We start from the raw sequence: 288,358 nt of genomic DNA, 5'->3' as shown, positions 1-288,358 counted from the left end.
TGTGGAAACGTGTTTGACAAATTTGATTGAATTTTTTGAGGAGATAACCAGGAGTGTTGATGAGGGTAATGCATTTGATGTGGTCTACATAGACTTTAGCGAGGCTCTTGATAAGGTGCCTCATGGCAGACTGGTCAAGAAAGTAAGAGCCCATGGGATCCAAGGCAAAATGGCACATTGAATCTAAAATTGGCTCAGAGGCAGGAAGTAGAGGGTGATGGTAAAGGGATGTTTCTGTGATTGGAAGTCTGCATCCAGTGGGGTTCCACAGAGCTTGGTGCTGGAGACCTTGCTGTTTGTAGTGTACATTAATGGTTTGGATTTAAATGTAAGGGGTATGATCAAGAAGTTCATGGATAACATGAAAATTTGTAGGGTGGTAAATAGTGATGAGGAAAGCAGTAAACTGCAGGGGGATATCATTGGACTGCTCAGGTGGACAGGGCAGTGGCAATGGAATTCAACCCGTGAAAGTGTGAGGTAATGCACTTGGGGAGGGCTAACAAGGCAAGAGTTACACTATGAATGGTAGGATCCTGGAAAGTACTGAAGATCAGAGGGACCTTTGTGTGCATATCCACAGAGCCCTGAAGGTAGAATGGCAGGGAGATAAGGTGGTTAAGAAGGCATATGGGAAACTTGCCTTTATTAGCCGAGGCATAGAATACATGAACAGGGAGGTTATGCTGCAATTGTATAAAATGCTGGTTAGGCCATAAATTGAGCACTGCGTTTTGTTTTGGTCACCACATAATAGGAAGGATGTGATTGGACTGGAGAGGGTGCAGAGGAGATTTACCAGGATGTTGCCAGGGCTGGAGAGTCTGATCTATGAGGAAAGATTGGATAGGCTGGAGTTGTTTTCCTTGGAGCAGCGAAGGTTGAGAGGGGGCCTGGTAGAGGTGTATGAGGGGCATAGATAGGGTGGGCAGGAAGGTAATTTTTCTGTTAGTAGAGGGTTCAATAACCAGGGGGCATGGATTTAAGGTAAGAGGGAGAAGGCTAAGAGGGGAGTTGAGGGGAATTTTTTTCACCCAGAGGGCGGGTGGGAGTCTAGAACTCACTGCCTGAAATGGTGGTTCAGTAAGAAACTTTCGCAACACATAAGTATTTAGATATTCACTTGCATTGCCATAGCCTCCAGGGCTATGGGCCAAGCACTGGAAAATGGGATTAGTGTAGTCAGGTCTTTGACTGGCATGGACACAATGGGGTGAATGGCCTCCTCCTGTGCTGTAAACATCTATCAGTCTATGGAAATTCAGGGTGGTTTTATGCTGCTATGCGCTGGGGAGCAGACTAGCTCCGAGAAGCAGAGGAGCTGATATTCCTTGTGAGGAAGACAGCTTGAAGGACTTTGTGACTCACTCTGATCACTAAGATCTGAGTGGATTGCAGAGCCAATTCGCGAGGTCTGTCTTACTTGTAACTGCTATTTAGTGTGCCATTTATGGTTTATTTCAACCACCATTTGCCTGTTATTTGTGTTTAACTCATTAATTCTGGACTGTGAAGTATAGGATAGATGATATTTAGTGTTTGCTTTGTTGACTCTTAAATAGCAAAAATTCTTCTGGTTTAAACTATAGAATCTTGTGGCTTCATGCCTTTAGTAAATAACTGAGATTTTATATTTCTTCTATATATAAAAAAAAAGTTAGTGGTCTCTACCAAGATCATAACACAATTGAGCAGGCTGTTTTAACCTTGATGATATCGAGCTTTGAGTGCTGTTGGAGCTGCACTCATCCAGGCAAATGGAGAGTATTCCATCACACTCCTGGCTTTTTTTATTCATTCATGGGATGTGGGCACCCCCTAATTGCCCTTGAAAGTGGTAGTGAACTGTCTTCTTGAGCCGCTGTAGTCTATGTGGTGTAGGTATACCCACAATGCTGTTAGGGAGGGAGTTCCAGGATTTTGACCCAGTGACAGTAAAGGAATAGAAATATAGTTCCAAGTAAGAATGGTGCGCGGCTTGGAGGGTATCTTCCAGGTTGTGGTGTTCCCATGGCCAGGATTTTGCCCTCGTTGGGCGGGCTCGGTGGGGGCAGATGGAGCGGTTGGGGCAGGATCGCGATTTCACACTGGCCGGCCAATTAAGGCCCACCCAGCATGAAAGGCATGTTGCAGTGCTCAGCGCTGCCTGTGTGGGGCGGGAAGGAAGGCGAGCGGGGAACTTCGTGCATGCATGCAAGTGCGCAAAGGAAAAGCTCCCTGATGCACAGGCACATTTTAAATGTTACAAAACATGTCCCCTCATGTGACAGTCACATGAGCAGGGACACGGTATTAATGAAAAGCAAAAATTTTTATTTTATTTTTAATTGCTGTTGGAAATCTCATCCCGCCTGTAAGGGTGGACAGGCAGCAAAAAATTACATTTATTTGTTTCTTTAATGGCCTAAATAGGCCTTTAAATTGTCAGCAGGCGCACTGCCGACTCCTGCACATGCCCACCGACCAAAATATCACACGAGTGCACGATGACATCAGGATGCTTGCCTGACATCATTGCACGTCATTTTATGTTTATTAGGTGCGCACCCACCTAACGAGCTAAAGGTTCTGGCCCATGTCTCTGCTGGCTTTATCCTTGTAGATGGTAGCGGTCATGGGTTTGGAAGGTGCTGTCTAAGGAGGCTTGATGTGTTCCTGTAGTGCAAATTATAGATGATACACACTGTTGCTACTGTGCATTGATGGTGGAAGGAGTGAATGTTTGTGGATGAGGGTGCCAATCAAGTGGGTATTGTGCCTTGGAGATGGCGGACAGGCTTTCAGGAGTCAGGAGATGAGTTATTCATCGCACAATCCAAGCCTTTGACCTGCTCTTGTAGCCACAGTATTTACATGGCTGGTCCAGTTCAGTTTTTAATCAATGATAACCACTGGATTGATAGTGGGGGATTCAGGAATGGTAATGCCATTGAAAATCTAGAGGAGATGTTTCGATTCTCTCTTGTTGCAGTTTTAGAGTGCAAAAATCAGATTCTAACTGCTAATCTAAATTACAACTTGAGAAATACTGACTAGATTGAGATTCCACTTGCACAAGATTCATGACTCGGTTCCCAGACCACCCTATGTGTTCGCAAACACTGCCTGCTCAAATAGAGTTTATGACTCTCACCCAAGTTACAACTGCCAGCTAATTAACACTTATTCAGGCAACCACTTCAGTTGATTTTGTCAGTATCCTCTTCCTTAGTGAATATCAAAGCAAAATGTTCATCAATTATTCTAGCCTTGCCCTGCGCCTCTAAGCTTATATCACCCTTTTTGTTCCTTATAGGCTTCACCCCACCTCTTACTACCTGAATATTATTTACCTGCCTGTAAATGATTTTTGGGTTCCCTTTTATGGGAACTGCCTTTCTATTGTCATTGTCTATTTCTATTGTCTATTTCCTTGCTAGTCTTGTTTTCCTCTTCACACCCTTCTCAACTTGAATTTGGCCCAGGTCTCGCTTGAAGAATGCACCTGACATTCATCATGCACCCTCTTATTTCATCATATTCCCTTCCTTTCTTATCATCCAAGGAGGCCTCACTTTGTTTCCCTTACTTTTTCCTCTTGTTGCAGTGTACCTGGCCTGTATCCGAAACATCTCCTCCTTCAAGATTACCCATTAGTCTTTGGTTTCATTTTATTCTGGCTAGATCCCCTCTCATCCCATTGCAGTTAATCCTCTTCCAATTTAGAAGTTCTACTTTAAATTGTTCCTTGTTCTTCTCCATTACTAATCTAAACCTTATGATACGAAGATCATTTTTATCCAAGTGTTCCCCCACAGACGCTTGATCCAACTCATTCCCCAGCATCAGATCCAGCAATGCTTCCTTTCTAGCTGGACCGAGAACATACTGGTCAGAAATTCTTTCCCCTACTTAACTTTTACTCTAATGTGATCCCAATCGATATTTGGGTAATTAAAGTCCCCCAATATCACCACTCTACAGTTCTTGCAGATCTCTGATTTCCCTGCAGATTTGTTCCACCATTCCTTTCACTCATTACTTGGAGGCCCAAAGATTGCCCCCAGTAGAGTGATCATGTCCTGTTCGATTCTCAACTCTAACCAAATGGATTCTGTCCTTGTCTGCTCAAGAAAAAAAGTCTTCTATGACCAGCAGTGCCACCTCACCTCCCTTTCTTTCCTTCTCTATCATTTCTGGACACCTTGTATCTGTGAATATTATGTGCCGAATCCTCATCATTTTGAAGCCACATTTCCATTATTGTCATTACGTCATATTCCTACATGATTATTTGTGCTTGATAGTATGACTTCCTATGTACCACCCAATACTTTCATTGCTTTATGCACCTTATTCCTCTTTCCTATTTATATATGTTGGTGCCCAACCCCTGCCAATTTAGTTTAAACCCTCCCAACAAAGGAAGTGACCCTTCCCATGAAGACATTGGTCCCAATCCTAATGTGATGCAACTCTTCCTTTGATCTTCCTGCCTCAGAACCGGTCCCAATTCCCCATGAATCTGAAGCTCTCCCTCCTGCACCAAGCCGCATGCCACACTTTGATCCTTCCTATCTTCACTCTCATTATGGCTACTGTCATCCTTTCAAGTACCATTCCCTAAGACAGAACTGGTGACCATGGTCTTCCATTGGATTGGTCCATAATTATACTTGACAAAGTATTGTAGTGGTTTGCCCTTGCCTTCTGCAATATAGCTGACCAGGAAACTCTTCCACTCTTACCACCTGCCATCAGGTGTATTGGAGGGATTTACAGACTAATAATCTGTTTGGCCCCGTTACGAACACACATTCCATGGCCATCAAGTTTTGAAGTGGAACTTAAACCGCAGGTTCTGGCCTAGAGGTAGGGATACCATCACTCTGCCACAAAACCGCCTACAATTGTCATCCCAGGAGCATATTATATAATCATCAGCCTGGAGAAACAACTCATCAGTGACCCACCTGTTCCAGCAACGAAGAAAGAAAACAAAAACTGGGAAATAAAAGTACTTGTCGGAACTGGCATTCCATTTTAAAGTGTGTAACACCAGTTCAGATCAGTACTTTTATTTCTTGCTGAAGGGGAATGAAAGACTCACAAGAAGTCTGATTGTTTTTTAAAGGGCTGGCAAAAGGGGTTATTTTTGCTCCAATAGAAACAGGAAGCGTTGGAAGTGCTCAGCACATCTGGCAACATCTGTACAGAGAGAAACAGATGTCAGTGACCCTTCATCAGAACCAGTGCATATCACAGACCTAAAACATTAACTCTGTTTCTCTCTCCACAGATGCTGCCTGGCTTGCTGAGTATTTCTAGCATTTTCTGTAAGTATTTCAGATTTCCAGCATCTGCAGTACTTTGCTCTGCTATTATATGTTCCATGCTGGGCATTTAGAAGTGTGGTTAATTTCAATTTTAAATGAGAAAATACTTATCACTTAGTGCAAAATATAATTTTTCTGTTAACATTATTTGGTGCTAATTTACTGGAAGGTTTTAACATTTTTAAACTTGCAAGCGAAACCAGGAGTTATGCACCAATAGAATATACCATTGTTAGTTCACGATATTCTTCATTTGTACATAGGATTTTTGTTTACGGTGCTTCTGAGTTTCAAGTCCTTTGGATGCTGCTGTCTGGATATTACATAGGGCCTGGTTCAAAGTGGAGCTGTTTGTATAATATGAACAAGTTGTGCTTAATTGTCTGACAAAGCTGTGGTCGTAAAGTGTATCAAACTGAAACCTGAGCTTACAATGGTTTTTCTAAATGGTACAAAAGCTAAGAAGTTTTGCTAAGCCTATATAAAACAGTTTGACCCCACTCTGACAATGATTCCCAATTCTAAGTACCTAAAGGATGTGAGGGGAGGGTTTAAGGTGGGCAGTGGGGAGGTGGGGTGGATGCGGAATTAGGAGCCTGGAGACAGAAGCACCAGGGCCCATGATTTGTCTCCCTGGCTTTGCCTGCAGGATGTTGGTCCTGGGGGCATGGGTTGGGGGGGGTGAGGGGTGGCAGGAGATTCAGAAATGGTAATGCCATTGAATGTCAAGTTGTGCAACATGAATGTTACTTGCCACTTACCAGCTCAGGCCTGAATGTTGTCTAGGTCTTGCTGCATATGGACACAGACTGCTTCTGTATCTGAGGAGTTGTGAATGCCACTGGACATTGCAATCATCAGCTAACACCCCTACATCTAACCTTTTAATGGAGCAAAAGTGATTTGAAGAAGCAGGTGAAGATGGCTGAGCCATCCTGAGGAACTTCTGCAATGTTGGCCTAGTCTTGAGATGATTGGCCTCCAACAACCACAGCCACCTTTTTCTTTTGCTACGTATGACTCCAACCAGTGGAGAACTTTCCCCTTGATTCCTATTGACTTCAATTTTTTGCTAGGGCTCCTTGATGTCACACTCAGTCAAATGCTGCTTTGATGTCAAGAGCAGCCACTCTCACCTCACCTTTTGAATTCAGCTTTTAATCCATGTTTGAACCAATGCTGGAATGAGATCAGGAGCCCAGTGGCCCTGGCAGAATCCAAACTGAACATCACTGAGTAGGTTATTGCTGCATAAGTGACACTTGATAGCACTGTCGACGACATCTTCTATCACTTTGCTGATCATTGACATTAGACTGATGGGGCATTAATTGGTCGGATCAGACTTTGTCCTTTTTGTGGACAGGACATACCTGGACAATTTTCTGCAATGTTGGGTAGATGCCAGTGTTGTAGCTGTACTGGAACAGCTTGGTTAGCAGGCACGGCTAGTTTTGTAGAATGAATATTTAGTACTACTACCGGATGCTGTCAGGGCCCATTGCCTTTACTGTATTCAGTGCCTTCAGCTGTTTTTTGATCTCACGTGGAATGAATCGAATTGGCTTGTTTGGCATCTATGATACTGGGGGCCCCAGGAAAAGGTCAAGATGTATCATCCACTCGGCAGTTCTGACAAAGATGGTTGCAAATGCTTCAACCTTGTCTTTTGCACCGATGTGTTGGGCTCTCCCAATCACTGAGGATGGGTATTTGTGGAGCCTGTTGTTCTGGTTAGTTCCAAACATTGACAAATAAAATCGTTTAAATGATTAATCTATCAAATCATTATCCCTGGTTCAAATCCAGAAAAGAAAGTCATAAACATGTCTTAACCCCTTAAATTTCTGTGGGTCCCTTTGTTAAAATGACAGCTGTAGGGTAAGGAGAGTGGGTGGAGATATTTCTAAAAATGAAGACAACCTGTCTGTAAATCTATATTTCTTATGGCTTATACACACGATTGACAGAAAAAATATACGATCTATGTTGACACATGGATTGCTGAGAAGCAGAACCTTACTTCATCTTTGGTAGAAGTAGCAGTCTCCTGTGTTCATAGATTGTTATCTCTTCTATTCTTCTGCATGCATTTTTATTTATCTGGTGTAGGAGGGATCATTACTGTTATAGTCCAGAAAGCCAACTAGTGAAATGTGATACTGAAGCCAATCTTTAGTCAGTCTTACAATTATTTAGAGTGAAAAATTACAAGCATATGCGTCTTAGTTCAACCGCCCAGTTTCAGTAAGTATCTCTTTTTTAGATATTCCCTGGAGAGGGCTTTTAATTTAGTGACATTGATATTCACAAAAACATTCAAGAGCTATCTCTTTGTAACTCTTTCGAGTACAAACACGTTTCCATCTGTTCCTATTCAGATGAAGTTACATTGTTTCATAGTTTGCCATTGTGAGATTTGAACTCTTGATCTTGGGGGTTACAAACCCAGTACCATAACCACTTGGCTATTTAGGCCAAGCTAAAGCCTACTGCACCTGGTATTCCCAGGCGGTCTCCCATCCAAATACTAACCAGGCCTGAGTCTGCTTAGCTTCCAAGATCAGGCATTTTCAGACTAGTATGGCCATAGGCAGCTATCTCTTTGTAACTCTTTCGAGTAAACACGTTTCCATCTGTTCCTATTCAGATGAAGTTACATTGTTTCATAGTTTGCCATTGTGAGATTTGAACTCTTGAGCTATCTCTTTGTATGTGCTCAAGTAAAAGCCCAATTAATGCCCTCCACCTGCATATAATTAAACACAACTGATATGCAATTATACTTACCAGTATAAGGCACTTTAAAGCTCAGAGGATAGCAACTAAATTTTAGCTACACAAGTCCATCACAGGTAGAGCTAAGAATCGTTTAATTGTGTTAAGTTTGAGCTTGAGAAAGCTGACAGGGAAGCCAGCTCAGACATCCACACTTGTGTGTAAAATGGTGAGATGTTGGGATTGAAGATCCAAGTGAAATGGATAAGCAAAGGAATTAATCGACTCAACAACAACTTGTATTTATATATTGGCTTTAACATAATAGAATGTCTCAAAGTGCTTCATAGGAAGGCTATAAAGCAAAATTTGACACCAGGCCATATCAGGAGACACTAAGACATACAAGCAAAGGCCTTGGTTAAAGAGGTAGGTTTAAAGGAGGATTTGAGAGGAAGCAACAGAGGTAGATAAATAAGGAGGCCAGAAATTGGAACATGGATACCTGAGGGTTGTGGGGCTGGTGGAGATTGCATAGGTAGGGAGGGACACAACCATAGACGAATTTGAAAACGAGGCTGAGAATTTTAAAATCTCGCTGTTGTTTAACTGGGAGTCAGTGTAGCTCAAATGGTACAGGGGCCATGGTTGAAGGGGATTTGAGACAAGTTAGGACATGAGCAGAAGAGTTTTGGATTACCTCAAATTTACAAAGCCTCGAATGTGGGAGGCCAGCCAGAAGCGTATTGGAATAAGTAAGTCTAGAGCTAACAAAGACATAAATGAAGGTTTTAGCAGCAGTTGAGCTGAGGCCTGGGGTGATGCTATGGAAGGGGGGAGGGAGGGGGAAGTCAGCAGTTTTAGTGATGGCATGGATATGTGGTCAGAAGCTCATGTCAGGGTCAAATATGACTCCAAGGTTGCGAACTGTTTGGTTCAGCCTCAGACAGTTGTCAGTTAGAGGGATGGAGTTGAGGGCTAGGGAACACAGGAAATTTTTGGTCATCCTAGTACTAGATGTCAGAAAAGCAAGTATGACAATTTAGAGACAGTGGAAGGGTCGAAATAGGTTGTGATGAGGTGGTAAAATCTGCCAAGGAGGTAAAATCTCAGACGATTCCTTAGTAAGAAGTTAGAAGAGGAAATTAAGGCATCATCCAGTTCTTGGCATATGCTGGGATACCAAAGTCCAGTTTTCTTACAGTCTCTTTAGCTCTGAAGAACCATATGGATGCAAAATGTTAACTCTGTTTTTCTCTCCACAGATGCTGCCAGACCAGAGTTTTACCAGCATTTTCTGTTTTTATTTTAATTTCCAGCATCCACAGTATTTTGCTTTTATCTTGGTGATGAGGTGGAACTGGTTGTCATCTGCCTACATGTAGAAACGGATGCTGTGTTTTAGATGATGTTGTCGAGGTTCAGCATGTAGATAAGAAAAAGGAGGAGGCCAAGGATCTTGGCCTTGGGAATCTATCTAGAAACATTCCAGAAACTTACTTCTGCAAATTAGAGAAATAAATAAGTCGATCCAACCATGCCGCTTATGAGGATAAGATCATTTAAACTCTGAACCTTAATCTCACATGAGCTGGCTATTCCAAACAGTTAACAGTAATTGCATTAATTTACAAGCTCTGACTCTGGTCACAGCTATTGTTAATACTCAGTACCCATTAATGGTAACTCATCTGCACTGAAGAGTCCATGTAAATTTTGCTACTTGTTTTCTTCACCATTAATGGTTTGCACTCAACTGCTTTGTTTGGTAATTGATTAGGCTAGTAAGAGCTAAATAACCCTAAGCTTTTGCTAGAACTGCTGTTCTTCAAAATACACCGTTTTTGAACTCTTGTCTTTTTGCAGGTACAGGATGATATCAAAAGCTAATTATTATTGCTAGAAGGGAGGGAACAATAGTTTGAGATTTGAATTTGTCTACGACATTATTTGTTATCTCTCTTAATTGTTAGCCTGAATACTAAGAGCTTTTATTATTTATTGAAATATAATCAATAATCCCTTTTTTATACTGTTCTTCAATGTTACTTTTTTACTAGATTTCAGATTAATATCAAGCTCATTAATCTATGGTTTTAGTATTTGTTTTATTTTCCTTCTGTTGGAATTTGGGAAAACAAATAGTGAACCCAGGTTTTATTCACAATTTGAACTCTTGTTATCATCAAGGTCCAGATGTTGTCATCAAGGAACAGAAAACAGATAAAAGCTTGTAATAAGGCTAAGAAAAGGATAAGGGAGACCCAAGCAAGCCCAGTGCCTGGACATGGGCATCCCTTTGGTGACATTTTTTTTTGAGTTCCAGTTTTTGGGGTATATACCATAAGGTTTGGATCTCTGTGCAGAATGGTCATGGAGGACATCTGGCAGGTAACAATGTGAATAGCAGCTTGGGGGATGGACCATGCCTTTGAACCAGACAACATCAAAGGTAATATAATTGTCAATATGTATTTTGTAAATTACTGCTTAAATACAATAATATATTTGATCCTTGCTGATGTCAAATGAAGCTATACAACTCCAACAAATATGGTATCAGCCATAAACAATTCAATAGACAGTCCCAAAAGAGAACATTACAAAATGTTAACTCATTTATATATGGCTATTAAGTGTTCATCCAACTTTAACTGTCAGTTGTGATTTGTAACCAATAAATAGTGTTTATTGGTTGGCTTGTGGTCTATTTTTTCCTTGATAATTTGGCAAGAGTTAAATGAACCACTCAGCAGCTTGAGGATAAGCCAGTCAAAGGTTGGTAAATTAAAGTCATTTTGATCTGAGCTGATTAGTGCAAGATGATTCAGGAAGATGAGTTGAGCATCATTCAACTCTGGACCTCTTTTCTGGGAGGTAAAATCTCAGATGATTCCTTAGTCAGAAGTTAAAAGAGGAAATTAAGGCATCATTTAGTTCTTGGTATATATTGGGACACAAGTCCAGTTTTCTTACAGGTTGAGCAACAATTGTGAAGGACTCAATCTTGCTGAAAGCGTACAGTATATGGTTTTGCATTCCTTTGAGTGTGCCAAAAAGGCACAGAAAATTAACTTATATTTAATGCATAATCTGTGTATAAAAATAATTTCATTCCATCCCCATTTCACACTGCTACACAATTTTGTACAGATTGCAAGATTATTTGGAGATATGAGCCCATGTTTAATAAAATTAGTAAACATTAATGTAGGTAGCAATTTTAAACTAAAATAAGCTATGTTCGTGCGAAATGAATGACATTTCACTAAAAATTCTTTCAAATCCTTGCAATGAATTACAGTATCTGCTAGCATAGGTCAGAGGTTGCACCTAACTCTAATAGGTCAAAGAGGTAAAGTAAAAAATTCAGCAGGCACATCACTTCAATAATGGTAAATCCAAGTATAATGAAAAACTATATGAGTAGAATACAAAGCATGAATGCAAGCACCTGCAAGTTGGTGACCTACCAGTGAAATCAGGATGGCATTTATAATGGTCATTTCTTGTGGCACAGAGGTGATCTTCCAAGTTTTCAAGTTCAACCTGATGTTTACAGTCTCTTTCCTCACATTTTTCCTGTAAAACATATTTTCCATATTCATCACATGAATAAAAGTTAGAAACATAGCTGGTCAACATATTCTGGAATCCTACTGTACTAAATTGGGATAGATTAATGTATAGCACTCTCTCTCTTCAGATGCTATGTGCTGACAGGGTATTAGCAACCATGGACTTCCATGTGTCGGGCCATGGTTATGCTTGGCAAGGTACTGCAGTGGTTTGTCATTGTCTTCTGCAAGTTCTGACTGACCAGGAGACTCTCTTGCTCTTACCACTTGCCATAGGCGTATTGGAAGGATTTTCAGGTTGATAATGAATGCACCTTCCATGGCCATCAAGTCCCAGAATGGGACTTGAACCTGGAGCTTCTAACTCAGAGATAGCTACCACTGTGCCACAAGACCCACAATCCGCACCCCCCCCACCCCCCCACCCCACCCATGTATAACTAGATTTTCATCAAGATTTACTTTTCCCTGAAGATTATGATAGCACTTTCAACATATTTCTGAAGTGATTTAAGTGGTTCAGAGGGCATAAGATGACCGGTTGGATGCAGATCCTCTGCCAATTCAAACTAATTCATTGAAATATGAGAAAGCAAGGATGGAACTTCTTACATCACAATTAATAATACATGTCCAATTTAGGATGGCAAATAACTTGTTTCCACAGCACTGTTGACCATGTCCTTTTCAGTGTTTTAGGTAGTAGGTATTTAGTGAGTTGCTGTAGTGTATCCTGCAGATAATACATACTGAGGCCACAATGCACTAGTGAAGGAGGGGTTCAGTGTTCAGTGACAGACGCAGCAATCAAGCAAACTGCTCTGTACTGGATAGCCATGGAGTTTCTTGAACATTGTTCTGGCTGCACCCAGACTGACAAGTGGTGAGTATCCATAATAAACCTGACTTAACCTGTGCTGCTACTGGAGATGTTTTGAGCTGGAAGGGGATGATTCAATCATTGCAGAATACCCACTGCCTTCTCTTGTAGCCATTGTGGCCTACTTCAGCTTTTGGTCGATGGCAGCCCCCAGATGTTAATGTTGGGGAATTGGCGATGGTGGTGCTCTTAAAGGTCAAGGGCAGATGACAATAATGTTTGATGTGGTCCAGTCAGATCTTGCCATAGATGGCTAAACCAATTGTGCATAACATAATTTAAACTTAGAGCTTCTTGGACTTGAGAGGAGTGAAATGAAAGACAAGTCCAAGTGTCTCATGGACTTTGCACTACAATTTTATTAATTTTGTACTTTGTATTGGTCTTCACTCTTGAAGGTGATGCTCAACGATTAGATTTGAATGATTTTAATAATAAAATGAATATCATTTAATATTAAATTAGATGAACATATTGTTTTAACTAGAATTAAGAACTTGAAAATAAATAGATCATTCAGTTGTATGCTATCCAATTATGATATCCTGTGGGTCCTCAGGAAGTTGGAACAAGTGCTGTCCAAACCCCGGCCCTTATTTTTAAAGCTCATTGAATGCAGACAGGAAGGAGGTTAATATGGTCCCCATCTTTAAAATAATAGGTAACAATATAGATCTTGGATATTACCAGATATAATATGCAATATATGACTGCTTGGATCAAGACTTCCCAAAACTGTGGGTTCCAACCACCAGTGGGGTTGGGAGATGAGATTTTGGGGTCACAAGTTCCGAGGCAGCAATGGAGCATAGACTGATTTGTGACTGTGAAGCCCCTTTAAATATTCACTTTTTCTATTGGTGGGGGTGGCCTAATGGGCTGCTCTCTGAGGCCCAGTCGCTGCTCTAAAAAAGCCCATGAAACTGTAAGTTTTTTTTTGTGGAAAACCTGCCTTTTCATTACCTTCCCAAATCATTAGTCAATAGCAAGCCAACACAAGCCCATATCCTCAGTATTAAAATAGATGCAACACATGCTACCTCTTCTATCATTGATTAGAAGATGGGGCATGCTATGTTGTCTTTGTAGGATACTTTGATCAGACTTCACTTGGAATACTGTGTTGGCCTCCATAGACACTGAACAATATTGAGGCATTGAAAAGGGTGCAGAGCATAGCTACTAATTCCCATCCTATTATCAAGATAGGTTGAAAGGGTTGGGACTATGTGGAGAAGTATAGCCTTAGGGGTGATTTGATTGAGGTTTATAAGATGAAGGGAATAGACTGTGATCCAATTGAGTTTGTTCTAATTTAATAGATTAAGGAGGACCACGGGGTCACATATTTAAGTTGTGTAAGATGAGACCTAGTTTGGATGTTAAGAGGTAATTCTTTCTCTAGAGAGTATTGGACCTTTGGAACTGGGTGCTGTCTTGTGCGGTAAACACAGATTCCTTGAATTTCTTCAAATGAGAGCTCAACCTGTTTCAGGTTGGGCAGGTCAGCATCTCTTAAAAAAGATAGGGTAGGCTCTCAGGAAATTCAGGTGCAGAGTGATTTTTGGATCAGTTTTGATTGCATAGATTGGTCAAACAGGAAAAACCCACATTTTCCCCAGCCAACCCCACAAAATACAGAGAAGGTGTCTCAATTTTGTGATTCGGGTTGGATACATCCGAGCATTTTTACCTGTCCATCATTGTAAGTATGTTCATTCTTATCAGGAGAAATGACCAGGGTGAACTAGAATAATGGTCTTACTGATGTCAAGGGCAAAGATGGAGGTGAAAGTATGTTTGAGCAAAAACAACTTTCATTAAGAAGCCTTCAAGATAGTGAAATGTCCCAAAGTACTTCAAAATTTAACAAGTCACATAAAAAGAAATTAGGAGGTGACAAAAATCTTGCCAAAGAGGTGGTGGGAGGTCAGCCAGGAGGGCATTGGGATAGTTGAGTTGAGAGGTAACAAAGCAGGTTGACGGTTTTAGCAACAAGTGAGCTGAAGCAGGGGCAGAGATGGACAATGTTACAGAAGTGAAATTAGGCAATCTTGCCAAAAGAGCAGATAATGGATCAAAAGTTCAGCTCATTGTCAAATATGATGCCAAGGTTGCAAATGGTCTTGTTCACAACAGTTTCCAGGTAGAGGGATGGACTTGGTAAGTGGGCAACGAAGTTTATGGTGAGGACTAAAGTCAATGGCTTTAGTCTTTCCAGAAATTAGTTCGAGGAAATTTCTTCTCCTCCAGTACCAGGTGTTGAACAAGCAGTATGACAAATCATTGGCAGTGGAGGGAATCAAGATTAGTGCTGCTGAGGTGGAAATGGATGATATCAGCCCGATGTTGTGTTTTTGGATGATGTTTCCGAAGGGAAGCATGTAGATAAGAAACAGGAGAAGGCCAAGGATAAATCCTTTGGGACTCCAGAGCCAATAGTGTGGGAGAGGGAAGAGAAGCCATTGCAGGTGATTCTCTGGCTATGACTGGATAGACATATAGCCAGTAATGTGGAAAATTGCCCAGATATCTCCTATACACAAAAAACAGGACAAATCCAACTCAGCCAATTATCACCCCATCAGTCTACTCTTGATCATCAGTAAAGTGATAGAAAGGGTCATCAACAGTGCTTTCAAGTGGGACTTGCTTAACAATAACCTGCTGACTGATGCACAGTTTGGGTTCTGCCAGGGGTCACTTAGCTCCTGACCTTATTATAGCCTTGGTTCAAGCATGGACAAAAGAGCTGAGCTCCAGGGGTGAGGTGAGAGTGATTGGCCTTGACATCAAGGCAGCATTTGACCGAGTTTGGCATCAGGGCCCTAGCAAAACTGGAGTCAACAGGAATCAGGGGAAAACTCTCCGCTTCTTGGTGTCATACCCAGCACAAAGGAAGATGACTGCGTTGTTGGAAGTCAAACATCTCAGTTCCAGGACATCACTGCAGGAGTTCCTCAGGGTAGTGTTCTAGGCCCAACCATATTCAGCTGTTTCATCAATGATGGCTTCCCTCCATCTCCAACAAGAGAGAATCTAGCCATCGCCCCTTGACATTCAATGGCATTACCATCGCTGAATCCCCTACTATCAACATCCTGGTGGTTACCATTGACCAGAAACTGAACTGGATTAGCCATATAAATACTATAGCTACAAGAGCTGGTCAGAGGCTAGGAATCCTGTGGCAAGTAACGCACCTTCTGACTCCCCAAAGCCTGTCCACCATTTATTAGGCACCGGTCAGGAGTGTCTGGATGAATGCAGTTCCAATAGCACTCAATTGCTTGACACCCTCTAGAAGAAAGAAGCCTGTTTAATTGGCACTTCATCCACAAACATTCACTCCGTCCATCACTAACACACAGTGGCTGCAGTGTGTACCATCTACAAGATGCGCTACAGGAACTACCAAGGGTCCTTAGACAGCTTCCGAACCCATGACAGCTACCACCTAGAAGGACAAGGGCAGCAGACAGATGGGAATACCACCACCTGAAAGTTCCCTTCCAAGCCACCAACCATCCTGAACTATATCGTTGTTTCTTCACTGTCGCTCCATCAAAATCCTGGAACTCCCTCTCTAACAGCACTGTGGGTATACGTACACGATGTGGACTGCATCCGTTCAAGAAGGCAGCTCACCACCACCTTCTCAAGGGCAAATAGGGATGGTCAATAAATGCTAGCCTAGTCAGCAACGCCCAATTCCGATGAATGAATTAAAAAAAAGATAAAGGAGAGGTTATGGAAGAGGATAGTATGGTCAACCACATCAAAAAGGATGAGTAAGTTAGTTCACCACAATCACTTAGGATGTTATTTATGACCTTGATAAGGGGCATTTCAGAGCAATGGCAGAGTGGAAATCTGGGCGAATTTGACCAGAGTTGATGGAAACGTGGAGACATAGCTACACTAGTAAAGTAGGCAAACAAGTGGCAGATGGAATTTAATACAGAGAAGTGTGAGGCGATGTATTCTGACAGAGGAGGTAGGGAGAGGCAATATAGACTTAATGGCATAGTATTAAAGAGGGTGAAGAGACAGGGGACCTGACTGCTCATTTGCATGGACCTTTGAAGGTAGCAGGACATATTGAGGGAAAGCATATGGGATCTATTGAGTACAAAACCAGCAAAGTTATACTGAACCTTTATACAGCTCTGTTTAGGGCATACCTAGAGTATTGCTTCTAGTTCTAATCACTGTACTTTAGGAAAGATATGAGGGCCCTTGAGAGGGTGCAGAGGGGATTTATCCAACTTTTTCAAGGGATGAGGAAAGGAATTATCCAGTCCCTTTTGCAGCGGGTGTCATGGCGGGCGGGAAGGGACAATTCGGCAGAGATGGTGGGGGTGGTGAGGAGGCAGAAATCAGTTTCAAGCAGGCGTAAAAGCACAGCAGGATTAGCCAATGGTATCCACTATGGCAGGACGTGAATCCTGCTGGAGGCAGTGTGAACTTGATTTGCATCCTGGTAATGGGATACAAAGTAAGGCCCACACCCCAACCTGATTTACGGTTACGCCAGTGGGAAAACATACCGGCCCAGAACACATATGGACAAGTGTACATGCAGAAGTCGGGACATACTGTGGACAGCTCAGGAGAAGATAATGCTGGAGCCCTACAGTTACCCGACTGTGGAGGGACGCGTGCATCACATGCTGGGTGGATTTTCATGGACTTGGCTCTGCCGCGAAGCAGCTCACGGAAGGTGGGAGGTTTTCGTTAATGCTTTGGAACTTGGCCATGGGCTGCTACAGATGATTGGCAAGATGGGGGAGTGGAAGGTCTGGCTGTGAGTGGGACAGGAAGGTGTACTGGGGCTGGGGGCTGAGGTTGGGAGGGGGAACGTAGGTGTTGGGGGGGGGTGGTGAGATTGGGAGGGGTAGGGCGAAAATATTGGGGAGGGAGGGGCTGAGGTTGGGAGAGGGGAGGAGGGAGTACTGGGGAAGGATGGTGTAATGGGGGAGAATGCAGCAAATGAGGAGGTGGGTGTAAGGGAGGAGGGAGGTTTAAGGGAGGGAGCCGGAGTGGGGAAAGTGTCCAGGAGAAGGAGGGAGTTCAGAAGGGCAAGGTGTTCAGGGGGGAGGAAGGTGTTTGGGGGGTAAGAGGGAGTTCAGAAGGGGGAAGGTTTCTGGAGGAAAAATGGAATTCAGAGGAGCAAGGTTTCTGGGGGGTGGAAGGAAGGTGTACTGGGGGAGGAGGAGGAGGGGATTTGGAGAGGGTAGGTGTTCGGTGGCAGGAGGGAGTAAGGGTGGAGGAGGGAGCAAGGGTGGAGGAGAGATTAAAGGGGAGGGTAACCGTACAGGTGAACGTGGAAGGGAGGGGTCTGTGGAGTCGATGACTGCTACCACACCCACCCTCAGTTTGTTCCCCAGGAGACAGTGAATGGTGAATATGGGAGGGAGCAGAAGGAGCCGGTAAGGTAGGACGATGAGGGTGCTTCGGTGGCAGTAGAAGAGATGGTGACGGTGGTTGGAGGGGAGTGTAATGTGGGCAAGAATCAAAAGGCAGACTACTATTTAGATAAAGACTCCAAAAAAATGCAGCACAGAGGGTGTTCTTGTGCATGATACACAAAACGTTAGTATGCAGGTGCAGCAAGTAGTTAAGAAGGCAAATGGAATTTTGGCCCGTATTGCTAGGAGGTTGTTGTTTAAAAATAGGGAAGTCTTGTTACAACTGTACAGGGTATTGGCGAGGCCCCTCCTGAAGTACTGTGTACAGTTTTGTTCCCTGTATTTAGGAAAAGATATACTGGCATTGGAGGCAGTTCAAAAGAGATTCACTAGGCTGATTCCTGGAATGAAGGGGTTGGCTTATCAAGGACAGCTAAACAGGTTAGGCCTTTATCGTTAGGGTTTAGAAGATGAGGGGCGGTCTTATTGAAATATACAAGATTCTGAGGGGCGTTGACAGGGTAGATGTTGAGAAGATGTTTCCACAAGTGGGGGAATGTCAAACTAGGAGACATAGTTACAGAATAAGGGGACACTCATTTAAAATTGAGATGCAAAAGAATTTCTTCTCTGAGGGTAGTAAATGTCTGGAATTCTCTATCCCAGAGAGTTGTGGCGGTTAGATCACTGAAAGTATTTAAAGAGGAGGTAGATAGATTTTTGAAATATTGGGGAGTTGAGGGCTATGAAGAGCTGGTACGAAAGAGGAGTTGAGGCCTGGGGCAGATCAGTCATGATCTTATTGAATGGCGGAGCAGGCTTGAGGGGCCGAATGGTCTACTCCTGCTCCTATTTCTTATAATCTTAGATGTGAAATTGTCCCTTTTGGCAGGAAAAATAAAAAAGAAGCTTATTATCTAAACAATTAGAGGGTGCAGTGCTCTGAGATTCAGAGAGATCTGGGTGTCCTAGTACATGAATCACAAAAGACTAGCATGCAGGTACAGCAAGTAATTAGGAAAGCTAATAGAATGTTATCGTTTATTGTGAGGGGAATTGATTACAAAAGTAAGGAGATTATGCTTTAGTTGCACAGGGCACTGGTGAGACCACGTCTGGAGTACTGTGTACTGTACTGGTCGTCTTATTTAAGGAGAGATGTAAATGCATTAGAAGCAGTTAAGAGAAGGTTTACTAGATTAATACCAGGAATGGGCGGGTTGTCTTATGAGGAAAGGTTGGACAGGTTAGTCTTGTATCCACTGGAGTTTAGAAGAGTAAGAGATGACTTAATTGAAATCTTTAAGATCCTGAGGGGTCTTGACAGGGTGGATGTGGAGAGGATGTTTCCTCTTGTGGGAGAATCTAGAGCTAGGGTTCACTGTTTAAAAATAAGGAGTCGCTCATTTAAGACAGAGGTGAGGAGAATTTTTTTCTCCCAGCGGGTCATGAGTCTTTGAAAATCATCTTCAAAAGGCAGTGGAAGCAGAGTCTTTAAATATTTTTTAGGCACAGCTGTATAGATTTTTGATTAACAAGGGAGTGAAAGGTATGGGGGGTAGTCAGGAATGTGGGGTTGAGGTTATAATCCGATCAGCCATGACCTTATTGAGTGGCAGAGCAGGCTCGAAGGGGCAAGTGGCCTACTCCTGCTCCTGATTCATATGTTCGTATGACGCAGAGACAGACATGGCCTCGGAGGTGGGAAGGAGGAGGTCAATGTGAATGGGGGTGGGATTCTCAGGAAGGCAGGGAACATGCCCGTTCACCTGGACATTCTGGAAAAACAAGGGCACAAGTTGGTGGTTAGGGTGGGGAGGGGGAAGGTGATGCCAGGGGGGTCGACAGCGATGGGGGAAAGGACATTCTTACTCTGGGGGTGGGGGGGGGGTTTGGGGGGGGTGGTGGCGGGAAAGGATGTGGGAGCTAACAGTATGCTTTCACCAAGACCATGGTTGTCGAAACTGAAAGTGAATGGAGCTTCATGTTGGGTGGGCACAGGTGCTGCATGGGAGTGCAATCAGTTGTTGGGAGGAGATGCAGGTCAGCTCAGATGGACAACTGAAAAGGAACCCCAGCAGGCAGTATTGAAAATGCTCGGGTCAGTGAGATGAGTGTCATGGAATGTGTGTGGGAGAGTGCTTGCACGAGGCTCCGAAAGGCCCTGCCACACACACACACACACACACTTCTCCCTCCAGAATCACTCCTGGTCTGGATGTGTGCAGCTGAACTGCTAGTGGTGGTGGTGGGGAGTTGCAATGGGAGGACTCGCAAAGCCTGTCAATGAAGCAGAAAGACAACATTGCACATTATTCAAAGAAAGTGAATATATTTTCAGATAATAAAGTAACAAAATGTGTTCACTTGTGCAACCACTTGTGATCAGAATTTCTTAACTTTTCTAGGCTGACCACTTCTAGGCGCTGCCCTGACATGCGCAGCAGGGGTGGAGACAGCCTGTGCAACGGTTGGCCCTGTTGCCTCTGATGACTTCGGGGTATGTCCTCTGGAGAGCCGAGGCCTTGAGTGCTTTGTCTGTCCTCCTGTGAGCCAGCTGCTCCCTCTGCAGTAACAGAAGACGAGGTTGGGTGGGATCACAGGGACACGGAAGGAACGAACAGCCTCTGAGATTCCTGAGGTATGACCCGGGGTGTCCAGCTGCCGCACCCCCTCCCTTTAGGTACCTGAGAGCCCTGTCTGATTCCCTGAGGGGAAGGAGCACCTGGAGGAACGCTGAGGTGCCCCATTTCCCTCTCGTGTTGCCACAGCTGGAATTCACTCATGGCTACCGTGATGGAGTGCTGGTCTGTGCGCATCTCCACGTTCTGCTGGTCCAGTGTCATTCGCCATCCATTCCATGGAGGCCTGCATACGCGCACTTGTGGGCACAGCTTCATCAGGGAGCAGGCGGACACACTCCTCTGACTCTTGAGTCACTCAGTTGAGGGCTTCCAACAGCTCTGCATGATGTTCCCCCGCCTTCTGCTGACTCCCCATGATGAGTTGGATGGCCAAATCTTGAGGCTTGTCATCTGACTCGGGCTTCACAGATGCTTCTTCCCCAGCAGTCCTCCAAGTGCCAGAGAGCTCGGCTAAACCTGCCTCTTCCTGCTTTGGACACATGGACACCAGATTGTGAACTTGAGCCTGCTCTAGATCTAGGTCCCACCGAGGTGTGTGTCTCTGTGCTGTGGAGGGTGTGGGTAAGCGCTGTGACAGGTCTTCCGGGCTTATTTCCAGTTCTTCAATGGAGGAGGGGTCCTCTTCGCTGGAGATGAGGGCCTGGATGGAGCTGAGGGATTGCTTGTTGAGGGCGATGGTCTGTTAGAGCTCCTTGCCAACCAAAGTAGAGATAATTGGCGTATAGCAGCAGAGTCAAAAACAGAGGGAGAGCACTCACAGTTGCCTTGAGAGAAGAATGATGTGGTGCAGGGTCCTCTCGTGGGTGTTCGCAGCCAATCTCACCATTGCCACTGGCTCACCAGGCAGCACAATGTCATGCTCCTCAAAGGGAGTGAGAGGCCTAATGTGAGCCACTCCAAACCTGGTCTGGGACCTCTCCCTGCAGCTGTGAGCCAGCTTCTCTTGGACGACAAGCTGGAGAGATTGTGAGCAGGGTGCATAGCACTGCGTGGAATGTTTGTGTGCTAAGCGGAGCCATGGATAGGATGAGGATGCGAGTTCCACAGGATATGAGCCTGATGGACATGTAAGGGTATGTGTGAGTTGGTGATGTTGTCCTTTGAGGTATGAGATTCTTGTGGATGTGTGATGGATTTGAGAGTGTGTGTGTTGAGAGTGATGAAGTGATTGACTTACCCTGGCAGAACGGATGAGATCATTCATCCTCTTACTGCACTGGATAGCTGATCTCCTCTGTGCTCTGGTGATGCCGACTGCCACATTCCAGGCCGGATTGGTGAATCTGGTGGACCTCTGCGGCCACAGCAGGGGTGGGGGATATCATGGCAGCCTTCCACTGTGTCCACAGCAGGTGCCCCAGAGTGGCATCATTAAATTTGGGGGCTGCCCTCTTCTTTGCTTTCGGGGCCATCTGTTACCTGGAGCAGCCCTGGTCTGAAGACATGAAATAGGCTGCACTCTGGTGCGCTTTAAATATGGTGCCCAGAGCAAGGAAGTGCTGAGGTCAGTGCATATCAGACAAATCCGTGCCCACCTGCCAGCGATCTGGCGTGATTCCCGTGAATGCATTATTAATGAGGCAGGATGCGCCGGGAAGAGGACAAAACATTGAGAAAACCCACCATTGTGGCCGGAGGGGAAACTGGCTTTTTCATACTTGCTACCCACTTGGTGCAAATCTGGGACGATTCCACGTGAGGGATTTTAGCTACTAGGTTATGTTGGAGAAATTGGTGTTGTTCTCATTGGAGCAAAGGAAATTGAGGGAAGACTTGATGGAGGCATACAAAATTTTATAAGTTTAGGTCAGGTAGACAAAGGAAAAACTGATCCCATTAGCTGATCGTGCAAGGACTAGTAGACACAAATTTAAGGTTGTGGGCAAGAGATGCTAGAGGGATGAAAGGAAGAACTTTTTTATGCAGTGAATCATAATAACCTGGAACTTACTGCCTACGAGGATGGTGGAGGCAGAGACAATCAATGATTTCAAAAGGAAATTGGATGGACACTTGAGGTAAATAAACTGCAAGACTATAGGGATAAAGCTGGAGAATGGGACTGACACAATTACTTCACAGAGAGGCGGCATGAACCTTATGGGCCAACTGGATTCCTTCTGTGTCAAAATGGCTCTGTGGGCATGTGTTTGGGAGGCAAAAACATGGAGTTTAGAGTTTAAAGGGAGTTTGGATATGGAGTAATAGTTTGCAACAGATGGGTCAAGAGTGAGATTTTTGAGGAAGGGGTGATGACGGCAGATTTGAAGCAGATCAATAGCCACAGGCTAATTCATAGTAAATTGAGGGTGAAAGGCTAGACCATTGGGAATTTGAAAATGCAGTTGCAAGTGACCTGAAGGAGAGTTTTCCAGTTGCATACCCAGACAAAAGCGGTGTTAGAAGGGGGATGCCAGTGGTGAGGGATATAAGAGATCAGAGATGGCCTGTCTGTGATCAAGGCAATGGGAGACTTGTGAAATAGCAAGGTTTATACGTAGGGAAAAGTTAAGTGGGGATAGGAGGGCAGTGAAATCAGAGTAGAGAGGGAAAGGTAATTTGAGAGAGATTGAATTCATGGTGGATGAGGAGTTCCTCAATGCAGGTGTTGCACGTGGGAAAGATTGAGGATAACTTGGTGAATAAAGGGGTGTGGCTTGGTAAAATGGTATAGAATTTAAGCAAGAGAGAGTGATGCACAAGGTTAGGTATTTGGAGGAGAAAGTGCTATAGGAATGTGGGAAGAGTCCAAATTATGATTTAGTAATAAGGCCATACCACCACTACGGCAGTTTGGGCAAGGCGCATGGTGGGGAGGTTCCATCAAAAAACACAAGGTGTCAACATCTACATGTCAAAGTTCCATCAAAACAATGTCAATGTATTCATTCACAATAAAGAAATGGATAGGAAAAGCCTAGTTTACAAGTGAAAGACAATCTTAAGGAAAATGCAGAGGGGGCAATGATTGTTGATCTTCTGCATAGTGCAAAGGGCCAGTGGTGGGTGTGGTGAGCAGGTCATAGAGGATGGACATTAGTCCCTGGAGGGCACACTGGATGGATAGGCTATCAAGGGAGTAGAACAGGGAAGTTGCATGTAATGATAGAGCAACATAAAGCTTCAATGGTTCCTTAAAGAATGCTGAGAGAAGGAAGTGGTAGCTGTGGGTTTAGTCAGAGGATTCAAAACTCAGAAGAAGCAGGAGGACAGGAAGGTCGTGGAGTCCCGATAGACTAGGCTAGGTTGATCAAGTATCTGAGAGGGAAAAAAATTAAAGATAGCATGATTGGGTGAAAGGAAGAAAGCAGATAGGATAAAAGGGCTCAAAAAAAGATCTAAGTAATAGGCTCCAGACTGGTGCCAAAATGTGCACACCCATGAACCTAGATGGAACTAAGGTATGCCCAGGTTGTGACCAGAGGATAGGAAGAAAATGATGAGGGAAATGTTCATAGCTAAAGTCAGATCTTATGCTGAGATGACGTTGAATTGTAGATGGAACAGTGTAAATTTTGCATATGAGCATAGATGCACCAATATCCAGGTTAAAATACAGATGTAGAAGGAAGGCAAGTGTAGGAGCTATTTGAGGGGAGGGTACCAGTGCGTACATTGCTGGAAATGCTCCAGTGGAAAATGGAGAGCTGTGTGTAATCAACCATGCCAGGCCAGTTTGGTTCAGGGGTTGAGCTGAGGTGTATCATGAACTCAGTGATTAGCTGTGCGTACCAATGGATCCGGTATACTAGCAAAGGAATAGCAGCACTGGAAATGAAAGCCAAGGGCCGAAAGCAGGAAAGCCCAGGAACAGTGAAAAATTAAATCCCAAGATTAATGGAGAGGAGGGATCTGGTTTGTAAAAGAGCTGTATGGAGGTGAAGATAACACAAAATCTGTAGCAGCAATGGGAGCTTGAGGACTCAATCCCACCAAGTTCAGTGAAGGGCAGTGATGGAGTGCTGCAGTAAGAGTGGAGTTAGCGGTTGCGGGAACCAAGCAGGATAGCAAAGGTCATTTGGAGCTGAACCCCTAATAGGATGGGAACAAGTCGGAGCAGACCAAAGCCACCTCAATGGTGAGTGAACACCAAACAAAAATAGAAACAGAAAACTAAGGAAGCAGGCCATGTATCAGAATTGAAGCAGCAAGGAAAGAATACAATTTCCATTGAAAGCAGCTGTACTGAAATTCATTCTGAAGATTCAAAAGCCAGGAAAAGGACTTCAGCACAGATGAAAGTGGACTTCTTTCCAATATCCACACAACAGCATAATAAAGCTAGGAAACTAGCAATGTACAGTCAGTAGCTCAGCAGGTAACAGCCATTGGTGGGGGATAGGCTGTAGGCTAGAAAACATTACTCTAAAACTTGAAGTGATGGAGTAATAGAGAAAAGACACAGCTACTGAGTTTTAAAGTAATCCAACAGAGTAGTTTAATCCCTGTTGAAAGAGGGATCCAGGAAATCAAATTTGAGCAGAGTTGAAACCACTGAAAAGAACACAATAAAAATTGAACAAGCAGGGTCAGGAATGAGAATGTGCTTTGCACGAGTAGCTTTAAAAACTTGTGGTTTAGACTGGAATGCATTTAAAATTAGGATATGGGCATTTTAAGCAGTGGAGATGAGATGGGGTGTGGTATGATAGGCCAGAAGATGGCAATAGATAGAGTTGCAAAGGAGAGATGCTCAATGGAGACAATGTTACAAAAAAATGAAACCTTTCTTCAGGTGTTGAGGCTTTGCTTGACAGGATGCTGGTACACCTCAGCTCATTTGGCATATAGGGCTCCTAAGTTATATAACACGATAACATTTATCCTACTGTCTTCAAATGTGTCCATTGGAGATTTTACTTGAAAGCCTCAAGCACTTTCAAAATCCAGGGCTGTCTCTTGATATTTTTGACCAGAGCTATGATGATCTTACCTAAATTGGGATTCTGCATTCAAAACATATGCAGTATACCCAATTTTCCAGGATTCATCAGTATTGTTCAGATGGCTGAAGAACTGGAATACCCTATAGTTTTCTGCATTTTCTGATCAGTGATTTTTCAAAATTGTTTCTAGATCTCTGAAGGCAGAGGGGCATGTTAGTGGGGTGGTGAAAAAGGCATATGAGACACTTGCCTTTATCAATCGAGGCATAGATTACAAATATAGGGAGGTCATGTTGGAGTTGTCCAGAACCTTAGTGAGGCCACAGCTGGAGTACTGTGTGCAGTTCTGATCGCCACATTATAGGAAGGATGTGATTACACTGGAAGGGGTGCAGAGGAGATTCACCAGGATGTTGCCTGGGATGAAACATTTAATTTATGAAGAGAGGTTGGATAGATTTGGGTGGTTTGCGTTGGAGCAGAGAAGACTGAGGAGCGACCTGATCGAGGTGTACAAGATTATGAGGGGCATGGACAGGGTGGATAGGGAGCAGCTGTTCCTCTTATTTGAAGGGTCAGTCACAAGGGGGCATAAGTTCAAGGTGAGGGGCAAGAGGTTTAGGAGGGATGTGAGGAAAAACTTTTTTACCCAGAGGGTGATGACGGTCTGGAATGCACTGCCTGGGAGGTTGGTGAAGGCAGGTTGCCTCACATCCTTTAAAAAGTACCTGGATGAGCACTAGGCATGTCATAACATTGAAGGCAATGGGCTAAGTGCTGGTAAATGGGATTAGGTAGGTAGGCCAGGTGTTTCTCAGTGTCGGTGCAGATTCGATGGGTTGAAGGGCCTCTTCTGCAGTGTGATTCTGTGTTTCTGTGAAAAGCTGGAGGACAATTTAAAAATCTTTGCGCAGAACCAATAAGCCTTGCATTGTATGTTTGAAAGAGGAAGTGAAATTCATGTTAACAGTTGTGTAAAATGGGTGAGATTGGACTCGAAGAGTGATATGCTGCAGCTATAGCATTTAGGATTTGGTACAGTGTGGTCCATGACAACCACATCTGCAACAAGTGTCTGCGACTTGAGGAACTTTGGCTCAGAGTTGATGAGCTGGGGCCTGTATAATGCATAATGGGCTTCTGTCTATTTTGTGCTATCAGCCAAGATTAATTTCACCCCCTAACTTCACTTGCCTGACAGAAACAGGTAAATGGGCAGGGAAGATCATCCAAGTTACTTATCCATTCTGGCGCCTTCAATCTGTTCAACTGAGGAGACAGCAAGGAGGGTTCCATTTTTTCAAGTGTGTTGGGTCCCCACACCCAACTGCAATTTTAATTCGGTGGCCTGAGAAAGAAGCATCAATACATTTCCCAGCAGGGGAAGACAGTGGGAAGATGTTTTTGGCCAGAAAAAGTCCAAGCTAATTGATCCCCCGGTATATCCTTCACCCCAGCTCCCTTCAGGTCAAGGGATGCAGACATGAACATGTTTGACAAACAACTGGTTTAATCATTTAATATAACAAAAACAGAAAGTTATGGTAAAACTCAGTAGGTATGGCACCATCTGTGGAGAGAGAAAAGTTTCAAGTCTAATATGACAGACATAAGGTGATTGGTAGAAGGATTAGAGGGGACATGAGGAAAAACTTCTTCATCCAGAAAGATGTGGGCATTTGGAATTCTCTGCCTGGTTTGGTGGTGGAGGCAGAAACCCTCAACTCATTTAAAAGGCACCTGGGTCTGCACCTAAAGTGCTGTGACCTGCAAGGCTACAGACCAGGTGCTGGAAGGTGGGATTAAAAAGTGCAACTAGTGTTTTTTAAATTTTTTATTTTTCGGCCAGCGCAGACAAGATGGGTTGAATTGCCTCTTGCTGTGCTGCAATTTGTCTATGATTCTATGACTTTTCTTTGGAACTGGTTTAATAATTTATTGCTCGATCGGGCTAAAACACATAAAAGCATTACTGGGCTATGCTCTCCATCACTAAACCTGCTTAATATTCAAAGATCATCCAGGAAAACAAAAAGATAACACCCATCTTCTCTTCTCCACCAAACATCTTCTTAAAACATCCTCCCCTGCCTCCTGCACCCTCATCCGCAACAATAACTGTGATGAGCCCGCAGACTTTTTATTACAAAGATCAAGACCATTTGATCAGCTGCCACAGCTGCTTCCCAAATGCAGCGGGCTAACTTCTTCTAAGGTTCCCCTTTGTCCTAACCCTGAATTCACATCTTTCTCTAGTTTCTCTTTTATCTCTCCTCACCTCCTCTTAGGGTTTATTTTAATAATAAGATTCAACACTTGATCCCTACACCCTATTCCTACTAAACTGCTAGCCAGTCAAATTTCCCTTCAGGACTCCTCCAGTAGCAGACATTACTAACTGCTCTCCCTCGCATTTCTAATCAGTTAAATAAAATACAATATTGCTGAAAAAAGAAACTATTTTTAATCAAAGCTTTTCATCTTGCAATCATCAGGACAATTCCCAGGAAAATACCAATGTCATTGACAGCCATCCCAGGGCAATGTCTTGACCAATCAGAGTCAAGCAGTTGGGTTTAAATTTCAAACAATGCTTGGCAGTTAGCTGTCAGTCATAACCAACCGGTGCATTCTCCATGGTAACACCTCGACCAATCAGAGTCCACTTACCAACCAATCAGCACTCTCTTCTCATACAGTATAAATCTGTTGTTTCTCCTGACATTGATTTTTTTTTTGCAAATTGTCCTCTTGCATGCAAGGTGAAAAGCTTCAACAAAAAATGTCTCTTTTTTCAGCAATTCTCAAGTTCTGCAACACCAAGCAACTATTTAAAATACAATACAGATGACAGGCGATGTAGGAATTTGTGGAGTGTGATCCGCAGCAACCACGTCTGCAACAAGCCTCTGCAGCTTGAAGAACTTTGGCTCAGAATTGATGAGCTGGCGTCTGAGCTCCAAACACTGCGATGTATCAGGGAGGACAGAAAGCTCCATGGCCACTTTGTTCCAGGAAGCAGCCAAACACCTTAGGTTAAGTACTTCAGATTTGGTCAGTGGTCAGGGACAGGATGGTGTGGCTACAAGTGAGGCAGTATGGGGATCCAGAAGGTTATATTGGAGGAGCCACAGCTGTCGCATTTATCCAAGGTATGAAATTTTTGCAGCCTGTACAGACAAGAGCAGGGTTTGCAGGGAGGATGAGCAAAGTGATCTCAGCGCCATGGTAAAGGTGGGGGAGTGAAAATGGAATGTGGTAGTGGTAGGAGACAGTATTGTTAGGGGGATAGATATTGTTCTTTGCAGCTGAGAACCTGAGTCCCAAGGGCTGTGTTGCCTGCCCAGTGCCAGGAATCAGGACATCTCTTCAGGGCTGGACAGGTACATGGAATGGAAGGGGAAAGATGCAGTTTTCATGGTTCATGTAGGAAGCAATGACTTAGGTAGGACTAAGAGAGAGGTTCTGCTGAGGGAGTATGAGCTAGGGAATGGATTAAAAATTAAATATAAAGATAATTACCTCTATATTACTACCTGAGCTATGAGCAAATTAGCATGGAGCAATAAGATCAGAGAATTGAATACGTGTTTCAAAGACTGACATGGGTGAAATGGGTTTAATTCATGGACAGTGGCACCAGTACTGGGGAAGAAAGAGCTGTTCAGTTGTGAAACAAAAATAGAATTACCTGGAAAATCTCAGCAGGTCTGGCAGCATCGGCAGAGAAAAAAAGAGTTGACGTTTCGAGTTCTCATGACCCTTCGACCGAACTGAGTGTTCAGTTGTGACATGCTTTGCTTGAACTGCTCTGGGACCAGTCCCCTGGCAAATAGGGCTATATGTAGATAGGGCTCAAAACAAGAATCAGATAGGGGAATGGGGGGGCTGTGGGAATTCAAGTGAACAGAAATTTAGAAAGCTAAAGAAGAAGGACAAGATAACAGTAGGGTAATGATATGAATAATGCTGGCCAGAGTGTGACAAGAAGGGACAAAGCATACAAAAAGAAGATTGAACCAGCAAGCATGGTCAAAGTAGGGAAAAATGGTAAAAAGACATAACTAGAAGTTCTTTATCTGAATGCACAATGCATTTGCAACAAGTTAGATGTAATTAAGGCAAAATATGATCACAAGGTTGCAAGGTGACTGAGGCTGGGAGCTGAATATTGAGGGGTACTTAACATTTCGGAAGGATAGATAAAAAGGAAAAGCAGTTCGAGTAGCTCTGATGTGATCAATACAGTAATGAGAACTGATCTAGACTCAGAAGATCAAGAAGTAGAATTAGTTTGGGTGAAGATAAGAAATAGCAAAGGAAAGAAGTCACTGGTGGGAGTAGTTTATAGGGCCCCCTAACAGCAGCTACACTTTAGACAGAGAATAAATAAAGGAATAACGGAAGCTTTTAAGAAAGGTTGTGCAATTAATCTTCATATAGATTAGGCAAATCAAATTAGGTAAAGTAGCCTTGAGGACATCTTCATAGAATGTATACGGGACAGTATACCACCGTGCTAGATAGGATAGATTTCAAACAGATCTAGCAGCTTAAAACCATGAGGCGCTGTGGGCTATTGGCGGCAACACAATTGTATTCAACCACAATCTGTAACTTCATGGCACAGAATATCTCTCACTCTAATCAAGCCAAGTGATCAATCCTGGTTCAATAAGGATTGCAAGGGGGCATGTCAGAAGCAGCACCTGGCATACCTAAAATAAGGTGTCAACCTGGTGAAGCTACAATACAGGACTTCAAACAGTGGAAGCAGCTTGCAATTGACAGAGCTAAGCAATTTCGCAACCAACGGATCAGATCTAAGCTCTGCAGTCCTGCCAAGTCCAGTCATGAAGGAAGTTGGACAATTAAACAATTAATGGGAAGGGGGAAGGCTCCACAAATATCCCTATCTTTAATGATGGGGTAGCCCGGCACATCAGTGCAAAAGACAAGGCTGAAACATTTAGAACCATCTTCAGCCAGATGTGCCGAGTGGATAATCCATCTTGGCCTTCTCCTGAGGTCCACAGCATCACAGATGCCAGTCTTCAGCCAATTCAATTCATTCCATGTAATATCAAGAAATGGCTGAAGATAATGGGTAATGCAAAGGCTGAAAACATTCCAGCAATAGTACTGAAGACTTGTGTTGCAGAACTAGTCATGCCCCTGGACAAACTGTTCCAGTACAGTTACAACACTGGCATCTACCGGCAATGTGAAAAATTGTCCAGGTATGGCCTGTCCACAAAAAGCAGGACAAATCCAAGAAGGCCAATTACCACACTATCGGTCTACTCTCGATCATCAGCAAAGCGATGGAAGGTGTTGTCGATGGTGCTATCAAGCAGCACTTACTCAACAATAACCTACTCATTGACGCCTTGTTTGGGTCCCACCAGGATCACTGAACTCCTGGGGGAAGATTTTCCCCTCGTTGGGCAGGCGGGACCCAACCGTGATTTCACACTGGACGGCCAATCAACAGCCAGCCAGCGTGAATCACGTGCTGAAATGCTCAGCGCTGCCTGGTGGGGGTTGGAGGGCAAGTGTGGAATTCAGCACATTCACAAAGGTGCGGTCACAAAAAGCTCCCTGAAGGCACAGAGCTGTCGCAGGGAGCTGAAAATTTTCCACATTAAAAATAAAGTTTTAAAAAATAAGGAAAACATGTCCCATCATGTGACTCGGTCACATGATCAGGGACATGTTGCAATTGAATTCTGAAAATTTTAATTTTATTTTTAATTAACATCGGAAACCTCATCGTGCCTGTGGATGAGGTTTCCTCAAAAGTCGAAAGACACCTTGGCCTCATCGCTCAACTGCCAACAGTAAGGTTGATTGGGCAGGGAAAAATACTATTTAATTAATTGATTAATGGGCTTAACAGCCCTCTTAATTATTGGCAGGTGCGCTGCTGACTCCCGCGCAAGCCCACCAACCGAAATATCGCGCAAGCGTGCAATGACATCAGGATGCTTGCCCAACGCCATCGCGCACTATTTCACGCACGTGCAAGTTGGGCATGCACTTGCCTGCCAAGGTGAAAATTCAGCCCCGACCTTATTGCAGGCTTGGTTCAAACATGGAGCCTTGGTGAGTTGCTGTCGGTGGTGGAGGGAGTGAGTGGTGAAGGTAGTGAATAGGGTGCCAATCAAGTGGGTTGCTTTGTCCTAGACTGTGTCAAGCTTCTTGAATATTGTTGGAGCCACACTCATCCAGGCAAGTGGAGCTTATTCCATCATGCTCTTTCGACAGCACCTTCCAAACTTGTGACCTATAGCACCTAGAAGGACAAGGAAAGCAAATGCATGGGAACAGCACCACCTACAAGTTCATGTCCAAGCCACATACCATCTTGTTTTGGAACTATATTGCCATTCCTTCAATGTATCTCGGTCAGAACCCTGGAACTCCCTTCCTAACAGCACTGTGGGTGTTCCTATAACACATGGACTGCAGCAGTTCAAGAAGGCAGCTTACAACAACCTCCACAAGGGCAATTAGGCTTGGGCCATAAATATTGGTCCAGCTGGAGACACTCATGATCCATGAATGAATAAAAAAAGTCTCTTAAAACAATAGTTATGGAACCAATCAGAGCAATGGCTATTTTAGATCTGGTAATATATAATGCTCCCTTTCATATAAGTGCTCCCACTCACTGCTTCCCTCTCCTGAACCCTCGCTGTGAAGGAGGGCTCTGCAAATGAGTGGTGAGAGGCAGAAGCAGTCATTTAAAAAGTAGCTCAATTATAACAGATCCAGCTGGGTATTTTCACACCATCGGGACCTGCACTTTCACAACCTCGGTGCTCCAGCTTCGGATTGCACCTTGAACAGGAATGCAGATACAGAAGAGGGAAACAGCGAGTAGAAGAGTCGGGGAGCAGATGGTTCAGAGAGGGCAAGGATCAGCGAAACGGTGAGTCAAGGGAGAGGCCACTCCAAAATAGCACTGATCGAGCCACAGGTACTATATCAGATCAACAGCTTACAAAGAGCCAGCACAGACATGATAGGCCAAATGGCCTCCTTCTGTGGAGTAACATTCTATGAATCTGTTTGACCCAAATTTTTATCCAAGCTGACACTGACACTCCTATTCCATGAACCTTTTTGTTAATCAGTCTTTATGTGGTATTTTGTCAAACACTTTTTAGAAAATCCATCTAGAGAATATATATTGCATTCCCTTTGTTAACCTTCTCTGTTACTTCATCAAAAAATTCAGTGAGGTTAGTCAAGCATATATCTGTATTTTACAAATCAGTGCTAGCTCTCCATAAGTAAATCAAACCTCTCCAACTGCCCGTTGATGCTTTTCCCCAGATTATTGTTTCTAAAATTTTACCCAGCACTGATATTAAACTGATCAGCCTGAAGTTACTAGAAATGTCTTGCACTCTTTCTTGAATATTTGCCACTCTCCAATCCACTGGTATCTCCCCCAGTATCCAGGGCGGATTGCAAGATTATAACACGCCTTTCTGCCATCTCCAAATCACTTCCTTTCACAACCTGTGATGCAAGCCATTTGGACCAAGTGACTTATCCACTCTAAACATAGTCAGCCTTTCAAGTACATCCTACTATCAATTTTCACCTATCCATTACCTCTACCATCTCTCCACAGTCCTTGTCAGCATCCTCTTCCATAAACACTGATACAAAATACTAAGGCCAGACATGGCGGGCGTGGAGGACAATATGGCGAGAAGGCCAAAAATCGGTTTGACGCCATCGTGAAACCAGTTTGCGATTGTCCATTCCATCCATCAATGGCAGGCTGCACTTCCCACCGTCAGACTTCGGGAACTTCGATTCTTTAGCATCTCGTTATAAACTCTGCTCACCGGAATCATCCACCATGCTGGATCATCCAAGCATGTCAGCGTGTTTCACAACTATACATAAGTGGCACACACATGGCGAGCTGCATTGCGCTTGGGACTTTGAGGTTTGGTTGCCAACCTTGCTTCGGCAGCCCTCACGGTCATCAGCACCAGGCTTCGTAGGCAGCACCACATCACTTTTAGGGGGGCTCACGGGCAGGTCCCTACCAGACCAGCTTTAAGGCAGGGGTGGCTTTTCAATGGCTGCAGGGCTAGGGCTTGTTTGGGAAAGTGGGAGAAGTGGCCTCAGGCAAGCTGAGGGCTGTACTGGGGAAGGGGGGTATCCTAGGATATGTATGGGGGCACATGTTGATCTGTGCAAGTGGCCTCAAGATGGTGAGGGCTGAGGAGGCAATCTCCAGAGGAGAAGAGACCAGATGAAAATGTGAGGGTTTGTATGAGAGTGAGTGATGCTGTTGTTGGAGCTAGCGGTGAGTGAGATACCAGTGAATGTGTGATGGCCTTGTGAGTGTGTGCTTAGAGTGACAGGATGGTTGCCTTACCCTGGTGGATGATATCATTCATCCATTTTCTGCACTGGATGGCTGACCTCTTATGTGCAGCAATGGCACTGGCCACCTCTGCCACCACCTTCCAATCCAGAGTGGTGAGACTGATGGGCCTCCTGCAGTCAGAGCGGGGGTACAGAACATTGTGGTGGACCTCCATGGCATCCAGAAGGCATCCCAGGGCTGCGTCACTGAATTGGGCGACTGTACTCTTGTTGGCTTTTGGGGCCATGTCTGCACTGGAGCAGTCCTGGGCTGCAGGCATTGAGAAGTGTGCATGTGATTGCAGTTTAAATATGGCGCCCTGCATAAGGAAGCAGCGAGGTAATGGTTTGGCAGGCAAATTGGAGGCCGCCTGCCAGCATGACAGTGTGTTTCCTGTGACTGCATAATTAGTGAGGCGGGAGTGGGATGATTTGGCATGAAAACCCACCATTGCGGCCAACGGGTAAAACAACTTTTTTCTCGTCCGCACCAGTACTTAGTGCAAATCTGAGATGATTCTACCTTAAGTATTCTAGCCTTGCCCTGCACATATCACCCACTTTGTCCTTAACAGGACTCACCCTACCTCTTACTACCCACTATTTACGTGTTGATCGAAGATTTTTGGGTTCCCTTTTATGTTAACTGCATTCTATTATCATCTTCTCTCTTTACCGGTCTTATTTTCCTCTTTACTTCCCCTCTCAACTTATTGCATTTTGCCTGGTTCTCTTTTGAACGATTCACCTGACAAGAATCACACAGCCTCTTATTTTATTTCATCATATACTTGGTCTCCCTTGCCTTCCCTTTTGGTTTTGGTTCTCCAACCTTTTGCTCTTGTTTGAATCTGCCTCGCTTGTACCTGAAATATCTCCTCCTTAGAGATCACCCATTGTTCTAATATAGTTGTTCCTGTCAGTCTCTGGTTAACCTGGGCCAAATCCTAACTCATGCTATTGAAGTTAGTCCTTTTCCAATTTACAAGTTCCACCTGATACTGTTCCTTGTCCTTCTCCATTACTAATCTAAATCTTATGATACGAGGAACAGTTTTGTCCAAGTGTTCCCTCAGAAACATTTAGTCTACATCATTTTCCAGCACCAGATCCAGGAATGCCTCCTTCTTAGTTGGACTAAGAAAATACTGGTTAAGGAAGTTCTCTTGAACACATTTCAGAAATTCCTCCCCAAATGGATTCTGTCCTTGCCCTCTCAAGGACATCCTTTCTTTCCAACTATGATGTCTTCCCTAATCAATATTGCCACCGCATCTCCCCTTTTACTTTCCCTAGCTTTTCTCAGCATGTTGTAACCTTGAATATTAAACACCCACTCCTTATGATTTTTAAGTCCCATGTCTGTTATTACCATATCATATTCTCATACAGCTTTATAAACTTGTAGCTCACCAACCTTATTCACCACAATGTGTGCATTCACATATATGCAACCTAAACTTGACTTTGTATTCTTTATAGTTTTTCTTAGTCTGCTCCTATCTAATATATTACTTCCTTCTCTAGTTCTATGCAACAATTTCATTCCTTTATGCACCTTATTTATCTTTTCTAGTTCTATATGCTGGTGTCTGCCCCTTGTCAATTTAGTTTGAATACTTCCCAACAACCCTAGTGAACACCCCCCTACCCTCAAATGGACATTGGTCCCAGTTCTGTATGGTACAACCCATACCTGTTGAATAGGTGCCTTCTGCCCCAGAACTGGTCCCAATGCCCCAAGAATTTGAAGGCTCCCTCCTGCACCATGCCTCAAACTACAACTGATCCTACCTATTTTCAACCTCCTACTCTTGCTGGCACATGGCACCGGGAGTAATCTCAGCTATTACTACCTTTAAGCTCTTACTTTTAAACTCCCTCCCTAGCTCCTGAAAATATGACCGTAAGACTTCAATAACTGCCCTTCCTATGTTATTAGTACCAATGTATGCCACACTTCTGACTCACTTCCTTCCTCCTGTTGAATATTCTGCACTCTCTATGTGATATCATTTACCCTGGCACCAATGAGGTAATCTACCATGTGGGACTCAGAATGATGGTTACAGAAATGCCTGTCTGTAACCTTAACTATGGACCCTCCAATAACAACCACATTTCTACTCTCTGCCATTCCCTCCTGTGCAAACCCTTGTCCATTGGTGATATGGTCTCAACTGAACCCCTTCAAGGTTTTGTCTGTCCCAGCAATGCTGAGTACTGGATTGAGAGTGGCATGTACCCCGAGAACTCATGCCTCTTCCTACTCTTCCAGATAGTTACCCATCTATTTTCTTGACCCCCGACTGCCTGCAGCATGACCACCTCCTGGAACACATTCCAGGAAACACATCCTCCCTGATGTTCTGTGGTGATTCTAGTTGCCCCTCAAGCTCAGAGCTCGAGCTCAATCAGCTGGAGGCACTTCCTACACACGTGGTCCCCAAGACACTTGAAGTGTCCTGAAGTTCTCACATGGTGTAGCAATTGCAAGCAACAGGTCTCAGCTACTCATCTACGATCTAAGAAATCTCTACTCCCTGTTTTAGAATCTTGATAGCACCTTCTTTAATTTAATGCCTCTGGACCTATTTTGTGCTAATATTTTTTATTATTAATTCACTTACTGTTATACTTAATACCCTTCTGCTGATGTTTTATAACCTTGCTCCCCAACATTCAGGCACAATTTGCTCTGTTGTCCTGTGCCCAAACTCCTTTTGCTATGTCCTTGTCATCTTGGGATTCTCCGACCATTCACCTACCTGCTGCCCTGTGTCATCACTGCTCCCTGATTCTTGCTGACTTCCACAGGTTGTTCTCTCTCTCTCTCTCCCTCTGCTGTTGACTATTTGTTGCGTCTTTTATCTGTTGGTCTCCAGCATTGTTTTCCCTCAGGCTTGTTCTTTCTAATCTTATTTGAATCCTCCCAATCAGGTGTTTGCCCTTGTCAAGGTAACAAACAGATCTTACAAAAGTCACAAATAACATCCTAATTGATTATCACATAATTATTGATTCCCCCTCAATTCTCTGCAGTCTTTGGCATGATTGTCCACAAAATCCAACACCTCTCCATCACTCGCTGGCTGGTTAGGGCCAAACATGACTGGATTCATTCTTATCTATCCTGTCATTTGGATAGAATCACTCTGCAATGGCTTCTCTTCTCGCTCCCACACCATTTTCTCTGATGGGCAATAAATGCTGGCCTAGCCAGTGAAGACCACATCCCTTGAATGAATAATAAAAAAATAGGATCTATCTTTGGATCCCTCCTTTTATCATCTATATGCTGCCCCTTGGTGATATCATCCAAAATCTTGGCTTCAGTTCCCACATGTACATAAATAATACCCTGCTCTGCCTCTCCTCTGTCTCTGAATTGTCTGACTGCTTGTCTGACATCCAGCATTAGATGAGCAGAAATATCCTCCACTAAAAATATAGAAAAGGCAGAAGACATCGTCTGCAGTCCACGCCACAAATTCTGTTCCCTTGCCACCAATGTTGTCCCTCTCCCTGAGACTTAACCGTACAGTTTGCAACCTTGATATTATTATATTTGACCGCAAGATGAGCTTCCTACATCACTAAGATGGCGCTTTACTATTTCTGTAACATTGTCCGATTTCAACTTTGCCTCAGTTTATCTGCTGCCAAAACCCTCATTCAAACTTTTGTTACCTTTAGACTTAGTTATTCCAATGCACTCCGAGCCAGCCTCTCACACTCTACCATCCAGAAACGTGAGGTCACACTGTGTCCTAACTTGTCACAAATCCTGTTCAACCATTGCAGCTTTGCTTGCCAATCTATATTTGATCCCAATCAAGGAATGCATCAATTTTAAAATTCTCGTCCTTGTTTTCAAATCCCTTCATGACCTCACATGTCCCTATATCTGTAATCTTCTTCAGCCTTTCCTCCACCGCCGCACCAACCCCATCCTGATATCTGTGTTGCCCCAATTCCAGCCTCTTGTGCATTCTTAATTTTAATCATTCCACCATTAGCGCCACTGCCTTCAAGTGCCTAGGCTGGAGTTCTGGAATTCCATTCCTATATCTCTCTGCCTCTGTTTCTGTGTCTGTTTCTCCTCTTTTAAGAGACTCCAAAGACTTTATCACTTTAACTAAGCTTTTGGTCATCTGGCCTTATATCTCCAAATAGAGATTAGGAGAAATATGAGTTCTGTCAAATATTGTTCTGCATCACTCCTGTGAAGCACCTCAAGAGGTTTATTACATTAAAGGCATTGCATAAATGTAGGTAGTTTTGTGATAATGCTGGTTGATGGATAAATGTTAACCAAGACACCAGGTAAAACTCCTCTTGCTCTTCTTCAAAATAATGCTATGAAATTTTTAACATTCATCAAAGAGTCCAAGCATCAGTTTAACATTTCATCTGAAAGACAGCACCTCTGATAGTGCAACAGTCATTTAGTGGCAAGCTAGATATTGTACTTAAGGGCTGGATTTTATGGGGAGGGAAAGTTGGTCATGAAGCAAACAACTTTCAAAACGGCTGCCCACGGCAATAATACGCTGGGGGCAGCCTTAACAAGGTGAAAGCGGGACTTCCATCTCTCAGGGAAAGGAAGTCCCACTCTCAAGAGATGCTTGTCAATCTGATTGACTGGCAGCTGAGTAGTCCTGGCAGCGTCAGAACTCAGTAGTGGGCGCTGCTCAAACTAAACTGAATCCCAAGAAGAAGATCATGGTGACCTGACTCAAAGGTGAGTCCCAAGAAGGTTCATGGGTGGGGAATGATCGTGGACCCTAGAAAGTGGGGAAGGGTCGGGTTTAGGAGGCGGGGGGTGGGGGGGGGGGGGGGGGGGGGGTGGGGGGGGGGTGGGGGGGGGGGGAGAGGCACATTATGGAGGCTACCATCGGGGGGGTCGCTGCCCCCCGATGTGCACAAGATAACACCCCCCAAAAGGTGGTAACCCCATTCCTTCCTACCTCTTCACCAGAGTTGGTGAAAAAGTGGGCTGGCCACTTTCCCCAGCCTTCTACCGCCCACTATATTTTGGCGGAGATGGAATTAGGAAGCCTAAGGGTGAGCAACACACAGGATGGTAGTGGAATTAGGAAGCCTAAGGGTGAGCAACACACAGGTCGGTCGTGGGCAGGACACTACCCAACACACAGGTTGGTCGTGGGCACGAAGAAGAGTTGTTGTCACCCGTCCTAATTCATGTGTTCCCCTGCATCAAACATGCCTGGCAGGGGTTGGGAGGGGGGCAAAATATTCCCCATGTCTCTGGGATGGTACTTCAATCTGTGAATTTCTGACTCATAGACAAAAGCCATGGTTAACAAAAGACCAGAGCCATTGGGCAGAATCATCCCAGATTTTAAAAAATTCATCCATGGGATGTGGGCTTCACTGGCTGGACCAGCATTTACTGCCCATCCCTGGTTGCCCCTAAGAAGGCTGTGGTGAGCTGCCTTCGTGAACTGCTGCAGTCCATGTGGTGTAGGTACATCCACAGATCTGTTAGGAAGGGAGTTCCAGGATTTGACCCAGCGACATTGAAGGAACAGCGATATGTTTCCAAGTCAGGATGGTGAGTGACTTGAAGGGGAACTTCCAGTTGGTGGTATTCCCATCTATCTGCTGCCCTTGTCCTTCTAAATGGTAGTGGCATGGGTTTGGAAGGTGCTTTCGAAGGAGCCTTGGTGAATTCCTGCAGTGCATTTTGTAGATAGTACACACTGCTGCTACTGTGCATCGGTGGTGGAGGGAGTGAATGTTTGTGGATGTGGTGCAATCAAGCAGGCTGCTTTGCCCTGGATGGTGTCAAACTTCTTGAGCGTTGTGGCAGCTGCATTCATCCAGGCAAGTGGAGGGTATTCCATCACACTCCTGACTTGTGCCTTGTAGATGGTGGGCAGGCTTTGCTGAGTCAGGAGGTGAGTTACTCGTCACATGATTCCTAGCCTCTGACCTGCTCTTGAAGCCACAGTATTTATATGGCTAATCCAGTTCAGTTTCTGGTCAATGGTAACCCCCAGGAAGTTGATAGTGAGGAATTCAGTGATGGTAATGCCATTGAATATCAAGGGGTGATGTTTGGATTCTCTCTCTTGTTGGAGATGGTCATTGCCTGACACTTGTGTGGCGCAAATGTTACTTGCCACTTGTCATGCAAGACAAGCTGGCACACAACAACAAGGAGAGGTCGCAGACCAGTGGAGGAATGCTTGAAATCAAGGTCCTCAAGGACTTTGAAAACAGAGCCATCCAACTGGCCGGCATGGATCTGGACCATTCCTGTACTGACAGCAAGGTCGGTGGTGTTCTATCAAGCGAAGGTCCAGCAGTGGAACATCCATCAGACACCCATGCCATGAGTGATGTGTCCTGTTTCACAGGCCACTGCCATGCACTTATTATCCCTCCTTGTTTTTGCAGGCACATCTGAGAAACTGCCAAGGGAGTCCGCGACCCAGGGCCTCCAATTAAGACCCGAGGGAAGCTCAGAAAAGGAATCTGTTGAAAACCTCCCTGAAGACCCATCACAGTGCTCACCCACACCCTCCACTGGCGCAGAGACACAGACCCCTGTGGGACCTAGCTTTAGAGTAGCCTCAGGATCACAATCTGGTGAGCACATCACACTGTCTGATCCACAGCTGGCGGCTGCAGGGACTTTCCAGGTGTCTGGCACTCGGAGGGCTGCTGGAGGCCAGAAATCTGCTGTCCAAATCAGATGACGAGCCTCTGGACTCGGTCATGTCACAGTTGCTGGAGCTGCAAAGGCAAGCTCGGGAACATCCGGAAGGAATAGCCACGGCACTCCTCAGATTGCAAGGCACGATGGAGGAGTCCAACCGCCTTCAGGCTGAGGTGATTGCGCTGGCATGCCAACACACCGAGGTCAACACTGGTGAATTCCTGCTATGGAGGCCTTGATGCAGGACATCACTCCTACACTGCAGAGTGGGCTCAACTTCATCGCTGACACCATAGCTGGTCTCCAAAAGTGTGTATCCGAGAGGGGTGTGGGGAAGCCCGATCTCACTCCAGCTATCCCTCCTCCACAAGGAGTCAGCCAGGGCCCTTGGGCACCCATAGGGAGGAGGATCAGCAGTTGTACCCCTCAAGGCCATCCATCCAGGAGACTCCGGGAGTGTCCGGTCCATTCGAATCCCCTATTCCTGTGACCTCAGCAACTCAAGCTCCACTGGCCAAGAAGGGTGCCACTGTTGCACAGCTGGACCTCGAAAGCAGGCCAGGTCCCACCAGGTCTCAGCCTACCACAGGAAGCCCGCCAAGGTCATCACAGACAGGGCATGGCGGTCAGCAGGCTGCCTCCACTTCTGCTGTTGATGTTCAGGGGGCACCAAGAAGTAGTGGCAGCACTAGGAAGGTCAAGAAGATGTAGTTGCACAGCCTTGGTGTTAATCACTTGTATGTAATCTTCACTATTGTCAATAAACTATCAGGAATGTTTCCCTGCTTATGGTTCCTTGTTCGATGAGCAGTGTTCTCGTCACTCAGGTGTGAAACTTTTCTGCACAAGATAAAGGCAGGTGTCTCAGTCATCCACAGCCTCTGCCGTGGGCCTTGTGCAGCCTTCAGACTGAAATGATGGTCCGGCCTCACACTCCCTGGACACATTACTGATGCCTGCACCTTGATGCTGCTTGTCCTTGCTGCCAGAATGTTGTGGGCAGGTGTCACAGAGTTCCGTCATTCTCTCTGTGTGCTCTCAGCATCTTTAAGGTGAGGCTGGCTCCCATCTCTTCAGCATCTGTGACCAGTGATGCTGTGGTCCTGTAGGACTCTGATGCTGACAGCAGGGAAACGAATAGCTACTTTTAAAGTTTTATGGCTTCATCTCTATGATATGACCCTGGTCACAGAGTGCAAGCGAGCTGCCCTCGGCCAGATAGGAGTCAGACATCCTCAGAGGCTATGTGAAGATCTATGGAGTGTTCTCACTGCATATGTCGTCATCATCCTCCTGCATTCGAGTGACTATTAAGCCCTCCACTGCATCTCCATGACAGGAGCATTATCATAGATGGTGTGTGCGCTGCCAAAAGCTAGACTGGAGTCAAACATTCATCAATACAAGGTGAGGGTCTTATGGTGTCCCCTCACTGCATGTCGTCATCATCCTCCACCAATCTAGCAGCTCTGAGGACCTCCCAAGTACGCCTGCCTCATCTGGCCAGTGCGAGGGCCTCATCACTGTCATCATCGCCATCAAGGACCTCCTCAACCAGCTCCTTTCCCTGTTGAAGCAGCAGGCTGTAAAGAGCACAGCAGGCAACAATGACGCATGATGCCCTCTATGGACTATATTGCAGGGCTCCCCCAGACCAGTCCAGGCAGTGGAACCTCATTTTCAGCATCCCGATGGTTTGCTCCAACAAGTTGTGAGTTGCAGCATAAGCCTCATTATACCTTTGCTCTGCTGCATTCTGAGACTCCTGCATGGGTATCATAAGCCATGTTCTGTAGGTAGTCCTTGTCTCTGAGGAGCCATCCCTGCAGTCTCTGTGGGACCCTGGAAGACGTAAGGTACCTGTGACTGACTGAAAATGTAGGACTCATGCACAATCCCTGGAAACCGTGCACAGACCTGCAGGATTCATTTGTGGTGGTTGCACACCAGCTGAACATTCAGCCAATGGAATCTCTTGAGGTTGACACAGTTGGCCGCGTGTTGCGATGGAGATTTGAGCACCATATGAGTGCATTCTATGGCACCCTGCACCTGTGGGAAACCTGCGATCTGGGCAAATTCAATCACTCTTGAATCCTGGTCCCAGACGAAATGCACAAAGTTGTGTGCCCTTGTGAAGGTGGTATCTTTGACATCATGGATGCATTTGTAGGTGGAGGCTTGTGATATCCCACACAGGTCATCTGTGGAGCCCTGAAAGGAGCCACTGGCGTAAAAATTGAGCATTGCTGTCACTTTCACGGCCACTGGCAGTGGATGCCCTCCATGTCCACATGGTGCTAAATCCTGCAGTAGCTGGCAGATGTGAACAAGCAGTTCCCTGCTTGTGTCGGCGATAGGCGGGATGAGGCTTCCTAAAGCAAATAAAAGTAAAATGTAAGTTTTAAAATTTAATTAATACCATGTCCCTGCTCATGTGACAGAGTCACATGAAGGGAGATGTTCTGTTACATTTTTCAATTCTATTTTTTCTTGAAAATTCTTCATCTCCCTGAGGCAGCTCTGTGCCTCAGGGAGATTCTGAAGCGCACACTGCCGCTCATGCTTCACGCTGGGCGGGCCTTAATTGGCCCGCCAGGGCAAAATTGCCTTCCAGCTTTGATCACCAGCTTCCCGACCGCCCCAACCTGCCCCCACCGAGCCCGCTCGACAAAGGCTAAATTCTGCCCCATGATCCTGATGTACTCCTCCTGCAGGATGAAAGAGAGAAACGCATGGGTTAGCATGGGTGTACTAAGAACTTCTCTTGGTCAAGTCTGAAGGCCCCTTAATGCATCCCGGAGAGCACTGGCCACCGCTTCGATGGCCGGAAATTCATGCATGGCATGGCTCCCCGAAACGCCACCTTCCTCCACCTCACTCCACCTGACCGATTGGTTGCAGCTTTGTGCATTGGACCGCATGCTGTATGCTCAGCCCAGGCGCAGGCAATCTCCTAATCTGCGCTACAAAGCTGCACTGTTAGCTTGAACCATGGGGGAGACTGGTCCAAAACGGGATGATGACATTGCAAGGGGCTGTGAGTGCCTCTGCCACTGATAGCTCCACGGCCAGCTTTAGCAGGAGATTGTACACGCCCAGTTGTCCAACTGTTCTGCAGTCCACTAAAATGCTTATTAGTTTGCAGTCTGTGCCTGAGAGGTGAAAAGCTCTGGAACACTTGGTGGCGCTTTCAGGCCCCTGCGTTGTTTGAGTGAGCAGATAAGCTAGAGGCCCGACTCCAATCATATCAATGTGGCTGCACCTGAGCTGTCTCAGCTGCAGAGGAATTGTTCATTTATACAAGGAGCAGAAATTTTCGCATGGCGTGCCATGCCCGACCTGCTTGAGCGTGAAATAGCACATGATCACCTTTGGCAAGTGCCACAACGTCATCACGCACTTGTGTGATATTTCGGTCGGTGGGCGCACACATGAGTCAGAAGCACACCCACCTGCAATTAAGAAGCCTATTAAGACCTTTAAAGTTGTGATTAACGGAGACTTTTCTTTGCCCGTCCAACATTACGGTTAGCAGCCGGGTGAATTGGCCAGGCGGCCTTTGCATTTTTCAGGAAACCTCAACCACGGGCGGGACATGTCTTCCAATACCAAATTTTTAAAAATGTATGGAAAGGATTTTCATCTTGTATATGTTCAGGTGACTTATTCTGATATGTGAGCATTTTTTCCTGATCTTAAAATCTTTTTTATTACATTTAAATTCTTCAGCTTCCTGAGGCAGCTCTCCACCTTCAGTGAACTTTCATTCTGCGCTCCCCCATGCCTGCGCTGACTTCAGCACTCGCCCTCCAGCCCCCCACCCCAACAGCACTGAACATTTCAGCCCGCGCTTCATGCTGGCTGGCCGGTAATTGGCCAGCCAGCGTGAAATCGCAATCGGGGGCCAATTGCAGGCGGCAGCGGCCTGTTCCCCAGCCGCTGCTGGGCCCACCGATCATGCCCGCACACCGACCTAAAAATCCTGCCCAAGGTGTCCCTAATGCATGGCTGCTTCCTTCACCCACCACCCCCAACACCTCGCACGAGCTTGTGCGCTACCTTCAACCACATAGTAGCCTTTGCACCACCACCCCCCCACAAAGTTGCCTCAACCGCAGGGTAGCCTTTGCCCCCCATAATATGCCTCAACCTTGAAGTCCAACAGACGTCCTTTGTGAGCACTCCACAATGTTACTGTGCATTCACCTCTGACTTCCCCTCAAAGTGCAGCCCGCCAAGTGTGCGTCTTTTACATGCTGTTGTGAAACATGCAGTGTGCGTAGGTGGACAATCCAGTGCGGGGGGGGCAAAGGGTGTAAGTCCGTAGGGCTAGCCTTATAATGATATGCTGATGTATCACAATGAGTTTCCCAGCATCCAATGGCAGGAAATGCGACTCACAGGCTGAACTGACGATCGCAAACTGGTTTCACAATGTCATGAAACCAATTTTTGGCCTTCCTGCCATATTGTCTGCTCAGGCCACCGAGCATGCCCGATGCCAGCAGGCACGGACGATTCCACCCAATGTCTTTTGTACTGCCACAGAAGGCACAATTTTATTGCAATTGAACATCAGTAACATCAAAGCCACTGCCTTCAACATTCACCAAAAACTTCATTCCCTAATCACTGCTTCCACTGTGTTAGGGGGAAATAAAGGGATACAGTAATTATTGGGGGAAAATATAGGGATACAGAAAGAACTTATTGAAGGGAATGGATACTTAGAATATCCAAGCATGCAAAACCTGTTTGCGTAAGCAGTTAACAGTTAAAGGCCAGGCTGGACAGAGAGAAATTTGAACCTGGCACATTCTCAGGGCTTGAGTATCAGCAAGGCCATACTGGATGAAGAAGAATGCAAATTTGATAGATTGGGTGTTTTGGGAGTCAGACCAGAGCCTTAGGTTGAAAAACAACTAAGATTGAGCCTGTTTACAGCAGGTAGGGAAAGAACAGATGGTCCTAGTTTAGGTAGGAGGGAAGGTCTCTGCCTGGGTGAAAAACAAATAGGGACATACGGTGCACGCACTTGTTACCAGACTTGTCTGTTTAATCTAAACCTATATGTTGACAAGATCGGAATCTGGAAACTGTTCTTGTACGTGACCAATAATGTATAAATATGATGAACACTTGTAGTTTAGCAGAGTACTGTCTCAAGCTGTATTGAGATGCTGCTCTCCTTGCAATTGCTCAAATAAACAATCGAAACCTGTACCTGAGACTCCTGTGGTCCGTTTATCACAGACACCACAACACACTCCCTCCCTTGCTGTGATCTCAGTCTCAACCAGACTGTTTGCTACCTTGGTGCTTTATTTAATAATAAACTGAGTTTTCATTTCCATATCCTCTCCATCACCATGACTTATACTTCCACATTTATAATGTCACCCATCTTCAACCCTTTGTCAACCTATCTGCTGTTGAATCCCTCATTCATGTTTTATTTAACTCCCGACTCAACTTGTCTTCTACCTTTCACCCTCTATAAATGTAATCTCATCCATAAATTTGCTGTCAGTATCCTAACACGCACTATGCACTTTACCCATTATATCTGTGCTCACTAACCCCACTGAGCTGCCAATGCCTCAATTTCTCTCATGTTTAAATCCCTCATGGCCTCACCTCTACCTATCTCTGTAGCCCCAGCTACACCACCTAGACCCAAAGCTTTAGAATTCTTTCCCTAAACCCCTTTGTCTCACCATCTCCAAGCTTTTGGTTGCCTGTCCCACTGTTTCCTCCTTTGGTTTAATGTCAATTTTCTTCTGATTAGAATCCCCTGAAGCTTTGGGATGCTTTATTACATTAAAGACACTTGGTAAATACAATCTGATTTGTTGTAAAGCACAGTTCATTGCTCCTCAGTGAAATTCATGTTGGAGAACTGCTCTCTGATTACCGACTGAGTGTAATCCATTGTGTAGTGCCCTCCTCCTCCCTGTTTTTTAAAAATTCATTCACGGGCTGTGGTCAATGTTAACCCCCAGGATATTGATAGTGGGGGATTCAGTGATGGTAATGCCACTGAATGACAAGGAGCGATAGTTAGATTCTCTCTTGTTGGAAATGGTCATTGCCTGGCACTTGTGTGGCGCAAATGTTACTTGCCACTTGTCAGCCCAAGCCTGGATATTGTCCAGGTCTTGCTGCATTTGGACATGGACTGCTTCAGTATCTGAGGCATCGTGAATGGTGCTGAACATTGTGCAATCATCAGCGAACATCCGTACTTCTGACCTTATGATGGAAGGAAGGTCATTGATTAAGCAGCTGAAGATGGTTGGGCCAAGGACACCGCCCTGAGGAACTCCTACAGCCATGTGCTGGAGCTGAGATGACTGACCTCCAACAACCACAGCCATCTTCCTTTGTGCTAGGTATGACTCTAACCAGTGAAGAGTTCTCCTCCTGATTCCCATTGACACCAATTTTGTTAGGGCTCCTTGATGCCACACTCGGTCAAATGCGGCCTTGATGTTAAGGGTAGTTCCTCTCACCTCCCCTTTGGGAGTTCAGCTCTTTTGTCCATGTTTGAACTAAGGCTGTAATGAGGTCAGGAGCTGAGTGACCCTGGCTAAACCTAAACCGCAACTTGTTAAGCTTGCATCTGGTTTCTCCTGTCTTGTTTGCTGCTCCCCTAAATCCTTCAGTGGAAGGCAGCCCTACCATAAACCACCATGATTGTAACAAAACTGCTTGTAATGATGCCAGCAACAGTGCAACACCAACAAAATCTTTTCCACAGCAGACAAACTGAATATTACAGAGTAAGAAAACAGGCTAAGAAATACTCAGTAGTTAACAAGCAGCCTGAAACTGCAAACCAGCAACTAGATTGTGAGTAGTGGATGACTCCTTCGAACTGCACTGGTGTCGGGCCCTTCCTGCTGGTTAGAATCTAGAATTTCTAGTTTTTAGTAAGTCTCAAAGTCAATTAGGGATTGGCAATAAATACTGGCTTTGCCAGAGACACCCACATCCCAATAAGGAATAAAAAAATGGTAAATCAGGCACTGGGGCATATCAAAGCTGAAATAGGGCCCTCCCTTGAGCCCAGGGCACTAATTTGAATAAGTTATTCATTGTTTTCAATTGTTCTGGCTTACGCTATGGATACCTACAGAAACACCTGATCCAATATGTTGGGTAGTGCAGTTTGCAGTTCAGTCTTGAAATGAGCTGCTTGACAACATATTGGATTATGCACCCATTATATATGAAAAGGGAACAGGGTGCAATTAAATTTCTGGAACTTTGTGCAAAAGCTATCTTTATGGAACAATATTCACCAAGAATTTTATAGCAAATACATTTTCACTGATGATTAAAATTGAGTATAACAAACAAGTGCCCTCTGATACAAGGTTGACAATGTATTAGATATTTCTTTGCATAAAATACTCCAGTCAGTTACATTAAATTAAATTTTTTACTCTGCACAGATTATAAATACACACTTTATACAACATATTCCATAAATTTGTACATTAAGGTTAACTTTATACATTTTACACTATATTTAACTCATAAACTTAATTCAACTCTCACTTATAAAAGTTTACAATTATAGAAAACCATCCACTTTACAATAACATATTTTTTCAATAATTTTTGCTTCAACTTGTATAGAATTTCTCTTCACCATTTAATTCAAATGTCAACAATGTCAAACACATTTTCTGCCACCTACACTGTGCCAACTAGTTCATGTTTCTAATCGACTACTACTATGAGGTGCTCCCTGAATGAAATAAAGTTGAGCAGTAAGTGGTGAGGATGGTGCCCCAAATGCCTTAGATGACTCTAATCTTAGGGAAGCAACTGTCCCATATGGACTTGATTCCATCAGCCTTCTGTTACAGTAGTAAGGTGTGAAAGGACTATACCTCATGTATCAGTATTGTAGGGTACCTTAAGGCAGCAAACTAATTGCCACTCACAAGTGACCATTTCTTGTTGCCCACTGGTTCTGAACATAGGCTCAAATGAGCTACTAGTCAGTGTTAGTATACATCAAATAGCCCTGACCAAATCTTGGAAACCTGGTGAAAGTGTCCTGCTTAAAATGGCTGACTGATAACCCAGATACTACCAATGCTCTTAGCTGTTCCTAATACCTTAATACCATAGAAATCCCTTGACCTTCCAGCGTCTCCAGACTATTCTGCAGATCATGCTACAAGGTTTTGTAACTCCGTCTAACCCTCTACTTTCAGTTTCATCAAATGTCAGGTTTTCTCGGCACATATATATCTCCCTCTGCCACCAATTCCCCATAACCATGTTGTCGTGGTGCCAAATTTTTGAGCATAGACAGTCCCTGGAATCAGTGGGAATAGAAATACAGCACATGGAAACTGGCTGGCTTCTTGCCCCTTTATGTGTAACAGGGCATGTAAGAGTTGGGTAGCTGAATTCCATGTAATGAGGGAAGGCAAGATACCAAGGTCCTGACAAGGGTGGTGATGTGACAATAGCCAATAGTGTTCAAGTAGGTTGGACTAAGTCCTAAGCTCAAGGTAACCATATCACTACATGGAAAGAAAGTAGGTTGGGGAGGAAGGAGATAGACTGTGGTTAAGGCATAAAACAGGTACTGGGACGATGCATACATCATGGAAATCATGTAGAATCACAAAGAATCAATTAAAATACCAGAAAATTTAATGAACATCAAACTACAAGCAAACCTGCACAACTCATGCAACAGTGCCATCTAGTGACAGAAGGCCTGCATTAAAAAGTGTGACAAGTCAATCCTGATATCTTAATACTACAGAAGCTTTTCCATTGATATAATATTGATGTTGGGCTTTTTCATTATTGTTATCGACTGGAGGGAGGGGGGTTAATTTAAATAGCCTTGATTTCTCCTCTCATAACTCATCCATAAATAGAAAGGCCTTTTGATTTGCTCCCCACTTTATAAGCAGTGGCATATTTCCTGATCCTTTGGTTTTGGTGTGATCCAATTTCTATTGATAACATTACAGCAAACTGGTGGTAGAATGAACTCAGAGGGTTAATTTATTTGCACACACTCAAATGCAAGAGGAGGGTAGCAACATTGCCTCCTTTTCACTCAGACAGTAAAGAAGGATAGAGAAAAAAAGATTTACAGGGCAAAGAAAATAATTATTGTTTCACGAGTGTCCAGAGTCCAGGATCAAAGTCCAGTATTTCTTCACAGAGGTCAGCAGGTTGAACTGATGCTGGATAATTCACTTTTCCAGTAGAGTTGACTTCCATGATGAGATAGGCATGGAGAGAAGAATCAGTCTTGTAGGCCATGGTACAGAAATTCCAGCTGGAACTGTGCAGATGGGGCCAGGTATTCCGCCTGGACAGAGCCCCTTTTCTGTGCTGCTGCTAGGTAGATGGAAAGATGGCAGACTGAGATTTGCAGCTCCATAAGGCAATATTACTGGTTTCCCCCAGCTAGGGGGTTCATGTCACATGACTCCCACCTCTCCACTTTGGCTTTGACACAGGGTGTGTATCTCTTTGTCTGGGTTCCTGAGATTGTTAATGTTCCAACCATTAAGTCTTAAAGGGAGGTTGCAGAGTCCTTTGTTGTAGCAGGCAAATCAGCTCCAGTTGACCAGGCCTGGCTTATGAAGTGTAGATGGCCTCTGTATAGCTCTCTTTGAATTTGGTCTCTGCAGCCCACAGGGAGTCGTTATCTCTTCAGAGATAATGAGGTGCAAATTTAATCGATACGGCCAAATAGCCCTTTTTAGTTCAGGGTCACAGACAGACATAGCTTCAGCCATTTTAAAAAGGGTCTTTGTCCAGTTTTTAAAATGTTAGAAATTAGCCATGAGGATATAGGCATATATATTATAAAAATATACAGTGTGATGTCTTAGTCCCCTCGCAACCTTGGAGAAAAAAAGAATTCTATTTCATTTTTTCATACATGTAGTCTATTGAGGGCAGAATAGGAAGAAAGAAGAATGCATGCATTCGCTCATTCACACTGGCAAGTCAGACACACAGCTAGCAGAGGCAATGGCAGTTCCCTGTCGCATTTTCTTTTTGAGGTTTAAACCTGGGTTAGTGCATCAGCAAGGGCATTGTCTGGTCCTGGGATGTGAATGTTTAGAATACTTGGGGAAGACCCAAAATCTATCTTAGGGCTAGAGTTCTGAATTTTCCTCTGTTGGGGATCAGGCTTAAGCAAAGCCGCTAATTTCAAAACTCTGCCTGCTCAACTCCTGATATAAGTGTCCTCCAAAGGGTCTGAGGGCTTTACAAGGTAGTTAGCATTCAGGGGCGTGAATGATGGTCATGTTGCTCGGGGCTATCTGCAGGGCAATGCTAGGTATCTAACTCTGAGTGCCAGGCCCTTTGAGTTGAGAACTGAGCTGCTCTTGTTCAGTTTAGCTCCTCCCTATTTACCTTGATAATCTGTGGTTCAGCTGTTCAAACCCAGGGACTGTGGGTAGACTGAAGATCAGGGGATTTGGGTATTTTAAAGGGACTTTGGCCTCTTTCAGGGATTCCAGTTCAGTGTCCAGCTTGGGTGCAAGCACAACTGGGGTGTTCCAGCTTCTGTTGCTAGGTGCTTTTGGTTAGCTGAACTTGAGCCAGGGTTTCTGGGCCCAGGTAATAGGAAGATGGCCTTTTGAAAGGGGCCTCTCCTACATCCATACTAGATAAGGCTGCAGTGCTGTATTTTGGTGGGTTGTTATGAACCATTTTAACTGCAGGGGGCACTCCTGTCAGGCCTTGCAATTCTGCATTAAGGTGGGTGGGTATGGGATCCAGTCTTGTTGGGATCCCTCAATTTCTCAGTTGGGTTGTAGGTTCCAGGTCTTTTGGGACACTATTGCCATCTGGTGAATAGTCAGTGCTCATTGTACCTCCTGGTGGCTTTTCAACCAAGTAAGACATCACCTTCAGTCTTTCTGGGCTAATCTGGAAATTTTCCTGGTCCACATTTAAATTCTCCATAGAACAGTCATCTAAACCAATCATTGGTTTTCTACCTGGGGCCTTTGGCTTTGGAATGGACACTCTCTTAACTTGTTCCATGTGTCCGAGAGCACTTCTGCCCTCAAGTGGAGGCACAGCTCCAGCTACACTCCAGTTATAGAATTCTTTTTTTCTCCAAGGTCGTGAGGGGGCTAAGACCTCACACTGTATATTTTTATAATACATATGTCTATATCCTCATGGCTAATTTCCCTTGTGGCTTTTCAACTGGGGCGGCATCTCCCTCACTATCCACCCATCCATTTGGGAACTCCCTTTGTCCCTGTTTAATGTCAGAAAGAAGGTTTCTGCCAGGCATTTTTCAGGCAATCCCTTAACCTTTGTCTTTCCTGGTGTAATAGCTTGCCTTCCTTCAGGGTCTTTGACTACAAGGGGCATCTCCCTCACAAGCTCTTTCCCTGCTTCAGGATTTCTCTGGTCCCTGTTTAATTCTGGGGTACTCTGTGAATCTATTTTAAATTCTAGTGGCCTTTCCGAGACCTCTTTTAACTTTACTGGCCTACTTTCATCCTTGCTACATTCGAGCAGCCCTTGCTCAATGCTTATGGATGCTATTTCATCTTTTTGGGCCCCTTCCCCAGCTTTCTGCTCTCCTACAGATTTCTGCTGGTGGGCGTTGGCCTCTTACTTTTGCTAGCTAACACTTTGCTGCCAGCCAAATTTTTACCAAGGTGGAAATTTATTCCTTCTACTAGTTCAGGGACAAATCCTACTGTGACAGGGCCTGAAACAAGGTCACACACTAGGTGGACCTTATGGAAGCATGCAAACACAGATTCTTCTCCCACACCACTGATCAGCGTTTTGGCCTTCATGGAATACTCGGGAGGGGGGTAGGTTTAAGATTCCCTCCAACATTAAGGACTGAGTGGCCTGCATCCCGAAGCAGTTGAATGGACTTGCTCACATTTTAGGAGGGGTGGAGGGGTCACTAGTCCTGAAGGACAGAAGCTCTCTGGGAGTTTGTCCGGCTCTCTGAGTGTACGTTTCAGTAGCAAGAGTTTCTGCCTGCTCTGCTGCACTATCCATTGGAGCATCCTTTGGGGGACTACTCATTGGAGCCCTGTTAGCCCAACAGGCATCCCTTGCAATCTCCGGCACTCATGTCTGGAATGGCCTATTTTATTGCAATGAGAACACACTGGTCTTCAGGGGTTCTCCTTTCAGACTGCAGTAGGGCTTCTTGCGCTTCTTTTGCGTTTTCTTTTCTGAGTGGGGGGGCCTTTATTATCTAGGTAGCCCTGCTTCCCTTTCCAATCCTCATGGGAATAGTTTGGAAAGGGTCTATGAGTTTCCAGGCCTATGAGTGAGATCATAGCTGCCTGCTCTGATGCTGCATCCCTAGCTGTGAGGATTCTCTGCTCCTCCAAGTCTATTTGAAGGTTGGAGGATAGGCAATTTTTGAATTTCAAAACAATACCAACTCTTGCAATCCCTCATAGGTACATGGGATTCTTAGGGATCTTACCGATCAGTCGAATGTGATTTGCTTCAGCCATTCAAACACGATATAGGTGTGTTTGGCGTTCCAGAATTACTATTGAGATGCCTCTGGCACTGACTCATAGGCACATAGGATGACAACCTTGGTCTGCTCATAATTCATGGACACGTCAGGGGTCAGTGTAGACTAGAACTCTTGGGCTCTCCTGAACAACTGCCCTTGAATTAAAAATGTCCAAATATCCAATGGCCATTGTAGCTGTTCTGCTATTTTCTAAAAAGTGGCAAAAAATGACTCCACATCACTCTCTTAAAATTTGTGAATGACCTAGCATACTTGAGGGCCTCAGATAGTGGTTCAGGGTTAGAGAGTTAGGGGGTGCAACAGGTAAAGAGAGGTTTTCCCCTGCAGCTTCCAGTTGTCTGGTCCCTCTCTCTCCCTTTGAGCTGTCAGCTCCATTTCCCAATTTTCAAAGCTGGATTCTCCTTCCTGTTCCCTTGCTCTCTCTCTTTCTCTCGTTCCTGAGTTTCCCTTTCTCTCTCTCTTATCCTCTCTTGAAATTCTAGTTGCAATCAGCTTTTCCAAATCAAAATTGGCTAGGGGAGGGGATTCAGAGAAATGGTTGAGCTCTATATCTATCTGCTCTACCGGTAACGTGAGATCCAAATGTTCTACCAACAACTGGATCAGTTCACTTTTCTTCACTTTGCTGGGCAATTTTAACTGTACCTCCCTAGCTACAGCTTTTAACTGTTCTGTGGCAAGGGCCGCTAACATTTCACCATTCAAATTTCCTTTTTTAACCTATTTTCTTAGCATTAGGGAAAAGGAATTTGCTGTGGTAAATTACTTGTGTTTTAAAATTCATTCCAGCCATTGAATTTTCCTCTATTGGCTTCCAACTGGCTCTTTTATATCAGATTTGGTTCATCTATCTTGGAATTGTGTTATCCTGGATTTAAGCTCCCAATTTCTGTTATGGACAGGAGGGGTGGGGGTTAATTTAAACGGCCCTGATTTCGCCTCTCATCACCTGTCCGTAAACAGAAAGGTGTTTTGATTTGCTCCTTTATAAGCGGCAGCGTATTTCCCAACCCCTCGGTTTCAGTGTGATCTAATTTCCATTAATAACCCCACAGCAAATGTCTAATGTTTAATCTTGTACAACAGAAATTTCAGTGATACAATGATACAAATCATTGTGAGTATACTGCAGAAATTTTAGTAAACAGCAGGTGCAACGTAACAAGTAAAAGCTATGTGAAAGGCAATGAGTTACAATTTTAGTCTAGTGAATGCAACAACTTCAGTCATAAAAGGTACAACCGGAAATGTGGACACTTTTCTGTTGGGGAATCCACTAGAACAGGATGACTTAAGAATTTTTAATGGAATCTGTGCCAATGGAACACATTTATTATAGATGCACTTCTCAGTAAAAGGTTGTTAAAAATATTAGAAACAAATAAAGATATTTTACCAAAAAGTAGCAGGACTAAACAAAGAACAAAGGCAAAAGAATTGGAGGCATTAGCAGTTTTATTTTTAGTTCAGTTTGAGTCCCTGCAGATTATTCATTTATATATTGGGCATGGGAAATGTCTGAAAACATTAAAAAATAATCTCATTAAGAAAGATGACTGATGAAAATGCTAGACATAAAAGTACTTGCAGTTTTTCGGGGCATTAATTAAGGTCAGGATTTTAATAAAAGAGAGCTCTTGCAAAATATTTATTTATATACTGCACATTGTAAATCTCTGAAAATATTAATACTAAAGACAAAATATATTTAATAAAATTGCCAAATTATGAAAACTTCTCAAAATCGCTAAGCAGAGTGAAGGGTTATAACGAAGAGAGCAGTAAGAAGAGGCAGGAAGATTCAAAATACACGTACAATAGGACCTTGTGGTGGGGAGGCCTGAAATTATATTGCAACAGAGTATTTAACTTGTGTAGATGTATTCAAAAATCATGACACAGGAAAGGTTAATGTGGACAGAACATGCACAACATTTTTAGCATGTTACAGATATAATTATTATTCTATTTGGATTAGTAAAGACAGTTATTATTTGTGCTATTGTGCCTCTCATCAAAAATTGTAATACTGAATATAAGTAAACTAAATTGGGATCCTTCACGCTGTCACATAAGATCACTGTATTTGAATTTGAAGATTTTTTTACAGCTTGGTATCAAAAAATAAATTGTGCAGAATTTCTCATATTCTCTCGCTGAGCAGCAATGCAAATAAAACTAATGTGTTCCTTAATCACATGATATGACACCACCTTTACAATATTGTATTCAAAATCAGTCAGTAAAGCAAATCTGATTTTTACATTAAATGCATTCATACATTATTGTTTTACATTCTTACTAATCTTGCAAGTGCAAAATCCTTGAAGGGGACTAGCACCATCATTAAAAATCTGCAATTAGTCATATTTTGAAGTCTGTATAAAAATTGGAAGTTAATACAGCTTGCACATTCTATTATCTAATCCATGATATTGAGGGCCTGACCTTGCTCGAACTGGCAATCAGGGCGGTCAGAGAGAGATCACGGTGGGGGTCAGGGGTGGGGGGGTCAGAAGTCAGGTGGTTGGTTGGAGGTGGGGGAGTGGTTGGAGGTTGGTGAGGTCAGACGTCAGAGTTGGGGGGGTGGTTGGAGATGGGGGAGCAACGTTGGGGGGGGTCAGTGGTCAGGAGGGGTTGGGCCTTGGGTGCAGCAGGGAGGGGTGTTGGGCCAGGTCAGGCTTTGGGTTGAGAGTTGCATGGAGGTGGGGGAATCTCGTGGGTTAGGGAGTTTTCATGTTGGGAGTTGTAGTCTCTTGGGGGTTGGGGGTGTCCCGTGGGTGGGGTAGTTGGGGATGGGGGTGGGAGGAGTCCCCTGGGGAGGGTGTGATGGGTGGGGCAGACCCATGGAGGGGAGTAGTAGGGTGTGTGTGCGGAGTGCCCAGGCTCTGAAGAATAGTTACCCAGAAGTTAGAAGTGGTTTTAATCCTTCCAGCTTGTTCTGGGTAACTACTGATGTAACCCAGTCAGAACCAATGGAGTTTGCAATTTAAGTCACATTTTTGGATGGTTCCCAGTGCAAGGCAATTGCCCTAGGGGTAGTTTGCAATTCTGGGCAAGTGCTGTGCAAACCTTACCTGTGAACTTTTTCTAATCCATTCATGAGATGTTGACATTGAGGGCTAGGCCAGCATTTTTTGCCCATCCCTAATTAACCTTGAGAAGGTGGTGGTGAGCTGCCTTCTTGAACCACTGCAGTCCATGTAGTATAGATACACGCACAGTACTACTAAGGATGGAGTTCCACAACTTTGACCCAGTGACAGTGAAGGAAGAGCGATATATTTCCAATTCAGGATGGTGAATGGCTTGGGGGGGAACTTCCAGGTGGTGGTGTTGGTGTTCCCATGTGTCAGCTACCCTTGTCCTTCCAGGTGGTAGCGATTGTGGGTTTGGAAGGTGCTGTGAAAGGAGCCTTGGTGAGTTCCTGCGGTGCATGTTATAGGTGCTACACACTACCTCCAACCGCACCCCCAATCTCTGATCCCTCCTGACCCCTGACTTCCAAGCCCCCCACCTCCGACCTCCCTGACCCCCTACCCCCATTTCCACTGGCACATCGGTTTGAAGAATTAGCTAATTAAGACTGTAGTTTAAATTGGAATATCAATGATCAGGCTTGTTTGTCTTGTCAAGTGAAGCTGAGACTGCATATATTATTTATCTTTTCTGACTTAAATCAATATTACTTAGACTATTTATCAATTAAAAGATAATTTTCTTTTGATTTCAGAAATAAAAATAATGTAATGGCAAGTTAACAGAATCATGTAACTTTGGAAATAAATAGCCAGTACCTTTTTTCCTTCAGCATGCGGGGAAGAACAGCATGGAGACTTTGATGCACAAGCAAATGGTAACGGTTTTAAACAAACATCTGAACTTCGACTTTGTTTGAAAACACGATGGTGTTTTCTGCAAATTAGCGAGAGAAGGAGAATGGCAATATTATTTGTACTAGTTACTGATATATTTACATCACCAGTGATTTTCTAAAACAGGATACATAATGCACAGGAAAATCTCATACCTTTCTCTATGACAAAGGCAGAAGATGGCAAAGCATAAAGCAAGAATGAGAATCAGTATAACGAAAACTCCAACAAGTGAAACTGCGGTAAACCATTCTGCAAGGTAAAAAACAACATAAGAAAGCATGGATAAGAATAGGCCATTTGCTCTTCAAGGTTGATCCTATGCATACCATGTAGAATTTACCTATAATTTATTTTAACCCACTTAGTGAATCTATTGAGGGAAAGCGCTGCAAATGACTCGCTTCCTTCTCTCCCTTCAAAAAAATTAAAGAGTCCCTGATGGGGTGTGTGTGTGTATCTGTGTTTCCGTACATGCTTTATCTGCATGTTCTTTATGATAAAAATATAAACTCACTTATCAAAATAAATGTATAATTTTGCAACACAGTACACAAGTCTTTAAACCATCAAAAAAGTACTTCAGCACCTGCAAGCCCATTCCCTGTAAACCACTGAAACTTTAGACTACAGAAAGGTCCAGAAGTACATAAGATTGCTACATAGTTTCAACAGTCCAAAGGGAATGGCCTGGTTGATACTGAAGTGCTTTTCTAATGGATTAATGGCTTGTGCCGAAAGAAATTGCTTCCAGACATGGGTGGCTGGGTAAGCCTTCCTCTTGGAATTGAACAGGACCGGGAGAAAGAAGACAGACCACTCAGAGCACAACATGCTTCTAGAACAGGGAGTAAGGTGGTGTGAGGTTGGGGGGAGAAGGGTTGTTAGCAGGAGGCCCTATCTGCCCATGGTCTTTGGAGAACAATGATCTTTTCTGAACATTAGCATGAACCAATGTGAACGGACAAGGCATCTTCACTTCACTACAAAGGCTGTGGTTGAAATCTGCCAATTGCTGCAGTTACAACTAAAACCTCAATGCAGGGCAAGTACCGCATCGGCAGCAACTGCCAAGGTGACCCTGCTCTCAAACTTTATGCGCTGGCTCCTTCAAAGTTGCTTCTGAAGATACAAGCAACGTTTTGCAGTTTGTGCTACACCGCTGCGTAAAGGAGGTTTCTAAGGGTCTTTATATATAAATAGAAGCAACTTCATCTCATTTACTTTTGCCAGAGGCAAGCAGGTAGAGTGAGCGCAAGGGTTTGCTCAGATTGCATCCCTCTACACGATGTAGGGTACCACTGACTGCAAACACTTTGCTTTGCAAGTGCCTTGTGAGCTCTACCATTTTTGTAAGAACAGAAGAAATTAGAGGAATATGTCATACAACCTCTTGAGCCTGCTCCTCCATTCAATAAGATCATGGCTGATCTGACCTTAGCTTCAAATTCACTTGCCTGCCTGTTCGCCATAACCCTTGACTCCTCTATAGTTCAAAATCTCTCAGTCTTGAATATGTTCAATGACTCAGCCTCCGCTGATCTCTGAGTTAGAGAATTCCAAAGATTCACAACTATTAAGAGAAGAAATTTCTCCTTATATCAGTCTTGAAAGAACAACCCCTTATTCTGAAACTCTACCACCTAGTTCTACATTCCCCACAAGGGGAAACATCTTCTTATCCTCTATCCTGTTAAGCTTCCTCAGAATCTTACATGTTTCAATAAGATTACCTTTCATTCTTCTAAAATCCAAAGAGTATAGGCCCAACCTGCTCCACCTTTCCTCATAAGGCAACCCCTTCATTTCAGGAATCAACCAAGGCCAGGATTTTTAGGATGGCAGGGTTTCCCTTTCCACCATCTGAAGAGTCAGCAGGGAACACATTCCCACTGATACTGTCTACCACATAACCATTTAACGTTCCAACAAATGTTAATTGGCTGGAGGCTGGACTTCTGCCTCTCACGCAGGAAGAAGACCTGCCTCAGATCTGATTAACCGGCAACTCTATAACCCCTGCAGCGCCAGAAACTGCAGTGGGCAAGACTGGGATTGCAAGCAGTCCCCAGAGCCTAAGTCTTGGAAACCCAGGACCAGGTAAATGTGAAAGTCTCAGGGTGGGGGAGGGGAAGTGCATGAGGCCTAGGGGAGTGGGCAGACGGCAGTGGGGAGAGAGAGAAGAGAGATGGGGAGGAAGGACCTGCAGGAGCCACACCTGGTTGTGGGGTGGGGGGCAGATGTTAAAAAGCAGCTGCTGATGGAGGCAGCCCCCACCCACCCCCACCCCACCACCGCCAAGGGCTTCCCCTCTGCCCCTGAGCTACTTCCGCCACCCTGAACATTGAGGCTGGATGGGAAATGACCCTTAAGTGGTCAATAATTAGTCACTTAAGGGTCTCAATTGGGACCAGGGTGGGCCTAGGCCCCACCCATCCAAGCTTAAAATTACAGAGGTCAGGGCAGACAGGAGCCCGGTGGGAAGGCCATCTGAGAAATTTTATAGTTTACCCTCCACCTACAAACCTACCAGCAGAGGGAATGTAAAATTCTTCCCCTAGTGAACCTTCTCTGAACTGCCTCCAATCAAATTATAGCTCTTCTTAAGTAAGGAGTCCAAAACTGTACACTGTACTCTAGGCGTGGACTCACTAATAACTTGGACAATTATAGCAAAGCTTCGCTACTATCATATGCCATTCCCCTTGCAATATGGGCAAGCATTCTATTTGTATTCCTAATTACCTGTACTTTCACTCTAACTTTTGTGTTTCATGGACAAAGACACCCAGATTCATCTGTACTGCAGCATTCTGTAGTCTATTTCCATTTAAATGATGTTTTGCTTCTCTGTTTTTCCTATCAAAGTGGATAACCTCATATTTTCCCACACTATACTCCTGAACCAAAAGATATTCCATACCTTCAATGAGCAGCTGATTTTCAGCAAGGGGCAGTGCATCATGCAGGTGAGGGCCCATTACCCTGGCAGTAGTCATGATTCCTTCATTTTGTGCAGTCCTCTGTGCCAACTGCATTTGACTCACCACAGCAAGTTGCCCAGTAGCTGACCTTTGGCAAGGATTGTCGAGGCTTGTGACGCCGGTCCAGACCCTACACACATATGCACAACAGGCATACATTGATAGGCATACTGCCACAAGGAACATTATAGAGCACACCACTGGTGCTCTCAAGCAATGCTTCTACAGTCTGGGTTGCTCTGGAGGAGCCTCAGCTGAGTGATTAGCAAGATTTGTGATAATAAGCTGCATGCTATGCAACCTGGCAATTATGAGCGAACAGCCCTGGCCAATTCCCATATTAGTTTCTTTTTGTTTGCAATATGTCATGACCTAATTTATAAATTTGGACTCGAATTTGCATTTTCCTGTAGTATAAAAAGTCAGGTAAGAAGCTGTGGAGCAGTAGTACGAAGAGGAGGAAGAGGTGAAGTGGAGAAACAGGAAGAAAGAGGAAGAGTTGGCCTGTGGTCAAAATAATTTATTTTGATGGCTCTTTTTGAGAGTTTCACAAGGGCCATTTTTTGACTTTCAAGGGCTACTTTTTGGTTTCAGGGGCTCCATGACAGTAAAGCCTTCATTAGAGGGTATTAAATAAACAAAATACTTTGTGCTGGACAGACGGCCCAACAATGGGCGGAATTTTCCATTTTGAAACTAAGTACCATGGCAGGTGGGTTCCATGGCATGTTTCCCGCTGGGCGGCGTGGCAAGAAATTGCGGCCGATTTCACGCTTGGAAGCTAATTAATTATGCATAGGTGAGTAACTCTCTGAATAATGTACTGGATCGGGAACTGATTCGTCTGTCCCGCCTTCACCTAATGGGATCTAAGATCTGGGTGCCACCTGAACACATATTCACTCTCCAGCCCAGCTTTATGAAGGAGGCATCTCCAGATGGCTACAACCAAGAAGAAAGCTGCACCTAGAAACGCCACACAGTGCAGGAAGAGGATGTATGATCTCACCTGCTCTGTTAGGGAAGTCAACCTTCAGCTCGCTCCAATCTCACAATCTCATAACGACATCATGCACTCAAAGGGTTACAATGCACAGGGATCTCACGATAATAGCGTGGCACACATCAGCATTGATTATCTCATGGGCACTTTAACATCACCAGAATCTCATCGATCATGCTGCAGAAACACCATCCTCAGCCCTTACTGGGGAGGGCTCAGCACAAGCAACAAGCATGCATGCTTCTCAGCCTCTCCTCCATCTCTTCTCATCACATTCCATCCACGTGTCTTCGTGCAGGCCAAGCTTGTCCACAACAAGAGGGAGAGATTCCAGGCTGGAGGAGGGAGGGCCGACATCCTGGAGGTAACCAAGTTCGAAAAAGATGTAGCCAAGTTGGTGGGCAAGGGCACCTGTGGGGAAGGCAAGATCAGCCTTCCCAGCAAGTCAGTCCGAATGAGCTCTCCATGAGTTGATCATATCCTGACATTCTCAGCAAGTGTTATGGCACAGCGGATGGTAAATACTGAGCTGCTCAAATCCCAGAGGGAAACTTGAAACAGCTGTCACAACTGTTTTTGCAATTTGTACTTTTATTTCGAGATGTGTGCCTTGAATTCAATAATACCACTGAGTCTTCGAAGTTTTATTCAAAACTAAGTTAAACATTTATTAATAGAGGAAAAGATTTTAAGCAAATTGATAGGCCTATAAATTACTACTAAGATAACTTCTAGCTTCCCTAATTAATGTGACTCCCAGTTACACCTGTTAAGACAACTATAAAACAACATAGATTTCAACAGACCCAGGCAAAGCACACAATACCCTGGAGAGTGATATTTAAAATGAATTCTCTGAGCTTCGGTTTCTGGAGACAGCAGCTTGGTACATAGAGGCTGGAGGCTTTTCACACCTGTTAGATCTTAGAATTCCTTCTTCCTTACAGAATACCTCATCGCCTTTATACATGTTTCTCCCTTTTTAATATAAATCCCATTGTTCCAATATTTCTTTGCAACTTCCCTTTTCCCATAATATATATCTTTCATAGTACTCATATTATCAGTAATCTCTGGGTAAAATAATCACACTGTTTGGCTTAACCTCTGTTGGGTAGGTGTAGCACTATACCATCTCTTTGAAATTCATTACTTGGGTTTATCTAAAAATGCAAATGTTCTTCATACCTCCCATTCTAAAACTTCAACCTAGTTTACATATTTAGCATTTCAAACCTAGTTTCCCTTCTGATACATCAAAGCACCCAGGCCAGCTGTCTCTAATTCAATTAAAACCCATACACACACACTAATCCAAGCTCCACTGTTAACCTACCTTTACAATAAATTACAATAATATTATGAAAATTATTATATTTTCATAACACATCCCTCCTTACTGGAAAATGAACCGTCATAATTTAAAAAGACATCTTAATTTTCTTAGCCCATCTTACATTACCTCAAATACTTATATACCCACACAATTACATTACCAGCTGCATGCATTAAACATAACAATGTACATACAGATCCTTGGTATCAAAAGAATCATTCCAGTCCAGTGTCCAGGCTTTTAAATGTCCAATTTTCCATTTCAGCTTCAAACTCTTTCAAATGTGAATCAGACTCTTCAAACACAATCAGATTTTTTCGGCCAGCCACATGTATAATCTGTAAATTTGGTTGCACTAATAAACTCCATTTGAATAGCCTTGCACTTTAGTCTCGAAATTTGTCCAGAAACTTTAAAGGATTGTGGTTTGTATAAAGAATTGTTTCCAACGTAAATCTCAAAATGCTGCAATGCTAACACCAGACCCAGAATCTCTTTTTCAATCGTTGAATATCTTCTCTGTTGTACATTCAGCTTCCAGAAAAAATACCCTATCGGCTTCCCAATTCCAGTGTAATCTTCTTGTAACAATACGGGCCCAATGCCTATACCACTTACGTCAACGACCAAATTAAATTGCTTGGCATAATTGGATACTGCCAAAACTGGTATCGTAGTCAATACAGTTTTCAAACTGTCAAATGCCTTCTGACACTTCTGTCTCGATTGAAACTTTTTCTTTTTTAATTGTTCAGTCAATGGAGCAACCAAGCGGCTAAAATTTGGTACAAATTTCCAGTAAAACCCGCTCATGTCCAGAAATCTCAAAACTTCTCATTTTGTTATAGGCACTGGGAAATCCAAGATAGCTTTGACTTTCACATCTCTTGGAGCCACCTTCCCATGTCCAATGGTATAGCCTAGACATGTAACTTGTGCTTTCGCTAATTCATTTTTAGCGAAGTTCATCACCAAATTAGCTTATTATCGATTAAATAATTCTTCCAGATGTTGTAAATGCTCTTCCCACATTTGACTGAAAACTATCAAGTCGTCAATATAAACAGTACAATTGCTCAGTCCTGCAATTACTTTATTTGTCAGTCTTTGAAATGTTACAGGTACATTTTTCATACCAAATGGCATAACTTTAAACTGATATAGTCCATTTGGCATCACCAAAACCGATATCTCCTTTGCTCTCCCAGATACAGTACTTGCCAATATCCTCTTAGCAAGTCGCTCTTTATGATAAATTTTGATTGTCCCACTTTCTCAATACAATCTTCCAGCCCTGGTATAGGATATGAATCTGCTTTTGTCACCGCATTCACCTTTTGATAGTCCCCAGTCTTTGTGTTCCATCTGGTTTTGGTACCAGTACATTAGGTGAACTCCAGTTGTAGCAACTAGATTCAATGATGTCATCTTGAAGCATGAATTCAATTTCTTTCTGTACTTGTGATAACTTTGCTGGATTAATCTATAAGGATGTTGCCTTCTTGAAGATGGAACTTCTACACACACATCATGTACAGCTAAATTTGTCTTCCCCAGCTTATTCCCACAAATAGCTTTGTGTGACTTGCAATAGCTTTTCCAAATTACTTTGACACTGGTCTGGAAGGTAACCTAATATTGCATTTAAACTTTCAAGTACCCCCTCATTATCCAATTTGGTTAGAGAAAAATCAATTTCAAAATCCTGCATTTCTGCCTTTTCTCTTTATTTACCATCACTAACACTTCCTTTTGGCCCTTTTCCCTGTCAAAGTACATTTTAAGCATATTTATGTGACACACCTCTGCTTCGGTTCGGAGTATTTATTAAATAATTTGTTTCACTCAGTTTCTTTTCAATCTTGCCTTTAACGAGTCACCCAGTACTGGTAACAGAACTAGCACTTTTCTCCCAGCAACAAAACTATGAGCTGTAGCTTTCCCGTCTGTCTTCACTTTCATCACTTGCAGTGATATGTTTAAATGTTCCCTAGCGAATTCACATCCTCAGTCCAATCTTTCCCTGAAGTTTGATACATAATCCAAGGGAGTAGTTTCTGAATTTTGACCCACCAATTTCTCATGAATTAATTTCAGTGGTCCTCTTACCTCGTGACCATAAACTAGTTTAAAAGGACTTAAACCAGTTGATGCATTAGCAGCATTCCTAATAGCAAATAACAGGAATGGAATTCCTCTATTCTAATCCTGTGGATAATCCTGACCATATGCCCTCATCATGGTTTTTAAAATTTGATGCCATCTTTCCAAAGCCCCTTGTGACTCAGGATGGTAAGCTGTTGGCTGAAACTGTTTTATCCCCAAACTGTTCATTACTTCCTTAAATGGCTGTGACATGAAATTTGAACTCTGATCTAATTGTATTTCTTTTGATAAATGATATCTTGTAAAACCTTCAGTCAATTCATCCATAATTCTCTTTGCTATAATATTTCTCAAAGGTATCGCTTCAGGAAACCTTGTAAACACATCCACTATTGTCAGCAAGTACTGATTTCCACTTTTAGTCTTAGGGAAGGGTCCTACACAATCAATCATGACCCTAGTAAAAAGTTCTTCAAATGTTGGAATTGGAATTAAAGGCGCCGGCGTAATCACTGCTTGTGGTTTCCCTATCACGTGTGACATGCTCTACAGAACTTGACTACATTTCTATGCAATCCAGGCCAATAAAAATGTTTTTGTATTTTTGCCTGTGTCTTTCTAATTCCTAAATGTGTCCCCATTGGAACTTCATGAGCAATTCTAAGGGTCTCATTTCTATATCCAAATGGCATAATAATCTGATGCACTTCCCTCCAGCTTTCATTTGCTGAAGCCATATAAGGCTATAATTTTCTCATTAAAATGTTATCATTAAGGTAATAACATTCTGGAATACATTCTGCCTCTATTTCAGAGTAAGCTGTTTGATATAACTGTCTTATTTGTTAACAAAAGAAAAGATTTCAAGCAAATACATAAGAATACAATTACTTAATACTATAACAAATCCTAAAATTCCTAATTAATCTGACAGTGGAATTCCCAAAAACTTTTCTCCAGCTTTAGTTACTGGACACAGCAGACTTATGCAGGCATGGCTGGAAGTTTTCTGAAGGCTGTTTCACACACTCCTGTTAGACCTTACATGCACTTTCAACAGAGCCTTTCATTCTCCTTTATATATATTTCTCTCTCTTTAATATGTAAATTCCAGGTGGTGCTTCTTTGATGGCATCGTCATGTGGAAGCATAACCTCACCTCCCAATTCAGGTTCCTGTCCATCCTGCCCTTCATTGTCCAAGGAACTCTCAGCCTCCTCCATGTCTCCCTCTGGCAAGGGACCCTCCCTTTGAAGGGCCAGGATGTGAAGGGCACAACAGACCATGATGAAGCGGGACACCCTCTGTGGAGAGTACTGCAGAGTCCCACCAAAGCGGTCCAAGGATCAGAAGCGCATCTTCAGGATGACAATGATCTGCTCAATGATAGTTCACCTTGCTTATGTGTCTCGTTGTATCTCTCCTTCAAGTGACTCAGAGGATGACGCACAGATGTCATGAGTCATCATTTAAGTGAATACTGCTTAGCCCAAGCAAGCAGCCCTGTAATGGCTGAGGCCCTTCAAAAATGTGAGGTACGTGGGAGTCACTCAGGCTGTATTAGTCATGGGAACTCCCAGGGAAGCCATGGGAACTCCCAAGAAGGCAGCATTGAGCACATGCTCCATTATTCAATTCTTCTTCCTGGGTACTGATAGATGCTAGAGCTGTGTCTGCGCTACTAGATTTTCGCTGACACAGCTTTGCAACTGAGGCACACACTCACATTTCCAGGTGACCAAGTTGCCAACCCTGATACTTGACATCTCAATCCTACAGAGCTTGGGAGAGGCTTGGACACATTCATGAAAAGTGCCACTTTACCAAAGGTACTCCTGCAATTTTAATCATGTATGCTGATCAAACTCAACTTACACTTCAGCAATCATAGGATGCCCTTTGGCCCATCATCCATGCTAACTGGAGAAAGCACGTTAGAAGCCATTGATGATCTGACAGACATGCAGCAACTGTACTTCCTTCATAGTTACCTGCATTTTCCGTTCTCATGTGTCTCGCTGAATCATGCACTATCAACATCCTGGGGGTTACTATTGACCAGAAACTGAACTGGACTAGCCATATAAACATTGTAGCTACAAGAGCAGGTCAGAGACTAGGAATCCTGCGGCGAGTAACTCACCTCCTGACTCCCCAAAGCCTGTCCACCACCTACAAGGCACAAGTCAGGAGTGTGATGGAATACTCTCCACTTCTCTGGATGAATGCAGCTCCAACAACATTCAAGAAGCTTGACACTATCTAGGACAAAGCAGCCCGGCTGATTGGCACCACATCCACAAACGTTCACTCCCTCCACCACCGATGCACAGTGGCAGCATGCACTGCAGGGACTCAACAAAGCTCCCAAACCCACAACTACTACCATCTAGAAGGACAAGGGCAGCTGACACATGAGAACACTACCACCTGAAAGTTCCCCTCCAAGCGATTCACCATCCTGACTTGGAAATATTTCACCATTTCTTCACTATCGCTGCTTCAAAATCCTGGAACTCCCTCCCTAACAACACTGTGTGTATATCTACACCACATGGAATGCAGCATTTCAAGAAGGCAGCTCATCACCACCTTCTCAAGGTTAATTAAGGATGGGCAATAAATGCTGGCCTAGCCAGCAATGCCCACATTCCATGAATAAATAAAGTAAAAGGCTCAAATGGGAACGACTGTACTTGAAGCCAATGACTCCTGTAGTCTCTCATTAAAGCACAACAAAAGGCAAGTCTTCAACTGCACCTTCTCAAGGAAGTCTTCCTATTTTCTATCAGCTCTGACTCCAGTTCAACATTGAGACTCCAAACAGTTAAAGGGTTCCAACTGAAAGGGCCCCTGAGTGCAGCCCTGGGCTCCTCTCACACTGACTCAGACCCCTCCCATGCATATTCTTTTCCAGTTTCAATTTCAAATTGCGCAACAACTTCAGGCTTGCAAGATTGTTGTGACGCACTTTTATTTTGAGAGCAGCTTTGACCCTCCCCCTGAGGGTGTTCGGGTCCCTCCGATCTTCCTTGAATTCTATGTTTTGCAGGTAGAGCTCCCTCCCATTATTCTTCCACTTCACCCAGTGATCCTGGATCCCACTGTAATTGTTGTCGATATTCCAACCCTCCCACCTGAACCCATCCCTGTTGTTATCCCCTTGTCCATTGTGGGTCCTCACCCCTCCACATCTTGAGGCTGTGTGCACGCTCACATACAGAGGTTACACCCCCAGGAGAGTTTTGAATTACGTATTCTGTATTATGTATTCTCCCTTTACAGTCTGCATATGCCTCCCCTAACCATGGCCATCCCATCTGCAGTCCAATATCAAGCCAGACAAGTCCATGGCCACACATTGCAGACGAAGCTATGCCATATCCCAATTGAGCACATAACCCTTGCCCCTCCCTGGAGTGGGGCTAGTGTGTGCCATGCAGAGCCCTTTAGCATAGCCCACAAAGCCCCAGGACTGCCTCTGTCTCTCACCTTGACTATGAGGTGCACTAAGCCGACTTGGCCCCAGACCAAAGACATTAACGTTTTTCAATGAGTTCTCCCATTCCTTCTTTACTGGTGACGACACAGTCTCCCTTCCCCAACCTCTCTGTGAAACCCGTCCCTCATATGCAAGCCTTTCACCTCCTCCACCTGCACGAGTCTCTGTGCAACCCATCCCTCTTGTGCCACACTAACATAACCCCCACCCCCCCAACCCACCTTCATATTCTGGCGCATGCTTGCATCCACTCCTATTCATACAGTTCGATTCCCATCGACCCCCTTTTGTGTCTGCATTCTAGTCTTCCATGTCAGGCTCCAGCTTCCCCATCCTTGATCTCCCCTCTGCCTGCCATCGTCTCTCCCCCAACCTCTCCAACCCCACTATTGCCCATTGTCCCCCATCTCCTTCTCCATCCTCTCCAGCCCCACTATAGTCCATTGTCAGTGTCTCCTTCCTCCTCCCCCCTGCAACCCCACCATAGCCTACTGTCCCCTGTGTTTCCGTTCTTCAACTGCACCATTTCCCATTGTCACCCATGTCTCCATCTTCCTTCCCCCCAACTCCAAACCCATCGTCACCTATGTCTCCGTCTTCATCCCCCTTACCACCACCCCCACCCCGGTCACGATGCTGGTCTCTGTATCGTATGCAACCCTGCCTGAGCCCCATAGAAGATACACTCCCAGAGAACGAAGGAAGCCAGTGAGCAAACCAACTCTACACCCCCACCAGTGGAGCGTCTCACTGACATTGGTGAGAACCCAGAGAAGCGCTGTTGCAGGTAGGCTTTGAATGTTGCACTCACGTCAAAGTTATGATGAAAGTGAGGGCCAACAGCTGGACATCATTCATTTCCAAATGTGATTCAGACTGGTCTAATTTCCTGCTGATGTGGCTCTAGATTGGGAGGAGGAACGTGACTCCGGCGAGTAGTGTTTTTAATGAGCATTCATGAGATGGTAAGGCATGTAAATGGCGTTCCTGCCATGGTTCCGAGGGAAACCCGACTCGGCATAAAAATGGTGAGGGGAAAATTCCAAACTGTCTTCCGTCAGCGGGAATCCTATTTTTGGCGTCGCTCCAAATTTTCCGCTCCCACCTGCTATGAAACAGGCAAGAGGGGAAAATTCTGCCCATGGGTGGAATTTTACGCCAGTGGGATTTTACGGCCCTGCCCAAGTCAATGGACTTTTGAATGGCTTGCCGCATCCCATGGCCTCGCCCCTGCCGCGTCGGGGTCATAAAATTTCCCATCTGTCTCTGGAAGAGCAGCAAGAATTGAGAGGCAAGGAGATTGCGATTGGAGGAGCTGGAGCAGCAGCACAGGAGAGACAGAATCTGTGATTGAAGGAGCAGTCCCTCACGGATTCTGTCTCTCCCACGCTCACTGCTCCTCCAAACAAACTCTGCATTATTTTCTCACTCTTAATGAGATGCCTATGCCTGTAATTGTTCAGCCATGTAGAAGCCATAATGGAAATAATATTGCACGGGGGTGATCTTTCTTGAATTTTTTGTCCCACCTTTGCATTTTAGGTGGCTACTTGTGACACTGAGGGTGAATTCACCCACTGCCCCTGTGTATTTTGAACCCTATAGATAGACCCTTTCTGCCCAGCCTCTATGTTATCAAATAATTTAGTGATATCAGTAACTTCAACTACAATGCCCCATTCACCAACATCCTACACTCCTACCTTTCTTCTTTCACTAACCATCACATCATCCACTTTGACAGCACAAAAATGAAAGGCAAAAGGAAATGCACATTCCAATCCAACTTTATAAATTAAATCATGACATAATACATACAAAAATAAACTGCCGCTCCTAATGCTCCTAAAAGGGGCTTCCCCAGTGGCTGAAGCAGAGGTGGCAGAAGGCTGCTGACCTTTAATTGAGGAGACTACAGGTGGCCTTGGAGGGCAACCTTGAAGGTCACCTCGAAGGCCTACACTAACTTGCTTGGTCAGGGCTGGCTGACTGACATGCAACAGCAAGGGCACTGGCAAAGTAGCAGGAATGGAAATCACAATTGCTATCACCTTGAGAGGACAAGTTTGTATGCCATGTAGACACTCCAATGCTCTCAGAGTGGTATGTCAGAATCCATGGGCTATTGTGCCTCCTCTGAACAATGGCATCCAAATCCATAATGGCAGTAGTCTGAGCTTGCATGTTAGCAGTGAAAGCTGCTTGTGCAGCAACGGAAGCTGACATTGGCCATCAGATGCTAAATTATGATGCTAGAGGGGGGCAGCTGTTTTCGGTTGGTAAGGATGGGTGGCAAGCTCTGTGTAAAGCCTTATACCACATTAGTGTTGGACTCCTCCATGCTCTTTGACATTAAGTGCAGGCTTTCCAGGGCACCAAACATTTGGGTGTGTACACCCATCAGCCTTCTTCTGTAGTCTGGTCCATCAATGTCCTTTTCTGTAGCAGTACTAGTGTGCAAGCTTTGGGTTGTGGTGAGTGGAGAGGAGAAAATTATAAATGTATGCTCACATTCTCTCGCAGCCTCTTACTCAGAAGAGATGGATGAGGGAGAACTAGAATGTGAAAAGGGCAATTAGGCATGCTGAGACCCTAATCATCAAATTGCTTCAGTACTGCCAGTGATTTCAGCCTCAGCGATGTCCCTTCCCACGATTGCAAGCACTGTCTCCTCCGCGGGGATAAAATATATTGGCACACTTGTCCTCATCCAGTAATTTCTGTTGCCTGCTGTTATGCATCATCTTCTTCTGCATGAAAGAGTGAAGTCTGTCAGTTTTTATTGTGCAATATGTTTGGGTAGTGTGGCTGTCATGGTTGAATAGCTGTGTTCAAGCTGTGAGTGTGTGAAGGTGAGATAAAGTATATGAATGTTTGGATTGAGTCCTAATTGATAAGATGTTGTTGGCAGGTAAGTAATGGAGATGGAGTGAATTAAGCAGTGGATGAGGGTATTGAAGTAGATGGTATGATATGTCATTTGAAGATGAAGTCACTCACCTTGGCAACTCATGTGAGATCATTAAACTTCTTTCGGCAGAGCCTCCATGTTCAATGAGCAACATGCCTGGATTGAGAACATTCACTGTTCCCACTATCTCCTGAAATAATTTAATACAGCAGGCAACATAAATTTAATGTACTGCCAACAACAGTATGAATGGGTGGGCATGGGTTGATCATGTCTCCTTTCAAGTTTTTTCCTCTATGAAAACAAGTTCAGTTCTGCAAGCTGTAAAAAGAGAAAAGCTAAATCTACAAACCTGAAAAGGACCTTCATTATGATCTACTAGATGTTTCTTACTCCTCCTTGATAAAGAAACCCTAGGGGGTTAACATCCACATTTAAAGATAATGGTGTGCCATGCTCACTGGAAAGTGATATAAATTCAAAATATGATGTGAGGTACTGAGGACCTGTGCACCAATATAGTTTGCTGACAGGGTTGTTGATGATCAGGATTTGTGCCAGGGTAGGATGCAGGAAAGACATTTGGATGAACTGAAGCTTACAGAAGGTGGATGATTGAAGACAGCCTGGAAAGTACTGGATAGCCAAATTTGAAGGTGACAAGAACATATGGGAGAGTTTCAACAGCAAAAGAGCTGGGTCAGGGAAGAGGCGGGCAATGTAAAGGATGTGAAAAAGACTGTCTTTATGATGGAAAGGACATGGGGTCAGAAGCTTACAAAGGTTGAAAAACATCATGTACTGTGTTATCATAGTCAATACTTCAACAATTTGTATTGCAAAAATTTATTATGGGGATAAAGGGTATTTACTCTGGCTGATGGGATGTAACAAGTGCTGTTCTCCAGAAATCTGCTCTGGGGCCTCAATTTTTCATAAGGCTTAATGAAGACTTAATGATGCACTTAATGACTTAGTAGAGGGTGATATGTTCAAGTTCTCAGATGGTATTAAGTTAAAATGGACAGTACTTAGTGCAGATGGGAATAGGAAGTTGCAGAAGGACACAGGCAGATTGGGCTGCATTTTTTTCAAATGCCCATAGGGCGAGTTCAGGTGCAGGAAGGCCTGGAAAATAATGTACTCGAGAAATGTCACTGGTTCCCAGTGCCTCAATGTGGTGTTTTGAGATATTCAAAGGGAGGGTGAGGGGGGGACCAGCAATTCGCAGGCCTTCAATTAGTTGCCCGTTAAGCTTATGGTCGAGTTATTTGGGAGCATAAGGAGCAACAGTTAGCAATTTTTAAAGGACCAGAACAGGGAACATGGAGGGTCTGGGACATGTTTCATTATAGCTGTTGTGAACACAGTGAACACAGCAGGGAGTCATCAGTGCTCATGAATACAATGTGAAAAAGTTGCGATCAGCAGAACTGAGAGGCCTTATTTTGCAAGAAGAATTTGCTTGGTCTCTTGAGGTGTGTGAGGCTTCTGGCATCACTTGTGCATTAGAGGTGGGTTGAGGAAGCTCTGTTAAACCAAACAGCAGCAGATGAAACTGTTAAGATAGGAGCAGCTTACACTGGAGAGACCAGCGGGGAGAAGTATCAGCAGATACAGGAGGAGTGGAGACCACAGAAGCAGAGCGCGGGGCTACTCACAATATCAGGTGTACCACCCAAGAATCAGCTACCTGTAAATGACAGATTGCCAGTGTTGTAGGAGACTGCGCCTATTCAGGCAGTTGATCTGACAACTGACCTTAGGCCTCACAGTATCCCTCGCAGTTCCCTACCTACAGCCACAAAGGTGACAATAGCACTGAATTTCTATGTATTCAGGTAATTCCAGGAATCAGCTGCCAACCTGGTTGCATCTCACAGTCAGCAGCTCATCATTCCATCTAGTGAGTGATGGATGCCCTCTTTCAAAGGGCGAGGACTACATCCATTTTTAGACAGATGGACCAGCACTGGAACAGAGGGCATTGAATTTTGCCACCATTGTTGCTTTCCATCAGGTTCAGGGGTCACCAATTGCACCCACATAGCTATCAAGGCACTGATTGACCAGCCAGCCAGATTACTGAACAGAAAAGGCTTCCATTCAATGAATGTCCAGCTAATCTGTGATCAATGAAAGTGCATCTTGCACATGTGCGCATGCCTCCTTTATCCTCGGATAGTCCCAAGTGCCCAACATCTTCAGATCCTTGGGTGGCTGCTAGAGGACAACTGTCCAGTATCCAGCCACAAATGCAGTTAAGTACTACAAGCAATGCTTCTGTTAACATGTACCTGCATTGAACAACCATTGGCATCTTGAAGAGGCCTTTCCATTCCCTTGATTGTCGGGTAGTGTTGTCCAGTATGAACTTGCTCAGGTCTCTTATTGTGGCTATCTGCTGCACAGTACACAACATGATACTACAGAGAGGTAAGGAGTTGGATGAAGAGGAGGACCTGCAATACCACTCTTCCTCAGAGGATGAAGGGGTAGAATGAAGAGGGGGAGGAAGGGGGGCCAGCAGAGGAGCCCAGTATCCAGGCATTAGAGGAAGTCCACCAAGGCTATCCCAGAGCACTCGGTGATCAGCAGGTTTTCAGGTTTGCAACGACACTGATTCATCACAGTGGCTTTCAGGTGTTATGGTAGATGGCTCTGTCAGTTGCCTTCCAAGAGTGAGAAAAATAATTCCTCAAGTATTCACATCTGATTCACCCCAGCAGGACCAGTCCTTGCTAGTACTGTGGGGGGAGGATTTTAAATAGATTGGCAGGGGGATGGGAACCTGAGTGGGGAGGCACAAGAGAGGGAAACAAAGATAGGAATGAAAGACAGAAAAGTAGAAAGCAAAAGTGGAAGACAGAAGAAACAATGGCTAGCAGCAAATAGGGTCATAGTACAAAAAATGTGTAAAAATGTTAAAAATACAAGTCTAAAGACACTGTATCTGAGTGCACGGAGCATTCACAATGATCAATGAATTAACAGCACAAATAAATATAAATGGGTGTGATATGATTGCGATTAGGGAGACATGGCTGCAGGGTGACCAAGGCTGGGAACTGAACATCCAAGGGTACTTGATATTTAGGATGGACAGCCAAAAAGGAAAAGGAGTTGGTGTGGTGTTGTTAGTTAAGGATGAAATCAGTGCAATAGTGAGAGGATAATGGCTCAGAAAATCCAAATGTAGAATCAGTCTGGGTGGAGCTAAGAGGCAACAAGGGGCGTAAAACCATTAGTGGGAGTTGTCTATAGGCCTCCAAACAAAGGTGGTAAGGTAGGGGACGGTATTAAAGAGAGAATTAGAGATGCATGTAACAAGGGTGCTAAAGTAATCATGGCTGACTTTAATCTGCATATAGATAGGGGAAACCAAATTAGCAATAATACTGTGGCGGATCAATTCCTGGCATGTGTACAAGATGGATTTTTAGACCAGTATGTCAAGGAACCGGCTAGGGAAAAGGCTATCCTAGATTTGGTATTGTGAAATGAGAAGGGGTTAATTAATAGCCTTGTGTGGGGTCTTTAAGGAAACAGTGGCCATAACATGATAAAATTCTTCATTAGGATGGAAGTGAAGTAGTCTGATCTGAAACTAGAGTCTTATATCTAAACAAAGAAAACTACAAAGGTATGAGGCATGAGTTGGCTAAGATAGATTGGGGAACTTCATTAAGAGGCATGACAGTGGGCAAGGAATTTAAAGAATGCATGTATGCATTGCAACAGTTATACATTCCTTTCTGGCACAAAAACACAACATGAAAAGCAGCCCAAGCATGGCTAACAAAAGAAATTAAGGATAGCATTAGATCCAAAGAGGAGTCATATAAAGTTGCTAGAAAAATAATAAACCTGAGGATTAGGGGCAGTTTAGAATTTAGCAAAGGAGGACAAAGAGATTGATTAAGAGGGGAAAGCTAGAGTATGAGAATAAACTTACAAGGGACATAAAAGCAGGCTGTAAAAGCCTCTTTAAGTATGCAAAAAGAAAAAGATTAGTGAAGACAAACGTAGATCCCTTACAGTCCGAAAAGGGAGAATTAATAATAGAAAACAAGGAAATATCAGAGCAATTAAACAACTACTTTAGCTCTGTCTACATGGAGGAAAGTGCAAATAGCTTCCCAGAAATGCTAGGGAACCAAGGGACGAGCGAGAAGGAGGAATTGAAGGAAATTAGTATTATTTTTTAAAAGTGCCGGAGAAATTGACGGGTCTGAAAGCTGATAAATCCCCAGGGTACTAAAGGAGGTAGCCAAGGAAATAATGGATGCATTGGTTGTCATCTTCCAAAATTCTGTAGATTCTGAAATAGCTCCGGCAGATTGGAGGGTGACAAATGTAACCCCACTATATAAAAAAGGAAGTGAGGGAGAAAACAGCCAATTACAGACCGGTTAGCCTAACATCAGTAGTAGGGAAAATGCTAGAGTCTATTATAAAGGATGTGATAACAGGACACTTAGAAAATATTAATGGGAGTAGACAAAGTCAACATAGATTTATGAAAGGGAAATTATATTTGACAAACCTACTGGAGTTTTTTGAGGATGTAACTAGCAGATTAGATAAGGGAGAGCCACTGGGTGTGATGCATTTGGATTTTCAGAAGGCTTTTGATAAAGTGCCACATAAGAGGTTAATGTGTAAAATTAAAGCACATGGGATTGGGGGCAATATATTGGCATGGATTGAGAATTGGTTAGCAGACAGGAAACAGAGAGTAGGAATAAATGAGCCTTTTTTGGAGTGGCAGGCTGGGTACCGCACGGATAAGTGATTGGTCCCCAGCTGTTTACGCTATATGTCAATGATGTGGATGAGGGAACCAAATGTACTTCCAACAAAAACAAAAATAGCTGGAAAAATGTATTTCCAAGTTTTGGTCTCCTTACCTAAGAAAGGATATGCTTGCCATGGAGGGAGTGAAGGCTCACCAGGCTAACTCCTGGGAGCTGAAGGATTTAAAAATGAAATGTAAAGATTTGAAAAATAAAGGGAACATGTTCCTAAATGTGACTCTGTTACATGGGCCAGGATCTTTAGGTCGGCGAGCTGAGGTGGGTCCTACATATAAAATGACACGGGATGACGTCAGGCAGAACTCCCTGTGTCATTTCAATTTTCAGGTCGGCAGGGGTGCAGCCGAATCAGCTGTGTGCCCGCCAATCTGTCAACAGCCTATTGAGGCCATTTAAAAGCTAATTGAAATAATTAATGGACCTGCCCGTCCAACCTTAATGTTGGCGGGCAGGCTGAGAGCCCTGGCAAGCTTCAGAAAAAACATGAAACCTCATCCACAGGCGGGATGAGGTTTCCTGAGGGTTTAAAAAAATTTAATAAATGTTTGATTAAAAGTGATGGACATGTCCCAACTCATGTGACAGTGTCACATGAGGGGGTATGTCAGGGAAATTTTTTGCCCCTTCGCCATTTTTACATTTGATGGCGATCTCCCTGAGGCAGCACTTAGCTTTCCCGACATCATCGGCGCTATTTCACGCTTGGGTGTGTCGGCTGTGCACCCACACACCGAGCTGAAAATCCTGCCCTATGTTGCTGTTAATCGTTTGCACAGAATGACAGAATAATTATGGCACATCGTGCCCGCACCAGCTTTCCAAATGAACATCATGACTTAATGCCATTCTCCTGCCTTTCTCCATACCCTTACACATTGGGGGAGTCCACTCATCACCTGCCTTCTTAGCAGTTCAGAATGTCCCAGAGCCTGTGCCATCACATCATTCCAGTGCACCTCCATCAACACAGACACACTCGTCTCAGTTGAGCATCAAACAGGAAGTTCTGGGTGAAGTGCACGCCATACATGAGCAGGAAGGTGCTGTCAAAGGAGACTTGGTGAATTCCTGAACTGCATCTTGTAGATGGTACACACTACTGCTACTGTGCGTCGGTGGGGAAGGAGTGAATGTTTGTGGATGTGGTTTCAATCAAGCAGGCTGTTTTGTCCTGGATGGTGTCAAGCTTTCTGAGTGTTGTGGGGGCTGCGCTCATCCAGTCAAATGGGGAGTATTCCTGTCCATCACAAGCCTCGAAAAGGACCATAAAGGGGAGCATCAGAAAAATGTGGCGCAGCTGGGGGACGGCTCCCCAAAACATGATGGCCCACTGCTCTATCTGCACATCCATTCGCAAAGACAATGGAAAATGAGTCCTCTAAGTTCGACTCCCGCCACCTGATTACAGCAGATGCCCCGAATTGGGTGATGATCTCAGCTCTGGTTCAATTTGTGGCTGCCGCTTTAAAGATTGCATTGTATCACTGACACTGGGCCTGGAAATGGCGCAGGTTCACAACCTCAGAATGAAAATTCTGCCCATTAAGTGAATGGGCAATACCACAGAAAATGGATTTCAACGTGAGCAAGTATGAGTTCCTCCATTTTAAACCCAAGAAAAATAAAGTGGAGCATTTTCTAATGCTGGTGAGAAACAAGGAATTGTGGAAGAGCAGAAATTTTGGAGTCCAAGGGCTTTGCATCACTGATTTGACAAGCTGGTCCTCATCATCTTCATCCATATCAGCAAGGTTGTTAGACAGTTGGAGAAGACTTAGAAAGGAAAGTTACAGTAGCGGCAGGGGCGTGGCCGTAAAATGTGGTGAGTCATTCAAAGGTCCATTGGCTTCAGTGGGACCATAAAACCCCACTGGCGTAAAATTCCACCCTTAGTATTTGATAGACAGGTTGCGGACTAGCTGGCAGTGCAATTTTTTGTTGTTGCTGGCACTACAATTCTTTTGAGATTTTCTACAGCTTCCTAGTTGGTGTGAGAGAATAAGCTGTTTAAGCAATCTGACAGAGTGACACAGCATTCACCTTCTGCTACAGAAATCACGGCTATTTCAACTTCCAGATAGAAAGTAGGCAGTAAGCAGCTGCTGGCCACTGGAAAATTCTCACTCAGGGAAGTGTGAGAAAGAGGAGGGGAAAGGGGAGTATGGGGCAAGGGAAGCCCAAATGTTCCTCGTGATACTTTAAGTACTACTGCTGCACCTGATCCCAGACAAGTAAGTAAAAAAAAACACTTGCCATCATCTTCCTGACAGAAAAGACGTAACAGCTTCCCTGCTCAGGCCTAAGGTTAAAATTGCATTTGGTGCACGGTGACGTTAACAGGCCCCAATTTCTATATTTGAAGATAAACTTTATTTGCTTTGGGTGGGCGGTTTAGTCACCCACCAAAAAACCTGCACAGAATGCCGCAATTGGTAGGAGCCAGGTAGCTTAAGATATGTGGGCAGTTTCACCCTGTAACTGTTAGGTGTGAATGGTTAAAATCCCTATCTATCTCTCAAATATCAATTAAAAACTCATTAAAAAGATACAACTAAATAAAAACACATGAAAAAAGTAATTTCAAGTAAATCTCCTCTAAACATTCAATGGTTTTCACATAATGTAGATAAATAATTAAGGTACTTGAAAATTGTTGAGGACGTTTAACTCATTTAATGTTCTTACCTCTTGCACGATGTTGACAAAAATCTCCATAATATCCAGGAGGGCAAATACAAAGAAATCCAAGACTACTGAAGGGATATGAAGTACATGTGCCATAGTTCAGACAAGGGGCGAAGTCACAGTCAAGTTTGTCTTTAATTATTAAAATAAAAGTAAACAGAATATCTATGTTAATACATAAACCTGATATACTGTGGCACATTAACTGCATTGTGTTATAAAGCCACTGTTTTATGCCAAGTAACACACACGTAGGATCAAGGACAGATAGTTTAAAAGTGACTGAATAAGTTAAATTCTAATTTTATTACACCAGGAGTTCTCAACCATTTTGCTTCTGCGAGCCCCATTGCATGTTATAAAAAAATCACAGTCCTCCATAACACATGTATTTTTCCTATTAGTTAAACATTTTTGACCTCTTGTGAAACTTGGATGACTGAACTAAGTGGGGTAGAATGGTCAAATTAATCTGTATTATTATCTCATTATCATGATGCTGAGGAAAGGCGATCATAACCCAACTTGGGGCTTGGCCTAAATAGCCAAGTGGTTATGGTACTGGGCTTATAACCCCAAGATCAAGAGTTTAAATCTCACAATAGCAAACTATGAAACAATGTAACCCAACTTGTTAGCACTATCAGCTTAGTCAGGCTTGTAATTACTATTCAACGAAGGAGCTGCAGAGCAATTTTGTACACCATGACTGGAAAATGTCTGAATTTGCAGCATGCAAGGAATTTGCCTCAACTTGCATCATAAATTTATAAATAAAATATCTAACAAGGAACTGCATGTTTCTAAACCTACATAACTCAACTGAAGTGAGTTGTCAAGAAAAATACTGAATATTCATATTTTAAAAGTTAGGAAAAAGTAACTAAATTCACAAAGGAGTTCATTAATTTCTTTAAATCATTGTAAAATTTGCGACCAACTGTCAAATTGGATCATAAGGAAGGCCCAGACATTGTGCAGGATAGGAATCTCACTGGGACCCCGACTCCCGACTTCGTTGTGGGGACAGAAGGTGGGCCCCGCCTTCTCCGTGGCTATCGGGAAGTTCTGTTGGCCAGGCCTCCACCAGCAGGTGGTGATGATGTGGGAGAACATCAGGCCCCTCTAGGTCAGGAAGCGGCGTCCATGCAGAATTGGCGGGGCGGGGCGGGGCGGGGCGGGGCGCGGGCACTATTGTAGCAACTGAAGAGATCTGTCTGTTGCTTATGCCGGACCTGGAGATCAGGTGAGGCAGACTGGAGAGGGAATCCAGTTGCTAGGGATCCAGGAGGATGGTCTGGACAGCATGAAGTCGTCCCCGAGGAGCCCTGAAAAGTTGGAGATATAATTTGGAGTCTATACGGCAAGGTAATCTGGTCGACGTATTCTAGGGGAACGAGCAAAAGGAGTGCTACGAGCAAGCTGGCTCTCAATTTTGTTTCACCGTTGCATGTAGTCCAGTTTTAAGCCCTGCCCATCATGCAAAGATTGGGGATAGAAGAAAAAAATTACAGGATCATGACCTGGCACCCCTGCTGAACTGAAGGCAAACCGGTTCCCATTGTTTAACAAGGAGGCCTGCAAAGCTGCTGATTCGAGACAAGTTGAACTTTCGATGGTTTTTCTGTGTTTCGTTGTGTCCAGCATTGTGGGAAAAGTTAATTTCTTTAAGATATGCCTTGACACAAATGTATTTATACGTTTGACGCTGGTGGAATAAAAGATCACTATGCTGGAATATTCATGCATTCAATATGCTTAAATCCTGCATTACAGTGGTATAAAAAGTTGGCAGCCAGCTTTGTAACAGCAAAATGAACACAGCTTTTATCGTCGTCACTTAAAAAAATCAGTATTTATTGTTTGCTTTTCACTAATAATTACATTAAAATCCAGTTTTAAGAATAATAGAAGTCAAACTTGGTACGACATGCCACATGTAATCCAATGTTATGGTCAGTATGGCCAGATTCCCTCCCGCGTGTTAAGGACAGGAGGAGGGCTTAATTTAAACGTTCCCGGTTTCTCCTCTCCTCATCTGTCCATAAACAGAAATGTGTTTTGATTTGCTTCCTCCTTTATAAGCGGTGGCGTATTTCCTAACCCCTCAAATTTGGTGTGATCCAGTTTTCCATTAATAACTTCATAGCAAACTCGAGATAGGATGAACTCAAAGGGTTAGTTTGTTTGTACACTCTCAAACCGCAGACGGAGGGTTGCCACATTGCTTCTTGTGCACCCATACAGTAAAAAAGTGATAGAAGATTTACAGGGCAAAGACCATATAGAAGAAAAATAATTATTATTTCACATGGATTCCATGAACTTCTTCTCACACTGAACAATTTCTCCTTAAACTCCCCTCACTTCCTCCAAATAAAAGGTGTGGCTATGGGTACCCGCATGGGCCCCAGCTATGCCTGTCTCTATATGAGGTATGTGGCACATTCCTTGTTCCAGTCCTACTCCGGTCCCCTCCCACAACGCTTTCTCTGGTACATCGATGATTACATCGGTGCTGCTTCATGCTCTTGTCTGGACCTGGAAAAATTTATTAATCTTGCTTCCAATTCCCACCCATCCATCATTTTCACATGGTCTATCTCTGACACTTCCCTTCCCTTCCTTGACCTCTGTCTCAATCTCTGGTGATAGACTGTCCACCAATATCCATTACAAGCCTACAGACTCCCACAGCTACCTCGACTACAGCTCCTCACACCCTGCTTCCTGTAAGGACTCCATCCTGTGTTATCAGTTCCTTCACCTCTGTCACATCTGTTCTGATGATGCCACTTTCAAAAACAGTTCCTCTGACATGTCTTCCTTCTTTCTTAACCGAGGTTTTCCACCCATGGTGGTTGACAGGGCCCTCAACTGTGTCCGGCCCATCTCCCGCGCATCTGCCCTCACACCTTCCTCTCCTCCCAGAAACATGATAGGATCCCCCTTGTCCTCACTTATCACCCCACCAGCCTCCACATTCAAAGGATCATTTTCTGCCAACTCCAGCATGATGCCATCACCAAACACATCATCTCTTCACCCACCCCGGCGGCATTCCGCAGGGATCGTTCTCTCCGGGACACCATGGTCCACTCCTCCATCACCCCCTACATCTCAACCCCCTGCCATGACACCTTCCCAAACAACCACAGAAGGTGCAACACCTGCCCCTTCACTTCCCCTCTCCTCACCGTCCAAGGGCCCAAACACTCCTTTCAAATGAAGCAGCCTTTCACTTGCACTTCCCTCAGTTTAATCTACTGCATTCATTGCTCCCAATGCAGTTTCCTCTACATTGGAGAGACCAAACGCAGACTGGGTGACCGCTTTGCAGAACACCTTTGGTCTGTCCGCAAGCATTACCCAGACCTCCCTGTCGCTTGCCATTTCAACACTCCACCCTGCTCTCATGCCCACATGTCCGTCCTTGGCCTGCTGCATTGTTCCAGTGAAGCTCCATGCAAACTGGAGGAACAGCACCTCATCTTCCAACTAGGCATTTTACAGCCTTCCAGATTGAATATTGAGTTCAACAATTTTAGATCATGAACTCTCTCCTCCATCCCCACTCCCTTTCCGATCCCCCCCCCCAACCCTTTTTTCCAATAATTTATATAGATTTTTCTTTTCCCACCTATATCCATTATTTTTAAATGTATTTCCATCCATTGTTTCATCTCTACCTTTTAGCCTTTTTCAATTCCTTCACCCCACCCCACCCCCACTATGGCTATCTGTACCTTGCTTGTCCTGCTTTCTACCCTTAATTAGCACATTCCTTTGATAATATCACCACCTTCAACACCTCTTTGTCCTTTTGTCTGTGACATCTTTTGATTATCTCCATCTATCACTGGCTCTACTTGTCCCACCCCTCCTTAAACCAGCTTATATTTCACCTCTCTTCTATTTTTACTTAGTTCTGTTGAAGGGTCATTTGGACTCGAAACGTTAACTGTGTTCCTCTCCGCAGATGCTGCCAGACTTGCTGAGTTTTTCCAGGTATTTTTGTTTTTGTTTTGGATTTCTAGCATCCGCGGTTTTTTGCTTTTAGCTGAAAACCAATGCTTTATAATTCACTTTTCCGGTGGAGTTGACTTCACATGATGAGATAGGCATGCAGCGATGAATCAATCTTGTAGGTGATGGTACAGAAGCTCTAGCAGAAACAGTGTAGATGGGGCAAAGTATTCAATCTGGGCAGAACTCCTTTTCTGTGAGGCTACTTGTAGATGGTAAAATGAAAGACTGAGTTTACAGTACAGCAACTGGTTCCACCAGCTAGAGGTTCACCACATGATTCCCACCTCCCCATGTTGTCTTTGACAAGGGAAGTATATCCCTTGTCTGGATTCCTGAGATGGTTAAATGCTCCAACCATTAAGACTTGAAAGGAAGGTAGCGGGTGCTTTGTCCTAGCAGATGAATAGTCTCCGGTTGGCCTGGGTTAGCCTTAGTATAGTTCTTTTTGAATTTGGTCTGTGCAGCCCACAATGGTGACGTTAGTGTCTTCAGAGTTAATGAGGTGCGAGTTTCCTTGATACTGCCAGAAAACTCCTATTATTCAAGGGTCGCAGACAGACATAGCTTCAGTCATTTTAAAAGGTCCTTTGTCCAGTTTTAAAAAATTTTAGGTACAGCCAAGAGGATACCTATATATATTTTATAAAAATATACAAGGTGAGGTCTTAGTCCCTTCACACGTGTATCAGTCCCATTAATTTCCAGCAGCTGGATTAATTCCTATACATTAGGCATGGTTACATGTAGAGCAATTAATCTTTCTTTTGGCTCTTATTGCAAGGTTCCTGTCAATATGAAGGTCATGTTCAGCACTTCCCAGCCCATCTACGTCCACGTTGTCATATTTAACACTGAGTGCCTCCGCCAGCTGTTTGCTCACCTCAGTTGGAGTAGTGATCTTAACCAATGGTATAAGACTAAAGAGGTGTTGCGGCTACAATCCAGCCTCAAGCTGCATAAAGTAGCACATGAGCACATTAAGATACTACCAACTTCAGATAGGCCAAGAAAGTACAGAGCCTCAGATGTTACGAGTTATTCTGAGTTTTTTCCCATAGCTCAAAAGGTGCAAAGGGCGCTGCCTTCTGTTAGTGGTTAGAGGTGATGCTGGACGTTGGACAGTGTCAGCTAGAACATTATTTTTAAAGGACTGTTCAAAACCTTCGAGGACCCCTAAGGAGCGTGGACCCCTACTGAGAACCCCTGTAATTAATACAATATTCTATCATTGATATTTATATCTTCAGTATTTAATGCTGTGATCCTGAACTGATTCTGAAAACTGTAAATCTTGATTATTGTATAAATCTTGCATTTTGTGTAAAATTTTCTCTTTTACCATATTTAAAGCCCAGGTTAACAGCAAGATGTAGGGTATGTTTATCAGGTTGGAGATAGATATCTAGTTTTCAGCACCAGTATGATGATCATGGGGTACAGGAACATTGAAGGTGTCCTGTACTTTAAAACAATATATGAGGAAGGGTCTGATGAATTAGAAAGAAAGACTTGCATTTATATAGTACCTTTCACAACCTCAGAGCACCCAAAGTGCTTTACAACCAATGAAATACTTTTTGAAGTATAGTCACTATTGCAATATAGGAAACAAGGCAGCAAATTTGAGCACAGCAAGGTCCTACATTGTAAGTTGCAATGTATTAATAATCAAATAACCCGTTTCAGTAATATTGGGTGACAGATACATATTGGCCAATATTGAACGGAAGATGAATCACCCATGCCTTGAATATTGTACAGAGACATAATCACAGAGACCAGTAGGGATGCTCCCCACCACCACCTCTCCCACTGTACACCCCCACCACCACCGCCACACCACACTGCTGAAAATAAATTACAGGACTGCATCCTAAAAGGGAAATCATCTATTCAGAAGAGCCTTTCAATAAACAACAACTTGCATTTATAAAGCACCTTTAACTTGGTCCTGTCAAGTTCCTTGGGACTGTTACCAACCAAAATTAGACGCTAAGACACATACGGAGTTATTAGGTCAGATGACCAAAAGCTTGGTTAAAGGGGTAGGTCTCAGACGACATTTTAATTTGATGAGAGAATTTAAGCCAGGGAGTTGCTTAGGGCCCAGACAGCTGAAAGCATGGCTGCCAGAAGTGGAGTGATTAACATCAGGATTTGCATAAGAAGCCAGAATTGGAGGAGTATAAAGATTGAAGAAGCGGAGGAGGCTACAGAGATAGGGAGGTGCGAGGCCAAGGAGGGATTTGAAATCAAGGATAAAAGTTTTAAAATTGAGGCGTTGCTGAATGGGTATTAACATAGGTCACTTTGTGTAGGTGTGATGTGTGAATGGGACTTGGTGTGAGTCAGGAATCAGATATCAAAGTTGTGCTTGAGCTAAAATTTAAGTAGGGTGGAAGATGAGAGGCTGCCCAGGAGAGCATACTGCAGATGCTGATAATCTAAAATAAATAAAAACAAAAAATTCTGGAAATAATCACGCAGCATCTGCGGACAGAGAATCAAAGCTAACTTTTCAGGTCAACCTTTCATCAGAGTATTGGAATAGTCAGACAATAGTAGCTGCAGTAAGACAGGGGCGGAGTCAGGTGATGTTAGAGATAGAAGTAGGCGATCTTGGTAATGGATTGGATATATGGTTGAAGTTCAGCTCAGAGTCAAATACACCAAGATTTCAAACCTGAAACTAGCATCCAACCACATACCTCCACCCACTGTTGAACTCTGTAGCTACACATTTTCACGACGAGATGGATCTTCATATCTGAACATCATTATTCATATAGCCCAACTGCTTTAGGAAATACATAACCTGCCTTCAAAATAATATTTGAAGCAGCTATTCATTGTTGCTTTGTTCATTGTCCAGTTTAACCACTATCTAAGTAAGGGATACTTAAAGAAAGAACTGGCAATTACATAATTACCTTTCATGATCTCAGGGTGTCCCAAAATGCTTTGCAACCAATTGAGCACTTTGGAAGCGTAGGCACTCTTGCAATATCGAAAGTGTGGAAGCCAATTTGCACACGTCAAAGCCTCAGAAACAGCAATAAGATAAACAACAGATAAGCTATTTAAGTGATGTTGGTTGTGAGATATATTAGGACACCAGGAGAACTCCCTCGCTCTTCTAAAAAATAGTGCCATCAGATCTTTTACACTCAATTGACAGGGCAGATAGGACATTGTTTTAACATCTCATTCAAAAGATGGCACTCTGTCAGTACAGTGCAGCCACAGTAGTAGAATATAAGCCCAGATTTTGTGCTGAAGTCTGTGGAATGGTATTTGAACCTACAAGCTTCTGACTTGGAGGTTAGGGTACTACCACTGAGCCATAGCTGACAAAATCAACTTTTGAGTGTTTTTCTCTCTTCAATGGATTCTGCAGGCAGTTCTCACCATTTCTCTCTGCCTTAAGGGATGCATTTTCCTACCCTAAGGTTCTTTGCTGTACCAAACGCCTCACAATATGCTTTCCTGCCATGATTGTCTGTTTTTGTGCTATTTTGCTTTTAGAAATCTCCCTCTGTAGAGATGTATTCTACATCTACAGCTATAGGTTTTTGCTACTACTTGGAACTTCATCTATACCTACTACCTACAGCATCACTAGAGCGAGAGGGAAATTCACTTTGTCCTGACTTTCCAGGGACAACACCATAGGAGATCCAGTAGTAAAATGTTTAAACACCTGTTTACCTGCATTTCATATGAAGGCAGCAAAGCTTTAGGGGGTGGTTACATTTTAGGACTGTTAAAGCTTTGAAGTTGCCTCTGCTTTATCTATCATGAACTGCAGCTTCTGAGGCTCTAAGCTTCATGCATGACTTAGTAGCTGTTAGAATTTTTCATTATAAAATGGGTAGCTATGAAAGTGCTACCAGTGGGATGACAAAATGGTAACACCCAAGTAAGGAGTCTGAAACATACATATCAAATTTTATGGATCAGGATTTGTTGGAGACTTGTGTCATACTTCAAGGGTGACATACACAGGGGTGAAGGTTTCAGGAAAAATTGAGAAGGCTGTGGTAAAGGTATATGGGGTCATTAACTTTATAAACAGAGACAAAGGCCTGGATTTTCATCCTTGAGGCGGGTAGTGGGGGTCAGAAAAATTCCCAGATCGTCCTGCCCGGGGGAAAGTGCCCACATTATGTATGCTTGGATGAGGGCCCAGCCAAACTTTAGAGTACTAAAATACCTGTGCTCCAGAGAAAACACTGATTGACAGCTTAGGCTCTTTGATCTTTGCTGTTAATTTCAAAATGTTTGTTTACACGATTGTTTTCAAGTGTTTGTGGTTTTGTTATTGATGTTGGATGATTGGCGCTTTTATTAGCTTGTAGTGAAATTTTTTTTTCAACGTAAGAGAAAGTTGTGAATGAATTACTTTTTTTCAAGCTTTTTTTTAAGACATATTCCCCCAAGGCTGAATGATGGCTCCCCAGGCCTGCTCCAGCTTTGTTACCAGTGGAGACTCCCTGCTCTTTTCTCATATTATGATTCTTCTCAGTGTTCCAGAGATGTCCAATGATTGGTAATGGTGCAGCTGAAAGTCTCCCAGTTCCCAGTCACTGGTTCCCTCCCTCCTGCTCTTGCTGCTTGAGACAGAATCTGTGATTGCAGCAGCAGAATCTGCTGGACAGAGGGAACCTGTGATTGGAGGAGCTGGAGAAGCACAGGAGGAACAGAAACTGTGATTGGAGGAGCAGCTCCTCACAGATTCTGTCTCCCCCACATACGTGAGTTGTCCCCATGAATGAATTTTTGAGGGTTTTAAAAAAAAATCACCTGCTTCCCCCATGTATTTTGAACCCTGGTGGAGTCAACTGCCAGCGAACTGTGAACACTGTGTAATCATCAGCGAATATTCTAGCTTATTTCCTAATGATGGAGGGAAGATCAATGATGAAGCCACTGAAGATGGATGGGCCTAGAATAATACCCTGAGGAACTCTAGCAACCTTGGCCTTTTGTCCATGTACTAAGGTTTGGAGCCAAGTGAACTGGACAGAATCCAAACTGAGTATCAGCGTTAAGGTCATTGCTAAGTAAATGCTGCTTAATAGCATTGCCAACGACATCTTCCATCACAGTGCTGATGATTGAAAGTAGACTGATGGAGCGGTAATCCGTCAGATTCGATCTGTCCTGCTTTTTGCAGACAGGACATACCTGGGAAATCTACATTGCCAGGTAGATGCAAGTGTTGTAACTATAGTGAAATAGCTTGGCTAGGGGTGCTGCTCGTTCTGGAGCACAAGTCTCCAGGACTGCAGCCAGGATGCTGTTAGAGCCAGTAGTCTTTATTGTATACGATGCCCTCAGCCATTTCTTGTTGTCAAATAGAGTGAATTGAACTGGCCAACTGGCTGAAGACTGAGGACTGTGATGCTGAGGACTCAGGAGAGACCGAGATGGATCATCCACCGGCACTTCTGGGCAAAGATGGCTACAAGCACTTCAGCCTTGCCGTTTGCACTCACCTGCTGGGATCTGTCAACTTTCAGGAAGGGGAAGTTCATAGAGCCGTCTCCTGTTAGTTGTTGAACTGTTCACCATCAATGATAACTAGATATGACAGGACCTGCAGAGCCTCCACGTAATCATTCTGTCTGTAGCACAGTGCTTCCACAATTGTAGCTTCACTAGATTGCCACCCCACATTTTGGTATGCTTGGTGCTGCTCCTAGCATTTTGTCCTGCATTGCTCAATGAACTAGGACTGATCACTTGCATTACAGACTGGAGGGGGATTAATTTAACAGCCCTGATTTCTCCTCTCACTACCCATCGGTAAACAGAAAGGTGTTATTGATTTCTGATTTCCTCCTTTATAAGTGGTGGCACGTTTCCCCCAACCTTTCAGTTTGGAGTGATCCAATCCGCTATTAATAACCCCACAGCAAACTCGATAGGTGAAATAAGAAGGTTGGTTTATTTTATATACACACAAAACGCGGGAAAGGGGTTTCGCAACATCCACCCATTTTTTGCACTCATACAGTAGAAGAGGGATAAGTGAAAGAAAGAGATACAGGGCAAGGCCATGATAAAAATAAGAATTATGGTTTCACGTGAGTCCAGAGTCCATAATAAAAAGTCCAGTGGTGTATTCCTTCAGAGGTTAGCAGGCTGAAACTGTTGTAGAGTGATCCAACTTTCCAGAAGCTAGGACTTCCACAATGGGAGAAGGCACGTAGAGATGAATTAGTCTTGAAGGCACAGAAATAGCAATGTTCCAGTAGGTCACAGTGTAGATGAGGGCCAGGTGCATCACCTGGACAGAGCTCTTTCTGCTCCTACCTGTTAGATGATAAAATGGTAGACTGTCTGGATTCGTTCCATACGGCAATATTATAGGTTCCAGCAGCTTGGGGGGAGGTTATGTAACATACCTCCCACTTCTTCTCCTGGGCGTTGGACAAAAGATGTATTTTCCCAGGTCTGGAATCTTGAGGTGTTTAATAGAGGAATCAGGGTTCTTTTTGTCCTTTCCATACATACCGTCTCTGTTGGCCTTAGAAATGCAAATGGGGTTGGTGCATTTCTTTGGACTTTGATTGTTGGCCATCACAGAGGATATTAGCACCTCTTTAGAGATAATGAGGTACCTGCTGGTTTCAGAAGGTTACACATTCCTCTGGTATGAGCCATGGTTAGTCAGGGTAGAGCCTTACCCATTTTAAAATAAAAATAATTTTATAAAGTAGCAAGATTAACATAGAGATATATATAGGGGATATGCCAAGGGATGCTGTTACAGATTGTAGTGGAATACAATTCTGCTGCTGTTGATGGCTTACAGCACCTCTTGGATGCCCAGTTTTGAGCTTCTAAAGCTATTGTGAATCTATCCCATTTACCAATTTATAGTGCCACACAACTCATTGGAGGTGTTCAAAATCATGATGGTTTTTTATAAGTTTATTTACTGTTTCCAAAGACAGAGTTCCTAATAAAAGGGAAAAAAACCAAGGCTTGCATTTATGTAACACCATTCATGACCATGGAAGTCCCAAAGTATTTGAGGGATAAATATTGGCCAGGATACTGGGGATAACTCCACGTTTTTTTTGTGTGGGCTTCGCTGGGTAGGCCAGCATTTATTGCCCATCCCTAGTTACCCTTGAGAAGTGGTGGTGAGCTGCCTTCTTGAACTGCTACAGCCAATGTGGTGGAGGTACACCCACAGTGCTGTTAGGAAGGGAATTCCAGGACTCAGCGACAGTGAAGGAACGGCAATATATTTCCAAGACAGGATAGTGAGTGTCTTGAAGGGGAACTTCCAAGCGGTGGTGTTCCCATCTATCTGCTACCTTGTCCTTCTAGGTGGTAGTGGTCGTGGTTATGGAAGGTGCTGTCAATGGAGCCTTGGTGAATTCCTGCAGTGCATCTTGTAGATGGTACACACTGCTGCTACTGTGCGTTGGTGGTAGAGGGAGTGAATGTTGGTGGATAGGGTGCCAATCAAGCAGGCTGCTTTGTCCTGGACGGTGTCCAGCTTCTTTAGTGTTGAAGGAGCCGCACTCATCACATTCCTGACTTGTGCCTTGTAGATAGTGGCTTTGAGGAGTCAGGAGGTGAGTTACTTGTCACACGATTCCTAGCCTCTGACCTGGTCTTATAGCCACAGTATTTATATGACTAATCGAGTTCAGTTTCTGGTCAAGGGCAACCCCCAGGATGTTGACAGTGGGGGGATTTGGTGATGGTAATGCCATTGAGCATCAAGAAGCGATGGTTGGATTCTCTCATGTTGGAGATGGTCATTGCCTGACACTTGTGAGGCATGAATGCTACTTGCCACTTGTCAGCCCAAGCCTGGATATTGTCCAGGTCTTGCTGCATTTGGACATGGGCTGCTTTGGTATCTGAGGAGTTGCGAATGGTGCTGAACATTGTGCAATCATCAGCAAACATCCCCACTTCTGACCTTATGAAGGAAGGTTATTGATGAAGCAGCTAAGATGGTTGGGCCTAGTACGCAACCGTGAGGAGCTCCTGCAGTGATGTCCTGGACCTGAGATGATTGACCTCCAACAACCACAACCATCTTCCTTTATGCTAGGTATGACTCCAACCAGTGGAGAGTTTTCCCCCTGATTCCCATTGACTCCAGTTTTGCTAGGGCTCCTTGATGCTACATTCGGTCAAATGCGACCTTGATGTCAAGGACAGTCACTCTCACCTCACCTCGGGATTCAGCTCTTTTGTCTATGTTTTAACCATGGCTGTAATGAGGTCAGGAGCTGAGTGGCCCTGGCAGAACCCAAACTGGGCATCAGTGAGCAGGTTATTGCTAAGCAAGTGCCATTTGATATCACTGTTGATGAGCCCTTCCATTACTTTACTGATTGAGAGTAGACTGATGGGGCGGTAATTGGCCGGGTTGGAATTGTCCTGCTTTTTGTGTATTGGACATACCTGGGCAAGTTTCCAAACACCAGGTAGATGCCAGTATTGTAGCTGTACTGGAACAGCTTGGCTAGGGGCACAGCAAGTTCTGGAGCACAAGTCTTCAGTACTATTGCCGGAATGTTGTCAGGGCCCTTAGCCTTTGCAGTATCCAGTGCCTTCAGCCGTTTATTGATATCACGTGGAGTGAATCGAATTGGCTGAAGACTGGCATCTGCGATGCTGGGGATCTCCAGAAGAGGTCGAGATGGATCATCCACTCGGCACTTCTGGTTGTTGCGAATGCTTCAGCCTTACCTTTTGCGCAGCTGTGCTGGGCTTCTCCAGTGGATGGGGATATTTGTGGAGCCACCTCCTCCAGTGAGTTGTTTAATTGTCCACCACCATTCACGAATGGATGTGGCAGGACTGCAGAGCTTAGATCTGATCCGTTGGTTGTGGAATCGCTTAGCTCTGTCTATCATTTGCTGCCTATGCTGTTTGGTATGCAAGTAGTCCTGTTTTATAGCTTCACCAGGTTGGCATCTCATTTTTAGGTGTGCTTGATGCTGCTCCTGGCATGTCCTCCTGCACTCTTCATTGAACTAGGATTGATCCCCTGACTTCATGGTAATGGTAGAGTGAGGGATATGCTGGGCCATGAGATTACAGATTGTGTTTGTGTACAATTCTGCTGCTGCTGATGGCCACAGCACCTCATGGATGCCCAGCCTTGAGTTGCTAAATCTGTTCAAAATCTGTTCGAAATATATTCCATTTAGCACGGTGGTAGTGCCAGACAACACATTGGAAGGTATCCTCAATGTGAAGGCAGGACTTTGTTTCTGCAATGACTGTGCGGTGGTCACTCCTACCGATACTTTCATGGACAGATGCATCCGCGGCAGGCAGATTGGTGGGGCTGAGGTCAAGTATGTTTTTCCCTCTTGTTTGTCCCTTCATCACCTGCCGAAGACCCAGTCTAGCAGCTAGGTCACTTGGACTTAAGGACTTGGCCAGCTCCGGCAGTAGTGGTGCTACCAAGCCACTCTTGGTGATGGACATAGAAGTCCCCTAACCAGAGTACGTTCTGCACCCTTGCAACTCTCAGTGCTTCTACCAAGTGATGTTCAACATGGAGCAGCACTGATTCATCAGCTGAGGGACGACGGAACGTGGTAATCAGCAAGAGGTTTCCTTGCTCATGTTTGACCTAATGCCATGAGACTTCATGGGGTCCGGAGTCAAAGTTGAAGACTCCCAGGGGAACTCCCTCCCGACTGTATACCACTGTGCCGCCATCTCTGCTGGGTCTGTCCTGTCGGTAGGATAGGATATACGCAGAGATGGTGATGGTGGAGTCTGGGACATTATCTGTAAGGTATGATTCCATAAGGATGACTATGTCAGGCTGTTGCTTAACTAGTCTGTAAGACAGCTCTCCCAATTTTGGCACTAGCCCCCAGTAAGGAGGACTTTGCAGGGTCGACAGGGCTGCGATTGCCGTTGTCGTTTCCGGTGCCTAGGTCGATGCTGGGTGGTTCGTCCAGTTTCATTCCTTTTTTGTGTCGTTTTAGCGATTTGTTACAACTGAGTGGCTTGCTAGGCCATTTCAGAGGGCATTTAAGAGTCAACCACAGAATAGTGCCAATGGTTCACAGAGGGGAGATAAGGCCTTGTTTTAAACATCTGGTCTGAAAGACAGCACCTCCAGTTGTTCAGCACTGTCACTGCACTGAAATGTCTACCTTGATTTTTATGTTAAGTATGACTTTAACACACGGCGCTCAGACTCAGATGTGTGCTTGAGCCACGTCTGACGCACAACAGATTTTAGGTAATTGGCAAAAGAACCAGAGACAACATAATGAGTTACGATGATCTGGAATGCACCCCCTGAAATGCTGGTGGAAGCAGATTTAATTTAGCTTTTATTAATTTTTTAACACTTTTCCCCCCATAGCCCAGGATTTACATCAAGATGGTGCACAGCAAACACCAGATTCAAGAGAAGTGGAGTGCATTAGTTTTTTAAAAAAAACTGAAAGTCATATAATTCCCTCAACAAAAAGCCAATAAAATTCTTAGTGCCAAAACACAATTTGACTTATTCAGTCACTATAAATCAGTCCTGATAATATATGGTGTGTATACAGCATAACTCCCATTAGAACATTAATGGCCTGTAACTTCCACTGGTGTGGCAACTGAGTCAGATTGCCACTCTGCTCATAGTTACTTGCCTTGAAATCCAGCCACTCCTATCTCACTCAGCCTTCCAACTCAAGCCAAGTGAGATCTGCGCAGGGGGTTCCGAGGCCTACGGTCCATGTCAGCTTGGTCAAAGCAGATTGGATTGGGGGTTGGGAAATGGCATCGTGTCAGACCTCCAGTATAGGGCCGTGCAGGTCTAGTCAGATTGATGGGGAGGAGAGGGCTGGATCAGGTCGGGCCTGGAAAGTGGGTGGGGAAGGAGTCAGGTCAGGTCAGGGTGGGGTGGTGTCTGGGGAGGTTAGGAAGTCCTGTGGGGGTGTTGCGGTGGATCAATGCTATAGTTACTCATAGGCTACAAGTGGTTTTAATTCTTCTAAATTTTTCTGGGTCACTAATGCTGCAAGACAGTCGGAAATATCCAGTTTGCGATTTAAATCGCATTTTTGGATGGTTCCCAGTGCAGGGCAATTGCCATGTCATCCTTATCTGGGAACTTGTGGGGGGGTGGGCGGTGGGGGGTTCCCCAGTGCATCTTTGGGGTATCCCACAGATATACTGCTCTGGAGCTCGAAAGTTACAGCCCGTTATATCTTTGACCCAAACGATGCGACAGAAATCAGATAATAAAAGAATTAATGGCAGCATATCAGCACGTCTGTCACATCCCTGTCACGAAATTAGGTTTCACATTAATCATGTCAGACTTTATTCACATTTTCTGTAGCAAAATTTGCATCCGATTGGATCAATTCATTAAAAAGCAGCAAATCGCAACTGGAGGACTGCAATGTACTAACCAAAAGGAGCATGCAAAAATAAAATTGATTCACTACAAATCAAAATTAGGCTGACAACAATAGCTACCGTTGAAACAAGAATCAAAATCAGATCACTCTAAACATTGTTATTGTTTTGAATCACCATACAATCAGATCAGAATTTACAGAATGATATTTGTTTACATACATGTTATTGGAAACCCAGAAAAAAACAATATTTTGTATGTTCATCATTCCTCATATAAACGTAAATCCATGGAAGATGTTTTGAGAGAACTACTTCTGATGTTAGTTGCTAATAAATTACAGAAGAAACAGTGAAGACTGATACAAAAAAATAAGATAGGGATAAGTGCTGCAAATTCAAGAAGCCAAGAAGTTGACGACTTAAGCCCTCTGCACAGCAGTCTCCTATCAGAACACTGGAATGATGCAGGTAGTAAAGATAACCAGTCTCAAAATCTCTTCTAGGGTGGGAAGAGGTTGCGGAGGTTTCTTGGTTGCTGTTTTGTGTCAGCGGCCAGAAGGCCCAATATAGTGCACATTACCATTACTGCAAGCATGTTGGTTTGCTAAATTGAGCCAAGAGAGTTTGACCTGTTCTAAACTCAGGAATACAGGCAGGTTCAGATACTTGCAAGAGGAGTGTACTCCACCTGCCTAGCACCAGAAGGGAGCGAGGGAATTTGGCTCTGTTGTTTCCAGGCAGACGCACTCCAGTATAAAAGACCAAAAGTTAGGAAGTACATTTTTCCTGTACTTAAATAGAACCCTTTTGTTGTCTGATTTACTTTTCTTCAGACATCCCTGTGTTCATTTGTTGTTCTGGAGACAACCTCCTTCCATTCCCTAATTGATCCTATCTTCGGTCAAGAATATTTTGATTGTGTTTCCTCCAAATGTGGAGGACCGATTTTCAGGGTTAGATATGTTGGTATTAATGATTCTTAGAAATTCTACAATGTTTTTGTAATTCACAGAATGGCTAGATACATAGAGGTCTTAAATTTTACTAAGCATTACCTGTATTTTTTCCTCTATAAAACTTATAAGCTGCTTTCAAAACAAATTTTGTCATGAGGCATGAATAATATAAAATTCATTAGTGTTTTGAAGTCTTTACTGGTCAAACTGAGCAATTAATCTGTAGAGCATGGAAATTTCCTGAAACACCTTGTAAGACAGGTTACCAACCTGAAATGTTATCTCTGGCCCAGATTTTGGCCACAGAGAGGCTTTGCATTGTGACGCAAATCTCGGAAATGGCTGAAAATTCTAAGGGGGGAATCATCCGCTCTTGTTTGCAGCGGGCATCATAATAGGCAAGAGTGAAAAATGTCGGGAGGTCGCAAAGATCAATTTCACATCGTTGTAAAACCAGTTTGTGATTGTCTGCTCCATCCATCAACGGGGGTCACATTTCCCTCCACTGAACGTTCGGAACCTAATTTCAACACTTTAGCATCTCATTATAAGCCCTGCTCGCTGGAATCATCCCGCCCAAACTGGATCATCCGAGCTCGTCAGCATGATTGCACACCGGCATGTACATAAGCAACGTGCACCTGGCAAGGTGCACTTCACAGAATCAATACAGTGCTGAAGGAGGCCATTTGGCCCAATATGTCTGCACTAGCTCTCCAAATGAGTATCATGACTTACCCTGTACCCTTGCACACTGTTTCTATTTGCTTGGGGCTTTTGTTTGCCTACCGTGCTTTGGGCAACACTTGTGGTCATCATCACCAGGCTTCACAGGCAGCACATCACTTTTAGGCGGGCTCCTGGGCAGGTCTCTATCTACCAGACCAGTCTGAAGGCGAGGGTAGCTTTTCAACAACTGCAGGCTAGGGCTTGCTTGGGGAAGGGGGAAAAGCCTCAGGCAAGGGAAAAGGCTGCAGGGTGAAGGCTGTACAGGGGAAGGGGAGAATCTCAGGGTGTGTGTGGGGGGGAAGATGTTGATCTGTGGAAGTGACCTCAAGATGGTGAGGACTGAGGAGGCAGTCTCCAAAGGAGCTCAGGCCAAATGGAGATGTGTGGGTTTGTGTGAGAGAGTGAGTAGTGATGTCCCTTGAGCTGGCAGTGAGTGAGATGTTACTGAAAGTGTGATGGCCATGTGAGTTTAGTGTGATGCGAGGTTGCCTTACCCAGGTGGCACAAATTAGATCATTCATCCTCTTTCTGCACTGGATGGCCAACCTCTGCTGTGCAGCATTGCCACTGACCACAGCTGCCACTGCCTCCCAAGCCGGAGCGATGAGATTGCTGGACATCCTACAGCCAGATCGGGGGTGGAGGACATCATGGCGGGCCTCCTATAGGCATTCCAGTGAAGGGTCACTGAACTCTTGGCTTTCGGGGCCATGTCTTCATTGGAGCGATCCTGGGCTGTAAGCATTGAGAACTGTGTTCACAGCTCCAGTTTAAATATGGCACCCAGAGTGAGGAAACAGTGAGGTAACATTATGGCAGGCGATTCAGAGACGGCTCGCCAGTGAGACAGATGCTTCCTACGGCTGCATAATTAATAAGCTGGGAAGCGGACAATATGGTGTGGAGACCCGCCATTGCGGCCGGTGGGTAAAACGTAGTTTTTCACACCCACTATCTCACTTAGGGCAGAATCATCCCAGAATTACAGTGTCACGCCCCCGAACTTGGCGTTTCCCATCTTTATGGGGGTGGGGCTTGGGTCGGGCCTGGGTCCGCAAATGCGCGATTCATGGAGGCAGCTGGCTCCACTGAAGTGGAATTTTGGAACAACAGGAGTTGGAATCTGGAGTGTGCATATTAGAACAGGTACAAGGAGGTCTGAACTCGGTGGATTCTTTGGATGGCCAGGCTGCCCCTTTGGAAAGGTAAGGTACCCTTTTGGTTAGGGTCCTAGGACACCTTTTGAGAAGTAAGGCACCCTTTGGGACTGTTAAAAATGAACATGATTATGCACTTTTTACGCACAAACCCATTAGAACTGTCAAGCTATAAAAAGAGTTGTCCAGCTGTCAAAGAACTGTAACAGAAGTGTCTTGCTGTCACATGTGTCCAGGAAATGTCAAAGCTGTCCCAGGAGTGTCAAAGCTGTCAACCTGTAAAGGAAATGTCAAAGCTGTCAAAGAGCTGTCCAAGAATATTAGATGAGTTGGCATGGAGGGGAGATGGTGAGGTGGTGCGCATGGGTTGGCATGAGTTGGCATGGGGACAATGGGGGTAGATAGAGGGGCACTAAGTTGCCATGGGAGTATGGGGCAATAGGAGTGGGTACAGGGGCATTAAGTTGGCATAGGAGGTGTGGGAGCCATGGGGATAGATAGAGGGGCATGGGCTGGCACAGGGGGTATGGGGACCATGGGGTGGGTGGGGGGCATGGGTTGGCATGGATGGGGCATAGGGAGTTGGTGGGGGGGTGAGGGCTGGAAGGATGTCTTGTTTTTTTAAAAATTACTTAAACAGTGTCAGAATGTAGCAGCAGCTGGCACGCAGCCCACCTCCACATCTGGCAGCCTGAACATTTGTTCTGCGGTCACGGACTCACTTTGTAGCCTGCTCCCCCCATTCAAAAATCCCAGCTGCGGGTGGTCATTTTTAAAGGTTCGGTTTGCCAAGCCAGGAGTCAGCAAACCTGACCTGGGGACGAAAATCTGGGCCTCTGTTTCTCTCAGGAATAGGTCATTTGGCCCCTTGAACTTGCACCACCATTTATAAGATTAATGGTTGATCTGCTTGTGGCCTCAACTCCACTTTCCTGCCAGTCCCGCATAACCATATGACTCCCGTAAAGATCAAAAATCTGTCTAGCTCAGCATTGAATATGTTCAACAACCCAGCCATCAACAGTTCCCTGGGATAAAGAATTCCAAAGATTAAGGGCCCTCTGAAAGAAAAAATTCTTCTCATCTCCATCTTAAATGGGAGATCCCTTAGTCTGAAACTGTGCCCCCTAGTTCTAGGCTTCCCCCATGAGAGGAAACATCCTTTCATCCTCTATCTGTTAAAATCAAGTTTCATTAATTCTTCTAAACTCCAATGAGTATAGGCCCAACATGCTTTACCATTCCTCATAAGACAACATCTTTATCCCAGAAATTAACCTAGTGAGCCTTTTCCGAATTGCCTCCAATGCAAGTCAAGCCCTCCTTAAATAACGAGACAAAAACCGTATGCAGTAGTCTAAGTGTGGTCTTACCAATGTCCTGTGCAAAACTTCCCTGCAAGAAACACCAACAAAGCCTCCCTAATTACTTACTGGACACGTATGCTCCTGTTGTGTGATTCATGTATGGGGAGGCGGTGTTGTAATGTTATTGTCACAGGAATGGTAATCCAGTGACCCCTGGTTCAAATCCCACTACAGCAGATGGTGGAATTTGAAATCAACTGTCAATTGTCGTAAAAACTCATCTGGTTCACTAATCCCCTTTAGGGAAGGAAATCTGTCATCCTCACCTGGTCTCACTGACAAATGACTCCAGACCCGCAGTAATGTGGTTGACTCATAATGCCCTCTGAAATGGCCTAGTAAGCCACTCAGTTGTATCAAACCGCTAAAGAGTCAATTAAAAGGACTGAAAATGGATGGGCCACCCAGCATCGACCAAGGCACTGGGCAACGACAACAGCAAACCCAGCCCTGTCGACCCTGCAAGGTTCTCCTTACCAAAATCTAGGGGCTTGTACCAAAATTGAGAGAACTATCAAGCAACAGCCTGAAATAGACGTCCTCATGAAACCTGACCTTACAGATCATGTTTCATCACCACCATCCCTGTCCCACTGGTAGGAGAGACCCAGCAGAAGTGGTGGCACAGTGGCATACAGTCGGAAGGAGTTGCCCTGGGAGTCCTCAACATCAGCTCCAGACCCCATGAAGTCTCATGGCATCGGGTCAAACATGGGCAAGGAAACCTGATTATCATGAACCGCACCCCACACCTGCACACTCGGTTGATGAATCCATACTCATCCATGTTGAACACCACTTGGAGGAAGCACCGAGGGTGGCAAGGGCACAGAATGTACTCTGGGTGGGGGACTTCAATGGCCATCACCAAGAGTGGCTCAGTAGCACCACCACAGACCAAGCTGGCTGAGTCCTAAATGACTGGGTCTGCAATAGGTGGTGAGGAAACCAAGAGGGTATAACATGCTTGACCTCATCCTCACCAACCTGCCTGCTGCAGATGATCTGTCCATCGGTAGGAGTGACCACCGCAGTCTTTGTGGAGAAGAAGTCCCGTCTTGACATTGAGGATACCCTCCATCGTGTTGTGTGGCACTACCACCATGCTAACTGGGATAGATTTCAAACAGATCTAGCAACTCAAGACTGGGCATCCATGAGGCACTGTGGACCATCAGCAGCAGCAGAATTGTATTAGAACACAATCTGTAATCTCATGGCATGGCATATCCCCATTCTACCATTACCAAAAAGCCAGGGGATCAACCATGGTTCAATGAAGAGTGCAGGAGGCCATGCCAGGAGCAACACCAGGCATACCTAAAATTGAGATGTCAAGCTGGTGAGGAAGCTACAATACAGGACTATTGGTTGCCAACCAGTATAAGCAGCAATTGACAGAGCTAAGCAATTCCACAACCAATGGATCAGATCTAAACTCTGCAGACCTGCCACGTCCAATCGTAAATGGCGGTGGACAATTAACTCACTGGAGGAGAGTCCACAAATATGCCCATCCTCAATGATGGAGAAGCCCAGCACATTAGTGCAAAAAATAATGCTGAAGCATTTGCAACAATCTTAAGCCAGAAGTGCTTAGTGAATGATCCATCTCGGCCTCCTCTGGAGGTCCCCAGCATCACACATGCCAGTCTTTAACCAATCCGATTCACTCCATGTGATATCAAGAAATGGCTGAAGGCACTGGATACTGCAAAGATTTGGGATCTGATAATATTCCGGCAACAGTACTGAATACTTGTGCTCCAACAAAAACAGAAAATGCTGGAAAAACTCAGCAGGTCTAGCAGCATCTGTGGAGAGAGAAACAGAGTTAACGTTTCGAGTCTGTATGACCCTTCTTCAGTGCCGCATCCCTAGCCAAGCTGTTCCATTACAGCAGCTACAACACTGGCATCTACCTAGCATTGTGGAAGTTGCCCAGGTATGTCCCGTACACAAAAAGGACAAATCCAAACTGGCCAATTACCGCCCCATTGGTCTTCTCTCCATCATCAGCAAAGTGATGGAAGGGGTCATCAACATGCTATCATGCGGCACTTTCTTTGCAATAACCTGCTCGCTGATGCTTAGTTTTGTTTCCACCAGGATCACTCAGTTTCTGGCCTCATTACAGCCATGATTCAAACATGGATAAAAGTGCTGAACTCCATATGTGAAGTGAGAGTAATTGCCCTTGACATCAAGACAGCATTTGACTGAGTGTGGCATCAAGGACCGCAAGCAAAACTGGAGTCAATAGGAATCAGGGAGAAAACACTCTGCTGGCTGGAGCCATACTTAGCATAACGGAAGATGGTTGTGGCTGTTGCAGGTCAATCATCTCAGTCCACCACATCACTGCAGGGGTTCCTCGGGGTAGTCTCCTCAGTCCAACCACCTTCAGCTGCTTAATCAATGACCTTCCTCCCATCATAGGGTCAGAAGTGGCGATGCGCAATCATCAGTGAACAATGTTCAGCACCATTCACAACTCCTCAGATACTGATTCAGTCCATGTCCAAATGCAACAAAATCTAGACAATATCCAGACTTGGGCTGACAAGTGGCAATTAATATTCGTGCCACACAAGTGCGGGGCAATGACCATTTCCAAAAAGAGAGAATCTAACAACGCCCCTTGACATTCAATGGCATTACCATTGCTGAATCCTCCACTATCAACATCCTGGTGGTTACCATTGACCAAAAACTGAACTGGACTAGCCATATAAATACTGTGGCTAAAAGAGCAGATAAGAGGCTAGCAGTCCTCTGGCGAGTACTCACCTCTTGACTCCCCAAAGCCTGTCCACCATCTACAAGTCAGGAGTGTGATGGAATACTCTCCGTTCTCCAAAATCGGTGTCACACCATCCTACTCACCGGAATCAACCCCCACGCTGGATCAACCAGGCACATCTGCATGATTGCAGGCCAATGTGTTTCACAACAGTATCCATAAGGTGTGCATCTGGCGAGCTGCACTTCCGAGGGCAATTCGGAGGTGTGTGTTCACTAACATTGCTCAGCGCTCACAAGGGTTTCACATTCGATTTCAAGGTTGAGGCCTTCAGGAAAGGGCACAGACAAGTTGCTTCTTCCCGGCTGGTTGACAGTGCAGCGCTGGGGCAAGGGCTAGACTGCAGTTGGAGTGAGTTGGCTCGCTGTGAGGAGAGTTGGGAGGGGGCAAGGACTGTCCTACGTCTGAAGCGAGTTGTGGGGGGTTAGGCAGCAAATGCTCCAGAGCTTTTCACCCTTCGCGAACAGACTGCAAACTAATGAGCATTTTAATGGACTACAGAGCAATTTGGCAAGTCGGCAAGTTGTACAATCTCCTTGCAAAAGCTGGCCATGGAGCAGTCACTGGTGGAGGCGCTCACAACCCCTTGCAATGTGGGTTAGGACAATGCTTGTGCCTGAGCTGAGCGCACACCATGCAGTCCAGTGGGCGAAACTGCCACTAATCGGTCAGGTTGGGTGGAGGTGGGTGGAGTTCAGGTAGCCATGCAGCACACTAAACTCTGGCCATCCAAGTTGTGGCCAGCACTCTCTGGGATGTGTTAAGGGGCCTTCAGCCTTAACCAAGAGAGATTCTTAGTTCACCCATGCTAACCCATGCATCTCTCTCTTTCATCCTGCAGGAGGAGTACATCAGGAGCATGGAGCCTGATGACCTAGCTGTATGCCTCATGGATTACAGACAGCAGAGGCAGAGAGCAATGGAGGCACCTAGCTGGACAGAAGGAAGAGCAGCACCCTCAAGAAGAAGGGGCGGCTGGGGCCCCTGTGCACGCTACTGAAGAACCACAGAAAGCCATTGCTGGTTGGCGCCTAGTGAGACCCAAGGTCTCGAGATGGCTGGTCATTCCTGCAGATGACCGAGAACCAGTCCCGCCGAACAGTGTGCATGTCTAAGGAACCGATCGGTCACATCTGCCACCTGCTGCAGGATCTGGCGCCATGGGGACATGGAGGGCATCCACTGCCAATGGCTGTGCAAGTGACCGTGGCACTCAATTTTTATGTCTGCGGTTCCTTTCAGGGTTGCACAGGTGACTTCTGTGGGATATTGCAAGCCTCCACACACAAATACACCTATGAGGTCACTGATGCCAGCTTCGCGAAGGCACACAACTTTGTGCATTTTGCCCGGGATCAGGAAAGGCAGGAAGCAAGAGTGCAGGGATTTTCCCAGCTCTGAGGTTTCCCACAGATGCAGGGTGCTATCGATTGCACTCATGGCACTTAGATCTCCATAGCAACAGGCGGTCAGCTGCAAGGCCTTCCACTTGCTGAGAGTTCAGCTGGTGTGCAACCACCACAAATGTATCTTACAGGTCTGCATACGGTTCCCATGGAGTGTCCACGACTCCTACATTTTCAGTAGGTCTCAGATCCCTGACGTCTTCCAGGGTCCAGAGAAGGCTGCAGGTTTGGCTCCTCAGGGAGAAAGGCTACCTGTAGAGGACACTGCTGATGACGCCTGTGTGGTGGCCTCAGAGTGCAGCAGGGAGAAGGTACAATGAGGCTCATGGTGCAACTAGCACTTTGGTGGAGAAAACTATCGGAATGTTGAAAATGTAGTGCCAGTGCCTGGACCAGTCTAGTGGAGCCCTGCAATATAGTCCACAGGGGGTTTTACACATTGTTGTCGCCTGCTGTGCCCTTCACAGCCTGGTGCTGCGATGGGGAGAGGAGCAGGCTGAGGAGAGGATGCAGGAGCTGCTCATTTCCTCCAATGAGGAAGACATGGATGAGGGTGGAGGCCTTTGAAGGCCAGGACAACTGCGATGAAGCTATCTCACTGGCCAGACAAGGCAGGCATGCTCGGGAGGCCCTCATAGCTGCTAGATTCTAGATGGAGGATGATGACGACATGCAGTGAGGAGAAACCATTGATCCTTGCATTGCATCTGTGAATGTTTGACTCCTGTCTGGCTGATGGCAGTATACATAGCCTCTGTGATAAGGTTCCTGTCATGGAGATGCAGTGGATGCCCAGAGTCCCTATATGCCAGGAGGATGATGACAACATACAGTGGGGACACTGCATAGATCCTCACATAGTTTATGTGAACACCTGACTCCTGTCTGGCTGATGGTAGATCACTTGCACTCTGTGAACAGGGTCATATCATGGAGATGCAGCGGGGAAACTTTAACTTCTCCTGATTGTATTGCATCCTTTGTGAGCTGAATCCTTCTGTGACAGTGTGGTCCTGGACACAGATGCTGAAGAGATGGGGGAGCCAGCCACACCTCAAAGTTGCCGAGAGGACACAGAAAGAATGACAGAACTGTGTGCCACTGGCCCAGGACATTCTGCCAGCAATGGTAAGCCCCATTGAGCTGCAGGCATGATTGATGTGTCCAGTGACTGTGAAGGCGCCCCATCAGCATGCTAGGAAGATTGTACAAAACACAGTGAAGAGACCCTGGACTGAGACACTTGCCTTTAGCTTGTGCAGGGACCAAGGTTTCACTTCTGAGTGACACAAACACTGCTGATCATAACAAGGAGCCATAAACAAAGAGACATTCTTGGGAGTTTATTTACAAGGGAGTTTATTTACAACAGTGAACATTATGTACAAGTGATTAACACCCATTCACGGGCTGTGCGACGGGGGAGACGGTGGTGTAGTGGTGATGCCGCTGGACTGGTAATCCAGAGGTCCAGCTAATGCTCTGGGGACCTGGGTTCACATCCCACCATGGCAAATTCAGTTAATAAATATAAAGCTTGTCTCAGTAATGCTGACCATGAAACTATCATCAACTATCATACAAACACATCTGGTTCATCTGACTCCAGACAGACAAATGTGGTTGACTCTTAACTGGCCCCTAAAATGACCTAACAAACCGCTCAGTTCAAGGGCAATTAGGGATGGGCAACAAATCCCATAAAAAATACAAGCATAGTCCTCTGAAATTAACCTGAGACCTGATCTAAAGAGAAATGATAAACACAAGCAGTTCTCACCATTCACTGCTTATTTCAACTGGTCATTAAGCAGGTGTGAGCTCACATAGCAAAGCAGTTGACTGGAGGAGCAACAAAGCTAAACCCAATCCTAAAAGAGTTACATCTTCTTAACCTTCCTAACCCTGCCTCTACAGTTTGGTGCTCCCTGACATCCACAGTGGAGGCGGAAGCGGCCTGCTGACTGCCACACCCTGTCTCTGATGACCTTGGTGGAGGACCCCGGGAAGGCCGCAGCCTGCTTTCGAGGTCCTGCTGTGTGGCAGCGGCACCCTCGTCGGTTATGTAGCTGAAGCTGCAGGGTTCACAGGAAGAGGGTGTTTGGATGAGCTGCACAATCCCAGGATCACTGGGTGGGTAGCCCCAGGTGTGCACCTGCGGATCCTCCTCCCTATGGGTGTCAGAGGGCCCCTGGCTGACTCCTTGAAGAGAAGGGGAAGCTGGAGTGAGATCGAGCTGCCCCTCACCCATCTCACGTTGACAATGTCGGAGGCCAACTATGGCATCAGTAATGGAGTTCAGCCCGCGCAGCAGTGCAGGACAAAAGTCCTGGACCAGGGCTTCCATGCCAGGGCTGCCATCCTGCCAACCTTGACCTCAGTGCATTGGCATGACAGTGCAATCACCTCGTACAGAATGCTGACGGACTCCTCCATCGTGCCCTGCAATCTGAGGTGTGCAGCTGTCATCCCTTCCTGCTGTTCCCGTGATTATCACTGCAGCTCCAACAACTGATTTGAGGACCAATCCAGAGGCTCGTCATCTGACTCGGAATCAGCAGATCCCTTGCTTCCAGCAGTCCTCCAAGTGCCGGAGATCTCAGGTGTCCCTGCCTCCACCTGCTGTGGAACAGATTGTATGCTGTGCTCAACACATAGTGAATCCGAATCTGCTGTACATGTAGGTCCCACCAAGGTGTGTGTCACTGCGCTGGTGGAGGATGTGGCTGAGCTCTGTGACGGGTCTTCGAGGATGCTGCCTTCAGTGTCCTCATCTGAGGTGCTGCTGGTGCTGGACTCGGGGCCAAGGTTGCCTGACGGCAACATGGCAGATGTGCCTATGAGAGAAAGTGGAGATTATAAGTGCATAGCTGCCACAGTACACAAAAGTGGACTCACAGTTGAGTTGCCAGAAGGATGGTCTGGTGCATGATTCTCACTTGAATGCCTGGCGTCGACCTTGCCATTGTCACAGGAATGGTCCACATCCTCTCCGACCAGCTCTAATGCGTGGTCTTCAAAAGGAATGCGGACCTTGATGTCTAGCACTCCATCCCCGGTCCGGGACCTCTCCCTTTTACTGTGCACCATGTTATCCTGCATAAAGACAGATGGAGAGAGTGTGAGCAAAGCGCATGCCTGGTCAAATGAGAAGGATGCCAGGTGTGCTTGTGTGCTGAGTGCAGCCATGGATGGGATGAGGAGGCAATCTCCAGAGGAAATTAGGCCAGATGGAGATGTGAGGGTATGTGTGAGAGAGTGAATGGTGATGTCCCTTGAGCTGACAGTGAGTGAGATGCCAGTGAATGTGTGATGGGCTTGTGAATATGTGAGTTTAGAATGATGAGATGGCTGAGTTACCCTGTCAGCATAGATGAGATCGTTCATCCTCTTGCAACACTGGATGGCCGACCTCTTGTGGGGAGCATTGGCACTGACCACCGCTGTCACTGCCTCCCAAGCCAGATTAGTGATGTTGCTGCCCCTCCTGTGGCACAGCGGGGGTAGGGGACATCAAAGCAAGCCTCCATGTCATCCAAAAGGTGTTCCAGGGATGCTGAATCGGTTGCAGTGGGGGGTGCTGCTGCAGTCTTCTTGCCTTTCAAGGCCATGTCATCTGTGCAGCAGTCCTGGGCTGAAAGCACTGAGGTGTGTGTGCGTGGCTGCACTTTAAATATGGTCCCCGACATGAGGAAGCAGCGAGGTGAAGGTGTGTCGTGCGAACTGGTGGTTGCCCGTCAGCAAAACTGCATGTTTCCCGGGAATGTAAGAGGTGCACGGTCAGAGAGGGGAGATTTTGGCCTGAGTGAGACAAAGACCAAGTGAGTATATTTGGCAATTTGGTTCAAAATGGGAATTCAACTGGTAAACCCTATTCAAGTTCAATTTTAGAGTAAGAATCAGATTCTGACCTAGAACCAGCAGCCTTTAAGTACTGGAGTGCTGCTTTGGGCATTAGAGTGCTTCAGTTGGAGTTTGGTGTGAGTGGGAGTTCGCTAAAGAAGGGATGAGGAATCCTTTCATTTTCTACCTTTCCTTAGTATTAAGAGCGGCAGCCTTGGTAAGTAGATAAGTACTTAATATTCTCTAAACTACAGAAAGTAAAAATAAAGGGAGTAATTTAAGAGTAAGTCATAGGGCAGCTCGGCCAAGTGGAATGCACCTTCTGTGCAATGTGGGAAGTCAGGGATACTTCCTGCACACATGGACATTGGAAGTGTCTCCAGCTGCAGCTACTCCAAATCTGTGTTTTGGAGCTGGAGCTGTGCCTGGAGTCACTGTGGAGCATCTGTAAGACTGAGATCTTCATGGATAGTATGTACAGTGAGGTGGTCACACTGCAGATATAAAGTGCATGGGCAGAAAGGGAATGGCTGATTGCCAAACAGAGGAAAAGCAGTAACCAGGTAATGCAGGAATCCCCTGGGTCCATCTCCCTCTCCAACAGATTTTACGTTTTGGATACTGTTGGGGGAGATGGTTTCTCACGGGAATGAAGCAAGTGCCAAGTCCTTGGCACCACGAGTGGCTCAGCTGTACAGAGGGGGTGAAAAAGAGTGGGAGGGCAATAGCAATAGGGAATTATATCGTTAGGGGAACAGACTGGTGTTTCTGCGGCCACCAACGTGACGCCAGGATAGTATGTTGCCTCCTTGGTGCCAGGGTCCAGAATGACCTGACATTCTGAAGGGGGAGGGTGAACAGCCAGAGGTTGTGGTCCATATAGGTACCAACGACACAGGGAGCGATGAAGTCCAAAAAATAGAATATAGGGAGCCAGGAAATGAATTAAAAAGCAGGACCTCAAAGGTAGTAATCTCAGGATTACTCCCTGTACCATGTGCTAGCAAGATCAGGAATAGGAGAATAGACCAGATGAATGCGTGTCTGGAGAAATGGTGTAGGAGGGAGGGATTTAGATTCCTGTGGCATTGCGACTGATTCTGGGGAAGATGGGACCTGAACAAGCTGGATGGGTTGCATCCCAGCAGCACCGGGACCAATATCCTTGTAGGGGCATTTGCTAGTACTATGGGGAAGGGTTTAAACTAGATTCGCAGGGGGGTGGGAACCTGAGTGGGGAGACACAAGAGAGGGAAACAAAGATAGGAATGAAAGACAGAAAAAGTAGAAGGCAAAAGTGGAAGGCAGGAGTAACAAGGGCTAGCAGTAAATAGGGAAATAGTACAAAAAATGTTAAAAAGACAAGTCTAAAGGCACTGTATCTGAATGGACAGGGCATCCACAATAAGGTAGACGAATTAACAGCGCACATAGCTGTAAACAGATATATGATAGCGATTACAGAGAGATGGCTGCTGGGTGACCAAGGCTGGGAACTGAATATCCAAGGGTACTCGATATTTAGGATGGACAGGCAAAAAAGGCAAAGGAGGTAGCGTGATGTTGTCAGTTCATGATGAAATCAGTGCAATAGTGCGAGAGGATATTGGCTCAGAAAATCTGGATGTAGAATCAGCCTGGGTGGAATTAAGAAGCAACAAGCAGGGGGAAAACATTAGTGGAAGTTGTCTATAGGTCTCTAAACAGCAGTAATAAGGTAGGGGACGGCATTAAACAGAAAATTTAGAGATGTATGCAACAAGGGTGCTACAGTAATCATGGGTGACTTTAACCTACATATAGAATGGGCAAACCAAATTAGCAATAATACTGTGGTGAATGAATTCCTGGAGTGTGTATGAGATGGTTCTTTAGATCAGTATGTCAAGGAACCGACTGGGGAAAAGGCTTTCCTAGATTTGGAATTGTGCAATGAGGGTGAGAAAAAGATTAATTAATAATCTGATTAAGAGTTCTGATGAAGAGTCATACCGACTCGAAACGTTAACTCTGTCTTCCTTTCCACAGATGCTGTCAGACCTGCTGAGATTTTCTAGCAATTTTTGTTTTTGTTTCAGATTTCCAGCATCCGCAGTATTTTGCTTTAAATTAATAATCTTGTTGTGTAGGGTCCTTTAAGGAACAATGACTATTACATGATAGAATTCTTCATTAGGATGGAAAGTAAAGTAATCCGATCCAAAACTAAGGTCCTAACTCTTAACAAAAGGAACCACTAAGATGTGGGCATGAGTTGGCTAAGATAGATTGGGGAACTTCATTAAAAAGCGGATAGACAATGGCTAATGTCATAGACAATGTCAATGCATTACAACAATTATACATTCCTTTCTAGCGCAAAAACACAACTGGAAAAGCGGCCCAACCATGGCTAACAAAAGAAATTAAGAATAGTATTAGATCCAAAGAAGTGCCATATAAAATTGCTGAAAAAAGTAGCAAGCCTGAGGATTGACAGCAGTTTAGAATTCAGCAAAGGAGGACCAAGAGATTAATTAAGAGGGGAAAGACAGAGTCTGAGAGTAAACTTGCAAGGAACATAAAAGCAGACTGTAAAAGTTTCTATAAGCATGTAAAAAGAAAAAGATTAGTGAAGACAAATGTAGGTCGCTCAGTCTGAAATGGAAGAATTTATAATAGAAAACAAGGAAATGGCAGAGCAATTAAACAACTACTTTAGTTCTGTCTTCATGGAGGAAGACATAAATAAATGATTTCCCAGAAATACTAGGGAACCAAGGGTCTAGTGAGAAGGAGGATTTGAAGGAAATTAGTGTGACTAAAAAAAGTGTTGGAGAAATTAAGAGGTTAGTGTGTAAAATTAAAACACATGGGATTGGAGGTAATATATTGGCATGGATTGAGAATTGGTTAGCAGACAGGAAACAGAGAGTAAGAATAAATGAGTCTATTTCAGAGTGGCAGGTGGGGACTAGTGGGGAACTGGAGGGATCAGCGCTTGGGCCCCAGGTATTCACAATATGTATCAATAATTTGGATGAGGGAACCAAATGTAATATTTCCAAGTTTGCTGCCGACACACAACTTGGTGGGAATGTGAGCGATGAGGAGGATGCTAAGAGGCTTCAAGGCAATTTAGGCAGGTTGAGTGAGCGGACAAATGCATGGCAGATGCAATATAACGTGGATAAGTGTGAAGTTATCCACTTTGGTAGGAAAAACAGAATGGCAGAGTATTATTTAAATGGTGATAGATTGGGAAATGTTGATGTACCAAGGGACCTGGGTGTCCTTGTACACCAAACACTGAAAGCAAGCACGCAGGTGCAGCAAGCAGTTAAGAAAACAAAAGGTATGTTGGCCTTCATTGCGAGAGGACTTGAGTACGGGAGCAAGGATGTCTGTACTGCAGCTGTACAGGGCCTTGGTGAGACCACACCTGGAGTACTGTGTGCAGTTTTGGTCTCCTTACCTAAAAAAGGATATACTTGCTATAAAGGGAGTGCAGTGACGGTTTACCAGGCTGATTCCTTGGATGGCTAGATTGTCATATGAGGAGAGATTGGGCTGACTAGGCCTGTATTCATGGGGGTTTAGAAGAATGAGAGAGATCTCAATGGAAAAATATAGAATTCTGACAGGGATGGATAGACTGGATGTAGGGATGATATTTCCTCTGGTTGGGGGATCTAGAACAAGGGGTCACAGTCTCAGGATATGGGGTAGACCATTTAGGACTGAGATGAGGAGAAACTTCTTAACTCAGATGGTGGGAACCTATGAAATTCTCTACCACAGAAGGCTGTGGAGGCCATGTCACTGAATATATTTAAGAAGTAAATAGATAGATTTCTGGACTCTAAAGGAGAGCGCAGGAGTACAGCGTTGAGATAGATGATCAGCCATGATCATACTGAATGGTGGAGCAGGCTCGAAGGGCCGAATGACCTACTTCTCCTATTTTCTATGCCTATGTTTCTATTAATGAGGCAGTCGATATAGCTCAAAAACCTGCTTTGTGGCCAGCAGGTAAAACGTCCTTTTTTCCACCCGCTACCGCACTTGCTACAAATCTGGGACAATTCCACCCGATGTGTTGCTCAAAGACTGGTGCGAGAGCAGTGGGTTCTGGTTTGTGGGGCACTAGCACCAGTACTAGGGAAAGGGGGGGCTATACTGTTGGGACAGTCTGCACCTGAACCATGCTGGGATCAGTGTTTTTGCGAGCCACATAACTGGGGAAGTAGAGAGGCTTTAAACTAAATAGTGGGGCAAGGGATCAAATGTGGGCAGATGTGATATATCAAAGAGTAGAGACAAGATAGGAAAACAAAGTATTAATATGAGAAATGATAAACAGACCATGACAGGAAGGGACAGAGAACACAAGTCTCAGAGTAAATCAACAGGTAAGGCTAGAAGTTACAAAAATAATAGGACAAAAATTAAGGCTCTGTATCTGAATGTAAATAACATTCAAAACAAACAGATGAACTGATAATGCAAATAGAGATTAATAAATACGATCTAATAGCCTTTACAGAGACATGGCTGCAGGATAGCATAGATTGGGACCTGAATATTGATCGGTATTTGACTTTTAGGAAGAATAGGAAGTTAGGAAAAGGTGGAGGAATGGCTCTGTTAATTAAAGGTGACATTAGCACAATAAAGAGGGTTCAGGAAACCAGGATATTGAAGCGGTTTGTTTAGAGATGAGGAATGATAAAGGTAAGAAATCACTTGTGGAAGTTGAGTACGGCCCCCTAACAGTAATCACACGGTAGGACAGGGTATCAAAGAAGAAATAGTGGGAATTAGTCAGAATGTCTATGATCAAGGGGCATTTTAATCTACATTTAGGCTAGAATAATCAGGTGGGTAAAGGTAACATAGATGACGAATTCATAGAATGTTTTTGGGATAGATCAGCATGTTCTGGAGCCAACCAGGAAGCAGGCTATATTAGACCTGGTATTGTGCAATGTGACTAGATTAATTAATGACCTCATAGTGAAGGCACCTCTAGGTAGCAGTAATCATATGATTGCATTTTACATTCAGTTTGAGGGAGGGAAGAGTGGGTCTAAGACTGATATTTTAAACATAAATAAGGGCAATTACGAAGGCATGAAAGCAGAGCTAGCAAAAGTGAACAACTTAGGTTAAGGGATAGGTCATTCGTGATGCAGTGGAAGACATTAAAGAGGATATTTCAGAATACACAGAACAGATACATTCCAACAAGAAAGAAAAATTCCAAGGGGAGGATCCACCATCTGTGGTTAGCTAAAAAAGTTAAAGATAGCATCAAACTTAAGCATATAACTGCACAAAGGTGGGTGGCAGATCAAAAGATTGGACAGAATATAAAAAGCAGCACAGAATGACTAAAAGATCAACGGGGGTGGGGGAGGGGGGAATTGCAATACAATAGAAAGCTAGCGAGAAATATAATGGCAGATAATAAGAGGTTCTACAGATATTTTAAAAAGAAAGAGTTAACAAAGTGTGTGTTGGTCCTATAGAAAGTGAGTCTGGGGAGTTAATAATGGAAAATAAGGAGATGGCAGATGAATTGAACAGGTATTTTGCATCGGTCTTCACTACAGAGGATGCAAGTACCATCCCAGAAATAGCTCTAAATTAGGAATTGGGAGGGAGAAACTCAAGAAAATCACAATCACCAGGGAAGTGGTACTTAGCAAATTGTTGGAACTGCGGGTTGACAAGTCCCTGGGTCCTGGTGGATTTCATCCTAGGGTCTTAAAAGAAGTGACTAGTGAGATAGTTGCTGTGTTGATTTTAATTTTCCAAAATTCACTAGATTCTGGGAAGGTTCTATTAGATTGGAAAATAGTTAATGTAGCTCCTTTATTCAAAAAGGGACGGAGACAGAAAGCAGGAAATAATAGGCCAGTTAGCTTAATATCTGTCATAGGGAAAATGTTAGAAGCTATTATTAAACAAGTTATAACAGGGCACTAAGATAAATTCAAGGTAATCAAGCAGAGTCAACATGGTTTTGTGAAAGGAAAGTCATGTTTAACTAATTTATTGGAGTTCTTTGAAGAAATAACAGATGCTGTGGATAAAGGGAAACCAGTGGATGTATGTACTTAGATATCCAGAAGGCATTTGATGAGGTGCCTCATCAAAGGTTATTGGGGAAAATAAAAGCTCATGGTATAGGGGGTAACACATTAAAGCAAGTTGGAAACAAATAGTAGGCATAAGTTGGTCATTTTCTGGTTGGCAACCTTTGGTGTGCTATCAGGATCAGTGCTGGGACCTCAACTCTGCACAATTTATATAAATGATTTGGTGAAGGGACTGATTGCCAAATTATGATTGCCAAATTTGCTGATGACACAAAGATAGGCAAGAAAGTACGTTGTGGAGAGGACATAAAGAGGCTACAAAAGGATATAGATAGGTTAGGTGAGTGGGCAAAGATCTGGAAAATGATGTATCATGTGGGAAAATGTGTGGTTTATTTTGGCAGTAAGAGATGACTTGATTGAAACATATAAGATCCTAAGGGGGTTTGATAGGGTGGATGTGGAAAGAATGTTTCCTCTGGTAGGAATCTAAAACTAGGGTGTCACTGTTTAAAAATAAGGGGTCACCCATTTAAGTCAGAAATGGGGAATTTTTTTCTCTCAGAGAGCTGAGAGACTTTGGAATTCTCGTCAAAAGATGGTGAAGGCAGGGTCTTTGAATATCGTTAAGACAGAAGTAGAGAGATTCTTGATAAGCAAGCGAGTGAAAGATTATCGAGGGTAGGCAGGAATGTGAAGGTGAGGTTAACATTAGATCAGCCATGAGCTCATTGACTGGTGGAGCAGGCTTGAGGTGCCAAGTGGCCTACTCCTGCTCCAAATTCATATGTCCGTATGTCTACTGGTTCCCTTTTAACCACCTTACATGTTATATCCTCAAAGAACTCTAATAATTTTTTCAAAGATCATTTTCCTTTCATAAACCATGTTGACTCTGATTGTATTATGATTTTCTAAATGTCCTGCTAGTATTTCCTTCATAATGGATTCCAGAATTTTCCCAATGACACACAATAGACTAACTGCCCTACAGTTTCCTGCTTCTGCCTCCCTACTTTTTTGAATGCGGCATTATATTTGCATTTGCTGGACCTTTCCTAAATCTAGGGAATGTTGGAATTCACCCACTTCTGTTAAGATGCAGTGCATCAGGTCCAAGGGGATTTGTCAGCCTTAAGTTCTATCAGTTTCCGAGTACATTTTCTTTGCATGATCATTTTAAGCTCCTCTGTGTCGCCCTTGATTTTCAAATATTATTGGGCCACAAACATTGGCAGACCTGCTGAGTGTTTCTAGTATTTTCTGTTTTTAGTTCAGATTTCCAGCATCCTGTGTCATGCTCTTGGACGTTCAACAGAAATCATGTCTACTGGTGTACATATTCTTAAATATAAATTTCTTACAAGTCTGTTCTGACCTGATTAACGTATACAGAATGTGAATCAAAAACAGAATGTGGGCAATTAAATGATGATAAAGACCAGTGAACTGGGGTAGAAAACCGAAAAAAAATGAAAATGCAGGAACTTTTTGATTTAAAATTAAGTGCTTCACAAGACTGCGGTGATTATATGTGGAACATTCTAAACTGATCACGAAGATGTGTTGAAAGAAAAATGCCTAGATCAGAAGTCAGTATGAAGTTCTAAAAACAGACAAACTGCGGGATGGTTTCAAAACGTCCTCAACTCGTCCAGAAAGGAGCCAGCATGCAGGATATTCAAAAACAGTTGAAACAATACATCATTTTTAAAATAAAGATTAAATTTGTTCAGGTAAATATTTGCATAGAGCAAGATATGGAAGTCATCTGAATATTGTAAATCAGGAAAAGGTTATATTCAATGATCAGCGTATATAAATGAAATACAAATTCACTATCAGCAACCACAAGTGCGAAATGAAGATAACGCAGCAACTTCTCACCTGCCCTGTTAAACCTGCTGAGTTTGGTTTGGTTTTTCGTTAACATCAAGCTTCCAAAAGTCTCAAAACCGAGGACCTAAAGAAACAGTTTCCCTCCGTAACATTTATGGGTTATTTAGATATGGCCATTAATAATCAAGAACATTTAGCGGGATCGTACTCGCCAACTGTCTCCTCCATGCCCGGATTGCCACCATGACGGAAGGCTAACGGGATCTGCACGTGGGCCGCTCGCGACACCTACCCGCCGCTGACGCGCCCCCAGCTTTTGTGACACAACAGGTTGAAATCTCGCGACGATTCGCGGATTTTCCTTTTATTTCCCGCCGAAGGATTAGATCACGTGCTTTTGGCTGCGCAGCAGACTCCGAGTCTGGTTTTGAGTTTTTTGACCAATTGGGGGATTGTAGGTATCCACAAACTCTGGAATTTGGTGGTTAGGCGGGAATTCTAACCAATGTTAATCATTTAGACCGGTAAAAATTGAGGGATCATCAAGCGGAGACCCTGTCCAGTAAATTTTTAGCTGACCTATGTCGGAAACCGGCCAGGAATTTTCCCCAAGCCACACATGTCAAGTTTGGACCCCTGCTGTCCTGGGCTTATCTCCTCCTTTCCCACACTGCTATGTCGTCGTGAACAATTAGCCAGATTTTCTATCCACCACAACCTCCCCTTTAATCCAACTGGCAGACCTTTTGAATGAGTTCTGGAAAAGGCTTGACTTTGATCAAAAATAAAGTTGCCAATACTGTCAGGACGAACAAATACAGAGTAGTCACTTGAATGAGCTTCTGGAAGATTTCCAACATCTGCATCAGCCTGGTGCCTTCAGAAGAGAAGGAGGTGAGTAAAGGAGAGGAAATTGGAAATGAGCTACATTTAATGCAGTGTAATAAATGGCATACTTTTGTTTATTCATTCACAGGATGTGGGCGCCGCTGTCAAGGCCAGCATTTATTGCCAATCCCAAAGTGCCCATGAGAAGGTGGTGGTGAACAGCTTCTGGAATCATTGCAGTCCATGTGGTGTAGGTGCACCCACATTGCTGTTCAGAGGAGAGCACCACAATTTTGACCCAATGACAGTGAAGGAATGGTGATAAAGTTCCAAGTCAGCATGGTGTGTGGCTCGGAGGGTTAGTGATGTTCCCATGCATCTGCTGCCCTTGTTCTTTGAGGTGGTAGAGGTCGTGGGTTGGTCGCGCTGTTGAAGGAGCCTTGGTGAATTTCTGCAGTGCAAGAGAATACTGTTACCACTGTGTGTCTGTGGTGAATGTTTATGGTGATGGATGGGGTGCCAATCAAATAGGCTGCTTTGTCCTGGATGGTGTCAAGATTCTTTAGTGTTGTTGAGCTGCACTCATCCAGGAAAGTGGAGAGCATTCTGTCTTGTGCCTTGTAGATGGAGGACAGGCTTTGGGGAGGCAAAGGGTGAGTTAGTCACCACAGAATTCCTAGCCACTGACCTTCTCTTGTAGCCACAGTATTTATATGGCTGATCCAGTTCAGTTTCTGGTCAATGGTAACCCCCAGGATGTTGATAGTAAGGGTAGTACCATTGAATGTCAAGGGGCGATGGTTAGCTTCTCTCTTGTGGCCATTGCCTAGCACTTACGATGGAGGAAGGTCATTGATGAAACAGTTGAAGATGGTTGGGCCTAGAACACTAACCTGAGGAACTCCTATGTCAATGTCCTGGAACTAAGATGATTGGCCACCAACAACCACAACTGTCTTCCTTTGTGCTAGGTATGACTCCAAACAGTGCAAGGTTTACCCCCTGATTCCCATTGACTTTGGTTTTGCTAAGGCTCCTTGATACCACACTCGGTCAAATGCTGCCTGGATGTCAAGGGCAGTCGCTCTCATCTCACCTCTGGAGTTCAGCTCTTTTGTCCATGTTTGGACCAAGGCTGTAATGAGGTCAGGAGCTAAGTGGCCCTGGCAGAACCCAAACTGAGTGTCACTGAGCAGGTTATTGCTGAGCAACTGCCACTTGATAGCATTGTCAATTACTTCTTTCATTGCTTTGCTCATGATCAAGATAAAAATGATGGGGCAGTAATTGGCCAGGCTGGATTTGTCCTGCTTTCTTTGGACCTGGACAATTTTCCACATTGCCGGATGGATTCTACTGGAACAGCTTAGCTAGGGGCACGGTTAGTTCTGGAGCACAACTTTTCAATCCTATTGCGGGAATATTGTCAGGGCCTATAGCCTTTGCTGTATCCAGTGCCTTCTTGATATTACAAAGTGAATTGAATTGGCTGAAGGTTGGCATGATGCTGGGGACCTCAGGAGGAGGTCAAAATGGATCATCCACTCAGCATTTCTGGCTGAAGATAGTTGCAAATGCTTGTCTTTTGTACTAATGTGCTGGGCTCCTCCATCGTTAAGAATGGGGATATTTGTGGAGCCTTTTCCTCCAGTTAGTTGTTTAATTGCCCACCATCATTCATGACTGCATGTGGCAGAACAGCTGAGCCTAGATTTGATTCATTGGTTGTGGGATCGTTTAGCTCTGTCTGTTGCATGCTGCTTCCACTGTTTGGCATGCAAGTGGTCCTGTTTTGTAGCTTCACAAGGTTAACACCTTTTTAGGTATACCTGGTGCTGCTCCTGGCATGTCCTCCTGCACTCTTCATTGAACCAGGTTTGCTTCCCCAGATTGTTGGTAATGTTAGAGTGCAGGATATGCCAGGCCATGAGCTACAGATAGTGATTGAATATAATTCTGCTACCGCCGATGGCCCAGAGCTCACATTGATGTCCAGTTTTCAGATGCTCGATTCATTGGAAATCTATCCCACTTAGCATGGTGGTTGTGCCACACACACAATGGAGGGTATCTTCAGTGTAAAGATGGGACTTTGTCTCCACAAGAATTGTGCGGTGGTTACTTTTACCAAATACTGTCATAGACAACTGCATCTGCAAGAGGTAGATTGGTGAGGACTAGGTCAAGTAGGTTTTTCCCCCTTGGTTCCCTCACCACCTGCTGCATATCCAATCTGGCAGCTATGCCCCTTAGGAAACAAAAACAGAAAATGCTGGAAAAACTCAGCAGGTCTAGCAACATCTGTGGAGAGAGGAACAGAGTCAAAGTTTCAAGTCCAATATGACTCCTCTTTGGAACTGCAGAGAGGTAGAAATGTGATGGGCTTTATGTTGAAAAAGGGGGAAGAAGCAGGTGGAACAAAAATAGAAGGTTAGGGATAGGTTAGAGGGCAGGCGAGATTAAATGACAAAGATGTCATGGAACACAAGACATGATAGTATTAAAGACTAAAGCTTTGGTTCAGAGTGGGCGTTACTGACAGAATAAAGGTCAGCACTGTCTGAAAAGCAAAAAAGCATGAGAATAAGATACAGACCGTTACTTAGGGGAGAAAAAATTTAAAATGGAGGACAGAGTTCATGGTCTGCAGTTGTTGAACTCAATTTTGAGTCCAGAAGGCTGTAAAGTGCCTAATCAGAAGATGCTGTTGAGCTTCACTGGAACATTGTTTCAGGCCGAGGACAGAAATATAAGCATTAAGAGCAAGATGGTGAATTGAAATGTAACAGGGAGGTCAGGGTCATGCTTGCAAACTGAGCGAAGGTGTTCTGCAAAGCGGTCACCCAGTCTATATTTAGTCTCCCAAGTCTAGAGAAGACTGCACTGTGAGCAGTGAATGCTGTAGACTAAATTGAAATAAGTGCAAGTAAATCACTGCTTCATCTGGAAGGCTTGTTTGGGGCCTTGGATGCTGAGGAGGGAGGAGGTTAAAAAGGCAGATGTTATACAACATGCGATTGCATGAAAAGGTGCCATGGGATGGGATGGGATGAAGTGTTGGGGGTGACAGAGGAGTGGACCAGGGTGTCATGGAGCGAATGGTTCCTTTGAAATGCTCACAAGTGAGGTGAGGGGAAGATGTGTTCAATGGTGGCATCGTGCTGGAGTTGGCAGAAATAGCGGAGGACTATCCTTTGAATACGGAGACTGGTAGGGTGGAAAGTGAGGAAAAAGGGAACCCGATCATGTTTCTGGGAGGGCGGGGAGAAGTGAGGAAAATAGTTGGACATGGTTCAGAGCGCTGCCAACCACCGTGGGGGTGGGGGGTGGGGGTTGATCCTCACCTGAGGAAAAGGAAGACATCTCAGAAGTGCCATTGTGGAAGGTAGCATCATTTGATGGAGACAGAGAAACTGGGAAAATGGAATGGAGTCCTTACAGGAAGCGGGGAGATGTTGTTGAGGCAATTTTGGGAGTTAGTGAGTTTGTAATGACCACGGTTAGACAGTCTATCACCAGAAATGGAGACAGAGAAGTCAAGGAAGACAAGAGAAGTGTTGGAGAGGGGAGGAAATTGGAAGCAAAATTGATTATTTTTTTCCAGTTCTAGACGAGAGCACGAAGCAGCATTGATACAGTCATTGATGTCCCAAAAAAAGAGTTGTTGGAGGGGACCTGAGTAGGACTGGAACAAGGAATGTTCCACATACCCCACGACGAGGGCCCATGTAGGTACCCAAAACCACACTTTTCATTTGGAGGAAACGAGACAATTTTAAGGAGAAATTGTTCAATGAGAGAACAAGTTCAGTCAAGGATTGTCCGGGTATCTCTTCAACGAAGAAGTGGAAAACCCTCAGACTGTCCTGATGGGTGATGAAGATGTAGAGCGACTGGACATCCATAGTGAAGAGGCAGCTAGGGCCAGGAAACTGGAAATTGTTGAAATGACTCACAAATGTAGGTTGGATAAAGGGAGAGAAAATAGAGTCAAGATATGAAGAAAAATGTTCAGTGGGGCAGGAACTGCCTGTCCTTTAAGACTTGGCCAGTTCTTGGTGGTGGGCATTGAAGTCTCCAACCCAGAGTACATTCTGTGCCCTTGCCACCCTTAGTGCTTCTTCCAGTTGGTGTTCGATCTGGAAGAATGCTGATTTATGAGCTGAGGATGTGGGGGGCGGTGGCAGGGTGGGGTGACTGTAGGTGGTAATCAGGAGATTTCCTTGCACATTCTTGACTTTTTGCCATGAGACTTCATGGGGTCCAGAGTCAATGTTGCGAACTCCCAGGGCAACTCCCTTCTGACTGTATACCACTAAGCCATCACCTCTGATGGGTCTATCCTGCCGATGAGTGATTAAGCTTGAATAAGAATGTGTAGTTAGGGAAGTTTCCTTATCACTCAGGTCAAGAGTTTCCCAGGATAAAAATCTTGATGGTATAATTCAAACAAGTCAAGAGTTGAGTTTTGGCAATAAAATTTTACATTACTTGTGAAACTCCTGTGATCTTGCTTACAAGTAGTCAGGGGCCTGTAGTGCACTTTACAATTTTTATAAAGGATTTGTGGCATTCTAAGGGTAACAACAGTTTACCTATCACTGTAATACAGAAAATTTACTGATGCAATATATCATGTGACTAATACAAAGTGAAAATAATACACACCTAATAAAAAAGGCACAGATCTCATGGACATAATTGTAATTTGTCTGCCACCTACAACACTTGCTTATGATTCAAATAACTTTGAATTGATTTGTCCTCCCCAATCTCATATTCTCTGTTATTTGAATGTCTTTACTTGAATAGTAAGGAATATTCAAGTTTATCTACAATATGAAACTAATGGACAATTGTAATAAAACTGTAGTAAAAACAAATTCAACTTCTTCATTATTACTTAGTAAACATAATTGATTTGCAGTTCATGTTAAAACTCTTGTTGTTTCATCACTATACCATAAAAATATTTTCTCGTTATTAAATCTTTAATGACCAGCATCATGAATAGATGGTTTTGTGCTATGCTTCAGGCCATACTATCTGAGGTTAATGTCAACAAGCAACATAAACATCCCCTTTGAGCCCAATTGCAACATTGGTTCTATTGAATGACATCTATAACTCAGATCAGCGACTTTTCAGTAGACAACCAGTGGAGCACCCGTAAAGGTAAACTCAAGGCATGCAGGATAAATATATACTCAAAGTTATGAAAGGTACACTATATGCCCTAAATGAATGAACAAAAAAATGTCATAATTTTAAAAAGGAGCAAGGTCAAACTCTATAAATCATATGCAATAAAAGGCAATTTATAAGTATTGCCACTATCACTAACTCCCTAACCAGACTAGTCTTTTCCTGTTCACTCTATGAAAGCTCATCATAATTTTACAAACCTCCCTTTGAACTCCTTTTTGCTTTCTTTGCTCCAATGGAAATAGTTCCAGCGTCTCAATCTTTTATATTCATTCCAGTCCCACTTTCTCATTCCTGACATCATTTTGACAAGTTTATGCCCTTTCTGTGGTTTTAGAGTTCCTTCTATAATAAAACATAAAACTACACACAGCACTGTAACTATAGCCTTAGCATTGGCTTTTACAAATTTATCATAATTTCATAAGTCCTTGCACTCTTCACACTTATTTATAAAACTTAAAATGTTATGGTAACAGGACCCTTGGAAAGAATAGAGGATTTGGCATTTTGGAAGTGGATACATACTTAAAACAGGAGGTTTTTACACAAATATGCAGACATGTATGCATGAATAAAAAGAAACAAAATAATCTGTAAAGTGGAAGGGCTGATTTTAGCTTAAGACAACAGTGGCATAATGAGCTAAATCAAGAACAGAAAATATATTTATAGCATTGATGGCACACTTTTAGCAATCTAGTCATAAAGCTCTGGAATTCTCTCCCTAAACCTCTGCCTCTTCACCTACCTCTCTTCCTTTAAAATCTTCAAACCCAACCCTTTGACCAAGCTTTTAATAACATACCAGAGGCTTTTCAGTTTTTCTTGCATCTGAATTAATGGTAAGAAAATTGGGTGTGCTTACCTGTAATTGCTAGCCTCTGTTAAATTTCAATTTTTCTGCTCCATCCAGCAATTGCTTTTTGATCAGGCTCTACTGACAAAAATCTGCTCTATGTCCTGTGATAGCACAGTTCAATGTTTAGTGTACAAGGGCTGAATTTTACATGGAGGTGGTGGCCCCACCCACCAGCTAGAAAGTCAGGGGCGAGCCCGCCTCTGCCAGCCCAGGAAGCCATGATACAATTTCACCTAGTTCAGGCAGTTAAGTACTGAGGTCATGGCTTCTGCCGCCATGAGGGAAGATGTTTCGCCTCCAAAATCTGCCGGCCTACCAGCTGGCTTGCTGCTCTCCAGCCCCAGCAATACCATTGGGAGCCTTACCCACTTCTGGGACTACTGTCAATCCCTGAGCAGGAATGTTGCTGGAAGCCAGAGTTCAAGGTTAGTAGGGTGGCCTTGCCAGGCCAGTCATGCCTGCTCTGGCAAGGGGGTGAATAGTACGTTGATGGGGTGGGAGGTGGTGTTCAACTGTAGCAGCCATTTCTGTGGGTGGGGGGTGTCTCCATTGGGCAAGGGGTGCCTGAACAGGAGGGTCACCCACCCCAGAACTAAACTGGCACTTGGTGTGAACTCCTTCCTCTGCTGGTAAAACACCAGTGGTGGCGGCAGGTGGCTACTAATTGGCCATTTAAGGGCCTCAATTGGCTAAAGATTGGGCAGGCCACCTGACACCTCCATGCCACTGGTAAAATACCAGCGGAAGTGGGTAGGCAACAGGCATAGCGCCACACCTACCATCCCACCCAATTTTATGCCCCCCTCCCCAACAACCAGCCAGCCTGCTCGAGGTGATGCGAGGGGAGTGTAAAATTCTGACCAAGTCAAGAAAACTCTCATTCAGTTGAAAAGAAAAGAACTTGCACTCATATAGTACTTAGCACATTCCTAAATGCAGTCAAGTTTTCAGGACACTTTAAATCGGATCGAAATGCTGTGATTGCTGTGGTAACAGATTATTCAAATTCCTGACCAGAAAGTCCCACAAACAGAAAATCTGATGAATGACTGGCAGATTTTCTTTGACAATTTTAGTCAAAAATGAAACTTTTGAAAAGCAAGGATATCTGTAAAACTCCCTGCCCTTCTTCACATTTTGTCATGAGATCTTTTACTTCAAACCTGAAAAGCAGTTTAATATCTCATGCAAAGGCAGCACTCCAGCAGTCATATGTGCTCATGTACTATCATGGAGCTTGAACCTCAGAACCTACTTGGAAGTGGAAGTGCTAAAACTGAGCCAAGGAGACACGGGCTAGTTAGTTATAGATTTGACCATTTAGAACGGGCCACCACTGAGTGGCTCTTTGCTGTTTGGTTGAAAGTTACCACAAGATGGTGCTGACACCCACTCTTTAATTAAAGGTCCCAGCTGTGGAATTGGGCTCTTTAGCACCCAGTTTTTCTACACTATAAATGCTGTTTTGTCGTATGTAAAAGTCTGGTGGAGCTACATTGGATGGCATTTTGTTGAGGGTATTAGCGTGCATGCACTGCGATATCAGTAAATGCACCCCAATTCTCCAGCAGGAGAATGGTGTTGAGAAACTTATCAGCCATGATTGAATGTCGGAGCAGACTCGATGGGCTGAATGGCCTAATTTCTGCTCCTATGTCTTATGGTCTTCACCACAAATCGCACATCTTATCGTTCCTTTCTTAATGATTGTCCACTTGGTCATAATGCTAAAACAAAACCCATCAACAAAACAGACATTCCAAATCAAGTTTATGAATAAAACCATGTCACATTGCATATAAAAGAATTTTTGTGCATTCCCTTAGTGCATGTTTTCACATGTCTTTGCCTCTCCTAGTGCTCCTATGCAGTGCCTCTCCAGTGGCTGCAGCATGGCAGGTGGAAAGCTGCTACATTAAGGGAGGCAGCAAATTACCATTACCACTCCCTCTGAGGCGGCATTTCAGCAATCCTAGAAATTTGTTGACAGAGAAAGGCTGCTGGATTATTGTGATACTTTGCAGGCCCCTTTGACCACTGGTATCTGCAATCATGATGGCAGCAGTCTGAGCTTCCTGACACTGGGTGGCTTCTGCTTGTGCTGCAATGAAAACTGAAACATTGACTATCAAATGCTGCATCATGTTTGGGTCTGGAAGTGTGCTAATGGAGTTGGCCACCACTTTCAAGCTGTGTGCAAAGCCCAGTGCCAAGTTGGTGCTAGACTCTTCCAGGCTTTCTGGCAGGCCTGCCAATGAATTAAGCATTTCATTGTGCATAGGGAGAGACCGTAATGTAGCAGTAATGTCACTGGACTAGTAATCCAGAGACCCAAGCTAATGTCCTGGGGGCATGTGTTCAAATTCCACCATGGCACCTGGTGGAATTTAAATTCAATTAATAATTTTGAATTAAAAACTAGTCTCAGTAATGGTGACCACGAAACCATTGTTGATTGTCACAAAAGCCCATCTGGTTTACTAATGTCCTTTGCGGAAGAAAATATGCCATCTTTGCCTGGTCTGGCCTATATGTGATTATAGACACAGCAATGCGATTGACTCTTAATTGCCCTCTGCAATAGCCTGGCAAGCCACTCAGTTCGAGGGCAGTTAGGAATAGACAACAAATGTTGGCCTTGCTAACGATGCCCACATCCCATGAAAGAATTTTTAAAAACTTTCAGCCTTTCTCTTAGGTTGCCCCAACAAAATCCTCATCTGAGTACTCTGCCACAGAAGTCATGTGCAACCTTGCCCTTTGTCTCCTACTTTGGCTGCAAGCTATTTGTAAGCGGTAGCTTACTACATACAAATCCCAAAATCTAAGCTTTTCACAAAAATATTCACAGTTTTTATATTCTTTGTGGAATATGGGCATTGCTGGCAATTGTTCCCTATCTCTAATTGCCATTGAACTGAGTGGCTTACTAGGCCATTTCAAAGCTTTCTTCAGTTAAAGAGTCAACAACATGAGATAAGGCTGGTAGATTTCCATCCTGAAAGGGCATTAGTGAACCAAGTGAGTTTTTATAACAATTGACAATGTTTCATGGTCACCATTACTAAAACTAGTTTTCAATTCCCAATTTATTAACTGAATTTAAATTCCGCCAGCTGCTTTGGTGGGATTTGAACCCATGACCCCGCAGCATTAGCCTGGGCCTCTGGATTGTTAGTCCAGTGACATTATCATCACTCCTCAGTGTTCATATCTGAGCTGGTGGCTGCAAATGTGAGAGCAAATTATGGTGTTTTTTCATTGCAGCCTTTCTGATCTTCCATCTTTTTCTTTTCCACCACTGCCTGACCAGGTTGTGGTTTCTGGTTATCTGGAAGGAAGAAGGTATAGGGGTTATGGTGATGGGAGGGGAAAGCAAGAGCTGCGTGCTTATACCAACTGTACTGTTGAAATCACGAGAGATTGTGAAATGTGGGAAAATTAAGTTGTGAGAAGGGGGTTACAGTCTGAGGATACATCATCTTCGATATTATTGGCCCTGTTGAAAATGCTGCTCCAATGACAGCAACTGCCATTCCACCGCCCCCCCCATTGGGGTAAGGACATGCAGTCATGCCAGTCCCCCACCCATTAGGTCCTGCTACCTTCCATTATGCAGCACCTTGTCCTGCAAAAGAGAGGGAAATGTGATGCAGTGTGTTTGGGTTAAATGACTCTGTGGTTGAATAGCTGGCAGAGTGCAAGCTGTGAGATGTGGGTATGAGGTTTGCAGCATTGCTAAGTGAGGGTGAGGTGAAGCCATGTATCAGTCGTGATTGATTGAGATTTTGTTAGCTGAGTAATGGCGAGTGTGGTGCACTGAGCAGTGTGTGAGGCTACTAATGCAGTTGATGGAATATAACATTTGAAGATGCATTTTATTACCATGACCACTCATTTGAGGTTATTGAGCTTTTTTGTACTGCATTGCATCCAGGTCCAAGGGGCTGGACTCCTGGCATTGACTTGCAGTGCTATCTGGCCCCACTGCCTTTACAGAGTTTGACTGGGGTGGCCTCTTGGCCCCCTGTAATTACCACTCCTGTCCACCTCCTGCACCAAGGACTCCAAAGCAGCGTCAAAAAAGCTTGAAGCCTGCTATCTGCCAGATTGCCATTATTGAGTGTTTCCCACATCAAAATCATTTTTAGAACAACCTCCAGCACCTGCTGCAGTCACAGTAAGAGGTGCAGCCTACTTTTAAGTAACTCAGTCTAGCTTTAACTCATGTTAGCCTCTCAGGCAGACATTCAAAATGTGTGCTCTGAGTTGGCTGCATGCTGCAATCATTTAAATTAGTAGGCAGCACAAAGTTTGTGTGCTGCCTGCACCAGAAGCATTGGACATGGAATAATCTCACGTCATGACCCCGAACCCATTTTTGACCATGTTTAATTTTGCTCCCATTGTGTTTTTCCTGAAACATTTTGCAAGACAGAAATAAAACTAATTTTAGTTTATGAATAAATTGCTAATTTAATTCTAAAGCCATAATTTTAGGAATTTAAAATTGATTAGATGTCATAGAATATTAAGTGACAGTGCTTTACAGTATTGAGGAAAACACAATCTGGGCCTAGGAAAATGCAAATTAACCTTTTATTTTAGTTTACTGATTTTTTAAAAAAACTGCAATTCTTATAGGAAATGTCTTAGAACTATATTAAGTCAGAGTTTGAGATCAGGTATCTCTACACAGATTCTATAAACAATTTGTTACATTACTTACATTGGGCAGTCAATGTTGGCTGAACATTATTGCTTTTCTTAGCATCAGAGAACTTAACAAAGCTCTAAATTCCAGCAATCCTGAACTATGCAGAGGGGATGACAACATTAGAACAGCGCTCAGACTGAACAATGTGTGGCACAGCAAAGCATAAGAGGAAAAAAGTGAAATAACTTAAAAATGGAGCACAATGAAATATTTAAACTTCATGTTCCTGGAATTGCTATTTTTCACTGAGTCATCACATCCAACAAGAACAAGGTGCCTCAGATACTGAGACAAGGAGAATCAGCAGGCGTCACCTACAAAACAATCACAGAATAACATTGGCAGAAGTCATGAAAAGGTCTGTAACCACCCACATTCTTTGTCAGTCAGACTTGAGAATGCTTGACTCAGGATGCTACAAACAGGAAACAAAGCGAAACTAAAACACATACAAATAACAAAATAAACCCAAAAAAAATGATTGAACTATGTCTTCTGACCCTTGTTCTGCTTTCCTGTTCTTGATATTCTCTCAGCCTTTGTTTCCCCGTTGTATTATGGTTTTATTTACACACAAAAGGATGCAGGATATCATTTTTCTACCATGAGTAAAACTTGATGGATTTGATTGTTATCGTTTTGCTCACAAGCATGATAAAAGTGATATGCTGGTACTGCTGACACGTGTTGTGCTTGAATAGTTTTCTTAAGTATTCATGCTCCAAACGTTAAGATTATTTACACTGCATTTATATCACATCGATTCCTAGGTAAATTATGAGGAAATATGGACTATTTTCTGATTTAACACTTTAAGCAATAGCACAGAAATAGAAGATTTAGATATGTGGAAAATAAACACCTAGACCAGGATTTTACAGCCCTGCTGCAGCAAGTCTCCCCCTGGTGGATGCTGCAAGCCATTTAAATTTCCATTCAGTTCAGTGGGACCTGCCAGGCAAAAGGGGTCGTAAAATCTTGGCCCTTATTTTGAGAAACTCCTGCCCTGATGAATTTCCTCTGACAGCCACAAGCGTTTTCCTTTGTCAAATATGACTCCTGTCACTGGAAAAATATGTCTACGACCCCTATGGACCTTAATTTTGTTGGGCCTCTTTGGTGTCATGTTGATCAAAGGCTGCCTTATAGGGTTGCCAACCCTCCAGGATTGGCCTGGAGTCTCCAGGAATTGAAGATCAATCTTCAGGACACTGCTGTGTGCAATCATGGAGAAATCATAAGGACAATAAAAAAGGTAGATTTTTACATTTTTTTCTTTAAACATTTCTTTTAACTAGATATAAAAGCATTGAAAATGGTGGGGGGATGTGGAGGGAAGGCCATTAACTGACAGTCAAGCACCATCTAATTGGGTAATAAGTCTTTTTGCTTTCCAAATGGCGTCAGAAGGCAGTATGTCACAAGGATAGATGTATTGGCCAACCAATGGCTGGCGCATGGGGAAAAGTCATGTGATGAAACCTCCAGGAATACACAATCATAGTTGGCAACTTTCCTACCTTGGCCTCAAGGCAAGCTAGTCTCCCCCGTCCTCTGGCACTCAGTTGCTGTGTCTATATCAGGGTCAAGGCTGTGATGAGGTCGGAGCCAAGTGGGCACTGGTGAAACCCAAGCTGAGCTTTGGTGAGCTTATTAACAGTGAGTAGTTGTTGATATACAGTACCAATGATGATTCTTTCTATCACTGTACTAGCGATTGCAGGGCGGTGTGGAGAGAGAATTGGAGCCACATAAGCATGTTTGGATTTATTGGAGAAGAAGTTAGACCCAATTACAACCACTATGTGGACGTAAAACAGGCACAACCAAAACCAAATTCCGGGGTCAATGCCCTGCATCGCAAGGACACCTGAAATCATTCAATCCTAAATTGGAATGATCCAGTTTTTAGGTTGCACTGCCTGCCCCCTGAAACAGATGTCCTGTCTCATTCTAAAGTAAATGAGAGCCTAATGCATGTTTTGGATCTCTTGACAGAAATTGGGCAACTACGAGTTGGACAGGTCAGGCCTGCCCTGTTTGAAATTTTCAGTGACAGCTAACTAAAGGTTATTTTAATAAGATTTTTTTTTCCAAATGTTCTTGTGGAGTGAGAAGGAACACAACTGCTTCCCTAACTTCATAGTTGTCATGATCACTGTCCCTGCCCTAGTTGCCTGCTCCAACCCCCATCCTAGAACCTAATTTTGGGATACTCAATGCCAATCAACCAATATTTCCTGAAGTAAATATGTGAGTTACCTATGGAAGCATGACAGGTAGCATCAGTTTGTGCAATAAATTTTAACGCAGCCCAAGGAACAATTATTGTCTGCACCATTTCTTTTTGTGGATAGAACATACCTGAGCAATCTTCCACATTGTCAGGTAGATATCAGTGTCATAGATGTACTGGAGCAGCTTTACTAACTCTAGTTAACCCTATAATATCTCTTATAAATGCCTTGGGACATCTTATTACCTTAAAGGTGCTATATAAATAAAAGTTATTGTTTGGTGCACAGGCCCTCATCACTCGAACTGCAATGTTGTCAGAGCCCTTAGCCTTTGCTGTAGTAATCTTCAATTCTATAGGATTTGTAAAGTCATCTGCAGCAAGTGGTACAATTCTGTTAAATTCCACCTTTTGCAAAGTGGAGACAGCAGATACAAGAAGGGTTTTATAAATATGGACCTTAGGATAGTGAAGGGTGCAAACAACAGCTCAGATATCATTGTATCTGTATTTTTCTTGGCTTCATTGAAGTTCCTCCTCATCTAAATCATATACAGTAGAATGTTCAAAATGCCGAAAGGAATAAGCATCCTCATAACTTTGTATTGTGTGATATAAATGCAGGCAGTAACCAAAAGCAGGAATTGCAAAACTAAAAGTTTAATTAGCAAAACCAACTAATCCTGGGAACAACTTACAACAAAATATAACTCAAAATCTAAAAAAAAATCAAACAGCCCTTACCTCAAGACTCTCATAACTAATTTATTGCGACTTGTTGTAAACTATAAGCACAGCCTCATCCAAAATTGTTAGATTTGGAACAAGGCTACATCTTTACAATTTATTGCTTAAATAAGGCTCCCCATACATGTATCATGGGTTAACTTTGTGCTCAGACATCAAGTTCTTTCCCAGATAAAAGCAAAAAACTTCAGATGCTGGAAATCCAAAACAAAAATAAAAATAAAAATACCTGGAAAAACTCAACAGGTCTGGCAGCATCTGCGGAGAGGAATACAGTTAATATTTCGAGTCCGTATGACTCATCAACAGAACATTGTCTCTTTGTGGCGGGGGTGGGGGGGAGCTTCTGATCAGGTGCAGGGCACAAAATATACCATTAAATATTTATATTTAAGTTCTTTCTCAGGCCTTCCTCATAGTGTGATCTGCAGATCAGCGAGGTACTGAAGTTATGGACCATTCGTGCCCACAACATGTCTCCCGATTGCGGTGACTCGAACCTTCTTCATAAGCTTTACAAATTGCATCATGCTGTGAATTGGGTGCACAAGATCACTCATTTAATTGGATCCTACACCTGTCATCATTATGCTTAGAAATTAGCCGCCCTCAATAGTTGGTATATTGGTCTGTGTCATATATTAAAGTCAGCTGTGACAGAGTGTGAGCAGAAATAGTTTGTGCTCCAGTGGTATTGCTGATTGCCTGCTCTTGTAACTCTTTCGAGTACAAACCTGTTTCCATCTGTTTCAGATGAAGTTACATTGTTTCATAGTTTGCCATTGTGAGATTTGAACACTTGATCTTGGGGTTGCAAACCCAGTACCATAACCACTTGGCTATTTAGGCCAAGCTAAAGTTACATTGTTTCATAGTTTTGCCATTGTGAGATTTGAACTCTTGATCTCAGGGTTACAAACCCAGTACCATAACCACTTGGCTATTTAGGCCAAGCTTTGCCTGCTCTTGTACATGCAGTAGATCAACTCACCAATTTACTGCAACCAGCAGCCTTAACCCAATGGAATAATTTTATAGACATATTTTAGTAGCTGTACAGTGCAGTCATTGTCCTGATCATTGAGGTATTTAGAGTGCAGAGAATCAAAGAAAAATTATGGGCCAGGTTTTCAATTATGGGTCAGGAAACCGGGTGCAGGTTCAATTCCAGATCCCGACCCTGTGTCATGCCTGCATCATTGACACAACACAATTTTCAAATGGAGATTATATAATTGTTCTGGAGCAGGTTTGATGCCCTATTGGTATGAGCGAAAAGAGCCTGGGAGTGAGACACAGTCACTTTAAAAAGGTGAGCAGCAGCCAAATTTGGGCCAGCCACTCACTGTGAAGATGGTTGCCCAGGGAGGAGAACAGGATTGGGCTGGCACTGCCAGGGTGGGCAGCCCTAGATTTTTTTATGCCTCCCTGGAGGTCCTCACCGAGGCTGCGGCCAAGAGATGGTATATTTTGTTCCCTGCACCTGATCGGAAGCTCCCCCCCCCCCCCCCCCGCCACAAAGAGACAAAAAGGGTATGACTGGAGTCATGGAGGAGGTGAGCAGCCATGGCATCATCAGGAGGACATGGGTCTGGTACCTCAAGCACTTCATTGTCTTTATACGATCTGGGAAGTTGTGTGGCAAGCGGCACCTGGGTGACAGTTCTCCAATTCTGTACACAGGAACATGCACATAAGCTCAGCTGACTGTGTGCCCTAACGTTGTCAGAACAAGTGCTAGTCACATCATTCAGGTATCAGCCACCCTCAGATGTGGGGAGAAAGTTAGTAGGGGGCACCACTGAGGAGCCCAGCAGCTCATGTCAATGTCATCCTGCAAGAGAAGCACATATACAATAGCCAGGAGATGGTGCAGACAGAAGGTGAAGTGCCAGACTTGCACAAATTCATGGCGGTGCTGGAGATCATGCAGGTGCCATCGTAGCAGACCATCGGCGATGATGTGGCTGGAAGCCAAAAAGAGCAGTGTCATTTGATAGCTCCATCCTCAGCTGAAAGGCATGTAGGAGATTCTGCCCAATGCATGCTATGGCTCGTCAACTGTTGTCATCTATCAGGCTGATTGGGATGATAGCATCTGCTGAGTTGTCCAAGTTCTCATCAACATCTTCTTCTTGTCTCTACCACCCAGCTTCATGTCAACTGCAAATTTGGAGATATTACAACATACAAACATAAGAAGGAGGTGCAGGAATAGAGCATTTAGCCCTCATGGCTGATCGGATTGTGGCTTCAAGTCTACTTTCCTGTCTACCTCCTACAACCTTTGACTCCCTTGTTAATCAAGAATCCATCTAACTCAGCCTTAAAAATATTCACAGACCCTGCCTCCACTGCTCTCTTGGGAAGAGAATTCCACAGATTAATGGCCCTCAGAGAGAAGAAAATCTCTCCTCATCTCTGCCTTTACTGGAAATCCCTTTATTTTTAAACTGTGTCCCTTAATTCTAATCTCTCCCATAAGGGGAGACATCCCCTTGGCATTCATTCTGTCAAGTCCACTTGTATATGTGTCAATGAGATTGCCTCTCATCTTCTAAACTCCAATGGATATAGGGCCAATCTGTTCAACCTTTCCTTATAATCCCTTCAGCCTATTAGTCAGTCACATGAACCTTCTCTGAGTTGCTTCTAATGCAATTATATTCTTTCTTAAGTAAGGAGACCAAAACTACACAGTACTGCAGATGTGGTCTCACCAATGCCCTGCACAACTTAGCAAAACTTCTCTACTTTTATAATTGATTTCCCTTGCAATAAGTGACAACATCCCTTTTTTTTCCTTATCACTTGTTGCACCTGCATGCTGGCTTTTTGTGATTCATGTACCAGGACACCCAGATCCCTCTATACTGCAGAGTTCTATGATCTCTCTCCATTTAAATAATATGCTGTTTCTCTATTCATCCTGCCAAAGTAGACAATTTCACATTTTCTGACATTGTACTCCATCTGCCAATTTTTTACCCACTCACTTAACCTATCTATATCCCTTTGCAGACTCTTCACAACTTACTCTTCTGCTTATCTTTGTGCCATTAGCAAATTTAGTAACCACCCATTAAGTCCCTTCATTGAAGTCATTGATATAGATTGTGAATAGCTGAGGACCCAGGACTGATCTCTGTGGCACTCCACGGGTTACAGCTTGCCATCCTGGAAATGACTCATTTATTCCTACTTTCTGCTTCTGTTAGCTAACCAATCCTCTATTCATGTGATTATTTTATCCCCTATACCATGAGCTCTTATTTTGTGTAGTAAGTTTTAAGTGGCACCTTATCAAATATCTTTTGGAAATCCAAATACACCACATCTACACGTTCCCTTTATCCATTAAGATGAAAGGAAAATACTGCGGATGCTGGAAATCTGAAATAAAAATAGAAAATGGAAGAACTCAGCAGGTCTGGCAGCATCCATGAAGAGAGAAACAGAGTTAACGTTCTGAGTCCGTATGACTCTTCTTCAGAGAAGACTCTGAAGAACATTTGGACTCGAAATGTTAACTCTGTTTCTCTCTCCATAGGTGCTGCCAGATCTGCTAAGTTGCTATCCCTTTATCCATGTTGCTTGTTACTCTGCAAAGATATCCAATAAATTAGTCAAACCTGATTTCCATTTCACAAAACCATGTTGACTCTGCCTGATTACATTAAGATTTCCTAAGTGTCCTACTATAACCTCCTTAATAATAGGTTCTAGCATTTTCTCTGAGATAGATATTGGACTAACTGGCCTTTAGTATCCTATTTTCTGTCTCCCTCATTTCTTGAATGGAGGAGTTACATTAACTATCTTCCAATCTGATGGGACCTTTCCGGAATGTAGGGAATTTTGGAAAATTACAACCAATGCATCTACAATCTCGCCACCCACTTCTTTTAAGACCTTAGGATGCAGTCATCAGGTCCTGAAGATTTGTCAGCCTTTAGTTCTAATAGTTTTCTCAGTACCTTTTCCCTAATGTTTGTAATTGTTTTAAGTTTCCCTGTCTCTTTCAATTCTTGATTCAAAAGTATTTGTGTATGTTATTTGTGTCTTCTACAGTGAATCCAGACACAAAATATCTGTTCAATGCTTCCGCAATTTTCTTATTACCCATTATTAATTTCCCATTCTCACTCTCTAGAGGACCAACACTCACTTTAGTTACTCTCTTTTTAAAATACTTTTAAAAGTATTTAAATAGACTGGGCAATCATGAGATGCTGTGGGCCATCATCAGCAGCAGAATTGTACTCAACCACAACCTGTAACCTCATGGCTCAGCATATCCCCCAATCTACTATTACCACCAAGCCAGGGGATCAACCCTGTTCAATGAAGAGTATAGGAGAGCATGTCAGAAGCAGCACCAGGCATACCTAAAAATGAGGTGTCAACCTGGTGAAGCTACAACACAGGAATACTTGCATGCCAAACAGTATAAGCAGCTAAGCGTTTCCACAAACAACAGATCAGATCCAGGCTCTGCAGTCCTACCACATCCAATTGTGGTGCATGATTAAACAACTCACTGAAGGAGAAGGCTCCACAAATATCCCTCGCCTCAATGATGGAGGAGCCCAGCACATCAGTTCAAAAGATAAGGCTGAAGCATTTGCAAGAATCTTCAGCCAGAAGTGCTGAGAGGATGATCCATCTTGGCCTCATCCAGAGGTCCCCAGCATCATAGATACCAGTTTTCAGCCACCTTGATTCGCTTCAAGTGATATCAAGAAATGGCTAAAGGCACTGGATACTGCAAAGGCTATGGGCCCTGTCACTATTCTGGCAATAGATTTGTGCTCCGGAACTTGCGGCGCCCCTATTTCAACCCAGCTACAACACTGGTGTCCACCCAAGAATGTGGAAAATTGCCCAGGTATGTCCTGTACACAAAAAGCAGGACAAATCCAACCCAGCAAATTACCAGTCTGTCTGTCTGCTCTCAATCATCAGCAAAGTGATGGAAGGAGTCATCAACAGTGCTATCAAGTGGCACTTGCTTCGCAATAAGCTGCACTGTGACTCTCAGTTTGGATTCTGCCAGGGCTACTCGGCTCCTGACCTCGTTATAGCCTTGGTTCAAACATGGACAAGAGCTCCAGAGGTGAGATGAGAGTTACTGCCCTTGACATCAGGGCAGCATTTGACCAAGTGTGGCATCAAGGAACCCTAGCAAAACTGGTGTCAGTGGAAATGAGAGGGAAAGCTCTCCACTGGTTGGAGTCATACCTAGCACAAAGGAAGATCGTTGTGGCTGTTGGAAGTCAATCGTCTCAGTTCCAGGACATCACTGCAGGTGTTCCTCAGGGTAGTGTTCTCAGCCCAACCATCTTCAGCAACTTCATCAGTGACCTTCCTCCCATCATAAGGTCAGAAGTGGGGATGTTCGCTGATGATTGCACGATGTTCAGCACCATTGATGACTCCTCTGATACCGAAGCTGTCCATGTCCAAATGCAGCAAGACCTGGACAATATCCAGGCTTGGCTGACAAGTGACAAGTAACATTTGTGCCACACAAGTGCCAGGCAATGACCATCTCCAACAAGAGAGAATCCAACCATCACCCCTTCAATGGCATCACCATTGCCGACTCCCCCGCTATCAATATCCGGGGATTACCGTTGACCAGAAACTGAACTGGACTAGCCATATAAATACTGTGGCTACAAGAGCAGGTCAGAGGCTAAGAACCCTGTGGTGGGTAACTCACCTGCTAACTCCCCAAAGCCTGTCCACCATCTACAAGGCACAAATCAGGAGTGTGATGGATTACTGTTAGAATGCAGCTCCAATAACACCCGAGAATCTTGACACCATCCAGGACAAAGCAGTTCGCTTCATTGGCACCCCATCCACAAGCATTCACTCCCTCCTCCATCGACGTACAGTGACAGCAGTGTGTACCATCTACAAGTTGCAGGAGTTCACCAAGGCTTCTTAGACAGCACCTTGCAAACCCATGACCCCTACCATCTAGAAGGACAAGGGCAGCAGATAGATGGGAACACCATCACCTAGAACTTCCCCTTCAAGTCACTTACCATCCTGACTTGGAAATACATCACTGTTCCTTCACTGTCGCTGGTTCAAATTCCTGGAACCCCCTCCCTAACAGCACTCTGGGTGTACCTACACCACATGTACTAAAGCAGTTCAAGAAGACAGTTCGCCACCACCTTCTCAAGGGCAATTAGGGATGGGAAGTAAATGCTGGCCTAGCCAGCCAGGCCCACATCCTGCAAATGAATTTTAAAAAAACCCTTACTCTTTGTTTTTATATTTTAGCTAGCTTTCTCTTATACCCTATTCTCTTCTTCCCCTTTTTTTAGACAATATTTGCTGGCTTTTAAATTCTATCTAATCTTTTGACATTACCATGAATATTTTCAGAATTATATGCTTTTTATTGCACTATCTTTAACTTCCTTGGTTAACCACATGTGTATCCTTCTCCTAGAGTCTTTCTTCCTCACTGGAATGCATCTTTGCTGAGTGTCATGAAATATCTCCTTAAATATCTGCCATTGCACCTCTACTGTCCTACCCTTTAACCTAGTTTCTGTGTTCACTTTAGCCAGCTCTGTCTTCATACTCTTGTAATTACATTTATTCAAATTTAAAACGGCAGTCTTAGACCGAGTCTATTCACTCCCAAACTGAATGCGAAATTCAATCATAGTATGATCACTGCTACTGAGAGGCTCCTTCACTAAGAGGTCATTAATTAATCTTGTCTCATTACCAAGTCTAGAATAGCCTGCTCTCTGATTGGCTGTAGGACATGCAGCTCTAAGAAATTGCCACAAAAACACTCTATGAACTCATCTTCCAGGCTACCTTTGCCAATCTGATTCATCTAATCTATATGTAGATTAAAATCACCCATGATTATTGCAGTACCTTCCTTACAAGCCACCATTACTTCTTCTTGTATACTCCACCCTACAGTGTAGTTATTGTTAGAGGACATATAAATTAATCCCACAGATTACTTGTGCCTTGGATCTTGTGTGAAAAGTGACCATTGCTATTTCTTATCTCTATTCAAACTGAATCTATATTTTGGTCTTTAGAACTAAGGACATCTCTCAATATTGTGCTAATGTCATCCCTAATTAACAAAGCTACCCCACCACTTTTCTTCGCTTCTTGTCTTTCTGAAATGTCAAGTACCCTTGAATACCCTGGTCCCAGCTTTGGTCATCTTGTAACCCTATTTTCTGTATTGGCTAACAGGGCATTCTTATTTTTTTATATTTGAGCTATCAATTTATTTGTTTTGTTACAAATGCTATGAACATGCAGGTACAGAACCTTTAGTTCTGTCTTTTTACTACTTTTACAAACTCTGACCTTATCTGCTGGTGCAGCCTTAAGTTTGTATGCTCTATGCCATCCTGCCATGCGTCATGTGATCCTTCTCCCCCTCCCCCCCCCCCAACAACTATTTAGTTTAAAGCCGTCGCCACTATCTTAGTTATACGACTTGTCAGCAAGGTTCAGGTGAAGACCATCCAAAGTGTAGCTCCCACTTTCCCCAGTACAGGTGCCAGGGCCCCATGAATCAACACCCATCCTTCCCACACCAATCTTTAAGCCACGCATGCAACTCCCTATTCCTAAACCAATTTGCTCGTGGCTCAGATAATAATATAGAGATTATTACCTTTGAGGTTCTGCTTTTTATTTGGTCCCTAGCTGCTCACACTCCCTAAGCAGAACCTCTTTCCTGTTCTTGTTGTTGCTATTTACAGGAACTATGACAACTGCATCCTCCCCCTCTCACTGCAAGTTCCTCTTCAGCTCCGAGCAGTTTCCTGAACCCTGGCACTGGACAGGCCACACAGCTGTCTGGACCCCCTTGCTCTAGGCTACAGAGAACTATGTCTATCTCACTGACTATAATGATCACAGCTACCACTACTTTCCTATTTACTGCCCCCACTTGAATGGCTTCCTGCACCATGCCATGGTCAGTTTACTCATCCACCCTACAGCCCCCGCTCTCATCCATGCATGCTGAAAGAAACGTGTTGGATAATTGCAAGGGTTGAGGCTCTTCCACTTCTGTCTTCTTGATCTCCTTACCTGCCTCATTCGCAATCACACCCTCCTGTCCCTGACCACTGACCAAGGGGCTCATCCTCTGCAATAATGGTGGAGCCCAGCACATCAGTCCAAATGACAAGGCTGAAGCATTTTCCACCATCTTCAGCCAAAAGTGCTAAGTAGATGATCCATCCTAGCCTCCTCCGGAAGTCTCCAGCACCATAGATGCCAGTCTTCAGCCAATTCAATTCACTCCACGTGATGTCAAGAAACAACTCAGCCACTAGATACTGCAAAGGCTATGGGCCCTGATGACATTCCAGCAATAGTACTGAATACTTATGCTCCAGAACTTGTCGCTCCCCTAGCCAAACTGTTCGAATGAAGCTACAACACTGGCATCTACCTGGCAATGTGGAAAATTTCCTAGGTATGTCCTGTCCACAAAAAGCAGGACAAATCCAACCTATCCAATTACTGCCCCATTGTCTACACTCAATCATCAGCAAAGTGATGGAGTGGGTCATCGAAAGTGCGATCAAGCAGCACTTACTTAGCAATAACCTGTTCGCTGATGTTCAGTTTGGGGTCAGTCAAAGCCAGTCAGTTCCTGACCTTATTACAACCTTAGTCCAAACATAGACAAAAGAGCTGAATTCGCGATGATCTTGACAACGGCAAGTAGGGGATAGCCAATGGGGGCACAAGGCATCTGGTCACTGTGCACATAGCACAAATCTCTGACTCTCTGCCTGGACAAGCACAGTCTCCTCCGACACTGACATGCTGAAATCTGCAGTAATCTGACTCTTGGGCAGTACACCCAATATCATAAGTAGTGCCTTCCTCTCCTTCCAACCCCCTCTCTGCTCCTCTTACTTCCTCTTGACCAGGAAGATATTTTTGCTGAGGCTCATTCTTGCCTCTCTGCATGATGTCAGAGTAGCCTAATCTCATCTCTGGTCCATGAGCTGCTGGTGGTTTGAGTAGCAGTGCTTCCTCTGCCAACCCCTGCTGCCCAGGCAGCCTGACCCTTCTCACAGGACACCAAACTCTCTCTGTTGAGAAATACATGCTTGTCAGCACCAGCAATGGAAACTCTGCCATTGGTTGAGCAGCTGAGTACGATTGTCCATCTTGTATATGAGTTGACCAGTGTCTTCATTAGCCCTAAAATGAAAGCAAAATACTGCAGATGCTGGATATCTCCATTAGCACTGATGTCTCCCCACTGTGTGCAAATACCAAATGGTGCAGTGAGACCTTAATGGGAGGTCGCAGAGATTTTTTCATTGATCCCATTGTACTTTTTTCAGCCATGGCAACTGCCACACTAAGATGTCATGTCTCTTTCCAGAACTATAGACAGTCACAAGCCATCTGGTCACATAGGTTTCCATGGCAGTGCAGTATTTTGCCAAGAGGGTTGTGAAGTTTTCAACAGAAAGACTTTCAAGCTCTCAAGGAGGGGATGGGCTTCAAAGAATGTAGGGGTAGGGTTATATGATAGCACTGTGGTGTTAAGGAGGCAGACTCAAGTGCAAGTCTCAGTAAGAAAAGCTGTCAAAAATCAAGTTTGCAAAATGTCTTTAAAACTAGAAATCAGTGTGTTAAGTTTAGGAATTATTCAAAGGTCTCAACGTCCTCACCTCCATCTGAATTAAGTGACTGGAGGAGCAGCCATGCCTGTTTTATATCGGTCTAACTTTTCCAGCTATAAAAGAAGAAAATTCCGTGGGCATAGTGGCATCAGGTAAGTAATATTCCTATGCATATGAGCCCAAGAATTTGGGAAAGCAGATAATCAAAGCTGCCAGAAAATCAAGGAAATTTGCAACTATTGCATGAATGGAGTGTAAGTGGCATAATATGCTAAATATGAGTTTCCTCAATCTTTTTAGTCCAATAATTACCTAAGTACTGCATATTCCAACAAAATTCACTGTACTCAATATCTGTCGTTTTCATGTCTCCTGGACAGATGGAGAGCATCAGAAGTGGAGACCTGCCAAGGTCTGTCCAGGCCAAGTACATCCAAATTTAGTGAATCAACTAACATGAGCTGTTTACATCCCCAGCATAGGCCCACTTTCTGGCAGGGCTTATTGTCAAGAATGGTATCTGAATCAGGGATGCATTAAGGCCTGGAGCTGCAGGCTTGGCTGTGCATTCTGGCTGCTGTTGGCATGGTGCTCAGTGCTAGGTGTTCAGGAAATGTACCCCAGCACGAATCAGAGCATCCAGGACAGAAAAGGAAAATAACTAGAGGAGCAAACTAAAAAAAAAAAGAAACTTCTATCGTTTATTGTTATATGTTGAGGAGCCTGAACTGACAGGTAAGTCTGAGGATGGGGATCGTGACAAGGAGAGCAAGTGGGGATGATGAGGTGGCGGGGGAGGGAGCGGTGAATGGGACAGGTGAGAGGTAAGGTTTAACAGGTTACGAGTGGGTTATTAGGAGAATAGCCTCGTGTGTGTGTTGGTGGGGGGGGTACCTCCAATGGGCTCAGGAGGCCCCCAAAGAAGGTTCCCCCACACTGTGCCCGAAACCAGCCCACTCAGCTCAAACTGTTGGGCTTCCTGCATAGCATGGCAGGTAGAATACCTGTGACAGTGGGATGAGGCTCTTAAGTGGCAAATAATTGGCCACTTTCTCCATAGACCCAAGGCGGCCAGGCCGCCTATCGCTTCTTCCACCTCCCGTAAAATTTCAGACAGGTTCATGCCCTGTCTTCACACTCATTGGCAGGAGAGTGTAATATTTAGCCCTATGATTCTTTTGAGAGTAAAATTAGATTGATTAGCAATGTGCTATATGAGGACATTGCTGGAAATTTGTTTATGTATTTATTGATTTTGTATATTTGTTTTAAGGCACAAGATTCATTAGGTCAGAGGGAGAGATAGAAATTCACTCTCCCTCTTTCTCCCTTCTCTTTTTATCCCAGTGAATCAAGATAATTGAAATTACAGTGCAAAAAAAACATTGTTTGCACCAGGATTTAGAACATCACTGTACATCTGAAATACACAGACATTGTTTATAATTCTGTACATGAAATAATGACAAGATTAATACAATGAATTGTTAGAAGGCTTGATTACACTGGCAAATCACTGCATGACTCATATTGTCAAGAGGAAGCAATTAAGGATTTTATTTCCACCCTGTAGAATAGAGTTCTGAATGTGGTTTGTAGACAATTACTTCATTTAGTCTCTTTCCTGGATAACGTGGTTAGACATGAGTGTTTCACTTCTAGTTGTGCTTGTCACCATAAACTTAAAGGAATAAAGTTCTAAGAATAAAATGACTGATAAATATCAGAACATGTGGTTTAATTTACAGTCATACATGTAATGTTATATCTGAAAATATTTTCATTTTTACATCCAAGTAAGTAAATTAGTTAAAATAATAACAAGTCAGCTGTAGCATCCGTGAACAAAATATATTCAAATTTAATTATGATAAACAATTTCATAGTTTACTTTGACCACAATCAAAAATTAACAACAATCACATGTAGTGTTTGGCAGCATCGAGCAAGCTATGGGCCAAACAGCAATAATGTCCTGGGAATGGGCCAGACAGTGGCTGAGAAGTGCCATAGAAGAGCATAGAGGAGGTAGCAGTATCTGTAAGGGAAGTAGGTTTTCAGCTGGTGACAGGCCAGGGACAAGCCAGGTGGCAGCAGAGAATGAGAAAGGAGGGGTCCCAAAGGCAAACCAGCAACAGAAAAGCTCTGGGCAGCAAAGAATGCACAACAAGAGGTTTATTGATGTTGGGAAAAACTGCAGTGCCAACACTTGTGGTGGAGCTGGCAACAGGACGCAAAGGCATTCTAATGTCATCAGCGGTGGGAGGCTGCAACTGCTATAGTTGCTGACCTAATTAACTCCCAGTTCCGCACACCTCAAATTTAAACTTTTCATCCTTTCAGTTTAAATCCCTTTATGACTTTGTTCCTTCCTATCTCTGTTGTAATGCTACAGTCTCCCTGCCTAACCATTTGGTTCCTCTGACACCTCAACAATGGCATTCATCCCTCCAGCCATCCAGACCCCTCACTCTGAAATTACTTTTTTACATTTTTCCATCTCTTCACCTCCTTTAAGATCCTCTAATCAAAAGTGATACATGCTGTTTATAAATTTGGGATAGATTAAAGTAGATTCTCTTCTTAAGCATTATTTTCCAAATAAGTTCATTATTCTTCTCATAGCTCGACTGCATACACTTGGGACATACAAGCAATGAAGTTCTTAGATTTGATGCCCGATTTGTGCAGTTACCCGCTATCATCCTCTGTGGCAATATTAGCACCAAAGCTGATATGTGAGTTAGGGAAGTTAAAATTAGAGGTAAAACTCCTGAATACCATCCAGCTCTATTAGATTTGTGTTTATGGAAATTAGGTGAAAACAGAATTAGACTCAAACAGCACTGATAAGACAACAATTTGGGTGAGGTACTGTAAGCATACTTCAGCAAGGAGCTAAAGCTTTCAGAAAAGCAGGATAGAAGGGAGAACATTGAAAAAATGGATTGTTTATATCTGTATTTTGAGATAGAATAAGTTATTGCCTTAGAAATTAAATTTTCACCTGTTTAGTACACTGTAATCTCTCCAGTCTGGAATACTTGGGACCAAGGCATTCCTGGATTTTGAATTTTCTGGATTATAGAATAACGTTAGAAAGTCTAACCGCAAGTGTGTGAACTGGATACACCTGAGACATAAAACAGTGACAAAACATTATAAATCAAATATATAAATTGTTTTATTTATTCAAATACTGCATCTTCCATGATTCCAAACAGTACAGTACTAAAATGATGGTGATGATGTCAAGGGAACAGGTGATTCTAGGTGACCCACAATTAGCACTAGCAACAGACCTAGGTTGGGGAAAGTAGGGTAATAATTATTTACTAAACATTCAGAGACAATTTGACAACTGAGAACAATTTCCTTTCCCAGAAAAATTGGCAATGTAGTACCAATCTGAAAGACTTTAGATTTTTAATTTTAATTCTGTTACAATCATCATGGGGATCCATAAACCAAAAAGCACCAACTTTACTGAATGACCCCCAAATTAAGAAATTACCAAACATTATTTCACCTTTACAACTTTTACTTTAATCCAAATCAAAATCAACATAAATTAAATGTAAATTAACAGGCAAATCACAGTTAGTATGAATTATAAATTACACCGTGGAATAGCATTTAGCACAAAGGCTATCTCATGGATTTTCTAGTTGGTCCACTCCATTTTCAGCCACGAAGTTCTTCCATGCTTAGATCTTCCTAGGACAGGATTCCAGTCTCTTTCCTTCAAAGACTTAGCCAATTCTCCACAGGCAGCAGTGCCCAAGTAAACATGGTCCCAGCCATGCAATCTTCCACACAATTACACACTTATTTCTGGAATCCTCTCAACTCTCAGGTTTTCACCTCCTTTCTCCAACACTGCTCCTTCCTCTGTGCTGGAGCTACCATGTACACGGTCTATGTGTTTAACTTGCTCTTGGCACTGCTTCCAGGTCATGAGTCACCAGGTCAAATGGACCAGTATTCCTTATGAACCAAAGATTATAATTGACCCCTTTTTGAGTGATAAAAACTATTTTTTTAACATTTTAAACAATTAAAGATTCCCAAACATTTTAAAGTAATTATGAATTTTCCTTACTGTTGCTGCTTCTGGCCTTCACAGTTCTGACCTAATTAGTCACTTTTTTTCTTCTGTCATCCATTTTGTCTCTCTCCTGCAGTCTTCCCACTGAAACAGCTGCTACTCTTATCATAAGTAGAAGCAGGACCATTAGAATAACTATAAAGACCATCACATTCACTATTTCATCATTTGTTGCAGCGCTGCAAGTGGTGAGTCTGTGAGTTGTGTGGGCCTGCTCAAAAAAAATTCCATACAGCTGGTGTTTCCAGATTTCAGATTTCTGAGCTGGAGAGGTAACAGTGTAGTTAAAATACAGTCCCAACCAACTGAATAATCTCTTCTTTTTTATAGTAAAGAGGTCTTTGTTGATGATTGTTCTAATGGTGTGATTTTAAGTGCTTCAAAATGGCACTGAATACAATTTATTTCAGCTGTATTATATTGTAATAGCACAACTGAAGTATATTTAAGTATATCCTGTACATATGGTCCTTAGCAATGGGCCTATTAGCACAAAAGGAACTAAGAATCATTCCAAAATACTTACATCAGCCCCAGATAAACATTCATTGTATCTACTTTGTAAAATTTTCACTGATCCTAAAATATCATCTTAATTGATCATATCTTTTGGAACTGAGGCTATTTAAACTATTTACTCCTGCTCCAAGTTCATATATTCCTATAAGAAAGGGGGTGAAAGGTTAAATAGAAGCATAGAAAATAGGAGCAGGAGAAGGCTTTTCGAGCCTGCTCCGCCACTCAGTATGATCATGGCTGATCCTCCATCTCAACGCCAAGGGATATTCAGAACGCAGAGGAGAAAAACTGGCAATGGCAAGTAGTGAAGTATCAACTGATAACGAGGATATATCAGACAGTAGTATGAAGGTATATAGAATACTTGGAGAGTTTGATAGAGTTAGAGTAGTTATTAGATGGGATCAGAATAAAGGGGAAAGTGAAAAAACCTAAATCAGGGCTAATGTGCATGTATGTGAATCCACGGAGCATGACTAATAAAATTGGTGAACTGCAGGCTCAGGTTGACAAATGGAATTATGATATTACTGCAATAACAGAGACCTGGCTCAAAGGAGGGCAAGATTGGGCAACAAATATTCCTGGGTACAAGGTATTTAGGAGAGACAGGAAAGGAAGAAAAGGGCGGGGAGTGAATATATTGATTAAAGATGGCATTACAGTACTGGAGAGAGAGGGTGTTCCAGAGGGGTCAAGGATGGAATCTCTCTGGCTAGAGGTAAGGAATGAAAAAGGTGCAATGACATTGGTGTAGTATACAGACCACCAGCTAGTGGGAGGGATGTAGAGAAGCCACTTTGCAAAGAAATTACAGAGAGGTGCAAGAATTATAGAGTTATCATAATGGGGGACTTCAATTATCCAAATATAGACTGGGATAGGAATAGTACAAAGGGACAAGAGGGCCGAAGGTCCATAGAATGTGTCCAAGATAATTTTCTGCAACAGTATGATTCCAGTCCAACAAGAGGACGTGCACTTTTGAACCTGGTTCTGGGGAATGACTTGGCCCAAATGGATCAAATGTTAGTGGGAGAGCCTCTAGGGGACAGTGATCATTGTATCATAAGATTTAGGTTAATCATGGAAAAGAACAGGGAACAATCTAGAGCAGAAATAATTAATTGGGGGAAAGCCAACTTCAATGGGATGTGAGTGCATTTGAGTTGGAATCAAATGTTGGTGGAAAAGACCGTGGCTGAACAAATGGGCCACCTTCAAAGAAAAAGTATTGCAGGCAGTGCTAAGGTAAAATCCCTGGAAGGGGAAAAGTAGGACAAATAAATCCAGAGTGCCCTGGATGATGAGAGAGATAGAGGTAAAGATGAAAAGGAAGAAGTGCATGTACGATAGATGTCAGGTAGAAAATTCAATAGAGATTCATGCTGAATACAGAGGGACCAGAGGGGAAGTGAATAAACTAATAAGAAAAACAAGGAGAAAAAATGAAGAAAGGCTGGCAACGAACATAAAAGGGAATCCCAAGATCTTCTATAAGCATGTAAAAAAAGGGTAGTTAAAGAGTAGGGCCAAATAGGGACAAAAAAGGGGTCTTGCATGTGGAGGCAGGATAAGCAGAGGAGGTGTTGAATGAGTACTTTGCATCTATCTTTACAAAGGAAGAAGATGCTACCCAGGCTGAGCTGAGAGAGGAGGTAACTGGTACATGAGGAGAACTTACAATTGAGAGGAAGGAGGTGTTAGAAAGGCTATCTTTACTTAAAATAGATAAGGTACTAGGAGCAGATGAGATGCATTCAAGGGTACTGAGGGAAGTGAGAGTGGAAATTGCAGGAGCACTAGTGATAATCATCCAGTCTTCCTGAGACACGGGGAGGTGCCAGAGGACTGGAGAATTGCGAATGTTACACCCTTGTTCAAAAAGGGGTGCAAGGATAAAGCTGGCAGCTACAGGCCAGTCAGTTTGACCTCAGTGGTAGGGAAACTTCTGGAAACTAAAGTATGGGATAAAATCAATAGTCACTTAGACAAGTGCAGGATAATTAAGGAAAGCTGGCATGGATTCATTAAGGGAAATAATTTTTAACTAACACTGTTGATGTGGTGTATATGGATTTTCAAAAGGCATTTAATATAGTGCCACACAACAGACTTGTGAGCAAAATTCTAGGTCATGGAATAAAAGGGAAAGTAGGCACAAAATAAATCACCTGAGACTTCTCAGCATTGAACTTCATCTGCCACCTATCTGCCCACTCCATCAACTTGTCTATGTCGTTTTGAAGTTGTTATGAAGTTCTATACTGTCCTCCTCACAGTTTGCAATGCTTCCAAGTTTTGTATCATCCGCAAACATTGAAAATGTCCCCTGCACACCAAGATCAAGATCATTAATATACATCAGGAAAAACATGGGTCCTAATGTCGACCCCTGGGGAACTCCATTACAAACCTTCCTCCAGTCTGAAAAATATCGATTGACTATTCCCCTCTGTTTCCTATTACTCAGCCAATTTTGTATCCACCTTGCCACTATCCCTTTTATTTCATGAGCTATAACTTTTCTCACAAGTCTGTTGTGTGGCATGGTATTGAATGCCTTTTGAAAGTCCATGTACACCACATCAACAGCATTATCCCGATCAACCCTCTCTGTTACCTCTTCAAAAAACTCCAGCAAGTTAGTTAAATACGATTCCCTCTTTATAAATCCATGCTGGCTCTTCCTAAGCAATCCACATTTTTCCATGTGACTACTAATTTTCTCTCGAAGCTTCCTAACCTCTGAAGTTAAATTGAGTGGTCTATAATTGTTGGACTTTCCTTACAACATTTTTTTTGATCAGGGGCCTAATATGTGGCTGAGCCACTCGTGGTGCCACGGACTTAAACTTGCTGCATTCCCCTGAGAAACCATCTCCCCCAGTTGTATCAAAAACAGAAAACCTGTTAGAGAGGGAAATGGACCCAGGGAGCTCCTGCATTAGCTGCTTAATGCTTTTACTCTGCCTGGCAGTCACCCATTCCCTTTCTGCTTGTGTACTCTCTATTTGCGGTGTGACCATCTCACTGTACATGCTATCCATGAAGACCTTGCGGATGTTCCACAGGACTCCAGCCACAGTTCCAGCTCCAAAATGCGGATTTTGAGTAGCTGCAGCTGGAGACATTTCCTGCACACGTGGTCACTCTGGACACTGGAAGTGTCCCTGACTCACATTGCATAAGAGGAACATTCCATATGGCCAAGCTGCCCTGCTATGACTCACCCTTAAATTACTCCCCTAACTTTTCTTTCCTCTAGTTTAAGGAATATTAATTATATAGGAGGGACCTTACTTCTTATACTTTAAACACTACTTACCTAAACTAAAAACCAATTTTTACTTTAAAGACTGGACAGTAGAAATACTCATCAGCTCCACTCACACTGGCTCCGGATCCCACTCTGGTCTTGGGCCTGGTTCCCTTGCTCTTTCAGGCTGCCGCTCCTCTTGCGTTATCAAAAGCCAAAAGCAAAGGAGCACCTCTTTCCCTTCCTGCTCTAACTCCTTTAATCACCCTACTCCCTGCACTCTATTCTAAGCTACACTTAAGTGCTAAATCGCACTAAGTTGGCTGGCTTTATATGCTCCTAAGACAAAGGCTAGCTGGCCCAATTACAGAGGAATCAGTTTTGGCTGCTTCTTTAATTAACTAAGCCCAACCGCTGACTCAGTGGCCTTGTTAAAACCCTGCTTAAGGCTGGGAACTTTAGAATTTAAACTGCTGTGGATTTCAGATAAATGCTAACAACAAACAAAATTAGATTTTAAAAAATTAAGTCTCTACTAGGTTATCAGGTGTGTATGGGATGTGGAGCTGAGGTTACAATCAAATCAGCCATGATCTTATTGAGTGGTGGAGCAGGCTTGAGGGGCCGAGTGTCCTACTCCTGCTGCTAATTCATATGTTTGTATAAACCAATTTAAATTATTTCCGCTTCCCATTCCTGATTTTATATCAGTGATTTCTGTGATAAGGTCTCAGGCCTGAAATGTCAATGAATATTTGTCAGGGCACATTAACATCCTTTGTCTAAGGGCCCGGTATCACACAAAATTTAGGCTCACAGATAAAGAATAGCCTGGCCAGTTGGGCAAGCCCTCATCGAGCTGTACTCAAGAATGACCCAGCACTTTTAGAAGAGGAGGGGAGAAAATTAGAGAGTCAAAGAACCATTTAAAAAATGCTGTTGTTAACATGACCATTTAACTGCTGGTGGAAGACTCCATTGGAGTCTCAACTAGTAAAACAACCATAGGTGCATAGAGCAGGAAGAGTTGAATTTTGTGGAAGATGCCATCAAAGCCTCACGGCAGGGCATAAAGAAGATGTAGAAAAACTTCAAGAAGCTTCTGCAGATCTTCACAAGTTTGGCTATTTAGTCTTTAGGCATAGGAGTACCTGAGTATCATATAACTGTAATACTTACTTCATGGTTATATCTAACTGAATGCAGTTGTTAAATTTGGTCCCTATATTTTCTGCAGATTCTGCTTAATAATATGCAGGATGATATGGGAATGATAGTGTCTGGTGTCAGTGAAAAGTATGATCTGGTTAACAGATTAGATCAAGCAGAGCATTTACTTTATGGCCAGAATTTTATGGCTCCATCATGGCAGGGATGGGACTGTAAAATGCGGCTAGCCATTCTAAATTCCAGGCTGGTAAATTTCCACCCTTTGTGAGGAGGACAGTATAGAACTTCATAACAACTTCAAAACGACATAGACAAATTGATGGAGTGGGCAGATAGGTGGCAGATGAAGTTCAATGCTGAGAAGTCTCAGGTGATTTATTTTGTGCCTACTTTCCCTTTTATTCCATGACCTAGAATTTTGCTCACAAGTCTGTTGTGTGGCACTATATTAAATGCCTTTTGAAAATCCATATACACCACATCAACAGTGTTAGTTAAAAATTATTTCCCTTAATGAATCCATGCCAGCTTTCCTTAATTATCCTGCACTTGTCTAAGTGACTATTGATTTTATCCCATACTTTAGTTTCCAGAAGTTTCCCTACCACTGAGGTCAAACTGACTGGCCTGTAGCTGCCAGCTTTATCCTGGCACCCCTTTTTGAACAAGGGTGTAACATTCGCAATTCTCCAGTCCTCTGGCACCTCCCCGTGTCTCAGGAAGACTGGATGATTATCACTAGTGCTCCTGCAATTTCCACTCTCACTTCCCTCAGTACCCTTGAATGCATCTCATCTGCTCCTAGTACCTTATCTATTTTAAGTAAAGATAGCCTTTCTAACACCTCCTTCCTCTCAATTGTAAGTTCTCCTCATGTACCAGTTACCTCCTCTCTCAGCTCAGCCTGGGTAGCATCTTCTTCCTTTGTAAAGACAGATGCAAAGTACCCATTCAACACCTCCTCTGCTTATCCTGCCTCCACATGCAAGACCCCTTTTTTGTCCCTATTTGGCCCTACTCTTTAACTACCCTTTTTTTACATGCTTATAGAAGATCTTGGGATTCCCTTTTATGTTCGTTGCCAGCCTTTCTTCATTTTTTCTCCTTGTTTTTCTTATTAGTTTATTCACTTCCCCTCTGGTCCCTCTGTATTCAGCATGAATCTCTATTGAATTTCTACCTGACATCTATCGTACATGCACTTCTTCCTTTTCATCTTTACCTCTACCTCTCTCATCGTCCAGGGCACTCTGGATTTATTTGTCCTACTTTTCCCCTTCCAGGGATTTTACCCTGGCACTGCCTGCAATACTTTTTCTTTGAAGGTGGCCCATTTGTTCAGCCACAGTCTTTTCCACCAACATTTGATTCCCAACTCAAATGCATTCACATCCCATTGAAGTTGGCTTTCCCCCAATTAATTATCCCTGCTCTGGATTGTTCCCTGTTCTTTTCCATGATTAACCTAAATGTTGTCCAATCGTGGAATCACATCTAATGTTGGACACTATGCTTTGAGTTTTGTAAGCATGGGCTGGTTGGATACAGTCTGTACCCTGCCTGTAGCAAACAATGGCTGGGACATGCAGTTTGATACAATCTGCCAGTCTTTGGGATGTACGGCCTACATACCTAGCATCACACTGGCACTGAAATTCATATACCACATTACTCGGGATGCATCAAAAACATCCTGCAAGATAATGGCTACCCTGGTCAGATCATTTCGTACTGAAAAGTGCCCGGTCTATCTCAGATTACCCTGGAAGGGCAAAGTATCTAAAAAATTTGAACAATAGGTGAAGCTAGTTGTTTCACGCTGCTACTTTGCAGCAGCAACACAAGTGGTATTCACCACAAACAGGATACTACTATCAAGCCAAAAAGACATTCTACCTATCACACAAATGAGTAACGTGGCATATGAATTTCAGTGCCACTGTGATGCTAGATATGTAAGCTGTACGTCTCGAAGACTGGCAGAGTGTATCAAACAACATGCCCCAGCTGCTGTTCACAATGGGCAGGGTACAGACCGTACCCAACCAGCCTGTACTTGCAAAACTCAAAATACAGTGTCCAACATTTGATGTGATTCCACGATTGGACAGCATTTGTTAAATAATCTTCAATATGCTAAGTGTTAGGAAATAGAGATAGTTTAAGTAAGTTATATTGGTATTTATAGGTGTTAGGAATGAGTTTTAGCTTTAATGTTTAAGTTTGATTTGTATTTCTGTATCTGTGTGTTAAGAAAATGTCAAGTTGAGTCGCAAGTCCCAAGCTAAAAAAGAAAGTCCCCAATTCCAGGGGAGTGGAACAGGAGAAAGTCCCAAGCATACCTTCTAGACAAAGGAAGCACAGGAACCTGGAAAATGTCCTGTTAAGTGGAGTTAAGAGTGAGAAACAGAGAACGACTCCAAGCTTAAAGCTTAATGAGATAAAGGCTTGTGAGAAGCCAGAAGGTCCAAAGAGACAACTGAAGGCCCGAAACTCTTTGCTATGGGGGTGTGAAGCAGCCATGGGCTGTTGACAGCTGAGTTGGCAAGAGAGAGTGCATGGAAGATAGTTTGAATGCATTTGGTGACCCAGGGGAGAGGAATATCAGAAGTAGAGTCAAAACCCTGGGGGTGGATCCTTGCGGAAGGCGTCTGAGAGAAGGCGTCGGTTTGGGAGAAGATTGCAATGTGAGTTCTTGGAGAGTGGAAACTGGAAACCCTCACGTGAAAGATAGAGTTCAGTGAGACTGGTTGGCTCATGGTGAGACAAGCATCTGGGTGGAGTTCAGGGGAGACCCATAGCATCTGCCTGGGGTGGCATCGGTCACTTGGCTTCAGAGTGTGCCTGACCACAGATCACCTTTTGGTCTACATGGACTGTGTACTTACTGTGGACATTAGACTATAAGACAGCTTTTGTAACTTGTGTTATCCTTACAAATCTGTATATATCTGTAAAGGTATAGTTGTGGGTGAAGGAGAATTGTAATATAGTTCATCTTGTTAAATAAATGTTTTATTTTATTAAAAGTTCATTAGCTGACTTCGGTGACTCTGTTCAGTAGCTACTCTCCACGTATCTAAACAAACAAATACAAGTTACGATCTATCAAGCCAGGCTCCACCCTGGCATCAGGCTTGTCCAGTTGTAACACCAGCTGGGATCATAACACTAGGAATTATGCTGACAACCAATTTAAGATTGTCAGTCTGACTGACAGTGTGGTGCATTTGAGTGCACTGGAAGCTACATATATTAATACACAAGGCTCTGTTCTTTGCAGACAGAAAGAACATGTACATACATTGTACCTGTTTCAACTAAACAAAATAAGCAACAGCCATTCGCTGCCTCATTCCTCAGGGCAATGCCTAGACCAATCAGGGTCAAGCTGCCTGGTTTAAATTTCAAACAATGCTTGGCAGTAAACTGTCAATCACCATCACTAATGCATTCTCCATGGCAACGCCACTTGCCAGCCAATTAGCACTTTCTTCACATACGGTATAAATTGTTTTCCCCTTATATTGGTATTCTTGCAAGTGTTCTGATGAGTGCAAGATGAAAAGCTTAGACATGTCTCTTTTTTTTATTATTCATGGCACCTGGGCGTCACTGGCTAGGTCAGCATTTTTTGCCCATCCTAAACTGCCTTTGAGAAGGAGGTGGTGAACTACCTTCTCGAACCATTGCAGCCCATGTGGTAAAGTACACCCACAGAGCCGTTAGGGAGGGAGTTCCAAGATTTTGACCCAAAGACAATAAAGGAAATGGGGAAATATTTCAAAGTCAGGATGGGGAGTGGCTTGGAGGGGAACTTCCAGGTGGTGGTGTTCAAATGTGTCTGCTACCCTTGTCCTTCACGATGGTAGTGGTCATGGGTTTGGAAGTTGCTGTCTAAGGAACCTTGGTGAGTTCCTGCAGTGCATCTTGTAGATGGTACACACTGCTGCCACTGTGTGTCAGTGTTGGAGGGAGTGAATGTTAGTGGTTGGGCTGCCAGTCAAGCAGGCTGCTTTGTTTTGGATGGTGTCAAGTTTCTTGAGTGTTGTGGGAGCTGCATTCATCCAGGCAAGTGGAGAGTATTCCATCACACTCCTGACTTGTGCCTTGTAGATGGTGGACAGGTTTTGGGGAGTCAGGAGGTGAGTTAACTTGCCACAGGATTCCTAGTCTCTGACTTGCTCTTGTAGACACAGTATTTATATGGCTAGTCCAGTTCAGTTTCTGGTCAATGGTAACCCCCCAGGATGTTGATCGTAGATAATTCAGTGATGGTAATGCCATTGAATGTCATGGGACGATGGCTAGATTCTCTCTTGTTGGAGATAGTTATTGCCTGGCACTTGTATAGTGCAAATGTTACTTGCCATTTGTCAGCCCAAGCCTGGATATTGCCCAAGTCTTGCTGCATTTGAACATGGGCTGCTTCAGTGTTTAAGGATTACGAATGGTGCTGAACATTATGGACAGAATTTTTCCACAGGCGGAATGAGGTTTCCAATGCTTTCTAAAAAAAAATTAAAATGTTTTAACATCCTTTTTAATATGTCCCCCTTCATGTGACTGAGTCACATGTGGGGAAATGTTTATCACATATGTAAAATCTTTTTTTTTCAGTTCCAAATCTTGGCAGCACTGTGCGTTGAGGGAGCTGTCACTGAGCGCTCCCCTTGCATGAGCACACTTCAGCGCTTGCGCTCCTCCCACCCCCACCCCAGCATTGCTGAGGTTATCGGCACACGTTAATTGGCCAGCCAGCATAAAATTGCAGTTGGGGCCCGATCACGGGCGACAGGCCATCGCATGGCTGCTCCCGGGCCTACCCACCCGCATCCACCCAACGAGGGGAAAATCCTCCCCTATGTAATTATCAGTGAACATCCCCACTTCTGACCTTATGATGGAAAGATGGTTTTTGATGGAGCAGCTGAAGATGGTTGGGCCTAGGAAACTATCCTGAGGAACTCCTGCAGTGATGTCCTGAAACTGAGATGATTGATCTCTAACAACTACAAACATCTTCCTTTGTGCTAGGTATGACTCCAACCAGTAGAAATTTTTCTCTACTTCTTATTGACTCTAGCTGCACACTTATAAATCAGGGGACTGTTTAAAGCTATCCAGTTGCTTCCAACACAGGTTATACTTTTAAAATAACAGAACAGAGCATTGTGTTTGATGGTTCACTGTATTAATAGCACATGTTTTTTTTTTAAATTGAATGGCTGGTTGGTGGAGACAAGCACCATTTTAAACTACAACATGTGACTAAATCATTTCAGCATTGAAGCAACCTGTTTAACCTTGTTTAAGTTTCATCAACTAATGGAATTCAAAATCTTCTACTCTAGTTCTTCGGGAATGGACTTGTAGTTAAGATGATAGTTTCCTCTCATGGTTGCCATTCTTGTTGATATTCTGAGAAAAACCAGAAACATAAAGGGAGATGAAAGGAGTGGCTTTGCTGGGAAAGTTCCAAATGTAAACAAATAATTCAGGGAGCTGGAGAAGCAAGGTTCTTTTGAAGCAACTAATGATATATAAAGATCTTATTTTCATGTTCGCTGCACAACAGTGAAGTTATTATGTGGGAGTGGCATATTTACGGACCCTCTACTGGAAATGCCTTGCCTGTTGACATCTTGTTACTCAGTTGTTAGCACTTTTGCCTCTGAGCAAGAAGCTCTGGGTTCAAGCCCCACTCCAGGACTTATTGGCCATGGAGGGAGTGTTCATGATGTGGTTCAAGGAGGCTAATAATCAGCCTACTAATTCTTCCAACACTTTCCCAAAGAGAAAGAATGTGCTGGAAGGTATGAAACAAACAAACTGCGGTGGCTACAAAGCAATTTCAAAAAACAGAGTGCATGCTTTTACCTAAAGATTCAGTGACATGAGATAAACTTGGAACACAAAAACTGTTTGCTGGCGTGGATTTGGGATTCAGATTGACCTTGGCAGTTTCTGTCAGAATTTCAGTAATGGAGTGATGTTCTTAGCATTTGATAGCTGTGATCAAGTTTTTCGGAGAGTGCTGGCTCATATTCCATGGTCAAGATCTGCCACTAGGTTTGTCAAATAATGGAGACAATTTGGGGACTTTGGAGTTCATTGCTCAATTTGATCTGTTTTTGGTTCAATACATGACTAAAGTCAGTACAGGGTAAAGGTGAGTCCTGTAACTGTCATCAAGTATTAATGCCAAATTGATAGTCCTGATGGCACAGTGAGTTAAGAACAAAATACATAGCGAGTTGCAACATACAATTATTTTTCAATGATTATCGACCTAATGTCAGTTGTATTGCATGTGTCTCAGCTGATTTTCATATTCAGAATTCCCAATTCAGAGAGGAAAATGTTGAATAATTAATTGGATTTGAGTCAGTGACAAACTGCGAACAAATATGTACATTTTCCGAAAGGCAACGATTAAAGAAAAGAGGTGAGATCAACAGATGCATCAGTGATCGTGACCGTGTAACTATCAGATTGTCATAAAAACCCATTTGATTCACTAGTGTCTTTTAGAGAATGCAATGCCATCCTTACCTGGTCTGGCCTGTCTGTGATTCTAGACCCATAGTGGGGAGGTGGTGGCGTAGTGGTATTGTCACTGGACTTGTAATCCAAAGACTCCAGGGTAATGCTCTGGGGAACCTGGGTTCAAATCCCACCAAAGCAGATAGCGGAATTTGAATTCAATAAAAATCTAGAATTATAAGTCTAACGATGACCGTGAAACCATTGTCCTGCTTTACGGAAGGAAATCTGTCGTCCTGGCCCACGTGTCACTCCAAACCCACAGCAAGCCACTCAGTTGAAACAAACCACTAAAACATCACAAAAAAGGAATAAAACCGGGCGGACCAACCGGAAACAGCAACAACAGTAATCACAGTCTTGTCTGCCCTGCAAAGTCCTCCTTACTAACATCTGGGGGCTAGTGCCAAAACTGGGAGAGCTGTCTCACAGACTAGTCAAGCAACAGGCAGAGTGGTATACAGTTAGGAGGGAATTGCCCTGGGAGTCCATAACATTGACTCTAGACCCCATGAAGTTTCATGGTATCAGGCCAAATGTGGGCAAGGAAATCTCCTGCTGATTACCACGTACTGCCCTCCCTCAGCTGTTGAATATCACTTGGAGGAAGCACTAAGGGTTGCAAGGGTGCAGAATGTACTCTGGGTGGGGGACTTCAATGTCCATCCCCAAGAGTGGCTCGGTAGCACCACTGCTGGCTGAGTCCTAAATGACATAGCTGCTAGACCGGGTCTGCGGCAGGTGGTAAGGGAACCAACAAGAGGGAAAAACATACTTGACCTCATCCAACCTGCCTGCCACAGATGCATCTGTCCATGATAGTATCAGTAGGAGTGACCACCGCACAGTCACTGTAGAGACGAAGTCCCGGCTTCACGTTGAGGATAACCTCCACCGTGTTTTGTGACACTATCACCATGCTAAATGAGATTTTGAACAGATCCAGCAACTCAAACTGGGCATCCGTGAGGCGCTGTAGGCCATCAGCAGAATTGTACTCAAACATAATCTGTCACCTCATGGCCTGGCATATCCCCCACTCTACCATTACTATCAAGCCAGGGGATCAACCCTGGTTCAATGAAGAGTACAGGAATACATGCCAGGAGCACACCAGGCAAACCTAAAGGTGAGGTGTCAACCTGGTGAAACTATAACACAGGACTACTTGCGCACCAAACAGCATAAGAAACAAGTGATAGATGGAGCTAAGCAATCCCACAACCAATGGATCAGATCTACGCTGTGTAGTCCTGCCACATCCAGTCATGAATGGTAGTGGACAGTTAAACAACTGACTAGAGGAGGAGGCTCCACAAATATCCCTATCCTCAATGATGGAGGATCCCAGCGCAGCAGTGCAAAAGATAAGGCTGAAGTATTCGCAACAATCTTCAGCCAGAAGTGCTGAGTGGATGATTCATCTCGGCCTCCTCCAGAAGTCCCCGGCATCACAGATGCCTGTCTTCAGCCAATTCGATTCACTCCAATTGATATCAAGAAACGGCTGAAGGCACTGGATATTGCAAAGGCTATGGGCCCTGACAATATTCCGGCAATAGTACTGAAGACTTGTGCTCTGGAACTTGCTGCACCCCTGGCCAAGCTATTCCAGTACAGCTACAAAACTAGCATCTACCCAGCTATGTGGAAAATTGCCCAGGTATGTCCTGTACACAAAAAGGAGGACAAATCCAACCCGGCCAATTACTGTTCCATCAGTCTACTCTCGATCATCAGTAAAGTAATGGAAGGGGTCATCAACAGTGCTATCAAGCGGCACTTGCTTAACAATAACCTGCTTACTGATGCCCAGTTTGGGTTCCACCAGGGCCACTAAGCTCCTGACCTCATTACAGCCTTGGTTCAAACATGAACAAAACAGCTGAACTCCTGAGGTGAGGTGAGAGTTACTGCCCTTGACATCAAGGCAGCATTTGACCGAGTGTGGCATCAAGGAGCCCCAGCAAAACTGATGTCAATGGAAATCAGGGGGAAAACTCTCCACCGGTTGGAATCATACCTAGCACAAAGGAAGATGATTGTGGTTGTTGGAGGTCAGTCTTCTCAGGTCCAGGACATCACTGCAGGAGTTCCTCAGGGTAGTGTCCTAGGCTCAACCATCTTTAGCTGCTTTCATCAATGACCTTCCTTCCAACTTAAGGTCAGAAGTGGGGATGTTCGCTGATGATTGCACAATGTTCAGCAACATTTGCAACTCCTCAGATACTGAAGCAGTCCATGTCCAAATGCAGCAAGACCTAGACAATATCCAGCTTGGGCTGACAAGTGGCAAGTAATATTTGCACCATACAAGTGTCAGGCAATGACCATCTCCAACAAGAGAGAATCCAACCATTGCCCCTTGATGTTCAGTGGCATTACCATCACTGAATCCCCCACTACCAACATCCTGGGGGGTTACCATTGAACAGAAACTGAACTGGACTAGCCATATAAATACTGTGGCTACAAGAGCAGGTCAGAGGCTAGGAATCATGCTACGAGTAACTCACCCCTAACTCCTCAAAGCCTGTCCACCATCTACAAGGCACAAGTCAGGAATGTGATGGAATAGTCCTCACATGCCTGGACGAGTGCAGCTCCCACAACACTGAAGAAGCTGGACACCATCCAGGACAAAGCAGTCTGCTTGACTGGCACCCCATTCACTAGCATTCACTCTCTCCACCACCGACGCACAGTAGCAGCACTGTGTACCATCTACAAGATGCGCTGCAGGAATTCTCCAAGTCTTCTTAGACAGCACCTCCCTGAACCACAACCATTACCACCTACAAGGACAAGGGCAGCAGATAGATGGGAACGCCACTACCTGGAGGTTCCCCTCCAAGTAACTCACCATCCTGACTTGGAAATATAATATCATTCCTTCACTGTTGCTGGGTCAAACCCTGGAACTCCCTTCCTAACAGCACTGTGGGTGTACCTATACCACATGGACTGCAGTGAATCAAAAAGGCAGCTCACCACCACTTTCTCAAAGGCAACTAGTGATGGGCAATAAATTCTGGCCCAGCCAGCGAAGCCCACATCCTGTGAATGAGTAATAAAAAAAAATGTCTCTCTTCAGCAGTCCCTTGAAGTAAAGAATCTTTTAACATGGGGTTGCTGTTGCACTGCAGCTGCCACATGGTTCTGGCTGACCTGGAAACTCTTTTGCTCGTACCAGCTACCATAGGCATATCAGAAGGATTTACAGGTTGACAGTTCACCTGCTCGGCCACAGCACAAACTCACCTTTCATGGCCAAGTCCTGGGGCAGTACTAAAACCCTGAGGCCCTGGCTGAGGTAGGGATGCTACCCACTGTGCCACAAGACCTCCCCACTGCAATGTTGTTGAATCTTAACTGCCCTTTGGAATGGTCTAACATATTGTCAGGAAGGCAGCTAACCACCACCTTCTGAAAGGCAATTAGGGATGGGCAATAAGTGCTGGTTTCATCTGGAATATGTATATCTTGTGCATTAATTAAAGAATGCATCCCATTACTGTGTATTCCATGGCAGTTGAATCAAACTGGTAAATGAAATGGAATTTGATGACCTCATCTGACTGCTGTAAAGCTTAGAAAAACCAGTCACTCATATGTGGTAGATAGTCCATTGTTTGGGCATGAGGATTGCAATTTTAGGCCTGCCTGCACCCATTCAGATTGAGGGGACAACACACAAACTTGGTGTATCATCTTACTTGAATCATGGTAGCATTGACCCAAGTTGCTCTTCCCTTCTGGGAACCACCTGCAACCTCTGCACTTTGCAGTGGGCCAGGCAGCTTTGTTAGCAAATCACATGATCCAGCCAGTGACTGATACACCACTGGAAGTGTTAGTGTTGGGGATGGGCAGAAGAAGAGAAGCCATAGTTTTGCAGGGGTCTGGGAGTTCCTCAAGGAGCACCCTCAGATGGGGATGGGAGCAAGTGGCCATCAACTTCCAGATTCTGGACCTGAGGATCTGGCAACAGTGCCACAAGAAGTCTAATGACCCTACGTTGGTGCTCAACAACAGTGAATTCATCTTTACATGACATCTTCTATCCACAACAACACCAGCCTCTCATGATGCTCAATGCAGCACACCCGTATCACTCACCCAGCAGTACTTCCTGGCACTAAGGACCTATTCCTGACAGATACACCACTTCACCCTCACATATCTACCACTGCTGCCAAACTCATATCCACCTTTCACTGCCTCCACATACCTCCAGCTGTTCGGCTAAGGTAGGCATATCATCCAAACACAGTGCTACATAATCTCTCTCTTCCCTCTTGCAGAATAAAGTGATACACAGTAGAAGGGGGCAGAGATTTACTGACAAGAAACAAGAATGAATGCCTGTGTTTCCTGAGCCCTATGGAGAAAATGGTTATCCACATCATAGTGCCAGCTGCGATGGAACCCATGGCACCCAGTGTTGCTGAGAACATTGAGGATGGCCGTATATTTTTGCCTTATGTCCCTTCTCAACTCTCAGCACACTCTCATCCTGCGATCTGGCATAATGTTGATGATGTGACAATGGGCCTCTTCCTTCCCACCCCATTCCCATTCCCTCACACTATCTGAGTTCCTGCTTTCAGATATCCAAAGAAGTACCACCTCTCCATCCACACCAATCCCAGGAGGAGGAAAGTGAGCACTAGCACCACACTAATGAAAAGGCCCCCTCACATGATCTAACACTCACTGCCAGCAGCTCAGATATTGGCCCTAAATGTACCTTGGAGGCTAGTATAGAATTGGGATCAGCATGCAGTGTGTTATCAGGGTATGAGTGGTCCACAGGATGGTTTGTTTGTAGTTCACCAGAAGGTGAGGTTGTAGATGAGTACTGCTACAGAGGACTCAGTTGAGGACTTTGATGGGGTGGTCCACAGGAAAGCACTAATGGGCATGCACATCAGGATATCAGTGCTTGTGTAATACTGTATTTTTGAAAATTGTAAGAGATATAACAGGCAGCTGTATCACTATCACCTATTTTAGGTTAACATCCAAAGTCAAAATGACCCCTCTAGATTAGGGGTCTATACATCCAAGCTTCCAATTTCCTTCATAAATAATGGAACTGCATGATTCTCTCTACAAACCATTTGAGTTATTTCAACCACCAGTAAAGTATTGAATAGCTGAATAATATTTTGACCTAGAGGTCTATGACAAGTACAAACTCATTGACCCAGCTGCACCGAAAAAATTTCAGCTTCCTTGGAGTGACATGACACTTCTGGATTGTCATTAAACAGTGGAAGTTGCATTAGAGCACCACCTAATGGCATGACAGGCCAAACAATGGCGCAAGGCAGGGAACTGAAATTGGAAAAGTAGCAAAGCAATATAATAGTGCTTCCATGGTGGCTGTTAACTATCCATCCATTAAGTAGTCTGATATTCATAGAATCAAACAGCACAGAAGGAGACTACTTGGCCTATTGTACATGTGCCAGCATTTTGAAAGAGACATACAATTTAGTCCCACACCACAGCTTGTTCCCAATAATCCTGCAAATTAATCCTTTTGAAGCATACGTCTAGCTGCTTTTGAAAGTTCTTATGGAATCTGCTTCCATCGCTCTTTCAGGTAGCATATTCCAGATTTTATCAACCCTCTGCATGAAAACAATTTCTCCTTGTTTCCTCTATAGTTCTTTTGCCAGTTATTTTAAACCTGTGGCCTCTGGTTACTGACCCACTTGCCAGGAGAAACAATTTCTCCCTACTTGCTCTGTCAAAACACTCATAATTTTGAATGCTCCTATTATGTCTCTTCTTAACCTTCACTGCTCTAAGGAAAACAATCCCAGCTTCTCCAGTCTCTCCACACAACTGAAGCCCCTCATCCCTGGTATTATCCTGGTAAAATCCTCTGTTCCCTCTCCAAGGCCTTGACATCCTTCCTAGAGCATGTTATGAGAATTGTACAGAATATTCCTGAGGCCTGACTTGTTATATTGAATAGCCTAGTGTAGAGGGAGGCAAATCAGAATTATTTGTTCATACTGACAATGATTGTGTTTTTATTGAATATGTTATTTTTATATTTTATTCAATATTTCATTGAAAATACAGTGTACTAGAGGAGATAATTCATTGAATTTTGTTTTCAGCTGAGATTCTGACAAAATACTGATCTCCATTTTTGGGAAGTAGCAAATTTTGCATCATTAGTTATGGCGGGGGGCAGGCGGCCCATTGCAACATCAGTTAATACACAGCACACAGACAACAAATGAATCAATGGTGCTTTGTTCACCAGCACAAACACCATAATCACTTTCTAGCACTTCTGTCATTAAAACAGATACCTGGATTTGAGACAGCAGTTTATCTAGACCAATGTGTGTCATGCACCTAGCGCTGAGCGCTCTCCCAGCATGCCTACTGATATGGTAGACCTCAAATCAGCAGTGAGGTTTGAGAAACCTTATGTAATGACTGTCTCAAACCATTTCCCCAACATGCTAAAGCAAGATAAGACAGCCTGCTATACTGCCCATTCCTCTGAGTCGTAGTTTTGTACATCTCACCAACCAATGATCATTGTACTGTACCTTCAGCTACCTAGATACCACTCTGGAACTTTCTCCCTAAACACCTGCAACTCTCTCTCATCCTTTAACATAGTCTTTAAAAACTGCCTGTATAACCAAAGTTTTGATTACCCCTGCTAATCATTCTTCTTTTGATGTGAGATCCATTTTCCCATGTTTACGTGAAGACCATTGGGGCGGTTTTGTCCATTTGAGGTGTTTCTAAAATAAAAGTTGGTGTTACTGTGGCAAGTACATTTGAACTCAAGGCCTCCATACCAAAATGTGAGCATTCATGTAAGATACCCACACTGTTCAGAGGACCTCCGTCAACAGTGACCCCACTGCAGACAGTCATTTGTTACCACTTATTCCTTGCTGCACTAATCATAGGTAGTTGTGCATGATTGCACAGATGTAGTAAATATGCACTCCTTCATAATGCTGCCAAGTGTTGCAAGACATTGTGCACAGTTTAAACAGATTGCTTTATCCTCCTTTAACCATTTCAGTTACAGAGTAGGACTACTACATGCCACATTGGGCGGAATCATCCCAGATTTGCACTAAGTGCGGTAGTGGGTGGAGAAAAGAATGTTTTAACTGCCGGCCGCAGTGGTGGCTTTTCACACTGTATCATCCAAATCCCACCTCATTAATCATGCATTCCCAGGAAACATGCCGTTTCGATGGCAGGCGGGCTCTCATTCACCTGCCATGCCGTCATCTCACTGCTTCCTCATGCCAGACGCCATATTTAAAGTGCAACCGTGCACACACCTCTCAGTGCTTCCAACCTAGGACTGCTACAAAGAAGACATGGCCCCAAAAGGCAAGAAGACTGTAGTCCCCCACCCACCCCAGTTTAGTGATGCACCCCTCAAGCACCTTTTAGATGCCATGGAGGCATGCCGTGATGTCCTCTACCTTGGCTCTGACCACAGGAGGGACAGCAACATTACCAATCCAGCTTGGGTGGCAATGGCAATGGTGGTCAGTGCCAATGCCCCGCAAAAAAGGACAGCAACCCAGAGCTGCAAGAGAATGAATAATCTCCTCTGTTCCACCAAGGTAAGTCACTCTTCTCATCACTCTCAACTCACACACTCACAAACCCATCACACATCCACAGGGATCTCACTGGTTGCCAGTTCAAGGGACATCACCGTTCACACTCTCACACACGCCTTCATTGGGACCACTCACCACCACACATGCCAGACATACTTATCATCTGGACTGGTGGGCATCCCGCTTACACTTTTTCCATCTGTATTCATGCAGAACAAGCTGGCACACAAGAGGGAGAGGTCCCAGACTGGTGGAGGAGTGCCCCACATTAGGGTCATAGCAGATGTTGAAAATCGAGTCATCCAGCTGCCCAGCGAAGACCTGGACCGTTCCTGTGCTGACTGTGAGATCGACGGTGCTCAACCAAGGATCCAGCAGTGCAACATCCATCAGAGAACCATGCTGTGAGTGATGTGTCCTGTTTCACAGGCCACTGCCATGCACTAATTATCTCTCCTTGCCTTCACTGGCACCATCTGGGAAACAGCCGATGAAGTCCATGACCCATGGCGTCCAGTCAAGCCCCAAAGATATCTCAGAAGAAGAATCTGAAGGCACCCTCATTGAAGACTGTCACTGTGCTCACCCACACCCTCCATCAGGGCAGAGACACATACCTTGGTGGGACCTAGTTCTAGAGTAGCCTCAGGATCACAATCTGGTGAGCACATCACATTGTCTGATACACAGCAGGCAGCAGCGGGGACTTTCCAGGCGTCAGGCGCTTGGAGGACCGCTGGCAACCAGAAATCTGCTGAGTCCGAATCAGATGACAAGCTTCTGGACTCGGTCATACCTCAGTTGCTGGAGCTGCAAAGGCAAGGTTGGGAACATTTGGTAGGGATATCTGCTGCACTCCGCAGATTGCAAGGCACGGTGGAGGAGTCCATCCACCTTCAGTCTGAGGTGATAGCGCTGGCGTGCCAATGCACTGAGGTCAACACTGGTAAGATGGCAGCCATAATGGAGATCTTGGTCCAGAACATTGGTCCTGTGCTGCTGCTTTGGCTGAACTCCATTGCTGACGCCATAGTTGGCCTCCAACAGTGTGTACGTGAGAGGTAGCGGGGCAGCTCGATATCATTCCAGCTTCTCCTTCTCCTCAAGGAGTCAGCCAGGGGCCCCTGGGCACCCACAGGGAGGAGGATCAGCAGGTGCACACCCCGGCACCATCCACCCAGTTGACTCCGGGAATGTGCAGCGCATCTGAATCCCCTCTTCCTGTGGCCCCAGCAGGTCCAGCTCCACAGGCCGAGGAGGGTGCCACTGCCACACAGCATGACCCTGCAAGTGGGCCAGGGCTTTCCAGAGGACGCCCACCAACGTCATCACAGACAGGGTGTAGCAGTCAGCAGGCTGCCTCCACCTCTGCTGTGGATGTCCAAGGAGCACCAAGACGTAGCAGCGGGGTTAGGAAGATTAAGAAGATGTAGTTGCACAGCTTTGGCATGGGTGTTAATCATTTGTACATAATTTTCATTATTGTAAATAAACTCCCAAGAATGACTCCCTGTCTATGGCTCCTTGTTCTGATGAGCAGTGCTTGTATCCCTCAGATGTGAAACCTTGGTTCCTGCACAAGATAAGGGCAGATGTCTCAGTCCAGGGCCTCTTCCCTGTGCTTTGTGCAACCTTCAGACCAAAGTGATAGTCTGGCTTCACACTCACTGGACACATTAGTGATGCCTACAGCCAGATAGTGCTTGTCATTGCTGCCAGAATGTCATGGGCAGCACAGCGCTCTGTCGTTCTCTCTTGGAGCACCCCCCGCGCGCACCCCACCCCCCCACCCCATCTGTGACCGGTGACACTGTGCTCCTGAAGGGGTCAGGTGCTGACAGCTGACAACGGATCAGGTTCGTTTAAAGTTTCACAGCTGCATCTCCATGATATCACCCTGATCACAGGGCAAGCGAGCTGCCCTCAGCCAGACAGGAGTCACTCATTCACAGAGGCAATGTGAGGATCTATGGAGTGTCCTCATTGCATGTCGTCGTCATCCTCGTGGAATCGAGCAAATATTATCCGCTGCGGACCCATGACATGAGCCTGTGCACTGAGGGTATTTGTGCTGCCATCAACCAGACTGGAGTCAAACGTTCACAGATGCAATGTGAGCATCTATGGTACTGTTCACTACATGTCATCATCACCCTCCATGAATCTAGCAGCAATGGGGGCCTCCTGAGCACACCTGCCTCATCTGGCCAGTGCAATGGCCTCATCGCTATCTTCCTCACCCTCGAGGACCTCCTCACCCTCATCCCCGTTGATGTCCTCCTCATTGGAGGAGATGACCAGCTCCTTCATCTCCTCCTCAGCCAGCTCCTCTCCCCAGTGCAGCGCCAAGTTGTAAAGGGCGCAGCAGATGATGATGATGCATGAAACCCTCTGTGGACTATATTGCAGGGCTCCATCAGATTGATCCAGGAGCCTCATTTTCAGCATCCCGATGGTTTGCTCCACCAAGGTGCGAGCTGCAGCGTGATCCTCCTTGTACATTCATTCTGCTGCAGTCTGAGGCCACTGCACGAGCGTAATCAGCCACACCTCTGCAGGTAGCCCTTGTCCCCAAGGAGTCATCCCGGCAGCCTTTGTGGTCCTTGGAATATGTCAGGAATCTGAGACCGACTGAGAATGTAGAAGCTGTGGACATTCCCTGGGAACCGTGCCTAGACCTACAGGATGCTTTTCTGTTGGTCACACACCAACTGAACATTCAGCAAGTGGAAGCCCTTTCGGTTGACGTAGTTGACCGCTTGTTGCCATGGAGATCTGAGAACCACATGAGTGCAGTCAATCACACCCTGCACCTGTGGGAAACCTGAGATCTGAGCAAACCCCAGCGCTTTTGCATCCTGGCTTTCCTGGTCCTAGGCGAAATGCACAAATTTCTGTGCCTTCGCAAAGATGGTGTCCATGACCTCATGGATGCATTTGTGGGTGGAGACTTGCCATGTCCCACGGAGGTTACCTGTGGAGCTCTGAAAGAAACCACTGCATAAAAATTGAGTGCTGCGGTCATTTTCACAGCCACTGGCAGTGGATGCCATCCACATCCCTATGGTGCCAAATCCTGCAGAAGGTGGCAGAGGTGATTGAACAGTTCCTTGGAGAACATGTGCAGTCTTTGGCGACACTGATTCTCAGTCATCTGCAGGAAAGACAAACACCGTCTATAGACCCTGGGTCTAGCTAGGTGCAGACCAACAACAGCTGGCTGTGGCTCTTCAGCTGTGTGTGTGAGCCCCTGCTCCCCTTCTTCCTGAGGGTGTTGCTCCTCCCTTTCCCTAGCCAGGTGCCTCTGCCTTTCTCTCTCCTTTGTCTCTGCTCTCTGTAAGCCATGAGGCATACAGCTAGGTCACCAGGCTCTATGTTCCTCCTGCAGGATAAAAAAGAAAGATGCGTGAGTTAGCATGAGTGTACTAAGAACCTCTTTTGGTTAAGTCTGAAGGCCCCTTAACGCATCCCAGAGAGTGCTGGCCACCACTTGGATGGCCAGAGTTTAGTGTGCTGCATGACTGTCCGAGACCCCAAACAACTCCGCCCCACTCCACCTGACTATGGCAGCTTCGCCCACTGGACTACATGCTGTGCTCTTAGCTCAGGTGCAGGCATTGTCCTAACCCACAGTGTTAGCTTGAACCATGGGGGAGACTGGTCCAAAACTGAATGATGACATTGCAAGGGGCTGTGAGCACCAGCACCTGTGACTGCTCCATAGCCAGCTTTCACAAGGACATTGCACAGTGTGTGCAGGCATCCAATTGTTCTGCAGTTCTAAAATGCACATTAGTTTGCAGTCTTTGCCCGTGGGGTGAAAAGCTCTGGAGCATTTGGTAGCACTTTCATGACTCTGCGTTGCTTCAGTAGGCAGAGAAGCTAGTGGCCCATCTCCAAGCATGCAATGTGGCTTCGCCTGAACTGTCTTAGCTGCAGAGGAATGGTCACTTTATACAAGGTTTCCCTAATGTGTGGCTACTTCCCTCCCCGCCACCCCGCACATGCTTGTGCATTATTGTCAACCGCAGTGCAGCCCTTGGGGAGAGGTGGCAAGCTGGAGAGTCAGGAGAGGTGAGCTGGAGAGTCAGGAGAGGTGAGCTGGAGAGGTGAGAGAGGTGGTAAGCTGGAGAGGCGGGATAGGTGGTGAGTGCGAGAGGTGGGAGAGGTGGCAAGTTGGAGAGTCAGGAGAGGTGAGCTGGACAGGTGGTGAGCTGGAGAGGCAGGAGAGGTGGCGAGCTGGAGAGGCAGGAGAGGTGGCGAGTTCTAGAGGCAGGAGAGGTGGCAAGTTTAATAGGCGGGAGAGGTGGCGAGCTGAGAGTTGGGAGAGGTGGTGAGGTGGAGAGTTGGGAGAAATGGCGAGCTGGAGAGTTGGGAGAGGTGGCGAGTTCTAGAAGTGGGAGAGGTGGCGAGTTCGAGAGGCAGGAAAGGTGGCAAGTTTAATAGGTGGGAGAGGTGGTGAGCTGAGAGTTGGGAGAGGTGGTGAGGTGGAGAGTTGGGAGAAGTGGCGAGCTGGAGAGGCAGGAGAGGTGGCGAGTTCTAGAAGCGGGAGAGGTGGCGGGTTCGAGAGGCAGGAAAGGTGGCAAGTTTAATAGGAGGGAGAGGTGGCGAGCTGAAGAGGTGGGAGAGGTGGCGAGTTCTAGAAGCGGGAGAGGTGGCGGGTTCGAGAGGCAGGAAAGGTGGCAAGTTTAATAGGTGGGAGAGGTGGTGAGCTGAGAGTTGGGAGAGGTGGTGAGGTGGAGAGTTGGGAGAAGTGGCGAGCTGGAGAGGCAGGAGAGGTGGCGAGTTCTAGAAGCGGGTGAGGTGGCGAGTTCGAGAGGCAGGAAAGGTGGCAAGTTTAATAGGAGGGAGAGGTGGCGAGCTGAAGAGGTGGGAGAGGTGGCGAGTTCTAGAAGCGGGAGAGGTGGCGAGTTCGAGAGGCAGGAAAGGTGGCAAGTTTAATAGGTGGGAGAGGTGGTGAGCTGAAGAGGTGGGAGAGGTGGCGAGTTCTAGAGGCAGGAGAGGTAGCAAGTTTAATAGGCGGGAGAGGTGGCGAGCTGGGAGTTGGGAGAGGTGGCGAGATGGAGAGTTGGGAGAAATGGCGAGCTGGAGAGTTGGGAGAGGTGGCGAGCTGGAGGTGTGAAGCGGCAATCAGGAGGTAAGTTGAAAGAACTAATAGTGTAAGTTATTAAGTGTTAATAAGTTATTAAGAATTAATAAGAGGATTTTTGGGCCAGTTAAGTTCAAGGCATCCAATCAATTTTTAATGTAAAAGTTCCAGGGTAGGGACATAATCCACCTTTAATACATGTTTTCTAATGGGAAAGTAATTTATGTTTAGCACACCATTTTTTAGGAACGTATTAGGACTGCTAAAGGAGGGTTCACTGTACATAACAGAGGAGGTGTCAAGATGGGTGTCAAGATTGGTGGTGGTCTGCTGCAGAATGCACAATATTGCTATTATGAAGTTACAACCCTTGCCCCAAGTATTTAGCTTGCAGCTGATGCGCAGGAAGTGGAGCAGGTGGAGAAGGAGAAGAAGGATGAGGAAGAGAGGAGGCAACTGAGACAGTCCCTTTTGGGCTGAGCTCTATGTGAAAACTCATACGATTGCAATACCAGTAAGCACAAATCTAATTCCCCATTCACCAACATCCCACACCTTAACCTCTGTCACTGACCATCATCACAGCATTCACTTGACTACAATGCAAAAATAAAAGCCAACACAAAACAAACATTCCAAATCAAAGCGTGCCATATTAAATACAAACATCAAATAATTGCCCTTATGAATTCCCTTAGTGCCTATATTCCAGGTGCTTTTGTCTGTCCTGGTGCTTCTCTGCAGTGCTGCCCCAGTGGCTGCAGCATGGCTAATGGAAGGCTGCTCTCTTTCAGTGGGGGAGATGGCAGATGGCCTTGGAGAATGCTTCGAGCATCTCTGGGCATAGAAGGCCTGCCTTTGGACTGCATCATCTTTGCATAGGTGGCTGCAATCTGAACTAGCCATCTGACAGGCAACAGCAAGGGAACTTGGCAGAGTGGTAGTGGTGGAAGAATGAATTCTGTTATCCTGATGGGGGGAGAGCACATTAATGCTCCATGGAGTTACTGCCATTCCCTTGGGATGGCAGCACAGCAATCCCAGTAATTTATTGGAGGATAGGTTGTTGAACCACTGTAATACCCTGCAAACCCCTTTGAACACTGGTAACCACAACATTGTGGCAGTAGTCTGAGCTTGCATGGCAGCACACTGACCTTGCATGGTTTTATACTGAGCTTCCACTGCAGCACCCAGATGTTGGGTGGCTTTTGCTTGTGCTGCAGCGGAAGCTGAGACATCAAACATGGGATGGTGCATCATAGTGGTGACCACAAGTATGCTAATGAAGTTGGCCACCACTTCCATGTTGCAAAGAATGGGCACCAGCCTCTATACAAAGCCCTGTGCATAGTTTGTGGCAGACGTAACCACAGGTTTTCTGGAAGACCTGCCAAAACACCAAGCATTTCAATGTGTATACCCATCAGCCATCATCAACGTCCTGCCCCATTAAAATGCATATTTGAGTCCTCTGCAGCACCACTCATGTGCAGTATCATTGTCTGGGAATATGGCGCCTCCACCACCATTGACCCCTATCCTGGCTGCACGACGCTTATGTTCAGTGTCTCGCCATGTGCATATCCCGCCTCTAAACTATTTTCTAAAGTACACACAGTGTCAGTATCTGAGCTGGTGGTTGGGAGTGTGCAATAAGAGGTGTTTCTTCATCACCCCTATCTTTTTGTTCACTCAAACTGTTGCTTTCCACCACTGTCTAGCCAACTGATAGCTTGGAAAGAAGAAAGACACAAGGGGCTAGGTGAAACAAAGAGATGCATGGTTATTCCATCTGCAGCTTGCAAATCAGAAGAGATTTTGGGATGAGGGGGAAGTGGGATATGAGAAGGAACATAGAAAAATGGGACTTAGGAGCAGGAGTAGGCCATTCAGACCTTCAAACCTGTTGTGCCATTCAATAAGATCATGGCCAATCTGGTTGTGGTCTCAACTCCATTTTGCCATCTGCCCCCCATAACCTTGACTCCCTTGTCTACCAAAAATCTGTCTAACTCTGCCTTGAATTAGGAGGTTTAGATATGAGGAAATCATAATTTTCTATAATTTCAGCCCCATTGCTGGCTACAGCCTCAGCAATGGTCGCTCCAGTGATGGTGAGTAGTATTTCTTCATTAGGTATAAGGCCATGCCACCCTGCCTGTTTCCTGTGAATTAGCAGATGCAATCTTCGGTTGTATGTCGCTTTGTCCTGCAAGAGAAAGAAGTGTGTCATTGAATGTGTAGCAATATGCTTGACTGATGTGGCTGTCATGGTTGAACAGCTATCAGTGTGTGAAAGCTGTGAGATGTAGGTGTGAGGCTGGCAGCAGCCTTAAATGTGAGGGTGAAGTGAATCTAGGACTATTAGGTATGAATCGTGATTGATGGAGATTGTTGATAGATGAGTCTTGGGGATATTTTGCATTGAACAGCGTGTGAGGCTAATGGCACAGTTGATGGGTTGTGTCATTTAAAGTTGCGTTCATTTACTTTGAACACTTGTGTGAGGCCATTGAACATCTTGCAGTGCTGCATCCAGGTCTTTGGGCCAATCCTGGCATTGACTGTCATGGCCATTTGTTTCCATTACCTTCAAGGAATTTGTCCAGTGGGCCCCATGACCCTGGTAGACAGAACCTTTGTGTCCTCTTTTCTATATCCTTGAAAAGAATCTTGGAAACTATCCTCTTCCATGTTGTGCTGTTCTTGTGTCTTTCCCAGGTTAGCATCAGTTGTAGAATGACTTTCAGCATCTGCTCCAACCACAATGCACCTCTCTTTAAGAGGTGTAGTATGGCTTTAAGTAGTGGAGGCTAGCTTTAACTGGTGCTAGCCTCTCATGATTTTGGACTCTCTGCTGAGGCTTGCAACCACTCAAAAGCAGCTATTGCTAACTATGTGCTGTAAACATGTAAATTAGCAGGCAGCAAAAAATTGCTATGCTGCCTGTATTGGAGTAAAGGGCCCAGGTAATCCCACATGACACCCCTGCTTGTTTTCAGGGGCTGTCAAATTTTGCAGTGCTTCCCTGTGTCTGAACCCTTACTACTCCTATTGACTGAATGCTGCTGACCTTTCAACCCCCTCCTTCCCCTCCCACTCCCCCCTCTCCCCCCATGCCCTACGTGAGCACAGTATGCACATGATGCACTCATTTACAATTTCTTTTTAGAACTTGCATATGGTATATGGGCACAGAAACAGGCCATAGGGGTTAAGCAGGCCATGTTGGTATTTATGCTCCACATGAGCCTCCTCCCATCCTTCCTCATCTAAATCTATCAGCATAAGTCAATTCCCTTCTCCCTCTTATACTTATATAGCCTCCCCTTAAATTCATCATTGTTATTTGCCCCAACAGCTCTCTGTGGTAGTGAGTGCCACATTCTCACCATTTTCTGGGTGAAGAAGCTTCTTCTGAATTTGATGGGCCAAATGGCCCCCTTCTACACCATAACAAATCTGGGATTCCCTATTTGATTTCTTGGTGACTATATTGATGCTGGGAGGCCAGTTAACTCAGTTAGCTAGATGACTAGCATGTGGTTCAAATTAACACCAATATCATAGGTTTAATTCCTGATCCGCCTGAGGTAGACTTGGAACCTGCCTCCTCACCCTGCCCCTGAGAGTGGAAGGCAGATCACCACTGACAAAAAGCTGCCAAGAGAATCAGCTCAGGATGAAGCATCAGCAGACAGTGAGCCAGGGATTTGCCTTCAGGCAGGGCAGATTTTTTTCTATTCATTCATGAGATGTGGTCTTTGCTGGCTGGGCCAGTATTCATTGCCCATCCCTAGTTGCCCTTGAGAAGGTGGTGGTGAGCTGCCTTCTTGTGAAGGAGAAGATTTTTGATGGCCTCTAATTTTGCTGTCCCCCACATGAAATATTGGTCTGAATTTTCCCAGCCTTTGGAGAGAGTGTTGGAGGCTAAGGGGCTGGGAAAGAAGGGAGGCCACACTGGGACAGTTCCCTGATACAGGATTGGCTCTGGGACAGATCCTGGGGCAGGCAGGGAAGAAAGTCTGCAGCCTGTCCCAATGAGGCGGACAGTCAATTACACAATTTAAGGGCCCAGTTCGGGGCCATTTTCCAATGGAGATGGGATCTTACCACCATCGAGGGACCCCCACCATGTGTAGAGCCTACCAGCTACCCAGAGACAACCTCCCTGCCACAGGCCAGGAGAGGGGGCTATCGATGCCTCCCTTAAACCCATGCCCCCAATCCACAGCAGTAGTGATTATTGGGTCACAGTCTCAGGCCACCCTGTGGTTGGGATCCAGAAGGCAGCTGAAATATTCTACATCATTGTTTTCCAATATTATCTATTTTTCTTTCCCGGGTTCTATTCTTAGCCCCTCAAAATTGGCTCTTCTCTTGATCTTTGACATGCTTTTGTCCTTTTCAATTATTATCCTAAAATATATCATGTTTCCCTACTTTTACTTCTCATGTGCTCGGGATCCAGTGGTGAATCCACCTTTGTTGAGCTTCTTACGTTCTGGATTAGAAAGAAGTCCTATACACATTGTAGGAATTCCATTCCACTATCCCCTTTACCTATCTTTTCTGAGTGTTGGTCCTGTAGAAAGTGTGTCTGGGGAATTGATGGAAAATAAGGAGATGGCAGAAAAATTGCATCAGTCTTTACTATAGAGGATACAAATAACATCCCAGAAGTAGCTGTAAATCAGGAAATGGAAGGGAGGGAGGAACTCAGGAAAAATTACCACCAGGGAAGTGGTACTGACGAAATTGTTGGAACAGTGGGCGGACAACTCCCCAGGTCCTAGTGAATTTCATCCTAGGGTCTTAAAGGAAGTGGCCAGTGAGATGGTTTTAATTTTCCAAATTCCCTAGATTCGGGGAAGGTCCCATTAGATTGGAAAATGGTGAATGTCACTCCTTTATTCAAAAAGGGAGGGAGACGGAAAGTAGGAAACTACAAGCCAGTTAGCTTAACATCTTTCACAGGGAAAATGTCAGGAGCTGTTATTAAAGGCGTTATAGTAGGGCATTTAGAAAAATTCAAGGTAACCAGGCCGAGTCAACATGGTTTTGTGAGTGGGAAATCATGTTTTACCAACTTATTGGAGTTCTTTGAAGAAGTAGCATTTGCTGTGGATAAATGGGGAACTGGTGGATGTATTGTACTTAGATTTCCAGAAGGCATTTGATAATGTGCCACATCAAAGGTTTTTGTGGAAAATAAGAGCTCATTGTGCAGAGTATAACATATTGACATGGATAGAAGATTGACTAGGTAACAGGAAACAGACAGTAAGCATAAATGGGTCATTTTTCTAGTTGGCAAGATGTAATGAGTGGTGTGCCATAGGGATTAATGGTGGGGCCTCAGCTTTTTACAATTTATATAAATGACTTAGATGAAGGAACTAAAGGTATGGTTGCTAAATTTATTGAGGACACAAAGATAGGTAGGAAAGTAATTGTGAAGAGGACATAAGGAGGCTACAAAGGAATATAGATAGCTTAGGTGAGTGGGAAAATATCTGGCAAATGGAGTATAAAGTGGGAAAATGTGAATTGTCCATTTTGGCAGGAAGAATACAAAATGGTGAGAGATTGCAGAGCTCTGAGTTGCAGAGGGATCTGGGTATCCTAGTGCATGAATCACAAAAGTTTAGTATGCATGTGTAGCAAGTAACTAGGAAAGCTAATAGAGCATTATCATTTATTGCAAGGGGAATTGAATAGAAAAGTAGGGATGTTATGCTTCAGTTATACAAGGCATGTTGAGACCACATCTGGAGTATTGTTCTCCTTATTTAAGGAAGGATGTAACTACATTGGAAGGTGTTTAGCGACGGTTTACTAGACTAATACCTGGAAGATGGAGGGTTGTCTTATGAGGAAGGGTTTAACAAGCTATGTTTGTTCATGCTAGAGTTTAGAAGAGTAAGAGGTGACTTGATTGAAACGTATAAGATCCTGAGGTGTCTTGACAGGGTGGATGTGGAAAGGATGTTTCCTCTTGTAGGAGAATCTAGAGCTAGAGATCACTGTTTAAAAATAAGGGGTTGCCCATTTAAGACAGCGATGAGGAGAATTTTTTTCTCTCAGAGGGTCATGAGTTTTTGGAACTCTCTTCCTCAAAAGGCAGTGGAAGCAGAGTCTGAATATTTTTAAGGCAGTGGTAGATATATTCTTGATAAACAAGGGGATGAAAGGTTATCATGGGCAGGCAGTAATGTGGATTTGAGGTTACAGTCAGATCAGTCATGGTCTTATTGAATGACGGAGAAGGCTCGAGGGGCCAATTGGCCTACTCTTGCTCCTAATTCATATGTTCATATGACCAATGAATTTCTGAATAGTTGAAATCCCCATTATGAATCAATGAATTTTACTAATTTCCCTAATTTGTTTGCGTATTTCTTCTCCCACCACTCTTTGCCTATTAGGTGTAGACCTGGGTTGTCCAACGAACGACCCATGGGCCACAATCCAGCCTGCCATGCCTTGCTATCCAGCCCGTGGAGCCAGTGTTCAAAATACAGGTATGTGCATGTGAAAGATTCTACAGGCAGCTGCTCCTCCAATCAAAGGCCATTTTTCTCCCACGTTTGCTGCTGATAGGCTCACTGAGCTTATCAGCATCAAATGCAGGAGAGAAACAGTCAGCAATTGGAGGAGCAGCAAACAATGCGAAGGTGAGTGGATTCATTCAGCCTGAGGCCTGAACACAGGCACTGGTGAGACTGCTGGTGAGGAAGAGAGGCTTGCAGGGAGGTGCGAAGGGAGACTGCTTGCCAGGGGTGGTGGAGTCCGTGTGGAGGGGAGAGAGACTGCCTTCCAAGGTGGGGGAAGTGGGGTGAAGAGAAACTACCTGCCAGTGCGGGTTGGGAGGTGGTGAAGGGGGGTAGACAATGCCCACTAAAGGGTTACAGATGTCAAGATGGCAGAGCTGTGATTGCAGCAACAGCAGGATCTGGGGCAGCCAGAATGTTAGACAGGGCGGGGATGAAGTGTCTTGGTACTTTCACAGCTGTCCTGAATGACTGTTCAATGTTCCTGGGCCAGGTGAGTGGGTGTGAGAGTGCGTGTGTGCCTGAGTGCGTGCGTGCGTGCCTGGCTTATTGTCCTCCCCTAGTTTAGTTCAACCTATTGTCAATAAAGCATATCATATTATGAACTTTCAGTCAATGCTTTTAAAAAGTGGACACAAACAAGATGGTAAGGGCTGCCGCAAACCATGTGACTTTTGGCATTTGGACTACAGACAGTATCAAGTCTCCAGCGAATATCTAATTAATGTAGGTGAGGATACCTCACAGCCATTTGTGGAATTCATACATCTCAATGAAGATGGACCAACACGTAAAGACTATGGAGTTTACAGACCACCTGTCTCCCTGTTTCAAACTGGACAATAGGGAAGATCGAAACTCAATGGCCACTATCAACTTCCCATTGTATCACAACGGCGTTCCTCACCCAAACTAAGCTGGGCGGGCCTCAGAAGGGTTAACCCAGAGGCAATGTGACTGAAACTGGTTTCAGGGAATGCACCGTTATTACTCCAGGACCCAGCAGATCCATCAGTCATCAGCAAGTCTGAGAACCAGACTCTGAAACCGGCTGCAAGTCATCAAGCAACCAAGTATTTAACCTGTTCCAGTTTCAGTTCACCTGAGAACCAACCTCATATATATTTGACTACAAGAAACCGCAAAACCTGCTATGAACCCTTCGCTTCACTAGGCTCCCACTTCAACTTTAAATCATTGAATCCATTCAAGAAACCACAGGCCTGCCACATGGGAGACCAAAAATTGTTAATTAGAGACTAAACTAACTGTAACCTGTAAAAATGCACTATCTGCATCTATATCCAATCTTTGTGTGTGGGTGTGCGCATGCACAAGACTGAGTGTGCGATGTTGCATTAAATCGGGGTAAGCCTGTGAGAATAAATAATCTTTATTTTAAACTCATGGGGGAGAATTTCAGGTCAGCAGGCAGGCGCAATCGATGGGTCCGGGAGCAGCCAGGGACCTGAACGCTTACTGTGATCGGCCCCAACCCCGGTTTTATGTTGGCTGGCCAGTTAACAGCCGGCCAGCATGAAGTGTGTGCTGAAATACTCAGCGCTGCCGGGGTGGGGAGGAGGCTGAGTGCTGACGTAAGCGTGGGTGACCGCTGAATGAAATCTCCTTGAAGGCAGAGAGCTGCCTCAGGGAGCTGAAGACTTCAAAAGTATTAAATAAAGATTTTAATATCAGAACAAAAATATCCAAGCATCACAAACAGTCATCTGAACATATACATTGTGGGCAGGATTTTAAGTTCACTGGGCAGGCGTGTGCCCGAATCGAATGAGTGTAAAATCATGCGCGAGGGTCCTGACGTCATCGCACACTCTCATGATCTTTTGGTTGGCGGGCACACTTGAAAGTCAGCAGTGTGCCTGCTGACAATTAAGAGGCCTATTAAGTCTCTTAAACAATTAATTCATTTGTATTTTTCACTGTCCGTCCAACCTTACGGTTGGTGGGCAGGCGAATAGGCCATGGCCTTTGCATTTTTAACGAAATCTCATCCATGGGCAGGATGAGGTTTCCAACAATAAATAAAAATCCAGTAAATATCTTTCACCATCATTTTAAACATGTCCCTCTTCATGTGGCTGAGTCACATGTAGGGACGTGTTTATACCATCTTTAAAATCTTCATTTTTGTTTTTCCAATTCTTCAGTTCCCTGAAGCAGCTCTGTGCCCTAAGGGAGATTGGAGCGCGTACTCCTCCGCGCATGCGCAGACTTCCATGCTTGCCCTCCTCTTCACCAACCCCCACCACCCGCCCTGGCAGCGCTGAGTTCCTCAGTGTTTCACACTGGCTAATTGGCCAGCCAGTGTGAAATCATGGTCGGGGGCTAATCGCGGGTGGTGGGCGTTTGCCGGGCCAACTTGCCCGACACGTGGAGAATCCTACCCTATAAAAATTCTGTCCATAGATTTTTTTTTTTAATAACGGAAATCTCATTCTGTCCTTGGACAAGGTTTCAAGAAAAATGCGAAGGCTGCCTGGCTGATTCGCCCATGCACCAACCATGAGGTTGGAAGGACCACAAAAAATCAGGGATAATTACAACTTTAATGGGCTTAATTGCCCTCTTAATTATCAGCGACCTCGCTTCCAACTTTTGCACGCGCCTGCTGACCAAAATATCACGCGAGAGCGGGATGATGTCAAGATGCTTACTTGACGTCATCACGCACTATTTTACACTTGAGCGGGTCAGGCGCACACCCACATACCGACCTGAAAATTCTGCCCATGAAAGCTGGCTGCTGAATTTTTTAATTGGAATACACAATCCAAGGGTATTATTTATTTGTTCATGGGATTCCATAGCTCTGCCTATAGCATGCTGCTTCAGCTGTTTGGTATGCAAGTAGTCCTATGTTGCAGTTTTACCAGATTGACACCTCATTTTAGCGTGCCTGGTGCTGCTCCTGCCGTGCTCTCCTGCACTTCTCATTTACTCAGGGTTGATTCCCTGGCTTGATGGAAATGGTAGAATGGGGGTTATGCAGGACTATGAGGTTACAGATTGTGGTTGTATACAATTCTGGTGCTGCTCATGGCCCACAACGCCTCATGGCTGCCCTGTTTTGAATTGCTAGATCTGTTCAAAATCTGTCCTATTTAGCACAGTGGCATTGCCACACAACATGAGGGAGGGTACCCTCCTTGTGGAGGCAGGACATGGTCTCCATAAGGACTGTGCAGTGGTCACTCCTACCAATACTGTCATGGACAGATGCATTTGCGGCAGATAAATTGGTGAGGATGAGGTCAAGTATGTTTTCCTTCCTGTTGGTTCCTTCACCATCTGCCGCAGACCCTTTAGAAGTTGGCCAATTCGTGGTGCTACCGAGGCACTCTTGGTGATGAACATTGAAGCCCCAAAACCAGAGTACATTCTCTGCCCTTGCCACCCTCAGTACTTCTTCCAATTGGTGTTCAACATGGAGGAGTACTGATTCATCAGCTGAAGTTGGGGGTGGGGGGGGATAGTTGGTAGTGGGGGGTGCGGTAGGTCGTAATCAGCAGATTTCCTTGCCTTGTTTGACCTGATGCCATGAGACTTCATGAGATCCGGCGTCAATGTTGAGGACTCTCAGTGCAACTCCCTCCTGACTGTGTACCATTGTGCTGCCACTCTTGTGGTTCTGTCCTGCCAGTGGACATATATACCCAGTGATGGTGATGGTGGTGTCTGAGATATTTGTAAGGTACGATTCTGTGAGTATGACTACGTTGGGCTGTTGCTTGACTAGTCTGTGGGACAACTCTCTCAGTTTTGGCACAAGCCCCCAGATGTAGTAAGGAGGACGTTACAGGGTCGACAGGGTTGAGTTTGCCGTTGTCGTTTCCGTTGCCAAGGTCGATGCTTGATGATCCATCTGGTTTCATTCCTTTTTTTAGGCTTCGTAGCGGTTTGATGCAACTGAATGGCTTGCTATGCCATTTCGGCTGACTTTTAAAAGTCAACCACATTGCTGTGGGTCTGCAGTTACTTGTCGACCAGACCAGGTAAGGGTGGCAGATGTTTTTCCTAGTCAACCAGATGAGTTTTTACAACAATTAACAATGGCTTCATGATTACGATTACTGAGATTAACTTTTAATTCCATATTTAGGAACTGAATTTAAATTCCACCAGCTGCCATGTTGGCATTTAAACCCACATACCCAGAGCATTAGCCTGGGCCTCTGGATTACTCGTCCCATGACATTATCACTACACCACCGCCTCCCCCAAAGAAAAGACACACCTCTTTCCATACAAAACATATCAATTACAGGCAGTAAGAGAGCATGTACATTCTGTCCATGACACTATGCTCTCCTTTTCTGTTTTGTTTATATTTAGGCTTGTTTATTTCTTGTAGCTCTCTCCTCCCATCTTATTAATTTAAAGCCTTAGCACCTCCATATGAACCCCTTCTACTCAGACACTGGTCCTAGTGTGGTTCAGGTACAGCCAGTCTCGTTGTACAGCCCTTTCCTGTTCAGGTACTGGTGAAAGGGAGAAAGACAACTCTGGAGAAGTATTGTGAATAAGAATTATTTTGCTGCTTAGAGACTATGCAGTTCATTTGCAGGGAAGAAATATTTTGAGATACAATATACCTCACCTGATACGTAATATGGTAAATGTAGAGTACCTTGGAGAAAGAGGTGACTCTGGACCTTGGTTCCCAAAGATTTCTAACATTGGAGATTTCCTCATCTTGTGCCTGGGTTGGTTGTAGATTAATTGGTAGAGATTGGTTGCTATGATTCATTTTTGTATTACGTGACTACCAGGATGGTAAAAGGCAAACAAGGTGGGCCTTGGTCTTTTTTCATCTAGTAATTCCTCTGTTCCTAAACTTGAAATTGGTACGAAAAAGGAGTTTAAAGATAAGGAAAAGTAAGAAAGGGAAAATAAATGGAAAATTCAAGAAGACTGAAGGCAGCAACTAGTTTAGTATAAAAAGAAGAAAGTTTCCTTATCTGGTATCTGTGTCATATACCATTACATATTTTGCTTGTTTTGTCTGTTTCACTCCGTTTTAAGGTATATATTTTCCTTCTCTGTTAAGCAAGTCGTGGGCTAAGTAATCAATTTGAATTTATAATAGAGACCCAGATATGGCTGTCTAAGGGTGTGGTTCTTTCTGTGCTAGCACCATTTACTGGTCTGGCGAGTGGATATATGATCTATATCCATGTATATATGATATTTTTGTTGATAGTAGAATTATTTGAACCTTGATGCCTGTTCCAAATTCAGGATTAGGACTTTTCTGCTGTAATATGTTGTCCTCTGTCTGACTCATGCAGATTGTTAAAAGTCTGATTGTCTCTTCTTACCTTTACTTCCTGTGGTGAATCATCGGATTTTTTTCTGTCATTGAGTTGCCATGTGGGACATGAAAAGAAAGACTTGCATTTATATAATTCCTTTTTCAACTTCAGGATGTCCCAAGGTGCTTTACAGCTAATGAAGTACTTATGAAGCATAGTCACTGTTGTAATGTAGGGAATATGTACATGTATGTGTAAGTGCTATGGTGAATGTTAGAGCACCAAGGCCATCTCTTTCCACTGTAAGTGAACTATTCCTTTCATGAGCCACCTTATCTCAATCCAAACACTTACTCCTCCTTTGACTTACTTGGGACAGGGGAGGTTGTAAGCTTGGGTACTCTGCCCTACTGCAGCACTTTCAGACAGTATTTTACTATGGCACAATTCTGAGTTCTTACTCCAAGATTTTAAATTAGCAACCTGTCTCTTTAAACTGCTGCAGGTATTTAAATGCTGCAGGTTTGTTGAACTTCTTGCACACACCCCCCCCACCCCAAAGAGGTGAACTCCTGATAATATAGCACAGAATACACTGGAAACCATTGTCATTTTAATGATCACATAAAATTTGATGGAATCCTGCCTAGTTGTCAAATCTGACCCATAGTCTCAATGCAGCCACAATGTAAAAATCTAAGGATGAGCAAGATTATTTTTGCTATGTGTCATCACTGCCCTTTCCAGTTTTCTTCCCTTCTCTCCTAAAGGTGGTGACACATACTTGGTTTGATTTCACAGACACTGACAGATCTTTGGTATTGTAACAAAATATTCATTCTTTATTGTCAATACAATTTCTGAATAGGCAAATAACTGAAAAACAAAACACAGAGTTAATCGTTATCAAATCATATTGAGATTCCTTGAAACAAACCAATAAAATATCTAAAATAAAACCAGAAAATTACTTTTTCCTTTTACCTGGAAAAACTCAGCAGGTCTGGCAGCATCTGTGTGGATAGAAACAGAGTTGATGTTTCAAGTCCAAACTGACCCATTTTCGGAACTGAAGAGAGTTAGAAATGTGATGGGTTTTATGCTGTTGAGGAAGGGGGAAGTTCAGGTGGAAGAAAAGAGAAGGTCAGCAATGAGTCAGAGGACAGGGGAGATTAAGTACCAAAGATGTCATGGAACAAAAGGCAAAGGAAGTGGTAATAGTTGTAGTAAAGAAACAAAGCATAGCTCCAGAATAGATGTTAATTGTAGAATAAAGGTCAGATCAGTCTGAAAGCAAAAACAAGATACATACTGGCACTTGGCAAAAACAAAATCCAGAATGAAGGACAGAGTTCATGGCCTGAAGTTATTGAACTCAATGTTGAGTCCAGAAGGATGTAAAGTGCCTAATGGGAAGATGAGGTGCTGTTTCTCCAACTTGCATTAGGCTTCACTGGAACATCATAGCAGGCCAAGGTCAGAAATGTGAGCATGAAAGCAAGATAGTGAACATGAGAAGGTACAAAATAGGAGCACACAGCCTATCAAGCCTGCTCCGCCATTCAACACGATCATTGCTGAAACAGCGAATTGATATGACAAGCAACCAGAAAGTCAGGGTCATGCTTGCAGACTGAGTGGAATTTTGGGAAAAATAGTCACCCAGTCTGTATTTGGTCTCCCCGATGTAGAGGAGACTGCATTTTAAGCAGTGAATACAGTAGACTAAATTGTAAGAAGTACAAGGAAATTGCTGTTTCACCTGGTAAGAAGTTTTGGGGCCTTGCACAGTGAGGAGAGAGGAGGTAAAGGGGCAGGTGTAAGTGTGAGTCACCTGAATGCCTTTCAACCAGTCACCTGTAAATAAGTCTTAGCGAGATAACTGAATTTTCATTTGGTGATGCTTAAATACACATTGGGTTATATTGTTAAGAGACTATAACTTATTTTTAAAGACCTTACAATATTGACAGATCCAGGAAAAACAGTTAACGTTCAGTGTGATAATACTGAAATCAGATACTTGGCTGTTGTTTTAGGTTTGAAACAGAAACTGCATTTATCATTACAGTGATATAGGAAAAAAGCAAAAGTATTGTTCCCCGTTTTTTGGCAAAATGGTGTCATTGGTTTTACAAGGACTATTAGCTCCTTTCAGGCAATTAGTTTGGGCGCAGTCTGCAGTTACGATCACTCAAGTTGATTTCCAAGCACAAAGCAACACTGGTCAAAATTAAGTCACAGAGAGACTGTATTTTCCAGTAATTATGCTGGTTCATTTAGATTACAGTAAGTCCTCACTTTAAGTCACCCCATGTAATATCGTTTTGCTTTACCATTGTTTATTCTTTAGGGCATGTTTTTTCTAAATGTATCGCCATTTTTGGTTTGATATCATCTGCACTCTGGCCCCGCCATCCCACACGCTGCACTCTGGGCCAGCTATCACCATATTCTGTTGCTGGAGCCATTGCTGCTATCACCAGAGGCCGAGGCTCTGAGGAAAGAGCGAGGCACGAGATCCGGGAGCAGGAGCACAGGGTAGGGATGGGAAGCTGCAGGCCACTGATCAGATGGTGAAGTGTGAGTAATCTGGGGCAGGGCGGTGACGGAGGGAGCAGGAACCCAGGTTCTCCATTTGCAGTCACCCCGGTTCCATCCGTGACCCCCCTCCCCAACTGCATTCTCAATCCCCCCCCTTTAGCTCCATCAGCACCCCCCGTCCCTGCCGGCTCAATCAGCGGTCTGGGACAGGGGCTTAGCCCCTGTAAACTGTAGGGAGGGGGTCCAGGCTCTGAACAGAGAGAGAGAAAGACAGAGTGAGAAAGGTCAGAGAGAGAGAGAAAGACAAATTGGGATAGGAAAAAGACAGAGTGGGAAAGGAGAGAGAGAGATGTATGGGAAAGGAGAGAGAGATGGAGTGGGAAAAGAGAGATGGAGTGGAAAGGAGGGAAATGAAAACAGTGGAAAAAGAGAGAGAGACAGAGTGGGAAAGGAGAGAGAGAGAAAAACAAAGTGGGAAAGGAGAGAGAGAGAGACAGAATGGGAATGTAGAGAGAGGCAGAGTGGGAAAGGAAAGCCAGCAAAAAGCTGAGCTGAGTTTCATGAGTACTGTGGATGATACAAAGCTGTGCTACTCAAGGGCTTGTTTGGGTGATTTCGTGTTATCTAATTTGAATTTCTAAAGTATTTCTGTTATATTCAGTGATTAATTATTTTGGAAGTTATCCTAGCTGCGAATGAACAGTGCTGCACATGTATGGTACAGTATTTCAACTTGTACATTGGTTTTTCCAGGCAAGAGATATCCGAATATACCTAACTCTGGCTTTAACATTGATTCTTATGGGAACCCATGATTCACTTAAAGTTGCTTCACTTAAAGGGCAGAAGTTTCCAAGCCCGCTGGCTTGCACAGAAAATATGGCAGGACCTGCTTCACAACAGCGTGAAGTAGTTCGCGATCTTCCGCTCAACCCTCCAATGGCGGGCTGCGTTTCCTGCCATCAGTCGGCGGAGGGGCTAACTGTAATACATTAACCTATAATTAAAAGGCCATCCCCCCAGGCTCTTGGAACCCCGCCGTATCGTCCGTCCACGTTGGCGGGAAAGCACGCCGACGTGGTTCATAACAGCACGCAGTCAACGTGCATTTGGTGGCCTTCATTTTGGTAAACTGAGGTGAGTGAGCAGCAGCGTTCTCCACAGCTCACACTTTGTTTACAGGCCACAGGGGTGCCGAGGGGCAGGGAAAACTGATGCCTGACCCCACAAGCGACTGCTGAGGGGTTGGGGGATGGTGGGTGGGTCAAGTGCTGCCCTGGCAATGCATCCCGTGCACAGGCAATTGAGGTGGGGAGCAGGATAAGTGAGGGAAATTAGGTCACAGATACCACCTTCTCCGTGGCACACAACTTTGTGCATTTCGCCTGGGACCGGGACAGCCAGGATGCAAGGGCCATTGGATTTGCCCTGATCTTGGAATTCCCACAGGTGCAGGGTTGACTGCACTCATGTGGGACTCAGGCTTCCATCGCTACACTCAGTGGACTTCATCAACTGCAAGGGCTTCCACTCACTGAATGTGCAGCTGGTAGTCGACCATCAGAAACGCATCCTGCAGGTATGCGCACGGTTACCAGGGAGTGTGCACGACTACTACACCCCGAGTCACTCACAGATCCCTGTAGTCTTCCAGGATCCACAGAGGTGGCAGGGTTGGCTCCTTGGGATCAAGGGCTACCCACAGAGGCCGTGGCTGACAACACCTGTGCGGCGGCCTCAGACTGTAGCAGAGCGACGCTTTAATGAAGCTCATGCAGCAGCTCGCACCTTGGTGAAGCAGACCATCAGGATGCTGAAGATGCAATTCCCGTGCCTGGACCAGTCTGGTGGAGCCCTGCAATACAGTCTGCAGAGGGTGTCACGCACCGTCGTCATCTGCTGCAGCCTTTACAACCTGGCACTGCAATGGGGTGAGGATCTGGCTGAGGAGGAGATGGAGGAGCTGCATGTCTTTTTCGATGAGGAAGATACTGACGGGGATGAGGGTGAGGGGATCCTTGGTGGTGACGATGATGGGGATGAGGCTCTCGCACTGGCTAGACAAGGCAGGCGCACTCAGGAGGCCCTCATAGCTGCCAGATTTGTGGAGGTTGATGACAACATGCGGTGAGGTGTCCCTGTAGATCCTCACATCGCAGTTGTGAACTTTTGACTCCAGTCTGGCTTATCTCAGCGTCAATACCCTCTGAGAGATGCTTTGGAGGCCCTAATAGTCGCTCCATCTCAGGAGGATGATGACAACATATAGCGAGGACAGTCCATAGATCTTCACATGACCTCTGTGAACATCTGACTCCTGTCTGGCCGAGGGCAGCTTGTTTGCCCTCCATGATCAGGACCATCTCAGCGCAACCATAAAACTTCAGATGCATATGATGCTGTGTCCGCCTTCAGCACCTCAGCCCTTCAGGAGCTGGTGTGCAGCATCACTGGTCACAGATGCTGAGGTGATGGGGGCCAGCCCCACCTTAAAGGTGCTGAGAGCACACAGAGAGTATGAGAGCTCTGTGGCACCTGCCCACTACATTCTGGCAGCTATAACCAACCCTGCCAAGGTGCAGGCATCAGTATTGTTTCCAGGGAGTGTGAGGCCGGACCATCACTGTGGTCTGAAGGCCACACAGAGAACAGGGAAGAGGCCCTGGACTGAGACACCTGTATTTTATCTTGTACAGAAAGGTTTCACATCTGAGTGACAAAAACACTGCTCATCAGAACAAGGAGCCAGAGGCAGGGAGATATTCTTGGGAGTTTATTGATAATAGTGAACATTATGTACAAGTGATTAACACCCATGCCCAGGCTGTGCAACTAATTCTCCTTAACTGTCCTAACCCTGCCGCTACGTCTTGGTGCTCCCCGGAAATCCACAGTGAGGTGGAGGCAGCCTGCTGACTATGACGCCCTCTCTGTGATGACTTTGGCAGGCATCCTCTGGAGAGCCGAGACTTGGAGGGCCCCGGCATGCTTTCAGGGTCCTGCTGTGTAGCAGTGGCACCCTCCTCAGCCTGTGAAGCTGGATCTGTGGAGGTCACAGGAAGAGGGAAGTCAGACAGGCCGGTCACTCCCAGAGTCACCTGGGTGGATGGCCCTGGAGCACCTGCTGATCCTCTTCCCTATGGGTTCCCAAGGGCCCCTGGCTGACTCCATGAGTAGAAAGGGTAGCTGGAGAGTGATGGAGTTGCCCAGCACCCCTCTCATGTACACACTGTTGGAGGCCAAAAATGGCATCAGGAATGGAGTTAAGCCTGCGCAGCACTGCAGGAGTGGCATCCTGAACCAAGGTCTCCATGGCGGCCGCCATCCTCCCAGTTGACCTCAGTGTGTTGCAATGCTGGCGCTATCAACTCAGCCTGAAGACGGGCGAGCTCTTCCATCGTGCTTTGCAATCTGAGGAGTGCAGCGGCAATCCCTTCCTGATGTTCCCGAGCTTGCCTTTGTAGCTGTGCCATGACCGAGTCCAAAGGTTCATTATCTGACATGGACTCAGCAACGTTCTGGCCTCCAGCAGTCCTCCGAGTGCCAGGGACCTGGGAAGTCCCTGCCTCCACTTGCTGTGGATCAGAAAGTGTGATGTGCTCACCAGATTGTGGTCCAGAGGCTACTCTAAAGCTAGGTCCCACGGAGGTGTTTGTCTCTGCGTTAGTGGAGGGTGTGGGTGAGTGCTGTGACGAAACTTCAGGGAGGGTGCCTTCAGATTCCTCTTCAGAGGTTTCTTTGGAACTTGTTTGGAGGGTCTGGGTCATGGACTCCATATCATGCTTCCCAGGTGTGCCTGCGAAAGCAAGGGGAGATAATTAGTGCATGGCAGTGGCCTGTGAAAGAAGACACATCACTCATAGAATGGTTACCTGATGTACGTTGCACTGCTGGATCCTCACTTGGTATAGCAGTGCCGACATCACTGTCAGGACCGGTCCAGATCATCACTGGCCAGCTGGATGGCTCTGTTTACAAATTCTGTGAGAACTTTGAATTCTGGCATCCTTCCACCTGTCTGCGACCTTTCCCCCTTGTTGTGAGCCAGTTTGTCCTGCATGGACAGAGATGGGGAGAGTGTATCAGGATGCCTGCCAGGCTAGATGATAAGTATAATCCTATGGATAAGCAAAATACTGCGGATACTGGAAATCTGAACAAGAACATGATAAGTATGTCTGGCCTGTGTGGGTGGTGAGTGATCCCATGGACGGGATGAGGACAATGATGGTGTGTGTGAAAGAGTGAATGGTGATGTCCCTAGCACTGGCAGTGAGTGATGGCCCTGTGGGTGTGTGATGGATTTATGTGTGTGAGAGTTGGGAGTGATGAAAAGAGTGACTTATTCTGGCGGAATGGAGGAGATCATTCATCCTTTTGCGGCACTGGGTGGCAGTCCTCTTCTGAAGAGCATCAGGGCTGACCACCGCTGCCACCGCTTCCCAAGCCAGGTTGTTGACTTTGCTACCCATCCTGCAGTCAGAGCCGGAGTATAGCACATCCCGACGGGTCTCAACGGCATCCAGCAGTCGCTCCAGGAACCCGTCGTTGAAGCTGGGGGGCTGCGATCTTTTTGCCTTTGCAGGCCAAATCTCCCAGACAGCGATGGCGAATTGGTGGTGATGAGCGCTTTGCTGGCGGCTGCCTTTTAAAGATGGCGGCTGGCGTGATGCAACAGCAGAGTGATGGCGAGCTGGCGAATGAGAGCCCACTCACCATGGAATCGGCGTGTTTTGCGGGAGTGAATATATAATGAGGCGGGCTGTGGAAGATATGACATGGAAACCTGCCATTTTTATTGGCAGGTAGGACTCCATTTTACCCTCCCGCTACTGTACTTAGTGCAATTCTGGAAAAATTCAGCCCAAAGTTGCATTTTTCAGGAACGTAGCCACAACTTTTAAGTGAGGATTTATTGTATTTTAATTGTTTACAACTTTCAATTTGAAAATTTATTAGACCCATGAATTGCTTTTTGTGTACCAATTTTCTTTTAAAACAATAACAATCTTTTAGCCAGCTCATACATGTAAATATTGTATTGATTTTTTATGATAGTTGCTGACAAAATGATTTTTATAATTAGTGATGAAGTTACTATCAGAGAACTGTGACTGAAAGTGAAAAGCATGATTTTTTGTTGTAGAGATTCAGTTGAAATCAACAATTTAGTTTTGAAAATGTGGCTTAATCACTGGGCTGACACAAACTGAGACAAGGGTATACAAATAGCAGTTCAGCAGTTAGCTTGTATGACAAGTATATAACTACAACTGATCAACCAATTGCAAACAAAGCTGAGATCTTCAATTTCTCTATTTCAGTTGTACTTTCTCAGCCACATCCACATGCTTGATTTCAGTTAGTTTGAACTTACAAATTCTGTGGATATCTTAGGATATAAGAGCACTTTCAGATTGATAACATGTCACTGCTTATTTGTTTCAAATGGGCAAAACTGTGGGTGTTGTATAATCTGAGCTTTTTTTTATAGTTAACAGTCACTAATTTTTTTTAGCTTTTTTCAGTTAAATTGGAAAATACCAATAAAGAGTTGTTTTTATAAGCTCGCAGAATTACCAGTGTTATATAACAAAAAAACGTTTGTGTGCTACAGACTATAAATTTAATCTTGAATTCAGAAAGGACAAAGAAAAAGGATACCTGCATTATGCACAAAATGGTTCCACTCCCACGTGTACACCAACATCTGTGCATTTAAAGTACTTGTGTTTAGTGGAAAATTCTACAGGACCCTTGTAAGAGGAACATTAGAAATTGAATGCGAATTATTTAAGTATTCCTTATACACAGCAAGTAAAATATGTTTTGCATTAGAACAAGTTTTAAGGTTGGTGCACCGTAGCACTGTAATTACACAAAGACCTTTCTCACAAACTATTCAGTAGGAGTTTCAGAGTTGGCAGAAATTCAGTTTGGAAGCTTTCTTTAGTTTGGCTGAATCCAATGGCATAAATATCCCAGAAACACTGAATTTGCTTCATGTATGCAATAAACATGAAAAGCATCTATCATCGTTTATCTGCAATAATCTATATGTATAATTTATTGCTGCATCAATCTACAAATAACATTTCTAATTTTCAAGAGAGTTCTCAAGTGTTTTTATAGGTTTTTTTTGTTATTGCCACTTAGGTATTAAACAGCCTTTGTACCAACTGTTGTAGTACCTTTATTCCCATTAGGTGCAATAATGCCTCCATTGGTTTCCAAATGGTAAATCAATGCTTTTAGGAGGAAGAAGTGGATCACTAGGAAGATACAGGAAGGTCAGGTTTCACCAGGTACATTCTACACCACACATTGACACAGCCATTCCAAACAATATGGGCAGAAGCATGCATACTTCCATCTGTCAAAGGTACAGTGCCTTTTGATGCTGTGATTTATAAGGAACACCATGACAGTTCTGCCACATACTCAGTGAAACTAGTTCACAGCCCAACCAATGGCTGTCAAAGTTACAATTGCCCATAACTATTGAGCAGTGGCTTCAACACAGACCACCACTGGGTACATAAGCAGTACAAGTCAAACATCTATATGAAGCAAAAACAGAGTTACCTGGAAAAACTCAGCAGGTCTGGCAGCATCGGCGGAGAAGAAAAGAGTTGACGTTTCGAGTCCTCATGACCCATCAACTCTTTTCTTCTCCGCCGATGCTGCCAGACCTGCTGAGTTTTTCCAGGTAATTCTGTTTTTGTTTTGGATTTCCAGCATCCGCAGTTTTTTGTTTTTATCTATATGAAGCAAGTGATCGACTTCCTGTGAGCTTGTGCAAGCAAATTCAAGCATGACAGAGCTGTGCAATTTTATAGAGTGACCAAATTCTTGTTTCCAGGAGTTACAGACTGTAGCCATTGGACCTATATGCTGTCATTACACATTGCCATTATCTACATCATTATTTGGAGGTCTTGTGGTACAATGGGTAGTGTCCCTGTCTCTGAGCCAGAAGTTCCAGGTTCAAGTCCCAGTGCAGGACTTGATGGTCAAGGAAGGTGCATTCATAATGTGTATCAGCTTACAAATCCTTCCAATATATACCAATGGCAGGTGGGAGAGATTCCTGGTCAGCTATGTGATGAATATAATGTAGGATCCTCTACCATCACCATCCATGCTTCAGATTACAACATGCATATAAAAATAAATGCATGTTGTCACAGCAAATTAGACTCCCTAGGTGAGCTGTAACACACCACCACATCAATATAAAGATTTCTATTCTCTGGCCAGGAAATGGGACTGGGCTTGAATACAAGCACTAGTAACATAATTAACCCGAGACTTTTGCTTCCTATGCAGACAGGACACAAACTTTGAGCTGTCTGTGGATTTGAACGATAGCTGTGTCAGCAAGGGTCCAAATATTAGCTCCAGGTAGAGCTAACTGGCACCTCTTAATGAGGAGGTGCATTGTGGCTGGAGCTGTTGCAGAAGAAGGTGCAATTAAGAAGAACATTGAAGGGCAGAGAATGTGCTCCAAGGTTCTCTGATGTTGTGCTGGATGCCTTAGTGGAGGTAGTGGGGAGGAGGGAGGTCCTTTATCCACAGGACTCTAGATGGCCCTGAAGGCAAATTGTGCAAAGGCAGTGGGAGTTGATAGCTATAGCGGCCAATGCCAAGAATGTAGCCTTCCTTTGAGGACCCAGTTCAGAAAGCTCAGTGATCTCACACAAATGGTCAAAGTCAGTGAATTAATCTTAAGATGTGTTATCCCACCAAATGCACCACTAGCCTCATTATTCGATGAATCACAACCCATCACTAACTTACCAATGATCTCTACCAATCACGACTTACACCTCACATTCATAGCTTCACCTGGCCCTCATACACTTAGTGCTGCTGCAAACCGCACACGCATATCTTGCAGCAGACCACCACAATCTCACCCATATTTAATCCTGTACAAAAAGTCATAAGATGGCTCATGGATGGAGGTGGGGCAGGGGAGGATTGGGGGGAGTGGGGTGGGGGAGCAGGAGGTTACCAGCTCAATGGAGACGGCCTTCCTATGGCAGCCTGTGGGGTCTGGAGCCAAAATTCCTCCAGAGGAGTTCCTGTCCACTTTGAAGGCCCTACTGGCTGTTGGCTTCATCATTTTTCATTTCATCAATGCCTCCTTGTGATGCCTCCATGTTCAGGCACCCTTGAAGTCCCCGACCTGCCTTAACAAGGCCCACCTCTCCCAGTGGCGCTGCCGAGGCTCCAGAGCTGCTGACCCTCTAATTGGCTGGTGTGCACAGAGACACTTTGGGACAGCTCCCTGACACATTCCTGCCAATGGGGTAGCTTCCTAAGAGCGGTTAGGAAACCAGTTTGGTAGCCTGAACCAAAGATGAGCAGCCAACTAAAATAATTAATGCCCCAATTAAGGGCAACTTACAGCCTTACTAATATTTTGTCACCCAAGGGGTGGACCCCTGCACTGCATGAGGAGGCCACCAGCTCAGGAGGAGCCTGTGGGATCCAGAGCCAGAATTCCTCCAGAGGAGTTCCTGTCCACTTTGAGGGCCCTGCTGGCTTCAGCCTTCATCATTTTTCATTTCATCAATGCCTCCTCGCAGATGTCTCCATGTTCAGGCAGCCTTGCAGTCCCTGACCTGCCTTAGCAGAGCCCATCTCTCCCAGTGGAGCTGCTGAGGCTTCTGAGCTGCCGGCTCTCTAATTGGATGGTGAGCACAGAGGTGTCCTATTAGAGGCCAGCCTTCCGGAAGATTACACCACCAGTCTTGCTACCGCCAAGTGCAGGCTCAAAACCCCAATTTGATCCTGGTGCTGGGGTCCGAAATCCAAAGGAAAATCCTATTGTGACAAATTCCACTGGAACAGAGAATGTCTAGAGGAGATTTACGAGAAGGTTTAGTAGTGGTTTTTAACATTATAGTGAATTTTGATAAAGTGCTTATGGAAGGACTATATCCTCTTATTGTGGAGTCATTGATGAGGGGTCATTAAATTAAAATTGTCAATAAAAGTGTGAGGAGAGTGGTAAGGCAAAATTTCTTTATTCATTGATCACTAAATTAAAATAGATGAGCCACATGTAAAGGGGTGAGTCATAGGGTGAAATCGTTCCAGAATTGCATTAGGTGTTGTAGCAGTGTGAAAACGACGTTTTACTTGCTGGCTGCAATGGCAGGTTTTCACTCTACTTATCGTCCACTTCCCACCTTATTAATTATGCAGCCACAGGAAACGTGCTGTCTCACTGGCTGGCGGCCTCTGAATTGCCTGCCGTGCCATTACCTCACCATTTCCTCACTCTGGGTGCTGTATCTAAACTGCAGCCAAGCACAGAGTTCTCAATGCTTCCAGCCCAGGACTGCTCCAGTGAAGACATGGCCCTGAAAGCCAAGAAGAGTTCAGTGACCCTGAAATGCCTTTCGGAGGCCCGCCATGATGTCCTCCACCCCAACTCTGACCACAGGAAGTCCAGCAATCTCAGCAATCCAGCTTGGGAGGCAGTGGCAATGGTGTTCAGTGCCAACACTGCATAGAAAGAGGTTGGCCATCCAGTGCAGAAAGAGGATGAATGATCTCATCTGTGCCACCAGGGTAAGGCAACTATCTCATCACTTTAAACTCACACATTCACAGGCCATCACACATTCACTGGCATCACACTCACTGCCAACTCAAGGGACATCACCACTCACTCTCTCAGACACACCCTCAGATTTTCATCCAACTCCATCTCATCTGGAGACTGCCTCCTCAGTCCTCACCATTTTGAGGCCACTTGCACAGATGGGTCAACATGTGCCTACACACACGCCCTCGGATACACCACTTCCCCAGTACAACTCTCGTCCTGCAGCCTCTTCCCTTGCCTGAGGCCACTTTTCCCCGTCCCCCAAGCAAGCCTTAGCCCTGCAGCCATTGAAAAGCAACCCCCACCTTCTGGCTTCTCTGGTAGGTAGAGACCTGCTCATGAGCCCCTCTAAAAGTGATGTGGTGATGCCTGAGATGCCTGGCACTGATGACCGTGGATGCTACCTGAAGCAAGGTAGACAAACAAACCTCTAAGTCCTAAGCGAAGTGCAGCTCACCAGGTGCACATCGCTTATGTACAGTTGTAAAAGGATGATCCAGCGTGGGGGGATGATTCTGACAAGCAGGGCTTTTAATGAGATGCTGAAGTATTGAAAATAGGTTCCTGACATGTGGTGGTGCGAAACACAGCCCTCCATTGATGGGTAGAGCATACGATTGCAAACTGGTTTCACGACAGCATAAAACCAATTTTTGGCCTTCTCTCCATATTGTCCACTCACACTGCCAAATACACACATCGCCAATGGGGGGAGGAAAATTCTGCCCATAGAGTTTGAAACAGGAGAGGCAGAAAGCCTACTGCAAACTACAACAAGTCCATACTAATAGGGCAAATGCCCTGTAATCACTAATGACAGTTACCATTTTTCTGCTATGTTGAGGAACTCAATATGTAAAGGGTCACTGAACTTCCATCACAGCTTTTTGAAACAATGTTTCAGACGGTCAGCAATGGCTTAGTTGGTAGCCTCAAAGTCATAAGGTTCCAGGTTCAATTCCCATTCCAGGTCTTGAGTACAAAAGTCAAAGCTGACACTATTGGAGAGATGTTAAACCAAGGCCACATCTGCCTACTCAGGTAGATGTAAGAGACCCCGTGGTACAATTTTGAAGAAGAGCAGGGAAGTGGTCCCTAGTGTCGTGGCCAATATTAACCCTCAATCAACAATCCAAAAATAGATTTTCTGGTCATTGGGTGGAATTTTCTGCACCTACCAGCAGCAGGAATCATGGTGGGCATGGGCGCTTAATTTGGCAGGAGGCAAAAAATCCACCTTGCCCTAAAAATGGTCTTTGTTTGGGTTTTGAAATGCAACAATACTACATGGTCTGTCTGGCTTGCTACAGTCATGTGACCTCTGCCATGAGGCAACCTCTCTGTAAGCTGCCATTTTACATCAGTCCAATAAAGACCTATAATGAGAAGGCACTGCTGTCTTGGAACTCAAAACATGGCAATCAGAAGTGAGATTAAAAAAGAGTTTTCAAACCCTGGAACTGCTGCAGATAGGCCACAGCTCAGAAGAGCACACAGAAATGTTCAAATCTACAAAAAGCTGCTGAAAAAAGACATGGAAAAGCAAACTCAAACTGAAGGCTGCAAATAAAATACTGGGTGAGTTAACATAACTGTAAACTTCCCCTCCCAGCTCCTGTAGAAATGAAAGGTGATAAGTGGCAGAGCTGGCAGTTGTTTCCATTTGCAATGGCAAAACTACGAAATTGCAACAGCAAAGAATGGCTAAAAGATTAATAAGGAGGGAAAATTAGAGTACAATGGAAAGATAGCTAGAAATATTAAAGACAGACAGTAAGAGTTTCTATAGATACTTTAAAAAGAAAACAGATAACAAAGTGAGCATCGGTGTTAAAGAAAGTAAGTCTGGGAAATTAATTGAAAATAAGGAGATGGCAGATGAATTGAACAGGTATTTTGCATTGGTCTTCACCGTAGAGGAAACAAGTAACATCCCCAAAATAGCTCTAAATCAAGAGTTGGAAGGGAGGGAGAAACTCAAGAAAATTACAGTCACCAAGGAAATGGTACTTAGCAAATTGTTGGAACTGCGGGGGGGACAAGTCTCTGGGTCCTGGTGAATTTCATCCTAGGGTCTTAAAAAAAGTGGCTAATGAGATAGTTGATGTGTTGGTTTTAATTTTCCAAAATTCACTAAATTCAGGGAAGGTTCCAATCGATTGGAAAATAGCTAATGTAACTCCTTTATTCAAAAAGGGAGGGAACAGAAAGCAGGAAACTATAGGCCAGTTAGCTTAACATCTGTGATAGGAAAAATGTTAGAAGCTATTATTAAATTCATTATGACAGGGCACTCAGATGAATTTAAGGTAATCAGGCCTTTGTGAAAGGAAAATAATGTTTAGCCATAGAAATGTTATAGCACAGAAGGAGGCCATTTGGCCCAACTTGTCCATGCCAGTCCAAGGATACCCAGGTGCCCTTTCTAATTCCACCTTCCTGCACCCGGCCCATAGCCCTGCAGCTTACAGCACTTAAGGTGCAGATGCAGGTACTTAAAAGAGTTTAGAGTTTCTGCCTCTACCACCAACTTGGGCAGCGAATTCCAGACACCCACTACCCTCTGCGTAAAAAAGTTCTTCCTCATGTCCCCCCTACACTTTCTACTACTTATTTTGAATCTATGTCCCCTCCTTCTAGAATTCTCCACCAAGGGAAACTATTTTATCCTGTCCACTCTATCTATTCCCCTCGTAATTTTGTACATCTCAATCATGTCACCTCTCAGCCTTCTTTGTTCTAAGGAAAATAACCCCAATCTATCCAAAACAAAAACAGAATTACCTGGAAAAACTCAGCAGGTCTGGCAGCCTCGGCGGAGAAGAAAAGAGTTGATATTTCAAGTCCTCATGACCCTTCCACAGAACTAAGTGAATATAAGGGGAGGGGTGAAATATAAGCTGGTTTAAGGTGGGGGGGGCGCTGTCGTGATGGGGGGAGAGAAGTGGGGGGGTGGTGTGGTTGTAGGGACAAGCAAGCAGTGATAAGAGCAGATAATCAAAAGATGTCACAGACAAAAGAACAAAAGGACACAGAGGTGTTGAAGGTAGTGATATTATCTAAACGAATGTGATAATTAAGAATGGATGGTAGGGCACTCAAGGTACAGCTCTAGTGGGGTGGGGTGGAAAGACTATCAGGGCATAAGAGATTTAAAATTAATGGTAATAGGTGGGAAAAGAAAAATCTATATAAATTATTGGAAAAAACAAAAGGAAGGGGGAAGAAACAGAAAGGGGGTGGGGATGGAGGAGGGAGTTCACAATCTAAAGTTGTTGAATTCAATATTTAGTCCGGAAGGCTGTAAAGTGCCTATTCGGAAGATGAGGTGCTGTTCCTCCAGTTTGCGTTGGGCTTCACTGGAACAATGCAACAAGCCAAGGACAGACATGTGGGCAAGAGAGCAGGGTGGAGTGTTAAAATGGCAAGCGACAGGGAGGTTTGGGTCATTCTTGTGGACAGACCGCAAGTGTTCTGCAAAGCAGTTGCCCAGTTTATGTTTGGTCTCTCCAATGTAGAGGAGACTGCACTGGGAGCAACGAATGCAGTAGACTAAGTTGGGGGAAATGCAAGTGAAATACTGCTTCACTTGAAAGGAGTGTTTGGGCCCTTGGACGGTGAGGAGAGAGGAAGTGAAGGGGCAGGTGTTGCATCTTTTGTGTGGGCATGGGGAGGTGCCATAGGTAGGGGTTGAGGAGTAGTGGGTGATGGAGGAGTGGACCAGGGTGTCCTGGAGGGAACGATCCCTATGGAATGCCGCCGGGGGGGTGAAGGGAAGATGTGTTTGGTGGTGGCATCATGCTGGAGTTGGCGGAAATGGCGGAGGATGATCCTTTGAATGCAGAGGCTGGTGGGGTGATAAGTGAGGACAAGGGGGACCCTATCATGTATCTGGGAGGGAGGAGAAGGCGTGAGGGCGGATGCGTGGGAGATGGGCCGGACACGTTTGAGGGCCCTGTCAACGACCGTGGGTGGAAAACCTCAGTTAAGGAAGAAGGAGGTCATGTCAGAGGAACTGTTTTGGAAGGTAGCATCATCAGAACAGATGCGACAGAGGCGAAGGAACTGAGAGAATGGGATGGAGTCTTTACAGGAAGCGGGGTGTGAGGAGCTATAGTCGAGGTAGCTGTGGGAGTCAGTAGGCTTGTAATGGATATTGGTGGACAGTCTATCACCAGAGATTGAGACAGAGAGGTCAAGGAAGGGAAGTGTCAGAGATGAACCAAGTGAAAATGATGGAGGGGCGGAGATTGGAAGCAAAATTAATAAATTTTTCCAAGTCCCGACGAGAGCATGAAGCAGCACCAAAGTAATCATCGATCTACCGGAGAAAGAGTTGTGGAAGGGGGCCGGAGTAGGACTGGAACAAGGAATGTTCCACATACCCCATAAAGAGACGGGCATAGCTGGGGCCCATGTGGATACCCATAGCCACACCTTTTATTTGGAGGAAGTGAGAGGAGTTAAAGGAGAAATTGTTCAGTGTGAGAACAAGTTCAGCCAGACGGAGGAGAGTAGTGGTGGATGGGGATTGTTCGGGCCTCTGTTCGAGGAAGAAGCTAAGGGCCCTCAGACCATCCTGGTGGGGGATGGAGGTGTAGAGGGATTGGACGTCCATGATGAAGAGGAAGTGGTTGGGGCCAGGGAACTGGAAATTGTTGATGTGACGTAAGGTGTCAGAGGAATCACGGATGTAGGTGAGAAGAGACTGGACAAGGGGAGAGAGAAGAGAGTCAAGATAACAAGAAATGGGTTCTGTGAGGCAGGAGCAGGCTGACACGATCGGTCTACCAGGACTGTTCTGTTTGTGGATTTTGGGTGGGAGGTAGAAGCGGGCCGTCCGAGGTTGGGTGACTATCAGGTTGGAAGCTGTGGGAGGAAGATCTCCAGAGGAGATGAAATCAGTGACAGTCCTGGAAACAATGGCTTGATGTTCAGTGGTGGGCTCATGGTCTAGGGAGAGGTAGGAGGAAGTGTCTGTGAGTTGACGCTCAGCCTCCGCGAGGTAGAGGTCAGTGCGCCAGACAACAACAGCACCACCCTTGCCAGCGGGTTTGATGACAATGTTGGGGTTGGACCTGAGAGAACAGAGTGCAGTAAGTTCAGACAGAGACAAATTAGAATGGGTGAGAGGAGCAGAGAAATTGAGACGACTAATGTCACACCGACAGTTCTCAATGAAAAGATCAAGAGAAGGTAAGAATCCAGGGGGAGGGGTCCAAGTGGAGGGAGAATATTGGAGGTGGATAAAAGGATCCGTTGAACGGGGAGAGGACTCCTGTCCAAAGAAGTGAGCACGAAGACGAAGACTGCAGAAGAAGAGTTCAGCATCGTGCCAAGCCCGAAATTCATTGAGATGAGGGCGTAAGGGTATGAAACTAAGTCCTTTGCTGAGCACTGAACATTCAGCGTCGGAGAGGGGAAGGTCAGGGGGTATAGTGAATACACGGTCGGGGCTGGGATTGGAAGATGGGGTAGGGATGGAGGGACAGGCAGGGGTGGAGGGTCCTAGAGGGGTGTTGGTGTTGATGAGTTGTTGGAGCTTGCATTCCTTAGCACTTGAGAGAAAGAGAAAAAGTTTCTTGTTGAGGCGTCGGATGAGATGAAGGATAAAATGAAACTGGGGGCATGCGCAGCTTTGAAAAAGGGAGCGATGGTGCTGCTGGAGGGAGAGGTCGAGTGTTTTCATATGGCGGTGAACAGCAGTCCGAGAAACGTTTTATGTCCCGGAGATACCTGTAATCCTGGGTGGGTTCAAAACAAGAGGGATGGAATTTCAATTGAAATCCATGTGGGGTAAGTCAGAGACGGAGACAGTCACTGAGAAAGGAGATATGGCTGTGAAAGCGGGTTTTAGTAAACACCTTGTCAAACACCAGGAGAGAAATGGAGAGCAGTGAAGGTGAACAAGGCAAAAGAGAGATACGGAAATCTCGTCGCAGAGAGGAACAAAACTTCTTCAAGGTAGGCATTTCTTGAAGAGGAGTGGCAGTCAATTAAACAGAGATAAAAACAAAAAACTGCGGATGCTGGAAATCCAAAACAAAAACAGAAATACCTGGAAAAACTCAGCAGGTCTGGCAGCATCAGAGAAGAAAAGAGTTGACGTTTCGAGTCCTCATGACCCACAGAACTGAGTGAATATAAGGAGAGGGGTGAAATATAAGCTGGTTTAAGGTGGGGGGGTGGGGGGTGGGGGGGGGGGGGTGGAGAAGTGGGGAGGGTGGGTGGGTGGTGTGGTTGCAGGGACAAGCAAGCAGTGATAGGAGCAGATAATCAAAAGATGTCACAGACCAAAGAACAAAAGAACACAGAGGTGTTGAAGGTAGTGATATTATCTAAACAAATGTGCTAATTAAGAATGGATGGTAGGGCACCCAATCTATCCAATCTCTCCTTGTAGCTACACTTTTCTAACCCTGGCAACATTCTTGTAAACCTCCTCTGCACTCTCTCGAGAGCTATTATGTCCTTCCTGTAATGTGGTGACCAGAACTGCACACAATACTCCAGTTGTGGCCTCACCAGTGTTTTATACAATTCGAACATTATATCCTTACTTTTATATTCTATACCTCTGCCAATGAAGGAGAGCATTCCATATGCCTTCTTTACAACCTTGTCTACTTGAACTGCTGCCTTCAGGGACCTGTACTTGTACGTCAAGATCTCTCACTTCATCTACCCCTCTTAGTATATTCCCATTTATTGTGTAATCCCTGTCCCTGTAATTGTTTGACCTCCCTAAATGTATGACCTCACACTTCTCTATGTTAAAATCCATCTGCCACTTTACCACCCACTCCACCAACCCATCTATATAATTTTGGAGATTATGGCTATCCTCTACACTATCTACTACTCAGCCAATCTTTGTGTCATCTGCAAATTTCCCAATCGTGCCCTCCACGTTCACGTCCAAATCGTTAATATATAACACAAACAGCAAGGGTCCCAACACCGAGTCTTGTGGAACACCACTTGAGACAACTTTCCATTCGCAAGGGTATCCACTGACCGTTCCCCTTTGTTTCCTGTTACAAAGCCAACCTTTTATCCAGTTTACCACATTACCCTGAATCCCATGGGCTTTTACTTTCCTGACCAATCTGCCTTGTGGGACTTGTCAAATGCCTTGCTAAAATCCATGTACACAACATCCACTGCACTACCTTCATTAACCTTTCTTGTCACTTCCTCAAAGAATTCAATCAAATTTGAGAGGCAAGACCTTCATTTAACAAATCCATGCTGACCATCCCTGACTAGTCCATGCCTTTCCACATGACAGTTAATCCTATCTCTCAGGATTGATTCTACTAATTTGCTCACCACTGATATAAGACTAACTGGCCTGTAATTGGCATTTCCTTTGATCCCTTTTTAAACAATGGAACTACATTTGTATTCCTCCAGTCCTCCAGTACCTCTCCTGTATCTAGTGAAGATCGGAAAATCAACCTCAGAGCATCTGCTATCTCCTCCCTGACTTCCTTCAGCAGCCTCGGAAACAATCCATCTGGCCATGGTGACTTATCAACCCTTTGAGTACTTCCTCTCTCTTTATGACTATCCCGTCCAAAATCTCACAGTGTTCCTCCTGGACTATTATATCTGCATCCTCCCTTTCCTTTGCAAACACAGAGACAAAATATTCATCCAAAACCCTTCCCACAGCCTCTGCATCTACACACAAGTTTCCATCTTCATCTCTGATAGGTCCCACTTTTTCCTTAACTAACCTTTTAGCATTAATGTATTCATAAAACATCTTTGAGTTATCTTTAACTTTACTTGCTAATCTTTTTTAATGCCCTCTCTTTGATTTCCTTATTTCCTTTTTTACTTCGTCCCTGCACTTCCTATATTCGTCTAGGCTATCTGCAGTGCTTAGTTCTTTGTGCCTATCGTACGCTTTCTTTTTCTGTTTGATCTTCCCCTGTATTCCTCTAGACAACCAGGGGGTCTAGATTTGGCAGTACTACTCTTATTTTTGTAGGGGACATGTCTACTTTGTACAATTAGGATCTCGCTTTTTAGTGCTTCCCACTGGTTTTCCACTGTTTTATCCTCCAGCAATGCTCTCCAGTCCACCTCAGCCAAGTCCCTTCTCATTTCTGCAAAATTTGCCTCCCCCAGTTCAAGACTTTTACTCCTGCCTTATCTCTGTCCTTTTCCATGGTAAAACTAAATTTAACTGAATTGTGATCACTGTCCCCGATATGGTTGCCATCTGTCACTTCACCCACTTGCCCTTCTTCATTCCCCAATACTAGGTCTAGAATTGCATCTCCTCTCGTTGGGTTTGTCACTAATTGGTTGAAAAAAATTTCCTGGACACACTGCATGAAATTTTTCTCCCTCAGTGCCCCTTATATTGTTTGAATCCCAGTTGATATTAGGATAGATGTAGTCTCCTACTATTATTGCCCTCTTGTTCTTACAAGCAGAAATTTGCCTACATATTTGTTCTTCTATCTCCCTTTCACTATTTTGGGGTCTGTAGTATACTCCCAGTAGTGTGATTGCCCCTTTTTTATTTCTAAGTTAATCTATAAAGCCTCGTTTGTTGTCCCATTTAGTATAACATCCCTTCTCACAACTGGAATTGATTCTTTAACCATTAGTGCTACCCCCTCCTTTTTTTATCTCCTACTCTATTGTGTCTGAAGACTCTATAACCATGGATATTAAGCTGCCAGTTTTGTCCCTCCTTTAGCCAGGTCTCTGTTATAGCAATGACATCCTGCTGCCATGTGTCTACCTGTGCTCATAGCTATCTTGTTTGTAATACTCCTTGCATTGAAGTATAAACAGTTTAACCCAGTCAATTTCCCTTGCTGGACACTTTGTAAACTTTGCTTCTCCTGTAACTCTATCACAACGTCCCTAGCTAACGTTCTACCTCCATTTTTCTGATCTGAATCTGACCTATCTGATCCTACTCCTGGGATCCCATCCCCCTGCCACACTAGTTTAAATACTCTCCAATAGACCTAGCAAAAGCCCCCGCAAGGACACTGGTCCCAGCTCTGCCTGGGTGCAGCCTGTCTGGTTTATACAGGTCCCACCTTCCCTGCAACCGGTTCTAGTGCCTCAAGAACCTGAATCCCTCCCAGCCACACCATCTCTCCAGCCACGTGTTCATTTGGTCTATCCTCTTATTCCTGCTCTCACTAGCATGTGGAATTGGGAGTAATCCTGAGATTACTACATTTGAGGTCCATCATTTTAATTTATCTCCTAACTTCCTGTACTGAGCTTGCAGGTCCTCGTCCCTTAGTTTACCTATGTCATTGGTACCAATGTATACCATGACCACTGGCTGTTTACCTTCCCTCCCCAGAATGTCCTGCAGCTGCTCCGTGACATCCTGGACCCTGGCACCAGGGAGGCAACATACCATCCTTGATTCACGTTTGTGGCCACAGAAGCGTCTGTCTGTGCCCCTAACTATTGAATCCCCTATCACAATAGCCCTGTCATTTGTTTTCCTCCTGCCCCTTTGAGCAGCAGAGCCACCCAGGGTGCCGTGAACTTGGCTGTTGCTGCTTTCCCCTGAGAGGTCATCCTCCCCAATAGTATCCAAAGCAGTATATCTGTTAGAGAGGGGGATGACCACAGGGGACTCCGGCACTACCTTCCTGAGTTTTTTATTGTTCCTGTTGGTCACCCATTCCCTTTCTGCCTGTGTAATCTTCAACTGCAGTGTGACCACCTCGCTAAACGTGCTATCCACAACTTGCTCAGCATTGCAGATGATCCACAATGAGTCCACCCGCAGCTCCAGCTGCGAAATCCGGTTAGCTAGAAGCTGCATTTGAATACACCTTCTGCACACATGGTCACCAGGGACGCTGGAAGCGTCCCTCATTTCCCGCTTCCTGCAGGAGGAGCATATCACAGGTCTGAGTTCTCCTGCCATGACGTCCCTCTCGATTAAGCTAGTTACTCCCTTAAAAAATACGCTAGCTCGGGGCCTTATTTATGTTAGCTAGGAACCTTATTTCTTGACTAATTATATTTGTACATTACTACTCTATACTTTTTTTTAGCTCCTACCTCAGTATTAAGCAATGAATTATTTTAATAAATTGAAAAAAACTCACCAGGATTTACTCACCAATCAGCTGCTTTTTAAAAAATCCACTTTCAGAAGTGTGTCCCTCGCAGGTCTGGTGCACTCCTGAAAGTATTGCCTCTCCCTCTCTCTTTATTTTGGTTTGAGGAGGAGAGAGGGATGGAAACACTACAGCAATGTAATGTTTGGGGCTATTCCGTTCTTTGACAGTGGGTCCTCCTCAATCCCCTTCTGAGTTGCGGTGACTGCGCTGACTTCTCCCAGAATGCTTCTCAGTCATTTCTCACCACCGCCATCCTTTGGTGTTCTTAAGAAGTAACAGGTGCTGTGGAAAGGGGAACTGGTGGATGTACTGTACTTAGATTTTCAGAAGACATTTGATAAGGTGCCTCAACAAAGGTTATTGGGGAAAATAGAAGCTCATGGTGTACGGGGTAACGTAGTGGCATGGATAGAAGATTGCCTAGCTAACAAGAAACAGAATAGACATAAATGGCTCATTTTCTGGTTGGCAGGATGTGATGAGTGGTGTGCCACAGGGATCAGTGCTGGGGCCTCAACTCTTTACAATTTATACAAATGATTTGGATGAAGGGGCCGATGGTATGATTTCTAAGTTTGCTGATGACACAAAGGTAGGTAGGAAAGTAAGTTGTGAAGAGGACATAAGGAGGTTACAAAAGGATAAAGATAGCTTAGGTGAGTGGAAAAAGATCTGGCAAATGGAATATAATGTGGGAAAATGTGAGGCTGTCCATTTTGGCAGGACAAATAAAAAAGAGGCACATTATCTAAACGGTGAGAGCTTGCAGAGCTCTGATGTGCTGAGGGATCTAGATGTCCCAGTGCATGAACCACAAAAGGTTAGTATGGAGGTGCAAGTAATTAGCAAAGCTAATAGAATGTTATCATTTATTGCAAGGGGAATTGAATACAAGGGAAGGGAGGTTATGCTTCAGTTATACAGGGCATTGGTGAGATCACACCTGGAATACCGTGTAGCATATTGATCTCCTTATTTAAGGAAAGCTGTAAGTGCATTAGAAGCAATTCAGAGAAGGTTTACTAGTTTAATATCTGGAATGAGAGAGTTATCCTATGAGGAAAGGCTGTACAGGCTAGGTTTGTATCCACAGGAGTTTAGATGAGGAAGAGATGACTTGATTGAAACATATAAGATCCTGAGGGGATTTAACAGGATGAATGTGGAAAGGATATTTCCTTTTGTGGAAGAATCTAGAACTCGAGGTCACTGTTTAAAAATAAGGGGTCACCTATTTAGGACAGAGATGAGGAAAACATTTTTCTCAAAGAGATGTGAGACTTTAGAATTCTCTTTCTCAAAAGGTGGCTGAGGCAGAGTTGAATATCTTGAAGGAAGAGGTAGATAGATTCTTGGTAAGCAAAGTGTTGAAAGGTTATCGGGGTAGGCAGGAATACGAGATTAAAATCAGATCAACCATAATCTTATTGAATGGCAGAGCAGGCTTGAGGGGCTGAATGGCCTACCTCCTGCTCCTAATTCGTATGTTCGTATTTCATCAACAAGCCGGAGCCAATAAGAATAGCCACACTTCGAACATTGCTGGGAAGGGACTGCTACAAATTGTATTCTACCCTAAATGCATCCAACGAACAAAGGAAAAGATGACAGAGATTTTGAAAGCCTTGAAAGGACATTTTGAACCCACAGTGAATGTCACTTATGAATGTTGTGCGTTCAACACTAGAGCTGAAGAAAACAATAGATGTGTGTAGAAATGTGGAGTTTGTAAAACATCAGCTAGAGCACATGCATGGCAGAAGAGAGATTCCAGGGAGACTCTAGAGAGAGCAGAACAATTGCGGATATAGGCCAGGATGCAAATACTGCGGATGACATCATACAACAGAAAAGAAGGATCATCCAGCATGGGGAAAGCAATGTTTTAACTGCAAGAAGCCGAGTCATTTCACACACAAGTGTTTGGCTAAAAAGAAGTAAAACAAGTCCATACAAATGGCCATCCGTATAAGAGTCTGATGAAGAACTATGCACAATACAATAGGTTGGTTCTGTCAAATCTATAGGTGATAAATGGTTTGTGACTGTTAAAATGATGACTGCATAAGGAGAGTATCAAGTGAACAAGAAGTGTCAGATAGACACTGTGTCATGCAACATCGTGACCATCATAGACCTGGGTAAGTGGTTCAACATGGCGAGCCAAAAATAAAGCCCTCAAAAGTAAGGTTGAGATTATATGATGGCACGACACTCATACTGCGAGGACAACTTAGTCAGAGAGCCCAATGCAATGGTGAGAAGGAAGATCTAGAGTTCCAGATCATGGTGGGATGCAACAGCTACTCATCTCAGCTAAAGCAAGTCTAAACACCACTACCTGGAAGATCACCTCCAAACCTCTCACTATCCTGACTTGAAAATATATCACCATTCCTTCACTGTCACTGGGTCAAAAATCATGGAACTCCCTCCCTAACAGCACTGTGGATGTACCTACACAACATGAACTGCAGCGGTTCAAGAAGGCAGCTCACCACCAACTTCTCAAGGGCAATTTGGGATGGACAATAAGTGCTGGCCGAACCAGCAATGCCCACATTCCATGAATGAATATTAAAAAAAAACCTTGGACTGGTAACCCTGTTCCAGCAGAGATTCACAACATGTCGCAGTACACAAAACCTGCCGGACAGATCCTAGAAGAGTACAAAGATGTGTTTACAGGGTTGGGGTGTCTACCAGGCAAATATCATTTAGAAGTAGATGAGAGTATAAGACCAATACAGCATCTGCTGAGAAGAGTTCCAGTTGCCCTCAAGTCAAGCCTAAAAGACAAAATAGAAGAGTTCAAAAAGAAAGGAGGAATCAAGAAAGTGACAACTCCTAAGACTGGATTAGCAGTATAGTCGCAGTGAAACAACCGGGAAAACTGCCAGTATGCTTAGACCTAAAGGATCTAAATAAAGCGCTGAAGAGATATCACCACCCCATGCCAACCATCAAAGAAATCTTTTGCTGCACCTTGCCAAGGCAAAGATTTTTTACTACCCTAGATGCCAAGGATGGTTACAGGCAAGTGAAGCTGGATGAAAGCACTAGCTTTCTAACCACATGCTGGACACCATTCAGGAGATACAGATGGTTGCACATGCCGTTTAGCATTTCCACAGCTTCAGAACAGTATCGATGCAGGCAGCATGGGATAGTCAGTGATCTTCCCAGAGTGGAAGCCATAATGGATGATCTACTATTCTATGGATCCATAGCCTCGACCCTGTGAGACACAGTGAAAGAAACCGTAGCTGACCATGATCAGAATTTAATACGACTGCAAGAGAGAGCTTGCCAGATGATCCTGAAGCTGAACAAGAAAAAATTAGAATATAGTTGAAAGAAAAGACATGTCAAAGATTTTCGTCTTGTACTCATCAGGACACTTCACAAGAATACCAATATAAGGAAAACAACAATTTATACTGAATATGAAGAGAGTGCTGATTGGTTGGCAAGTGGACTCTGATTGGTAGAGATGTTGCCATGGTGAATGCTCCAGTGATGGTGACTGACAGTTAACTGCCAAGCATTGTTTTAAATTTAAACCAGGCAGCTTGACCCTGATTAGTCAAGGCATTGCCTTGAGGAATGAGTCAGCAAATAACTGTCACTTATTTCATTTAGCTGAAACAGGCATAATGTGTATACATGTTATTTCTGTCTGTGAAGAACAGGGCCCTGTGTATTAGTATATGTAGCTTCCAGTATACACAAATGCATCACTCTGCACGCCCAACTGACAATCTTAAATTGGTTGTCAGTGTAATTCAGAGGACACTGAGGATTACTTAACAAATGTTGTCCAATCACAGAATTATATCTAATGTCAACTGTGTTTTGAGTTTTGCAAGCACGGGCTAGTTGGGTGTGGTCTGTAACTTGCCTATTGCAAACAGCAGCTGGGACATGCAGTTTTATACCATCCCCCAGTCTTCGGGATGTATGGCCTACATACCTAGCATCACACTGGCACTGAAATTCATATAACGCATTACACATTTGTGTGATAGGCAGAACATCTTTTTGGTTTGACGGCAGCATCCTGTTAGTGGTGAATATCACTTGTGTTGCTAAGCCAAGCCTCATTATGTATGTTTGGCTGAGAACCCAGAAATCCACTAGAATACTAAAACACCTGAGCCCCAGGGAAAACATTGTTTGATTGACAGCTCTGGTTCTCTAATCTCTTCTGTCGATTTCACAATGTTTACTTACACAAGGTAAAGAGGTTTCAAGTGCTTGCAATTTCAGCTGTTGATAATTTAAGGATCTGGATGAATGACATTTATTGGGGTATAGTAACAAGGAGTTTTTTTAAGTAAGTGGAAGGTTATCAATGAATGATGGTTTTCTTAAAAATTTTTTTTTCACACATCCTAATGTCACTATAGGGTTCATTGATCATATACAGTGTATAGCATTTGAATGGGCATGGAAGTGACATAGCTTGACATGGGGGGCATGAGAGGCCATTGGAGTTGTTTGGTAGGCACACAATGGCATGGGGGTATGAGGGGTCATAGGAGGGGGGTAGGGGCATGAGGTGGTATAGATGGGCATGGGGGATGTGTTGGTGTGAGGGTGAGGGCAGGAGGGACTGTTTTTATTATAACTGAGAAGTCCCACAGCACTGAGGGCAGGCATTTTAAATTGCCTCCACATGCAGCAGCCCCTATATAGTTGCCTCCAAGCTTTCTCCCTGGTTGGCTGGCCCAATTGCAGCCCACACCCGGCCCCCAAAATGAAAATCCTGCCCTTGCAGGCACTTTCTACCAAGGTGGGCAGGCCAAAAATCCAAGCCATTGTGAGCGGTGGCTTAAAACTTGACCATTTTTTTTCATCGGTTTTGTTTTCATTAAATTTTGTGTCAATTGAAGTAATTTTTTTGCCATCCAACAACAGAAATAGCACCAATCAGTTTTGTAATCGCAATCTCCCTGTAATAATGGTTTAGATGAAGTGGAATAGCAAGAAACCAATGTTTTTTCTTATTCATTCACAGGATGTGGGCTTCGCTGGCTGGGCCAACATTTATTGCCCATCCTTAGTTGCCTTTGAGAAGGTGGTGGTGAGCTGCAGTCCACGTAACGTAGGTACACCCACAATGCTGTTAAGGAGGGAGTTCCAGGATTTTGACCCAGTGACAGTGAAGGAACAGTGATACATTTCCAAGTCAGGATGGTGAGTGACTTGGAGGGGAACTTCTAGGTGGTGGTGTTCCCATCTATCTGCTGCCCTTGTCCTTCTAGATAGTAGTGGTCATAGGTTTTGAATTTACTTCTAACTTCAATAGTAAAAATTATTTAATTTTGTTGATTTTGTGGGTGGCACTGAGACATTAACAGGTTAATTAACTGGTTACTTGCACATAAGTAGCATGATTAATTGTGTTCTGATTGGGTGTTTTTCACCCTGTGGCAGTTGGGATTATTTTATAAATAAAGACAGCTGTATACACAGTGCTCAGTTTTAGCATTACATTGGACCACCCAATGCCTGATCTGGATTTGGAAAGCGAAATCCTGCAGACAGAGGAAAGTAAAATGTTTTCTTTTAGGAATTAAGTTGAACTGTGTAGAGGTGGAATTTGGAGCCTGAATATATTGGAGTAAAATAAAGTGATATCAATAGACAGTTCACAGATGAAAATCATGATGATGAAAAATCCTTATTTATTATCTACGGGCAGGATTTTGAGCTCAGTGTGCGGACACAGTTGGCAGGCCTGGGAGTGGCTGGGAAATGGGCCACTGCCCATGATCAGCCCCCGACCACGATTTCACGCCAGTTGGCCAATTAACGGCCAGTTAGCGTGAAAGGCATGCTGAAATGCTCTATACTGCCAGGGTGGGGGTGGGAGGAGGGTGAGTGCTGAAGTCAGTGCGGGTGCTAGGAAGCACTCACAGAAAGCTCTCTGAAGGCAGAGAGCTTCTCAAAAGCCATAAATAAAGTCTTTATAATGCCAAAAAAAATGTCCATGCATCTGAATGAGTCACCTAAACATATGGATGCTGACAATTCTGCCCATTTTTATCTTTTTTTAAATTAATCTCGGAAACCTCATCCCGCCCTTGGATGAGGTTTCCTCAAAAAGACAAATGCTGCCTGGTCAATTCGCCCGCCTGCCAACTATAATGTTGGACGGGCAATGAAAAATCCCCAGTAATTGCAGCGTTATAATGGCCTTAATAGGCCTCTTAATTGTCAGCGGACATGCTGCCAACTCTCGCATGTGCCCGCCGACCAAAATACTGCGTGCGTGATGACATCTGGACCCTTGCCCAACGTTATCATGTGCTATTGCATGCTCGAGCATGTCAGCTGCGTGCCCGCATGTCAAGCAAAAAATTCTGCCTCTGGGGAGAGGTGAATGAGGTGGACGAGACTCAAGTCTGTAGAAGTTTAGGAAAATTGTAAGTGTAAGTTCAAGACAATGGGATTGGCAAGTGATAACTAAAGCCAAAGTTAGAAAATTGGTAAGCTTTGATAATAAGCCAAGAAAGATATTCATTAAAAATAAATAAAAGAAGAAGTTAAAACACTGAGAAAGCTGTGGATAAAACAACGACTTCTAAAGGAGTGATAGAGGAGGTTTCCCTAATATTACACAGCTAATACTGTGAATTTTGTTGAAGTTCCCAGTAATATGGATTTGTAATACAGCCTTCATTAATGCAGCCTTAGATAAAGAATCAGTTATCTCAGTTAAAACAGATGATGCAATCTTCTAGCCACAGGTTACACCAAATGCAACAAGATGAAAAGATTACCACTTGCAATGTTCAGAATCAATAAACACATTCACTTAAGTTTTCCAGTTGCAACTTTAAGCATTAGACTGTTTAGAATCTGCTTAACATCGAGGGTTAAAGTTCATCCATATCCATTTTTGTCTGCAGATGTCACAATTCACAATATGGAGGCAGGCAGCATGCAAGCTTTGTAATGTGCAGCTGAGCATGGCCGTACTGCCAGCTGGCTGCATATTCAACAGGGGAACTAACAGCAGTGAGGCTAGCCTGTGTTCCTGCTATTCTCCAAATATTAAAGGCAGTCTGCCCCTATTAAAGAGGAGTTGTACTAATTGAAAGGAAGCTGTTGTTGACTACCAGTACCCTAAGTTGCTGCAAGAAATAAATCAAATGGAGTACCAGGGCAGAGAGTAGGCTCCCAGGTTTAACACAGGGAGCCTTAGTGATGGAGGTCAACAGAAGGACAGAGGCATGTTTCCATGTGGGTTGCCTCAAGGAAAGCCCTTCACAGGGAATGAAAGCAGGTGGCTAGGAAGGTCAACTCCCAAAGTCTAGCCCCAAGGACCTTGCAGCAGTGCCAGAAAATGTTCAGTAATCCCATATGGTTCTCAAAGTCATGAATACATCTGCAGATAACATCTCCTACCACCGGACCATTTATTATTCACCCATAAACTGTACCAATTAATTAGGACTTAGGCCTAACATTCGGATGCTCCACCTCACTGTCACACATCTTCCAACAATACCAACTTCACACTTACCTCTCGTTGCCTCCACATACTTCCAGCTATTCTGCTATGGCAGACTCATTATCCAAAGGCAGTGTAATGTAATCACTGACCATTTTCCATCTCTCTCACAGGACAAGGTAATACACAATAGAAGGAAACAGTTCAGAACTGGTGGGGAACAAGCACGCCTCTTTCCCATGAGCTCTATAGAGGAGATGGTGCCTCGCATCATGGGGCTGTCTGCAACAGAGCCCACTGCATCTAGCATCACTGAGAACACTGAGGATGATGGTATGTTACTATCTTATTCCCATTCTCAAATCTCACCTCATCCAAATCTTGTTATCTGACATGAAGTGCAAGCTGAAGACGGTGTGACAATGGACATATTGCTTTTCACCCCACACCCCTCTTCCCTCACGTCAGCCCCCCTTTTTAGATTTTCTTCCATCAGATAATCAAGAATTTCCACGTGTCCTGCCACTGTAGCCTTAGGAGGAAGGTGAGGAGCAACACCACACTACTAATAAAGAAGCACCAACACCTGATCTGATGGTCACAGCCACCAGCTCATGTACTTGCACTGTACAAACTTAAGAGGCTAATCTAGGGTTGAAATCAGTACATGGTAAGTCACTGGCCATGAGTGAGCTATAGCAAGGCCCAGGGAAAGAAAGAACTTGTGTGTCAGCTCATCAGATGGTGAGGTCATAGAGGAGTACTGCTACAGGGGACTTAGATGAGGAGTTTGATGAAGTGGTATACAGGAAAAAGCTGATGAGGGTGCACACTAAAATGCTTGATGCATTGGCAGGCCTGCCAGACAACCTCCTGTCAGTGTCAAGGAGCATGGAGGAGTCCAGTTCCAACATGGCAGAGGGGGAGCATGGGCTCTCAGACAGTCCATCCAAGTGAAAGCACCTAGCTGCATCCTCTCTGCCTCCTTCTTTTCCTCTCCTCCTCAGGTGTCCTCTAGATGCCAGATGCCCTCAAGATGGCAAGATTGAGGAAGATGCAGCAATCCAGCACAAACTTGGAATGCACTCCAGCAAGAATTGTAGTGCTCTTCCCATGCAGTCTGGGCATGGAATATCAGCTTGAGAATATCAGTGGTCTACCCAAAGTTTCTGGTAGCTGCCTGGCATTTGTTATACGCCTATTGACCTTGCATGCTCCTATGGCGGAGGATGGTCATTAGTCTTGTGTAGAGGAGTTGTCTCTTATCTCTAAGCAGCCACACTCTGGTTCTTCTTGGACACCCAAAGATGGCAGTAACAGCAGACTGGACATCATGAAGACATCACAGCTGCTGCCAGGATGGTGGGCATTCATCAACATAATGATTTGTGCATCATTATACACCAAGTGCACGTTGATGGAATGATAGCCCTGGAAGTTCCTGTACCTCTCCCTGTTGACGTGTGGGTTCACAGAGCCACATGCATGCAGTAGATGAGAGAATCCTGCAATTCCAGAAAATCCATCTGTCCATTCATCCTGCTTCCTTCTGCTTAAAGAGAACACAAAATTGCCTTTCTTCACACAGAGGGCTTCCATCACCTCCCAGATACAGTGATGGATAGCATACTGGAGACGTTCATTATGTCTCCCGCTCCCATCTGGAATGATATGGCCATGTGTAAGTTTAATGCGAATGTTACCTTTACGTCCACTGGCAGTACAATCCTCACCCTCATGGGAAGCTACAGGTGCTCTTGAAGGAGGTGACACAGTTCTGTGACTGCCTCCTTGTTGAATCTGAGCTACCTCAGATATTGCTTCAGGTTGAAGTGGATATATGAGAAGTGCTCTTTGAAAACCTGTGTTGGTAGGGCTTTCTGTGGAGAGCCCCCCTCCTCCACCATCTTCACAGAGCTTCTATTCTCTGCAGCTTCAGCTTGATTTGTTAGTCTTGTTACATATCCAGGGGCACTGCAATTACAGTCTATAGCTCTTGCAGACTTGGTGTTTAGAGGTGACTAAGTCTCCTACCCTTCCTGAATGGATGCACCAACTCATCAGAAGACTTCCAAAAACAACCCAGTACTTACTTATGCGGTGGCAAAGTGGGAGCAAGTCAAAAGCTGTCCCTATAATCTGTAACTCTTTCAAGTACAAACACATTTCCATCTGTTCCTATTCAGATGAAGTTACATTGTTTCATAGTTTGCCATTGTGAGATCTGAACTCTTGATCTTGGGGTTACAAACCCAGTACCATAACCACTTGGCTATTTAGGCCAAGCAAAGTTCACGAGAGGATCTTTGGTAACTCTTTCGAGTATAAACCCATTTCCATCTGTTTCAGATGAAGTTACATTGTTTGCCATTGTGAGATTTGAACTCTTGATCTTGGGGTTACAAACCCAGTACCATAACCACTTGGCTATTTAGGCCAAGCTCTGTATAATCTGTAACTCTTTCGAGTACAAACCCGTTTCCATCTGTTTCAGATGAAGTTACATTGTTTCATAATTTGCCATTGTGAGATTTGAACTCTTGATACTCTTTTTTTGAGTAAACCTGTTTCCATCTGTTTCAGATGAAGTTACATTGTTTCATAGTTTGCCATTGTGAGATTTGAACTCTTGATCTTGGGGTTACAAACCCAGTACCATAACCACTTGGCTATTTAGGCCAAGCTCCGTATAATCTGTACAAGTAGTGGTTCCCTTATGCAGCTGAATGTGTTCAGCTGTGAGTGATTAGCATAGGAGTTCACTTGACCCATGTGAGCCAGGTCTTGGAAACTGTCAAATCAGTCATAACGAAGAACATACAGGGTATGCCCACACTAGTACCTTTCCCAGCATGTGCACTGCATGGACCATGCCAGAAGTGACAGAAACAGATTACATGCTTTTTGCAGACTTCAGGGCTTCTGTAGCACTTACACCAGCATCATTATAGAGCCCAATTTTGTGATCCTAGTGTATTATGCCTCTGAGCTACGGGATGTGTATTCAACTGCTTGATCTCTTCTGGACCATAGGCGGAGATGCAGAGCAAAGGCTCAGTCCTGTCTGCAGTGAGGGAAACTAGAGGACAAGTCATTATAACCCAGTTTTTTGAAAGCCCTGGTGGTTTGTTAGCGACAACATTTGCGGAGATCTGGGAATAAGCTACTTGTTAGCTAAGAGAGAACAAGAAATTATTTAAATAGGCCAAAATATATTATAATATAGCATGTAAGTAAAAAGAGTTTAAGTCATTTCTTTACACATTTATCAGCATTTCTGATTCCTTACAAGAACCAAATATTATTCTCATATGGGAGATGATATGGGACATCATATTCTGATGATATTTTTACAACCAGTGATTCTTCTTAAACGTATGTGCAATATATGCAGTACAAAACTTTACCGACTTCCCATTTGGTTTCTTTTCATACTTTGCAAACTTTGCAGCTGTTCTGTGGTGTTGCCACTGCTGGCAGCAGTAAATTCCAGACATGGACAGGTTCCACATCGTTACTCCTCCTGATCTTCAGCTTCTAGAAGAAATACTTTGAGTAAGTGTACCTCATGGAATACTGAAAAAGGTGATTTCCAGGAAAAATAACTCACAGATCAACCAAGAAAAATCATATTAGTCAGCTGAATGAAACTTCATTAGAAATTTACAAAATACTAGTATATCTCCCATGCCATTTCTGAGGAGTGGTCTGGAAGCTAGCTGGTGGTTTCTGATAATTACTGCAGTTCTGGCATAACCTGAATGCCCACTCTTGTAACATGGAAAAATTACTGAAGCAATATATAGCATTACTGATATGAAGTAAAAATATTACAACTTATTAATATTAATAATATTAAAAAAATACAAGGCATCATGCATCGAATGTTTGCAATACTGTTTACCTAACAATGTACAAAATTTGCTTATGATACCAAAGTCAAGAAGTATGGGCACACCCATTATTTGGCACACTGCGTAGGGACGCAGAGAAAATGAATGGTGAAGTCCAAGATGATCCTTTTACTTGGTCCTGGACCTCATTATAATGGAACTGACAAAAAGCAACAGCCGGCCGGTGAATAGGTGTGAAATATTGGGTTGATGCTAGCATCACAGCAACCCTCATATTTATTCACCTGGGACCAGGGTTAAGGATCGGGTTGGGTTTGATTCCTGTAATCATTGGGGTTGGGGGATGTTACAAGAGAGGACTGGGGTTCAAGAATAATTGCGATTCGATGGAGGATGGGAGTCGGGAGTGGTGGTGATCAGAGGAGGCGTATCAGGAGCAGTGGCAGGCATTCTTTAAGTGTGAGATCAGGAGAGACACACCTGCTCCTCCTGGCTCCATATTCAGGTAAGTAAATATGAAAATGCTAGATCATAAGTGATTCCAAGCTCTGCTGAATGCGGTTGGCTTCAGTGCAGGCTACCTCCGGACAAACCAGTCTTGAAGTGGGGGCATCAAACAGACAATAGGCCATTTATTTGTACATGCAAAGTGTTACAGATGGGGAGAGATCATAGAATAGTTACAGCACAGGAGGCCAGTTAGCCCATTGTGTCCGTGCAGGCTCCCTGCAAGTGCATTTCACCTATTCCACTCCCCCGCCTTCTCCTGTAGCCTTGCAATTTTTCCCTTTTCAGATAATGATCTTTTGAATGCCATGATTTAATCAGCCTTCTCCACACTCTCAACCAGTGCATTCCAGTTACTAAACACTTGCTTTGTAAAAAAAAGTTTCCTCATGTCACCGTCGCTTATTTTGTCAATCATCTTAAAATCTGTTCCCTCTCATTCTCGATCCTTCCACCAATGGGTACAGTTTCTCCCCTATCCAGTCCCCTTATGCTTTTGAATACCTCAATCATATCTCCTCTCAACCTTCTCAAAGGAGGACAGTCCCAACTTCTCCGATCTATCTACTTAACTGAATGTGGGATAATTTCTCCTAATTGTCCCCTCATCACCTCTCGGCTGATTGCAACAGGATGTATTTTAGAGAAAAAGTGTTTAATCCCTTGAGTGTTTTGACTTTTAAGAACAGACTCAAAGCAAGCATTCTGGTAAGTTTCAATCAAAAAAAAAGATAAACATTTATTTCTCACAACACCCGAAAATGTATGCAACACACACCCACTCCTCATTCACGTAGTCACATACACCCATAAGAAAAGCTGATTTCTAAAGATGTAACATGCACTTAGTTATCTTAGAGTCAAAAACAGGTGACTTCTAATCTGTCCTCAAGATGGTAGTTGAAATATTGTAGGCCTGAAGAATTGCACTGAAGGAAAATGAAAGTCAGAGTTTTCTGGTGATGAATTCACGCTGGTTCACTCCAAATGACAGCAAGCTTCTGCCTTTCCACAAAAAGTTGATTGAGCCCCTGTAGTTTTTTTAAATGTATTTTTGGAAGGTGGGCGTTGCTGGCTAGGCCAGCATTTATTGCTCATTCCCAGTTGCTCTTAAGAAGGTGGTAGTGAGCTGCCTTCTTGAACCGCTGCAGCCCATGTGGTGTAGGTACACCCACAGCGCTGCTAGGGAGGGAGTTCCAGGATTTTGACCCAGTGACAGTGAAGGAATGGTGATATATTTTAAAGTCAGGATGGTGAGTGTCTTGGAGGGAACTTCCAGGCAGTTGTGTTCCCATGTGTCTGCTATCCTTATCCTTCTAGATGGTAGTTGTCGTGGGTTTGGAAGGTGATGTTTAAGGAGGTTTGGTGAGTTCTTGCAGTGCATCTTATAAGACTATAAGACATAGGAGCAGAAATTAGGCCATTTGGCCCATCAAGTCTGCTCCGCCATTCAATCATGGCTGATAAGTTTCTCAACCCCATTCTCCCGCCTTCTCCCCGTAACCTTTGATCCCTTTACCAATCAAGAACCTATCCATCTCGGTCTTAAATACACTCAATGACCTGGCCTCCACAACCTTCTGTGGCAATGAATTCTATAGATTCACCACTCTCTGGCTAAAGAAGTTTCTCATCTCTGTTCTAAAAGGTCTTCCCTTTACTCTGAGGCTGTGCCCTCAGGTCCTAGTCTCTCCTACTAATGGAAACATCTTCCCCACGTCCACTCTATCCAGGCCTTTCAGTATTCTGTAAGTTTCAATCAGATCCCCCCTCATCCTTCGTGTGTAAACCCAGAGTCCTCAAACGTTCCTCATATGTTAAACCTTTCATTCCTGGGATCATCCTCGTGAACCTCCTCTGGACCTTCTCCAGGGCCAGCACATCCTTCCTGAGATACAGGGCCCAAAATTGCTCACAATATTCTAAATGTGGTCTGACCAGAGCCAGAGCCTTATAAAGCCTCAGCAGCACATCCCTGCTTTTATATTCTAGTCCTTAAGAAATAAATGCCAACATTGCATTTGCCTTCCTAACTACCGACTCAACCTGCAAGTTAACCTTAAGAGAATCCTGGACTAGGACTCCCAAGTACCTTTGCACTCCAGATTTCTGAATTCTCTCCCCATTTAGAAGATGATCTTGTAGAAGATACACACTGCTGCCACTGTGCATCGGTGGTGAAGGGAGTGAATGTTCGTGGAAGGGTGTGCCAATCAAACCCGCTGCCTTGTCCTAAATGGTGTCGAGCTTTTTGAGTGTTGTTGGAGCTGCACTCATCCAGGCAAGTGACTTGTACCATGTAGATGGTGGAGAGGCTTTGGGGAGTCAGGAGGTGAGTTAGTCGCCGAAGAATTCCTAGCCTCTGTCCTGCTTTTGTAGCCACAGTATTTATATGTTTCATACAGTTCAGTTTCTGGTCGATGCAAACCCCCCTGGATATTGATAGTGGGGGATTCAATCATGACAATGCCATTGAATGTCAAGGGGCAGATTCCCTCTTGTTGGAGATGGTCAGTGCCTGCCAATTGTGTGGCGCAAATGCTACTTGCCACTTATCAGCCCAAACCTGAATATTGTCCTGGTATTGCTGCATTTGGACATTGACTACTTCAGTATCTGAGGAGTCGTGAGTGGTGCTGAACATTGTGCAATCATCAGTGAACTTCCCACTGCTGACCTTATGATGGAAGGAAGGTCATTGAGGAAGCAGCTGAAGATGGTTGGACCTAGAATACTACACTACACCAAGTCCCGACGAGAGCATGAAGCAGCACCAAAGTAATCATCGATGTACCGGAGAAAGACTTGTGGAAGGGGGTGAAATATAAGCTCTCTGAACTTACTGCACGCCGTTCTCTCAGGTCCAACCCCAACATTGTCATCAAACCTGCTGACAAGGGTGGTGCTGTTGTTGTCTGGCGTACTGACCTCTACCTCGCGGAGGCTGAGCGTCAACTCGCAGACACTTCCTCCTACCTTTCCCTGGACCATGACCCCACCACTGAATATCAAGCCATTGTTTCCAGACCTGTCACTGACCTCATCTCCTCTGGAGATCTTCCTCCCACAGTTTCCAACCTGATAGTCGCCCAACCTCGGACGGCCCGCTTCTACCTCCTACCCAAAATCTACAACAGAACTGTCCCGGTAGACCGATCATGTCAGCTTGCTCCTGCCCCACAGAACTCATTTCTTGATATCTTGACTCCCTTCTCTCTCCCCTTGTCCAGTCTCTTCCCACCTACATCCGTGATTCCTCTGACACCTTACGTCACATCAACAATTTCCAGTTCCCTGGCTCCAACCACTTCCTCTTCACCATGGACGTCCAATCCCTCTACACCTCCATCCCCCACCAGGATAGTCTGAGGGCCCTTAGCTTCTTCCTTGAACAGAGGCCCAAACAATCCCCATCTACCACTACTCTCCTCCGTTTGGCTGAACTGGTTCTCACACTGAACAATTTCTCCTTCAACTCCTCTCACTTCCTCCAAATAAAAGGTGTGGCTATGGGTACCCGCATGGGCCCCAGCTATGCCTGTCTCTTTATAGGGTATGTGGAACATTCCTTGTTCCAGTCCTGCTCCGGCCCCCTTCCACAACTCTTTCTCCGGTACATCGATGATTACTTTGGTGCTGCTTCATGCTCTCGTCGGGACTTGGAAAAATTTATTAATTTTGCTTCCAATCTCTACCCTTCCATCATTTTCACGTGGTCCATCTCTGACACTTCCCTTCCCTTCCTTGACCTCTCTGTCTCAATCTCTGGTGATAGACTGTCCACCAATATCCATTACAAGCCTACCGACTCCCACAGCTACCTCGACTATAGCTCCTCACATCCCGCTTCCTGTAAGGACTCCATCCCATTCTCTCAGTTCCTTCGCCTCAGTCACATCTGTTCCGATGATGCTACCTTCAAAAACAGTTCCTCTGACATGTCGTCCTTCTTCCTTAACCGAGGTTTTCCACCCACTGTCGTTGACAGGGCCCTCAACCGTGTCCAGCCCATCTCCCGCGCATCTGCCCTCACATCTTCTCCTCCCTCCCAGAAACATGATAGGGTCCCCCTTGTCCTCACTTATCACCCCACCAGCCTCCGCATTCAAAGGATCATCCTCCGCCATTTCTGCCAACTCCAGCATGATGCCACCACCAAACACATCTTCCCTTCATTCCCCCGGCGGCATTTCGTAGGGATTATTCCCTCCAGGACACCCTGGTCCACTCCTCCATCACCCCCTACTCCTCAACCCCCACTTATGGCACCTCCCCATGTCCACGCAAAAGATGCAACACCTGCCCCTTCACTTCCTCTCTCCTCACCGTCCAAGGGCCCAAACACTCCCTTTCAAGTGAAGCAGCACTTCACTTGCATTTCCCCCAACTTAGTCTACTGCATTCGTTGCTCCCAATGCGGTCTCCTCTACATTGGAGAGACCAAACGTAAACTGGGCGACCACTTTGCAGAACACCTGCGGTCTGTCCGCAAGAATGACCCAAACCTCCCTGTCGCTTGCCATTTTAACACTCCACCCTGCTCTCTTGCCCACATGTCTGTCCTTGGCTTGTTGCATTGTTCCAGTGAAGCCCAACGCAAACTGGAGGAACAGCACCTCATCTTCCGACTAGGCACTTTACAGCCTTCCGGACTGAATATTGAATTCAACAACTTTAGATCTTGAACTCCCTCCTCCTTCCCCACCCCCTTTCTGTTTCTTCCCCCTTCCTTTTGTTTTTTCCAATAATTTATATAGATTTTTCTTTTCCCACCTATTTCCATTATTTTTAAATCTTTTATGCCCCCCCACCCCCACTAGAGCTATACCTTGAGTGCCCTACCATCCATTCTTAATTATCACATTCATTTAGATAATATCACCACCTTCAACACCTCTGTGTTCTTTTGTTCTTTTGTCTGTGACATCTTTTGATTATCTGCTCCTGTCACTGCTTGCTTGTCCCTACAACCACACCACCCCCCTCCACTTCTCTCCCCCCACCCAACACCGCCACCCTCCCCCCCCCCCACCTTAAACCAGCTTATATTTCACCCGTCTCCTTGGAATCACCCAGTTCTGCTGAAGGGTCATGAGGACTCGAAATGTCAACTCTTTTCTTCTCCGCCAATGCTGCCAGACCTGCTGAGTTTTTCCAGGTAATTCTGTTTTTATTTTGGATTTCCAGCATCCACAGTTTTTTGTTTTTATCTCTTTGTTAGATTTCAAGTTTGCAGACACAGAGACTAGTTAATTGAGTTTCTGTAAATATCTAGACAATAGTACCTGTAAGTTCCCAAGGGACCTTGTTGCATATGATTCTCTTCAATGGGAAGTCTTCCACAAGGACATTTACATTTTAACGACTTTACAGAGGCATGTTCAGACATGAGTTAATCCTTGTCTGTGTAGAAACCACTAAAGACATCATTTGACTCCCCCAAATCCAATCTGTTAAGGTAAATTGTCCATTCCATGCTGCATTTTTTTTAAATAAGAAAGGTCGTGTCCATCTTCCTAATAAGTTTTTCAGGCATGGGATGTGACTGTGACAAAAGGCCTAACAAAGCAAAAGCATGCTTCAGGCATGCATAAAGAGTGCTTATTTATTTTTCTTTTCCAATATGGCAGGTGGCATACTTCTGGCAATAAACGTCTTCGTGCATCATGCCTGTCAGACTGAGGGTTTTGTAGACTAGTGAGGGAAAAGCAGGCGTTGCATTGTTCAGTTAATAGGACATGCATCTTTGTCCTTCATTCCTCTAAAGGTCTTATTCTTAGTAATTGATTTCATTTTTTTGCTTTACTGACTTTGTCGTAGACACTTGAGATGCTGGTATTCTATTTGTTTACTCTTTCCTCTTCCATCTTTTTCTAATGCCAAAATTCTAAAAAAAAAAATTTCCTTTTTTTTTGGTTGATTTACAGTTCTCTGCTGTGTTCTAATTAGGGAAAGCATGTTGGTGAAGGATACTAGTGGAGGTAATCTTTATTTGGTCTAACAGAGAGTGAAACATTACAAGTTTACACCTCCAGACTCTATCATCCCAACTGTGCTCAAATGAAATTGCAATTCATGACCTCCACCTGCATATAATTAAAAGCAATTGATATACAATTAACATGGAGTGCTACTGCACCAGATAGACTGTTGACAAGTGCTCGCTTCGGCAGCACATATACTAAAAAAAAAATTGGAACGATACAGAGAAGATTAGCATGGCCCCTGCGCAAGGATGACACGCAAATTTGTGAAGCGTTCCATACTCAAAAAGAGTTATACTAAAATTGGAATGATACAGAGAAGATAGACTGTTGACGAAGTGTGCAATCATTGGTACTGTCAACAAGTTGACCATTCAATTTGCTGTAAGCCTAGCTGACTGACAAGGCCAAATTTTCCCAAATTCCAGGTTGCTCACCACTGGGACCAAGAGTGGGTCCCGAGGCCATGCGGACAGATGACAAGACCATGGGCATGATATTACCACCAGCAGTCAATTATGAGGTCACCACTGACACCGCCATCCAATTGAGGATGGTGACTCACCTCTCACAGATGCCGGCACAGTCAGAAGACTGACAGCTTGGTAGCCATTGCAGCGCTACCAATCAAGGTGGTCGCTGCTGAGGCTGCAGGAAGAAGAGAGTGTCTCCATGTTGAGTGGTCCTTGAATTCTATAAAAGGTTTTCATTTACTGTACTGGGGCCAGGCAAGCAAGCCCAGCAATCAGAAGGGTGAAACCTCCAGCAGTAGTGTCCAAGTCATGGGTTTGACCATTGCCACCAGAGACTGCTCCATGGGCCTCTCTGTGGGCCATAGAACAGCCATTAAGGTAATTTCTCCCAAGAATCCATTGGGAGGCTGCCAAGTAGCAGGAGTCTTTCCCAAGACCAATAAAATGCCAGCAGGGACAGGAAGTGGCTGATAATTGACTGCTTAATTGATTTAATTGGCTGTCTGCCTGTCAGCTGGCCACTACACCACTGCTGTTCCTTATGTTAGAAATATCTTTGGCAGTGGGCAAACATTGGGCTTCCTTCCTGATGTCTTCCACCTCCACTTTACACGTTTGCCTTCCTCACAGCTCTGCTCCAGAGAGCTGGTAAAATCCAGCCCACTGATTCTGGCATCTGTGTCTGAGATGAGCAAAACTCAATCTCAATCAATGGCTCAGAAATAAATTGTATTTATTTCAAAGTTTAAACTATATCAAACTTTTTTTCTGCTGCTCATGCTTCATTGTTGTCTTTTGTAAATGTTGTCTGATTTTCATGTCACACATTCTGCACTTCTCATCATTGTTCTTTAACAGTAGGTAACAAACATCTCCGATGATGCATCACTCTGATCTTGCAGAATTTGTCAACAGAAAGTACAACTCTCTACCTCCACCGCACCTCCCCCAGCTGAGCTATCGAGTCCTTTTGTTTAATCCTGCTGTCATGTAACATGGGTTGTCAGAGCTAGTTCACTCTGGCTATTACTATTTGAACAGAGTGAAACCTACAACTCTTAAGATGGTGGCTCTCTCTCTTTCTCTGTCTCTCACACACACACTAACTCCACCACCACCCTCACACACACACACACACACACACACACACACACACACACACACAGAGAGAGACAGTCAAAGCATTTGTCCATAGTTGCTACAAATCCCTGGCATCCAATGCTCAGATGAAATTTATAATTCTAAAACTGAAATCAAACTCCAGGCCCAAGGTGGGGGGTGTGGACCTATGTGGATAAGGTATTTCTAAAATGAAGGACTATCTGTATTGATATGTTCTTTCAAGCCCTGCTAAAATTAAATGAATAATGGATGGGGTTAGTAAATATTCAGAATTGTATATTTTGGATGTGTTTATTCTATCCAGCCCCATAACCTTCTGAGGTTTCTGCGCTTTGCCAATTCTGGTTTCTCTGCTTCTCTAATCTTTAAGATGCTCCTTAGAACCTATCCTTTTGACTCAAAGGCTGGAATTTTCCAGCCCCTCATGCTGGCGGGATCTTCCGGTCACTCTGATGTGAAAAGAAATTTCAGTAGCTCACCGGCCCTACCATGGGGAGATTGGGAAATTCCGGCCAAAGATTTTGGTTATCTGCCCTAATTCGTGACTCAGTGCTAAATTTTGTTTGATAGCTTTGGGATGTTTTACAATGTTAAAAGTACTATATAAATAGAAGATGTTGCTGTAATTTTTTTTAGCTGAATTGACTGAAGTAGGAATATGAGGCTGAATTTTCCATTTGTTGGGCGGGCGGAGCTGACCCAATCGTGGGCGGGCGTGGACCTGATTGCCACTGGCGATTGGGGCTGCACCGCCATTTTACGTGGGTGGGCCAATTAAGGCCCGTCCACCGTGACGTCCGCAGGGAAGCGCTATGCACTCCCTGTGCGGGCGGGGGGGAAGCTCTAAAATCGAGAGTGTGCTTTCTCGCGCATGGGCACGTAAGAATGCACTCATCTTCCTGAGGCTAGGTGCAGCCTCAAGAAGATTGTCTCGACTTTTAAAAATATTAAAAATAGAGGGAAAAAAATCCCTTACATGTCCCCCCATGTGACAATGCCACATGAGTTGGGATATGTTTATAATTTCCATAACAACTTTATTACAATTTTTAAAACCCTACATGAAACCTAATCCTGCTGCTGGGTGAGGTTTCATGTTTTTTCTAGTTGCCACCAGGGCTCCTGGCCTACCCACCAACCTTAAGGTTGGACGAGCAGGTCCTTTAATTGCTTAATTGTTCCTGTCAATGGCCCCAATTGGCCATTGACAGGTTGGCAGGCCCGCCGCCAATTTTGCTGCGCCCCCACCTTCCTGAAAATTTAAATGGGGCGGGGTGACATCAGAGGCTCCGCCCAATGTCATACCCCGTCATTTTAAGCGTCGGCGAGCATGCCCCGTCCCCGCTCGCCAATGGTAAAATCCTGCCCATGGTGTGTGAAAACTGAAGAAATTATTTGATTGATTTTGTTCACCTCCTCCTCTTGACAGATGTTTATTGGGAACTTTTTTCTGCTTCTTAATTGGTCATTTTCTCCCGACTTGTTTCTGGGTAGATTTCTTAACTATTCAACAATATTTAAGTCAACTCACAATGTTCAACAAATGATTGTTTTTTTATATATTTGAGCCATCCAGATGCAAATGTAACATGTACATTCCCCATGTGACACTGTGAGGTATCTTGAATACTTTGCATTGGGACATTTTTAAATGTGATGGATACCTTTCATGTGTTGCACTTTAAGCTGTGATAGGCAAATGCTAAATGAAAAACCTTTCATTCATAAAGATATGAAATTAAGAGAACTACTAAAATCATTTTCCATGTAGCCAAGATTCTAATATTCCGAAAATACTGTTTTCAGAAAATACTGCAGTTTTCCACTGATGTAATGTAATTTTTATGTCATTAAAAAAAAACCTGCACATAACTAGTGAATTAGTTTGCTTATCTAATGGTGCAGCAAATTCTGGCAGTGTAACTGCAGTCAATGCAAAGTTAACTTTAAAAATTCGTATGGCTCAACGCACTGCCTTTGAACTTCCTGAGCCTTTTTAATGTCATCTGTTCACGAACATTTTAATTGAACTAGTATTTGGATACCAGTGAGTGAAATGTTGTGCATGCATGCATATGCACATATGCAGAAATTTCTTTGCCAGTCTAGAGAGCATGCAAAGTTGATGTGATAGCTCCTATCATTCTAAAGCAGGTGCCATTGTTGAACCAGTACCTGAAGTACAACAGCACAATAAAAATATTTCTTCATTACATTTTATATTTTGGTACTGAACACTAGGTTTACAATTTCTCCAGCAACACATTACAACATAGTTAACAGACTACTGAACCACACTGATAGTTAATGTTATCTTCTAGTCTACATGTTCATTCCTGCACTGCAGTAACAGCAGTGAGGTGTCATTTGTGAACACCTGCTTTCAGTTCTTTTCAAACAGGGACCTGTTTCATAGTTGACTGCTGCTGGCATAAAATGCAGCTCCCACAAAGGTCACAGGGACTTGCATTTGCTAACCATTATTCTCTCCCACATCAAATGCTGTACTGTTTTTGAAGATATTACTTCTCTTTGTTTTGGAAGTTTCAATCTACAATAAGTACTTCAAAGCAAATCAGTACATAGCACACAATTCTCTGGATACTGCCATTCCTTCTTCATTCAAGGTGTGTCTGCAATGCAAGACTGTGCCTGGGGAATGGTTAGCAAACAGCGATCTGGCATGCACCTCACATATGGACACACTTCATGTCTTGCTGACCTCTCACAGATTGTGGCCTGCGGTATTCTAAATATACCATAAACTGTGAGCATCGACTACTTTCATTGTGACATATATAGATAGGATGTCATGGGTTAAATATGTAGACTTGGAAGTAAAATTTGTCTTTAGCAGAAAAACAATTGTGCACTTTTTTGATTGACTTAACTAAGAAATTCAAACATGCTGACTTTTCTAAAATATGGATCAAAAAGTAACTAGAAAACAACCAAATCAAATACTGTAATTTGTACCAATCAGTTTACTTTTTCAAAACACCAACTGAAAAATATTTGTTAAAGTCATTTGGTAGTACAAAACTTGAGTATTGCTGAAAAAAGACATTTTGTGGAAGGTTTTTCTCTTGCATTCATCAATATTCTTTATTGTAAAACCCTGATGATTATGGAGTGAATGAATGTATAAACTGTACAGGCGTCTTCTCCTATGAAAGAAGAAAATTACCAAAAATAATGAATAGGAAAAAAAGCTGGTCTAGTGAGCTTGCCACACACAGTTGTATGCCTATAGCATCATGGGGCTGGATTTTACAGCCCCTGCCAGGCATGTTTTCAGCAGAAGGGCACATAAAATATGAGGGGCGCCCAGCCCACCATCTTCCCATCCACCCCCGAGCTGTCTGCCATAATATGTTAGCTGGGTGGGCACCAAAATCATATTTAAATAAAGAATTAAAGGTCAATTAAGTTTATTACCAAGCCAATTGACTAGGATATTATGTTACCCATGCCATAATACAGTCAGTCAGCTTGGGCAAGTGGGCAGGAATGGGCAGGCTGCTTTTTGAGGCCAAGTTGAAGAAAGGCAGAAAGAAGGTGGGGGAGATATCATTTGGTGGTGCCCTGTGCAAATGGGGGGCATCCACCCCAGGATGTCAATTTGCTTCATTCCTTACCATCTGCCCTCCAAAATCCAGCCCGCGCCCCCCCCCACGCTCCCCTCTTCCCTCCCTGGGCTCTTGGATCCCTCCCCCCACCTAAAAGCCCAGGACTTAACTGTCTCCGGCAGTCATCGCTCTTCTTCCTGCTTTTCCTTGTAGTCCCGGCAGTGCCCATGACTGAGACCTGGCATTGCTGGGACTGCTAGAGCTACCAGCCAATCAGATTGGCTGGCAGCTCTCAAGATTGGGATTTCTTCCTATTGAGGTCAGAAACCCCATTGTTGCCTAGTTTAGTACGTCAGCAGCGCTTTATGTCTGTGGAGCGGGCTTCTTCAGGTGCATCAGCTGCTGGCTGACTTTCTGATCAATCCACCACCCCCTCCGGAAAATCCAGCCCGTGTTTCCAAACACCTCTCCACCCACCAACAGCCATCTAATCTCCTGGGATAAGTAAAAATATTGATTTAAAAAAAACCCCAAAGTCAATTTAGGAAGGAACAAATGTGAAAAATTCTTTTTCAGTTCTCCTAAGGTGATCAAAACTAATTGTTTTAATCACCTCAATCAAATCTACCCACTGTCCATTTTTCTCTAAAGTAAGCAGACCTAGTTTTATAAGGCTATCAGTTAGGCTAATTGTGGTGTTTTATTGTTCTTGCGGCCCTCCTCTGCACCTTTTCCAAAGTCCTTACATCACTTCACCTTATGAGGTGATCAAAACGGGACACAGTATTCTAAGGGAGCCCTAACCAAGATTTTACTCTTGGATAATATGGTGCCTTTTGCTTTATATTGAATTTTCCTAGCAATACAACCTCAAATTTGAATTGCTTTGCCTATTGCTTCACAGCCCTGGTCACAAATATTATGTTCTCTGTTATGTTCTACTACGGGGTCGTTTTGCTTGTGAACCGGTTGCACACATATCTGTCGGCAGATGAGTCAATAACAATATACTGCAGACTTGGAGACCAATATGAAATGAAGCACATGCTATTTATTTACACAGACAACAGAGCACAAACATGATGTGTGCTTCTCCAACCAGACACTACTCTAGATTAACATTAACACGGTAGCCCATGCCATACAGCTATTAGGTTTTACAGTCACGTGGTCAGTCTGCTCACATTCTCTTAAAGGTGTACTTCACCTCAGATTACCACATCTCTTGCCCTTTACTTGAAAGTACATTTTTCATTATATTAACTATTTACAAAAATGAATTATTTACAAACTCAGCCTCTCAGGGGGCTTTTTCAAATGTGTCAACCATTGTAGTTCTACAACTTTGGATGGTTTATCTGAGGCCTCCCTCTCAGGAGTTAGCTATCCATTAGGCTCCTCAGTAGGAAACTGTAAGCTTGCCTCATCAACTCTCTCCTACAGGGTACTTCCAAAGCAAGAGGAGTTCCTTCTACCTGTGGTGCAGACTCCAACAGTGTTTGGCCTACCTTTTCTTGTGGATCTGTTTCTCTTTTCCCCGAGGTGATCTACATGTCTCCTGATTATCTGACCTTCAACCGATATATGGTAGGACAGGGATCCTGGCACAGCACTGACTTCACCTGATAGCCATTTGGGCCCTCCTCCAAAGTTCATTGCAAAAACCCCTTTTCCTACAGTGAAGTTTCTTTCATGACTGTGATAATAATGTTCATTTTTCTGGGCCTCCTGACTTCTCGCTACCCTCCCCCCTAAATTCAACCTTATGAGGCTCAAACGTGTCCTGAGTCGTCTCTTCATTAATAGCTTTGTAGGGGCAATACCGTTGGTCATATGTGGCATAGTCTTATAGCTGAGAGGGAAACATGATAGCTTCATTGCTATAGAGCCCCCATCTAGTTTTTTCATTCTGGCCTTGAAGGTCTGGACTGCCCTCTCAGCCAACACATTGGGTGCAGGGTGATATGGCGAGGTCTTAACATGTTTTATGCCATTGAGACTTGTAAATCTTTGGAATTCCCCCCAATGAATGCCGTTCCATTATTAGACACTATTATCTCTGGTAAACCAAGTATTGCAAAACCCTGATGCAATCTGTCTATGGTAGTGGCAGATGTGGATGATCTCACCTCCTATACATCCATACATTTGGAGTGAGCGTTAATAAGTAAGAGGGACATTGTGTCCAAAAAAGGCCCCATGTAGTCAACGTGGAGGCGGACCCATGGCCTTCCTGGCCATTCCCAAAGATGCAGTGAAACAGAAGGAGGCAATTTCTGCACCTGTTGGCACTGCATGCAGCTCTTGGCCATGTTTTTGATTTCAGTATTCGTCCCTGGCCACCATAAGTAGCTGTGCGCCAACATTTTCATTCTGGAAATGCCAGGGTGAGTGCTGTGCAATTCAATCAATAATGTTTGTCTTTCTCTGGGAGGCACAATGACTCTCGCTCCCCACAGCAAAATGCCATCCTGGCAGGTGAGCTCGCATCTCCTGTTAAAATAGGGGTTCATTTCATCTGACTTTGGCTCGTTAGACCATCCTGCAAGACTTTTTCCCTGTGAGACAAAATTGGATCGCAGTCTGTCCATTCTCTGATCTGTTTAACATTCACTTAATAACGGTTTAATAACAAGACAAGTTCTTGAGGGATGGGATGTTCACATTGCTGTCCTTTACAGGTAATCGGCTCTGCGTGTCGGCATTCGCAATCTGGCTTCCCGGCCTGTGGATAAAAGTATATTCGTAAGCAGCTAGAATATGTGCTGAGGTGATTGAGGGTATTGCCTTTTCTTCCGCAAACAAGCTTATTAGTGGCTTGTGACTGGATACGATGGTGAAGAGGCGATCATGGATGTATTGGTGGAATTTCTTACTGCAAAATACAATAGATAAGCCTTCTTTCTCTATTTGTGAGTATCTTCGTTCTACCACACCAAGTGTTCTTGAAATGTAACCAATGGGCTGTTCGGAGCCATCTGCCACCAGGAGAGTACTGCCCCTACTCCGTAAGGGGATGCATCGAAGGTTAAAATTAATTCCTTCTTTGGATTGAAATGTACCAACAGGTCTGATGAATGTAGTAACTGCTTTACTGCTGTAAAAGCCTTTGTTGTGGGGCTTTCCAAGTCCGCCTGTGGTTTTTCCTGAGTAACCATATAATGGAGCCAGTACTGATAACAAATTTGGGAGAAAACGACCGTAGTAGTTTACTATTCCCAAGAAGGAGTTGAGTTCTGTGGCATTTCTCGGGGCTGGCGCCTCATGAATAGCTCTCACCTTGTCTTCTACTGGGTGAAGGACCTGCAAGTTGATCCTATGACCCAGGTAAATCACATCGTTTGCATGGAAAAATATATATTTCCTTTTTCAAGTGAACTCCGGCTTGTGAGAAATGCTTCAATACCTCTTCCAAGTTAGCCAGATGTTCTTTATCAGTTAGTCCTATTACCAGGACATCATCAAGATAAACCACCATATGGAGTAGACCTTGGAGTAAATTTTCCATAGTACGTTGGAAAATGGCACAAGCTGATGAGACTCCGAAGGGTAGCCTGGTATACTGGTACAACCCTCAATGTGTGTTAATATTCACAAAATCGCAAGAGGCCTTTTCTAGCTTGACTTACAGGCAAGCGTGGCTCGTGTCAAGTTTTGTAAATGCGATCCTCCTGCCAGCTTGGAGTACAGTTCATCAATTTTTGGTATAGGGTGCCAATCAAGTCTGGCCACTTTGTTAGCAGTCAACTTGTCGTCCCCACATATTCACACTCTGGTCAGGCTTTAGTATTGGAACTATGGGTGCTGCCCATTAGGAAAATTGTACAGGCTGTAAGATTCCCAACCTTTCCAGTCCATCCAATTCAATATCCACTTTTTCTTGTAATGCATAGGAGACTGGCCTCACCTTCAAATATCTGGGGATTGCTCCAGGATCCACATGGATTTTAGCTTGCAGCCCCTGAATCTTCCTGAGCTCTTCCGTGAACACAGATGCATATTTCTTTAATAATTTTTGAAGATCTTTCATTCTGAGTTGAAAAATCTCAGTTCATTCCAAACTTATTTCCTTACTCCAGTTCCAGCCAAGTAGAGTTGGACCCTCCTCTGCTACCATTATCAGGGGTGGGTTAGCAGACTGGCTTCCATATTGCACTGAAACCTTGCATTGTACTGCAACCTTTTACTCATATGTTTTCTCCAGTGTATGTCTTTAGTCTGGCATCTGAGTTTTCCAGCTTTAGTGTGTGGCCTCCTCAATTCAGATACTTAAGCGTGCCTTCCCCAATGATTGTCATGGTGCCTGTATCCACCTCCATTCAAATGGGTTTTCTGTTGGCTTCTACTGTCACGTAGATTGGCCCTGCTTTACCCATTTTTAAGTTGTGTAACGAATAAATATCTAAGTCTGTTTCTTCTGGCTCCTCCATTATATAAATTTAATGACTTCTGCCTTTTTGTTTGAAATGTTACCTCAATCTTTCTTTACAATATCACATAATGTGCCCATTGCGATGGCAGGAGAATCACTCGGTTCTTTTAAATTGTTGTTCTATTGCAGGCTCTTTGTTTCCAATTCTGCTATTATTAAAGTGTTTTTTATCTGTTAAATCATTGCTCTATGCTGGTCTGTTAATTGTGGCAGTTTCCTGCCTTACCGTGGAGCACTGCGCACCCACACCATTTCCAGCCTGTCCCTCCCTCCAGACGTGAAGAACGGCGCCATTTTGTGCTTCCTTGATCTCTTCTGAGTCCCTGACTGCACTTTCCATTGCAAGGGCGAACTCCAGCACCTTGCTGAAGTCTAAATTTGTTTCTGACAACAACTTTTTTTGAATGGCGTCTTCGTAAATCCTACACACTAATCGGTCTTTTAACATGTCATTAATCGATGTCCCAAACTCACAGCGTTCTGTCAGTTATTTTAAGGCTGCTGCATTGCAAGCGACTGTCTCTCCAGGGGCACGACACCTCAAATTGAATTTGAAATACTGCATTGTTGCTGAGGTTTTTGGCTGAAAGTGACTTTTTACAAGATTCACCAACTCATCAAAGCTCTTGGAACCAGGGGTGCCATTAGACTATAAATTAGGCCGTATGTTTTACTGCCACATGTTAATAAGAGGATCACCCGCCTCTTCTCCTCCCCTGATATCTTGTTGGCCAAAGAGAAAAATGTGAGGCATTCAATATGATGTGACCAATCATCGGTGGTCTGATCACAGAATCACATGGTTCGATGCGGCCAAATTGTGGCCTACTAGAGGAAGATAACTTTGACGACTTTGGGGAGGGCTCACAATTGTAATATACTTAAAATCAGCCTGCAAGGCATGGCTGATTCACTATAATTGAGTTTTTGCGGCTTTCCTTGGTGTCGTCAACTGGTCGTGTTTTGCCACAGCCAATTGTTATGTTCTTCTACGGAGTCGCTTTGCCTGCGAACCGGTTGCAAGCTTATCTGTCGGCAGGTGAGCCAATTACAATATACTGAGACCGATATGAAATGAAGCACATGCTATTTATTTACACAGACAACAGAGCATTAACATGATATGCGCTTCTCCAAGCAGACCCTACTCTAGACTTAACATTAACATGGTAGCCCACGCTACACAGCTGTTGGGTCTTACAGTCACGTGGTCAATCTGCTCACATTCTCTTAAAGGTGTATTACACCTCAGATTACCACATTCTCTAACACAAAAATCATTTTCTTTTTCAACAGATTCTCATTCTGTACCCTGTAGACATTTCTTCTGTCCACATGCATAACATATATCTACATTAACTTATATTGCTGAATGCAAGCCTTTCTCCCCATTGCATAAAGATCTAATGCAGCAGCTTATTTTCATCAATAGTCTTCACTTACATTGATTTTTGTTTCATACCCATTTCAATAACTCTACCATCAATGCCTGTCAGACACTAATGTAACTAGCCTCCAAGCAGATATACAATCTTCAATCCTATGGTAAGAGAGTTGCCGAACTTAATAGCAATGCAGAAAGTGAATGCATTAACAACTGAGGTGGTTAATTGTTTGTTAATGGCCATTGCAGACTTGCAGACACTTCTTAAAAATGTCTGCTACTTAATGGGCAGGATTTTTCGGATGGAGGGGTTTCCTTCTCCGCTACCCGAAGAGTTGGTGGGGAACACATCTCAGCTGATCCCAGCTGCTCCGCAGTTTTTACTGTTCCATGGAGCCTTAATTGGCTGGAGACAGGACTTCCACCCCACGCTCAGGAGGAAGTTTCGCCTTAGAGGGCAGCCGACCAATCTGATTCATCAGCAGCTCTGTAGTCCCAGCAACACCAGGTTTGAGCAGTAACCGCTGCTGGCACTATAGGCTGTCTCCGCAGAGCTAATGGAGCCCAGACCAGGTAAGTCCGAGTTATTGGTGGGGCCTGGATGGCAGGCCCCAGTGATGGGGATGGAGTCTGGTTTGAGAGGCCGGGGTGGGAAGGCTAAGGGTGGTGTATGACCTTATGATGGGGGCGAGGGTGGTGTGTCCGATGGGCACAGGGGTCCTCATAGGAGGTCCCCTACCCACCCTATTGTCTGACACCAGTTCACCTAGTAAAAGCTGTCAGGCTACCTATTCCTTCACTGTCGCGGGGTCAAAATCCTGGAACACCCTCCCTAACAGTGCTGTGGGTGTACCTACACCACACGGACTGCAGTGGTTCAAGACGGCAACTCACCACCACCTCAAGGAAAATTAGGGATGGGCAGTAAATGCTGGCCTAGCCAGTGAGGCCCACATCCTATGAATGAATAAAAAAAAACTTGGCATGGACCTCCCTTGCCACGGGTAAAATAGTGGCAGGTGAGGATGAGGAATGTGGGTAATAATTGGCCACTTAAGGGCCTTAATTGTCCTAAGGAGCCACCTGACACCTCCATGGCTCCCCATAACATGGAAGAGAGGTCAGGGTGGGTGGATAGGTGGTATGCAGGCCACGTGCTGCACTTTACGAGCCCCCCTCTGCCTTCAAACCCACCATAAATTTCTGCCAATGAATGTGCATGAAATCTCCTAAATATAAATTGGCATTAAAGCTATGCTCAGTTTGCTGAGTGAGTTTACCATTGGAAGTAGGGAGAACAATATCAAAATTTGCAGATGATCCAAAAATAGAGAGCCTGGTTAGCTTTGAAGAAGATTGCAAGCCAATTCAATGGACAGGCTAGTAGGTTGGGTAGATAAATGACAAATGAGATTTAATGCAGATAAATGAAAGGTGATACAATTTCAGAAGAAGACAAAGACACATATATTAACTGATAAAACTTTAAAAGTAGAGGAGCAAGAAGCATCAGAGGTTCAGATACACAAATTTTTGAAAAGTGGGAACCAAGCTGATAAAGCTGTAAAACAAGCATATAGAATTCTAGGTTTTATAAATAGGGGTGTTAAATGTAAAAGCAAAGAGATAATGCTTTTTATAAATCATCAGTTAGGCCACAGCTAGAATACAACATTGAGTTGGATGCCTCCTTAAGGAAGGACATTAAGGCTAGGGAGATGGTGCAGCTGAAAATCACAAAGCTATATGATGCAAAGGATGTGAGGCTTTAGATATGTGGCAAGACTAGAGAAAATGTGACTCATTTCATTACAGCACAGATGTTAAGAGATGCTCATTGGTACGAAGGGTTTTGATACTGTAAATGGAAAAACTGGTCATAGTGTACATTTTAGTGGTTCTTGGGCTGCAGGTGGCACTGATAAAGCATCCTTAGTTGCTTTAAGGTGTTGTAATATGTTGGTTACAGTTTGGTATGGCTGAAGAAGTCTTTGTAGTTATACGTAAGTTAACTGTAAGTCATATTGACTCTTAGAACTAATTTCAAATATACAGTAAGGGGTACAAGATAGGAGCTGTCTTCATGCTTGTTGGTACACATAGCTCTGTCCAACACCAGACTGACTCTGGTTGCAGATCATGTGCTGTCTTACATTGCTGTGTGGATGGTGCGATATTCAGTACCTTATACTACACCTCCGCTCAAGTCTTTATCCAATGTATTTTAAGTGATTATAATTTACCCTATGTCTTACAGTATTTTCATACATTTACATTGTCATTACTACATTATCACTACCCCATCTCCCTACTAGAAGTCCTTGAGTTCAAAGGCAGTCTGGAGGCCTTATAACCCTTCCATATCCCATTCACACTACTGTTGGAGGAATGGTAGGCTCTGTTGCTGCTGGTTCTTCCTGTAGGTTTGGAGCTTGTTTTTGCACCTGGGTATATTTTCATCCTTTTCTTCCATTCTTTCATATTGAAAAGCTCTTGGTCGGTCCAGCTGTTGTGCTGATCGGTGGTTGCTACTCTAGCTCATTTCTTGCAGGTTAGATGAACATTGTATCCATCTCCATGTCATTTCTTTTGCATTTTCTGTTGTTGTGTGGGTTGTGGCGATGTCTTCTGTGGCAGAGTACGAGCGTTCCTGTATTGAGAATCATGTTTAGTGGTATGCTCATGTCGACGTTTTGCTGTCGGCAATGGATGGCTGCTACCAGGTTCCAATGTCTTTTGTGGCTTTGGCATGCTCACTGGGAGTTGCAGCGTATGTTCGGTGGTTGTAGTGTTGACCTGCTGTACCGCCGTCAGAGTCAGAGGTTGAAGCTCATCAGACTGCTGGTCCCTCTCTTTTGCATCCTCCACTGGAGGCATTTTGGTTACCTCCTGGTTGATTGTCGGGCCTCACCATTGAAGGTTTCCCTGCATCTGAAATGGGAATGGACAATCCTGCTCCACAAAGAGAGAAAACAGTTCAGAGTTGATGTCCCAGTCAGGATATTTGTTTTTGTTTCAGTACCCAGGAAGTTGTAGCTCCATATAATTGATGACAGTAGTTGTATTGACATCTTCTGCCATTTTGAGGAGATCCAGGGCTACACAGACATCTTTGCTCAAGATTGAGAAAAGCTGGCTACGAATGACGTACATCACCTCAAAGATTTGTTTGCTGCCATATCTTAGTGGTTCCAGAATCATGCCTATGACTGGGAGTCAGATTCCTCCGGGCCCATAGACTGGCGGGTCTGTGGTTTGTTGCCAGAGGTCTTTTAGCCATGAGGCTGGCTCCTTTTTTTGAATTCATTCACGGGATGTGGGCTTCACTGGCCAGGCCAGCAGTTATTGCCCAACCCTAAGATAAAAGCAAAATACTGCGGATGCAGGAAATCTGAATCAAAAATAAAAATAGCTGGAAAAACTCAGCAGGTCTGACAGCATCTGTGGAGAGGAATACAGTTTCTACAGTTTCAAGTTGCCCATCCCTAGTTGCCCTTGAGAAGGTGGTGGTGAGCTGCCCTCTTGAACCACTGCAGTCCATGTGGTATAGGTACACCCACAGTGCTGTTAGGAAGGGAGTTCTAGGTTTTTGACCCAGTGACAGTGAAGGAACTATGATATATTTCCAAGTCAGGACAGTGAGTGACTTGGAGGGGAACTTGCAGGTGGTGATGTTCCCATTTATCTGCTGCCCTTGTCCTTGTAGGTGGTAGTGGTCATGGGTTTGGAAGGTGCGGTCTAAGGAGCCTTGGTGAATTCCTGCTGTGCATCTTGTAGATAGTACACACTGCTGCTACTGTGCGTCAGTGGTGGAGGGAGTGAATGTTTGTGGATGTGGTGCCAATCAAGCGGACTGCTTTATCCTGGACGGTGCCCAGCTTCTTCAGTGTTGTGGGAGCTGCACTCATCCAGGCAAGTGGGAACTATTCCATCACACTCCTGACTTGTGCCTTGTAGATGGTGGACAGACTTTGTAGAGTCAGGGGTGAGTTACTCATCGCATGATTCCTAGCCTCTGACCTGCTCTTGTAGCCATAGTATTTATATGGCTAGTCCAGTTCAATGGTAAACCCCAGGATGTTGATGGTGGGGGATTCAGTGATGGTAATGCCGTTGAACATCAAGGGGCGATGGTTAGCTTCTCTCTTATTGGAGATGATCATTGGAGATGGCCATTTCCTGACAATTGTGTGGCGTGAATGTTACTTGCCACTTGTCAGCCCAAGCCTGGATATTGTCCAAGTCTTGCTGCATTTGGACATGGACTGCTTCAGTATCTGACGAGTCGCAAGTGGTGTTGAACATTGTGCAATCATCAGCCAACATCCCTACTTCTGACATTATGATGGAAGGAAGGTCATTGATGAAGCAGCTGAAGATGGTTGGGCTGAGGACACTACCATGGGGAACTCCTGCAGTGATGTGCTGGAGCTGAGATGACTGACCTCCAACAATCACAATCATCTTCCTTTGTGGTAGGTATGACTCCAAGCAACGGAGAGTTTCCCCCAGATTTCCATTGACTCAGTTTTGCTAGGGCTCCTTGATGCCACACTCGGTCAAATGCTGCCTCAATGTCAAAGGCAGTCACTGTCACCTCACCTTGAGAGTTCAGCTCCTTTGTGCATGTTTGAACCAAGGCTGTAATGAGGTCAGGAGCTGAGTGGCCCTGGCACAACCCAAACTGGGCATCAGTGAGCAGGTTATTGCTGAGCAAGTGCCGCTTGATAGCACTTTTAATTACCCCTTCCATTACTGATGATTGAGAGTAGACTGATGGGGCGGTAATTGGCTGGGTTGGATTTGTCCTGCTTTTTGTGTACAGGACATACCTGGGCAATTTTCCACATAGCCAGATAGATGCCAGTGTTGGAGCTGTACTGGAACAGCTTAGCTAGGGGAGCGGCAAGTTCTGGAGCACAAGTCTTCAATACTGTTGCCGGAATATTGTCAGGGCCCATAGCTTTTTCAGTATCCAGTGCCTTCAGTCGTTTCTTGGTATCATGTGGAGTGAATCGAATTGGCTGAAGACTGGCATCCGTGATGCTGCGGACCTCCAGAGGAGGCCGAGATGGATCATCCATTCAGCACTTCTGGCTGAAGATTATTGCGAATGCTTCAGCTTTATCTTTTGCACTGCTGTGCTGGGCTCCTCCATCATTGAGGATGGGGATATTTGTGGAGCCTCCTCCTCCAGTCAGTTGTTTAATTGTCCACCACCATTCACGACTAGATGTGGCTGGACTGCACAGCGTAGATCTGATCCATTGGTTGTCGGATCGCTTAGCTCTGTCTATCACTTGCTGCTTATGCTGTTTGGCATGCAAATAGTCCTGTTTTATAGCTTCACCAAGTTAACACCTAATTTTTAGGTATGCCTGGTGCTGTTCCTGGCATGCCCTCCTACACTCTTCATGGAACAAGGTTGATCCCCGGCTTGATGGTAATGATAGAGTAGGGGATGCACCGGGCCATGAGGTTACAGATTGTGTTAAAGTACAATTCTGCTGCTGCTGATGGCCCACAGCACCTCATGGATGCCCAGTCTTGAGTTGCTAGATCTGCTTGAAATCTATCCCATTTAGCACAGTGGTAGTGCCACACAACACAATGGAAGGTATCATCAATGTAAAGGCGGGACTTCGTCTCCACAATGACTGTGCGGTGGCCCCTCCTACCAATACTGTCATGGACAGAGGCATCTGCGGCAGGCAGATTGGTGAGGATAAGGTCAAGTATGTTTTTCCCTCCTGTTGGTTCCTTCACAACCTGCCGCAGACCCAGTCTAGCAGCTATGTCATTTAGGACTCGGACTGCTTGGTCTGTAGTGGTGCTACTGAGCCCATCATGGTGATGGACATTGATGTCCCCCACCCAGAGTACATTCTGTGCCCTTGCCACCCTCAGTGCTTCCTCCAAGTGATGTTCAACATGGAGGAGCACTGATTCATCAGCTGAGGGAGGGTGGTAGGTGGTAAACAGCAGGATGTTTCCTTGCCCATGTCTGACCTGATACCATGAAACTTCGTGGGGTCCAGAGTCGACGTTGAGGACTCCCAGGGGAACTCCCTCCCGACTGTATACCACTGTTTCGCTGCCTCTGCTGAGTCTGTCCTGCTGGTGGGATAGGACATATCCAGGGATGGTAATGGTGGAGTCTGGGACATTATCTGTAAGGTACAATTCTGTGAGGATGACTGTGTCAGGCTGTTGCTTGACTAGTCTGTGAGACAGCTCTCCCAGTTTTGGCACTTGCCCCCAGATGTTAATAAGGAGGACTTTGGCGGCTCGACTGCTTTGCTGTGATTGCCGTTGTGAGTTCCAGTGCCTAGGTTGATGCCAGGTGGTCCGTCCAACTTCACTCCTTTTTTGTGTCTTTGTAGAGAAAGAATGGTGGTAGGAGTAGTGGATGATGCACACTCTGACCTCATCCTGTGCCTAATTTAAAATTTGTTAACTGGCCATTGACTGAATGCACATTCCAAAATGAGAAACCAAAACCTTCAACCTCACCAAAGAAACATGGCTGTGTCTCTTCCTGGCTTGCAGTCTTGATCTCACAGATGACCTTTGGCCCTTCTGTGCATTTCAGAGCTTTTGTCTTGCACCATTTACCGTTGTGTCCAATCCTGTTGCACTGAAAACATTGGGCTGAAACTGCAGGACATTGATCTCACCTGTGGGTGCTTTGCTTCACAATGTTGGCATGGTCGTTCTGCTGCTGGTTCAGGTATTGCTTTCCCTGGCCTGGAGTGTCCCTTAGTCCTTGTTGCTTAAAAAGCTGAACTATGGGTTGGTCTCTGCACCATGGTTTAGTGTCTCCCTGGAAAATGGTTCTGTGCTGTTCAGAGCTCTGACTGCCTAACTATCTAAATTGTCTTTTCCGGGGCTAGATCTTCCTTTGCTTGCATGAGATCAGAGAGTGCATGATCCACTTCTCCTACTGCTATTCTGTCTCTGATGAGTTCAGATTTTAAATGTCTGTATTTGTAACTTTCTGCCATCCTTATAGGTTCTTTGTCTGCTGGACTCACTTGTTTAATTTAGCCCTTTCAAGTATTTTATTGCTTCTTAGATTGAAATAAATGTCAAATGACTTTAGTACTTCTTCAAATGTAGCAGATGATTCATTGATTCCCTGTCTTGCAATAATGTCATCTGTAATTGGGCCTACCAAGTAAGGCAGTGTGTTAACCTGCTCTGCTTCTGATTTTTTGCCTAAACCTGAAGCAGTGCTGTATCTTAGGAATCTTTTCCTCCAAAGTATCCAGTTATGTGATTGATCTGGACCTTGGATTAGTCCGAATTGATTGGAAAATTGAAATTCTGATCCATAGAACTATAGAAAAGTTACAGCACAAAAGGAGGCCATTTGGCCTATCTTGTCCATGCCAGCCCTAAGACACCCAGATGCCCTTTCTAATCCCACCTTCCTGCACCCGGCCCATAGCCCTGCAGCCTACAGCACTTAAGGTTCAGATCCAGGTACTTTTTAAAAGCATTTGAAGTTTCTGCCTCTACCACCAACTTGGGCAGCGAATTCCAGACACTCAATACCCTCTGTAAAAAAGTTCTTCCTCATGTCCCCTCTACACCTTCTGCCACTTATCCTGAATCTATGTCCCCTGGTTCTAGAATTCTCCATCAAGGGAAACAGTTTTATCCTGTCCACTCTATCTATTCCCCTCATAATTTTGTACACCTCAATCAAGTCACCTCTCAGCCTTCTTTGTTCTAAGGAAAATAACCCCAACCTATCCAATCTCTCCTCGTAGCTACACTTTTCTAACCCTGGCAACATTCTTGTAAACCTCCTCTGCACTCTCTCCAGAGCTATTACGTCCTTCCTGTAATGTGGTGACCAGAACTGCACACAATACTCCAGTTGTGGCCTCACCAGTGTTTTATACAATTCCAATATTATATCCTTACTTTTATATTCTATACCTCTGCCAATGAAGAAGAGCATTCCATATGCCTTCTTTACAACCTTGTCTACTTGAATTGCTGCCTTCAGGGACCTGTGTACTTGTACGCCAAGATCTCTCACTTCATCTACCCCTCTTAGTATATTCCCATTTATTGTATAATCCCTGTCCCTGTAACTGTTTGACCTCCCTAAATGTATGACCTCACACTTCTCTATGTTAAAATCCATCTGCCATTTTACCACTCACTCCACCAACCCATCTATATAGTTTTGGAGATTATGGCTATCCTCTACACTATCCACTACTCGGCCAATCTTTGTGTCATCTGCAAATTTCCCAATCGTGCCCCCCATGTTCACGTCCAAGTCATTAATATATAACACAAACAGCAAGGGTCCCAACACTGAGCCCTGTGGAACATCACTTGAGACAACTTTCCATTCGCAAGGACATCCATTGTCCATTACCCTTTGTTTCCTGTTACAAAGCCAACTTTTTATCCAGTTTGCCATATTACCCTGAATCCCATAGGCTTTTACTTTCCTGACCAATCTGCGCATGTGGGACCTTGTTAAATGCCTTGCTCAAATCCATGTACACAACATCCACTACACTACCTTCATTAACCCTTCTTGTCACTTCCTCAAAGAATTCAATCAAATTTGTGAAGCAAGACCTTCCTTTAACAAATCCATGCTGACCATCCCTAACTAGTCCATGTCTTTCCACATGACTGTTAATCCTATCTCTCAGGATTGATTCTACTAATTTACTCACCACCAATGTAAGACTAACTGGCCTATAATTGTTTGGCATTTCCTTTGATCCCTTTTTAAACAATGGAACTACATTTGCATTTCTCCAGTCCTCCGGTACCTCCCCTGTATCTTGTGAAGATTGGAAAATCATCCTCAGTGCATCTGCTATCTCCTCACTGACTTCCTTCAGCAGCCTCGGAAATAATCCATTTGGCCATGGTGACTTATCAACTTTTGAGGATTTCAACCCTTCAAGTACTTCCTCTCTCTTTATGACTATCCCGTCCAATATCTCACAGTGTTCCTCCTGGACTATCATATCTGCATCCTCCCTTTCCTTTGTAAACACGGAGACAAAATATTCATTCAAAACCCTTCCCACAGCCTCTACATCCATGATTAAAATTTTAAAAGTGCAGGTTCTTTTTTAAGAGCTTCCTGAATTTCAATATGGCATTGCTGTTCACTTGGAGACAAAGGGATTTCCTGTGCTTGCCAATTTTGGTGGGTTCAGCTACAATGGCAATCGTACTCAGCTTGAAATAAAAATTCAGCAATGGCTGGCTGGATCGACTCAGCGTTTTATTCTAAAGTCACAAATTTGTCGAATCCTGGCTTTTCTTTCTCTCAGCTGAGTTTAGAGTTCACGACTCTTCAGGATTATTTAATTTTATTTTTTTTTTTGAGCTTCCAAAGCAAGCTCGGATGCCATGTTTTCAGGTGCCGACTTGGGAATCGGGTTTTAGTGATGGGTTCTTTCAAACTGCACTTCTGACCGAATTATTTAAAGATTTCTTCGGACTTGTTGTCGCCTGGAGTTTTAAAAGATTTAGCTTATCTCTGGGATTTGAATCTGGACTCCCAAAGGAGAATCAATAGAGCCTTCTGCTGCAGTAAGGAATTTTAAATTTTTGCCGCCAGCTTCCAAGCCTTTCTTTGAAGTTTTTTCCTGGTGAATTTTCCTCTGCACCTCTGCGTCTGGAGCTTCAGGTCAGATTACTTTGCTGAATTTTTTCTGTCTCCCAGCATTTTGGTTTTTCTCAGTATTTTCTGTGAGGCCTTGGGTTTTTCCACAAGCTGCCACCATGTTGTAGGGTGTTGGTTACATTTTGGTAGTTTGGAAGAGGTCTTTGTAGTCATACTTAGGTTAACTGTAAGTTTTTGTTGACTCTTAGAACTACTTACAAACATACAGTAAAGGGTATAAGCTAGGAGCTGTACCCTGTTTGCTGGTACACATGGCTCTCTCCAACACTAGACTGACCCTGGGTGTGGGTCATGTGCTCTCTTACATCAATCCCACATTAACCCTATTTGTGCCAGACCCTTATACTACATAAGGCATCTTAAACCAACTACATATTTTTGGACTGGAGACAAATTTAGGCTAGAGAAGGATGTTGGGTCCCGCCATGCAACTTTCATGAACCAACTGGGTTTCAACAACAAACCATCAGCTTTCATGGTGATTTTCCTCTAACGTCAACCCATAAAGTACCAGATCTATTGAATCCAATTTCACAACAAAATAAGGTGGGATTAAACATTAACAACTTCTAGGTTTCTGGTTCAATACCATAACCACAAGGTCTTTTTAAGTTTTGCTGGCAAATGAGGAATGGATACAACTTTTTTCTGGAACTGGAAAAGAGCAGAGGCAGCAGTAATTTTGAAATGAAACTTCATTGAAAATTCACCAACCACATCTGGAATTATTCCATCCAATGAGTGCATCAGAACTACCTGTGGTCCCATGCTGGAGAAGGCCGTAGCCAATTATATTTCAGTGGCATAAATTTGCAACCACAATTCACTGTCAACTTGGCACTGTTAGAACCAGTTAAGGCTATCTTACCCTACACCACATTGCACTCCCTCACAATTCATATCTGCAGCATTAGGAAGTTTGCTTGCCACCTAAATCAAAAGGAGACAGCAGCAGAAGAATTACTTTATCATATCTGGTTTCCCAAGGATACAGACAGTTATTGATTGCACTCACATGGTCATTTGAGAGTTGATTTGCAATCCACTGGTTACATCACCAGAAAGGACTTAATTCTGTTAATGTACAAATGAAATGTGACAGCATTTTCAGTTATTGCTGTTTTATTTTCTTTTTATTGGATTTATCATTTCTTGTATGGTATAATGAAGCACAAAACCCCATTACAGTAACACATTTGATGCACTATAGACCTGAGGACTTGATTTGGCCTTGTGCACATAATGAGTTTTAATAACATGTTGAATGATTCACATTCTATTTATTTGTGTAATATGCAATGTCTGTACAGTGTGTATCATAATTCTGCACTGTGCCTGACTTTTATACTCTGTGTAGAAGTGCCTCTTAGGTTACATTGTGTTCTACTCTGAAAAAGATTTTCACAAAGCACCTTATCTCAGTAATCTTTTAAAACCTTCATACTCAATGAAAAACTTTGAAGTTTGATGATTATTATTTTTTAGACAAACTTGGCAGCTATTTTGCAGGTCGCAAGATACAAAAAACATCAATGAGATGAAAGAGCAATTAACCTGTTGATGCTAATTGAGAGATGAACACAGGTAGAAATCGGTACTCTTTGAATTGTGGCATGAGATTTTTAACATCTATCTCAATCGGCAGAATGTGCAATGGACAGCTTGCCCTCAATACTGCATTAGTTTATCTGCTTAAGCCCTGCAGTGAATATTGAAAGTACCAAGGTCTTATTTGGTATCTGTGGGTATGCCTTTAATGTTGAATTGGTGGTCCATACGGTGTCCAAATGCCATGTATTCACTTTTTTAGAATGCCATCATGGAGTCATAGTTCGGATGGTAAGTGCTGGGGAGGTTGCCTTTGATTCCATGAAGCAAAGACCTTTGGCCATCCACGAGATCTATGAAATTGTGTATAGTTCCTCACTTCAAAGGAGTAAAAGATAATTGTCATAGACTTAAGAGCAATCATCCATAAAGTTATGAAAGCCTCACTGCTAATGATCCCGAGATATTTCACCACAAAACTGAATGCTCAATGACTCCTCAACACCACGCTGAAGTTCTTGCCAATGTCATGTACACACACTTCAATTTTCATGCAGGATCCTCTTTATTCTCCTTTTGAAACATGTCCTGAGAAGCCCAAATTGGCAATCAATTTTGCTGACTCTTGAATCTGAGGAAAGCTGTGCCACATATCCCAAGCATTTTTCAACCACTAGCAATGCTCCGTTATTACATAAGACTTGTGTTTCACCCGGTAGTGCCTCTGGTTCCTCACTACCTAAATGCTTTGTAGTTAGGCTCTGAATTGGATCTGATTTAGCAAGAGGATGGTAATGCATGGTGTTGTTGAAAAATGCCCTCCTGCTCTAAGTGGCACATATAGCTCCCCAATTAATCCCGGCCATTTTGTAAAGAAAAACGTTAGCATGGTATCAGCAAGTCTTCTTTGATTACTTTCCCCAATATTATAATAACATGCTGAAAATAAATAATATATGCGCTATTGGGGCATTTTAACTTGAAGGAATGTGTGAGTTTAAGTGGCAGACTGGGGGGTGAGGGAGTGCTCCAGGCAGCACTCCTTGCCTGCCAGTCTTTAGCTGCTGCCTACCCTGTGGAGATGTTCCACGTGTCAACCTCCTACCTCCCCCCAGCAATGGTGGCCTGGCTGCTTGATCTATTTCTTATTTTAAATTTAAAATGTTGGCGAGTGCTTTCATTTTGGGGCACCCTCTTTCTCACCTACCTCTGATGGCATTCTGTTTCTGCTTCCTAGCTGGAGAGCCTCCTGTTGGAGCTTCGAGAGGCTGCCCCATCTCCTTAATTGAACATTAGGGGAGGCAGCGGCTTAGTGGTATTGCCACTAGACTAGTAATCCAGAGACCCAGAATAATGCTGTGGGGGCGCGAGTTCGAAACCCAGCCCGGCAGATGGTGGAATTTAAATTCAATAAATATCTGAAATTAAAATGTTTAATGACGAACAAGAAACCATTGTCGATTGTTCTAAAAACCCATCTGGTTCATGAATGTACTTTAGAGAAGGAAATCTGCTGTCCTTACATGGTCTGGCCTACATTGACTCCAGGCCCACATCAATGTGGCTGACTCTTAAATGCTCTCTGAAATGGCCTAGCAAGCCACTCAGTTATATCAAACCACTAAAAACAAGTCTATAAAGAAAGAAACCAGATGAACCACCCAGCATCGACCTAGGCACCGGAATAGACAACAGCAAACCTAGTCCTGTTGGACCTGCAAAGTCTTCCTTACTAACATCTGGGGGCATCTGCCAAAATCGGGAGAACTATCTCATAGACTACTCAAGCAACAGTCTGACATAGTCATCCTCATGGAATCATACCCTATAGATAATGTCCCAGACACCACCATCACCATCAGTGGCTATGTCCTGTCCCACTGGGAGGACAGACCCAACAGAGGTAGTGCCAAAGTGGTATATAATCATGAGGCAGTTGCCCTGGGAGTCCTCAACATCAACTCGGACCACATGAAGTCTCATGGCATCCAGTCAAATATTGGCAAGGAAACCTCCTGCTGGTTACTACATACCATCCCCCCTCAGCTGCTGAATTTGTGCTCCCCCATGTTGAACACCACTTGGAGGAAGCACTGAGGGTGGCAAGGGTGAGGGACTTCAATGTTCATCACCAAGAATGGCTTGGTAGCACCACCACTGGCCGAGTCCTAAAGGACATAGCTGCTACACTGGGTCTGTGGCAGGTGGTAAGAGAACCAACAAGAGGGAAAAACATACTTGACCTCATCTTCACCAACCTGCCTATTGCAGATGCATCTGTCCATGACAGTATTGGTAGGAGTCACCACTACAGTCATTGCGGAGATGAAGTCCCTTCTTCACATTGATAATACCTTCCATCGTGTTGTGTGGCACTACCACCATGCTAAATGGGATAGATTTTGAACAGATCTAGTAACTCAAGACTGGGTCACCATGAGGCATTGTGGGCCATCAGCAGCAGCAGAATTGTATCCAACCACAATCTGTAACCTCATAACCCAGCATATCCCCACTCTTCCATGACCATCAAGCCAGGGGATCAATGTTTGGTTCAATGAAGAGTGCAGGAGGGCATGCCAGGAACAGCACCAGGCAAATGTAAAATGAGGTGTCAACCTGGTGAGGCTAGAACACAGCAGCCAAACAGCATAAGCAGCAAGTGATAGACAGAGCTAAGCGATTCCACAACCAATGAATCAGATCTAAGCTCTGCAGTCATGCCACATCCAGTCGTGAACAGTGGTGTACAAGTAAACAACTAACAGGAGGAGGAGGAGGCTCCACAAATATCCCTATCCTCAATGATGGGGGAACCCAGCACTTCAGTGCAAAAACTAAGGCTGAAGAATTTTCAACAATCTTCAGCCAGAAGTGCCATGTGCATGATCCATCTCAGCCTCCTCTGGAGGTCCCGAGCATCACAAATGCCAGTCTTCAGCCAATGCAATTCACTCCACGTGATATATCAAGAAATGGCTGAAGGCACTGGATACTGAAAAGGCTATGGGCCCTAACAATATTCTGGCAATAGTACTGAAAACCCATGCTCCAGAACTTGCCACACCCCTAGCCAAGCTGTTCCAGTACAGCTACAACACTGGCATCTATCTGGCAATATGGAAATTTGCCCAGGTACATCCTGTACACAAAAAGCAGGAAAAATCCAACCCGGATAATTACCACCCCATCAGTTATTCTCGATCATCAGTAAAGTGATGGAAGGAGTCATCAACAGTGCTCTCAAGCGGCAATTGCTTTGCAATAACCTGCTCACTGATGCTCAGTTTGGGTTCTGCCAGGGTCAGTCAAGTCCTGACCTCTACATCCTTGGTTCAAACATGGACAAAAGAGCTGAACTCCAGAGGTGAGATGAAAGTGATTGCTCTTGACATCAAGGCAGCATTTGACTGAGTGTGGCATCACAGAGCCCCAGCAAAACTGGAGTCAATGGGAATCAGGGGAAAAATTGCCGCTGGTTGGAGTCATACCTAGGGAAAAGGAAAATGGTTGCGTTTGTTGGAGGTCAATCATCTCAGTTCAAGGATATCACTGCAGGAGTTCCTCGGGGTAGTGTTCTAGGTCCACCTATCTTCAGCTGCTTCATCAATGACCTTTCTTCCAACATAAGGTCAGAAGTGGAGATGTTCGCTGATGATTGCACGATGTTCAGCACCATTCCCAACCCCTCAGATACTGAAGCAGTCCATGTCCAAATGCAGCAAGACTTGGAAAATATCCAGGCTTGGGCTGACAAGTGGCATGTAACATTCACACCACACAAGTGCCAGGCAATGACCATTTCCAACAAGAGAGAATCTAACTATCGCCCCTTGACATTCAATGGCATTACCATCACTGAATCCCCCACTTTCAACATCCTGGGGGTTACCATTGACCAGAAACTGAACTGGACTAACCATACAGTACTGCAGCTACAAAAGCAGGTCAGAGGATAGGAATCCTGCTGTGAGTAATTCACCTCCTGACTCCCCAAAGCCTGTCAACCATCTGCAAGGCACAGGTCAGCAGTGTGATGGAATACTCTCCACTTGTTTGGATGAGTGCAGCTCCAACAACACTCAAGAAGCTTGACACCATCCAGCACAAAGCAACCCTCTTGATTGACACTCTATCCACAAACATTCACTCCCTTCACCAATGGCACACAGTGACAGCAGTGCATGCCACCTGCAAGATACACTGCAGGAACTAACCAAGGCTCTTTAGACAGCACCTTCCAAACCTATGACTGTTACCATCTAGAAGGACAAGGGCAGCAGACACATGGGAATACCATCACCTGGAGGTTCCCCTTCAAGCCACTCACCATCCTGACTTGGAAATATATTCCTGTTCCTTCTTTGTCACTGGGTCAAAGTCCTGGAACACCCTCCCTAACAACACTGTGGGTGTGCCTACAGCAATGGACTGAAGCGTTCAAGAAGGCAGTTCACCAATACATTCTCAAGCGCAATTAGGGATGGGCAATAAATGTTGGCCTAGCCAGCGACACCCACATCTCATGAATGAATTTTTAAAAAATGAACCCGCCCTCTGACCATTAATTGCCCAATTCAGGGAAAATCATAGGTGAGTGACTGTTTCCCACACGGTCTGGGCTTCTCAGCCCCATTTGAGCTTGATGGCAGTGTTCAGAAGCTTGTAGGGAAATTCCTGTCCCAGTTTTCTGATGGGTTGAATGCTAGGGCTGGCAATTATGTGAACTTCGTCTGCAGTGATGCCAGTCAGAATCTGGGTGGGTGCTCAGATTTGTGTCTCTGGCTGGCTTCCCACAGGTACAGGGCTTCATCAACTGCATACACGTGGCAATGTGAGTACTCCCAGATCAACCAGGATTATTAATGAACTGCAAAGGATTCCACTCTACCAACATACAGCTGATGTGTGACCACAAAAAAATATTTTTAGAGATATGTACAAGTGTTCTGGCAACTGCCATCTTGTTTGATCGCCATGACCAATCAACTTCCCTGACCTCTTTGGACCTGAAATTACACTCAAGGAGTAGCTGCTAGGAGGCAAAGGATAACCACTTCAAAAACCTGACCAATAATGCTAACAACACTACGATGAATGCTATATGACCACTAAAATGACCATTGAAAAAGCCAGTGGAGTACTGAAGATATGCATCAAATGGCTAGACAGATCTGGTGTTGCCCTTCAGCATGGTTGTGGTGTGCTGTGCTCTGCACAACACTGTACAACCATAAGATCTGGACCTGCAGGAGGAACAGAATGCAGAGCACAGGTCCTCGTTGGAGTTTCCCAAGGAGAAGGAGGAAGACAGGAAGCAGAAGACAATGAGGCCAGTGCACCAGCAACTGCTCACACTGTTGCCCTTAATAATGCAAATTTCACTTAGGTTGCACCAATGGGCTGATAGGAGAAGCACATGCAACAGCCACTCTTCCCACCATCCCCCAAGCCACTGACACAAAGCAGACCTGCAAACATACAACCACCCCTTTCAATCCCTTCTTCAGTCTTTGTCAATTCAAGTGTTTCCATTCATCATCAAACAAGTGAAAGCTGACTTGCCACCATGCAGCCAAGAATGGGCCAGACAAGGAAGTGGTGCAAAATAAAATCAAATTATTGACTGAACCAAAGAACAGAAACTTCACAACTTTTTCCAACCACCCATGTGCATCGCCTTATGCAACTACAAAGATTTACTCTTCCTTTTCCTACCAGTCCACATGGTGAAACCACTGTGGCACTTGAAGAGGTGGAGCAGGCTGCTGAAATCCCTGCTGCAACTGCTGAGATGATCTTAGCTGATATAATCTGGGTTTTGGAGCCTGCAAGGAACCCACCAAAGACGGCTCCACCTATACCTGTGCATGGGCAGACTCAGCCATGGGACCTGAGGCACCATGTTTAGGCATTGACTGGCCTGGTGGGGGAGAGGGGGCAACAGATGAGAAGTGGAAGCGTTTCCATCATCACTTTCTTGGCCCAGCTCCATTTCACTGCTACAACTCTGCTGGAGAGGCCAAGGCTCAGTACCTGTTATTCTATTTAAGGCAGATATATTGGCATCCAGAGCTTGCATGGCCATACTCAAAACTTCCATGGACTTATGTGATTACTGCGTTTGATGTTCCAAGAAATTGGTCTCTCTATTTGTGCAAGAAGGCAAAAGTGCAAAGATTTGCGACATCAACACATTCTTGAGGTGGACTCCTCCAAACTCCCTGCATTCATGGTCATTGTATTCAGAAGGCCCGGCAGTACATTGCACATTCTTTGCTGCTGAATGATTATCATTTTCATTGTGGCCCTTGGGATATAGCATTTGTGTCCAGCTGAGAGAACTGCACCCTCTGATGTGGACTCTCTATTGCTGTTCCTGCCACAAACCTCTGCTCTTGCTCTCTTATTAAGTATGAGTCACAAGGTGAGAACCCAACTTTACTGGTTCCATCGAAGTGCAAATATCTGAGCTGGTGGATGGTGAGTATAGAATCATAAATCATAGAATAGTTACAGCACAAAAGAAGGCCATTCGGACCACTTTGTACATGCCAGCTCTGTAAGAGCCACTCAGCTAGTCCCCTCCTCTTTTCATCAATCTGCCTTCACCAGACTCTTAGCCATTCAGTCCATATCCTGACCATTTGCTGCATTAAAAAAATGTTCTCATGTCACCTGTGGTTCTCCTGTCAATCAACTTAAATCGGCATCCTCTGATTCTCAATTCTTCCACCAAATGGAACAGTTTCTCTCTAGCCAGTCTGTCCTGACTCCTCATGACTTTGAACACCTTTATCAAACCTCCTCTCGACCTTCTCTTCAATAAAGAAAACAACTACAGCTTCGCCAATCAAAGCAGCATTTGATTGAGAGTGGCATAAGGAACACTAAAAGAATTGGTCAGTGGAAATCAAGGGGAAAATCCTCCACTCATACTTAGCTGAAAGGAAGATAGTTATTATTGTTGGAGGCCAACCATCTCAGCCCCAGGACATCACTGCAAGTGTTCCTCAGGGCTGTGCCTTCGGCCCAATCATCTTCAGCTGCTCCCTCAATAACCATCCTTCCATAATAAGGTCAGGAGTAGGGATGTTGGTTGATGATTGCAATGTTCAATACCATTTGCAGCTCCTCAGATACTGAAACAGTCAATGCCTCCGTGCAACAAGACCTGGATGATATTCAGGCTTGGGCTAATACGTGGCAGGTAACATTTGTGCACATAAGTGCCAGGCCATGAATATCTCCAACAACAGAGAATCTAGTCACCTCCCCTTGACGTTCAACAGCATTACGTTACTGAATATCCCACCATGAACATTCTGAGGTTATCACTGATCAGAAACTTAGTTGCACTAGCCATATAAATAATGTGGCTACAAGAGCATGTCAGAGGCTGGGAATTCTGAATAAATCATCTCTTGACTCCCCAAAATCTGTTCACCATCTGCAAGGCACAAGTCAGGAGTGTGATGGAATACTCCCCATTTGTCTGAATGAGTGCAGTTGCAACAGCTCTAAAGAAGCTTGACAACATCCAGCTCAAAGCAGGCCATCCATCACAGTGGTACCATCTACAAGTTGCTCTGCAACAACTTGCCAAGGTTTCTTCGACAACACCTTTCAACAACTAACAGCACTGTGGGTGAACTACTCTACATGGACTGCAGCGGTGCAAGAAGGCAGCTCAGCACCACCTTGTTAAGGGTAGTTAGAGAAGGGTAACAAATGCTGGCTTTGCCAAAGAGAAAGAAGTCCTGCTTGGTGTACCCTAAAAACGAATCATCTCTTCGGAGGATTGTTGTCCACAACATCCACCAACTTCGGCTAGATGAGTGAAGGTCCCAGCAAAGATGAAAGTTATGAGTTAGGATGAGCAAAGTAAGAATGTTGCAACGTTTCACAATGAAAGCACTCACATTTCACTCTGTTGAAATCAAGTCAATAATACCGAGTACTGTATGACATGCTGATATTTAATTATATTGCCAGGTAGCTTAGTATTCCCCATCTCCCCATCTCCACTGGTCAGGGACATCAAAACACCACTGATCTCCAGTGGTTCCTCCTCTGTAGTTGTGAACTGCAAAATTTGCGGAGGCCCACATCCAGTTCTCTATCTCTCCCTTGTGTTCCATGCTCCTTTCTCTTGCAACAGGGGAAAACACGTCTATGAGCGAGTGTATTAGCATGTGTTCATGTGGATGCAGTATATTCGATGAGGGTGACATTGTCTATCGATGAGGTGAATGCCAGTGTGGATGGATAGATGGGGATGTGAGGAAGTGCAGAGACAGAGTAGAATACGTACATGTACAAGGCAAGTGGCTGTGAACAGTGATGTAATGGAATAGACTTGACAAAACAGAGTAAACTTGTAGGTGAATGTGGAATTGTAGTCACATTTCCCGACTTGCTCTGATTATTAAAGCATCTCCTGCACTGAATCCAGGAGTTTGGCACAAGCAACTGCTGCTGAACTCTTGTCTTGGATCACCTTAAGCAATGTGTCATTAAAGAGGATCACAGCCTTTGGTCTTTCTGATGCCATCTTGAGAGTTCTTCCTTTGTTGCTTCCAACACCAAGCTCCTGCATTATCTATCTTTGGATTAGCACTTTAAATACTGAAGATGAGATTGCATAACCACATCCACTGCTGTGCAATTGATACAAATCCAGAAGTAAAATGATAATGAGGTGACTGAATTAAAAAGCTTCAGATAGACCTTATGCTGTTTGGGAAACCTAGGAATCAGATAACACTGCTTCAAATGTGTCTCTAAGTAAATATCAGAGCCTGGGTTTCGGTTAAATTTATGATTACTTTCGAAAGCAAAAATTTGAGCTTAGCCATCATCACACCTTCAACTTCTTATTAACCTATTCCCTCAATGTGTAGGATGTCCATTATGAGTTCAATTGTGCAACATCTTCCAATGACATGGAGCTCAGTTTCTGAGCGAGCACACAAACAAATGCCATCTGCATACTGAAGCTCTATGACTGAGGTTGGAGTGGTTTTGGTTTTGGACGGAAGGCGGCATAGGTTGAACAGTTTCCCATCTGTTCTGCAGATTATCTTCATGCCTGTGGGTAATTTGCTGGAGGTGAGGTAGAGTATTGCAATGAGGAAAATGGAGAAGAGGGTTGATGCAATGACACAGCCTTGTTTGACCCCAGTTTTCACTGAGATAGGGTTTGTAGTGATTCTACTGGTGAGGACCATGACATGCTTGTCATCATGGAGTAGGTGGAGGATTGTGACAAATTTATGAGGACAGTCAAATTTGAGGAGGATACTCCACAACCCTTCGTGGTTGACAGAGCCAAAGGGCAGGATTTTCCGGCCCTGCCTGCAATTGGGATCGTGCTGTCCTGCTGAAAATCAATGGGCTTTTGGCTGGGGCGCTGAATCTCCAGCGGCGGGTCCCGCCACAATGGGGCCGGAAAATCCCAGCCAAAGGCAATGCGCATCTCAATGTGCAACAGCAGCCAACATCTCAACATATGCCGCTGTTGCCATCGGAAGATCCAAGCCAATATATAACTCTAGGATTAGGTTTTAACTTGGACCAATAGAGAGGAAGTACCAAGCTGAATTACAGAATTACCAAATATGGCTTGGTGTCAAATGTTGTTTCGTAATGCTCCTGAGAGGTGTCTTTTGACATTTACAATGTTAAAGGCACTATACAAATGCAAGCTACTGACACTGTTGAATGAAACAGAACTTCCTTTGGCAACAAAATTTCAGATTTCATTCAAAATCACCCTTCTGGTTCACAGCTGTGGAGTAAATGCAACACTTCAACAGTGATGGTGAGGTTCAAGAATTTGTTCAACTCAGTGAAATACCTCCACAATTCACAAACATCCTTATGAGTCGTTTACATTTGTGAAAATTATTGTAATCGATGGTGAGATACAGCAAACATATTGTAATATATTTTTTAGTAAGTGAACCTGGAAAATCTGTTTATACAGTCACAAACCTTACAGGACAGAAGGAGACCATTCATCCCATTGTGCCTGTGCTGGCTCTTCAAAAAAGCTATCCAGTTAGTTTCAGTGCCCTGCTCTTGCCCAGGATCCTATAAATGTTCCTTTTCAAATCACGTTTTGAAAGTTAGTATTGTATCTGCTTCTGCCATCCTTTCAGGCCCTACATTTGGATCATAACAACTCATTTTATATAAGTGGTTCTCCTCATCTCTCCTTTGGTTGTTTTTCCCAGTTACTTAAACCTGTGTCCTCTGGTGACCTTGAACACCTCTAGTAAATCACTCCACATAACTTATTTCTGTTCGTATCAATTTGTGATGCTTTTTAAATCTATTTATATAAATAAAAATCTTATGTCCAACAACTTTGAAGTATCACATATGTAAATTTTATGTTGCACATACACTTAATTGGCTCAAATACCACATTCACAAAACGTTAATAAATCACAAGAGAACCTACCAATGAATGAGCAACAAGATAATATAAAGCTACTAATTAAGTAGTTAGCAAACAATTACCAAGAAAACAAGTAGCAAGGAATCAACGAAGTCACACAAAATTATTTTTGAAAATCCCTTTGGCCACCCTAGCCAAATATACACAGGTAAAACAAAATGCAATTTGCAAACATAAAAATGTTTCTGCCTCTCCCTAGCAGTCCCTTGAAATGAGGAGGAACATAAAAATGTAATTAGTTCATGAAAAGTAATTTAACTTAGCCAACTAATGTTAGAAATGCATACAGTAAGGAATGCTTCATGACACCTAATGGGCAGAATTTTCCCAGCCCAATGGGGTGGGTTTGGGGACAAATGGTGTGGGAAAGCCTCAGAAAGTAACATCAGCTTTCCTCAGAGCAGCATGGAAGTTGGGAATCTCCTTAGAGCTGTTGGTTGAGTAATTAGGTCATGGAACCTGCTTTTCAATCAGTTACCAGCTTGCCAGGGTCACCGATGTTGGGAAGGCTTACATCAGTTTCACCAAAGGGCTCTGCCCATGGACATTGAGACAGCTGTTCAAGACATTTCTCAGATTGTGTTTTCACTAGTTGACAGTGGTGAAAATTCTTGGTGCCAACTTCTTGAAAGCACTTCATCAGCCGAGCGCTGGACTTACCTTCGCTGTCCTGCTACCTATCTTCAGGCTGGCATGGGAGCAGCTTATGCAGCTCCACCGTCCACTTCTTCTGAGGATCAGGAGTAGAGCACACATTACCACCTACTGCTCCATTCAGCAGCAGCTATACCAGGGCAGCACCAGCTGATTTCTCCTCAGCCACATGTGCCCCCAAAGGGCAGATGGGATGGACACCGAAATCCCATTGGACGGAGGTGAGACTCCCAGTACAGGGTCTGTAAGCTGAGGTTCAGATGTTTCACCATCTCTGAGAGCCGCAGGAGGCTCAGGCTCTTACAGCAGCTCACTGCTGACACCCACATCCTCCTGGAACAAGATTCTTTCTCAGTAGACCAGATAGGCACACATTGCCAATGGATGGAGAGCAACCACTCCCACCCAGGTCGCTGCCTCTCACCAAGTTCTGTGCTCTCATCACCTGCAAGGAGAGAAAGAGTTTGTAATGTCTTGTGTGGAGAGGAGGGAAGGGCACCACTTGTGGAGGATTTGTGAGGTATAGGTATAGGAATGAGTGGAGCTGCAAGGCGTGTTACCCTGGTGGGTACTGTGCAGGAGAATGTTGGGAAAATCAGATTGTGGGACACCTGAAATGTGATGGCACTAACCTGTTATGCTCTCTGGAACACTGTCTCCAGGTTGGAGAGAGCACAATCCTGCTGATAACTTCCTTGGCCACTTGCATGCACATCTGCTTATTTTGAGACATTTCCCTTCGCACCAAATGGCTTCTCATCCTCGGTGATTCCAGCTTCCATCTCAATGTTCTCTCTCCTCTGCGCTCATTGCCCTCTTATCCTCCCTAAGTCTCTCCCTCCATGTAAATGTTCCAATCCATATTCATGGCCACCCCTTGACTTTGCTATTTCATGTGATCTTGCTGGCCTTATGGTATTAATTACGCCAAAACTGAGACCATCCGATCAACTGCCTCTATCACATCCTTCCCTTCCACTCGCCCACTTGGTCAAGCTTCTTATAATTCTCCCCCTGCCCGATGCCTGAACTTACATTTTCTCTAGTTTCTCTCCTGCTGTTTCCCTGAGCTAATCTTATCCATGAGACTCACCTCCTGCTCTCTTGATCCTAATCCCAGTAGCCTGCTGACTACTCCCCACCTGGGTTCCCATGTTAGACAATATTGTAAACATTCTCTCCATTCATGAGTTGTCCCTCTCTCTAAATTTGCTCTCAATAACCTACTCCTAAAAAAAAACAACACTGACCCCACCTTCCTTGCAAATTTCAGTCCCATTTCCAACCTCCCTTTCCTCTCCAAAGTCTTTGAATTTGCCGCCTCTCAAATCTGTTTCCATCTTTCCTGGAACCCCATGTTTGAATTCCTCCAAACAGGCTTCTATCCCTGCCTAGTACTGAAACAGCTTTTACCAAAGCCACAAGTGTGACTTTGCTTTCCTATGTGACTGTGACAAAGGTTCATCTGTTCATCCTTCTCAACATGTTGGCAGCCTTTGATATGGCTGACCACACTATCTTCCTCTAAAGCCTTTCCATTGTCATCCAGCTGGATGGACTGCTCTCACCTGGTTCCATTCTTATCTATCTAATCATAGCCAGAGAATCACTTGCAATTGCTTCTCTTCCTGCACTGTTACTTCTGGTGTCCCCCAAGGATCTATCCTTGGCTCCCTCCTATTTCTCATTTACTTACTGCCCCTTGGGGACATCATCCAAAAGAAGAGTGTTAGTTTTCACATGTACACTGACGACACCCAGCTCTATCTCATCACCACCTCTCTCAACTCCTCCACTTTTGCTAAATTATCAGACTGCTTATTTGACATCCAGTACTGGATGAGCAGAAATTTCCTCCACTTAATTGTTGGAAACACTGAAGCCATTGTTTTTGTATCCCACTCCAAACTCCATTACCTAGCTACTGACTCCATCCCTCTTCCTGGCAACAATCAGAGATTAAGCCAATCTGTTTTCCCCTTTGGTATTAATTTGAGCCTGAGATGAGCTCCTGATCTCACATTTGCACTATCACTCTGACTGCCATTTCCATCTATGTAACATTGCCTGACTTCATCCCTGGTTCAGCTTACCTGCTGCTGAACCCCTCATTCATGCCTTCATAACCTCTAGACTTGACTATTCCAATGCACTCCCACATTCTACCCTCTGTAAACTTGAGGTCACCCAAGACTCTGCTGCTGGTGTCTTAACTCGCATCATGTACATTCCCTTTTACCCCCATGCTCACGGACCTATGTTGGCTCCTGGTCAAGCAATGTCTTGATTTTAAATTCTTGTCTTTATTATCAAATCCATCCATGGCTTTGGTGCTCCAAGTCTCTGCAATCTCTGCCAGCCAGAATGCTTTGAGTTACTTATCCTCCTCTAATTCTGGCTCTTTGAAAAGCCCTGATTTTAATTGTTCCACCATTGGTGGCCTCACCTTCAGTTGCCTAGGCCCTAAGCTATAGAATATCCTCCCTGATCCTCTCTGCCTCTCTACCTCACTTTCCTCCTTTAAGACACCCCTTAAAAACCTCTCTTTGACCAAGGTTTTGGTCATTTGATCTAATATCTCCTTATATGACTCGGTGTCATATTTTGTTTGATAATGCTGTGAAGCATCTTGGGACGTTTTGTTACATTAAAGGTGCTACATAAATATAAGTTGTTATTGCTCCTGTCTTTGGGAGAGCTCATTTACCACATCCCCTCAGATCCCACAGTAAGATAAGAGTGAGAGATCTATGCAAGAGCTTTTCCAGGTCTCCTCTCCATTACTATGGTTGCTGGAGCCTGAAAACTCCAAGTCCTAGTGTGTGTTTCTGAAACATACCCTGGCCACTTTAATTAGAAATCCTTCCTTTGATAGAATGGATGCTTGATCCCACCCTCCCTCCCTAATTGGTGGCTGAGGCAGGCAAAAAATTGGTTTGCTCTGGTGAAGAGCAACTGTCAGACGTGCTGTGCACAAAGTAAAGTTCCAAATCCAAAAATGATCCTATTGCGCTAGGGCCTAATTTGGTAAATATCTATCCAATGGGGAGAATTTTTCCTATGGCGGGCGGGCTGGGTGGGGGCAGGCGCGGAACCGATCGCCGCCCACGATCGGCTGCACTCTATTTTACATGGGGAGGTCAATTAAGGCCCGCCCAACGTGCAGGCAGGGGGAGGAGGCCGGGGCCTGCGTTCTTTCACGCATGCGTGCGAAAGAGCACAGCAATAACCCTGAGGCACAGAGCAGCCTCAGGGAGATTGAATGGGTTACAAAACTTTTCAATAAATAAAGTAAAAATTTATTTAAACATGTCCCCTCATGTGACAGTGTCACGGGAGCTGGGACATGTTTGTGAAATTAGGAAAATGTATTTATTTATTTTATAAAAGCTTCAGGAAACCTCATCCCACCTGTGGATGAGATTTTCTGAAAAACGTGAAGGCTGCTTGGGCTCTTCGCCTGCCTGCCAACCTTAATTATTTTTTTAATAGGCCATTGACAGTTTGACGGGCGCACAGCCACCTCCGGCGACGCTTGCTGAACAAAATATCGAAATGACGTGTGATGACATCGGGACGCACGCCCAACGTCATTGCGCGCCACTTTACGTGTCGGCATGTTGGGCCTGCCCAATGTCACTGAAGGCTTGAGTTTCTCTCCTTTATTAGCTTTAGTGGATCCAGGCCCTGTCTTAACTCCCAGCCATTTTGTGCCCCTTTGTGTATTCATCATCAGTATTTCTGTTACTTACTAGCCCTTGTTCTAACCATGTCTCCTTTCTGGCTCCCTGGCATGGCGTGGTAAATATTTGTTCTCCTGTTGCAGCCACAGCCACTTTCAGCAGTTACAACTCCTTTATGCTCATCCTTTGCCCATTGTCAGAGGTTGTCTTTAGGTTGAGAGTTTAAACCTAAGCCTCATTTATCTGTTGAGATGGATGTTAAAAATATCAGAGCTTAGGGCCTTGGCAGCTTATGTCGCAGACCCCAAAGATGAACTGAATAAAACTGGGGATGTGCAAGAGGCCACGATTGAAGGAGTAGAGAGATCTCGGAGGCTGAAGGATGTTACAGAGATAATGAGAGGTAAGGTCATGGAGGGACAAAATCAAACCTGAGAATTTTAAAATCCGAGAAGTATTAAGTTGTAATAATAAACTCGTTCAGTACAAACCCAAAGACCTAATTCTGTCATTATACTGATCACTGAGACTGCATAAAGTCATCGAATGATCACAGAAGGAGGCCATTCAGCCCACTTTATCTGTGCCATTCCTTTACAAAAGCTGTTCAATTTAGTGCTACTCCCATGCTTGTTCACCATAGCCCAGTCAACCTTTTCCTTTCAAGTGTTTATCCAATTCCTTTTTGAAAATTACTATTGAATCTGCTTCCAAAACACTTCCAGGCAATGCATACCAGATTATAACAGCACACTATATTAGTAATTTCTTCTCCATTGACAGCCGTGTCTCAGTTGACAGCACACTCATCTTTGAATCATAAGGTTCCAAGTTCAAGTTCCACTCCAAGGCTTTAGCACAGAAATCAAAGCTGACACTCTAGTAGAGTACCAAGGAGACATTGCACTGTCAGAGACACCATATTTTAGATGAGACATAAAACTGAGGTCCTGCCTGCTTGGGTGGATGTAAAAGAACCGATGCACTATATTGAAGAAGAGCGGGGGAGTTATCCCTGATGTCCTCGCCAATATTTATCTGTCAATCAACATCACAAAAAGAGATTATCTGGTCATTATTGCATTGTTGTTTGCGAGCTGTATGATGTGGGAGCTGGCAGATCCCATTGCGAGCCACAGTGACCACATCTGCAGCAAGTGTTGGTTGCTGGTGGAACTCTGGCTCAGAATTGATGAGCTGGAGTCCGAGCTCTGGACGCTGCAGCACATCCGGGAGGGGGAGAGTTACCTGGACGCTTTGTACCAGGAGGTGGTCACGCCTGGTAGATTAAGTACCTCAAGTCCCCTCAGTGGTCAGGGTCAGCAGGGTGCGACTGCAAGTGAGGCAGGTAGAGGGATCCTGTGTTCAGGAACAGAGGAGCCTCAGCTCTTGACCTTGTCCAACAGGTACGAGGTACTTGCTCCCTGTGTGGATGAGGAAGAGGTCTGTAGGGAGGATGAGCCAGCTGACCATGGCACTGTGGCACAGGAGGCCATTCAAGAGGGGGGAGCAAAAACACAAGTGGTAGTTGTAGGGGATTCTATAATTAGGGGAATTGATAGCTTCCTTTGTAAGCAGGATCGAGAGTCCTGCATGGTATGTTGCCTGCCCGCTGCCAGGGTGAGGGACATCTCTGACCGGCTTGAAAGGATATTGGAGAGGGAGGGGGAGGATCCAGTTGTTGTGGTCCACGTCGGGACAAATAACATAGGTAAGACTAGGAAAGAGGACCTGTTTGGGGATTATCAGGAACTAGGAACTAAATTAAAGAACAGGTCCTCAAGGGTTATAATCTCTGGATTACTACCCGAGCCACGTGCAAATTGGCATAGGGACGTGAGAATAAGGGAAGTAAACACGTGGCTAAAGGAGTGGTGCGGGAAAGAGGGGGTTCCATTTTGTGGGGCACTGGCATCAGTATTGGAACAGGAGGGATCTGTACTGTTGGGACGGTCTCCACCTGAACCGATCTGGGACCAATGTTCTAGCGAAAAGGGTAAATAGGGTGGTCAACAGGACTTTAAACTAGAAAGTTTGGGGGGGGGGGGGAGGGAAGGGTAAAACTCCAAAAAGCATGACTAATGGGAAACAAAGCAGCAGGTTAGCGTGTGGGGGGGTGGATTCAACTTCATAGAAAATTATGAAAAGAAAGAAGAGCCCAGGAGAGGCTATTAAAGTCTCCAGAACACAAAATAGGACAGAGTGTTTGGAAAGGGCTAGGAATCTAACTTCAAGCACATCAGATAAAGGGACGACAATGAGAAAGGGGACGGGAAATACAGGACTGAAGGTGTTGTATCTGAATGCACGCAGTATACAAAATAAGGTAAATGAGCTTGTGGCGCAGATTGAAATTGGCAGGTATGATGTGGTGGGCATTACTGAGACATGGCTGCAAGGGGATCAGGACTGGGAACTAAATCCAAGGATATACATCCTATCGAAAAGGTAGGCAGGTTGGCAGAGGGGGTGGGGTTGCTTTGTTAGTAAGAAATGAAATTAAATCGATAGCAAGAAACAATGTAGGGTCCGATGATGTAGAATCTGTGTGGGTAGAGTTGAGGAACCGCAAAGGTAAAAAAAACCATAATGGGAATTATGTACAGGCCTCCAAACAGTCGTCAGGATGTGGGGCACAAGATACACCAGGAGGTGGAAAAGGTGTGTAAGGAAAGCAAGGTTACAGTGATCATGGGGGATTTCAATATGCAGGTAGACTGGGAAAATCGGATTGGTAGTGGATCCCAAGAAAAGGAATTTGTGGAATGTCTACGAGATGGCTTTTTGGAGCAGCTTGTGGTGGAGCCCACTAGGGAACAGGCAATTCTAGATTTAGTGATGTGTAATGAGGCAGATTTGATAAGGGAGCAAAAGGTGAAGGAACCCTTAGGGGGAAGTGACCATAATATGATAGAATTTACCCTGCAATTTGAGAGGAAAAAGCTGGAATCAGATATAACGGTATTACAGTTGAATAAAGGCAACTACAGAGGCATGAGGGAGGAGCTGGCCAGAATTGACTGGGAAATGAGCCTAGCAGGAAAGACAGTGGAACAGCAATGGCAGGAGTTTCTGGGAGAGACAGCAAAAATTCATCCCTAGGAAGAAGAAGCATAGTAAAGGGAGGATGAGGCAACCGTGGCTGACAAGGGAAGTCAGGGACAGCATAAAAGCTAAAGAAAAAGCATACAATGCTGCGAAGAGCAGTGGGAAACCCGGGGATTGGGAAGCCTACAAAGACCAACAGAGAACAACTAAAAAGAAATAAGGAGGAAGAAGATTAAAAATGAGGGTAAACTAGCCAGTAATATAAAAGAAGATTGGAAGAGTTTTTTTAGATATATAAAAAGTAAGAGAGAGGCAAAAGTGGGCATTGGGCTGCTGGAAAATGACACTGGAGAAGTAGTAGTGGGGAACAAAGAAATGGCGGAGGAACTGAATAGGTACTTTGCGTCAGTCTTCACAGTGGAAGACACGAGTGACAACCCCAAAGTTCAAGAGAGTCGGGGGGGCAGAGGTGAGTATGGTGGCCATTACCAAGGAGAAGGTGCTAGGAAAACTGAAAGGTCTGAAGGTGGATAAATCACCTGGACCAGATGGATTACACCCCAGAGTTCTGAAGGAGATAGCTGAAGAGATAGTGGAGGCGTTAGTGGTGATCTTTCAGAATTCACTGGAGTCAGGGAGGGTCCCAAAGGACTGGAAAATCACTAATGTTGTCCCCCTGTTTAAGAAGGGAGTGAGGCAAAAGAGAGGAAATTACAGGCCGATTAGCCTGACGTCAGTCATTGGTAAGATTTTAGAGTCCATTATTAAGGATGAGATTTCAGAATACTTGGAAGTGCATGGTAAAATTGGACAAAGTCAGCATGGTTTCATCAAGGGAGGTCATGCCTGACAAATCTGTTACAATTCTTTGAGGAGGTCACAGGTAGGTTAGACAAAGGAGAGCCAGTGGATGTTGTCTACTTGGACTTCCAGAAGGCCTTTGACAAGGTGCCATACAGGAGGCTGCTCAGTAAGATAAGAGCCCATGGCGTTCGAAGCAAGGTATTAGCATGGATAGAAGATTGGCTGTCTGGCAGGAGGTAGAGAGTAGGGATAAGGGGTTCCTTCTCAGGATCGTGGCTGGTGACTAGTGGAGTTCCGCAGGGGTCAGTGTTGGGACCACAACTTTTCACTTTATACATTAATGATCTAGATGAAGGAACTGAGGGAATCCTGGCTAAGTTTGCAGATGATACAAAGATAGGTGGAGGGACAGGTAGTATTGAGGAGGCGGGGAGGCTGCAGAAGGATTTGGACAGGTTAGGAGAATGGGCAAAGAAGTGGCAGATGGAATACAACTTGGGGAAGTGTGAGGTCATGCACTTTGGTAGGAAGAGTAGATGCATGGACTATTTTCTAAATGGGGAGAGAATTCAGAAATCTGGAGTGCAAATGGACTTGGGAGTCCTGGTCTAGGATTCTCTTAAGGTTAACTTGCAGTTTGAGTCGGTAGTTAGGAAGGCAAATGCAATGTTGCCGTTTATTTCGAGAGGACTAGAATATAAAAGCAGGGATGTGCTGCTGAGGCTTTATAAGGCTATGGTCAGACCACATTTAGAATATTGTGAGCAATTTTGGGCCCCGTATCTCAGGAAGGATGTGCTGGCCCTGGAGAGGGTCCAGAGGAGGTTCACAAGAATGATCCCAGGAATGAAAGGCTTAACATATGAGGAATGTTTGAGGACTCTAGGTCTATACTCGATGGAGTTTAGAAGAATCAGGGGGGATCTGATTGAAACTTGCAGAATACTGAAAGGCCTGGATAGAGTGGATGTGGGGAAGATGTTTCCATTAGTAGGAGAGACTAGGACCCGAGGGCACAGCCTCAGAGTAAAGGGAAGACCTTTTAGAACAGAGATGAGGAGAAACTTCTTTAGCCAGAGAGTGGTGAATCTATGGAATTCATTGCCACAGAAGGTTGTGGAGGCCAGGTCATTGAGTGTATTTAAGACCGAGATGGATAGGTTCTTGATTGCTAAAGGGATCAAAGGTTACGGGGAGAAGGCGGGAGAATGGGGTTGAGAAACTTATCAGCCATGATTGAATGGCGGAGCAGACTCGATGGGCTGATTGGCCTAATTTCTGCTCCTATGTCTTATGGTCTTATGGACTTGCTTGCTATAAACACTGAAATTGGCAAGCTTGAGCTTAAGCCGCAGTGGAAGTTTTGTGCTGACAGGATTAATTCTGTTGATCTGAAATCAATAGTTACAAAGGCAATTGCAACCTTGTGCACTTACTTTCAAAATATCTTGGAATATACTAAGCTGCATCTCAACTTCTTGGCAGTCAGACATCACTGCAACATATGAGCAACCTATGCAGCAATTAGGTGGACCTCTGAGGAGCAGCAGCAGGATCTGCCACTCCATCCGCCACAGCAGCAAGAACATGCAGCAGCAACAGGAGCAACAGCTACAGGAGCTGCCTTCTCTGCAGTCACCTCCACGGGACAGAGGAAATGAACAGAGAGCTCAGCTCAAAGGTGGCAATAGCCCCACACAAGATAAATAAACCAAAGGTGGGCTTCCTCAACATGTCAGAGCAACAATGCCTCAGGAAGCTCAGGCTCTCAGGACAGGTCATGGCTGACATCTACAGCCTTCTGGAAGCAGAACCCCAAGAGGACCAGCAGTCCTAAGCTTCTTTACCTCTGGCTCCTTCCAGGGACCTGCTGGAGACATAGCCAGGATTTGAGATTCAGCAGCCGACAGCTGCATCGCACAGGTCGCGGATTCCTTTTTTGTGAAGGCCACAAATTATATCCACTTTGTTATAGATGAGACTGCTTAAACTCAGAGGGCTGTCAGTTTCACTGTATTGGCTGAATTTCCACAGAGCCAGGGTGCAATTGACTTGATGCATAGAACAATTAACGCACCATTAGATCAACCAGCCAGTTTATGAATTGGAAGAGCTTCCAATCCCTTAATATCCAGCTAGCTTGTGACCATTAACTAAAGGGCATCATGCACAGGGAACACAAGGTTTAGTGAGAGGGAGGAACTGAAAGAAATCATTATTAGCAGGGAAATGGTGTTGGGGAAATTGATGGGATTGAAGGCCGATAAATCCCCGGGGCCTGATAATCTACATCCCAGGGTACTTAAGGAAGTGGCCCTAGAAATAGTGGATGCTTTGGTGGTCATCTTCCAAGATTCTATAGACTCTAGAACAGTTCCTACAGTTTGGAGGGTAGCTAATGTAACCCCACTATTTAAAAAGGGAGGCAGAGAGAAAACAGGGAATTATAGACTATTCGGCCTGACGTCGGTAGTGGGGAAAATTCTAGAGTCTATTATAAAAGATTTAATAGCTGAGCACATGGAAAACAATGGCAGAATCAGACAGAGTCAGCATGGATTTATGAAAGGGAAATCATGCTTGACAATTCTACTGGAATTTTTCGAGGATGTAACTAGTAGAGTTGATGAGGGGGAGCCAGTGGATGTGGTTTATTTGGACTTTCAGAAGCCTTTTGACAAAGTCCCACGTAAGAGATTGGCATGTAAAATTAAAACGCATGGGATTGGGGGTAGTGTTTTGAGATGGATAGAAAACTGATTGGCAGACAGGAAACAAAGAATAGGAATAAATGGATCTTTTTTCTGAATGGCAGGCAGTGGCTAGTGGGGTACTGCAAGGATCGGTGCTGGGACCCCAGTTATTCCCAATATATATATTAATGATTTAGATGAGGGAATTAAATGTAATATCTCTAAATCTGCAGATGACACAAAGCTGGGTGGGAGGATGAGCTGAGAGGAGGATGCAGAGATGTTTCAGTGTGATTTGGAGAAGCTGAATGAGTGGGCAAATGCATGGCAGATGCGGTATAATGTGGATAAATGTGAGGTTATCCATTTTGGTAGCAAAAACAGGAAGGCAGATTATTTTCTGAATGGCTTTAAATTGAGAGAGGGGAATGTGCAACAAGACCTGTGTGTCCTTGTACACCAGTCGCTGAAGGTAAGCATGCAGGTGCAGCAGGCAGTAAAGAAGGCAAATGATATGTTGGCCTTCATAGCCAGTGGATTCGAGTACAGGAACAGGGATGTCTTGCTAAAATTGTACACGGCCTTGGTGAGACCACATCTGGAATATTGTGCGCTGTTTTGGTCTCCTAATCCGAGGAAAGATGTTCTTGCTATAGAGGGAGTGCAGTGAAGGTTTACCCTACTGATTCCTGGGATGGCGGGACTGACATATGAGGAGAGATTGAGTCGATTAGGATTAGATTTGTTGGAGTTCAGAAGAATGAAGGGGGATCTCATAGAAATCTGTAAAATTCTAACAGGAGAAGACAGGGCAGATGCAGGAAGGATGTTCCCGATGGTGGGGGAGTCCAGAATCAGTGGTCACAGTCTGAGGATATGGGGTAGACCATTTAGGAATGAATTGAGGAGAAATTTCTTCACTCAGAGAGTGGTGAGCCTGTGGAATTCATTACCACAGAAAGTAGTCGAGACCAAAACATTGTATGCTTTCAAGAAGGAGTTAGATATAGCTCTTGGGGTGAAAGGGATCAAAGGGTATGGGGAGAAAGTGGGAGCAGGCTATTGAGTTGGATGATCAGCCTTGACCATAATGAATGGCGGAACAGGCTCAAAGGGCCGAATGGCCTACTCCTGCTCCTAGTTTCTATGTCTGTGCCGGGTATCCAGAGAGTTGAAATGACTCCTTCATTCTTTGACAATCTCATCTATGACAGGTATTCTCTCCACCACACAGCCTCAATGGATGGCTGCTTGGAGACAAGGACTACCTACCTGGTTGCTGAACCCAGTGAGGAATCCTACCACTGTGCCACAGTAGAGATATAATACTATTTCTGGCTGACTAGTCTTTTGGTGCCTTGATGGCTATGAGTGCAATGACTCCCTTGACCTGAGAAATCCATCAACAGTGGCCAACTCTAACGCCCTCTGCTCCTGTGCTGCCCCATCTGACTCAAAATTAATGCAGTCCCTTGGTCTCCGGAATAGGGCATCTGTGACCTGCCTGAAGGTGAGATTAGTTGCTGACCATAAGATGCCATCCAGATCCACGGCTGGTCAACAACACAGAAGCATAAAAATTCAAAGCGATGGTGACCTTGATGGCTGCCAGGTGAGGGAATGCCAAGAAGTCCTCGAGTCCTCAGATCATTGTGGACCAGAACACAAATGTCAGAGACCAAGTCCCTCGATATTTGCAATCTCCTCCTGGCACTCTGTCATTTGCAGGTTGCTGACTATTGGGTGGTACACCCGAAATCGTGGATAGCCCCTTCTTCCCTCACTATGTTCCTCTGACTGCCTCCTGACCCGAAGCTCCTCCCCGTTACCCTGTCCAAAAGGTAGTCTGTCCGGTAGCCTGCAGCTGTCTCAGCTCGCTCATTCGTTCACTGGGGCTTCCTCTGCTGTCCGAATGATGCCAGCAGCCTCAAACCCCTCTCAGGAGTTCTCCCACTCATTGCTTAGAAATGTAAGCCTCTCAGTACCATGGATGGCAACTCTGTGCCACTGGTCGAGCAGCTGAGCATTATTCTCCGCTTCTTAAGTGTGCACCCATTTGCCCTCATGGTTCCCTGCTGTGTTCGTGACAGCTGCAACTTGAGATCTCCCAGAAGCTGCATTTTCTCTGTGCCTGCCAATTGAAAATTTAAAATTGTTCCTCTGAAGGCCTGTCAATGAGCTCATCATGAGTTCAACAACCAGTCAGTTGGAGGCGTGCGGGTTCCCGACCCTTCCTTTGAAAATTGCATTGCATTTTAAAAATCTCAGGATCCAGTGGCGCCCTCCAGGAGCGTGATTTCAATGCGCGCCCGCACCGTGATGCTAATATCCCATGAATGAATTTTTTAAAAACACTAATTTTAATAGAAAACTCCTTACATTGAGTGTATATTTACTTAACACCGCCATTCAGTGCGAAATTTTGCACTCCCTTGCACCAAAGTTTGGAATTGTGACATAAATTTATCAGACACAGAACATGCTAGTGTAGCTTCTGTTGTTTTTGTCGAGCAGTTAGGAGTGATACTTTTAACTTTATGGGAGAGATTACTGAGAATGTTGACTCCCAGGAGCGTCAGCCCCACATTTACCATTCAAAGATATTCATTGGTCGTTTGCCATGCTGCTGCTGGTTACTGGTCGGGAATACTTGCTTCAGACGGTCTGAAGGGTTACGCTAATCGGCCAAACTAACCGGGATCACAGCTCCCCTCTCCACAAAATTATTGACGTTTCCATGATGCTGAAATCTGGCATTCTCACCTGTACAACAGACCATTTTAGCAACCAATAAGCAGTAACTAAGGAAATGAGGCATACACATTAAAAAAGGCACTCTGCTGTTGTCTTCCCATTTTACCAATAAGCCCACAAAAAGGTTATAGTGCACGTAGGTAGACGCGTGCATCCGCCCTGCGAATACGTGTATTGAGATCGTATGGCTATTCATTTTGTAAATTTAGAAATCAAAAACGTGATAAGCAGCTTTTGGATTTCTAATTAGCCACATGTTAACATATTGGACAATACTGCTGCACAGTTATTATCACAAAACTAAACTTCAACTCTCTGGGAAAATCAGCACCCATTAAGTTGAAAATCGGGATTTAAAGCATACCTCTGGGAGGTTTTAGTGGTGATAATATTTGCTTACTTCATTTTGTGATTACGCGACTGCTGTTTTGTTAGAGTGAACAAACCTTCATTTGTATGTTTTCTGCCTTGACGGAGCGGCCAGTGGGAGAGGAAGTGACTTGAGTCAGGGACGGGTTTCTCTCACTCAGGTCATCACAAACTGTCAGCAGTTGTCCTCTTGCAGTGAGCAGATTCTTTCAATTTACGATGCTTTAGTTGTAATACCGATATTCAAGTCTTTTCCTTCACTTTGAAGTGACGAGAAGATTTGACACAGTTTCAATATGACCCAGTGCATCCGAAACGTCACCTCACTCGCCCAGCGCTCAGCCAAGCGGTTTCTGGACTGAAGAATCAGCACAGTATTAATATTTGTCAATATATCTTTAAGATGTTAATCCAAAGTCTAATTTTATTAAAAAATACAACGTTAACTTAATTTAGTTTTGCGGACACTTTTGCAACAGGAAGCACAACGTTTCACGTAGGACGCCGGGAGGTGTGGTGAAATTGGACGTTTTTCCCTTTCATTTCAGCGTTTTTTTTCGAAATCAAATTTGCAATAAAAGATTCCGAAAGTTTCACCGAAAAATCAAACATTTGAACTGGGGAATTGACGACCCAAGTGGGCGGCGGGAAAAATATTTAAAATATTCAAAGGCAAAAAAGAGGAAAAGAAACTCGGCACAAATTATAACGGTTTTTTTTATATTTCAGCAGTTGCGGTTTTTTTTTGAACACAGCTCCCAGATTTTTTAAAATATACGTTGAGAAACTTGAGGCAAATTGCAGGATGATGTCCTTAGTTCCTTTACAGAAATATGGGCTTACAGCAGTATCTGAATATTGTTACTGCAGGCATGTAAACATATTCTCCGTATTCATATTGTAACAGTTTTCCTGTTTCCACATTTCGAATCACTTTCACTTACACACCGCGATGATTAATTTAAACTTCAATTTATCACCGCAACATATCGACAGCATTTTATCCCATTCATTTAATTTTAAGATTTCAATTACAAAATAGATGTTTCATTTTTCCGATGTGCTACAGTTACGATATTACAATTCCTCATAAAAGATATCTTCAATAAACTTGTATTTTATGGGAAGCAAATACTGTAGTTTGAACAAACTGCCATAAAAATAAATTGACCCTATTTTTTTCCAAATAGCGTCAGGAATGTCTTTGTATATTGCATATACACGATATTATACAAACTGCCAGGAAACCTTTGGATTTTATATAATTGGTAGGTTAGAATTTATATATTTACATCTACTAACGTGCTGTAAATTGCCTTACAGCATTTGTGAGATTATCCGAATACTTGTTTCAATAATACTTCGTCAAGCATTGCTGTCAATTGAAATAGAAGAGCCTTGCTATTTATTAAAGTGACAAACTCCAACTTTTAGTAAACATCGTTCTTTAAGACTTTTCCTCAAAATATTTACCTGTCCCACCACAAAGATGAAATAATTTTGTTTAATAAAGTTCAAAGGTTCTTTTCGATAAAATAATCTAAGTGAAACCACATTTAAATGTCGAAATGCTAATTTGTTTAAAAATTGAACTGCGTGATGTGAATTTATAGTGTGGAAAAGATTTCCATCTCTATTTCAAGCTTTTTCATGGCTTGAAATTATTGGTCACTATTAAACTTGAACTACAGAAAACGTAATCTGCCAATTGTAACAATATTAGTAACGCACACGACAATTCAACCATGTTAATAAATTACGGAGCAGTTATCAAGATAAACTTTTTTTATTCCACACATAGTTATTTTTGAATGACACGCTCTACTGTTCAGACCTATTATAAAAACACCTTTTATTATACGATGTGATGTGATTTGTAGAGAGAGCTACGCGTTAAATTGTACCTTTTATGTTACCTGCCACAGTAGTAAAATAAATTAATTCAGGAAACACAACGCCATTCACAGCATTAAAATAGATTTTTTTTACAATTACAAGGAAGCATTTATTGAAATCAAGAGACAGTTAAATCTTTTATAAATTATATAGCCTATTTTGATACATTTTAATACCATGAAAGCAATGCAATATTTACATCGAGTAAATAAAAAGCTTATAACTTAATTTTCATTAAAACAAACCAAAACTTTAAATAATGTTTTTCAGCTCCATCTCTGCCATCTCTTAGCAAGACAAGCAAAAACAATGTTTCCATACCAGTCCACTTAAAATAAAAGATACACAAAATCAAATGAAACAAACACGAAGTATTAGGCATTTAAAATAATGCAGAAATACAATCGTTTATATGAATATTAAAACAGCTGTGTTGCCCAGAAAGGCAAATGTTCAAAAACTGCATAAGGGCACAAGACTGGTCTCAAGCGACTAATGCAATCAATGCAAATTATCCTTCGTGTTAGCTTCATTGTTTCATGTAACAATTTTATGTCAAATATTACACATTGTGGCATTAAACCTTGTCCTTAATGACCGATGGAACGTCAAACAATAATATTCACCAGATTCTATTTTAATACTAATTTGCAACATACAAAGCAAATTTAGCAACATGGTAAGAAAAATAGCACTCGATGCCAGCATCCCCCCCCCAACCCCACCCCACTCAACACACACACACACAGGCATTGAACACAGACGAGGAAATAAAGTACTTTTTATATAGAATTACAAATAATGGAAACTAATAAACAAATGTATATGTGTTAGCTGACAATTACAATAAATACTATAAGACTGCACTTGCTTATCACGTTTGTTCTATAGATTCTGTTCCATCCATTGCACTGTCTCCGTCCTCTTGTACATCCGGGCTAGCTCATAGGGAGTTTGTCCCATTTTATTTTTATGTGTGAGGTTTGATTTCTTTGCCAAAAAAATAATTACATCGGTGTGGCCTTCCTGTGCAGCAAGATGGATGGGCAAATTGCCCTCAGAATTTTCAATATTCACGTTTGCCCCAAAGTCCACCAAGGTTTTCAAAGTGTCTAGAAAGCCTTCCCGAGCCGCATCGTGAGCTGGTGTGAATCCGCCGCGATCCTGCTGGTTTGGTTTAGCTCCAGCTTTCAGCAGTGATTTGGCTATTATAGTATTACCCATTTGCATCACCTGCAAATATAGAAAGGTGGATGGAAAGCGTGTGAAAGAAAGAAAACGTGAAATTCAAGAGTGTACCATCATACACATCTAAAAATCGCCAAACTTTAACATTGCAGGATTAAAAGTCGCAGCGCCAGACTGACATTTTTATCTCTACAAGGTTATTTTAAAATCTAAAGCAATGTTCAACTCTGTTAATCACACATAATGCAACAAACATACAATCACATTTTCTCATCGTTTGTTTTTTTTTAGTATAGCGAATAGCAGAGTGAGTGAATAGCAGCTGCTGCACCTTAAACATTTCCAACTAACATCTGATTTAACGAAATTCGGGACGGCGTTTCTCCACAACTGTCGTTTAGCAATGATTGGACTAATTTGTTTCTACATTTTATCTGAACACTTTCCAAAAGAAAATACTTACTACGAATCGATACGAAAGAAAACGAAATTTTGTGTACAGACATTTTCTAGTTATCTATAGAGGCATTAGAGGATTTAATTAATTAATTTGAATCAAAACGTTTTACGATATTGTATCTTTTCAATGCACACTTAAAACGCGATTCGAGGTAAACCACAAGTATTTCGAGAGGCAAGACAGTAATGCATAAACAAATCACAAATTCCTATTTTCACAACGTTTAGTACAATCGACGTTTTAATTTAAAAAATCACTTTCTAAAACAATAAATATTTATATGATGCAAAAAAGAAAACCATTATTTTAAATCAGCAGGACGAGCTGGTGTCCTATCTTGCAAGTGTTAAGAAGTAATTCGGGGTGGGCAGGGGGTTGGTTTAAAAGTTAATATGAAGCAGGTAAAATACGAACATTATAAAATATATTGTTTATTTACTGAGACTTTAAATGTTGGCTAATACTGTCGTTCCAACAAATGAGTATCAACATGTCAAATTAATGGTAACGACATAATGTTTTTTTTATAAAGTATTAATTTATTGTGTGCTGTTCGAGATGAAATATCAAACGGAGTAGTCGAAAATACTGAATCGTATATTGGTGTTTAAAATAAAATAGTAGCTACTTTATCATTTCATTGGAGAGCTTCATTTTTATCAGTTGTCGAATCATAGCTGTATTAATTTCACTGCGATTGACACAGTGGAGCAGTAAACACCGGATTTAAACTCAGTACCCCAACTGGTTTTAACCAATATCTACTTTTCATAGAATCCATTCAAACCTATGACAAAAATAGATTTTAATTCCAATAAAATACCGTAGTTTGTTGCACTTTAGTTAAACATTTCATGCAAGTATATAAGCAAATTAATCAATTTATTGTAAACTGTTTTTAATGCAGTAAACTACTTCCTTATTTTGCTTTCAAGTAATTTCCACCATCCAGAGTTACATATTAGCTGTTGCTTAATTCTGAATGAATGAATCTAACCTGAAATTTGCTACCATCAGAAAGTTGATAATACAATTTGTTTTATTCGTTCTTGGGGCGTGGGCGTCGCTGGCGAGGCCAATAACCTTTATATGCATATATAAATTACACAAATATAAATATATATTTTTGTAGAAAAACAATGCATGATCGTAACGAAGAGAAGTGAAAGTATATAAATCAATTTATGCATTCTGTGCAATGTACCGTTAATTAAACTAGCATGGGATTATTCATTATTTATCATGCCTAAAACATTGATGGTATGTTTTCTAAAATATGGTAATGAACCCAATGTCACTAAAACGCATTTGTTCAAAACTCAATTGCCTTCGTTTGCTAATTATCGGATGTTTTTGCTTACTTGAGAACATTAATACTTATTTACTGAAAGGCTTTGAATCAGTGTCACTTTTGCAATGTTGTATTCTTGTCAGTGCTTCAGTTATTTGAAAACCGGTTAATGCACGGCCATGATCTGAAACATTGCATGCATCCAAATGATGTACACTACAAAATAAAAACGTGCTATCCAAGACAGTCCACGTTGCAATCCTTCTGGATTTCTCTAAGCATCATACAACTAAAAACGTGAACTTTTTTTTATTATTTCTGAGAATTTCACCTTCAGAAGTGGGAAAATCGCATGACCCAAAAGATACTCGCAGAGAATCCTACTGTCAATTAGCATTGTCATCAAAGTAAAATGCGTCTATTTTTAACCAAAGGTGAAATTCAATGGCCATTTCAGCAATGCGTCACTATATCTACTGCTGTCTGATCCATAGTAACACATTGAGACGAAAATAGGTGCACATTATTGTTTTTAGAAAATAAAATATGCATTATAGTACAGGGGAGATTTTTTCTTAAAGACGAAAATGCAATTTGTAGGATAGAAAAACAGAATAATTAGACTAACCTGAAGTGCAGTTCTGCCAAACTTATTGATTGCACCCACTTTCACTCCGTTTTCTAGCAAAGTATTGACTTCTTTCGAGTCTCCTTTGGCTGCAGCGCTTGTTAATTTGTCACCGTCTGATCCATCAGCTGTTTCCATTATTAATACTTCAAAAATGTCGAAATCCGATAAGCACAGACGCCAACAGGTATGGTGGAGATGAAGAATGTAGTCCCGCTCTGTAGTATAGTATTTACTAACTATTGTAATTGATGTGTGATCCCTAGTAATGACGTTACCCGGTCCGCCCCTTTTTTCCCATCAATATAATACACGTGATACAAGTCCAGGGATAGTTTGGCTATCTCAAAGTTAACATTTTCAAGTGATTTGCCCCATGTTACCCCAAAGCATAAAAAAATCAAAATACTATTCTCTTCTTCTCAGCCACTGCGTGGATAGTTAGTATCTCACCTTCACAATTGTAAAAAAAATCTCAAAATAATGTCGGAAAATACAACAGTTGAATCAGTTACTGTATCCCCGATAGAGATGCAATATTTGAATGTTTTGCAGTTTTCCCGCCCATTTTGCAACTGTTACTTCACTGTAAATGAAAGGCTGCTCTCAGCAGCAAACTCCGGCTGATTCATAGATTTCTTTTTTTGGGTTCCACTTACTCTTTCAGTCAAATTAAATTGCAGAAAAATGCCATGAAGCTGTTCCGTTCAAAGAAAGTGGGTCCGCCAGCTTTGACATCTCCAATCCCGGGCTTGGAAGGCAGCTGCTGCCTATTGCGATACTGTGCTCGGATGAAACAGGAAAGTAACTTGCTACTGCCTGGTTAATGTGCAAATGTTCACATTTAAACTAGCCGTTGTGATCCAGTCACAGGATTCGCGCAGTTGTCCTTGCAACAGTTGTCCTTGGCCGTTTTTCTCCTTATGAAAATACTGGCGGTTCCGTAATTGTTGATCGCTTACAGCACTTTTTGGGGGAAAAAAACTTATTGACATCATCAAATTTTAAAAATGAGCGCTTCTCGGCTTCTGCCAGTGCCGCCCACACTCTGCGTCGTAACGGAAATGGCAGCTACGGTTTAAAGCTGGAAGCTCAGCCCAGTGCGTGGATTCTCTCTCCGGGTTTTCAGCTCTCGGTGATCGCTCCCCCTGGGCTCTCTGCTCTGGTGTCTCCGTTATATTTGTAGCTGACGGATTCCCACTAACGGACGCGGACGAATTTAAAATTGTACAATGTAAATTGAAAGAGCCAATCCCTACTCCCACTCCATTTATTAACCTACTGATTTGCATTTTGCATGGGAAGGTCAGACCAGAGATTTCTCGTCCGGGCCTTTGGTGTATCAGAACTGGAGGGTTATCAGGCAAAATGCCCTCAAGACTAACGCGCTCCGTTCCTCAATCCAGGTGCCAGCTTTTGTAAATGCAAACAAGATCTGTCGAAAATGACAAGTTGAGTAAACGGCGCGATGTGCTCGGTCCCTTAAGCAGCTGTCATTGCAGGAGCGAGTTCAGCCATGCCTGACGTAGCTGAACTGAATATGTATTCAAGATGGTATCCTGCAAATCATTACATGTATGTATAACAGTATCAGGACCATACCCCATCTAAATTAGGCGCTGTACACTGGTGTGAAGCAACGAGAATTTAGACTCAGGAAAAAGTTTTTTAAAGTATGAATGCTATATTCAAATCAGATATGAAACGCGTTACCCTCGCACGGAATCAGACCTGAGGGCCAAGTCAACAAAACTGAAAGAGCAGCAACCTTTTCTAGAGGGACTGGCCAATTAAACGTGAGATGACCAACGAGTGCATCTTACGAATTAAGAGCCGGAGTAGGCCACTCGCCCCCTCGAGCCTGCTCCACCATTCAATAAAATCATGGCTGATCTGAATGTAACCTCAACCCCACATTCCTGCCTACCCCCAATAACCATCCACCCCTTGTTAAACAAGAATCTATCTAGCTCTGCCTTAAAAATATTCAGACTCTGCTTCCTTTTGGGGAGGAGAGTTCCAAAGACTCACAACCCTCTGAGAGAAAATAATTCTCATAGAGTCATAGAGGTCTACAGCACAGAAAAAGGCCCTTCGGCCTGTTGAGTCTGTGCCAGTCAAACAAGTACCTAACTATTATAAACCCATTTTCCAGCACTAGGCCTGTAGCCTTGTATGCTTATGGCATCGCAAGTGCACATCCAAATACTTCTTAAATGTTATGAGGGTTTCTGCCTCTACCACCCTTTCAGGCAGTGAATCCGTTGGCAGAATTTTGCCCCAGTAGGGGGGGGGAGTTCAGGAGCGGGCATGTGGGGGCTGCACCACCATTTTACGTGGGCAGGCCAATTAAGGCCCGCCCAGCATGACATCTGCCAGGAAGCGCTATGCACTCCCTGTGCAGGCAGTGGGGGGGTGGGGGGGGCAGGATTCCCTGAGCTGAGAGTGCACTCTTTCGTACGCATGCACGCAAAAGAGCTCACTCATCTCCCTGAGGCTAAGTGCTGCCTCAGGGAGATTGGCTCCACATTAAAAAATGTTAAAAATAGAAAAATAAAATTTCCCTGACATGTCCCCTCATGTGACACTGTCACATGAGTTGGGACATGTTCATCACTTTTAGTTACACTTTTATTAAATTTTTAAAAACCTACATGAAACCTCATTCCGCCCGTGGATGAGGTTTCATGCTTTCTCTGAAGCCCGCCAGGGCTCCTGACCTGCCTGCCAACCTTAAGGTTGGATGGGCAGGTCCATTAATTATGTTAAGTACTTTGTCAACGGCCGCAGATCCACCCAACGTCATTTTATGTGTCGGCAAGCCCCCCCCCCCCCCCCCCCCCCACCATTTGCCGACTGGGAAATCCTGCCTTGTATCTCAGAATCAGAATTCTCCTCATCCCTGTCTTAAATGAGCGACTCCTTATTTATAAATGGTGACCCCTAGTTCCAGATTCTCCCACAAGAGAAAACATCCTCTCCTCATCTGGGTCAAAACCCTGAATTCTCATCTTCAATGTCATATCCCTTCAATCACAAATTGCTATGACAGTACCTTGAATGAAAGCTTCTTATAACAGAGGCAGTGCCATTGAAACTATGATTTTTGAAATTTTATTTTTCTTTCTTTTTATACCATGTTTCTTCCCTAATAACTTGAAGATGCTAACCCTTGATTGGTGCATGTTTCTTTGGACATCAATGGTCCTCTCGTGCTGTACAAAATAACTATTTTTAACGTGTGAATATTTTATATTTGTTCATGGCAGGTGAATGCTGCACATCTCTAATTGCTCTTGAAAGAATGGTGATAAGCTGCCTTCTCAAACTGCTGCAGTCTGTGCAGTTTAGGTACACCCACATTGCTGGTTAGGAAGACAATTCAGGATTTTGACCTAATGACAGTGAATGAATGGCAATATGTGACTTTGGTGAGCAGTTACAGGTCCACGCTGCTTTTGTTCTTGTAGGTGGCGAAGGCCACAGGTTCAGAAGGTGCTGTTGAAGGAGCCTTGGCGAGTTGCTGCAGCGCATCTTGTAGATGGTACACACTGTTGCCACTGTGTGCCGTTGGTGGAGGGAGTGAAGGTTAAAGGTGATGGCTTGGATACTGGTCAAATGGGCTGCCTTGTCTTAGATCGTGTCAGGCATCTTGAGTGATGTTAGAACTGTACTCAAGCAGGCATGCGGAGAGTCTTCCATTGCATTCCTGACTTATGCCTTGTAGATTGTGGACAGGATTTGAAGACTCATGAGGTAAAATCCCAGTCTCTGGCCTACTCTTGTAGCCACAGTATTTATATAGCTACTCCAGTTAAGCTTCTGGTCGATGATAACTCCCAGGATGTTGATGGTGGAGTATTCAGCGAAGGTAGTGCCGATGAACATCAAAAGGAGATTGTTTGCTTCTAATTTGTTGGAGATGGTCATTGCCTGGCACTCCTGTGGCGTGAATGTTACTTGCCACTTATCAGCCAAATGTTGTTCAGGTCTTACTGGTGGTCACGGACTGCTTCAGTATCAGAAGTTGCAAATAGTGCTGAACATTGGCAATCATTGGTAAACATTCCCACTTCTGACCTTATGATGGAAGGAAAGTCATTGATGAAGCAGTTGAAAATGTTTGGGCCCAGGACACCATCCTGAGGAACTCCTGCAGTGATGTCCTGGGGCTGAGATGATTGGCCACCAACAGCCATCTTCCTTTGTGCTGGATATGACTCCAACCAGTGGAGAGCTTTCCACATTCCCCATTGACATCAATTTTCTTTGGACTCCCTGATGCCACACTCAGTCAAGTATTGCCTTGATGTGAAGGGTAATCGCTCTCATCTCATCTCTGGAATTCAGCTCTTTTGTCCATGTTTGAACCAAGGTTGTATCAGGACAGAAGCTGTGTGTCCCTGGTAGAACCCAAACTGAGCATTGGTGAGCAGGTTATTGCTGAGTAAGTGTCATTTAATAGCACTGTCAATGTTACTTCCCATCATTTTGCTGATGATTGAGAATAGACTGATGGAGCAGTAATTGACCATATTGGATTTGTCCTGCTTTTTGTGGACAAGACATACCTGAGCAATTTTGCATATTGTTCTAACCTGTACAGGAGTAGGTTGGCTAGGGGTGCATCTAGCACTGAAGCACAAGTCTTCAGTGGTACAGCCGGGATGTTATTGGGATGTTGACAGTGCCCATGGCCTTTGCTGTAGACCAGCTGGTTATTCAACCATAAAAAACACTTCCATCAAATTCAGTGATGGTTCCTTTAGGTACCTGCACATGTACTTTAGATCAGGGTTGGATGGCTATCAGGAGCAAAAACACTGACTGCTTTCTTTCCTTCTGTAGCCTAATTGTAGCATTCCATACTGCCATCTCAGTTAAAATCCACTACTGATTATAGACTGGGGATTAAATCTGGGCCCTATCTAGAATGTAACAATCAATTCCATATTGGACAACTGAGCAATAGGGAAACTCACCAGATTGCTTTCAATGAGTTCAGATTTTTGAATACCACCTAATGGTTCTTTAGTTTGCTCATGCAATTCATTCTCAGGATTTTATTGAGCTTTTAATCAGGATTTAAAGTGGTCAGATAGGTCCAGTTCACCACTACCATTCTTATTTCATTGTTATTTGTTATTTCCATTGACGTAGGGATTTAACAACTCCTATTAGCATCTAACAATTAGCAGCAGTGTTTCTGCTGAGAAAACAATTTGGCCAACAAATAGGTTTAAACTCTAGAATTGTGGATATACATGAATAAACAGATATAGATATACTGCAGTCAGTTGTATCATCAGTCGTCCAAATAGTGGCCTAATACTGATGTTTCCCACTCACAATTTAAAAGTACTGAGCCCACACTTCAGGTTCACATATAAAAAGGCAATGTAAAATTATGACAGTGTACAATTATCAAACAATTCTGTACGGCACCACGCTGTGAACTGTGACTTCTATGACTCAGGCTAGGCCCAATCCTGCACAGGAACATACAGTTGACTACATGAGATGGTTGCAAAAACAGACTGCATCTTACAAAATATTTGTCATTTCAAAGTTCAGTGTGCATCTATAGAGTATCTTTCCCTTTTTCATTTATGTTGTGTCCATAAGCAGAGCTGAATGAATAAAGATTATTTAACAGTAGCTTGTTAAGTTGATTTGTTATGAATGGAACATGAGGTTAATCATTGGTATGGTTTTAAAATTTACTCCCAGAACCCAAAAAACTGCAGCACTTTTAGTTGGGTTACCAGAAAGAATGTTAAACTGATGCTTTTTTGCTTTTTGGAAGTAAAACAATTGCCGTCATTTGGCATTTGTTTAGGATATTGTGTCAACCTTTTTTTCCATGTTTGGTGACACAGGGAAACACATTCTTTCTAGGAATGCTTGCAGAGCCACTTGGAAAGCTGTTTAAATTAGATTTTTAAAAAAACTAAACCAGTTCTTATCTTAGAAATAATGGATGTATTCTAAATTTAAAATAAAAAGTGAAGAAATCTGTCAATGGTGCCATAAGTAGGCCCCAAACAGCAATTAGGTGCAGCACCAGGCTGTATCCTTTATAGAATTATATAAAGCAATTGTCTTTTCTTAAAAAAAAATAATTTACTGAAGATTTACCTTTACAATTTATTACTGAAGGTTTCACATGATTTGACAGAAAAGTTTCCAAGAAAATTATTTCTCTGCACAATTTGAATTTTATGACTAGGTCGTATTGAGTACTGTGTAAAAAGATGATCTGTACTTTTTACGTATATATGTAAATTTATTTTGCAATCTGTTGAAAATTCCTATGGAGCTTCAAACTTGATAAATGAATCAGTTGAAGTATCAAAAAATATTTATAGAGCAGGCAAGCCCCATACTCCTCTGTAGAATAATTCTCACCACTTCCATTTCCCTTTAGAAATTTCTAAATCTCCATTGGCTTCAGCCTGGTTATGTCCATTCCCTCTTCCTGTTGCTGGCCGGTCTTTTCTATGTCAATTTTCAATAATGTGATTGGGGATTGCTTGGAATATATTTGCTTTTAATTCCCATGGGGCAAGAGGTTCATTCCCAGTGTAAGATTATCAGAAGTATGACACAATATCAAGGAATCAGGTTGGGCTCATATATGCCAGGTACCAACCCAGATGGCATGTTTACTGTCGGTCAGTGATGTTGAAGAGGCTGGGAAAGTAAATCCCATGCAGGGACCTTAAAAACTCTTAATACTGAACAATTTGAGATGAACTTGCCCTTTGAGCAGCAGTTATAGAACCCACCTCATGTTCAATATACTGACAGAATAATTATTTTCAAGTCCCTTATGATTACAACAGTCTTAGAAATTTTTTATGATCATTGGCACTGGCTATAGGGCTGATGACTTCCTACTCCTTCCTCTGGTGGACATCCAAAATATGATTAAAGGTATACTGGAACATCCATCAGGAATAATAAAGAAATGATCCTATCCTGACACTATATACTTCAATGGGGTCAGGAGAGAATGTCATCATTTTGCACTGCAATGGCAGGATGGACTGAGGATTTTCATATCCTTTTTTAAAATTTTTACACGGGACGTGGGTATCACAAGCAAGGCCAGCATTTGTTGCCCAAGCCTAATTGCCGTTAAACTGAGTGGCTTTCTAGGCCATTTCAGAGGGCAGTTAAGAATCAACCACATTGTTGTGGTCTGGAATCATATATAGACCAGATCAGGTAAAGATAGCACATTTCCTTCCCTAAAGGACATTAGTGAACCAGAAGGGATTTGCAACAATTGTTGATAGTTTCATGGTCACCACTACTGTGACTAGCTTTATGTTCCAGATATATTAATTGAACTTAAATTCCACAGCTGCCATGGTGGGATATGAATCTGTGTACCTCGAGCATTAGCCTGGACTTCTGAATTACTTGGCCAGTGTCATTACCACTACAACTACAATTGGCCTAAGAAACCACTCAGTTTCTCAAGGGCAATTAGGGATGGGCAATAAATGCTGGCCTAGCCAGCGATGCCCACGTCCCATGAATAAAAAAAAATGCTGTCTCTCCTTGAGCTCCTAGCCTTGATTTTTCAGGCTGCTTCATTTTTTTTATTCATTCGCAAAGGTGGGTATCATTGGCAAGGCCAATATTTTAGCCCATCCCTAACTGCCCTTGAGAATTACCATTGTCAGTGCAGTCCTACTATTTCACTAAAATATTATCAGCATATTAATCTTATTTAATAAAATGTAACTGAATCCTGACCACTGCATTTATGCAGCATTGCATCAATTTTAAAATGATTTACTGTGCCATAATAATACTGTAGTTCTCAGATGTATTGAATACTAGTAAAATATTGCAACACCATTGATCTTATTTAATGTTACCTATGTAAAGTAAGGACTCCATAAAGCCAATATTTAATTATTCAAACTTTTCTTTGTGAATGTGATCAAGTACCTCTATACTGAGTTGGTTAAAGCACTATAGAATCAACAAATAGCAGTTTGAAGGCCAAAATCACACAAGCTAGCAGCACCAAAAATGTTATGAGATGGAGTCAATAATTATGGGATGGAGGCAACGAGGCATAAAGTCAAGATTCAGTATGTTTTATTAACTAACTCAAATTGAATCACTGCTTTTAAGTAATAGCAGGATCAGAGATCAATTGGGAATCATGGCCTGGTTTTGAATTGTACAATACAGATCCAGATAGGAAGTGAAAATTTAATATTACTGATTCTGTGTATTTTAAGTCTTCTGATACAAGCATAAAGCTAGCTAAATAGGATTTAAACTGGATCAAAGGATGCAGCTAAAAGGGATCATTTCACATTACTGGTGACATTTTGTCTTAGAATTTAAAAGTCTATATTGGCACAGTAGCTATGTTACTGGAATTTTGGACTGCAGACTGATTAGCTTCTTTGTGTTAAAGAGCCATTCATATTCTTGCTTTTGACATCAACTTACCCTTATATAATCCATCCAAATTAGTCAGACACCAAGCAGGAATTGGGAAAAGGGTTAGGGGATGATACTAAAATTGCGGTCAAGGAGGTTTTGAAGATGGAGAGAGACAAAAGAAGGCCAAAGCATTTGGGACAGATTTGCAGAGCACAGTACGGTGATAACTGTAGTCATTCCATCAACTGCCGGACAGACAAAGGGTGAGGGCATACATTAGTCGAGATTTAGAACAACAAAGGGTGTGAGCTGGGATGTCGGGCTGGAGGAAAGGGGTGTTGGAAGGAGAGATGAAAGCCAATGATCAGCATTTAGGCTGCCCTTCTGAGGAAGACAGTTAACGCTTTTTAAAATAAACAAATTAGCACATGCATCTGCAACCTTGTTTTACATCTCGTCCATTTCCGGACTTAGGGCAGGATTTTCCCATCGGCAAGTTGGGGGCTCACCGACACATAAAACCACGTGCGGTGATGGTGGGCGGAACCCCTGACGCCACCGCACCCCATTTAAATTTTCCAGTAGGCAGAGCGCAGCAAATTCAGCTGCGCGCCCGCTGACTTTTCAATGGCCAATTGAGGCCATTGTCAGAATAATTAAACTAATTAAACTAATTAATGGACCTGCCCGTCCAACCTTAAGGTTGGCGGGCAGGCCAGGAGCCCCAGCGCAAATTAGAAAAAGCATAAAACCTCATCCACGGGCGGGATGAAGTTTCATGTAGGTTTTTTTAAAATTTAATAAAGTTTTTGTATAAATCATGGACGTGTCCCAACTTATGTGACATTGTCACATTAGGGGACATGAAAGGGAAATTTTTTTTCTCTATTTTTAATATTGTTGAAAGTAGAGCTGATCTCCTTGAGGCAGCACTTAGCCTCAAGGAGATGAGTGCACTCTTTCATGCGCATGCGCGAAAAAGCGCACGCTTGATTTTAGGGACCTCCCCCCCCCGCGCAGGGAGCGCATAGCGCTTCCTGCCAGACATCATGCTGGGCGAGCCTTAATTGGCCCGTAAAATGGCGGCGGGGCCCGCTTCTCTGGCGGGGGATTCCCCAAAAGTGAGAGTGCGCTCTTTCGCACATGCGCATAAAAGAGCGCACATCTCCCTGAGGCTAAGTGCTGCCTCAGGGAGATCGCTTCCACTTTGAAAAATAGAAAAAAAATCCCTAACATGTCCCCCTCATGTGACATTGTCACATGAGGGGGACATATTCATAAATTACAGTAAAACTTTAAGCTTTTTAGAACCCTGCATGAAACTTCATCCCGTCGGTGGATGAGGTTTCATGTATTTTCTATTTGTCGCCGGGATTCCTGGCCTGCCTGCCAACATTAAGGTTGGATTGGCAGGGCCTTTAATTGTTTAAATGACCATGTCAATGGCCTCAATTGGCCATTGACAGGTCGGCGGGCGCACAGTTGATTTTGCTGTGTCCTGCCTTCCTGAAAATTTAAATGGGGCGGGATGACACTGGGGGTTCTGCTCAACATTATCCCACGTCATTTTACATGTTGGCAAGCGGGCCCTGCCCACTGCTAACCGACAGCAAAATTCTGCCCTTGATTTCTGGAGTGTGATGCAACGCAGCTCTAATGCACCCACTTTCTGGGTTTATAGGAGACATATGTGGATGCTGGCAACAAATGCACATTAAATCCATGGATTTATTATATGTGGATGGGTACTTATTGGCACAATTAACATCTTAAGAAGAGGTTAATGAGGTATTTTCAGATTGCTTGTAACTCTGCTCTAAATGTAACTTGTACAGTGAAAGTTTCCCGGAGCTCAGACAACTGACCAGGAAAACAGAAGTGTATTTAAGCAGTAGTTCAGGTGGCTATTTAAACTTGATATTGTCTCATCTGAATAAAAGCTCATTTGTTGTTCAGTTCCACCTGGAAAGTGAATGAGTGTACTTGTGCAGCTTATTACAATCTTGATGATTTCAAAGCGATAAGATCAGGATGTATTTGACAGCACATCAGATAAATATATATTATATTTACAACATACATTTCATGTCAAAACATTCTCTGGTGCTTACAGCTGGAGGAGTTCTACATGGGTTTCCAGCCCCTTGGTGTACTATGACGGGAAGGCCTCAGAATGTGGCCTTTCTCCAATTAACCTTTTTGGCTGCTGCCCTAAGCATTAGTGCATCCTTCAGCATGTAGTCCTGGACCTTGGAATATGCCAACTTGCACCACTCGGTCCTGGACAGCTCTTTGCACTAGAAGATCAATGAGTTTCAGGTGGATCAAAGATCAAGTTGATAGTCCTTCAGAAGCAGTCTTTGGTTGTCTCGATGTGCATCCTGGGAACAGCCCATGAAGAAGAGTCCTGCATTACAGAGCTGCTCAGGGTGAACTTTGACAAAAGCCATTACATCTCTTTCCAGACCTTTGGAAAGGGCACATTCCAAAAGGAGGTGGGTGATAGTCTCTTCCCCATCGCAGCCTCATTGAAGGTAGCACATAGTAATGGTGAGACTTTTGGGGGTGGAATTTAATGGGTGGGGGTTGGGAGCCAGGGTGGGGAGGCACCGGAGAATCAAAAGGAGACTGGATTGGAATCATGACATTGTGAGGTTGGTCCCACATTCTACCAGCGGCACAAAATCTCCAAGGCTGTGTTGCCACTATGTAAAATGGCAATTGAGCTCATTGAGCAGGTATTTTAGACTAATTTACATGCAATTGTGAGCAACTTAATGTAGCGTCAGGGACCTAATGAGCTGTGCGGGGGGGGGGGGGGGGGGGGGGGGGGGGGTCACGGACTGTCAGATCCCCATGGTTAAAGTTGGTGGCACCAAGGCAAGGCCTCAGTTCCACCTGTTGAAGACAGCCATTGTCAGATTGTGGGTTGCCTTGATTTGCCTTTGATCTTAGGTGGAAGAGAGGGGAAAAGAGGCTGTGGCAAAGAGTGGAGATTAGTCTGCTGGCAGACTCTAGGCAGCATGGGGAGATTAGTCTGCTGGTGGACTCTCAGCAACGTTGGGAGCTGATTGTGGTGATGGGCTCTCACCAAGGGATGTCTGTTATAGTTCAACCTGATCAACCCTCCAGCAGGCCATTGGTCTGCAAAAGGTAAGATTCCGGTGCCTAGACTGATCCAATGGAGCCCTGTAGGATTCCCCAGTGAGGGTCTCTTGTATCATTGTGGTCTGCTGTGCTTTGCAATAACCTAGCACTGCAGATGGGGAAATCTTTGCATTAGAAGGATACAGTTGATTGCCATTCCTCATCCAAAAAGAGGGCGTTTAGGAGGCGGCTGAGCAGGCGAGTTAGCACGATTAGCCCCGGAGGCAAAGGGCATTGAGAGATGCGCAAAGAAGGCTCAGAGCAATTTCTTCATGCCCGCTTCCTGCATCTATGATAGGAACATATATGAACATATGAATTAGGAGCAGGAGTAGGCCACTGAGCCCCTTGAGCCTGCTCCACCATCCAATAAGACCGTGGCTCATCTGATCGTAATCTCTACTCCACATTCCCGCCTACCTCCAATAATCTTTCGCCCCATTGCTTATCAAGTATCTACCTCTGCCTTAAAAATATTCAAAGATTTTGCTTCCACCATCTTTTGAGAAAGAGGGTTGCAAAGACACACAACTCTCTGAGAGGAAAAATTTCTCCTCACTTCTATCTGAAATGGGTGAACCCTTATTTTTAAGCAATGGCTCCTAGTCCTACAAGAGGAAACATCCTTCCACATCCACCCTGTCAAGACCCCTCAGGATACCTTCCAATACCTATGTATTAAAGATTCACCCTCACTTTGCATGGATATCGCCTCCTTCATATTGCACACCATCGTTTAGTGCCCAGCTACACCATGCTGACATAGCTGAGGTGCTGACTAAATTCAAACTACCCCTACACTAGGAGCCCATTGAGGGATTAAGGGTGCAGGCTACAAGGCAGCAATAAATGCATAAATGATCAACACCAGTAACAGTGAAATACATTTATTGGAAACACCATATCTGATCTTAACATGTTCCAAGTTCCAACACCTATGAACCCATTGTGTGCTCTTTTTGTTGGGTTTATGAGTGCTTCTATGAGATACCACGCCTGTGCTTGCAGCTGGAGTGGAGGCAGGCTGATGATCAGGCTGCTCAGTGAACTGGGATGACTTTGCCTGTCGTCCACTGGCTGCCTGAGGCCTGTAGGGCCCTGGCCTGTTGAGAATGTCATCATGTGCAGGACCCCTACCTGACAGTAGTCACGGCTACTAGAGATCACTAGTAAAGGAGCTAAGAAACCGCTGTCCACACCCAGCGCACACTGAAAGAAGCCCCAAGCTGTGCAAGGGTCATCGAGACATAGAGTTATACAGCACAGAAACAGCCCATCATGTCCCTGCCAGCCATCAAGCACCTATCTATTCTAATCCCATTTTCCAGCACTTGGCCTGTAGCCCTGTATGCTATGACGTTTCAAGTGCTCATCTAAATATTTCTTAAATGTTGTGAGGGTTCCTGCCTCTACCACCCCCACAGTGTATTCCAGATTCCAACGACCCTCTGGGTGAAAAAATATTTCCTCAAATCCCCTCTAAACCTCCTGCCCCTTACCTTAAATCTATACCCCCAGGTTATTGACACCTCCGCTAAGGGGGAAAATTTCTTCCTATGTACCTCATCTATGCCCCTTGTAATTTTGTATACCTTTATCAGGCCCTCCCTCAGCCTTCTGTGCTCTAAGGAAAAGGACCCTAGCCTATCCAGTTTGTCTTCATAGCTGAAATGCTCCAGCCCAGGCAACATCCTGGTGAACCTTCTCCGCTCCCTCTCCAGTGTAATCACATCCTTCCTATAGTGTGGCGACCAGAATTGCACACAGTATTCCACCTGTGACCTAACAAGCGTTTTATACAGCTCCAACATAACCTCCCTGCTCTTATATTCCATGTCTCGGCTAATAAAGACAAGTATCCCATATGCCTTCTTAACCACCTTATCTACCTGTGCTGCTGCCTTCAGGGATCTATGGACATGTACACCAAGGTCCCTCTGATCCTCTGTACTTCCTAGGGTCCTATCATTCATTGTGTATTACCTTATCATGTTAGTCCTCCCAATATGCATCACTCACACTTCTCAGGATTAAATTCCATTTACCACTGCTCTACCCATCTTACCAGCCCACCTGGCTTTTCTCCTCACTATTTACGACACCACCAATTTTCGTGTCACCTGCGAACTTATTGATCGCACATCCTACATTCACGTCAAAATCATTAATGCACACGACAAACAGCAAGGGACTCTGCACCGATCCCTGCGGTACACCATTCGTCACAAGCTTCCAATCGCAAAAACAACCTTTGACCATCACTCTCTGGTTCCTGCCACAAAGCAAATTTTGGATCCAATTTGCCAAATTGCCCTGGATCCCATGAGCTCTTACCTTCTTGACCATTCTCCCATGCGATACCTTGTCAAAAGCCTTACTGAAGTCCATGTAGACTACATCAACTACACTACCCTCATCTACACAACTAGTCACCTCCTTGAAAAACTCAATCAAATTTGTTAGACATGATCTCCCCCTGACAAAGCCATGTTAACTATCCCTGATTGATCCCTGCCCCTCCAAGTGGAGATTAATCCTGTCCCTCAGAATTTTTTCCAATAGTTTCCTTACCACTGATGTTAGACTCACTGGCCTGTAATTACCTGGTTTATCCCTACTACCCTTCTTGAATAATGGTACCACATTCGCTGTCCTCCAGTCCTCTGACATCCTCCTGTGGCCAGAGAGGATTTGAAAATTAGTGTCAGAGCCCCTGCAATCTCCTCCCTTGCCTTCCACAGCAGCCTGGGATACATCTCATCTGGGCCTGGGTATTTATCCACTTTTAAGCCAGCTAAAACCGCTAATACCACTTCCCTTTCAATGCTAATTTGTTCAAGTATATCACAGTCCCCCTCCCTGATTTCTACACCTATATCGTCCTTCTCTATAGTGAACACAGATGAAAAGTAATCATTTAAAACCTTACCTATGTCCTCTGGCTCCACATGCAGATGCCACTTTAGTCCCTAATGGGCCCTACTCTTTCTCTAGTTATCCTCTTGCCCTTAATATATTTATACAATGCCTTAGGATTTTCCTTTATCTTGCCCGCCAGTGTTTTATCATGCCCCCTCTAATTGCTTTCGTAACTTTTTTTTAAGCATCCCCCTACACTTTCTATACTCCTCAAGGGCTTCCACTGTTCTTAGCTCTCTGTATTTGCCATAAGCCTCCTTTTTTTTCCTTATCCATTCATCTATATTCCTTGACATCCAGGGTTCCCTGGACTTGGTCCTGCCATTCACCTCTACAGGAACATGTTGGCCCTGAACTCTCACTATTTCCATTTTGAATGACTCACATTGGTCTGATGTAGACTTTCCCACAAGTAGCTGCTCCCAGTCTACTTTGGCCAGATCCTGTCTTATTGGCCATCTCCCAATTCAGGACCTTTATTCCCAATCCACCTTTGTCCTTTTACATAACTACCTTAGATCATACAGAGTTATAGTCACTATCCCTGAAATGCTCACCCCACTGACACTTCTACCACTTGCCTGGTTTCATTCCCTAAGATTAGGTCCAGTATCACCCCTTCTCTTGTAGGACTTTCTACATGCTGGCTCAAAACGCTCTCCTGGATATCACAGAAACACACAGAATCAGTGCAGAAGAGGCCCTTCGGCCCGTTGAGTCTGCACTGACACGTGAGAAACACCTGACCTATCTACCTAATCCCATTTACCAGCACTTGGCCCATAGCCTTGAATGTTATGATGTGCCAAGTGCTCACCCAGGTACTTTTTAAAGGATGTGAGGCAACCTGCCTCCACCACCCTCCCAGGCAGTGCATTCCAGACCATCACCTCCCTCTGGGTAAAAAAGCTTTTCCTCACATCCCCCCTACACCTCCTGCCCCTCACTTTGAACTTATGTCCCCTTGTGACTGACCCTTCAACTAAGGGGAACAGTTGCTCCCTACCCACCCTGTCCATGCCCCTCATAATCTTGTACACCTCGATCGGGTTACCCCTCAGTCTTCTGTGCTCCAACGAAAACAGCCCAAGTCTATCTAATCTTTCTTCATAACTTAAATGTTTCATCTCAGGCAACATCCTGGTGAATCTCCTCTCCCCCCTTTCAGTGCAATCACATCCTTCCTATAATGTGGCAGCCAGACCTACACACAGTACTCCAGCTGTGGCCTCACTAAGGTTCTATACAATTCCAACATGACCTCCCTACTTTTGTAATCTATGCCTTCGCTGATAAAGGCAAGTGTCCCATATGCCTATTACACCACCCCACTAACGTGCCCCTCTGCCTTCAAAGATCTGTGGACACACACGCCAAGGTCCCTTTCTTCCTCAGAACTTCCTAGTGTCATGCCGTTCATTGAATACTTCCTTGTCAAATTACTCCTTCCAAAGTGTATCACCTCACACTTTTCAGGGTTCAATTTCATCTGCCACTTATCTGCCCAATCGACCATCCCATCTATATCTTCCTGTAGCCCAAGACACTCAACCTCACTGTTAACTACCTGGCCAATCTTTGTGTCATCTACAAACTTACTAATCCTACCCCCCACGTAGTCATCTATGTCATTTATATAAATGACAAATAATAGGAGACCCAGCACAGATCCCTGTGGTATGTCACTGGACACTGGCTTCCAGTCACTAAAGCATCCTTCTGTCATCACCCTCTGCCTCCTAAAACTAAGCCAATTTTGAATCCACCTTATCAAATTACCCTGCATCCCATGTGCATTTGCCTTCTTTATAAGTCTCCCATTTGGGACCTTGTCAAAGGCTTTGCTGAAATCCATATAAACTACATCAACTGCACTACCCTCATCTACACACCTGGTCACCTCCTCAAAAAATTCAATCAAATTTGTTAGGCATGACCTCCCTCTGACACTTTATACTTTAAGAATTCAGTCCCCTCTAAGCCTTTCGCTCTAAGACTATCCCAGTTAATATTGGGGAAGTTGAAACCCCCTAGTATTATTACCCTATTATTTTTACACTTCTGAGATTTGCATACACATCTGCTCCTCTATCTCCCCCTGGTTGTTTGGAGGCCTATAGTACACTCCCGGCAAAGTGATTGCCCCCTTTTTGTTTTTAAGTTCTACCCACATAGCCTCATTTGAGGAACCTTCTAAGATACCATCCCTCCTTACTGCAGTAATTGGCTCCTTACACCTTGCCGTCACGCCTGAAGATCTATACCCTGGAATATTGAGCTGTCAGTCCTGCCTCTGTGATAGCAACAATAGCATATTCCCATGTGTTAATCAACTATCAATTTTCATCTGCCTTACTTGTAAGACTCCTTGGTTAAAATAGATGCAATCCAGCTTTGCATTATTCCCTTGTACCTTAACAGTTCTATATTTGCTCATCTATATTTGGCTGTGCATCACCCCTGACTGTACCTCCATTCTGTATCCCATCCCCCTGCCAAATTAGTTTAAACCCCCCTCAATAGCACTAGCAAACCTCCCCGCAAGGATGTTGGTCCTGTTCTGGTTCAGGTGCAACCCATCCAGCTTGTACAGGCCCCACCTTTACCAGAAACAGACCCAGTGAACCAGGAAACTAAAACTAAACCTCCTTCCCTCACTGCTCCTCCTCTCTTACAAGGGCCACATACCTCTCTGTTGACCTGAGAAGGATGGGGACCTGGTGGGGACTCCAGGCGCCTTGTCTCCCTCTCAACTTGTTGCTACCACGTTGAGCCTATGCACATGGTGCTGATATGCAGGTCTGCAAGCCTTTCCAGCATCTAATGACTGGTGTGCTGGATCTGGCTCCCCATGACGCTTGTCAGTCTTCTTAATAGAGGAAGCAATACATGCACACACTGGTCAACACTGGTCAGCCTTTAGGAATTCCTGGATATTGAACACCTGCCAATCTCGAGGGGTTCCAGGATTGTGCACTGGTCAGCCTTCAGGATGAAGGAGTCCAATCTGGAGCAAGTGCCCTTTCTGGAGTTCTGTGGTGCCTTTTGTAGAGGGCATGGCAGGATTGAATGCAGGTTTGTTAGACCTTTGGCACCTGCCTCCATATCAGGTGTCACTGATGCCTCGTGGCCCACCCCTGTGACAGCATTGAATGGGCTCCATGCCTCTAGATCATTAATTAAGTGTTGAAACTTGATTGTTGTTGGCGTGTTGCATTTCACCCATGTGGCAACAGTGTCTGCTCTTGGGGCTGCCACCCAAACCTGTGCCATGCGTACTATTTTCAACTCTGTGTATGCATGAAGGATCTGACGGGAAAGGCCGTGTTCCCCACCACCAAGTGCCTGGTGCCTGTTTGAAAGTTTTG

At 44.2% G+C, this 288,358-nt stretch overlaps 1 protein-coding gene, 1 long non-coding RNA gene and 2 pseudogenes across 2 annotated transcripts; 1 reads left to right on the top strand and 3 right to left on the bottom strand.

Annotated features, from left to right (window-relative positions):
- Positions 1-7,801: 7,801 nt before the first annotated feature.
- LOC121289512 lies at positions 7,802-7,910 on the bottom strand (annotated as a pseudogene).
- A 122,157-nt stretch (positions 7,911-130,067) lies between these two features.
- On the bottom strand, positions 130,068-265,371 carry LOC121289468. The gene is made up of 3 exons (XR_005945570.1): positions 265,124-265,371; positions 141,131-141,256; positions 130,068-130,621 (listed from the first exon to the last, which is right to left on the bottom strand). It is a non-coding gene; the product is annotated as an uncharacterized LOC121289468 (long non-coding RNA).
- On the top strand, positions 218,546-218,658 carry LOC121289492 (annotated as a pseudogene).
- Positions 265,372-267,682: 2,311 nt separating the features above from the next.
- Positions 267,683-271,545, bottom strand: cdkn2c (cyclin-dependent kinase inhibitor 2C (p18, inhibits CDK4)). Its single transcript, XM_041208284.1, has 2 exons — positions 270,510-271,545; positions 267,683-268,175 (listed from the first exon to the last, which is right to left on the bottom strand). The coding sequence occupies exons 1-2, from the start codon at positions 270,645-270,647 to the stop codon at positions 267,828-267,830; spliced, it is 486 nt and encodes a 161-aa protein (XP_041064218.1). The 5' UTR covers positions 270,648-271,545; the 3' UTR covers positions 267,683-267,827.
- Positions 271,546-288,358: the final 16,813 nt, after the last annotated feature.

The sequence above is a fragment of the Carcharodon carcharias genome, chromosome 16 (genome assembly GCF_017639515.1).
Source record: "Carcharodon carcharias isolate sCarCar2 chromosome 16, sCarCar2.pri, whole genome shotgun sequence".
Lineage (NCBI taxonomy): Eukaryota > Metazoa > Chordata > Chondrichthyes > Lamniformes > Lamnidae > Carcharodon > Carcharodon carcharias.
Note: the sequence above shows the minus strand (reverse complement) of the source record. Positions and strands in the feature narration are given on the sequence as shown.

What these genes read in the sequence shown, in the direction of transcription:
- cdkn2c (XM_041208284.1), bottom strand. Translation starts at nt 270,647, where the DNA reads ATGGAAACAGCTGATGGATCAGACGGTGACAAATTAACAAGCGCTGCA. An exon ending in TTGGCAGAACTGCACTTCAG is followed by an intron (nt 268,176 to 270,509) that starts GTTAGTCTAATT and finishes CTATATTTGCAG; the next exon opens with GTGATGCAAATGGGTAATAC.